The following is a 250169-nucleotide window of genomic DNA, read 5'->3' on the forward strand; positions in this document are numbered from 1 at the left end:
CACAATTAGTGAAATGGGAATCACCTGAGTGTAGTGAACTTGTCTCAGGTGATTGCAGTATAAAGACACTTGTGTCTGGAAGGACCAGTAACTGGCTATTCAGTTACTTCAATTACACCACCAAAGACAAAAGAACACTCCCAGCAGCTCAGAGAACAGGTCATTGAAAAGCATAAGTCAGGGGATGGATAGAAAAAAATCTCCAAGACGCTGAACATTCCCCGGAGTTCAGTGAAATCCATCATCAAGACATGGAAGGAATATGGCACGTCTAAATCTGACAACAAGGTGAATGTTCTGGAGTGGCCGAGTTAAAGGCCAAACCTCAATCCAATAGATAATTTGTGGATGGACTTGAAAAGGGCTGTTCACACCCGATCCCAACGCATGCTGACAGAGCTTTAGCAGTTTTGCAAAGAAGAAATTCCAGTATCCAGACGTGCAAGCCTAATTAAGAGCTATTCACACAAACTCCATGCTGTGATTGCAGCCAAAGGTGCATCTACTAACTACTGACCTGAAGGGGGTGAATACTAATGCAAACTATAACTAAACAAACTAACTATTAATGAGGTATTGTTGTGAAAATATGATGTTAAAGTCGGCAACTTTTATTGACCATAACTGATTTATAATGTCAATAAAAGAATGAAACATCCAAGGATACTATATAATATATATACTATAGGCACTGTATGTCGCTGTGCTGTTCAACACAATCAAAAACTGAGTGCAAACAATGAAGGCCAAATTACCACACATATGTTCTTTGGTAGTTAAAGTGGAACCTAGCACAGACCTTGCATCATTATATTGTCTAAATTGCATTTGTGCAGTCAAGCACTGATGTTGGACAAGCCTCTAAAAAACAACCCCACATTATACCATGCCCTCCACCAAACTTTGCGCTTGCCACAATGCATTCAGGCAAGTACTGTTCTCCTGGCACCCCCCCCAAATCCAGACACATCCATCAGGTTGCCAGACAGAGAAGCGTCACTCCAGAAAACATGTATCCACTGCTCTAAAGTTCAGTGACACCGCTGCATCCCATGTGGGAGACTGGGGTTCAAATCCCAGCTATGGCTACCTCCAGTAGGGGTCCTTAGGCAAGACCTCCTCACGCTGCCCTGCCTACCCTTGTAACTTGTAATGACTGGTAAGTCGCTTTGGATAAAAGCGTCTGCTAAATGACTGTAATGTAATGTAATGTAATGTAATGCATCCCATGGTTTGCATTGCACTTAGTGATGTAAGGCTTGAATTAGACATTATTTTAGCAGTTTGGTATCATGAAACGTAAAACATTTTTCTGTACTCTGGGAAAGTTTTACAAGTTTTACAACACAAAAAGGTGTAATATACTTTATGCACAGACATCTCTATTATCATTGTTCTTTTCATTGTTTTGTGCTAGATGGTAACCGTTTTTTTTCATTCATGATGTTCCCCAGGCTTAATAGTATGTTTTTAATTGTAATGATGGCGACAAAGGGCCTCTAACCTTAACAAATCAGCTATTTTAACACACTACAGTTTTCACAAACTTAACTAAGTTGTTATTTTTATAATTCTATGTTTAGTCTTGTTTAGTTTTAGTCTCATTATAAGAATGGTCAGTCACAAGAATACTTCCATGGGTGTTATTATTTTTACCATAAAAAAGGTTCTCCAGTATGCCTTCTGCTTGTTCACTCCTATGGGATGCACAGTGGACGTACATTGTAGTTTTGATTGGAGGATTTGTGCTACTGCCGTTGTAATATTACACAATGTTTTTTTTTTTTTTTTATGTCATGGTCAAGTAAATGTCAAGTACATTTATTTTACAGAAGATAAACCACTATAATATTTTCTCCTCTGTATATCCCTTCATTTGTGATACAGCATATGGAACAATGGAACAAACAATCACATTTACTAATGTATGTAATGAAGCACACAGAAATGCATACTTTTAAACCCCACTTCATTACTTATTTCACAACATTTAAGACAGTTCATAAAAAATTGTAAATGAAAATTGAAATCCAGATTTTCACAAATAAAAATGCGTTTTGCTTAGTTGTTTGGTTTCCCCTGGTGTCCTGGGGTTTGAGTTCAAGCATGACGACTTCCAACTTGCTGCAGAATGTGTATAAAGCCCTTCCAGGAGCTGTAGAGGCTATTGACCCTGCCTGCAAAAAGAGCAGAAGGATGTCTCTGTTGATCCTGCTCCTCTTGGTTGTATTAATGGGAAACGGGGAATTCTTTGTGCAGACTGCAAGGCGTAGCACAACCACCTGAACTGGTCAAAGATGGTGATGTTGTTATTGGAGGCATATTTTCGTTTCGCACAGTGCAGGATTATGTTACTAACACATTTCAGACGATACCAGAAGTGCGCAAATGCAACATGTATGTATTGCCAGTCTCATATTTTATTTTATATAGTTTAAAATTTAAATTTTAAATTACTTGTGTGTCTGTGTATTTTGTTATGTCGTAATTAATACATTAGGATAAATACATATTCAGTGCTCTCTTTTATCACCGCAGCCTTAATTTGAGAGAATTCAAATTTGCTCAAACATTAATCTTTGCTATAAATGAAATAAACACAAATCCTGAAATGCTGCCTAATGTTAAACTTGGCTACAAGATTTATGATAACTGCGGAACCATGGATATACTCAGAGCTGCACTGGCACTGGTGAGTGGACTAAAGGGAGAAATCAGTGATAACAACTGCACTGAAAGTGAGACGGTACACGCCATCTTGGGACATTCTGGATCAGCACCAACTATTGCATTTGAACAAGTGGTTGCGAGGTTCCAAATACCTGTGGTGAGTCAAAAAAAGAATATTATAAAATGAAATGTATCACTGTAGTAAGTGTTTTTGTATAATTACAGTTATGCTGGGCTGCAATATTCTGACTATTGAATGAATTTGGAAATTAGTGATTGTGCAAATATGTGCTTTGTCATTACAAGTCGTATTTATTTTGTATGTATTTTTTAATTGCAGATCAGTCATTTTGCCACCTGTGCCTGTCTGAGCAACAGGAAAGAGTATCCTACTTTCTTCAGAACTATTCCCAGTGACTACTACCAAAGCAGAGCCCTGGCAAAGCTGGTCAAATACTTTGGATGGACATGGATTGGGGCTATAGCTGTGGATAATGAATATGGGCTCAGTGGCATAGCAGCATTTATCCAAGCTGCAAAAGAATTAGGAGTGTGCATTGAGTATTCTGAGGCATTTTTATCAACAGATCCACCTGACAGTCTTCAGAGAATAATAGAAATGATTAAGCGTTCCACTTCTCAAGTGATTATGGCTTTTATGTCTCACAGAGAAATAATGTTGCTGGCAAATGAGTTGTACAAACAGAACGTTACAGGTCTGCAGTGGGTTGGCAGCGATGCCTGGATCACAGATCCCTCTCTGGCTGACAGTGAGGGATACAGCATCTTAGTGGGCTCCCTGGGTTTTGTTGTCAGCAATGCTAAGATCCCGGGGCTGGGGGAGCACCTGAGGCGGCTCCACCCTTCACAGTTTCCAAACAGTCAGTTTGTGAAAGATTTCTGGGAATATACGTTTGCCTGCTCTCTAAATGAAACTGCAAACGCACACAGGAAGCCATGCAGCGGCTCTGAGAGCTTGAACAATGTCCAGTCATATTTTACAGATGTTTCTGACCTGAGATTCATCTACAATGTGTACAAGTCAGTTTACGCAGTGGCCCATGCTCTTCACAACCTGATCACATGTGATGAGAGGAATGGTCCTTTCTATAACGAAAGCTGCGCTGATACTAAAAATATTGAACCATGGCAAGTGAGTAACCACCACTTTAGTTTCACATGGTTATGACCGCAGATATCTGTTGTTTCATCCCAGTAATTCATACTTTCTACTAGGTTCTGCAATATCTCAAGACTGTGAATTTCACCACTGAGGAAGGAGAAAGAGTTTATTTTGACAGTAATGGAGATTCACCAGCAAGATATGAGCTTGTTAATTTACAAATGACAAACAAAGGAACCATGGAAGGTCTCACAGTGGGCATTTATGATGCTTCTCTTCCAGACAGTCAGTTTATCATGAATAACGTCTCTGTTGTCTGGGGAAACAGGCTAAACAAGGTAAAAGACAGAAAATGTCTTTTTAGTGTATTTAACTGTACATAGTTTATCCATTACAGTTAAACTGTGTTTATAAATTGTGTTTTCATGTGGAGAAGGTGCCTGTGTCAGTATGCAGCAAGAGCTGTCTTCCTGGAACTAGTAAGGTCCTCCAGAAAGGAAGGCCGGTCTGCTGTTTTGACTGCATACCTTGTCCAGCAGGCGAGATCAGCAATTTAACAAGTAAATATACATGTACATGTATTTAAATTAGTCCTCCAAAAATATGAAAAGAAAATATGATATTATTATTGTCACCCCTGAAATCTTAACCTTTTCTAAAAAGCATTCTGTTTTGCAGATTCAGTACACTGCATGAAATGTCCACTGGAGTTCTGGTCCAACAAACAAAGAGATGCCTGCATCCCCAAACTAATAGAATTCTTGGCATATGATGAAATCCTGGGGACATTGTTAGCTTTACTTTCATTTTTAGGTGTGTTTCTAACTTTGTTAATAACAATAGTTTTTCATTGCCACAAAGAAACACCAATAGTACGAGCCAACAACTCTGAGCTGAGCTTCCTGCTGCTCTTCTCCTTGACTCTGTGTTTCCTGTGTTCTCTGACCTTTATCGGTCGACCCTCTGAGTGGTCCTGCATGCTGAGACACACAGCATTCGGCATCACCTTTGTCCTCTGTATCTCTTGTGTTCTGGGGAAAACTATGGTGGTGTTAATGGCCTTCAGGGCTTCACTTCCAGGCAGTAATGTGATGAAATGGTTTGGACCAACACAGCAGAGACTCAGTGTTCTGGCTTTCACTCTCGTTCAGTTTGCTATTTGTATACTTTGGCTGACAATCAATCCTCCTTTTCCTTTCGAGAATTTGTTGCTATTTCAGGACAAAATCATCTTAGAGTGCAATCTTGGCTCAGCTTTAGGGTTCTGGGCTGTACTAGGATACATTGGTCTTTTAGCTGTCCTGTGTTTTGCACTTGCTTTTCTGGCACGGAAACTACCTGATAATTTTAATGAGGCTAAACTAATCACCTTTAGCATGTTGATCTTCTGTGCAGTCTGGGTAACTTTTATCCCTGCATACGTCAGCTCTCCTGGCAAATTCACAGTGGCTGTGGAAATATTTGCCATTCTGGCCTCTAGCTACGGGCTACTCTTCTGCCTTTTTCTGCCAAAATGTTATATTATTTTGTTTAGGCCTGAGCGCAACACTAAGAGACACATCATGGGAAAGACATCCAACAGTGATGTACGTTATTAATTATGGTCAGTTCTTCCTAAATGCATTTATTTCTACATTACTGTTGTATTTTCCTTGTGTCTGTTTCCAATTTGTGCCTGTTTGTGTTACTGAATAAATCTTTATTCTCAATTAAACAACTCTGCTGTTTTTCACTCATTTATTCAGAACCACCACAATTAAAGTAGATAAGTAGCAAATTGCTTTTACCACTATGTGTCAAGAATGTCAGTATAAATCTACTGGCAGCACATTATTAGCAGTAATAGTAGTAGCAATAACAAGTTAGTGGAGTACATAAAAAATGATTTTCTTTTTGAATATTATAAAACAGACTTTACAGTAACTATTTTTAATGGTGAATGAACAAATTAATGAATTGTCCTGTACTGTAAGTATACTTTTATTCACGTCAAACACCAGAGGGTGCCCAACACACATATGTTTGCAAGATGCAAGTATTCCTATCAGAAGTAAGTGAGAACACAGAAAATACTAAACATAAAGTAAATTATGCTAGTGCTATTTTAAGTTTCATATTATCACTTTATTACTACACTATGCTCTTGGTTTTGGCTCGTGTAATATTCTGACCATTTATTTTTTTATTTATTACGTATTATGCATCTAGAGTCATTTCATTTTGAATACCAAAGAAAAGAAAAGAAAAAACACCACAGTACAACCAAACTTATAAATGCTGAGCAACACTTCCTGCAATGATGCATGGGCAAGAAAACAAGCTGCCTCGCTTATGTATCCTTATTAAAGCAAGGTCAGTTCAAAAAAAAAGAGTTAATTATCCTGTATGTTAACTAAACTATTCTACAATTGACGCATGTTACCATTTTACCAGCTAACTTCACATGGTTCCCATCCCATATCACCACATACTTTCACCTACAATTTTTGGGCCATTTCATGTATTGAAGCATTATTCCAGTTTTAAAAGTGACCGTCTAAGATAAAACCTAAAAAACCTAAATATTTGTTATTCTCTGGGTGACATTCTCTGGGTATTATGAGTACCAGAAGGGATAGCAAACCACTCAGTTCTGAAGTCCTAACTGTTTTTCAATCTCAGAAATTAACTGCAAGGTCAACTGCAGACTTAGCAACAAATGTGCAAGTGAATAAGAAACATTTACTACCTCCACAGAGGGCTGACAGCATGAATACAACACAGGGGTTCAGGAACCACTGCTCATATTCAGCTCAGCTTGTTAGGCTCATGCTCAGTTGCACCTGTAACTATAGATCCATCACTGCATGTTTTTTTAAGCAAACATCTAAAGTGAATCTGAAAAGTTTGAAGTCTACAGTCTAGGGGAAAAAATAAGAACCACAATCCCGTGATGAGGTTCTGTAATTGCTCGACGTGTGCAGGCCAAGAGAAGAATACAATTAGGTTAGGTAAAAAGATGATGAAAAGGTGTGCAGTGTCATGCACATTGGGCTTAATGGTGGCCTGAAGTTTTGTTCAGGTTGTTTGGAATCACATACAAGGTCAGCAGTAGCAAGGGTGCAGGATTACCATAATGCAACATTACAATTAACTGTTGTCAGAACTGCATCAAAAATTACAAAAGTACTAAATGACTGATGATCTGTAATTGAAATATGTCACTGTTAACAGTGTCACTGTTGAGACAACTTGTCGCAAAACTTTCTGATTGCATGACTAGAAAGTTTCAAAAACCATTAGGCATGCTACACTGACCCGGATGCCTCTTGACATTCATGAAAACAATATTTGCACCACTGTTATCCTCAAGTTTAAACAATGATGCAATTCAACAAAATTAATGGATATACATAAACACAAAAACAACACAGAAGGAAAACATGATACGCAAGACAAATAAGTCCCCATCTGTTGTACACAGGACTTTATTACCCAGTGGTTTGACTCCGGGGGGAAATCTGCCGCGCGGCCCTAAAATTAATACACAAGAGATTAAACATTGCAACATATCGCTTCATTATTTTACTCCACAACAGGATCATCAGGTGGCATATTCCATCAAGCGGAAAAAAAAATACATCTAAACTAATTAACACCATTGTCACAACATGTAGATGTTACATTTTAAATTAATTAAGGGTTTGTTTTGATCATGTCCCTCTCGCTTTCTTGTTATTGTTGATTATAGCTCTGAACTTTGTTCTACTGCTCTGTGCCACTGAGAAAACACACACCTTAACAATGTAGAGCCTGTTTATACTTTTGCTAGTCATTGTTTCTGATTACTTACTGTTTCCTTTGTAATTCTTTGAGGATAACAAAGACCCTAAACTTCCCTTCTTTTGTTCATAAATATGTGTTGCTGTTTTTCTAGGTGTAGATCCAAAATTAAGCAATTGTTTAAGGTATTAATTGGAAATTTGAGGTCATGACCTTACAAATGTATTACAGCATATATTATGTCCCGCTCAGTCAGGTTGTGCAGGCACAGTATTTGCAGGCCTGCATGACACCAGATAAGGGACACTCCACCATTACATTTAATTTTTCCAATTTATTATTTTTTTTATTCAAATTTGATTTTCCAGATTCTTAACTTTGCTTTAAATAATACGAAAAAGGTACACCCCCATTCATCCCCCACCTCATAACTACATTGCTGAGGGTTACATGTGTTTTCATAGTTTCAGCTTTTGTGTTTTTCTAAAAGTGTAGCACATTGGACATCAAGATGCAAACACTGAGAAAAATCCCATTACAAGTATATCTGATATTACTTTGAAATCATTTGACAATTAAATGAGAAGATTAGAAAAGGTTTTGATTTATGGTCAAATAATGTACTGCTAAGCAACTAGCGACTACCTACAAATATCAATCACGTGTGTGTGAACATTTTTCCCACAAAGCATTGAAATGCCAACACAGTTTTAAATTGTTATGATGCTGATTCATGAAGATTATAGCATCATGTTAACATCATCAGATTTACTGGTGAATTGTATTAAGACGTAAAGACAATAACTGTTCAGCGTCAGTGTGTTGAAATACAACTTCCACTTAATCAATATGTACTGTATTTTTATATTGTGCCTATTGCGTACTGTTCATGTACTGCACGCACGTATTCGGACTCATGCCACACCTTATTTCTTTTTCCTTTGGGACTCTACCGAGCAAGTTCAGGGACATGACTATGGACATGAATTATGATGAACATAGATAAGGAGACTATAAAGAGTCATGTCATGGAGTGGGGAACAGCCTGCAGGTTGGAGCAATGTCTCTGCTGAAACTGCTCTTCCTAGTTCTTCTGATCAGGAGGGTGATGCCTGTGTGCCGGCTGCAGGGGACAGTACAACCACCTGAGATGACCAAGGCTGGAGACTTCATCTTAGGTGGCATCTTCACCTTTCGAACTGGATACATTGACAGTGTGCCCACCTTTCAAACCTTACCCATTTCGCCAACCTGCCTGGAGTGAGCATGTGTTTTTGTAGTTTTACTCTGATTTTCTCTTATACTGTGCTCTTCTTGAACATTTTTTTAATAACATCTTTTTTTTTTTTGCAGCATCAATGTAAGAGAATTCAAATTTGCCCACACCATGATCTTTGCAATTGAAGAAATAAATCAAAATCCTGCAATTCTCCCAAACCGCACACTGGGCTACAAAATACACAATTCCTGTGGAATAACAAACATTATGATGTCTGCTATAGATTTAGCCAACGGGCAGAGGGAGATCATAGATGAGAAAAACTGTACAAAGGCTGACACCGCACACGCTATACTAGGCCACTCTGGCTCTGCACCTACTGTGGGCTTTGCTCGGATTGTAGGAAGGTTTCAGATACCAGTGGTAATTATTTTATAATTATTTAGTTTATACATATGTAATTTTTAAACTAAACTGTTATTTTAGTTGCTGATCTTATATCTAATAATTGTAGATTACAATAACTGAATTAGCTTCTCTTATATTATACATGCTTACTTACATTGTAGTATATGAGACTATTCTATTGAAATAACGAACATCTGTTTTATTTCACATCTGTCTTTTTCACAGATTAGTCACTTTGCAACCTGTGCTTGTCTGAGCAACAGGGAGGAGTTCCCATCCTTCTTCCGCACTATTCCCAGTGACCTCCACCAGAGCAGAGCCCTGGCCAAGCTGGTCAAGTTCTTTGGCTGGACATGGGTGGGGGCAATAAGTAACAAAAATGACTATGGCATCAATGGGATTGTTGCATTTATACATGCTGCACAAGAAGAAGGAGTGTGCATAGAATATCATGAGGCATTTGAGCAAACAGGTCCTCGTGAAGAACTAAGAAAAGTAGTTGAAACTGTGAAGTACTCCACGTCTAAAGTCATTGTGGCCTTCATGTCTCAAAGAGAAATTAAAGTGTTGGCCACCGAGTTGTACAAACAGAACGTTACAGGTCTGCAGTGGGTTGGCAGCGATGCCTGGATCACAGATCCCTCTCTGGCTGACAGTGAGGGATACAGCATCTTGGTGGGCTCCCTGGGCTTTGTTGTCAGCAATGCTAAGATCCCGGGGCTGGGGGAGCACCTGAGGCGGCTCCACCCTTCACAGTTTCCAAACAGTCAGTTTGTGAAAGATTTCTGGGAATATACGTTTGCCTGCTCTCTAAATGAAACCGCAAACGCACACAGGAAGCCATGCAGCGGCTCTGAGAGCTTGAACAATGTCCAGTCATATTTTACAGATGTTTCTGACCTGAGATTCATCTACAATGTGTACAAGTCAGTTTACGCAGTGGCCCATGCTCTCCACAACCTGACCACATGTGATGAGAGGAATGGTCCTTTCTATAACGAAAGCGCCGCTGATACTAAAAACATTGAACCATGGCAGGTGATGAATAGGAGAAGACAATTTGTCTTTTGAAATCACTGTTTATTTTAAACTCACACGTAATTAGACAAGACTACAAATTAAAATCTCTCCTTTGCAGGTGCTACATTATTTAAAGAATATTGACTTCACAATAGGTCAAGGGGAGAGAGTGACCTTTGACCAGAATGGAGATTCACCTGCAAGATACGAACTAGTAAATTTACAACATGTAACCTCAGGAACTCTGCATGTTGCCACAGTTGGTGTTTTTGATGCCACTCTGCCCCCTGACCATCATTTTATAATGAACGGCATGGAGATATTGTGGGGAGGAGGCGGTGATATGGTACACATTCATAGCGCTTTGTTCTTACATTTCTGGGTTGTCAGTTCCAATGCCATTCTGCATGCTTCATAAGCCATTATTGTGAATTAAAGTGAAAGTGAAGTGCACAGCTTCACTTTAGCATTAGCACATTGAAATAACGTGTAAATCAAAAAAAAAAAAAAAAAAAAAAAAGGTAAGCACATTGTAAGTCACATACAACATATTCATGCAGCAGGTTCCTGTGTCAGTGTGCACTGAGAGCTGTCCCCCAGGAAAACGCAAAGTCCTGCAGAAAAGAAGGCCTATTTGCTGTTATGACTGTATACCATGTGCAGAAGGAGAAATCAGCAACACTACAGGTTTGATTATTAAAAGCTTAAATTTTACATATGACATTTATCTATAGGAGAAAATAGATGTAGATTTTTTTTTACTTACTGTGTTTCTTTTTATACAGACTCTACAGAGTGCCTCAAATGTCCCATTGATTATTGGCCAAATGCCAGAAGAGACACGTGCATCTTGAAGGAAATTGAATTTCTGTCTTATGCAGAGATCATGGGGATTGTTTTGACATTGTTTTGTTTAATGGGAGTGATTTTAACAACAATGGTAGCATTAGTGTTCTTTCATTTCCAGGAAACTCCTATTGTCAGGGCCAACAACTCTGAGCTGAGCTTCCTGCTGCTCTTCTCCTTGACTCTGTGTTTCCTGTGTTCTCTGACATTTATCGGCCGACCCTCTGAGTGGTCCTGCATGCTGAGACACACAGCATTCGGCATCACCTTTGTCCTCTGCATCTCTTGTGTTCTGGGGAAAACTATGGTGGTGTTAATGGCCTTCAGGGCTTCACTTCCAGGCAGTAATGTGATGAAATGGTTTGGACCAACACAGCAGAGACTCAGTGTTCTGGCCTTCACTTTGATACAGGTTTTGATTTGTATACTTTGGCTGACAATCAACCCTCCTTTTCCCTTTAAAAATATGAATTATTATAAGGACAAGATTATTCTCGAGTGTGCGCTTGGGTCACCTATTGGGTTTTGGGCTGTGTTAGGATACATTGGACTTCTATCTTTCTTATGTTTCATTCTTGCTTTTCTGGCTCGAAAGCTGCCTGATAATTTTAACGAAGCTAAATTTATCACCTTCAGCATGTTGATCTTCTGTGCAGTGTGGATCACATTTATCCCAGCATATGTCAGTTCTCCAGGGAAGTTTACTGTGGCTGTGGAGATATTTGCCATCCTGGCCTCAAGCTATGGGCTACTTTTCTGCATTTTTATGCCTAAATGTTTTATTATTTTGTTTAGGCCAGAACAAAATACCAAAAAACATTTAATGGGCAAAACAAAAGTTATTCAATATTAGGTTAACTTAGCAAAAAAAAAAACTACACTTGTTGAAACATGAAAGACAGACTATAAACATAATTATATTGTCTTTCTGTTAGAATCTATTGGCATAGCATTTTGCTGAAGGACGTGCATGTAATCAATTGAGGGTAGGAGGAATAGAAACAATGGAGCAATCCATCAGATGGGATGACCTAAAGCAACTGTAGCAAAGAAAAATCTTTTTGTCCTATATAAATAAAGAGCTATTTAAAGAGCTACTTTGTGCATTAGTTATACATTTAGTTATTTGCCAGACACTTTTATCCAAAGTTTTTCAGGTTCCCAGAGTGGAAAACTGGCTCATAATTTTTATATATTGGTCTTTATGTAGTACTCTAGGAGCAATAGTCTTAAGAGTGAAGGTCACAGAACTCTAATTTCACTTAAAATAAATCTGACATTCTGCCTGTAGGTGGCAGTATAACATTCTCTGTGCTACAAAAAAAGAAGCAAAACAATGTGCAAAGTCTTTTAATTAAAAGGACTGACCATAAAAACACAGAGAGTAGTTCTCTCAGTGCCATCAAGTGGCATCAAGATGACTCTCACTCTTCAGGGAAAACTACATCTTAGCTGCCAACTCACCATACGCACCTGTTCTGCACCTGTCCCCAACACAGAGGACACCAGTCCAAGTACACAGCCCTTATTTGTAGCATTAAGATGATGTCAGTGACAACAGCACAGTGTCTTGTCACAGTCTTTCACAAGCTTGTTTAGTTATTTGTTGATAAAAAAAAAGTGGAACACATGCCATCATAGAGCCCATTTTCAAATGTTCCTTTGTTAGTTGATTTTTAACTTGAAAATCAGTTCATCATTGAATATTTTTTTTTAATTAAACACACATAGTGTAATAACGACCTTCTTATCTCCATGCTTGCCTGTCTCTATTGTAGATCCACCACTTAAAAGCATATGATGAGTTTTTTGGTATAGTATATTAATCCACCTGGGTGATTTGTCAGTAGGAAACAACCTTAACTATTTACATTCAATGTACGAATTACAACTGGGCCTTTTATACTTTTTTTTTTGTCAGTTTATACTTAGGTTATAGAAAAAAAAAATGTCTAAGACCAATAGCAGGTGACTACTGTAGGCTGCAGAGAAAACATTCAAGAATTAGATGGTAACTCAAGAATATGTTATGTTAGTACTCAGAATGACAGGAAACAGATGTTTATTTATTTGTCTTTTTTATTACTAGAAACCAAAATTATTGTCAGTAATTAATCTGCTCTCACTGTTTGTGAGTATTAACAGCACACTGGTCTCGTCCTTTCTGCTGGCTAGTTCGTTGGCTAGGTTGAAGCAATATGCTGAAGCTGCATAAAATTGAGTCCAGTCCTCTTTCTCAGATCATCATCAATGACAGTCAAAGAGTGTCTAGAGTTTTTTTATTCATATAATCACTCCAGTTAACTTTACAACAGTAACAGAAGTTTCATCAGCTGTGAGAATTTCCATTAATAATTAGAATTTATTATTAATGGATTAATTAATAAAATGATATATTATTGATGAAATGCATTACATGACTTTATTTAGTGTTTATATATGCACAGTTATGAGACTGTTTATGATACAGTCTCAATATGGTCCTTATAGAATCAGCTGTAAAAATGTCAAGGCCTTGCCAAAATTACAAACACTGATTATACTGTAAGACATATTATACTTACTTAGAATACTATACGTTATTATAATTTTTTTTAAACAAGGGCTGCATATATTTTTGTGAGACTTATATGTATATTATATACTTCATGCCTGACATCACTAGAGCCACGAAAAAAAGTGTACCTCTGAGAATGGTTTGCCAAGTTGCCTCCTACACCTTGGCAGCAGAGAGGAAGCTATAAAACACATTGTTCCGTGAAACGTGGCTGTGCCAAAGGCGAGGCTCTGAGATGACAACAGTCACATTTGTCTTCCTAACACTGTTCTCCTGGATGGTGTCCTCTGGCACGTGGCTCAGCCTGGACCAGTGCACTGATCTCAGTCAGTATGATGAAGAGACAAAGGGTTTCAGCTCAAGCGCTTCATATAAAAACACTGTTATTCATGACAAAGCAAAAACATGTGAGAGGTAAGTGATTAGTGAAATGAACTGCTTTTCTGCATTTCCTCTATTTGTTTATTGCTCATTAACTTGCTTTTTTTTAAGTCGAGGATGTGGATGCCCTGGTGTATGTTCCCAGAGATAATAAGCAATTAACGTGTAATTTAATGATTTCCTCAGTGGGGAACCAACCTCAGTTATTACCTACCTAAACACCATATTGTGAGACCCCTCAAAAGACAATTACATTATCTCTAGAGAAGCTTTTATGAGTCCATTACAATTTAAAGCAATTTTACTGTGATTGTAGACTTGGATTATGTTACCCCATTCTTTTCATAATGCACTGTTATTTCTGAAGATGTTTTACATTTAGAGGGATGCTTTTATCTTTTTATGTCATTTCCCTAGCACTGCTGAAATGAGTGTTGCTGTGAAGGGGATTTTTACAAAGTGTATAATCACCAAAGACTGTTCGCTCTTTCCTGATGTGACTGTGAACTGCATTAATGGCTGTATGAACCCGTTGCAAAGACAGAAGGACACGGTAAATCGAGAGAAGCAAAGCGAGCATGTCTGCAAATGTACAATTGCGCAGTCATTGCTGTATTACTTGTCTAAGTCCAGTTGTCTCCTGCTCACAATCGAGGTGAGCATCAGAATTAGATGTTAACATGAAGTCTATACCTATTATTGTATATTGCATATAAAATCTTAATTTGAATTTAAAACCATATTCTTCACAATTAGTAGCATCCCTTTGTATACACAGTGTTTCAGCTCATGCTTGTTAATGAGAGGCATTAATGATCTTATGTGTTTGTAATTTTCTTTCATACAGATAAAGACAGATAATCACAACAATCCTTCCAATCACAGCACGACATCTGCGTCTCACTGCTCCTGCATCATTACTCTTGTTCTAGTGGACCACTGGAAAACAAGTGATTGTGTCTGCTTTTGTAAGCCATGCAACCTTGAGGTTAAATTCCTGCAAGTTTTTCCATTCAGAGAATCATGCAGACCTCCAGTTCCAGACATCTTCATTCTGTCTGAGCGTCAAGTGAGCCTGAAGTCCTCACAAGAATCAAAGACTTATGTCAGGGTCTGCTGTGCGCAGGTTTGCATGTCTACCTAAAATATTTTTATAAAATGACTTAATTATGCCTCTAAAAATATTGGAAAATCTATATTTTAATTAAGTATTGAAATATGAATATACATTGCAATACATTGCATCATCAGTGAAAACCTATTTATAGATAAGTCATTTATAGAGAATATAAGCAATGACATATCTATTATGTTGAGTTATTAAGTGAATTTATATGTATTGATGTAGATTCCTGAAAATCCATTACAACCATGAACTAGCAAAGTCAAACTTTTATGAAAAAGTTTGAACAAATTCAATATCAACTTACTCTACATCATATAATGTTAAATTACCTCTATGCATTTGCATATCCCTGTGGTGTGTGTACAATAACTCATGTTTATTTCCTATCGCTAGATTCTATTAAAGTTCTATGGAACTAATTGCCAAAAAGAAGCATTTCTAACGCAAACAGGTATTTGTTTAAGGAAATTTTTCATCTACTGTATTCATATATTCCTAATTTCATTATAACCTAAAACTTCTTTTCTTAGGTGACATCATATATACTACATACACAGGCAGAGTGGAAAGTGTGTGGATTACACTCACCAGCAGATGGGTTCGAAGATGTTTACTGGCAGCTGTATTACTGCTTGGAATCTACATGACAATAACGAAAATGACACCAAACAGGGTCAGTGCTGCTCGTGGTAGTAATGCCACATTAGTGATTCTGTTTACAATGACAGTCCACAGTTTTTCACCATCTTTTGCCTTCCATCAGTCCCCTGCCTGGTCCCATATAGCTGTTGAGATCTCTTTTGTCATCTGCCTCTCTTGTGCCCTGGGCAGCGCTCTCCATATGTTATTTGCCGGCAGGACTGCTCATACTGTCATCACATTTTTCTGTCCCACACAGCAGAAATTTAGGGCTCTGCCTGTAAGTGTGTTGCTTTTCTGGTTGACTTTCAGCCCTTCCATTCCAAAGAAGAATTTGAAAAGCTGGTTTGAAAACATCCTTGGTGAATGTAGTATGGGATCCACACTAAAACTTTGGACTGTGTTAGGGCAGATAGAGGTACTGGCTACTCTGTACTGTATCTTTGTTTCCCTTCCCAATTTGCTGCAATCTATTGTGACTAAATTAAATTTTTTGAGTGTTTTATTACATGTTCAACTGGTAACCTGTCTACACAATTCAAGGGTACCAATAAAGTATGTAGTGGTTATTAAGATCAACAGGTTAATGTAAAGTCAGCTGCAAGCTGTCATATATTATGCAACTACGATGTTAAATATTTACAGCAAATTAATCAAATACAAGAAAAAAGCAAAACATTATAATATGAATGTCACCTCCAATAACATCTTCTCAACTTGTTGGTGCTCTTTGTGATTTTTTTTTTCCCATGAGCAAGCAGACACTCTACAGTGACTAAAGTCCATTCAAACTGCATTGGCTCTCATTAGGTCTGCTATAGATGACACATTTTGTGATAGAAACAAACCCTTGTACAGAGCTCAGGCATATTAAATTTATTTTTAACAATAAAGTTTCCCTGTGTGTTTATTTAATGCTGTTTTATGACCTTGTAATGTAAAATATATACAATAAAAGTTTGAAATTGTGCGTAAAAAGATTGCACTCCAGTCCAGCCTCCACACTAACTAAACTGAGTGTTTCATAATCTTAACTACAAGTAGATTATTATAACCATGACAGGTAGGATCAGGCACACTGCCAACAGTACACTCCATATTTTTCACTGTGTTCATGATGATGAGTTTGGCAAGTACTTTTTTGCTTCATGTAGGACAAAATATTAGTTTATGTGGAGACTTAGCCAAAAGTAACTTGATATTACTATTGTTACTAAATATATATATTATATTTAACAAATAATAAGTCATGTAACATATTATCTTTGATAAGTAAGTACCTGACAGAACCTGTCCAATATTTTTTCCAGTTTCTTACTTTCTCCAAAGAATTGCACAGAAGTTAGTGTGCAATGTTTAAATTACTTGAAAATTCCTTGGAGAAGCGGTTACTGTACAGTACTGTGTGTTCCTTGTATGTGGCAGACACCCCTTTCTGTTGTGCCAGTTATGTCCCCCATGGGAAATAAATCAACCTCTTATGAAGACAGCACATGTAACTGCATTCGAGTTCAATAAGAGCTGTGTCTTTATGATCTGTTTCAAAATATGCAAAGCAAACGTTCGGACAGCTACGTTTTTCTACTATGTTTGTTTGTTTTCTACTTGAAGACAGCTTGGGGCTGTGAACAGTTTGGCAGGTTTAACATGCCAAGTTTGTTCAAACAAGGGGACATAATGATCGGAGGAATTTTTCCAATTTTTATCAAAGAGATAATTAGTACTTCTATGTTTGAGAGGGAGCCACCTGAAGTAAAATGTGAAGGGTAAGTTCACAGTACACCTTTAAATACATCATATATGCTCATCTTCTTCTACAAAGTTTCCATTATATGAACATGTGCTGCTGCAGCTCTGTAATTCTCCATACTATTTCAATCTACACTCCTTTGAAAAAAAACTTTTCAAATTCTAGACTGGACCTCCGAGCTTTCCGTTGGACCCAAGTAATGATATTTTCAATTGAAGAAATCAACAAAGATCCTGCTCTCCTTCCAAACATATCACTTGGCTACAGGATCCTTAACTCTTGTGCATCTCCTACAAATACATTACGTGCTGCACTAACACTAGCTAGTGGATTAGAAGAGATCAGCTCAACTTCCCCTTGTCCTCCAGCAATATCTGCCCTTATAGCAGAGTCAGGATCATCTCAATCTATAGCTGTGGCTGGAGCTCTTGGACCATTTCAACTACCAATAGTAAGAGACAGAAATAACACTTAACACAAACTTCATAGAGTGAAACCTGTTGCTATGTACTTAGTTTATTGTATTTCTTTCAGAATTGTTTTGATGTTTTTTTATAGGTAAGTTATTTCTCAACATGTGCCTGCCTAAGTAACAGATTGAAATATCCAACCTTTTTTCGGACTATGCCCAGCGACTACTTTCAGGCAAAAGCTTTGGCAGCACTGGTCAAACGTTTTGGCTGGCAGTGGATCGGGGATCATACAGTCAGACAATGACTATGGTCGGAATGGGATCCTCTCATTTACTGAGGAAGTTCAAAAGTTTGGTGTTTGTATTCCATTTGTTGGGAAAGTTCTACGTACGTATCCAATGGATAAAATTCTGAATGTTGTGGAAATGATCAAGCAATCAACTGTCAAAGTCATTCTGGCCTTTACTCCTGAAGGTGACTTTTATCCTTTGATGAAAGAGATAGTGAAGCAGAACATAACAGGAATTCAGTGGATTGCTAGTGAGGCTTGGATAACGGCACTTCGACCCTCCACACCGGAAATCTACCAAGCTTTTGGTGGAACCTTAGGATTTGTGGTGCAAAAGATGGCTATCCCAAATCTACGCCCTTTTCTTACAAGCATTGATCCTTATAAGGATCCAAGTGCAGCTTTTGTGAGGGATTTCTGGGAAGTTATGTTGGGCTGTAGACCTGTTTTACCTGGAGAACACCGTGTAAATGAGGCAACAATTAAAATGTGCACAGGCAATGAGACATTAATAAATTCCCAGGACATGTTCTTTAATGTTACAGAGCTCAGAGACACTTATAATGTGTATAAAGCAGTTTATGCCATTGCACATGCCCTACATCAGCTGATATTCTGTCAATCAGTTGGAGAAAAACCAGTGAAGCCTTGTTTGAATATATCAGACATTCAGCCCAAACAGGTGAGAAGTAGTGTAAATAAAATATCCTAAACAAAGCAAATGTGTCTTTATAAAAATGTGTTTGTTTGTATAAACACTTAAGAATATCTAACATGAAATGTTTCTTTCTCAGGTCACTGATCAGTTACAAATGGTAAATTTTATAAATCAGTTTGGGGATAATGTGTTCTTTGATAAGAATGGTGACCCTCCAGCTTATTATGACCTTGTTAACTGGCAACTAATTAATAGCCAGGTGTACCATGTAACACTGGGTCATTTTTCCTCTGCTGCTAATGGTGCTTATGAGCTCAGCATACAGGAGGAAGAGATTGTGTGGAGAACCGGGAAAACGGTAATCATAAAAAACTAGCTAAGCATTAGTAAAGCTTTGTTGACACCAATGGTGTATTTTTAACCTGAAAGGATGTTGACAATTTTATGTTTTAGGTTCCAGCATCATTGTGCTCTAATATTTGTCCAGTAGGGACCAGGAAAGCGCAGATTAAGGGAAAACCCACCTGTTGTTTTGACTGTATCCCATGTGCTGATGGAACTATAGCTAATTCAACAGGTAAAACAAATGTGCATCAAAAGCCTGTATGTCATACCAAACCAAACATACACATCTAATTTCATAGCGTGACTTTTTTGTAAGTTAATTGTCTGTTGTTACTGCATTTTTTTCTTCATTCATTAAATTTATAATTTATTTCATCTGTGCAAACTAGACATCTTGATGTGTAACTCATACTTTCTTTTTGTCCTTATCAGGTGCCACAGAGTGCACACCCTGTCCACAGGAATACTGGTCCAATGAAAGGAAAGATGAATGTATTCCTAAAACATTTGAGTTTCTGACATACCATGAGCCAATGGGAATAGCTGTCACAGTTGTATCTCTGCTAGGTGCCTCCCTGTCACTGGCCACAGTGATGGTTTTCATCCGCTACAGGGAAACTCCTGTGATTAAGGCCAGCAACTCTGAGCTGAGCTGTTTTCTGTTGTTTTCTCTGTTGCTGTGTTTTCTCTGTCCTCTCACTTTCATTGGCAGACCCACAATCTGGACATGCATGTTACGCCACACAGCTTTTGCTGTGACATTTGCACTCTGTATTTCCTGTGTCTTGGGAAAAACTATTGTTGTTGTCACAGCTTTTAGAGCCACATTTCCTGGGAACAAAGTTGCAACAAAGTTTGGTCCTGCACAGCAAAGGATCATAGTTTTCTCCTGTACTGTGATTCAGATAGTAATATGTGTTTTGTGGCTTAAGTTAAACCCACCTTTCCCAGACATGGTTTTCAGATACAGCAACAAGAAGATAGTTTTAGAATGTAACCCAGGTTCTGAGGCAGCTTTTTATGCAGTGCTGGGGTACATAGGACTTCTTGCAGTAATATGTTTAGTTCTAGCATTTCTAGCAAGAAAGTTGCCTGATAATTTTAATGAAGCCAAATTTATCACATTTAGTATGCTGATATTTTGCGCTGTATGGATCACCTTTATCCCAGCATACATCAGCTCTCCTGGAAAGTTCACTGTAGCTGTGGAAACATTTGCAATTTTGTCTTCAGCATTTGGTTTATTAATTTGCATTTTTGCACCTAAATGCTACATCATATTAATTAAGCCAAAGAAAAATACCAGGAGACATATAATGGGGAAAATGTAAAGAATGTGGTTCTTGGAGCACACTTCTCATCTACTATACTGTACCAAGAATAGTTTATGAGAAAAGGAAGAATATATACAATTTTAAATAATAAACAGTGAGCAATTTTGATATTATACTGTTATTTATTATCATATATTGTAATATGACAGTAAAATATATGTGTTCTATGCTGTAGGTAGGAGAATACCATGGATGGAAATTACTTTATATTTAGCATCAATGAATGTATAATCTATCAATGATCATTAGTATTAATGATAATCACTTGGGGATGCTTACCGAATCATTTTATGCTGACAAAATTATTAAATTAAACAGAACCTGGGCACCTTGCAGTTGTTGAGTCATGAAGCTCACTGGAAATTGGGTCATGGTTTTGAAATGGCCCAGTCAAAGTGAGACGATAACCCAACTGAAATACTGGGGCAGGACTTTAAGAGAGCTGTGCTTAAGTGAATACTGTACTGTACTGAAAGAAATGCTGTACAGAAGAATGGGCCACAATTCCTACACAATGATGTGAGAGACTGACATAAAAAAATGAATGTCCTGGTATAAGTATATGGTAAAAGTATTTGCTCTACCATACATGCAAACAATTAGACATTTTAAATTTTAACTTTAATTAATTTCCCTTCTCTTTATCAAATTGTGGTATGGTAATGAGAACATTTTAACTCAGTATTTGAGAAACAGGAAATAAAATCTAAATGTCTGATTTTCTATACATGTTAAAACTTTTGTCCATCTCAAAGAGCTGAAACTGATAGAACATGTAGAGAATCCTTTGTCAGCACAAGTTTTTATTGACGTATTTTTATATGCAAAGGCACAAGAAATTAAAGTATACTATGTTCTTTAACATCTGCAGGTTCACTCAGTGTTGACATTTTTCTTACCTTTGCATATTTAAACTAAAGCTGATATTAGTTACAAAGGGAACATTTTTTGGAAAAAGTTTGACATAGGCAGAATAAAACTAGAGGTACTTTTATACTATGTTATTGTGTAGTCACTCCTGTCCAAATACTTTTCCAAGCGTGCTTCTGTCCTACCAGCTGAGCCTCTACTTCTTACATCTGAGCTGAGATCAGTCGCTGTAATGCCGTGACTGAGCGCATAATAATATTAGTCAGTGGTTGTATTCTCATTAAAATTAACCAAATCGGTGTGACTAAACCATCGCGATTAACCCTTTAGCCTCTGAACATATTAATGACAAATGCCTGGTCAGATAACAGTTCATACAGCAGCTGTGTAGTTAGAGTTTGTAAAACTAAATTTAGTAGCAACTCATGAGCAATAATACGGTACTACAGACTACAGGAGTAATACTAACATTAGCTGAGTTTTTCTATGGGCCAAAGTTAGCTTCCTAAGCTAACAGGAGTTAGAAGTAATATGACAAGTGTATTTGCATTTGATTTTTAGTTATTTCCCAACAACTAACTTGGAGTAGGTGGAGTTTTTGACTTGTACTGCAACCAGCCACCAGGATCAATATGCAGTGGCTTCACTTTTGGAGCGCTGAAATGTCGTCCATTTTAATATAACGTCAATGGATTTACAAATTTCATTTGCCACACCCAGGCCTGACTACTGTCAGACCGGTTAAATCAACAAATAACTTAAAAAGAAGCTGTCTGACAGCTTTCTATTAGTGATAAACCGTTTTTTAATGTAACTTTTGTAATTTGAATGAATTTATTACACCTCATGTCTTGTAATTTACAAAGCTTCCCTTTAAATTTTCCATTCTACCAAAATGCAGCATTTCTTGGTTAGAATTCTCTTCTACAGTATAGAGGAACGGTGGCAAGAAAAAACTTGGTGAACCTTTTGGATTTTCATGGTTTTCTGCATTAATTTGTCATAAAATCTTCATCTAACTCACAACTATAGAAAAACACAGTTTGCTTAAAATAATAGCACACAAACATATGTTTTCATGTTTTATAAAACATAACATGTAAACATTCACATTCACATGTGTAACAGGGTGGAAAAAGTATGTGAACCTTTGGACTTAATAACTGGTTCAGACCTGCACAACGATCTGGAGTGATTTTGGACCACTCCTCTTCACAAAACTGTTTCAGTGTAGCAATGTTCTTGGGATGACTGGTGTGAATCGCTCTCTTAAGGTCATGCCACAGCATTTCAATCAGGTTGAGGTCTCAGCCTGGGCCACTCCAGAAGGTGTATTTTGTCTGTTGAAGCCGTTCCTTTTGTTGAATTACTTGTATGCTTTGGGTCATTGTCCTGTTGCATCACCCATCCTCTGCAGAGCTTCAGTTGGCGGACAGATGGTCTTACGTTTTCCTGCAAAATGTCTTTATAAACTCTGGAATTAATTTTTTCATCAATGACAACAATCCGTCTAGGATGCAGCAAAGCAGCCCCAAACCATGAAGCTCCCTCTGTTGTTGATGTTGGTGTGCTGTGCCTTTTCTTCTCCACACATAGTGTTATGTGTTTTTTCCAAACAACTCAATTTTGGTTTCATCTGTCCAGAATATTTTGCCAGTAGTGCTGTGGTACATCCAGGAGCTCTTCAAACTTCGAACATGGTGCAATATTTCTATGGCTTCCTCTGTAGTGTCCTCCCATGTACTCCGTTCTTGTTTGATGTTTTCCTTATTGTAGATGTGTCAACAATAATGTTAGCATGTGCCAGAGATTTCTGTAAGTCTTTAGCTGACACTCTAGGATGCTTCTTTACCTCATTCAGCATTCTGCGCTGTGCTCTTGCAGTCATCTTTACAGGACGACCACGCCTAGGGAGAGTAGCAACAGTGCTGAACCTATCTCCATTTGTAGACAGTCTGTCTTACCGTGGACACATGAACATCAAGGCTTTTGGAGATATTTTTGTAACCCTGTCCAGCTTCATGCAAGTCAACAATTCTTGATCATAGGTCTTCTGAGAGCTCTTTTCTGCAAGGCATGGTTCACATCAGGCAGTGCTTCTTGAAACCAGTAAACCCAAACCTGGTGTGTGTTTTTAAAGGGCAGGACAGCTTTCAGCAACACATCCAATATCATCACACTGATTGGACTCAAGGTTGGCTCACTCCTGGCTCCAATTAGTTCTTGGAGAAGTCATTAGGCTAGGCTAGGGTTTCACATACTTTTTTCACCCTGCACTGTGAATGTTTACATGTTATGTTCAATAAAAACATGAAAACATATAATGTTTGTGTACTATTATTTTGAGAAGACTGTGTTTTTCTACTGTTGTGAGTTAGAGGAAGATCAGAGCACATTTTATGACAAATTAATGCAGAAAACCATAAAATTCCAAAAGGTTCACCAAGTTTTTCTTGCCACTGTATATATCAATAAATATACAAATCTATATTTAAGTACTGAATTCAATGTGCCATGTATACACAATGTATATTTTACTTCAGTGCAATGCCTCAGTAAGTTGACTGGTTTTCAAGTCACCTAGGGGATTTTGTGTGTGTGTAAACATGACTATATACTATAGAGTACTGTGTGTGTGTTCCTTGCATATAGCAATGACCTTTCTCTTGTACTGATCTTACCAGTATTACATTGCTCTGCCCTGTGGGAAATAAAACACCCATTATGGAAAGAGCAGGTCTACCTCCATTTGGCAGCATTGTTATAAGAACTGTGTCCTCATCTGTTTTAGAAAATGCAGGGGAAACAGTCAGAGAGCTACATTATCCTCCTAAGCTTTTCTGTTCTCTACTTTAAAACAGTTTGTGGCTGTGAACTGCTTGGCAAGTTTAATATTTCAAGTTTGTTCAAGCAGGGAGACATAATGATCGGGGGGATTTTCCCCATTTTCAACAAAGAGATAAACAGCACATCTATGTTTGACAGGGATCCACCTGAAGTGAACTGTGCAGGGTAAGTTCTACTACATGTGACTTTATGGACAAGTTAACAAGTTAATTTCAAAAGCAATTTCAAATTATATTGTTTATGTTTTGATGTTTTTGGTTGTAATGTTTATTTGTTCTGCCTTATTATAGTCTGTAAAGTACTTTGAATTGCATAAACCTGAAGTAAGGGTTGGATACAATTAAAGGTTTGATAGATTTTTTGATTAAGTGACAATAACTTATTTTAGATTTGACTGGCGAGCTTTTCGATGGAGCCAAGAGATGATATTTTCAATTGAGGAAATCAACAAAGATCCTGCTCTCCTGCCAAACATAACTCTTGGCTACAGGATCCTTAACTCTTGTGCAACTCCTATTAGTGCTTTACGTGCTGCACTAACACTGGCTAGTGGAGTAGAAGAGATCAGCTCAACTTCTCCATGTCCTCCAGCAATATCTGCCCTTATAGCAGAGGCAGAATCATCTCAATCTATAGCTGTGGCTGGAGCTCTAGGACCATTTCAATTGCCAATAGTAAGAGATTTTACATCATAAGTTCAATAAATTATGTTTGTAGTGCTATGTTTGTGGCCTTTTGAAAACATTTTTGGTGTTCTTTCAGGTAAGTTATTTCTCATCATGTGCCTGCCTAAGTGACAGAATGAAATATCCAACCTATTTTCGAACAATCCCCAGTGACTATTTCCAGGCAAAAGCTTTGGCAGCACTGGTCAAACGTTTTGGCTGGCAGTGGCTCGGGGTCATACAGTCAGACAACGACTATGGTCGGAATGGGATCATGGCGTTTACTGAAGAAGTTCAAAAGTTTGGTGTTTGTATTGCATTTGTTGGGAAAATTCTACGTACGTACAACATGGATAAGATTCTGAATGTTGTGGAAATGATCAAGCAGTCAACTGTCAAAGTCATTCTGGCTTTTGTTCCTGAGGGCGACTTTTATCCTTTGATGACAGAAATAGTGAAACAGAACATAACAGGAATTCAGTGGATTGCAAGTGAGTCATGGATAACAGCACCTCGACCTTCCACACCTGAAATCTACCAAGCTTTTGGTGGAACCCTTGGATTTATAGCAAAGAGAATGACTATCCCAAATCTACAGTCATTTCTTACAAGCATTAGTCCCTATAAAGATCCCAATGCAGCTTTTGTGAGGGATTTCTGGGAGACTGTGGTGGGCTGCAGACCTGTTTTCCCTGGGGAACACGATGGCACTCAAACAGCAAATACAATGTGTACAGGAAATGAAACATTATTGAACTCACAGCATATGTTCTTTAATGTAACAGACCTCAGAATAGGTTATAATGTGTATAAAGCAGTTTATTCTATTGCACATGCCTTACACCAGCTGGTATTCTGTCAACCAGTTGGAGAAAATACACAGAGGCCTTGTTTGAATATATCAGAAATTCAGCCCAATCAGGTAAGAAAAATAGCAAATTAATTCTAAAATAACTTGAAAAAAGTAACACTTAAGAATATCTAACATTAAAATATATTCCTTTCACAGGTTACTGACCAGCTACAAAGGGTTAATTTCAGAACTAAATATGGAGATAATTTGTTCTTTGATGAGAATGGTGACCCTCCAGCTTATTATGACATTATTAACTGGCAACTGATAAACGGGGAGGTGCACCATGTGACACTTGGTCAATTTGTCTCTGTTACTAATGGTGATTATAAACTCATTATCCAGGAGGAAGATATTGTGTGGAGGACAGGAAAAATGGTAATCATGAGTAGTTGTTTTGTTTTTGTTTTTTTGGCTGGTAACACCATTATCACATCTTAAAATTGTTTCTTTATTTATGCTATTTTCAGGTTCCCCCATCATTATGCTCTAATGTTTGTCCAGTAGGGACCAGGAAAGCTCAAATTAAGGGAAAACCCACCTGTTGTTTTGACTGTATCTCATGCGCTGACGGAACCATAGCCAATTCAACAGGTCTCTATCAAAAGCTTGTAGTCATATACTTAATCTGTGCATATATTTCATGTTGTATAAATTTGAAATATTATTGTAAATGGTTGTGGATGTTGGATGAAAGTTTTGACATCCAGTTGTGTAACTTACATCTTCTGTTTAACTTCATCAGGTGCCACAGAGTGCATGCCCTGTCCACGGGAATACTGGTCCAATAAAAGAAGAGATGAGTGTGTTCCTAAAACAATTGAGTTTCTGACATATCAGGAGCCAATGGGAATAGCTGTCACAGTTGTATCTCTGCTAGGTGCCTCCCTGTCACTGGCCACAATGATGATTTTCATCCACTACAGGGAAACTCCTGTGATTAAGGCCAGCAACTCTGAGCTGAGCTGTTTTCTGTTGTTTTCTCTGCTGCTGTGTTTTCTCTGTCCTCTCACTTTCATTGGCAGACCCACAGTCTGGACATGCATGTTACGCCAAACAACTTTTGGGGTGACATTTGCACTCTGTATTTCCTGTGTCCTGGGAAAAACTATTGTTGTTGTCACAGCTTTTAAAGCCACATTTCCCGGGAACAAAGTTGCAACAAAGTTTGGTCCTGCACAGCAAAGGATCATAGTTTGTTCTTGTACTGTGATTCAGATATTAATATGTGTTTTGTGGCTTAAGTTAAACCCACCTTTCCCAGACATGGTTTTCAGATACAGCAACAAGAAGGTCGTTTTAGAATGTAACCCAGGTTCTGAGGCAGCTTTTTATGCAGTGCTGGGGTACATAGGACTTCTTGCAATAATATGTTTAGTTCTAGCATTTCTAGCAAGAAAGTTGCCTGATAATTTTAATGAAGCCAAATTTATAACATTTAGTATGCTGATATTCTGCGCTGTGTGGATCACCTTTATCCCAGCATACATCAGCTCTCCTGGAAAATTCACTGTAGCTGTGGAAACATTTGCAATTTTGTCCTCAGCATTTGGTTTATTAATTTGCATTTTTGCACCTAAATGCTACATTATAATGATCAAACCAGAGAAAAATACCAAGAGACATGTAATGGGAAAAATGTAAACAAAAAATATTCTTTCTTTATATTATGATGATGCTACTCTCACTGCATAGTACTGTAGAATTAGTAGTATATGTAGAAAAACAAGATTTGTATTTATTTAAGCCATTCAGAGTTTATTTTTAAAGATTTTAAAATGTAGAAAATGATAGTGACAGTTCTCCCAGTAGATTATTTTGACCTTTTTACAAATGATTTAATAATCATTTCTTTTCTTATGTTTCTTAACCAACGGACATTATCAAAAAAGAACACCCAACACGTTCTCATCCAACTTATAACAACACTTGGCTTGTCAATACCAACACTACCATTGCTGCATCACTCCTTGACACTATGGGAGGGACAGCAGTTGCATGCCAGACCTCCCATCATAATGATCATTTTAAGGGGCGTAAACATCACGTAAAATTCCGGGTTAAAAGATAAATCAGGTACTTCCTGAAATGGTCTTGGTACATCACTCTATGTCTCACACAATTGGCATTCATGACATGAGACACCAAGTAGGAAGCACTATTATGTGAGGCTGTGGCATGAAAATGGGCTTGAATGCATTCAAGGAGTATTCAAGTTTAGCCATATTATAAATGAGAATTACTTTCATGTTTTACACCACAAACATACAGTCTGTGGCAGACAAATAGATGAGAATGGTTGACTGCAAAAATAATGTATATGTACCTGGCACTTTTTAAACCATGGATGTAAATTAGTATCTTATATATCAATGAACACATAATTTACCAGTAATTGATTATCTTTATGATAATTTAGTGTTGCATGATGTTAAGAGTGTATGTATGTGTATGTTTTCAGTAAAATAAGTCTGTAACTCTTTTGTTGTTTACAGTCTTTGTGTAGCAAGAATATAACTGGAGATAAATGAAATAAATGTGCATCCAATATCCAAGGTGGCAGAAGTAAAGTACTTCAATAAAATTCCACTACAAGTAGTGTTTCAATCTCTTTGCTCAAGTTGAAGTACTAAGTACATGTTCTCAAATATAGGAGTACAAAAGCTCCACTAAGAAACCTACTGTATATTATATATACATAGTAGTAGATTTACTTCAGTGTTTAGGGTAATTTTCCTGCTGCAGCACACATTTTCTAATGAGCTTCAGCTGATGGACAGCCACAGTGATATTATTCTGTAAGATACCTTGATAAACCTAGGAATTCATTTTATTATTCATGATAGCATGCTGTCCAGGAACAGAAGAAGCAAAGGAACCTCAAATCATGATGCTCCATCCATGGTTAAAATCCCCTCGTAACTGAGTAATTGTGTTAAACAGTTTCGTCATATTTTACTTACATTTTCAATTTGTCCCTCAGTCAGCCAACAATCGACTGTGGTCGCTTTTGCTAAGCTCTCCCACCCCAAGTCACTAACTAAACACAGGCCTGTAGCATTACCCTCACTGGTCATAAAGTCATTTGAGAAATTAATTAAGCTAAACAGGTTCCTTTTTGGACTCCTTACAGTTTGCCTGTAGAACCTGTAGAACTAAGAGGGGGATGCAGGATGCCACCATAACACTTCATAACTTTTTCTACAAACATTTGGGTGAGAGTGGAAATCATGCTAGACTGTTGTTTGTAGATTTCCCATCAGCATTTAACACCATTCAGCCCCACCTGATGGTAAAGAAACTAAGTGAATAGTTTGGTTTGGACAGAAATGTTGTTGGGTTAGGCTTGTCTCTCTGAGACAAAGCCTAACCTAAGAGAGTGAGAGTGAACATATACTTCTCAGAGCAGACCACAGTTTCAACTGGTTCACCACAAGGCTGTGTTCTCTCTCCTGTCTTATACGTCTTATACACAAATGACTGTATCAGCAAGTTTAAAAATCATTGTATCTTGAAATTTGCAGACGACACAGTGATAGTCAGCCTACTGAGCAAAGGTGAATCATTTCAAGGTCCTGTGTGGGTGAATTTATCAAATTAATCTCTGAATCCTTCCTTGAGTTGAATGTAACTAAAACTAAGAATATGTGTATTGATTTTTCGGCGCAATGCACCGGGTTCTGTCAGCACTGTAATAAATGGCCTGGCTGTAGAAGCAGCTGATTCCTTTAAATACCTGGGCACCATAATTGACAACAAACTGTCATTTGAACAAAATGCAAACATGCTGTGCAAGAAAAAAGTGTATGAAGGTTGGCCAAGTTTTAGGTTGACAGACATTTAATGACATTGTGTTACAGAGCGTCCTTACATTTTCTTTTATCTGTTGGTTTGGCTCACTCAGTGCCAAACAGAAAAATTAGATGGTTAAAGGTAGTAGTAATATCATAGTAACTCCAATAAGCAGCCTATCCTCCATAGGAAGAAGCTGCTGAACAAAGTACAGTCGATCCTATCTGACAGCTTCTATCCCCCTACATGTTTCATGTGCTGCCTTCTTGTTCTCTCTTTAGGCAGCCACGAGCCAGAACCAACTGATGCAAACTCTTTTTTACACTCAGCTATTAGTACAGTATGATGAACTGAGAGAGTATACACTGATGAACATGTCCCCCCCTTACAGCCCCGTTCCCTATATATAGTTGATGTTGACTGTGTCTTGTTTTCTTTGTATCATGTGCTACTGCGCTGCTACAAAAATAATTGTAAAGTTGTTATTGTTGACAGTAAAGTTGTTATTGATTGGTAAACCACACAGCTCTTCATTGTAAAAATCAATGGACATACTGATATTTTAGTAGTCGGATTTCTAAATTGCTTATGTGACTTGGTGAGTATAAGCAGTAGAGAACTGTATATGTGCTCTTTGCATATAACATTCATCTTGTTAACCAGTATAAAATTGCTCAACCCTCTGGGAAATATACTGTATCGGTCTTTTGTCTTTGCTTTGATGTTTTTTCTCCTTGACTTAGATTTTGTTTGCTTGCCTTGTTCCTCACTTGTAAGTCGCTTTGGATAAAAGCGTCTGCCAAATGACTAAATGTACTGTGACGTACAGTACATTTAAAGGCGTTGGGAGAGTTGAGTCTTCAACTTTTTTTGGAAAATGCAGAGGAAACATTCAGAGAGCTACATTATTTTTCTATGTTTTTCTGCTCTCAACCTGAACACAGTTTGTGGCTATGAAAGGTTTGGCAGCTTTACCATGCCAAGTTTATTCAAACAGGGAGACATAATGATTGGGGGGATTTTCCCAGTTTTCCTCAAAGAGATATTCAACATTTCTACATATGAGAGAAAACCACCAGAAGTGAGATGTGAAGGGTAAGTTAAAGTACATCTGATTTTTCTGCATTTCAGAACATCAATGCTCTATCACTCTTACCTTACAAATGTGCCACTATATGGACTCTATGCTCTGTAATTTTACAAGCTATTTACCTAATTGCCAAATTCTTTTTTATGTAGATTTGACCTACGAGCTTTTCGATGGACACAAGTGATGATATTTTCTGTGGAGGAAATCAACAAAGATGCTTCTCTCCTGCCAAACATATCTCTTGGCTACAGGATCCTTAACTCATGTGCATCTCCTACAAGTGCCTTGCGTGCTGCACTAACTCTGGCTAGTGGATTGGAAGAGATCAGCTCGACGTCCCCTTGTCCTCCAGCTATATCTGCCCTTATAGCAGAGTCAGGATCATCTCAATCTATAGCTGTAGCTGGAGCTCTTGGACCATTTCAACTACCAATAGTAAGAGATTAAAGTGACACATTCTGCTGCATAAGTGTGAAATTTGGTGCTTAGTTTGTGGCACAGACGTTCTTGGTGTTCTTTTCATAGATAAGTTATTTCTCTACATGTGCATGCCTGAGCAACAGGGTGAAATATCCAACCTTTTTTCGAACAATCCCCAGTGACTACTTCCAGGCAAAAGCTTTGGCAGCACTGATCAATCATTTTGGCTGGCAGTGGATCGGGGTCATACAGTCAGATAACGACTATGGTCGGAATGGGGTCCTGGCATTTACTGCAGAAGTTAAAAAGTTTGGTGTTTGTATTGCTTTTGTTGGGGCAATTCTACGTACATACACAATGGATAAAATTCTAGATGTTTTGGAAATGATCAAGCAGTCAACTGTCAAAGTCATTCTCGCTTTTGTTCAAGAAGGTGACTTTTATCCTTTAATGAAAGAGATTGTAAAACAGAACATAACAGGAATTCAGTGGATTGCAACTGAGGCTTGGATAACGGCACCTCGTCCTTCCACACCTGAAATCTACCAAGCCTTTGGTGGAACCCTTGGATTTGTAATGCAGAAGATGGCTATGCCAAATCTACAGTCATTTCTTACAAGCATTAGTCCTTATAAGGATCCAAGTGCTGCTTTTGTGAGGGATTTCTGGGAGGTCATGGTGGGCTGTAGACCTGTTTTACCTGGGGAACACATTGATAGTGAGACAACAAATAAAATATGCACAGGCAATGAGACATTAATGAATTCCCAGGATGTCTTCTTCAATGTAACCGAGCTCAGAGACCCCTATAATGTGTATAAATCTGTTTATGCCATTGCACATGCCCTACATCAGCTAGTATTCTGCCAACCAGTTGGAGAAACAACAGTGAAGCCTTGTTTGAATCTATCAGACATTCAGCCCAAACAGGTGAGAAATAGTGTAAATAAAATACACAATAGGTCTAACTAATACACAATTTCCAACTAGCCTAAAACTAAACAAATGCCTTTATTTAGTTTTTTCCTAGTATGAATACTTCTACATGAACATCTAACATGAAATATATTCCTTTCTCAGGTTACTGACCAGCTACAAAGGGTCAACTTCAGAAATCAGTTTGGCGATAATGTGTTCTTTGATAAGAACGGAGACCCTCCAGCTTATTATGATATTATTAACTGGCAGCTCATTAATGGGCAGGTGAAACATGTTACACTGGGTCATTTTGTTTCTATTGCTAATGGTGCCTATGAGCTCAACATCCAAGAGGAAGATATCACATGGAGGACAGGAAAAATGGTAATCTCATGCAATGAGCTGATCATTAGTAAAGCCACATGATTATTATATTTAAATTCCAGATTTTACACTTATTTTATTTTTCAGATTCCCACATCATTGTGCTCTAATGTTTGTCCAATAGGGACCAGGAAAGCTCAGATTAAAGGAAAACCCACCTGTTGTTTTGACTGCATCCCATGTGCTGATGGAACTATAGCTAATTCAACAGGTAGTACAGACAAAAGCTTGCATGCTATTCTATACTAAACATTCACAATCTAATATCATAGCATGTTTTTTCTTTGCATATATCTGATGTTAAAAATATTCTTTTTGACTCTTACATCTGTTTATCCTCTTTAGGTGCCACAGAGTGCACACCCTGTTTTCTTCATTCATTAAATTTATAATTTATTTCATTTGTGCAAACTAAACATCTTGATGTGTAACTTACTTTCTTTTTGTCCTTATCAGGTGCCACAGAGTGCACACCCTGTCCACAGGAATACTGGTCCAATGACCGGAAAGATGAATGTTTTCCTAAAACGATTGAGTTTCTGACATATCAGGAGCCAATGGGAATAGCTGTCACAGTTGTATCTCTGCTAGGTGCCTCCCTGTCATTAGCCACAGTGATTGGTTTCATCTATTACAAAGAAACTCCTGTGATTAAGGCCAGCAACTCCGAGCTGAGCTGTTTTCTGTTGTTTTCTCTGCTGCTGTGTTTTCTCTGTCCTCTCACTTTCATTGGCAGGCCCACAGTCTGGACATGCATGTTACGCCACACAGCTTTTGCTGTGACATTTGCACTCTGTATTTCCTGTGTCCTGGGAAAAACTATTGTTGTTGTCACAGCTTTTAGAGCCACATTTCCTGGGAACAAAGTTGCAACGAAGTTTGGTCCTACACAGCAAAGGATCATAGTTTGTTCCTGTACTGTGATTCAGATAGTAATATGTATGTTGTGGCTTAACCTAATTCCACCTTTCCCAGACATGGTTTTCAGATACAGTAATAAGAAGATAGTTTTAGAATGTAACCCAGGTTCTGAGGCAGCTTTTTATGCAGTGCTGGGGTACATAGGACTTCTTGCAGTAATATGTTTAGTTCTAGCATTTCTGGCAAGAAAGTTGCCTGATAATTTTAATGAAGCCAAGTTTATCACATTTAGTATGTTAATTTTCTGCTCTGTGTGGATCACCTTTATCCCAGCATACATCAGCTCTCCTGGAAAATTCACTGTAGCTGTGGAAACATTTGCAATTTTGTCTTCAGCATTTGGTTTATTAATTTGTATTTTCTTACCTAAATGTTACATTATATTGATAAAACCAGAGAAAAACAGCAAGAGACATGTTATGGGAAAGATCTGAGCAAGAAATATAATGTCTTGAAGGCGATTATATTTTCACTACTTACATAATGCATTATAAAAAGAATGGTTGTATGAGAAGTAGGGCTTTGATAATATACTCACCAGATGAGATGAGACATAATAAATTGGCAAAAAAGTGAGATGTGAACCTTTTGGAATTTCATGGTTTTCTGCATTAATTTGTCATAAAATGTGATCCGATCTTCATCTAAGTCAAGAGTAACAAATATAATGTGCCTAAAATTATAACATACAAAAAAATCTCATCTTTTATGTCTTTATTGAGAACCACCAAAAAAACATCATAGAGCTAGTGGAAAAAAATATGTAAACCCTAGGAATAATGACCTCCAAAAATCTGTTTTAGTGTATCTGGAAAAAGAATATTTTGAAGGTGTAGACTTGAGCTACTTTGACGGACAAAAACCATTAAACCTTTTTGAGTTAGCTCCACACAAGAAGATTACGCTTATGTGAGCCATACCGCACCAAGAAGAGCTTTCAGACAATCTACAATCAAGAATTGTTGATTTACAAAGAGCTGGAAAGTGTTACAATGTGATTTTAAACACTCAAAGGCAAAGACTTTAGAAATGTATCAGTCTACAGTTAGTCAAACAATCTACAAATGGAGACACTTTGGGACTGCGGCTACTTTACCAAGAAGTGGGCGGCAAGTCAAAATTACCCCAAGAGCACAACAACCAACAGTGACAGCCAAAGATTTGAAGGCATCATTGGAACTGGTGTTCCAATGATGCCTTCAAATCTTTGTCTGAAAGCTCTTCTTGGTGCGGGCTAACATCTGTGTTCATGAGTGTACAGTAGGTAAAATATTGAACAAGCAGGGTGTCAATGGCGGGACACCACAAGGGAAGCTACTGTCTACTAAAAAGAACATTGCGGAATGCCTGAAGTTTGCAAAAGAGCACTTTGACACTCCACAGCAGTATTTGCAAAATGTTTTGTGGACTGGCGAAGCTAAGATTAAACTATTTGGAAAGAACCCACAACACCACATCTGGCAATAAAACGGCACCGCATATCATCATGAACACATCATCCTAATCATAAAATATGATCAAGGAAATATAGTTTGGGCCTGGTTTGCTGCATCAGGGTCTGGCCATCTGGCAATGATTGAGGGGAAGACGAATTCCCAAGTGTATCAAAAATTCTGCAGGACAATCTGAGAATCTGTTCAGCCGAAACTCTGTAGAAATTGGGTGACACAACAGGACGAACGAAAACACCGGAGCAAGTCAACAACAGAATTGCTTCAAAAAACAAAACAAAAACAAAATCTGGCTTTTGGAGTGTCTAAGTCAGAGCCCAGACCTCAACCTGTACAAACTTTATCGACTAGTACTATTGGGCTTTCATGGTTGCCAACAAGATCACATTTTATGACAAATGAAGTCAGAAAACCATGACTTTAAACTTTTTTTAAAAACAAAATTTATGACTTGAAAATGTGTGTTTTGAAGAGACAAAAACTATACAAAGTATAGATTGTACAACTACAAAATACAGTCTAGTCTACATTTCTGGCAGGAATTAAGACCTTTGGACAGTAACTTTCTTCTGCACTGTGGTCAGGTGAGCCACTGCTGGTGTTTGTGTGGCCACACCAGCTGCCCCTATAATTAAAATGTGTATTTGATAAGACATTTACAGTAATTGCATAAACAGCTGAGAGATGATCACTCCTATTATTGTATAGCGCAATATCACACTGCTAGCATATTGTTTATGTATTTATTGTTCACACTGCTTAATTAAAAAGTTGCTACCCAAACAATTTAAAATGAACTCAGAAGCAATACTGCATGTATCACTACTCATACTAATAAGAATAATAAGAAAAAAGATAAGAAAAGCTGGGCTTTGTAAAATTTAACTGCAGAAAGGTATGAAGAGCTAGAAGAGAAAGAACCTTCACTAATGCACTTCAAAACCAAAAACCACAGTATTACAGCATACAATGTGACCAAATACAGCAGGGCACAGTATGTTCTGCAGAGTAATGTACGGTACGTCCAATATATTCTAGAGTTTTTCAGTACAAATAAGCTAGGTACAGGTTAAATTACTAAACATGAGTGTAACTGCAGGAAACAGTGCGTCACACTATGCTTGAAACCAAAGAGAATCAGATGAACATGCATTGTGTAAATCTTTTCCCTACACCATTTTCTCTCATTGAATTCAAGATTCAAGATTTTTAAAAATTATAATAATCCCAGTGAGAAATTGTTTTGCCTTGTTACCGTTGCCCTGTTCAGACAGAAAGAAGAGGAACCACAACAAGAAAAGATCTACACCAACAGAAATACAAAATAACATTAATAAAAATAACTTAACATTTACACAAAATATGTAATATGTAAAATATGTAGTAAATGAAAATTGCTCAATAATAAGTCCAGGGTGGAATGATAATATAAATATGACATAAATAATGATTCTGATGATAGTCAGTTCCCCTCCCTCTTACAGAGCAGGGAGGAGCTATACCGTTTGATTGCCATAGGAAGAAAGGTCCTCCTCAGTGGAGCACTTGATGTTAATTAGTCTCTTGCTGAACGTGCTCCTCCAGCACACTGTGTAGTCGGTGTGAGGGATTGTCAGGATTGAGAGAAGTTTGAACAGCATTCTCCTCTCAGCTACAGCATGTAGAGCAGGGGTGTCAAAGTCACTAATTAGATGTCAAGTAGGTCAGACCAGTACAATTATAATTACCTATAAATGAATGTAAATCCATGTTTTTCCCTTTGTTTTTGTGCGAAGAAGTACAAGTACATTAGAAAATCCTTATATTTAATGAAAATATCTCTCAACTCAGACAGCCTGAGTTTAACACCTCTGTGATAGATGATCGATGTCTGTTACTTAGTACACCAGTGGTTTCATTTTTCTTCAGAACTTCCCAAATTTCCTGGCTATAGGCAATGTTTATGCAATGGCTCTGATTGATTTTCCATCTTCTCTTAGCTTCACAATTGCTTGTTTTTCATAGACAGCTCTCTGGTTTTCACATTGGTTACAGCTCTTAACTATAAATGCAGTGTGAACATCTAGATAACAAAACACAACTGTCAATCACATGTTCCAATATTTTTTCATTACTTGAAAATGGGTGGGTTCAAACAAAAGGTGCTATCTTCTAAGTTCTGAATCAGATCCAGATGTAAACACCTGGAAATAAAAGCTGAAATGTTAATCTTATATTGTCAAATCCAAATGTTTTCAGGCTACATCTAAAATAAAGGAATTGGTCTCTTTGTTCCAATACTTTTGGAGGGTAGTAAATCAGTTTTGCAGCTGGTAGAATTAGTAAAGAAGTGAATATATTTTTAAAGGTGCTACTGTCAATTTTCACCAGATCTTGAAAACCAATGCTATTCAAACCATGCAATCCACACATACAAAGAAACCAAAGTAGCTAGGTGTAGGTGTATAAATGTCTATAAATTAAATCATGTGTAATAATTTGAAATGATACAGGGAGAAATACCAATACTTTTGGACTTCTCAGAGTACTCACATCTGAGCAAGATAAAAAAAAAAATCAGCCACTAAATATTTTTCTGCACTTCTCCATGTCAGTCTCTGGTAAGGACCGTGAACCTCTCATGCAGTGTGCAAAAACTTTTACCCGTAAGTGTGTATGTTGGTGTAAAAATCAAGCAGTAACACAATTTGCAACATATAATGCTGCAATTACATCAGAGTTTAATGGAGGGGACAAAAGATAAGATAAGATAAGATAAGATAGACTTTATTCATCCCACAATGGGGAAATTCTTTTGTCTACAGCAGCAAGGTGACATTAAAGAGGACAGTATAGAAAAGCAGTATAGAGTGGACAGCATCAATATTAACTACACAAGAAAAAACCTCGATGGACTCTTGTGTGCAGCCCAGGACAGAGCCGGCTTTCTTAACCAGTTTGTTAAGTCTCTTCCTGTCTCTGCCTGTACTGCGCCCTGTCCAGCACACAACTCCATAAAGGACTACTGAGGCCACCAGAGTGTCATAAAAAGTCCTTAGCAGCTCCCTGCACACACCAAAAGACCTCAGTCTCCTCAGCAGGTGAAGGCGACTCTGGACCTTCTTGTACAGAGCGTCTGTGTTGCTAGACCAGTCCAGTTTGTTGTTAAGGTGAACAACCAGGTATTTAAATGTGTCCACAGTCTCAATGTCTGAGCCCTGGATGTTCACCGGAGAGTGTGGTGGAGGGGACCTCCTGAAGTCAAGAACCAGCTCCTTTGTCTTGCTGGTGTTTAGGATCAGGTGGTTATTTTCACACCAGCCCACAAAGTCAGAGATGACCTTCTGTACTCTTGCTCGTCCCCCCCGGATACACAGCCAACAATGGCACTGTCATCTGAGAACTTCTGTAGGTGACAGTGGTGGGAGTTATATTTAAAGTCTGATGTGTACATTGTGAACAGAAAAGGGTGCCCCTGTGTTGCAGACTACCACATCAGACACACAGTCACACAGCCTCACAAACTGTGGCCTGTCTGTGAGGTAGTTAATGGTCCAAGCAGCCAGATGTTGGTCCACGCCTGCCACCTCCAGCTTCCTCCTCAGCAGTGATGGTTGGATGGTGTTAAAAGCACTAGAGAAATCAAAAAACATGACTCTCACAGTGCTCCCAGGGGACCACAGGTTGGACAGGGCCCGATGCTGCAGGTAGATGATGGCATCATCCACCCCGATGCCTGGTCGATATGCAAACTGCAGCGGGTCCAGTGCTGAGCTCACCTGGGTGTGGAGGTGGCTGAGTTCGATCCTCTCCATAGCCTTCATCAGCCTTGGGAGGTTAAGATGATGGGTCTGAAGTGGTTCGGCTCCTTAGGACGAGGTATTTTTGGAACCGGAACCAGGCAGGAAGTCCTCCAGAGTACTGGTACTTTCTCCAGGCTATATTAAATATGGACAGGACCACCTCACAGAGCTGGTCTGCACACTCCCTGAGGAGCCGGATGTTATCATGGCCTGTTGCTTTCCTGGCCTTTGTCCTCCTTAACTCCCTCCTAACCTGGTTCAGAGTGAGGCAGAGGGGGGTGGGCGGTGGCTGGTCTGGAGCTGTGGGTTGTTAGGGGGGTCCCTTTGTTGTGGTCGGAGGAAGGGCAGAGTGGACTGCTTGGTGCTGAGGTGTGAACAGCTGCAGCTGGGAGGAGACGCCTGGATTGGAAAGGTGTGAAGAGGGGGACGTGTGGATGCAGACTGGGGGCTGGGCTGAATCAAATCTGTTAAAGAACAGGTTCAATTCCTTTTGCTCAGGCTTGGTCACCTGTGACCTTGCGACCATTTCCAGCCTCACCATGGCCTGAGATGTGTTTTAGACCTCTCCACACATCATGGACGTTGTTCTGTTCCAGGCGATGGTCCAACTACTTCCTGTAGCTGTCTTTGCACCTTCTGATTTTGTATTTTAAATCCCTCTGTACTCTGCGCAGTTCCTCCTGGTCCCCCAAGAGAAAGGACCTCTACTTCTCATTTAGTAGGGCCTTCAGCTCAGGAGTGACCCAGGGCTTATTGTTGGAGAAACACAGCACTGTCTTTGTAGGCACTGTGTTTTCCACACAAAAAAGTATGTAGTCCGTGATGCAGTTTGTGAGACTGTCAATGTCCTCCCCATGTGGACTGCAGAGAACGTGCCAGTCGGTGGTGTTAAAACAGTCCTTTAGTTGCTCTGTTGCCTCCTCAGTCCAGATCTTCACTGTTTTAACCTGTGGTGTCTGCTGTTTCACCACTGGAGTGTAAGCAGGGGAGAGATGAACCAGGTGTGGTCAGAGCGTCCTAAAAGGGGTGAGGGGGGCAGAAGTATATGCGTTGTTGACATTAGCATATAGAAGGTCCAGAGTTTTATTGTCCCTTGTGTGGCAGTTTACATACTGGGTGAAGTTGGACAGGGTGGCGGAGAGGGTGGTGCAGACATGGTTAAAGTCCCCAGAGATCAGAATCAGGGCCTGCGGGTGTTGTGTCTGCAGCTGGGACACAGTGCTGTGCGGCGTCGGCCGACGGAGGGATGTAAACGGTGACTACCAGTAGGCTACATGGGAGAACTCCTGTGGAAGGTAGTACGGCCGAATGCCGACTGCCACCAGTTCAATGTCCCTGCTACAGTGTTGTTCTTTAACAGTGGCGTGGTCCGGGTTACACCATCTGTCGTTCACGAACACCGCCAGTCCGCCGCCTTTCTTCTTTCTGCTCTGCGCCATGCTCTGGTCCGCCCGCACCAGCGTGAATCCGTTAACCGACACCACGGAGTTTGGTTTGTCTTGATTGAGCCACGTCTCGGTGAAGCACAGCAGGCTGCTCTCCCGGTACACGCGCTGCAGAAGCATTAGCACCATAAGCTCGTCCAGCTTGTTAGAGAGAGAGCGGACGTTTCCCATAATTGTACCTTCGTTTTGTCTCCCGGCGTTTAACTCCAGCTCTACAGCATCGTAGTTTTCTCCGCATCTCTGCTGGAATCTCTGGCTTTTTAGCGTGGAGAAACTCAGCTCGAGCTAAGAGCTAACAGCTGGTCTCGAGTGTAAACAGTGGAACTGCATCCTAAAGGCTCAACTAAAAAAGTTGAAAAAGATCATAATACAAAGTGCAAAAGCAGTGAAGTTTGTGCCCTTTGTCGCAGGACTTCATATGGATTTATATAAAAAACAAAAAAACACAAATAAGGTGAAAGAAAACATAAAAAAACGCAAAGAAAAGAACACAAAAAGACAGAGCTGCTGAGACTTGCTGCCACACACGCGGCGCCATAGCAATGGAAAGTAGAACTCTAGTAGCTCAACTTTCTATGGTTTTTGCTCAAACATGATTTTAGTGTATACTGTACTAAAATACTGTATATAGTATATTGTATATGTATAATATACTGTTTGGTTTTGGGGTGCTCAATTAAAAGTTCTATACATTTACAGCTTTCCCAAGTTACTTTTTCTTTATTTTCATACTGTACTGGTGTGCTGGGGAGAGGGTGCTCAATCTATAGACAGAAACAGTCTGAACAAACTGATAAAGAGTTGGACTTGGACTACATTCAGCAGGTAGCAGCAGCGAGGATGCTCAGGAAAATTAACTTTATAGAGAGCAGTGACTCTTCGCCATGACTGGCTCCCATGACTTAGAGGTATTTTGGCAAAGCACTTATACCAAAGACTGAATGGGCAAGTTAATGTGTCTTTGTACAAGTACAAGGTTTGTACTGTTTCCGGACTCTACTGGAGAACTCATATGAAATTAAATGAAAAGTAAATTTTAAAAATCAACGCACACCCCCTGTATGTGGGCCTAAGTGAAATTTGGGTATTTGCTAATGTAGATATATTTTAAATATTAGTATTAGAATACTATCAACATATACTTTTTTAATAGTGATATTTTGTGTTATTATATAAGTTATTATAATTATTGTTATTTATAATTAATGTAGATCTGTAAAGTGCTTAAAAATCTTCTAGCATGTGTAGCTAGTGTTGAAGTTGTTAGTGGGTTGAATGAATTTTAATTTCCTTGGAGAGATGGTTTGTGTATGACCATGTTAAGTAGAATAGTGCATGGGTGTGTTTTGCATATAACAATCACCTTTACCTTTTTGTGTCAGTCTTACTATTCTTTTATTGCTCTGCCTGTGGGAAATAAATCCACTGTTTATAAAGAGAGCACATCTGTCTGATTCAGTGGATGTGTTATAGAATTTCTTTCTTTTTTTTTTTTTTTTTGAAAATGCAGCAAAGACATTCAGAGAGCTACATAATTCTCCTATGTTTGTCTGTTCTTAACCGACCCACAGTTTGGGGCTGTGAATGGTTTGGCAGGTTTAACATGCCAAGTTTGTTCAAACAGGGAGACATAATGATTGGAGGGATTTTTCCTGTCTTCCTTAAAGAGAAATTTGATACTTTGACATATGAGAGGGAGCCACCAGAAGTGAAATGTGAAGGGTAAGTTGTAGTATATCTGATTTTTCTGTACTTCATATATGCTCCTTTACTTTTGTCTTACAAATCTGACACTATATGGACATGTACGTCAGCAGGTCTGTAATTTTACAACCCATTTCAATCACAACCTTTTTTAGATTTGACCTGAGATCTTTTCGTTGGACCCAAGTAATGATATTTTCAATTGAAGAAATCAACAAAGATCCCGCTCTCCTGCCAAACATATCTCTTGGCTACAGGATTGTTAGCTCTTGTTCATCTCCTACAAGTGCTTTACGTGCTGCACTATCACTGGCTAGTGGAGTAGAAGAGATCAGCTCGACTTCCCCCTGTCCTCCAGCAATATCTGCCCTTATAGCAGAGGCAGGATCAACTCAATCTATAGCTGTGGCTGGAACTCTTGGCCCATTTAAACTGCCAGTAGTAAGAGAAAGATATAACAAAGGTTTTCTGTGATTTTCTGTGTGTTGTAGTGCTAGGTTAGCAGCTTTTTCATACTTTCGATGTTTTTTGGTGTTCTTTTATAGGTAAGTTACTTCTCATCTTGTGCCTGCCTGAGTAACAGGGTGAAATATCCAACGTTTTTTCGGACACTCTCCAGTGACTACTTTGAGGCTAAAGCTTTGGCAGCACTGGTCAAACATTTTGGCTGGGATTGGATCGGGGTCATACAGTCAGATAATGACTATGGTCGGAATGGGATATTGGCATTTACTGAAGAAGTTAAAAAGTTTGGTGTTTGTATTGCATTTGTTGGGACAATTCTACGTACGTACCCAATGGATAAAATTCTGAATGTCGTGGAAATGATCAAGCAGTCAACTGTCAAAGTCATTCTGGCTTTTGTTCCTGAAGGGGACTTTTTTCCTTTGATAACAGAATTAGTGAAACAGAACATAACAGGAATTCAGTGGCTTTCTACTGATGCGTGGATAACAGCACCTCAGCCTTCCACACTAAAAATCTACCAGGCTTTTGATGGAACCCTAGGGTTTGTGGGCCAGAAGATGGCTATGCCAAATCTAAAACCATTTCTTATGAGCATTAGTCCTTATAAAGATCCAAGTGCTGCTTTTGTGAGGGATTTCTGGGAGGTCATGTTGGGCTGCAGACCTGTTTTACCTGGGGAACACATCGACACTGACAAAATTAAAATATGCACAGGCAATGAGACTTTAATGAATTCCCAGGATATATTTTTTAATGTAACACAGCTCAGAGACCCCTATAATGTGTATAAAGCAGTTTATGCTATTGCACATGCCCTACATCAGCTTGTATTCTGCGAACCAGTTGGAGAAACAACAGTGATACCTTGTTTGAATATATCAGACATTCAGCCTAAACAGGTGAATAACAGCACAAGTATGGGGCAATACAATACACAATAGTCTAAAACCTAATAAATGGGTGGAGATTACTTTGTTAGAATGAACACTTGACAATATCTAAACAAAACATGTTCCTTTCTCAGGTCAATGATAAGTTACAAACCCTAACTTTCAGGAATCAGTTTGGAGATAATGTGTTTTTTGATAAGAATGGTGACCCTCCAGCTTATTATGATATTATTAACTGGCAGCTGATAAATGGGCAGGTGCGCCACGTTACAGTGGGTCATTATGCTTCTGTTGCTAATGGTGCTTATAAACTGATTATTCAAGAGGACAATATTGTGTGGAGGACAGGAAAAATGGTAATCATCACAATTTTTTCTTAAGCATTCACCTAATCATTTGCAAAGATTTGTTCTGTTCTTACCATTGTGATATTTTTAAACTGAAAGATTCTGATTTTATTTTTTTTTTTAGGTTCCAACATCACTGTGCTCTAACGTTTGTCCAGTAGGGACCAGGAAAGCTCAAATTAAAGGAAAACCTACCTGTTGTTTTGATTGTATCCCATGTGCTGATGGAACTATAGCCAATTTAACAGGTAACACAAACCTGTATGTATGTCACACTAAACTAATCATACTGAAACTAATTTCATCGCAAAAACAGTAATGTTAATAATTTTTCCCACATATTTAATGGTTAAAACATTATGTTGCAAAATTTAGCATGTTTCATTTCTTACATTTGATATGGATTACTTCATTTTGTGCAAACTAACTAGGTGCACAACTCATGCTTTGTTGTCTCATCAGGTGCCACAGAGTGCACACCCTGTCCACAGGAATACTGGTCCAATGACAGGAAAGATAAGTGTTTACCTAAAACTATTGAGTTTCTGACATATCAGGAGCCAATGGGAATAGCTGTCACAGTTGTATCTCTTCTAGGTGCCTCTCTGTCACTGGCTACGATGATGGTTTTTATCTGCTACAGAGAAACTCCTGTGATTAAGGCCAGCAACACTGAGCTGAGCTATTTTCTGTTGTTTTCTCTGCTGCTGTGTTTTCTCTGTCCTCTCACTTTCATTGGCAGACCCACAGTCTGGACATGCATGTTACGCCACACAGCTTTTGGGGTGACATTTGCACTTTGTATTTCCAGTGTTTTGGGAAAAACTATTGTTGTTGTCACAGCTTTTAAAGCCACATTTCCTGGGAACAAAGCTGCAAGAAAGTTTGGTCCTGCACAGCAAAGGATCATAGTTTGTTCCTGTACTGTTATTCAAAAATTAATATGTATATTGTGGCTTAAGTTGAACCCACCCTTTCCCAGATATGGTTTTCAGATACAGTAATAAGAAGATAGTTTTAGAATGTAACCCAGGTTCTGAGGCAGCTTTTTATGCAGTGCTGGGGTACATAGGAATTCTTGCGATAATATGTTTAGTTTTAGCATTTCTAGCAAGAAAGTTGCCTGATAATTTTAATGAAGCCAAATTTATCACATTTAGTATGTTGATATTTTGTGCTGTGTGGATCACCTTTATCCCAGCATACATCAGCTCTCCTGGAAAGTTCACTGTAGCTGCTGAAACATTTGCAATTTTGTCTTCAGCTTTTGGTTTATTAATTTGCATTTTTGTACCCAAATGCTACATCATATTGATCAAACCAGAAAAAAATACCAAAAGACATGTCATGGGAAAAATCTAAAAAAAGAATGATCCCTTAGCTTAAAAAAACATTTTATGCAACTCTTAGTACTAATATGTTAGAAAGGTACACATACACAGCTTTAGCATCTTTTCTTAATCATGATCCTAACTTTGCTGACATATATTCTAATATGTCAGCAGAAATGCACTACATGTTTTCTGCAAAGGATGAATAATGAAATAATTAAGTCAGTAACTTTTGGATATCTTAAATGGTTTATTTCAAAGCAAATTGTTTTACTGTGTTTGTAAGTGTTGTGTTAAAGCCATAGTTGTGAATGCAATTTAAAGAAAGAAGAAAATGTCGTATGATAAGAAATTAAATTGGACACAATAAAGGATGTACATATCAAAAGTAGTAGACATACACAACTACAAGTGAAGCTCTACTGGGGCAAAACTACACTGCAAGTAGAAGCTTTATTAAGTTTAATTAATCCTTTGATTCAGTGAGAATGAAAAAAGTCCTTTCACTGGAGACATCATCCAACATGTTTTCTTTTGAGATATCGTGCCTTTAATTACTAGCAATAAACAATAATATCTTTAGTGCTATACACCAGTGAAACTAAACATTGTAATGGGAAATTACTTGTGCTTTAACTTGAGAACAACCTTTCAAAATTTAAACAATTTGTAACTCCTGTGATATCACAATTACAGAAAACCTTTTTCGCTAGATTCTAAGACATTTTTTCAAGGTATTTTAAAGATATGATCTTGCACTTTGACCATCGCAATCAATTTAATCAAAGTGGACCTTGTGCCAAATTTGAAGAAATTCCCTTATGACTTTGCTTTGATGTCATGCTCATGGGAAGGGGAAGGATGGACAAAATGAACCTGAGGTCCCAGTCACCATGACTTTTGACCACCACCAGAAGCTAATCCGTCTATCCTTGTGTTAAAAAAAAAAAAAGAACAGAGTGCACTTCTAACATATGTGTGTCTATATGCATGATTTTAAAAATATCTCATTATTGTCAAAGTGAAAACAGGTTTCTACAAAGTAATGTCAATTAAATAAATATATGTAAGGTCAAATCAGTGTTTGCATTAATATTCACCCACAATGACTGACCTAATCCAACAGAGGTTATTTGATGCTTATATGTCCCTACAGTTAGTGAATTGAGGATCACCTGAGTGCAATGAATGTGTCTTAAGTGATTGCAGTATAAAGACACTTGTGTCTGGAAGGTCTATCCACTGGTTAATCAGTATTCCTGGCTACAATTACACCGTGAAGACAAAAGAACACTTCCAGCAACTCAGAGAACAGGTCATTAAAAAGCATAAGTCGGGATGGATACAAACAAATCTCCAAGGCACTGAACATCCCCTGGAGTTCAGTGAAATCCATCGTCAAGAAATGGAAGGAATATGGCACATGTCTAAATCTGCCTAGAACACCCGTCCACACATACTGAGTGACCAGTGCAAGACGGAAGACTAGTGAGAGAGGCCACTAACACACCGATGACTGCTCTGAGGGAGTTACAAGCTTTAGCTACTGAGATAGGAGAGACTGTACAAACAACAACTGTTGCCCAGGTTCTTAACCAGTCAAATCTTTATGGGAGAGTGGCAAGAAGAAAGCTGCTGTTGAAGAAACTCATGTTAAATCACAACTTGAGTTCACCAATATGCATGTGAAAGATTCCGTGGTCCAGTGGAAGAGTGTTCTTTGGTCTGATGAGACCAAAATGGTGCTTTTTGGCCATCAGACAATACGCTATGTTTGGCGCCCACCAAACACTGCACATCACCACAAACACACTATCCCCATTGTGAAACACAGTTGTGGCAGCATCATGCTGTGGGGATTCTTCTTGGCAGCCAGTCCTAGAAGGCTTGTGAAGGTAGAGGGTAAGATGAATGTGGCAAAATATAACTTAAAATAACAATCTTATTCATTGGGCAAGATAACTACAGCTTGGGATATGATTTATTTTCCAGTAAAACAATAATGCAAAGCATACACCGAAAATTACACAGAAATTGTCTAGACCTCAATTCAATAGAGAATTTGTGGATGGACTTGAAAAAGGCTGTTCACACCCAATCCCCCCACAACTTGACAAAGCTTGAGCAGTTTTGCAAAGTAGAATGGCAAAGTAAAATTCCAGTCTCCAGATGTGCAAGCCCAATTGAGACCTATTCACACAGACTCCATGCTGTGATGGCAGCCAAAGGTTCATCTACTAAATACTGACCTGAAACGGGTGAATATTAATGCAAACGCTGTTTTCACTTTGATATAGTTAATTCTTTTGTCGAAGTCGCCAACTTTTATTGACCATGATTTATTTATAACATCAAAAAAAGATGAAACATCGAATGGGGTGAATACTTTTTACAGGCACTGTAGTACCTTTGGACTATTACCAGAATAAACCTTGTTCAACTACAATTTCAATAAAAATAAATCACAATATTTTTGGAACCTCATTAAATTTGCTGACTCTGCTTCGTATATTGTTAGCTACTTTGGCCAGGCTACACCACATTTGGTGGAAGTTGAAGCTTGCAGGCCTGTACGAGGCAGTAAAAAAGGAATGGGCAACTGAGTGCCTACTTGAAGAGTTTCAATATGTCGGTGACTGGCTAGGGGAACGCAAAGGACCTGTCCCTGGAGGAAAAAGTGTTCTTGGATTGGCAAATCTTCTGCAATGTTTGATGCAACAGCAGGCAGATCGTTATGCCAGGGTGGAGCAGGAGTGCAAGCACAAAGAGGTGTCCAGTTTTCCCAGCTCCAACTAGGGGTGCTGCAGAGCCATCAGGACCTTCACCAACCAAGAGAAAGTGCAGCATTCTAATCCATGGCCTCTACACAGCATGCACTGGTGCCACCTGACATCAGATAAGTCAAGAGAGGCCTGATGCTGACCCATTACAGTTGATTAGTAGAATTCCCCTGGCTGGTAAGTCTTAAAATGCTGCCCTTCAATGAAAATGAGGACATTGAATATTATTTAGTTTCTTTTTGAAGAATTGTTCATGCCTGTCAGTGGCCCCATGAGGAGTGGGCTCCTCACTTAGCTCCATGCTGCATATGTAGCCATGGACATTGACGATACAATGGACTTGTATGATAAGTGGATGGTGCCCAAACAAAAGACAAAAGAGTAAATAGGAGACAACATTACCATGGAGCAATTACTGAAAGACCTAAACCCTGAACTGCGCACCTGGGAGAAAGAGTGGAACCCCAAGATCTCTAAAGAAGCATCTGATGAACCATTCCTGGCTGCCTGCCATCCATCAAAACATTTTCAGCTAAGCCCCACCCACCTGCACCTTCTGGTAAGCCACTTGGTGAGAGTGATTTTAGAGCCAGGAACACAAGCTAATAGCATCTCATCCTTAAATGTACCCAAACCTGTCCACAGAAGCAAATCCCTCTTAGCATGACATTTATGTAGTCAGACAGGTCATTTTAAAGCAGCATGTCCCAAGGCACAGGTTACCAAGAACTATATGTGCTTTGCACCCTAGTTACCTGCCTCTAAAATTCAAAGAGTGTAAACATGAGGATCACTATAATAGCTGTGTTTATAGAAGACAGACCTTGTATAGCGCTTGTTGACTGTCGTAATTGCACCCTAGTCCAGACAGGACAGTCTCCCAAAGAACGATATTTTTTGAGTGACGGTGTGTTCTGTATTCTTGATGGTAAATTACTCTATAGCAAAGGTAGTTATTCAGGTTGAAGGTCAACATTATTTGCTCTCAGTGGAAGTATCTGATCAGCTACTCTATCAGGTTGATTAGGCAGCGATCTCCCAATTCTGGCTGAGTTAATAGCCAAGCAGTTCTTTGAGGCTAGGACTAGCTGTGCCAATGAGAGTCTGTTAGTTGCCACTAGGTCTACTAGTAAACAAAAACAGGCTATGTCTACAGCAGGATGGAAGTAGTTACCTAAGCAGTGCCCGATAGTGAGCACACCAGAAAGGTGAAAGAACAAAAAAGCAGGAGACAGAGGAGATAAAACAAAGTAGACAAAAGTAGCTGAGAAGGTGTCCAAGGCAGTAGACTCTGACTGTTGCCCTTTCTAGTGACATTGCTAAACTACAGAGACAGGATGTCAGTCTAACAACTTTGTGCTACTTCTGTGTGCCTGAGTCAACTGAAGTGACAGGTAGAGGGAAAGAAGGGTTTGTGATAAAGGGAGACAGGCTGTATCACCGCAGCCAGATAGGTGATCAGCTAATCCTACAATCCTTAACCTGAGTCACTCGATCCTTTGGACAGGACATTTAGGACAGGCAAAAACATTTTCAAGAATGTTTTTTACTGGCCCCAACATCCCTATCCATTGCCAAGGGTAGATGAACTTATTTAGCATCTGGCCAATGCCAACTTTTTGATGATCCTTGACCTCTGTAAAGGGTAGTGGCGCTTGTAATGAAAAGTTGTTGTTGCAGACAGGTGCTTTTGGAGTAGGACTCAGAGCTGTGTTAATTCAAGGTGAGGAGGGTGAGAACCAGATGCCTGTGTAGTAAATTAGCCAAAAATAATTTTCGAGGAACATTAATCACTCAGTAGTCAAAAAGGTATCACTAGCACTCAAGTGGGCTTTATACACTGAAATATCACCTTATTGGCAAAGACTTTGTTCTTGAAACAGATTATTGTGCATTACAATGGATCCACAAAATGAAAGACATTAATGCCAGAATAACCAGATGCTATTTGTCTCTCCAGCCTTAGCATTTTTAAGGTCCAATACAGACCAGGACGTAAGAATCTAATTGTGGATTTCTTGTCCTGTAATTCTGAGGAATAACAGTCTAAAAGGGAGGGGTGTGTGACAAAGTTGGTAAGAATACCAATGCTTTACACATCAATGCTTAAGTTATTTTATTAAGAAATCTGGTTATAAGTTCTTTTATTTCTGCCATACACATTTTTGAAACCATGCTAAATTTTTGTTTAGCCAGATTTCTAGTTTTAATGTGTAACTATGAAAACACATACTATCCCAGATTTGTTTGTGTTAATCATTAGGCTGCATTATGATTACATCAATATTTTCTGAATAAATACAGACAAGTAGGCTATTGATTAAGTTTGATGTTATTGATTGAGCTATGAGCTTCTAAGTTAGTAAATTATACTTGCAATGCATGCAAGAGACATATTGAAAAGCTACCAATTAACCCAATTACTTTTTTCTTTATAAAAACCTCTATGACATTATCAGTGATGTCATGGGCTAGACCAAGTGGATTGGGGGAATTGGGTTAAACATTCTAATGTTGCGTTGTTTATATGGTATGGTTGTAAAAGTGGGATGTAATTTAATAAGACATGTACTGTTGTTGACACCACAGAGTAATAAGATAAGATATTCTTTATTGATCCCACATTGGGGAAATTCAATTGCTACAGCAGGTCAGTGCAGTAACAGTAATGTGCAAAAAGAATGAGAGGGTGTGCAAAAATACAAAAGTAATAAACATTTTACGAGAATCTACAACTATATACACTATTACGACTTAACATATATAATATGTCATACGTAATAAAAAAAAAAAGTAAAGTGTTAATGTTTATTAAGAGATTAATTATTATTAATATGTATTAACATACAGTACATAAATACATACTTAGTCGTTCAACAGCATAACTTTTATGGTGTCTCATTTATTACCTATAATAAGAACAACGCACATAGTGCACATTATTTTGCTATGTAATGTGTATGTTGGTTGACAATTTTTTCTTGATGTTGAAGCATATTGAGCTGAATAGTGCATATCTCCGTGGCACTAAGCAATGGGTTTTCACTGCTGTGCCATTTTTAGGAGTCTTACTTGCTCTGCCCTGTGGGAATAAAGAAGCTTTTTTATGAAGAGAGTACATCCACCTATGTTGAGCAGAGTTGTTAAATAAGCTGTGTCCTCATCTCTTTTAGAAAATGCAGAAGAAACATTCAGAGAGTTACATTATCCTTCTATGTTTGTCTTTTCTTTACTGGAACACAGTTTGGGGTTGTGAACAATTTGGTAGCTTTAACATGCCAAGTATGTTTAAACGGGGAGACATAATGATCGGAGGGATTTTTCCTGTTTTTCTCAAAGAGGTAATCAGAACATCTACATATGAGAGGGAGCCACCAGAAGTGAAATGTGAAGGGTAAGTTGTAGTACAGCTGAGTTTCCTGCTGTCCATACATGCTTCTTTACTCTTATCTTACAAACTTGCCAATATATAGATGTGTACAGCAGAAACAGCCTGCTCCAATCACCACAACCTTTCACAGATTTGACCTGAGATCGTTTCGTTGGACACAAGTAATGATATTTTCAATTGAAGAAATCAACCAGGATCCCACTCTCCTACCAAACATATCTCTTGGCTACAGGATCCTTAGCTCTTGTGCATCTCCTACAAGTGCTTTACGTGCTGCACTAACACTGGCTAGTGGAGTAGAAGAGATCAGCTCGACTTCCCCTTGTCCTCCAGCAATATCTGCTCTTATAGCAGAGTCAGGATCATCTCAGTCTTTAGCTGTTGCTGGAACCTTTGGATCATTTCAGCTGCCAATAGTAAGAGACAGAAATATTAAATAACCAAGAATATTTTACAGCATAAATGTTTTGTAAAATTGCTGGGTTGTTATGTTTGTTTGTTTTTTTCATAATGTTTGGATGTTATTTCTATCTTTCAGATAAGTTACTTTTCATCATGTGCATGCCTGAGTAACAGAGTGAAATATCCAACTTTTTTTCGTACAGTCTCCAGCGACTACTTCCAGGCAAAAGCTTTGGCAGCACTGATCAAACGTTTTGGCTGGGAGTGGATCGGGGTCATACAGTCAGATAATGACTATGGTCGAAGTGGAATTCTGGCATTTAGTGAAGAAGTAAAAAAATTAGGTGTTTGTATTGCATTTGTTGGGAAAATTCTACGTACGTACAACATAGAAAAAATTCTTAATGTTGTGGAAATAATCAAGCAGTCAACTGTCAAAGTCATTCTGGCTTTTGTTCCTGAGGGTGACTTTTATCCTTTGATGACAGAGATAGTGAAACAGAACATAACAGGAATTCAGTGGCTTTCTACAGATGCCTGGATAACAGCACCTCGACCTTCCACACCAGAAATGTATCAAGCTTTTGGTGGAGCCCTAGGGTTTGTGGGTCGAAAGATGGCTATGCCAAATCTACAACCATTTCTTACAAGCATTAGTCCTTATAAGGATCCAAGTGCAGCTTTTGTGAGGGATTTCTGGGAGACTGTGGTGGGCTGCAGACCTGTTTTACCTGGGGAGCACATTGATACTGAGACAACAAATAAAATATGCACAGGCAATGAGACATTAATGAATTCCCAGGATGTGTTCTTTAATGTAACTGAGCTCAGAGACCCATATAATGTGTATAAAGCAGTTTATGCCATTGCACATGCTCTTCATCAGCTGGTATTCTGCCAACCAGTTGGAGAAAAAACAGTGAAGCCTTGTTTAAATATATCAGACATTCAGCCCAAACCGGTGAGAAATAATGCAAATAAAATCCACAGTATTCCAAAACTAAATAAATGTGTCAATAGAAAGGTAAAGTGTTTGTCTTACTATAAAAACTAAAATCTAACATGAAATATGTGCCTTTCCTAGGTTATTGACCACTTACAATCTATAAAATTTACTAATCAGTTTGGAGATCAAGTGTTCTTTGATAAAAATGGTGACCCTCCAGCTTATTATGACATTATTAACTGGCAGCTGATAAACAGGCAGGTGCAACATGTCACAATAGGTCACTTTGCCTCTGATGCTAATGGTGCTTATGAGCTAAGCATCCAGGCAGAAAATATTATGTGGAGGACAGGAAACATGGTAAACAATTACAACTTGCTCTCATGTAATGAGCTAATGATTAGGAAATATTTGTTCTGACCACACTGCTATTGCAAATTTAAACTGGAAGATTCTTCACTGATTTCTTTCTTCAGGTTCCGACATCATTGTGCTCTAATGTTTGTCCAGTAGGGACCAGAAAAGCTCAGATTAAAGGAAAACCCACCTGTTGTTTTGACTGCATCCCATGTGCTGATGGAACCATAGCCAATTCAACAGGTAACCTGGACATTTATCAAAAGATATCTTTAAAATGTATTACATTTCATAATTATGATTTCAATTTATGCAAAGTAACTTCCAGATGTATAACTTGAATGTTCTGTTTGTCCTTATCAGGTGCAGTAGAGTGCACACCCTGCCCACATGAATACTGGTCCAATGACAGGAGAGACGGGTGTTTTCCTAAAACACTTGAGTTTCTGACATATCAGGAGCCAATGGGAATAGCTGTCACAGTTGTATCTTTGCTAGGTGCCTCCCTGTCACTGGCCACAATGATGATTTTTATTCGCTACAGAGAAACTCCTGTGATTAAGGCCAGCAACTCTGAGCTGAGCTGTTTTCTGTTGTTTTCTCTGCTGCTGTGTTTTCTCTGTCCTCTCACTTTTCTTGGCAGACCCACAGTCTGGACATGCATGTTACGCCAAACAACTTTTGGGGTGACATTTGCACTCTGTATTTCCAGTGTCTTGGGAAAAACTATTGTTGTTGTTACAGCTTTTAAAGCCACATTTCCTGGCAACAATGCTGCAATAAAGTTTGGTCCTGCTCAGCAAAGAATCATAGTTTGTTCTTGTACTGTGATTCAGATATTAATATGTATATTGTGGCTTAAGTTGAATCCTCCTTTCCCAGACATGGTTTTTAAATACAGTCACAAGAAGATAGTTTTAGAATGTAACCCAGGTTCTGAGGCAGCTTTTTATGTAGTGCTGGGGTACATAGGACTTCTTGCAGTAATATGTTTAGTTCTAGCATTTCTAGCAAGAAAGTTGCCTGATAATTTTAATGAAGCCAAGTTTATCACATTCAGCATGCTGATATTCTGCTCTGTGTGGATCACCTTTATCCCAGCATACATCAGCTCTCCTGGAAAGTTCACTGTAGCTGTGGAAACATTTGCAATTTTGTCTTCAGCATTCAGTCTATTAATTTGCATTTTTGTTCCCAAATGCTACATTATATTGATTAAGCCAGAGAAAAATACAAAGAGACATGTCATGGGGAAAATTTTGAACAACACAATTTCTTAATTTTAAAACATGCTATTCTCAGTTCTCACATTCAGTAATATAGTAATAGTAATATTAATAGAATATTATCAAAGTAAGATTATTTAGCATTATAATTCAGAAAATCAAAACAAAACCATCTGTAGTTTTTGTATTATGATCTTATTTAATATATTCTGTAATTTAGCAGTAAAATGTGCGCTAAGTTATACACTGTTGGTGAAAACAGAACATCATTGTCACTGATCACTTGCTTTACCAGTAACGGATGATTGATAAATGATAATCACTGTTAATGCTGTTGAGGCATGGACGACATTTAGTGTATGTCATTTTTCATGTCTTGAAAAGATTTTCAAAATAAATCTACATTTACTAATGCAACGTTACTGTCGGTCTGTGAACGATAATGTATTTATGTTATTAAGCAATTGATATTAATATGAGTCCACACTGATGATCTTTGAACTTTTAAAATAAAAGTCTTCTCTTTTAGATCCTGGTTAATAAAAGCATACAATAGAGAATTGATTGTTAAAAATACTTCTTCTGCTTGTTCTACCAATGCTTTTAAATTTTTTGCAATATTCTGAATTCTATCAGCATATCTTAAGGATTTCTACAAGTGGAGATTCACCCCGCTTCAGTTTGTTTCACATAATTTCAGCATAAATACAGCTTAACTTTTACTTTAACTGTTTAGATAGCTATGTTTTATTAATTTCTGCAAATCTTTAGACCAGGGGGCCAGGGTAGATAATGTGAAAATGCCATGAGAGTCAAACATCCTGCAAAGAACACCCTCTCTCCCACCCTCAAAGAAAATAGTCTTTCACATGCCTATTGGTGAACTCAATTTGTGATTTAAAATGGGTTTTCTTCAACAGTTGCTTTTTCCTTGCCACTCTCCCATGAAGCTTTGACTGGTGAAGAACCCGGGCAACAATTGTTGTTTGTACAGTCTCTCCTATCTCAGTTGCTGAAGCTTGTAACTTCCTCAGAGTAGTAGCAGCACTAGTCAAACGTTTTGGCTGGGAGTGGATCGGGGTCATACAGTCAGATAACGACTATGGCCGGAATGGGGTCCTGGCATTTACTGAAGAAGTTCAAAAGTTTGGTGTTTGTATTGCATTTGTTGGGACAATTCTACTTACGTACAACATGGATAAAATTCTCAATGTTGTGGAAATGATCAAGCAGTCAACTGTTAAAGTCATTCTGGCCTATGTTCCTGAGGGCGACTTTTATCCTTTGATGACAGAGATAGTAAAACAGAACATAACAGGAATTCAGTGGCTCTCTATTTATGCCTGGACAACAGCACCTCGACCTTCCACGCCAGAAATTTACCAGGCTTTTGGTGGAACCCTAGGATTTGTGGGTCAGAAGGTGTCAATACCAGATCTAAAACCATATCTTACAGGCATTAGTCCTTATAAGCATCTAAATGCAGCTTTTGTAAGAGATTTCTGGGAAGTCATGGTGGGCTGCAGACCAGTTTTACCTGGGGAGCACATTGATAATGAAGCAACATTTAAAATATGCGCAGGCAATGAGACATTTATCAATTCCCAGAATATGTTATTTGATGTATCGGAGCTCAGAGAAACCTATAATGTATATAAAGCAGTTTATGCCATTGCACATGCCCTACATGAGCTCCTATTCTGTCAACCAGCTGGGGAAAAGCCACTGAGGCCTTGTTTAAATATATCAGAAATTCAGCCCAAACAGGTGAGAAATAATGTAAATAAAATCCACGATATCCCAAACAGTTAAGTGAGTAAAGTAAATTTAGTGTAAACACTTATTAACACAGCATATCTAACATAAAATATGTTCCTTTCTCAGGTCACTGACAAGTTACAAAGGGTAAATTTCAGAAATCAGTTTGGAGATAATGTGTTCTTTGATCAGAACGGTGACCCTCCAGCATTTTATGACATTGTTAACTGGCAGCTCATTAATGGGCAGGTGAAACATGTCACACTCGGCCATTTTGCCTCTGATGCTAATGGTGCTAATGAGCTCAACATCAAAGAGGAAGAAATCGTGTGGAGAACTGGAAAAACAGTAATCATTAAAATTTTTTTCTCATTCAGTGATCACAACATTAGTAAATCTTCGTTCTGCCCACTCCATTATTATATATTAACACTGAAAAATTCTTCATGGATTTTGTTTTCTAGGTTCCCACATCATTGTGCTCGAATGTTTGTCCAGTAGGGACCAGGAAAGCTCAAATTAAGGGAAAACCCACCTGTTGTTTTGACTGTATCCAATGTACTGATGGAACCATAGCCAATTCAACAGGTAGCCCAGATATTTATCAAAAGCCTGTATGTCATACTAAATACTAAACATTCATATTTAAAACTATCTATAATACTGCATTGCATGATTTTACATGTTTTCTCTTCAGACTTCATTATATTACATAAGTATCACTCATTTTGTTGAAACTTAACATCTAAATTTAAAAATCATACTTTTATTTGATCCTTGTAGGTGCAGCAGAGTTCACATCTTGTCCACAGGAATATTGGTCCAATGACAGGAGAGACGGGTGTTTTCCTAAAACAATTGAGTTTCTGACATATCAGGAGCCAATGGGAATAGCTGTCACAGTTGTATCTCTGCTAGGTGCCTCCCTGTCACTGGCCACAGTGATGGTTTTTATTCGCTACAGAGAAACTCCTGTGATTAAGGCCAGCAACTCTGAGCTGAGCTGTTTTCTGTTGCTGTGTTTTCTCTGTCCTCTCACTTTCATTGGCAGACCCACAGTCTGGACATGCATGTTACGCCACACAGCTTTTGCTGTGACATTTGCACTTTGTATTTCCAGTGTCTTGGGAAAAACTATTGTTGTTGTCACAGCTTTTAAAGCCACATTTCCTGGCAACAGTGCTGCAATAAAGTTTGGTCCTGCGCAGCAAAGAATCATAGTTTGTTCTTGTACTGTGATGCAGATATTAATATGTATATTGTGGCTTAAGTTGAATCCTCCTTTCCCAGAAATGGTTTTTAAATACAGTAATAAGAAGATAGTTTTAGAATGTAACCCAGGTTCTGAGGCAGCTTTTTATGCAGTGCTGGGGTACATAGGACTTCTTGCAATAATATGTTTAGTTCTAGCATTTCTGGCAAGAAAGCTGCCAGATAATTTTAATGAAGCCAAATTTATCACATTCAGCATGCTGATATTCTGCACTGTATGGATCACCTTTATCCCAGCATACATCAGCTCTCCTGGAAAGTTCACTGTAGCTGCTGAAACATTTGCAATTTTGTCTTCAGCATTTGGTTTATTAATTTGCATTTTTGTACCTAAATGCTACATCATATTGATCAAACCCGAGAAAAATACCAAAAGACACGTAATGGGAAAAATCTAAAAATGAATGATCCCTTACCTTAAAAAAACATTTTATGCAACTCTAACTAGTACTAATATGTTAGAAAAGTACACATACACAGCTTTAGCATCTTTTTTCAATCATGAACTCATCTTTGCTGACATATATTCTAATATGTCAGCAGAAATGCACTACATGTTTTCTGCAAAGGATTAATAATGAAATAATTAAGTCAGTAACTATTGGATATCTTAAATGGTTTATTTCATAGCAACTTGTTTTGCTGTGTTTGATGATAAGAAATTAAATTGGACACAATAAAGGATACACAACTACAAGTATAGATCTACTGGTGCAAAACTATACTGCAAGTAGAAGCTTTATTAAGTTTTAATTGATTAATCCTTTGATTCAGTGAGAATGAAAAATGTCCTTTAACTGGAAATATCATCCAACATGATTTCTTTTGATTTTTGAGATACCGTGCCTTTAATTACTAGCAATAAACAATAATATCTGTAGTGCTATACGCCAGTGAAACTAAACATTGTAATGTAAAAATTACTTGTGCTGTAACTAGAGAACAACCTTTCAAAACTGAAAAAAATAGTAACTCCTGTGATATCACAGTTACAGTAACGGGATGGTCAAGTGATTTTGATCTTTTTCGCTACATTCTAAGACATTTTTTCAAGGTATTTTACAGATATGAGCTTGACCTTTGGCCATCGCAATCAATTAAGGTAAAGTGGACATTTGTGCCAAATTTGAAGAAATTGCCTCATGACTTTGCTTTGATATCATGCTAATGGGAATGGGAAGGATGAACAAAATTAACCTGAGGTCCCAGTCACCATGACTTTGACCACCCCCAGAAGCTAATCCGTCTATCCTCGTGTTCAAGTGGACAACTGTTCCTTAAGGAGTTTTTCAGCTATCACATTCATGAGAATGGGATGGACCCACGGTCAGACATTCAGACAAGACCTATGACTACAGTAACTTAAGATGGATTTCTTTAAACCAAAACCCAGTCAAGTGTGTACATTGCGTCTCCCCCATTGACAGTTGGGATTGAACCCCAGTGACACTTAACAGAAAAGGTTGGTAGATGGACACATTGCCGCATCTGTTGGATTGCAAATTTTCGGACTAGGCCGTTGGGGTGTTTGAGATTGAGTTGCAGAGACTCAATGGAAAATTATATATGCATTCTATGATTTCACAGAGTCCATGCCTAATTTTAAAAACATCTCATTAATGTCAAAGTGAAAACAGGTTTCTACATAGTAATGCCAATTATATAAACATATGTAAGGTTAAATCAGTGTTCGCATTAATATTCACCCACTTTAAAATCACTGAACTAATCCAACAGAGGTCCAGATATTTGATGCTTATAATCCTACAGTTCTTCCTACAGTGTCACCTGAGTGCAGTGAATGTGTCTCTAGTGATTGCAGTATAGAGACACTGTTGTCTGGAAGGTTTATGCACTGGCTAATCAGTATTCCTGTCTATCAATACACCGTGAAGACAAAAGAGCACTTCCAGCAACTCAGAGAACAGGTCATTGAGAAGCATTAGTTGGGATGGACCCAAACAAATCACCAAGGCACTGAACATCCCCCGGAGTTCAGTGAAATCCATAATCAAAAAAATGGAAGGAATATGGCACATGTCTAAGTTTGCCTAGAACAGTCCATCCACACAAACAGAGTGGCCATGCAAGAAAAAGACTAGTGAGAGAGGCCACTAACACACCGATGACTACTTTGAGGGAATTATAAGCTTCAGCAACTGAGATATGAGAGACTGTACGTACAACTGTTGCCTGGGTTCTTTACCAGTCAAAGCTTTATGGAAGAGTAGCAAGGAGAAAGCCACTGTTGTAGAAATCTCATGTTAAATCACGACTTGAGTTCACTAATAGGCATGTGAAAGAATCCATGATCCAGTGTAAGAGAGTTCTTTGGTCTGAATAGTACGTTTTGGTCATCAGACAAGACGTTATGTTTGGCGCCCACCAAACACTGCACATCACCACAAACACACTATCCCCATTGTAAAACACAGTTGAGGCAGCATCATGCTGTGGGGCTGCTTCTTGGCAGCCAGTCCTAGAAGGCTTGTGAAGGTAGAGGGTAAGATGAATGCGGCAAAATATAATATAAAATAACAATCTTATTCATTTGGCAAGACAACTACAGCTTGGGATATGATTTATTTTCCTTTAAGACAAAAAGCAAAGCATACAGCGAAAACTACACAGAAATTATTTAGCGACAACAAGGTGAATATTCTGGAGTGGCCGAGTGAAAGACCAGCCCTAAATTCCATAGAGAATTTGTGGATGGCCTTGAAAAAGGCTTTTCACACCCAATCCCACCCAATCCCCACACAACCTGACTCAACTGAAGTGACAGGTAGAGGGAAAGAAGGTTTGGGGCAGTACGCTGTATCAAGTCAAGTCAAGTCCAGAAGCTTTATTGTCATTCCAACCACATATAGCTGAAGCAGTACATGGTGAAATAAGACGTTTCTCCAGAACCATGGTGCTACATAAAACGGCAACAAGGCAAACATGGAGCTGAGGACTGCTAAGTTGTCCTAGCAAAACACATAAAGTGCATCCTGTGCAACCTAGTGCAAACAGTGCAAGAACACAAAGAAAAAGTGCAGATAGACATCTGAAAAAAAAACTGAACAAAAACAGAACACAAAACACAAAACAGTAGCGACCAATAGCGAAAATTAATACAATTTACATCTGAAAGATGGAAACATGACAAATCTAGAGAGTGTGTGTGTGTGTGCTCGGTTCAGTTTGTTGTGTGTGTGTTGAGGAGCCTGATGTCTTGGGGGAAGAAACTGTTCAAAAGTCTGGTTGTGAGGGCCCGAATGCTCCGGAACCTCTTCCCTGCTGGCAGAAGTGTGAAGATTGGGTGTGAGGGGTGGGTGGGGTCGTCCACAATGCATCCCGCAGCCAGATAGGTGATCAGCTAGTCATAGGCCACAGCTGGGAACCCCAGACTCCCACATGGAGGGCAGAGCTCTTATCACTACGCTATCCAGGCAATCTCTATCCATTGCCAAGGGCAGATGAACTGATTTAGCATCTGGCCGATGCCCCCTTTTTGATGATCCTTGACCTCTGTGAAGGGTACTGGCAAGTGCCCTTGACAGACTCTTCAAGGGACACCTACAACACCTCTCTTATGTTCAAGAGTGCTGGCTTGGTCATCAAGCTAAGAAAGGTCACACTTCCAAGATGTCTAGTATCTATGTGTTTGGGGGTGGAGACATTTGTCCATAAATGGGAAAGATAGAGGTGATTTCAGCTTCATCACTGCCTAATACGAGAAGGCAAAGGTCCTTCTTACGGTTAGAAATTTGGAATCTCCGCAGGCGCGAGCCTTGCTGCAGCCGATTTACCACTGTTCTCATGTTGTGATGTCTTTTTCTGTATTTTATCTTATTATTTTCATTACTTTTCTGTAGATAAGTAACTAGTTTTGAAATTAAGTTATACCCTCTCGAATCATGTTGTTCTAGAGAGTTTTTATCTCTGATGTTACTTTTGGATTCATACCATCAGCCATCCAAAAAAACGGAGCGAAACAGCTGCTTCATCACCATGGAGCCAGCTCCTTTGTTTACACCTGGGATCAGCTGATCTTACTGAGGACGGCAGGAGTAAAAGATCAAACTTTGTGCGGGACTTTAAACATCACAGATGAGATCAGAAGGAGGACAACGAGGGGATGTAGGGGAGGCAAAAAACAGCAAGGAGGAAATAAAGAACTGAGAAGATTCAAGCCGCATCTCCCCTCTCTGATTATGGGTAATGTGAGATCACTGGACGATAAGATGGATGAAATGAGAGCTCTGGTGAGGATGGAGAAAATCTTTGCAGAGTGTAGTTTGATGTGTTTCACAGAGACATGGTTGCATGATGGTATTCCTGACTCCAGTGTAAATATAGACGGTTTCAGCAATGTGTGCTGGGACAGGAGGCAAGAGGAGAATTCTCACCTAAATTAAAATATCTGTCCTTGGGAAGACTCTCCATCAAGATTTTGTTTTGTTGTATTACTGTTTCCTGCACCCCAACCTGTCGAGGCAGTTGGCCGTTTAACTTGAGCCTGGTTCTGCTTGAGGGTTCTGTTGGGTCCAAAATTACCACAACACATTTCATACACTAAGAGATGGAGACAATAAAGGACAACAAGGACACTTGGCCTTTTTACTTGCAAGGGGAGCCGGCCTGAGGCCTTAGCATCATAAATGCTTCACCCAGGATTTCCTATCTCCAACTCCGTCCGTTCCCCCTTTGTGCAAGCTTTTTATTACAAATGAGACACACCCTGAAGTCACAGATGTGGGCTGGTATGGTTAAAGGATGATCATTTTACAAGGAAAAAGAACTCCATATAAGGATAAAACACTGCTCATAGGTGTATAGCAACAAGAACTGGTCAACTCTGAGAATGCTGACATTTTTCTGACCTGTCCTGTTTTATGTCTGTGTGCAGAGTGCAGCATTAGCAGAGTATAACATGTTCCTGTTGCTGACAGGATTAAACATCAAAAACAAATATCCTTCATAATGACAAGAAGTAAGAAACAATAATTAAACAAAAATGTAATAAGAGAATTAGATAATTATCAGTGAGTAAATAATTTTTACTCTAACAGTTTCCTCCCTAAGGGGAGTTTTTCCTCTCCACTGTTATCCTAGTGCTTGCTCAAGTTGATCTTGTTGGGCTACATGTTTTTTTCTTTGTCTCTTTTGTGAAGCACTTTGTAACTTGTGTTTAGAAAAGTGCTCTATAAATAAATTTATTATTATTATTATTATAAGAGGGGAGAAGTGGAGCTTGCCATTCTCAATAACAACAGGTGGTTGTTATGGGGGTGGAGCTGGACCCTCTCCATGTTGTAGCTGAGAGGAGGATGCTGTCTACACTCCTCTCAATCCTGGACAATCCCTCCCACCCACTGCACAGTTTGTTGGCTGGACTAAGGAGCACGTTCAGCCAAAGACTTATTAACTACTTGTGGCCCACAGTCTGTACAATCCCCCCAGTGAAAGTGATAGTGTCATATACTTGCTGTGAATCTACATAGGCTATATATATTGACCCAATTTAATTAATCTATTTTACATATTTTGCATATATATTGATTTTTCCTGTATTTATGTTATTGGTTATGTGTATTTATGTTGGTGTTGGATCTTTCCTGGTTGTGGTTCCTTTCATTCTGTCTGTTTTGAGAACAATGGTAATGAGGCAAAACAATAAGAATCTGATTGTCTTGTAATTCTGAGGAATAACAGTCTAAAAGGGAGGGGTGTGTGACAAAGTTGGTAAGAATACCAATGCTTTACACACCAATGCTTAAGTTATTTTATTAAGAAATCTGGTTATAGGTTATTTTATTTCCGCATACATATTTTTCAAATCATGCTGAATTTTTGTTAAGGCAAATTTCAAGTTTTAATCTGTAACTATAAAAACACATACTATCCCAGGTTTGTTTGTGTTAATCATTAGGCTGCATTATGATTACATCAATATTTTCTGAATAAATACAGACAAGTAGGCTATTGTAAGTTTGATGTTAATCGTTTGAGCTATGAGTTTCTAAGTTAGTCAATTATACTTAAAATGCATGCAAGAGACACATGGAAAAGGCTACCAATTTACCCAATTACTTATTTTTTTAAAATCTTTATGACATCATCAGTGATGTCATGGGCTACACATCAACTTATCAATGTTGCGTTGTTTATATGGTATGGTTGTAAAACGTAAAACGTTTTATGGTTGTAAAAGGTAATTTAATAAGACATGTACTGTCTTTCTGACACCACAGAGTAATGTTTATTAAGAGATTAATTATTATTAATGAGTATTAACATATAGTACATAAATACATACTTATTCGTTCAACAGCATAACGTTTGTGGTGTCTTATTTATTAACTATAATAAGAACAACGCACATACCATGCATTACACACACATTCTTTTGTAATATAATGTGTATGTTGGTTGACATAATTTGACATAATTTTTTCTTGATGTTGAAGCATATTGAACTGAATAGTGCATATCTCCGTGGCACTAAGCAATGGGTTTTCACTGCTGTGCCATTTTTAGGAGTCTTACTTGCTCTGCCCTGTGGGAATAAAGAAGCTTTTTATGAAGAGAGTACATCCACCTACGTTGAGCAGAGTTGGTAAATAAGCTGTGTCCTCATCTCTTTTAGAAAATGCAGAAGAAACATTCAGAGAGTTACATTATTCTTCTATGTTTGTCTTTTCTTTACTGGAACACAGTTTGGGGTTGTGAACAATTTGGTAGCTTTAACATGCCAAGTATGTTTAAACGGGGAGACATAATGATTGGAGGGATTTTTCCTGTTTTTCTCAAAGAGGTAATCAGAACATCTACATATGAGAGGGAGCCACCAGAAGTGAAATGTGAAGGGTAAGTTGCAGTACAGCTGAGTTTTCTGCTGTCCATGCATGCTTCTTTACTCTTATCTTACAAACTTGCCAATATATAGACGTGTACAGCAGAAACAGCCTGCTCCAATCACCACAACCTTTCACAGATTTGACCTGAGATCGTTTCGTTGGACACAAGTAATGATATTTTCAATTGAAGAAATCAACCAGGATCCCGCTCTCCTACCAAACATATCTCTTGGGTACAGGATTCTTAGCTCTTGTTCATCTTCTACAAGTGCTTTACGTGCTGCACTAACACTGGCTAGTGGAGTAGAAGAGATCAGCTCGACTTCCCCTTGTCCTCCAGCAATATCTTCCTTTATAGGAGAGTCAGGATCATCACAGTCTATAGCTTTGGCTGGTACTTTTGGATCATTTCAGCTGCCAATAGTAAGAGACAGAAATATAAAATAACCAAGAATATTTTACAGTGTAAAATTGCTGGATTGTTTTTTTTTTTTTTTTTCACAAAGTTTGGGTGTTATTTTTATCTTTCAGATAAGTTACTTCTCAGCATGTGCATGCCTGAGTAACAGAGTGAAATACCCAACCTTTTTTCGAACAATCCCCAGTGACTACTTCCAGGCAAAAGCTTTGGCAGCACTGATCAAACGTTTTGGCTGGGAGTGGATCGGGGTCATACAGTCAGATAATGACTACGGCCGAAGTGGCATAATGACATTTACTGAAGAAGTTAAAAAGTTTGGTGTTTGTATTGCTTTTGTTGGGAAAATTCTACGTACGGACCCAATGGATAAAATTCTCAATGTTGTGGAAATGATCAAGCAGTCAACTGTCAAAGTCATTCTGGCTTATGTTCCTGAGGGTGACTTTTATCCTTTGATGACAGAGATAGTGAAACAGAACATAACAGGAATTCAGTGGCTTTCTACTGATGCCTGGATAACATCACCTCGACCTTCTACACCAGAAATGTATCAAGCTTTTGGTGGAGCCCTAGGGTTTGTGGGTCGAAAGATGGCTATCCCACATCTAAAGTCATTTCTTACAAGCATTAGTCCTTATAAGGATCCAAGTGCAGCTTTTGTGAGGGATTTCTGGGAAGTTATGTTGGGCTGTAGACCTGTTTTACCTGGAGAACACAGTGTAAATGAGGCAACAATTAAAATGTGCACAGGCAATGAGACATTAATGAATTCCCAGGATGTGTTCTTTAATGTAACTGAGCTCAGAGACCCTTATAATGTGTATAAAGCAGTTTATGCCATTGCACATGCCCTACATCAGCTGGTATTCTGCCAACCAGTTGGAGATAAAACAGTAAAGCGTTGTTTGAATATATCAGAAATTCATCCCAAACTGGTGAGAAATAATACAAATAAAATCCACAGTATTCCAAACCATCTAAAACTGAATAAATGTGTCAATAGAGAAGTGTTTGTGTTTGTATAAAAACTAAAATCTAACATGAAATATGTGCCTTTCCTAGGTTATTGACCACTTACAATCTATAAAATTTACTAATAAGTTTGGAGATCAAGTGTTCTTTGATAAAAATGGTGACCCTCCAGCTTATTATGACCTTATTAACTGGCAGCTGATAAACGGACAGGTGAAACATATCACATTGGGTCATTTTTCCTCAGTTGCCAATGGTGTTTTTGAGCTCAACATCCAGGAGGAAGAGATCACGTGGAGCACAGCAAAAACAGTAATCTTTGCACCTTTTTCTAATACAATGAGCTAATCATTACTAAAGTTTTGTTCTTGTCACAATGTAAGATACTTCACCGATTTCTTTCTTCAGGTTCCCACATCATTGTGCTCTAATGTTTGTCCAGTAGGGACCAGGAAAGCTCAGATTAAGGGAAAACCCACCTGTTGTTTTGACTGCATCCCATGTGCTGATGGAACCATAACCAATTCAACAGGTCTCCTGGACATTTTTCAAAAGATATTTTTTTAAAAATGTATTACATTTCATAATTATGATTTCAATTTGTGCAAAGTAACTTCCAGATGTATAACTTTCTGTTTGTCCTTATCAGGTGCAGCAGAGTGCAAACCCTGCCCACATGAATACTGGTCCAGTGATAGGAAAGATGAGTGTATTCCTAAAACACTTGAGTTTCTGACATATCAGGAGCCAATGGGAATAGCTGTCACAGTTGTATCTCTGCTAGGTGCCTCCCTGTCACTGGGCACGATGATGGTTTTCATCCGCTACAGGGAAACTGCTGTGATTAAGGCCAGCAACTATGAGCTGAGCTGTTTTCTGTTGTTTTCTCTGCTACTGTGTTTTCTCTGTCCTCTCACTTTCATTGGCAGACCCACACTCTGGACATGCATGTTACGCCAAACAACTTTTGCTGTGACATTTGCACTTTGTATTTCCTGTGTCTTGGGAAAAACTATTGTTGTTGTCACAGCTTTTAAAGCCACATTTCCAGGTAACAATGCTGCAACAAAGTTTGGTCCTGCACAGCAAAGAATCATAGTTTGTTCCTGTACTATGATTCAGATATTAATATGTATATTGTGGCTTAAGTTAAACCCACCTTTCCCAGACATGGTTTTCAGATACAGTAATAAGAAGATTGTTTTAGAATGTAACCCAGGTTCTGAGGCAGCTTTTTATGCAGTGCTGGGGTACATAGGACTTCTTGCAGTAATATGTTTAGTTCTAGCATTTCTAGCAAGAAAGTTGCCGGATAATTTTAATGAAGCCAAGTTTATCACATTCAGCATGCTGATATTCTGCTCTGTGTGGATCACCTTTATCCCAGCATACATCAGCTCTCCTGGAAAGTTCACTGTAGCTGTGGAAACATTTGCAATTTTGTCTTCAGCATTGAGTCTGTTAATTTGCATTTTTGTTCCCAAATGCTACATTATATTGATTAAGCCAGAGAAAAATACCAAGAAGCATGTCATGGGAAAATTTTGAACAAAAACACAATTACTTAATTTTAACATATGATATTCTCAGTCCTCTCTGTCCGTAATAAAGTAATAATAATAATAATAGTATATTATCAAAGTAAGATTATTTTGCAGTATAATTCAGAAAATCAAAACAAAACCATCTGTAGTTTTTGTATTATGATCTTATTTAATATATTCTGTAATTTAGCAGTAAAATGTGCACTAAGTTATACACTGTTGGTGAAAACAGAACATCATTTTCACTGATCACTTAATTTACCAGCAATTGATGATTGATAAATGATAATCACTGTGAATGCTGTTGAGGCATGGACAACATTTAGTGTATGTCATTTTGTCATGTCTTGACAGGACATGCAGATTTTCAAAAATAAATCTACATTTACTAATGCAAAGTTACTGGCGGTCTGTGAACGATAATGTATTTATGTTATTAAGCAATTGATATTAATATGAGTCCACACTGATGATTTTCAAACTAAAAGTCTTCCTTTTAAGATCCTCGTTAATAAAAGCATACATTAGAGAATTGACAGTTAAAAATACTCCTTATACTTGTTCTACCAATGCTATTACAAAAAATGTTTGTGATATTATGAATTCTATCAGAATATCTTAAGGTTTTCTACAACTGGAGATTCACCTGCTTCAGTTTCTTTCATATAATTTCAGCTTTAAAACAATACAGCTTAACATTTTCTTTAAGTTGTTTAGATACATTCAGCTATATTTTAGTAATTTCTGCAAAGCTTTGGGTCAGGGGGCCAGCGTAAACAATGTGAAAATGCCAGAGGGACAACCATCCTGCAAAGAACCCTCTCTCCCACCCTCAAAGAACCCAGTCTTTCACATGGGCACACAAATGGGATGCAAGAATGGGAAGTACTCTGTGAGCCACAATGGAGGACATTGATGGCCTGGCAGCCTGCATTACATACTAAATCAGTTTTAGTGGACACTGATTGGTGATTTGCTGCTATCCTAACAACAAGCCCTGAGTCACCAAGGACATCAAAGGAATTCTAAATGAAAAACTGTCTGTCAGGATCAGAGACCATCGCTGGCTTTGAGACCAGCAGCCAAGTGACTTACAAAAGTGTGAAATAATTTTGACACAGACTCAAATCCATTACCAATAATTTTAAAATTACCTTTTTTTCTTCTGTTCTAAGATACTTTTTCCACATTAATATAACTCGTAGTTAGGATCAAATCAAATACAAAACATGTTCCTAGTTTGCAATATGTCAATGGGTTAGTAATTTAAATTTCCTTGGGGATTTTGCTTTTGAGTGTGAGTATGATGAGCACAATACTGCATGTGTGTTTGTGGTATATGACAATGACCTTACCCTGTTTTGCCAGACTTACCAGTCTAACATCATTTTACCCTGTGGGAAATAAATCAACCTTTTATGAAGAGAGCACACCTGCCTACATTAGATGGACTTGCAATAAGAGCTGCATCCTCATCTCTTTTAGAAAATGGGAAAAGCAAAACATTCAGAGAGCTGCATTATTCTGCTGTGTTTTTCTGCTTTCTACTGGAACACGGTTTGGGGCTGTGAACGGTTTGGTAGGTTTTACATGCCAAGTTTGTTCAAACAGGGAGACATAATGATCGGAGGCATTTTTCCTGTTTTTATAAAAGAGATATTCACCACTTCTACATATGAGAAGGAACCACCAGAAGTGAAATGTGAAGGGTAAGATAACTTCATGACCTTTTCAAACTTTATCGGTATGCTCATCTTTTCTTACAAACATACCACTATATGAATGTTTAGCAGAAGCACCTATGTATTTTATAATTACATTTCTAATCTAAACAAAAATAAAACTTTTCTAGATTGGACCTACGAGCTTTTCGATGGACACAAGTAATGATATATTCAATTGAAGAAATCAACAAAGATCCTGCTCTCCTGCCATACATATCTCTTGGCTACAGGATCCTTAACTCTTGTGCATCTCCTACAAATACCTTACGTGCTGCACTAACACTGGCTAGTGGACTAGAAGAGATCGGATCGACTTCCCCTTGTCCTCCAGCAATATCTGCCCTTATAGCAGAGTCAGGGTCATCTCAGTCAATGACTGTGGCTGGAGCTGTTGGACCATTTCAGCTGCCAGTAGTAAGAGACACAGCAGAAGAAATAACAGAATAGCAAGATACTGTATGATTACACAATTTCCTATGAAAACAATAGCTTTTTAGTGCTTTGTTTATTGCATGTTCCATAATTGCTGTGGTGTTCAATTAATATTTCAGGTAAGTTACTTCTCAACATGTGCCTGTCTGAGTGACAGAGTGAAATATCCAACTTTTTTCCGGACAATCCCCAGTGACTACTTTGAGGCAAAAGGTTTGGCAGCACTAGTCAAACGTTTTGGCTGGGAGTGGATCGGGGTCATACAGTCAGATAATGACTATGGCCGGAATGGGGTCCTGGCATTTACTGCAGAAGTTCAAAAGTTTGGTGTTTGTATTGCATTTGTTGGGACAATTCTACTTACGTACAACATGGATAAAATTCTCAATGTTGTGGAAATGATCAAGCAGTCAACTGTTAAAGTCATTCTGGCTTATGTTCCTGAGGGTGACTTGTATCCTTTGATGACAGAAATAGTGAAACAGAACATAACAGGAATTCAGTGGCTCTCTACTTATGCCTGGACAACAGCACCTCGACCTTCCACGCCAGAAATTTACCAGGCTTTTGGTGGAACCCTAGGATTTGTGGGTCAGAAGGTGTCAATACCAGATCTAAAACCATATCTTACAAGCATTAGTCCTTATAAGGATCTAAATGCAGCTTTTGTAAGAGATTTCTGGGAAGTCATGGTGGGCTGCAGACCAGTTTTACCTGGGGAGCACATCGATAATGAAGCAACATTTAAAATATGCGCAGGCAATGAGACATTTATCAATTCCCAGAATATGTTCTTTGATGTATCAGAGCTCAGAGAAACCTATAATGTATATAAAGCAGTCTATGCCATTGCACATGCCCTACATGAGCTCGTATTCTGTCAGCCAGCAGGGGAAAAGCCACTGAGGCCTTGTTTAAATATATCAGAAATTCAGCCCAAACAGGTGAGAAATAATGTAAATAAAATCCACGATATCTCAAACAGTGAAGTGAGTAAAGTAAATTTAGTGTAAACACTTATTAACACAGCATATCTAACATGAAATATGTTCCTTTCTCAGGTCACTGACAAGTTACAAAGGGTAAATTTCAGAAATCAGTTTGGAGATAATGTGTTCTTTGATCAGAACGGTGACCCTCCAGCATTTTATGACATTGTTAACTGGCATCTCATTAATGGGCAGGTGAAACATGTCACACTCGGCCATTTTGCCTCTGATGCTAATGGTGCTAATGAGCTCAACATCAAAGAGGAAGAAATCGTGTGGAGAACTGGAAAAACAGTAATCATCACAATTTTTTTCTCATTCAGTGATCACAACATTAGTAAATCTTCGTTCTGCCCACTCCATTATTATATATTAACACTGAAAAATTCTTCATGGATTTTGTTTTCTAGGTTCCCACATCATTGTGCTCGAATGTTTGTCCAGTAGGGACCAGGAAAGCTCAAATTAAGGGAAAACCCACCTGTTGTTTTGACTGCATCCAATGTACTGATGGAACCATAGCCAATTCAACAGGTAGCCCAGATATTTATCAAAAGCCTGTATGTCATACTAAATACTAAACATTCATATTTAAAACGATCTATAGTACTGCATTGCATGATTTTACATGTTTCTCTTCAAACTTCATTATATTACATCACTAATTTTGTTGAAACTTAACATCTAAATTTAAAAATCATACTTTTATTTGATCCTTTTAGGTGCAGCAGAGTGCACACCTTGTCCACAGGAATATTGGTCCAATGACAGGAGAGACGGGTGTTTTCCTAAAACAATTGAGTTTCTGACATATCAGGAGCCAATGGGAATAGCTGTCACAGTTGTATCTCTTCTAGGTGTCTCACTGTCACTGGCCACAATGATGATTTTTATTCGCTACAGAGAAACTCCTGTGATTAAGGCCAGCAACTCTGAGCTGAGCTGTTTTCTGTTGTTTTCTCTGCTGCTGTGTTTTCTCTGTCCTCTTACTTTCATTGGCAGGCCCACAGTCTGGACATGCATGTTACGCCACACAGCTTTTGCTGTGACATTTGCTTTTTGTATTTCCAGTGTTTTAGGAAAAAATATTGTTGTTGTCACAGCTTTTAAAGCCACATTTCCTGGCAACAATGCTGCAATGAAGTTTGGTCCTGCTCAGCAAAGAATCATAGTTTGTTCCTGTACTTTGATTCAGATATTAATATGTATATTGTGGCTTAAGTTAAACCCACCATTTCCAGACATGGTTTTCAGATACAGTAATAAGAAGATAGTTTTAGAATGTAACCCAGGTTCTGAGGCAGCTTTTTATGCAGTGCTGGGGTACATAGGACTTCTTGCCGTAATATGTTTAGTTCTAGCATTTCTAGCAAGAAAGTTGCCTGATAATTTTAATGAAGCCAAGTTTATCACATTTAGTATGTTGATATTTTGTGCTGTATGGATCACCTTTATCCCAGCATACATCAGCTCTCCTGGAAAGTTCACTGTAGCTGTGGAAACATTTTCGATTTTGTCTTCAGCTTTTGGTTTATTAATTAGCATTTTTGCACCTAAATGTTACATTATAATGATCAAACCAGAGAAAAATACAAAGAAACACGTCATGGGAAAAATTTGAACAAAACATTTATTGTTCAGTTAAAGAAATATGCAGCTCTCAGTTCTTAGATGCTGCATTATAGAAGCACTCTATTAGTCGATTAGCATCATTTGATATTATGATAATTATTATGAACTCTAATGTTACAGTAGTTTGGGTTTGGTCTCTTGTGGTGAAAAAAAAAATTATTTTGACTAAATGCTTAATTTACCAGTAAGTTTACCAGTAACTGATAACAATGATAACTTATATCTTGAATATTTTTAATTAATTTATTGTATCTATTATAGGCATATTCTTTTTACTTGTATATCACTGTTTTGTTTTTTTTACAGTTTTTTAAAGTTATAACAGTCAATTACGTTACCGGAAAAAGAATAAGCTGTGCGATAGTAATATGAAGTGGGCACAGTTTGATGTATTTATCAAAGGCGGCAGAAGTACACAAAGTACTGAAGAAGTACAAGTACATCTTTATTAGCTTTAAATACTGTACAGATGTACATTACTATATAATGTGAAGGTTAATATACAGATTTAATGACCAACGTCAAAGACCTTATTTTGGAGAACTTTATTTGAAACATCATCCGACACTGAATTGATTTCCAGAAGATTATGTCCTTTTTAATTTAACTTTTAATTATTGTACTGTAACTTGACATATACATACCTTTAAATTTAAACAATATGGCAAAGAAATTCTAGTGATTTATAAATAACTGGAATTATTGTATTGTGGTTGCATGCCTACAGTAGTTTACAGACTGTCTATTTAAACATGAGTTTGTTCTTTCATGTCAGATGTGTTTAAATTCACTTAAGGCTTTTTCTGAAATGTAGCGTGGACATCAATTTGAAGTACATAAGGCTAAAGTGATCTTCACCTTTGACCAGGAAAATCAAATATATCTCGATTTTAAGTTGACATTTTGCCAAATTTGAATAAATGCTATTAAGTTCTTAAGATATTGCATTTAAATAAATTAGATGGACAGATGGACAACCTGAAAAAATAATGTTACTGGCACAGAGGCATAAAAAAACAGGGGCCAAAGATTTATGTAAGCTGGCAACTTGGTGTATGACAAAAATAACATAGTTGTCAAGTGTCAGGAAGGAATCCCTGCATGCCATTTAGAGGACAGTACTGATTTCAAAAGCTGGACACATGACACAGCATACACAGTCTGGACGCTTGTCAATGAACAACAGAACAAAAAAGAAACAGAATACACAGCAAGGATTACTATAAGAAGCCCAATGGCGCTGTTGTATTTTAGCATATATAAATACATAAATACATACACATTCCCCTCCAAAGGTATTGGAACAGTGAGGCAAATTATTTATTTTTGCTGTAGACTGAAACATTCTGGTTTAACATCAAAAGATCAATATAAAGATAAAGGTCAAGATTTCAGCTTTTATTTCCAGGTGTTTACGTCTGGGTCCGATTCACCCATTAGAAGATAGCATCTTTTGTTTGAACCCACCCATTTTTCATGTAAGAAACAGATATACTTAAAATTAAAGTCAGTAAGACTTCATATTTACTTGCAAATCATTGGCTTGCAATAGCTGCTTCAATCTTGTGACCCATTGACATCAACAAAGTTTAGTTTTTTTGTGTTTAGCAAATGTTTCTGTAGACTTCTAAGTTCATGTTAGATCATCAGTGAAGCTTAATGTCTGTCCCAGAATAAGCCATGCAGCCCAAGCTATGACGTCACCTCCTAGCCTTTTCATCACTTTGGCAAAGGGTAATCTTTATTTCATCAGTCCATAAACTTTGTCCCAAAGATTTTGGGGCTCATTTCTGTACTTGCTAATAAGTGGTCTGCATATTCTAGTGTGATTTGTAATTTTATTCATGAAGTCTTCTGCAAATTGTAGATTGTGATACCTTCACTTCTGCCCTCTGGAGGTTGTTGCTTTCTTTACAACTTTCACATTTCTGTCATTAACTGCTGTTGTCTTTCTTAGTTTTCCCATTTAACATCTGTTCAGTACATCATACTTACTTTCTGATGGTTACACCTCATACCCCATTAAAGCCATTTGTATGATATGTGATACGTGAGTTTCTGAGACCTCTATCTTATCAACATGACCAATACATTCCCTAAAAACCTGTTGTATATACCCAGATTAATGTATTCTTAGTGGTTTATAATTGCCCTGGAGGCAGTGGAAGGTCTTTTTTTACATTTTCAAAATGACATTTATCGTGCAATCATCCACACCCTTTTGGGCAGGAAGAGCTACGCTAATTTTTAAGAAGTTACAGTAAGAATAACGTTCATATTGATAATCATTTTTTTAAATAGTTTCTATTAAACAATTAAACAATGCATCATTCCTTAATTATATATTCAAAAATATGAGAAAATCTGCCTAAACTGTTCTATATTTTCAAAATGAGCAAAACGTTGCCATCACACAAAACGTATCAAAAATGATACAAAAGACATATCATAAACAACATTATATGGCAAACTAATAAACATCTCAGTTACAAAAAAAATTGAATTTTTTGGCTATTTTTTGATGTGTTGGACTTTATAGGAAATGCAGTCCGAACAGGCACTCAAATCCCAAACCCAAATCTGAAACTACATGTACACTTTCAGTGCAATTTATTGTTTGAATAATCAATGTAATAGGATACATCTGGGAAAACTCACCTATCAGTCACATGTTCCAATACTTTTGCTCACATGTAAAATTGGTGGGTTAAAAAAGGCGCTATCTTCTAAGTTGTGTGTCAGGTCCAGATGTAAACACCTGGAAATGTTGATCATTTGTCTAATATTCATCTTTTGATGTTGAACCCAGCAAAAAAAGGAACTGTGTAAGAGCATGTTAACTAAAATACTGTATGTTCATAGGTTCACGGCATAGAAAAATGACTTTTCCCTACTGAGCCTATCTTATTTGTCCAATACTGCTTTGCCCTGTGGGGAATAAATCAACCTTTATTGAAGAGAGCACATCTGTCTGCATCTAACACAGCTTTAATAAGAACGGCGTTATTCTCCCTTTTAGAAAATGCTGAGGAAACATTCAGAGAGTTACATTATTCTCCTATGTTTGTCTGTTTTCTATTGGAATACACTTTGGGGCTGCGAACTGTTTAAACGGTTTAACATTCCAAGTTCGGTCAAACAGGGAGACATAATGATTGGGGGGATTTTTCCTGTTTTCATCAAAGAAATATTCATCACTTCTACATATGAAAGTGAGCCACCAGACTTCAAATGTGAAGGGTAAGTTGCAGGCATGCTTCTCTACTCTTGTGTTAAATATGCCATATATAGCAATTTTACAATATGGATATGTACAGCAGCATCTAAAATTTTACAACCAACTTCAATCACCACCGTCTTTCCTAGATTTGACCTAAGATCATTTCGATGGACTCAAGTGATGATATTTTCAATTGAAGAAATCAACAAAGATCAGACTCTCCTGCCAAACATATCTCTTGGCTACAGGATCCTTAGCTCTTGTGCATCTCCTACAAGTGCTTTACGTGCTGCACTAACACTGGCTAGTGGATTGGAAGAGACTTCCCCTTGTGCTCCAGCAATATCTGCCCTTATAGGGGAGTCAGGATCATCACAGTCTATCCCTGTGGCTGGAACCTTTGGATCATTTCAACTGCCAATAGTAAGAGACAGAAAAAAAAAGTTCTTTAAAATACGGTGTGTTTTAGTGCTTGGTTTGTTGAATTTTTCAGTTGTTTTTGGTGTCTGTTTTATCTTTCAGGTAAGTTACTTTTCATCATGTGCCTGTCTGACTGACAGAATGAAATACCCAACCTTTTTTCGTACAGTCTCCAGTGACTACTTTCAGGCAAAAGCTTTGGCAGAACTGATCAATCATTTTGGCTGGCAGTGGATCGGGGTCATACAGTCAGACAATGACTATGGCCGAAGTGGAATCATGACATTTACTGAAGAAGTTAAAAAGTTTGGTGTTTGTATTGCATTTGTTGGGAAAATTCTACGTACGTACCCAATAGATAAAATTCTGAATGTTGTGAAAATCATCAAGCAGTCAACTGTCAAAGTCATTCTGGCTTTTACTCCTGAGGGTGACTTTTACCCTTTGATGACAGAAATAGTAAAACAGAACATAACAGGAATTCAGTGGCTTGCTGCTTATGGCTGGATAACAGCACCTCGACCTTCCACACCAGAAATCTATCAGGCCTTTGGTGGAACCCTAGGATTTTTTAGTCGGAAGATGGCTATCCCAAATCTGAAACCATTTCTTACAAGCATTAGTCCTTATAAGGATCCAAGTGCTGCTTTTGTGAGGGATTTCTGGGAGACTGTGGTGGGCTGCAGACCTGTTTTACCTGGGGAGCACATTGATACTGAAACAACAATCAAAATATGCACAGGCAATGAGACATTACTCAATTCCCAGGACATGTTCTTTGATGTAGCTGGGCTCAGAGACCCATATAATGTGTATAAAGCAGTTTATGCCATTGCACATGCCCTACATCAGCTGGTATTTTGCCAACCAGCTGGGAAAAAAATTGAAAGGTCTTGTTTGAATATATCAGAAATTCAGCCCAAACTGGTGAGAAATAGTAAAATCCATTATATGCTAAACTGTCTAAAACTGATCTATCTATCTATCTATCTATCTATCTATCTATATATATATATATATATATATATATATATATATATATATATATATCTATATATGTGTGTGTGTGTGTGTGTGTGTGTGTGTTTAAAATGAAGGACTACACTAAATATGTTCCTTTCTCAGGTCACTGATCAGTTGAAAATGGTAAATTTTAGGAATCAGTTTGGAGATAATGTGTTTTTTGATAAAAATGGTGACCCTCCAGCCTATAATGACCTTATTAACTGGCAGCTGATAAATGGGCAGGTGAACCATGTAACACTGGGTCATTTTGCCTCTGATGCCAATGGTGCTTATGAGCTCCACATCCAAGAAAAGGAAATTGTGTGGAGAACTGGAAAAACGGTAATCATCTCAACATTTTATTATGTAATTATCTCATCATTATTAAAGCTGTGTTCTGGCCATGCCATTAAATAGATTGACATTGAAATTTCATTAACTGATTTTGTTTCAGGTTCCAACTTCTCTATGCTCTGATGTTTGTCCAGTAGGGACCAGGAAAGCTCAAATTAAGGGAAAACCCACCTGTTGTTTTGACTGTATCCAATGTGCTGATGGAACCATAGCCAATTCAACAGGTAGCCGAGACCTAGATCTGAAAACAGTACTCCATACTTAACCACACATTCACAATCTAACATCGTGGAATGAGTTTTTTTTTTCCCATACCATATATTTCAGATTTGAAACATAATTTTGTGAATCATCATGTATTTTCTTTTTTCTTTTATAAGTTTTGTCATGTTATTGTGTGCAAACTAACAGTAAAACATACTTTCTGTTTAAACTCATCAGGTGCCACAGAGTGCACACCTTGTCCACAGGAATACTGGTCCAATGACAGGAGAGATGGGTGTTTTCCTAAAACAACTGAGTTTCTGACATATCAGGAGCCAATGGGAATAGCTGTCACAGTTGTATCTCTGCTAGGTGCCTCCCTGTCACTGGCCACAGTGATGGTTTTCATCCGCTACAGAGAAACTCCTGTGATTAAGGCCAGCAACTCTGAGCTGAGCTGTTTTCTGTTGTTTTCTCTGTTGCTGTGTTTTCTCTGTCCTCTCACTTTCATTGGCAGACCCACAGTCTGGACATGCATGTTACGCCACACAGCTTTTGCTGTGACATTTGCACTCTGTATTTCCTGTGTCTTGGGAAAAACTATTGTTGTTGTCACAGCTTTTAAAGCCACATTTCCTGGCAGCAAGGCTGCAACAAAGTTTGGTCCTGCACAGCAGAGGATCATAGTTTGTTCTTGTACTGTGATTCAGATATTAATATGTATATTTGTGGCTTAAGTTAAACCCTCCTTTCCCAGATATGGTTTTCAAATACAGTAATAAGAAGATAGTTTTAGAATGTAACCCAGGTTCTGAGGCAGCTTTTTATGCAGTGCTGGGGTACATAGGACTTCTTGCAGTAATATGTTTAGTTCTAGCATTTCTAGCAAGAAAGCTACCTGATAATTTTAATGAAGGCAAATTTATAACATTTAGTATGCTGATATTCTGCGCTGTATGGATCACCTTTATCCCAGCATACATCAGCTCTCCTGGAAAGTTCACTGTAGCTGTGGAAACATTTGCAATTTTGTCTTCAGCATTTGGCTTATTAATTAGCATTTTTGCACCTAAATGCTACATAATAATGATCAAGCCAGAGAAAAATACAAAGAAACATGTCATGGGGAAAATCTAAACCAGAAAATAGATTTTTAAAATTGTGATGCTTCTCCCACTTCTCCCTCATTCTCTTTACTGTATTAGCTACAGCATGTAAGAAAGAAAGTAGTACGATTAGAAGAAAGTACGATTATGTAGCCATAGAGTAAGGTAGGTACAATCTACACATATTACGTAATATTTCTCATATATTATAATTTTACCTTAAAAATGCACACCATGTTCTCAACTGGGTACAACTATTGAAATCTATTATACCTTAATGCTTGATTTACCAATATTTTATAATAAAGATAATTTATTGACTTATTATAATAAAGTTTAACTAAACAAGTAAACGATGCATATCTTGTATTATTTCATATAATTTTTTTTGGTTTTCATTGTCAGAAGTCAGTTTGTGTAAGTTAACATTAGTTTATGAAAGTGTTTAATGCAGATATACACGCATAAACTCAAAGGAGTCAAATTATACAGCTTTTCAGGCTAAAGAATATTAAAATCAGATGTCCCAAGAATGGGTCTGCTGTGAAAAACTATGTAGATGGCATCCACTGGCCTGCCTGAAAATGTGTGCCTTAAGACCTCTGACAGAAAGAACAGTTTCAGGGTGTGTCTCTTAGAATGAAAATGACAATAATGATCTAATCTGAATAATGATGAGTTCGGGTTACAACGTCCCTCTTGTCGCTCTGGTAATGAAGGTCTCTGCAATACAATGGATTCAGTTTGACTGAGCGACTAGATTTTATATTAAAATACATGTGCAGGTGCTGAAGACTCATTGAGAGATTCAGAAATTGCATTATTGCAGTGATAGCCTTCAAAGGCTGTGCAACTGAATACTAAGGGTATAATGATTAGGAGAGGATCGGACCAAACTGCAAAATGTGAAAAAGGAGAAAGTGGACTTCCAACAAACTCTGTGTGTGTCCCACAGAAGCCCATTAAAGAAAGAAAGGCATCTCAAGACAGCTCTCAAGACCTGTGGATACCCCAAGTGGGCCTTTAACAAGGCAGTATCCTGCTCCAGTAAAAGAACAATGGAACAGCAAGAGTTCCAGCTCCAACACAAAAACCTGGTAATTCCTTACATGGTTGGGGTTTCAGAGAAGCTGAAAAGCATTTTTAGAAAACACAGCATACCTGAGACTCATCTACACCTAATACCGGACTCCAAAACACAAGATGAGCAATATAGTGTATGCAGTCCAGTGCAGTGAAGAATGCTCTGAGCTGTACCTTGGAAATACCAAACAGCCGCTACACAGGAGGATGGCACAGCACAGGAGGAGCAACTCCTCAGGACCTAATTCAGCTGTGTACCTTCATCTTAAGGACAAAGGACACTTGTTCAAGGTCAGTGACATTCATATATCAAACTGAGAACAAGTGGTTTGAGAGAGGAGTGAGGGAAGCCTTGCATGTGCAAATCAACACACTCACCCAAAAGAGCTCGAGCCTTAGACAAAACCTGTCTATTATTTGTCATGTTGCCCTTTCATCCATCCCTAGAATGATCAGGACCAATTCACACATCCACCAGGTGGTCCTCACCAATCACCTACTTTAGGGGGGAAGGAAGAGTTGGCAGTTGACATCTTTTAACACCATCCGCTTCCATTGTTTCACAGAATTAGCCTTTTCATGACAGGGGTGGAGTGAAACCAATCCAGAGAATACATTTGAGGTCTCTAACCAACTAGAAGTTACTTTCATGGGTCATTAAAAATGTTCACCTAACAAAAACACGTCCAGTTACCATGACTCAGCTTCCAGATATTTTGTCAGTAGTAACACCAATGAAGCTGATATTATCAGTGGGTCAGAACAATCATTCTAACTTCACTGTCACTTCACAAACTCACCACCCACTGCCACTGCAGCTTGCTTGTGTGTAACTAATTTGATGCTGTAAAAACAACTTGACATCTGTCCTTTAAGCATTAACTTCAGTATTATTAGTAACACAAGGTTTCTGTGCTGTCCCAGGAGTAACGTCAGGGCCTGTCTGTTTCTCCTATAGTGTGATCTGGGGATTGCAGCAAATCTGTGGTAACAGCAGAAACAGCTGGTCTGTGCCACGTTCGAATGATGTTACATAAACATGCTACTTTAACACCGTCCAACCTACTAATCCTATAAATGTAGCTTTAAATGTTTCACACACATCTAAAAATCTGACTCTCAGACTCTGAGAAGCTGACGTTAGCCTTTACCATAGTTGTTTACCATTACTGTGTAGCTAATGTGACTACATTCAACAAGCTAACCCAATTAACAAACAAGACAAAACACTCGGTAATACTTAGGGCTTCAAACTTTGAATGAGATTCAGGGTTAGGTTGTTTAGTGACGTTTTCAGAGAAACTCGTAATAAAGGCTTGCATTGCAATGCTGCTGATGATAACATTTACTCTCACACTGAAGTTAATTCAGTTTTGTATCCATATTTTCTAGAATTTAAATGCAATCTATCATAGAGTAACCTGTTAGTATTATCTTAGTATTACATAGAAACAATGCTAATTTGCATGCAAATAAAGGTCTGTGGAAACAGACATTTTTCCAAACTAAACTGTGTTGCCAATGTCCCCCCTTAGATTCCATAGGGTGAAAGAGTGTTCCCCAGTAAGTCAAAAACATCAACGTGTACCACCTGAAAGTTTGTAATGACCAGTCATCTAAAAACTGCAAAAAGAAAAAGCTGCAGGCCATACTAAATGCTTCTTATTGGTTTACATACTAGTGAGCCACCATGAACACAGCTTTTTACTCCCAGCAATAGACTCTATAAAATGTAATAATCTCTAGTAACAAATCAGGCAGGGAACCATATTTAATAACTTCATATCAATTATAAGATAGAAATAATTCTGGGCATAATAAAAATAAAGTTTCAAAATGGTTCTAGATAGCTATTAAGGCTATTGATGAGTTATTCCAAGTGTTTAAGGGTTCATTGTTGCATGAGTGACTTGGACTGGATCGGACATACCTCAAGAAAAAACACATTTGTGGAAAATAAGGAATTTTGCACATTTTTATGAAAGTCACAAAAGTAAAAAAAAGTCTTGGACTATGAATTCTGCCAGAGACAATTCATCTCAATGATTTGCCCTGACCTTCTCCAAAGTGCATATGTTTTCTTTACAAGTACTTGATATTGAATTTTATATTTAGTAATGTTTCTAAAGCTGTGTTCAGTTTTCTGAAAAGGTTAAAAAGACTTATGCGTCACAATCACCATCTTTCAAAACTTGGCCTGAATGTGTGCAGCATTTGGTGAGATTTATCTATAATAGTTATTAAGATATACTTGTTTTTAAATTTAATGTTATTTATTATAATTTGCTCAGTACTTTCCAAGTGTGCAATGTGTCAGTAGGTTGAATTAATTTTAATTTCCTTAGAGATTTTGTTTATGCGTGAGCATGTTGAGCAGAATGCTGCATGTGTATTAATGGCTTATAACAATGACCATTCCCTGAGTCTTACAAGCATAGCACTTCTCTGCCCTCTGGGAAATGCATCAACCTTTTATGAAGAGAGCCTACATTAGATTGAGTTGGTATGAGATCTGTGTCTTCTTTTCTTCCAGAAAATGCAGAGGAAACATCCAGAGAGCTACATTATTCTACTATGTTTATCTGTTCTATACCTGAAGACAGTTTGGAGCTGTGAACGGTTTGGCAGGTTTAACATTCCTAGTTGGTTCAAACAGGGAGACATAATGATCGGAGCAATTTTCCCAGTTTCCCTCAAAGAGACAATCAGCATTTCTACATATGAGAGGGAGCCACCAGAAGTCAAATGTGAAGGGTAAGTGGTTTTCTGCATTTCATACATGCTCCTTTACTGTTACCTTAAAACATGCCACTAAATGCACATGTACAGCAGCTCTGTAATTTTACAACCTATTTCAAACACTAAAACCCTTGGTAGATTTGACCTGAGATCTTTCCGTTGGACCCATGTGATGATATTTTCAATTGAAGAAATCAACAAAGATCCTGTTCTCCTGCCAAATGTATCTCTTGGCTACAGGATCCTTAGCTCTTGTGCATCTCCTACAAGTGCTTTACGTGCTGCACTAGCACTGGTTAGTGGGCTAGAAGAGATCAGCTCGACTTCCCCTTGTGCTCCAGCAATATCTGCCCTTATAGGGGAGTCAGGATCATCACAGTCTATACCTGTGGCAGGAACCTTTGGATCATTTCAACTGCCAATAGTAAGGAACAAATTATATTTGATGGTAGTCTGTAAAATTCAGTGTGTTGTATTGCTTGTTTTGCATTCTTGAGATTTTTTATTTTGGTGTTCTTTTTATCTTTCAGGTAAGTTACTTTTCATCATGTGCCTGTCTGACTGACAGAGTAAAATACCCAACCTTCTTTCGTACAGTCTCCAGTGACTATTTCCAGGCAAAAGCTTTGGCAGCACTGATCAATCATTTTGGCTGGCAGTGGATCGGGGTCATACAGTCAGACAATGACTATGGCCGAAGTGGTATAATGACATTTACTGAAGAAGTTAAAAAGTTTGGTGTTTGTATTGCATTTGTTGGGAAAATTCTACGTACGTACCCGATGGATAAAATCCTGAATGTTGTGAAAATCATCAAGCAGTCAACTGTCAAAGTCATTCTGGCTTTTACTACTGAGGGTGACTTTTACCCCTTGATGACAGAGATAGTGAAGCAGAACATAACAGGAATTCAGTGGCTTGCTGCTTATGGCTGGATAACAGCAGCTCGACCTTCCACACCAGAAATCTTCCAGGCTTTTGGTGGAACCCTAGGATTTGTGGGTCAGAAGGTGTCAATACCAGATCTAAAGCCATTTCTTACAAGCATTAGTCCTTATAAGGATCCAAGTGCAGCTTTTGTGAGAAATTTCTGGGAGACTGTGGTGGGCTGCAGACCTGTTTTACCTGGGGAGCACATTGATACTGAAACAACAATTAAAATATGCACAGGCAATGAGACATTAATGAATTCCGAGGATGTGTTCTTTAATGTAACAGAGCTTAGAGATGCCTATAATGTGTATAAAGCAGTTTATGCCATTGCACATGCCCTACATGAGCTACTATTCTGCCAACCAGCTGGGGAAAAGCCAGTGAGGCCTTGTTTAAATATATCAGAAATTCAGCCCAAACAGGTGAGAAATGCAATAATGCAAAGCAAGAAAATACACAATTCCCAACTAGCCTAAAACTAAACAAATGTGTCTTCATAGAGGTTATTTTGTTAGTATAACCACTATTAGTATGAACACAGAATATCTAACATGAAGCATGTGCCTTTTTCAGGTCACTCACCAATTACAAAGGGTAAAGTTCAGAAATCAATTTGGAGAAAATATATTTTTTGATAAGAATGGCGACCCTCCAGCTTATTATGACCTTATTAACTGGCAGCTGGTAAATGGGCAGGTGCAACATGTTACACTGGGTCATTTTGCTTCTGTCACTAATAGTGCTTATGAGCTTAACATCCAAGAGAACGATATTGTGTGGAGGACAGGAAAAACGGTAATAATGACAACTTGTTCTCATGTAATGAGCTAATCATTAGTAAAGCTTTGTTGTGGTTCAACCTCTATTATATTTTTAAGCTGAAAGATTCTTTATTGGTTTTATCTTTCAGGTTCCGATATCATTGTGCTCTAATGTTTGTCCAGTAGGGACCAGGAAAGCTCAGATTAAGGGAAAACCCACCTGTTGTTTTGACTGTATCCAATGTGCTGATGGAACCATAGCCAATTCAACAGGTAGATCTAGATCAAAAATCAGTAATCCATATCAAACCAGTACAGTACAATCTTTTACATTATTTTGTGGTGTATAATCATGTATTTTTTTTCTTCTTTCACAAGCATCATTTTATTTTGTGCAAACTATCTTCCAGATTTGCAGTTTAATACTTTAAATACTTTCTGTTGATACTCATCAGGTGCAACAGAGTGCACACCTTGTCCACAGGAATATTGGTCCAATGACAGGAAAGACGGGTGTTTTCCTAAAACAATTGAGTTTCTGACATATCAGGAGCCAATGGGAATAGCTGTCACAGTTGTATCTCTGCTAGGTGCCTCCCTGTCACTGGCAACAATGATGATTTTCATCCACTACAGAGAAACTCCTGTGATTAAGGCCAGCAACTCTGAGCTGAGCTGTTTTCTGTTGTTTTCTCTGTTGCTGTGTTTTCTCTGTCCTCTCACTTTCATTGGCAGACCCACAGTCTGGACATGCATGTTACGCCACACAGCTTTTGCTGTGACATTTGCACTTTGTATTTCCAGTGTTTTGGGAAAAACTATTGTTGTTGTCACAGCTTTTAAAGCCACATATCCTGGCAACAAAGCTGCAAGAAAGTTCGGTCTTGCTCAGCAAAGGATCATAGTTTGTTCTTGTACTGTAATGCAGATATTAATATGTATTTTGTGGCTTAAGTTGAATCCTCCTTTCCCAGATATGGTTTTCAGATACAGTAATAAGAAGATAGTTTTAGAATGTAACCCAGGTTCTGAGGTAGCTTTTTATGCAGTGCTGGGGTACATAGGACTTCTTGCAGTAATATGTTTAGTTCTAGCATTTCTAGCAAGAAAGTTGCCTGATAATTTTAATGAAGCCAAGTTTATCACATTTAGTATGTTGATTTTCTGCTCTGTGTGGATCACCTTTATCCCAGCATACATCAGCTCTCCTGGAAAGTTCACTGTAGCTGTGGAAACATTTGCAATTTTGTCTTCAGCATTTGGTTTATTAATTTGTATTTTTGCACCTAAATGCTACATTATAATGATCAAGCCAGAGAAAAATACAAAGAAACATGTCATGGGGAAAATTTGAATGATAAATATAATTTCTTAGTTTTAAATTGTTTTGTTATTAGCTGTAGAAGTAGTATTGTGTAAGAAAAGTAAGATTATGCATCACTTAAATAATGATAAATAATAATAATAAGTCAGCAAAACATGTACTTTTTATACACACCATGTTCTCTGCTTTGGGGAATAAAGGAAAATACTTAATTTACCAGTATTTGATTAATTATAATGTTATATATAATGTGTATATTGTATATTTATTGAATTATTTAAATAAAATCTTTAGAAACATCAATAAACAAAACCAGTAAATTACATATCAATGTATGAAATTCTATTCTCAGTTGTGTTAAATAATTTAAAACATTTTTGGAAAAACAAAAAGGTGGAAGCAGTTTAATAAATGTACATATAAAGATGGTAGAAGTACACAAACACAACAGACTGACTGTATGATATAATTTACCTTTCTTCCCCTCCATCACATCCTTGTAGACCTGTGTAATTCCAAGTGAATTAGAGTAAAACAGGTACCTCTAGATAGCTTTCCAGTTCACCTTTTCTCTTGGAAGATACACACTTTTGCCAGTGAATGGTACTAAAACTAAACAGACCATATCAAACCATGTGAAAGGTGATGCTGTTTCTAATTAAACAATTAGTAAAAGGCTTCAGAGAGTAAAATATGTCTTACAAAAGGACAAGAGACTGTGTAAATGTACTCAGAACTGTCAAAAAACTGGGTTTAAACAACAGCAACTTTATTTTCTATTAGATAAACATTTTAAAAACTGACACACAACACAATTTGAAATTCCAAAACATATTTTCAGTGTTCAGCATTTTCAATGTTGTCCAGTATTCTATTGATGATGGATTTCAGTCCACAGGACATAGCCAACCAAGCAGGCAGGCAAGAGGAAGCACAGGTGGATTTTCAAAAAAAGGTTTTATCCAACAATGTGGAAGGAAAATTACACAACATATTTAAGAACTTTTAGGGCACATAAAAGAGGTCAACAAAAAGAAACCACGCTTAACAAAGTAGACTAGACAAACGTAACTTCAACTGAATAAATCGACTAACAAAAACCAACTGACCTACCTAAAGAAACACACAAGGGAACATATGTCATGGTTGATCAGACCATTTGACACACGGGGTAACTACAAACAAATAGTACTAACAAAACTTCAAACCAGCAAAACATCATGATCACTGTCTTTTCAGTTGTAAATAATTAAACAATTAATAACTCCCTCCACAAAGGACTAATATTGACATTGATTAACATAGTACACAACATGCCAACCTAAATTCCCCCTCACAGGTGGTAGGCTATGGTACAGTCTAATGAGCCTCTTCCTGTATAAAACAAGTCTGTATTCAGGGCCGCATCCTTTGCCCTGGCCTGAGAAGATGACCAGTAGCAGCAGCAACAGCAACTAGCCTTGGTAACTTCTGCACTGGTAAATCAATATAATATATATTAACACAGGCAAGAATTGTTGAACATAAGTATGAGAGTACAGAAGATAACTAAATGTGCGCGCTACAAATAGAAACTAATGTATTGGTAAACAAACTAAAAGTATATTAAATAAACTTTGACTGTTTTCTTTCTTCACCTTGTAAATGTATAAACTTAATCTTTCTAAATGTATAAACTGAATATGGTGGTTAAAGTATATAAATCTAAAACCAATACCTGAGGATTACCGACAGTCCACTTGTCAAGTGCGGCCATCACAATAACCAAGGGCCAACGGGCTGTCTTGTGCTGGCAGCTGTATGTTGCTGTGACTTTGTCCAGATCCAACTCCTCCTTTGGTCGAGTTGTAGTCCAGGATCATTTGTGGCTTCTTGTCTTCTCTTGTTGTCAGAGATGCATCTGTGTGCATTGTGCTCATGACAAGAATGTTCTTGTTTTTCTTTGGGCAGTATGTTGCTTTCTCAGAGAAAAAAAATATTAAGGAATGCAGAGATCTTCCCTGCATCTCCAGAATTTCACTGGGAAGTTCTGGCTTATTTCTTCTTATTGTTCCCAACATAGTCAGCTTTCTCTTCTGAAGTTCATTTGCAAGGCGGTAGGATGTAAAGAAGTTATCACAAGTGATGTTGTGACCTTGCAGCCCTTCACTCGTCTCCCGCACCACACGGATCCCCTGATTCTTCTCAGATGCTCCTCCAGGTAGCTTTACACTGTATATACATGTATACTTACATATTCCATGCATAGCTAGATTTTGCATCACAAGCTGCCCATATTTTGATGCCTTACTTGGACAGCTTTCTGGAAATATACTGCCGCAAAAGACAACGGCCCCTGAATGGAACAAGGTGTTCATCTACAGTAACATGGGGGCCAGGGTTGTACAGTACATCAAAGGAAGGACTTCAACCCATTTATTTCATACATCCCTGATTGCAGCCAGTTTGTCTCTTTCACGTCGACCAGCTCTGGTGTCACAGTTGTCAAATCGGATCACACGAGATATCATGTGAAACGTTTCCAAAGACATTGTTGCCACGAAAGATTGGCCTTCCATTCTCTTCATTCCACAGACTTGCAGTTGCTTCTCCCTTTGACCTGTAAACTCCAGCTAACACCAGAATTCCAAAATAAGCTTGCAAGTCAGTCTGATCCAGTGGCTTCCATTTCTCTTGAAATACACGCCTTCTCTCCAAGTTACTCATGTCAAGTATAATCCTCTCTATTGGTGGGAATATGAAGAGCTGAAACGCGGATTGAATATCATCAACTCGTGTGACGGCAAATCTTGTAGGACCAGGAGTCCTTTTGATGACATTTGATGACATTGGAAGATGACAGTCTGCCTCGGCTTAGGTCTGATCACACGTCCTTGTTGCTGATTCCAGCTTACACCCCCGTCAGGAGGAGAGCCCCTCCAGTGACAAAGACTGTAAAAACATGGCCGGAGGGCGCTTCACAACAGCTGCAGGACTGCTTTGAGGACACAGACTGGAATGTGTTCGCACACCAGGACCTAGAGGAGCATACTACATCTGTGCTCTCTTACATCAACTTCTGCGTTGACAACGTCACAGTGGTCAAACGTCACCGGGTGTACTCCAATCGGAAACCCTGGATGACTAAAGAGGTCCAGGTCCTGCTGAAGCAACGTGATGTTGCCTTCAGATATGGTGACAAAGCGCAATACAGTGCAGCCAGAGCTAACCTCAAAAGAGGCATCAGAGAGGCCAAGGCAGCTTATAAGAGGAGGATTGAGGATCACTTCAGAGACAACAACACACGACAGGTGTGGCAGGGGGTCCAGCACCTAACCAACCACAAGTCCTGCAACACCATGACGGCTGTGGGTGATGTTGTGCTCGCAGAGGAGTTAAACCACTTCTTTGCGCGCTTCGAGGTGGACAGACCTGGGACAGCTGAAGCCCATACTTCAGACTGCAGCAGCTTCAGTCTCACAGTGCAGGAGCATGAAGTGCGGTGTATGCTGAGGGCAGTGAACCCCAGGAAGGCTGCGGGACCGGACGGTGTGACTGGGAAGGTCCTCAGGGAGTGTGCGAACCAGCTGGCTGGGGCCTTCACCAACATTTTCAACTCCTCACTGTCTCAGTCCTACATCCCACAATGCCTGAAGTCAGCCACAATCGTCCCACTGCCTAAAAAGACCTCCATCAGCAGCCTCAATGACTACCGACCAGTAGCTCTGACACCTGTCATAATGAAGTGTTTTGAGAAACTGGTCCGACGTCACATCATGTCCTACCTCCCACCCACACTCGACCCACTACAGTTTGCATACAGAGCTAACAGATCGACAGAGGACGCCGTCGTCACAGCGCTGCACACCACCATTTCACACCTGGAAACACAAGGGTGTTATGCTAGGCTGCTCTTCGTCGACTTTAGCTCTGCCTTTAACACAATAATACCGTACAGACTGTCAGCAAAATTGTTGGACATTGGACTTCCTCCCACCACTTGCTGTTGGATCAGAGACTTTCTCTCTGACAGAGTACAGAGAGTCAGAGTGGGTCCTCATGTCTCCACAGCCCTGAGACTAAACACCGGTTCCCCACAAGGCTGTGTGCTGAGTCCTCTGCTGTACACCCTGTACACGTATGACTGTGTCAGCACACACCCAGACAATGTCGTCATTAAGTTTGCCGATGACACAACTGTGGTGGGGCTCATCTCTGGCGGTGATGAAATGGCATACAGGGATGAGATCCAGAGGCTGGTGGGGTGGTGTGAAGACAACAACTTGGTCCTAAACACCTCAAAAACAAAAGAAGTGATCGTGGACTTCAGGAGGAAGAAGTCAGATCTGCAGTCCATTGTCATTAATGGGGAGTGTGTGAAGAGGGTGCCAAGCTTCAAGTACCTTGGTGTGCACATAGATAAAGACCTCCAATGGAGCTCCAATACCGCAGAGGTAATGAAAAAGGCTCAACAGCGTCTTCACTTCCTGAGGATCCTCAGGAGGGTCAACCTGAAGAGAGAGCTGCTGGTTGCCTTCTACCGTTGCTCCATTGAGAGTGTGCTAACATACTGCATCTCCGTGTGGTTTTCAAGCTGCACCATGGCACAAAAAAAGGTTCTACAAAGGGTCATAAACACTGCCCAAAAGATCATTGGCCACCCTCTTCCCTCACTGAAGGACCTCTACAGCACCCGATGTCTTAGGAGGGCACGCAACATCCTGAAAGACTGCACACACCCGGGACACCGGGTGTTTAAATGGTTGCCCTCTGGAAAAAGACTCAGGGTGCTGAGGTCACGGACCAACAGACTCAGAGACAGTTTCTACAATAGAGCAATAGCCCTCATGAACACACACACACATCTGGTTTAGTTTTTCTAGAAGAATGTAGATTGTATATTCTGTATATACAGCTGGTGTGCATGTGTATATTTGTATATATAATTGTGTATATATATATATATATATATATATATATATATGAATATATGTATATATATTTAAATACTTTTTGTATGAAAGGTAATTGTAAGCTGTTTTATTATTATTATGTTGTTTTCTACTCTCTCCTTGCACCAATGTGGGACAGTTTGCAATTTTGTTGTACTGTTGTACCAAGTGTGACTGTACAATGACAATAAAGCTTTATCTTATCTTATCTTATCTTGTGATGTTAACTATTTTATATTACTATCTTTAGATGTCCATGTCCCCTCTGTGGATGATGATTGCTGCAGTCCTTGGTTTTCATCTGATGTGGAGACGGCAGCAGACTCCTCCTCTGAATACTCCTAATCGTAGGAAAATTGGTAGTCAGGATCATCAATAGCATAGTCTTTGGGCTCTGAACAATCCTCTGTCTCTGAAATCCTCTCTTCTTTATCACTATCCCAGTTAAAAATCTGTGATAAAATGTCTTCAGCTGTAAACCTTCTGGAGCTCATTTTTGGTGTGCTTCTCAAAGAGATGACATGACAACAGTGACAAGGATAGCAACCCTAACCCTAACTGACTTTTGTTTCTGAGGATGACTTTTATCATTTGATGACAGAGATAGTGAAACGCAAAATAACTGAATGTCCGTGGATTGATAGTGAGTCTTTGACATCAACACCTTGACTGTACCCAACAAAAATCTACCAAAAAGTGTAGAGTGGTGAAACGTGTGATTAAAAAAATCTGATTATGCCAAAACTACAGCAAGTTCTTATAAGCATTAGTCTAAAATGCATTTAAATGCAATAACAAAAATGCAAAAGATAAAAATAAATAAATACAATTTTAAAATGCATTACTGAATTCCCAGGTTATAGGTTTCAGACCTATAATGTGTTTTAAGCCATTACACATCCTGTGCACAGGAATACTGTTCCAGTGACAAGAAAGACCACTGTATTCCCCAACAATTGAGTGCCTGACAAATCAGGAGCCAATAGCAATAGTCATCACAGTTGTATTTTTACAAGATGCCTCCCTGTCAATGGAGATCTACTACAGAGAAACCTTACCTTCTTTGAGTGACCTCACATTTAAAAGTGCCATATTAGCTTTGTTGTTTATGCTTTTGTGAACGGAAATGTAATAATGATAATTTACTTAAATATCCTGTTATGGGTCAGTTCCCTCAGGATAACTGTATTCATGCTGACTCACTTCAAACTTGATGCAGTACAGCAGATGACAGTAAAGCAGATTAACATGTACAAACAATACACTTAAGACTTGTGATTTTAAGTTCATGATGATAATAATGCTCTGAATCACTAACTACAGTGGCAAGAAAAACTTTGTGAACCTTTTGGAATTTCATGGTTTTCGGCATTCATTTGTCATAAAACGTGCTCTGATCTTCATCTAATTCACAACAATAGAAAAACAGTCTGCTTAAAATAATAGTACACAAACATTATATGTTTTCATGTTTTTATTGAACATGACATGTAAACATTGACAGTGCAGGGTGGAAAAAGTATGTGAACCTTTGGACTTAATAACTGGTTGACCCGTCTTTGGCAGCAATAACCTCAACCCAACGTTTCCTGTAGTTGCATATCAGACCTGCACAACGATCTGGAGTAATTTTGGACCACTTCACAAAACTGTTTCAGTGTAGTAATATTCTTGGGATGTCTGGTGTGAATCACTCTCTTAAGGTCATGCCACAGCATTTCAAGCAGGTTGAGGTGGGGACTCTGACTGGGCCACTCCAGAAGGTGTATTTTGTTCTGTTGAAGCTATTCTTTTGTTGAATTACTTGTATGCTTTGGGTCATTGTCCTGTTGCATCACCCATTCTCTGTGGAGCTTCAGTTGGCAGACAGATGGTCTTACGTTTTACTGCAAAATGTCTTGATAGACTCTGGAATTCATTTTTCCATCAATGGCAACAATCCGTCCAGGCCCTGAGGCAGCAAAGCAGCCCCAAACCATGATGCTCCCTCCACCGTGTTTTACGGTGGGGATGAGGTTTTGATGTTGGTGTGCTGTGCCTTTTTTTTCTCCACACATAGTGTTGTGTGTTTTTTCCAAACAACTCAATTTTGGTTTCATCTGTCCAGAAAATTTTGCCAGTAGTGCTGTGGAACATCCAGGTGCTCTTTTGCAAACTTCAAATGTGCTGTGATATGTTTTTTTGGACAGCAATGGCTTCCTCCGTGGTTATTGTAGATGTGTCAACAAAAATGTTAGCATGTGCCAGAGATTTCTGTAAGTCTTTAGCTGACACTCTAGGATGCTTCTTTACCTCATTCAGCATGGACACATGAACATCATGACTTTTGTAACCCTTTCAAGCTTCATGCAAGTCAACAATTCTTGATCATAGGTCTTCTGAGAGCTCTTTTCTGCAAGGCATGGTTCACATCAGGCAGTGCTTCTTGAAACCAGTAAACCCAAAACTGGTGTGTGTTTTTAAAGGGCAGGACAGCTTTCAGCAACACATCCAATATCATCACACTGATTGGACTCAAGGTTGGCTCACTCCTGGCTCCAATTAGCTCTTGGAGAAGTCATTAGGCTAGGGGTTCACATACTTTTTCTGCACTGTGAATGTTTACATGTTATGTTCAATAAAAACATGAAAACATATCATGTTCTCATTGGATTGTCATGCTTTCCATGACATTTGTCATGCATTACAATATTGATGATAGCAATGGCTGTTACCCTAAAAACAGATCTGGATAGTATTCACAGTAAATTAATTCAGTGTTGTATCTATATTTTCTACAATTTGCCAAGCACTATTCAAAAGAGTTGCGTTAAATAGAAATAATGCTAATCTCCACACAAAGGAAAGTCTGCGGATTTAACACAACAGTGTTGGCAGTGTTTAATAACATAACTTAACATAAGGAAAATAGGGTCAACTGAGCACCTACTTAGGTTCTATTAGGTGAAACTAAAAATAGTAAATAAATAACTTTATCTACCTTCTTGTTGGTTTATTTATTAAAGAGTCACAATGAACACAGCTTCCGGGTTCGTGTTAACATTTTTATGTTGTGCACAGTTCAATTTATTGCATTTCCTAGTATACTATATTGACTGTTGACAGTTCATGCTTGCTTAGACATTGAATGAACATAATTCAGATTTCTACTGCCAGCAATGTACTTTTTATAACAGAATAAATACTAGCAAAGTAGCCTAATAGAGCTGGATCCTCCTATTACTGAGCTATACTTTAGTCAATGATCTCAGCTGGATGAGTTGTCAGTCAGAGACCAAAAGGGGAGGTAGAGATACAATTGTATTTATTTGGTAAAGAAATGCAGAGGTACTTAACATGCTGTCATGTATCTAGGGTTGGACTCCATAGCTAGAGACAACTTGTAAGACAGAACTGAGTTAGAATGAGTTTTATTGACAATGATATAATACAACTGATGTTTCTGGAGTCCAGTGAGCTGATCACCGGCTGGGAACAACGTCAGGTGGGTATGGCAGTCTAAGAGGGGAGACAGAGTTAGCATGTGGCTTGGATGAGACGTGGTGAATGATGATGGAGGATACAGCATGTGGCTGGACGATGAGTTTGAGGAAGGGCAGGAGAGATGATGTCAGTGAGGGAGTTGACCCCGGAAGTACTTGCCCCAGCAGTGGAGTGTGTCCGGTGTGAATTCCAAGATGGCTGGCTGCAGTGGGAAGCACGTAGCATTTAAGGACTCCAAGCTTTGAGGCAGGACCTATGGAGACAGAAGTTATAAGCACCACATAAGTATGTGTGTATGTCTACTGAATATGAATTGCTTAGTGCAGGCCGATGATCCAGAGACAGTCCAGGTTGTTAACGGGGAGGTTCCGACAGAGATATCCAGCAGGCAGAGACGGAGGTCATTAGGTAGTCCTGGTCCTTCTACAAATACTTCAATATTTCAACTGATGCTGTGCATCAAAAGCTATGCATTGATTTGCTGGACATTGCATTTATGCACCAAAATCACTGTCTTTTAAAAGCCTATATGTTTGTAGCCTTCTGTGAGATTTCTAATAATCATTAAGACATGTGCTTATTGCTGTAACTTCTGTTATTTTGTGTCATTAATTATAATTAATAGTAAGGAAAAAGCACATACCTAACCATGTTTATGTTGAGCTGTAATGTACCTAATCATTTCTTAGTGTGCAATGTGATAGTGGGTTGAACTAATTTTAATTTCCTTGGGGATTTTGTTTGTGAGCATGAGCATGTTGAGTAGAACACTGCATGTGTATTCATAGCATATAACAATTACCTTTTCCTGCCTGTCTTTTCAGTCTAACACTTCCCTGCCCTGTGGGAAATATGTCAACCTTTTATGAAGCGAGCACGTCTACCTACATTACATAGTTTCGAGTTGTAAGAGCTGTGTTCTCACCTCTTTTAGAAAATGCAGACAATACATTCAGAGAGCTACATCACTTTCCTATGTTTATCTGCTCTCTACTGGAACACAGTTTGGGGCTGTGAACGGTTTGGCAGGTTTAACATGCCAACTTGGTTCAAACAGGGAGACATAATGATCGGAGCAATTTTCCCTGTTTTCCTTAAAGAGATATTCAGCACTTCTACATATGAGAGGGAGCCACCAGATGTCAAATGTGAAGGGTAAGTTTTACTACATCTGAGTTTTCTTTTCTTACATGCTCCTCTTCTGTTATCTCGAACTTGCCACTATAGACATGTACAGCAGCAGCTCTGTAATTTTACGACTTGTTTCAAAAACAGATTAGATCTGAGATCTTTCCGTTGGACCCATGTGATGATATATTCCATTGAAGAAATAAACAAAGATCCTGCTTTCTTGCCAAACATCTCTCTTGGCTACAGGATCCTTAGCTCTTGTGCATCTCCTACAAGTGCTTTACGTGCTGCACTAACACTGGCTAGTGGATTGGAAGAGACTTCCCCTTGTGCTCCAGCAATATCTGCCCTTATAGCAGAGGCAGGATCATCGCAGTCTATACCTGTGGCTGGTACTTTTGGATCATTTCAACTGCCAATAGTAATAAAAATAAAAGTCTAGAAATATATTTTATCATTACATTTACATATTTTATAGCATCCCATGAAATTCAGTGCATTGTAATGCTTGGTTTGGTGCATTTCTGGTGTTCTTTTTCCCTTTTAGGTAAGTTACTTCTCAGCATGTGCCTGCCTGAGTGACAGAGTGAAATATCCAACTTTTTTTCGGACTATGCCCAGCGACTACTTTCAGGCAAAAGCTTTGGCAGCACTGGTCAAACGTTTTGGCTGGGAGTGGATCGGGGTCATACAGTCAGACAATGACTATGGTCAGAGTGGGGTCCTAGCATTTTCTGAAGAAGTTAAAAAGTTTGGTGTTTGTATTGCATTTGTTGGAAAAATTCTACGTACGGACCCAATGGATAAAATTCTTAATGTTGTGGAAATAATCAAGCAGTCAACTGTCAAAGTCATTCTTGGTTTTGCAACTGAGGGTGACTTTTATCCTTTGATGACAGAGATAGTGAAGCAGAATATAACAGGAATTCAGTGGCTTGCTACTCATGCCTGGATAACAGCAGCTCGACCTTCTACACCAGAAATGTATAAAGCTTTTGGTGGAGCCCTCGGATTTGTGGGTCAGAAGGCGGTTATACCTAATCTAAAACCATTTCTTACCAGCATTAGCCCTTATAAAGATCCAAATGCAGCCTTTGTGAGGGAATTCTGGGAGGTTATGGTGGGCTGCAGACCTGTTTTACCTGGGGAGCACATTGATTCTGAGGCAACAAAAAAAATATGCACAGGCAATGAGACATTAATGAATTCCCAGGATGTGTTCTTTAATGTAACTGAGCTCAGAGACCCTTATAATGTGTATAAAGCAGTTTATGCCATTGCACATGCCCTACATCAGCTGGTATTCTGCCAACCAGTTGGAGATAAAACTGTGACGCCTTGTTTAAATATATCAGACATTCAGCCCAAACAGGTGAGAAATAATGCAAATAAAATCCACAATATCCTAAACAAAGCAAATGTGTCTTTATAGAGGTTATTTTCTTAGTATGAACACAATTTATCTAACACAGAATATGTCTTTCTCAGGTCACTGATCAGTTACAAAGAGTATATTTCAGAAATGAGTTTGGAGATATTGTGTTCTTTCATAAGAATGGTGACCCTCCAGCTTATTATGACCTTATTAACTGGCAGCTGATAAACGGACAAGTGAAACATATCACATTGGGTCATTTTTCCTCAGTTGCCAATGGTGTTTTTGAGCTCAACATCCAGGAGGAAGAGATCACATGGAGTACAGCAAAAACAGTAATCTTTGCACCTTTTTCTAATGTAATGAGCTAATCATTAGTAAAGTTTTGTTCTAGTCACAATGTAAGATTCTTCACTGATTTCTTTCTTCAGGTTCCCACATCATTATGCTCTAATGTTTGTCCAGTAGGGACCAGGAAAGCTCAGATTAAGGGAAAACCCACCTGTTGTTTTGACTGCATCCCATGTGCTGATGGATCCATAGCTAATTCAACAGGTATTCCATTTATCAAAAACCTGTATGTCATACTAAACCAAATATACATTATTTTCATTGCATGAATATTTCTTTCTATATAATTCACATTTAAAAAATACTAACTCATACTTTCTATTTATCACCATCAGGTGCAACAGAGTGCACACCCTGTCTACAAGAATACTGGTCCAATGACAGGAGAGATGGGTGTTTTCCTAAAACAATTGAGTTTCTGACATATCAGGAGCCAATGGGAATAGCTGTCACAGTTGTATCTCTGCTAGGTGCCTCCCTGTCACTGGCCACAATGATGGTTTTCATCCGCTACAGAGAAACTCCTGTGATTAAGGCCAGCAACTCTGAGCTGAGCTGTTTTCTGTTGTTTTCTCTGCTACTGTGTTTTCTCTGTCCTCTCACTTTCATTGGCAGACCCACAGTCTGGACATGCATGTTACGCCACACAGCTTTTGGGGTGACATTTGCACTCTGTATTTCCTGTGTCTTGGGAAAAACTATTGTTGTTGTCACAGCTTTTAAAGCCACATTTCCAGGTAACAATGCTGCAACAAAGTTTGGTCCTGCACAGCAAAGAATCATAGTTTGTTCTTGTACTGTAATGCAGATATTAATATGTATTTTGTGGCTTAAGTTAAACCCACCTTTCCCAGATATGGTTTTCAAATACAGTAATAAGATGATAGTTTTAGAATGTAACCCAGGTTCTGAGGCAGCTTTTTATGCAGTGCTGGGGTACATAGGACTTCTTGCAATAATATGTTTAATTCTAGCATTTCTAGCAAGAAAGTTGCCTGATAATTTTAATGAAGCCAAATTTATCACATTCAGCATGCTGATATTCTGCTCCGTGTGGATCACCTTTATCCCAGCATACATCAGCTCTCCTGGAAAGTTCACTGTAGCTGTGGAAACATTTGCAATTTTGTCTTCAGCATTTGCTTTATTAATTTGCATTTTTGTTCCTAAATGTTACATTATAATGATCAAACCAGAGAAAAATACCAAGAAACATGTCATGAGAAAAATTTAAAGAAAAAAGATGATTCCTTAGTATTAAAATATAATGCTACTCTCACTTACTGTATATTATATATTATATATTTACTGTACTGTAGAAGTAGCACTATGTGAGATAAGCAATTTATATCATGCAAAGTGTTAAGGCATATGAGACAGAAACAGAAATGTTGTAGTTAACATGGTAGAGCTTAATGCAGAACACGTAACTATATATATACTCTGCGTTTTCTTTGTAGAATAAAGATGGAAGCATTGATGAACTACACTCTGCTATGTCTGTGTCATCTCTGGTTTCCAAGCTCATAGAACAGGTTTAAACACACACTCTGTTGGTATTCAGATTGTAGGGTATTAAATTATGGGGTCATGAAGACTCTGATCAAGGGATGTTTGAGTTTAACACACCACAAAAGGACTAAACAGACATGGTTTGCATAAGGAGCATATGTTGTCTAGTATATGTACTGTATGTACAGTATGTAGGAGCATGTGTATGGTTTCCTTCCAAAACAAAAATACCCACAAAAAATCAAAGTGAGAAAGGAGAAATCAGATCACTCTCTACTGTATAAATTCAACTTACTCTCATTTCAACGTGAATAATCTCCTGCTGAGCTCAGACAGAGCAAATGAGAAGCTCTTAACAAGCACTCACTGAATTTGCATTCAGACAAACACTCGGAGAAACGCGTTATTCCCTTTACCCTCTGTGACTCAGCCTCATTTTAGTGTCAGTTTTTTTTTTTGTGACTGATATGTTGAAATATGTGAGACAGAATCACCCTGACATGTATATATTTTGTGCATTAAACTATCCCTCTGGGTAGGTCTGCAAACTCTATCTAGCATTACCTAAAATATGTGTAAGCCCCCTCCTCGAACTGCAATCTTAGCACTAGTGGTTGAGGTGTTTGTGTGCCTGAATGACCCTAGGAGCAATGTTGTCGGGGCCCCTGGTAGGGTCTCCCAAGGCAAACAGGTCCTAGGCGATGGGCCAGATGAAGAGCCGTTCACAAGCCCCTTAAGAGAAACAATAAAGCAAGGACCGCTAAGTCGCCCGGATTGGCGTCACCGGGGCTCCACCCTGGAGCCAGGCCTGGGGGTGGGGCATGCAGGCAAGCGCACAATCTGAGGGAAAGAAGTAAGCCCGCCTTCCCGTAGGTACTGGAAGGTGCTCCGACTGGGGACTCTGTCGTTCTGCTCACATGAGATTGACAGTGACTTGTGATTGAACACAGCTTGTCCATCACAAACACAATGACTGACTTTGTGATAAGCCTTGATAAGATTCAAAAACCACAGGATTTTAACCCTGCTTTTTGCGGTTGATGTTATGTTGGCTTCATCAGGCCAGGACCAGTTTGCAGCCAAGTGAGATGCGGCTGGATTAAGAATAAGTCTGAGGCAATGGTTCTCAACCAGAAAAAGGTTGCCTGCCATCTCCAGGTTAAAGGCCAATGATAAAGGTATAATATAGAAATTTAGGAATAAAATAGAAAATGAACCAACGGTGTTGAATCATGTTTTAATTGCTAGGTCATGGGAATTTAACGATTTTATATTTTGATACCAGTTTTAAAAATTCAGATATTATTTAATACACCAAAACAAGTGAAAGACTGAGGAGGGAAAGTAAAACTCTGTGAAGGACAGGAACTTCAAGTCATAACATGCAAGTAGCCAACACTACACTTAATATAAATCACTGGAACTAAGTTGTCATATTGAGATTAACAGAGAGCTGATCCATATTGGTGCAGCAGCTGCTGGAATAGTTGTGTGCTGGTTTTATTGTTCAGTCAATTGTCTTCTCATATACAGTATATCTGTATATTTGAACACAGCTATTTAGGTTTGCAATAAATAAAATGCAATAAATAGGCAGACGTCCAAACGGTGCCTGTCTTTCATCGGGGCTAGGTACCTGCTGCAATTGCATCAGAGGCATCGGATCCACCAGACCCCGGCTTCAGCTCCATCTGCAGTGCCAACAGTAGCTCTGATTCCGGCCGTCTCGGCCACTCCAGCTCCAGTTCCAATTCAGTGTTATTTGTATAGCGCCAAATCACAACAGAAGTCATCTCATGGCACTTTACAGTGTAAGGTTTAAGACCTTACAGAGAATAATTTTATAGAAAATTACATAGAAAACCCAACAATCCCATTTGAGCAAGCTTTTAGGCAACAGTGGAGAGAAAAAATTCCCTTTAGAGCAGTGGTCCCCTTTTTTGCGCCACAGACCCGTTTAATGTCAGACAACATTTTCATTTCAGTTTTGCAGAATTCATTGGTGCATTAGAGAGACGGTTGCCGCATATTATGCAGAGCGGGCTTATATATTTCAAGCAGGACTCCTGGTATTGTCTGTTAAATGCAGCTTTATTTTTCTTTGAAGTCGTAGGCTCTTCTTCTGTCTCCTCACTGGCTCTTTTACCTTGCGCAAAGTAACTTTCCAAAGACATTTGTTTTTTGTTCATTTTGCTAGCTTGGGGGTTTTAATTTAGCAGTAATGTATTTTGTGTTACTGGCCGGAGCAGCCCCTTTAAGAAGGTAGCAGATGTAGGTAATGTGACCGAGGCAAGCATCTTGACAAGCTTTAAGAGTGAGTCATAGACAGATGTGGCAATTTTCCAAAGCAAAACATCGAGAATGAGATCATAAATAAAACTAAAATAATGTCAGTTATGTATTCTTTCTGTGTGGCTCGGCATCAATTGGGGTTGGGGACCACTGCTTTAGAGGAAGAAACTTCCAGCAGAACCAGGCTCATGGTGGGCGGACATCTGCCTCGACCAGTTGGGGTGAGTGGAAAGAGGAGAGAAATTCAATAATTCCTAATAATATTGCCTAAGGGGGATATACATACAGTATAGAGTGAAAAGAATCAGTCCAAGCTAAGAACCTTGTGAAACTCCGTAGCTAAATTTAGTGTGCATGGAAGACTCATGTACTCATGCACAAACTGGAATCTATCTGACAGATATGATTTAAACCAGCCTAGTGCTGTTCCTTTAATCCCAATGACAAGTTCCAGTCTATGTACCATATTTTCCGCACTATAAGGCGCACCTAAGAGCCTTCAATTTTCTCAAAAGCTGACATGGATCAATATTGAGCCGCAACAGGTCTCGCAACTACGGTATATATGACTTTGCGAAGCGTGCCGTTTCATTTCCATTTGTGTTTGTGCAAAGACCCCAAAATAGCTCCTATTAAGAGACACGCTTACGACACAGAGTTTAAACTCAAGGCGATCAGTCACTTAGTAGAACACGGGAACAGACCAGCAGCGAGAGAATTTAACATCTTTTCTTTATGTAACTGAAAGAAACTGAATTAACAAATAATACACATCGTTACACATTTTGTATGTTACACTCGCTAGCTTGACTTGAATGAAGCTAATTACAATAACACGCATGTAACAGGTAACAACTAACATACTTCTGACAATAAACATGTTAATACTTACAAAGACAAATGTTTTCCAAGGCACAAACGTATAAATCACACTCAGCATATACATGAACCAGTTCGTTTTACTGTGGAAACTAAACTTGCTTAATTTACCGAACAAAGATCAACTAATATACACAACTCTCACTCTGATAAATTTTAAGAACAATACTATAATACTTTTTAGCTGCCTTTGTCACAACTTGTAGTTATTCATTTATCACTTGAAGTGAAAGGCATGACACGGCCAGAGCACATCGTCAACATCATTTTGGGAGTGAAAGGAGTTGTCAGAACGCTGGTTTGTAATCTATTAATAAAGTTTGACCGACCTATCTGACTGTTTTGTTGACATTCCCTTTAGCGCAGCTCCATCTAATGTTGCATAACGTAACGCCAGCCTCTACTGTGGCATCTATTCTATGCGCCTTATAATGCGGTGCGCCTTATATATGAAAAAAGTTTTAAAATAGGCCATTCATTGAAGGTGCGCCTTATAGAGCGGAAAATACAGTAATAAAATATTGTCATTTATAGTGTTGAATGTAGCACTAAGATCTAACAGGACGAGTATAGAGAGTAGTCCATTGTCTGATGCTAATAGAAGCTCATTAGTGACCTTTACCAGTGCTGTTTCTGTACTATGATGTACTCTAAATCCTGACTGGAAATCTTCATACAAGTTATTCCTGTGCAGGTGGTCACATAATTAATTAGAAACTATCTTTTCAAGAATTTTAGAGATAAAGGGCAGATTGGATATTGGTCTATAATTTACTAAAACCCCTGAGTCCAGAGTAGGCTTTTTGAGTAGAGGTTTGACTACAGCAACCCTAAAAGCCTGTGGTACGTAGCCTGTTTGTAAAGACAGATTGAATTGATCTAATATGGACGTGCTGATCAAATGTCAAACACACAAGAAAAATGCAAAGGTTCGTGGTCCAAACAAGCATGTTCAAAAATACGAGGGCAAAGTCTAAGAACGAACAAGGTCAGGCAAACGGCTACAAACCAACTGAAATAGAGCAGCTACTAACAAACTAGTAGCAAACGGCTACCAACGAATAGAAAGAGAAAGTACCACAAATTAGCAACTGGTGTAATGAGAAAGGGACTTATAAAAGGAGGCTGGCAAGCAGGTGAAACTGAACAGGTGGTTAAAGCTACGTGAACAGAGGGAGAACGTAGGTGAAGCTAATGAGGTGAAAATGAGAGGGAGACAGACAGAGAGCAGGGACAGAAAAATAAACTAACAAGGGCAGGGCAAGGCTGGGATCATTAATTATAAAACATTAATGAAAGTATAGGTGCTGTGCCAAAATCACACATAACCTTAGAGCCTCCAGATGAGACACATTGTATCTTCAATATATCATTTTCAGCATTCTGTGATCTAGCTATTCAATATTTCGCAATCTCGAGCAGCTCAGTCATCAGACAGAACAGCTGCACTGATGTTTCTGCAGACCTAACTAATAACAGAATGAATGTTCACTTGAAATAAATGAAATGTGTTTTTTTTAAAATTATTATTATTTTGGAGCAGTACCTGTGTAGCTGTGTCACTAAGATTAAGATAATAGATGCATGAATGATGTTAGTTGTGTGCCAGTTTTATACAGTCCTACTTCAAAATCACCAGCCTATAATATATGCAGCCTTTGATGGCATTTACCTGTAATGTTTATTAATGTATAATGTATATATTTTGCACACAACTCGTTCAATGACAACTTGTTTTCATGTCGTGTCCATTATAACTTTTGCCATTTTTACATATTAACATCCTCCCAAAATGTAGCATTTCACATTTCGCAATTTGGTTAAAATTCTCACCTTTACTTCACCCAATTATTTCATTGTAAGATCAATGTAAATATTGAACAATGTTCACCCAGATTTTAAAATATACCTAGGGGATTTTGTGTGTGTGTGTGTGTGTATGTGTGTGTGTGCATAAATAGAGTACTGTTAGTGTGCTCACTGGATTGAACACCTGTAACCTGTAACGCTTCTCTGCCCTATAGGAAATACATTAACCTTTTCTGAAGACAGCACATCTACCTACATCCAATAGAGGTTTCATAAGAGCTGTGTCCTCATCTATATGACAGAATGCAGAGAAAACATTCAGAGAGTTGCATTATTGTCCTATATTTACTTGTTCTCTGTCTGAAGACACTTTGGGGCTGTGAACAATTTGGCAGGTTTAACATGCCAAGTTTGTTCAAGCATGGAGACATAATGATCGGAGGGATTTTCCCAGTTTTCAACAAAGAGGTAATCAGCACTTCTACATTTGAGAGGGAGCCACCAGAAGGCAAATGTATAGAGTAAGTTTGTATCTGACTTTTCTATACTAATGTATGCCCCATGTACTCTTATAAACTTGTCATTGTATAGACAACAGCAGGTCTGAAATTGTACAACTTATTTCAATAACCTTTTCTAGGTTTGACTGGCGGGCATTTCGTTGGACCCAAGTAATGATATTTTCCATTGAAGAAATCAATAAAGATCCTGTTCTCCTTCCAAACATATCACTTGGCTACAGGATCCTTGACTCTTGTGCATCTCCTACAAATGCTTTACGTGCTGCAATAACACTAGCTAGTGGACTAGAAGAGATCAGCACAGCTTCCGCTTGTCCTCCATCAATATCTGCTCTTATAGCAGAGTCAGAATCATCTCAATCTATAGCTGTGGCTGAAGCTCTTGGACCATTTCAACTGCCAATAGTAAGAAAGAAAAAATAAAATAGACAAGAAAAGACTGCATCAAACAAGTGTCCAGTGGAGTTTAGAAATGCTTGGTTTGTCACATTTATTCTTTCTCTTCTGTTAGGTAAGTTATTTCTCATCATGTGCCTGCCTGAGCAACAGATTGAAATATCCAACCTTTTTTCGGACAATCCCCAGTGACTATTTTCAGGCAAAAGCTTTGGCAGCACTAGTCAAACGTTTTGGCTGGCAGTGGATCGGGGTCATACAGTCAGACAATGACTATGGTCGGAATGGGATCCTCTCATTTACTGAAGAAGTTCAAAAGTTTGGTGTTTGTATTGCATTTGTTGGGAAAGTTCTACGTACGTATCCAATGGATAAAATTCTCAGTGTTGTGGAAATGATCAAGCAGTCAACTGTCAAAGTCATTCTGGCCTATGTTCCTGAGAGTGACTTTTATCCTTTGATGACAGAAATAGTGAAACAGAACATAACAGGAATTCAGTGGATTGCTAGTGAGTCTTTGATATCAACTCCTCGCCCCTACACACCAGAAATTTACCAAGCTTTTGCTGGAACCCTAGGATTTGTGGTGAAGACGATAATAATGCCAAATCTACAGCCATTTCTTACAAGCATTGATCCTTATAAGGATCCAAGTGCAGCTTTTGTGAGGGATTTCTGGGAGACTGTGGTGGGCTGCAGACCAGTTTTACCTGGGGGAAATACTGATACTGAAACAACAATTCAAATATGCACAGGCAATGAGACATTGTTGAATTCTCAGCATATGTTCTTTGAGGTATCAGAACTCAGGATAGTCTATAATGTTTATAATGCTGTTTATGCCATTGCACATGCCCTACATCAGCTGGTATTCTGTGAACCAGTTGGAGAAAAAACAGTGAAGCCTTGTTTGAATATATCAGAAATTCAGCCCAAAGAGGTGAGAAATAGTGCAAATAAAATCCACAGTATTCAGACTAATAAAAATTAGTCTAAACAAATGCTTATACCGATCAGTTACAACATTAAAACTGCTAGGTAGCTTTAATGTTGAGTGATTGGTGTAAATATGAGTTTGTTTGTTTTTTTAAATATAAACACTTTAAGTATATCTTACATGAAATATGTGTCTTTCTCAGGTCACTGATCAGTTACAAATGGTAAATTTCAAAAATCTATTTGGAGATTATGTGTTCTTTGATAAGAAAGGAGACCCTCCAACTTATTATCATATTATTAACTGGCAGCTGAGAAATGGGCAAGTGCGTCATGTGTCACTGGGTTATTTTGCTGCTGCTGCTAGTGGTGGTCATGACCTCCGAATCCAGGAGGAGGAGATTGTTTGGAGGACAGGGAAAACAGTAATTATAAAGACTTTTTTAATGTAACAAGCTAATCAGAACTAAAACTTTACTCAGTATTGTATTTTTTACCTAAAAGATTCTTTACTTTTTCAGGTTCCAACATCATTGTGCTCTAATGTTTGTCCAGTAGGGACCAGGAAAGCTCAGATTAAGGGAAAACCCACCTGTTGTTTTGACTGTATCCCATGTGCTGATGGAACTATAGCCAATTCAACAGGTATTCCACATATTTATCATAAGCATAATCTAATATGACATGAATAAAATAGTTAAAACATTATTAATGTTGCTGCATCATTATGTCATTTCTTTCATTAATTCACAATTTTTTACAAAAATGTTTTATTTTGTTTAATTTAGTAAATTTCATGTTGTGCAAATTGATTTCCAAATGTATAACTCATACATTCTGCCTATGCCCATCAGGTGTAACAGAGTGCACACCTTGTCCACAGGAATATTGGTCCAATGACAGGAGAGACGGGTGTTTTCCTAAAACAATTGAGTTTCTGACATATCAGGAGCCAATGGGAATAGCTGTCACAGTTGTATCTCTTCTAGGTGCCTCCCTGTCACTGGCCACAGTGATGGTTTTCATCCGCTACAGAGAAACTCCTGTGATTAAGGCCAGCAACACTGAGCTGAGCTATTTTCTGTTGTTTTCTCTGCTGCTGTGTTTTCTCTGTCCTCTCACTTTCATTGGCAGACCCACAGTCTGGACATGCATGTTACGCCACACAGCTTTTGCTGTAACATTTGCACTCTGTATTTCCTGTGTCTTGGGAAAAACTATTGTTGTTGTCACAGCTTTTAAAGCCACATTTCCTGGCAACAATGCTGCAACAAAGTTTGGCCCTACACAGCAAAGGATCATAGTTTGTTCTTGTACTGTGATTCAGATATTAATATGTATATTGTGGCTTAAGCTAATTCCACCATTTCCAGACATGGTTTTCAGATACAGTAATAGGAAGATAGTTTTAGAATGTAACCCAGGTTCTGAGGTAGCTTTTTATGCAGTGCTGGGGTACATAGGACTTCTTGCAATAATATGTTTAGTTCTAGCATTTCTAGCAAGAAAGTTGCCTGATAATTTTAATGAAGCCAAGTTTATCACATTCAGCATGCTGATATTCTGCACTGTATGGATCACCTTTATCCCAGCATACATCAGCTCTCCTGGAAAGTTCACTGTAGCTGTGGAAACATTTGCAATTTTGTCTTCAGCATTTGGTTTATTAATTTGTATTTTTGGACCTAAATGCTACATTATAATGATCAAGCCAGAGAAAAATACAAAGAAACACGTCATGGGGAAAATTTAAAAGAAGAAATATAATGCCTTAATATTAAAATAAAATGCTACTCTCACTTACTGTATATTGTACTGTAGAAGTAGTACTATGTGAGCAAAGCAAAATTTTGTAGCATTTTAAATGAGAGAGTAGGCATCAAATTTTATATTACATATTGTAAAGTCACAGTAATAACTCAGCTGAAAGTAAAGTGAACCTCACTAAACTGTGCATATTTTGGATTGTTCATTTCATATTTCATTTTATTTAAGTGTTTTCACTAATCTTTTTAATTTTGTTATTTGCCTGTGACAAGAGTAGCAAGAATCATAGACATTAGGAGGGTAAGATTGTGTATCGTAAGATTAAATCAACTTCAATTAACTTCACAAAATATCAAATGAACCTTGCCTAAGTGGGCTTTACAAACTGCTCCATGACACCTTATGTCCTTCGACCCTTGAATTTAAATCAAAAGGAAATGTTTAAAGAATAAAAACTTCTAAACAAAAATATGGAAGAAAATTCACAAAGACCAACTAGCAAGAATGTTCTGGTGTATAAAATAAAATAAATAAAAATGTACATGCACTGAAGACCACACTTAAACACATTTCAATGCTGACCGTTTTGCAAAATGACTGGTTACTGCATTTTTGCTGCTTCTACAGTTGTATAATATTATAGAGTAGGATATGATACAATTATATTTCACCATTAATAGTACCTGTGCTTCAAAAATACACTTAAGTCGCACATTGGCTCTTGATGAACAAATTGTTGAATTTGTTTTTACCATAATAACTACCAAAATGGCAATCAGTCAAAACCAAAATCATCATGGCAGATGGTGTCCTGGAAATATCCTCCCAGACCTGGATCAGGGCATCAGAGGACATGAATGGAGTAAAACACAAGTCAGCAGGAAGTGTGAGCAGGCAGATTTTGGACAGAGGACCTTTTTGAAAAAGGAGTGTTGCCCTATGTACTACTTGAATTTTACTCTGGTACTGCTCATGCCACAAGCCGGGAACCTGCTAAAACCAGACCTGGAATTAACTGTTTAGTAAAAAATCGACCATTGTGAGTCACTGTTCCTTAATTTTTTGAAATGTAAGGCATTTTAAATATAAACGTATAAACACATGCAGGTTTTGATCCCTTTTTGGAGTGTAATTTACAGAGACTCTACAAACACTACATACAGTTTATATACAGTTCCTTCATATACAACATTTCACATTATGTTTTTAAACTTGTCATATTTATATACCTACAAAGTAATTAATGAAGCTTTTTTTATTTATATTGCACATCTTCCCAAAATGTAGCATTTCTTCATAATTCACATTTGGGTTTAACATCTCTCCTAATCTAAACATTTATTCATTGTAGTTTAGCTGCACCTACACAACTGTGCTTACATAGATCTGCAGTGTGCTCAATGCTTTATTCGTGGGCAATGTATTAGTCAGTAGTTTGAATTTCCTTAGGGAGTGCATGTGTGCATGAAATATGTGTGTTGAACGCATATAGTAATCACTTTTCCCTGTTGTGCTAGTCTTACTAGTCAAACATATTAGGAAGACAACATATGTACCCATATTAAACAGAGTTGCTATAAGAGATGTATCCCTATCGCTTTTAGAAAATGCAGAGGAAACATTCAGAGAGCTGCAGTATTCTACTATGTTTCTCTCTTCTTTACCTAAACACAGTTTGGGGCTGTGATCAGTTTGGTAGGTTCAACATGCCGAGTTTGTTCGAACAGGGAGACATAATGATTGGAGGGATTTTCCCAGTATTTACCACAGAGATAACCAGCACTTCTGCATATGAGAGCAAGCCACCAGAAGTTGAATGTACAGGGTAAGTTTTAGTGCATCTGACTTTCCATACAATTTATGCATGCTCCATGTACTCTTATGAACTTGCATATACAAGAACATCTACAACAACTATTATTTAGTATTTTTTTTACCATGCATTATTTCATATTTGACTATTTCAGTAATGTTTTGCAGATTTGACTGGCGGGCATATCGATGGATCCAAGTAATGATATTTTCTATTGAAGAAATCAACAAAGATCCTGCTATCCTTCCAAACATATCTCTTGGCTACAGGATCCTAGACTCTTGTGCATCTCCTACAAATGCTTTACGTGCTGCAATAACACTAGCTAGTGGACTAGAAGAGATCAGCACAGCTTTCCCTTGTCCTCCAGCAATATCTGCTCTTATAGCAGAGTCAGAATCATCTCAGTCTATAGCTGTGGCTGGAGCTCTTGGACCATTTCAACTGCCAATAGTAAGAAAGAAAAATAGATGTAAATATAAATATAGAAATAACAGAATACAGAGGTTGTGTATGTCTTCATAATTTTCTAGAAAATCAATTGCTTTGGAGTGATTGGATTGTTAAAACTTTTCAGAATTGTTTTGGTGTTATTGTCACAGGTAAGTTACTTCTCAACATGTGCCTGTCTGAGTGACAGATTGAAATATCCAACCTTTTTTCGAACAGCCCCCAGCGACTTTTTTCAGGCAAAAGCTTTGGCAGCACTGGTCAAACGTTTTGGCTGGCAGTGGATCGGGGTCATACAGTCAGACAATGACTATGGTCGAAATGGGATCCTCTCATTTACTGAGGAAGTTCAAAAGTTTGGTGTTTGTATTGCATTTGTTGGAAAAATTCTACGTACGTATCCAATGGATAAAATTCTCAATGTTGTGGAAATGATCAAGCAATCAACTGTCAAAGTCATTCTGGCTTTTGTTCCTGAGGGCGACTTTTATCCTTTGATGTCAGAAATAGTGAAACAGAACATAACAGGAATTCAGTGGATTGCAAGTGAGTCATGGATAACAGCACCTCGACCTTCCACACCAGAAATCTACCAAGCTTTTGGTGGAACCCTTGGATTTGTGGTACAAAAGATGGCTATCCCAAATCTACAGTCATTTCTTACAAGCATTAGTCCTTACAAAGATCCAAGTGCAGCTTTTGTGATGGATTTCTGGGAGACTGTGGTGGGCTGCAGACCTTTTTTACCTAGGGAACACACTGGTACTAAAACAACAGTTAAAATATGCACAGGCAATGAGACATTAAATTCTCAGCATATGTTCTTTAAGGTATCAGATCTCAGAGTAGTCTATAATGTGTATAATGCTGTTTATGCCATTGCACATGCCCTACATCAGCTGGTATTCTGTGAACCAGTTGGAGAAACAACAGCGAGGGCTTGTTTAAATATATCAGAAATTCAGCCCGAACAGGTGAGAAATAATGCAAATAAAATCCACAGTACCAACAACTGTCTGCAAAACAACGTGCCTGAATATACTGTAAGTTTTTTTTGTCAACATGTACAGTTAAATTATATAACATGAAATATATTCCTTTCTTAGGTCACTGACAAGTTACAAAGGGTAAATTTCAGGAATCAGTTTGGAGATAATGTGTTCTTTGATAAGAACGGTGACCCTCCAGCTTATTATGACATTATTAACTGGCAGCTCATTAATGGGCAGGTGAAACATGTGACTCTTGGTTATTTTGCGTCTGTTACTAATGGTGCTTATGAGCTCAACATCAAAGACGAAGACATAGTGTGGAGGACGGGACACATGGTAATTATTCCAACTTTCAAAAAACAATTAGCTAATCATTACCATCATTATGTATTTAAACTGAAATATTCTACACTGATTTTCTGTTTCAGGTTCCCACATCATTGTGCTCTAATGTTTGTCCAGTAGGGACCAGGAAAGCTCACATTAAGGGAAAACCCATCTGTTGTTTTGACTGTATCCCATGTGCTGATGGAACCATAGCCAATTTGACAGGTAAAACAAATGTGCATCAAAAGCCTGTATGTCATACTAAATCTAACAGACAATGCACAGCACTGCAGAAAGAATTTTGTGTGAATGTAATTGATGCACAGGTTTCATCCTTTGTCTGCTCTGGCCTGCTGCCTGTCTGCTCTCTGCAGGTGTGTGTGTGTATGTATGTGTGTGTCACCTGCATTTAAAGACACAGATTTGAAACTGGATGCATGTAATGTTAATAATGGAAAACAGACAGATCCTACCTACAGTAGTCCACACAGGCAAAACATTTTTATTTTGATGTGATATTTCAATTCTGACTATACTATATTTGGTAACTATTCCACACATATCTGATCCTTAAAGAATAAATAAATAGCAGATGTTTTGAAACTTGTTTGGAAAGGAACAGATCCATAGTAGCCATATTAGTTCAATGAATGAAAGTATAACTGCTGCATCAGAAACCTTTATTTATTTCACACAAAACTATGTCCTTCAATTAGAACAGTGGTGCAGTCAGTTTAACACCTGAACAGATATGCAGGGTGACAAATGGTCAGTTGTAATAAGTTACTAATTTCCCATGATCTATTAGATTTTGACTTAACAAGAACTATTGCAGGATACTAATATTATGTTTCACAGTCATCCAGCAAATTAACAGATTAAGATGTTGAAGTAGTTAACTAGTGTTAGCATTTCCATGAATTGCTTGCAGAAAAATGTCTATATTTTTTGATACTGGAACCACACAATATGTTTACAATGTATGTTATATTTACAATATTGTGAGTTTATGATTTAGTAGTTTCATTATTTCTCAACCATTACATGTTTTCAAATAAATATATGAATATAATTGTTATGCAAGTTAAACTTTCAAATGTATAACTCATACTTTCTGTTCATCCTAATCAGGTGCCACAGAGTGCACACCGTGTCCGAAGGAATACTGGTCCAATGACAGGAAAGATAAGTGCATTCTTAAAACAACTGAGTTTCTGACATATCAGGAGCCAATGGGAATAGCTGTCACAGTTGTATCTCTGCTAGGTGCCTCCCTGTCACTGGCCACAATGATGGTTTTTATTCGCTACAGAGAAACTCCTGTGATTAAGGCCAGCAACTCTGAGCTGAGCTGTTTTCTGTTGTTTTCTCTGTTGCTGTGTTTTCTCTGTCCTCTCACTTTCATTGGCAGACCCACAGTCTGGACATGCATGTTACGCCACACAGCTTTTGGGGTGACATTTGCACTCTGTATTTCCTGTGTCTTGGGAAAAACTATTGTTGTTGTCACAGCTTTTAAAGCCACGTTTCCTGGCAACAATGCTGCAACAAAGTTTGGTCCTGCTCAGCAAAGAATCATAGTTTGTTCTTGTACTGTGATTCAGATATTAATATGTATTTTGTGGCTTAAGTTAAACCCTCCTTTCCCAGAAATGGTTTTTAAATACAGTCACAAGAAGATAGTTTTAGAATGTAACCCAGGTTCTGAGGCAGCTTTTTATGCAGTGCTGGGGTACATAGGACTTCTTGCAGTAATATGTTTAGTTCTAGCATTTCTAGCAAGAAAGTTGCCGGATAATTTTAATGAAGCCAGATTTATCACATTCAGCATGCTGATATTCTGCTCTGTGTGGATCACCTTTATCCCAGCGTACATCAGCTCTCTGGGAAAATTAACTGTAGCTGTGGAAACATTTGCAATTTTGTCTTCAGCATTTGGCTTATTAATTTGTATTTTTGCACCTAAATGCTACATTATAATGATCAAACCAGAGAAAAATACAAAGAAACATGTCATGGGGAAAATTTGAGCAAATTTGCATAATAGGTTTCAGTTTCATTCAAGTCTTAGTTCTTATGAACTGAATAATAGACGTAGTAGTTTAGAAAGGTAAAAATGTGTATCGTAAGATTAAATCAACAACAATTAACCTCAAAATATATCCAATAAGCCTTGCATCAGTGGGCTTTACAAACTGCTCCATGACACTTTGTCTCCTTAGACCAGGGGTGTCAAACTCAATTGCACAGGGGGCAAAAATCCAAAACACACTTTAGGTCACGGGCCGAACAGGATAAACATTTATTAAACACTAAAACTTTTAAAACTTAAAAAAAACGTATTTTGCTTTCTATAAAAATAGATCCTCTCTAAATTAAACAAGTTAGAAATATAGTAAACATTAAAAGAACAAACATTCAAATTTCTTTAATCTTATGTCATTTTATATAAAAAATAAACTTAAATTTTAACTATCCCAAAAGATTTTGCTCTTGATAAAAATTATATCCTGTCAAAATTATACAAATTCAAAATATGAACATGCTGCATAACAAAACCTGGAAATATAAATAAAATTTGTGCTTTTCAGCAATAACAAATCAAATTATTCGGTTGTCTTTGCTCTTATGTCATTTTATCAGAGCTGGACGCCTGGCATCTTTTTTTGGCAACAAGTTTGTTTATATTTGGTGTGAGGTTCTGTGTTGTGGGGATTCTCAGGATGGACTGTAGGTTCTCACCAGTGAGACGACTCCTGTGTGCTGTTTTGTTAGTCTTCATCACTGAGAAGAGCTTCTCACTAAGATTTGTGCTACCAAACATAAACAAGGTTCGAGCCACATGTGGACGGAGCTGGGACATTTCTGCGGGAATGGAGTGAATAAACTGTGCGGGTCCTGCAGTCTCCTACTTTACCTTCAGTCATTACACTGCAGCTCAATCAGCTCCATCTGAATCTGCACAGGTGCAGTTTACACATTGACGGTAAATGGGTTGAGAAGCAACTCAAAATTCTTTTCTTCTTCGTCAAAGTCACCAAAGCTCCATGAGAACTCATTTTATCAGCAAAGTGCGTACTTGCGAACACCGTTGTAACGATATGGTTCAACATTACTTGGCATCCTGAGGACCAGCTTCATAATAACTTGCAGCATCATAAACTAGACTTGATTAACGCAGAATGTGTTCGGCAAGGCAGCTGAAGCGCTGCATTATGGGATCTGTAGTTTATTGTGTTACCAGTGCTTCATATCGCCGGTCCATTAATAACAATAATATAGAAATGATCTCGCGGGCTGGATATAATTACACGCCGGGCCGGATGTGGTCCGCGGGCCGTGAGTTTGACACATATGCCTTAGACCCTTGAATCAGAATCAAAGGGAAAACTTTTAAGAAAAAAGAAATCTGAACAAGAATGAAGGTTGTCTTAGATTTAAATATGACACTTCTAACACACACATTACATACTGTATTGTAAAAATGCAGTGAAAAGCAAGATTTGAAGATTTCAGCTTTAACTATGGTTAATATATTACATATTATACATAAGTTAGTTCCAAGTAATTTGTTGTTTGTTTAAATATATGTATCACTTGGCTTCACAGGGGTTCTGATAATCATTATACTAACTGATGATCTCTAGCTTAAGGCTACATTGTAACAAACTATGCCGAAAAGATGGACTTTTTTCTGTAAACAACTAAAGCAAAGAAGTGGGCCATGGCTTGCTGTAACGTGTAAAATACTCCAGTGAGCAGGAATATTGTCATTGCATGTTTTCCTTTGCAACAGACTATTTGTGTTGGTGTAGCCCAATAACTGATTAAATAAACAAACAAACAAAACAGTCTTATCTGTTTTCACTTATTGCTGTCAACTAATAGATGGTTTCTGCAGTTGTGTAAAAACAATATCGCATTTGAGGTCCGAAGTTACTATATTTTCAGCACATCATCTTGCATGACAAGGTGATTTATTAATTCCACGAACAAGTCTAGTTTTAAAATCTTCCAGCAAAGTTACAATCATAAATCAAACGAACAATATACAACTCACGGCTTGGCACCAGTACGGTCAAAAATTTTTGCACTTATGGGTCAAACACAAGACGACCATGATGTACAGGTTATACAAAGTTAATTAAATTAACACAGTCTGTTCTGTCAATAATGCTGTATTTTGTCAGTAGCCAGTGGCAGAGTTGGGGATAGTGATCTAAAATGTCTTCCTGACTGTCGATAGTGTGACTTCGTGTACATGCATGAAACTCAATGTCACAAGCATAGAAATGTGCCTTTGAGAGAATGAGTGGAAGCTTAATCTCTTTGTTTGCTTAAACTTTGTTTGACAATAACAATCCCTCATCCAAAACTGGAACGAGCTATTAATTTTTGCCCCGTTGCCATTAGTGTCCAGAGCAGCATATAGCTAAGCTAATAAGTTCCAAAAATGCATATCTTTTTATTACTTAATTTAATTTTATGGATTTGACCTGTACAGGGAAAAATGACAGAACAACTCAGTCCTTAATGGCTCCCGTATGTCCACACGTCTCAAAGGAAACTGAGACGTGTGATAGTCAGCTGGATGAGTTTGATCGGCTCTTGCAATGCAAAACAATCACTTTTTTACATGAGAAAGCTTACTTTTTCTTTTTGCTAGTTTCCTTTGAAATTGTTGGACTCTCCGATGACTAGTGCAGCAGAGACAATCAGCCTTCTATGAGTCCAATATTGGCTCCCCAGCTCCTTCAGTGAGTACACTTATTATTGTGGTGGCAAAGCTAATTCCCATATTAAAGGTTTCCATTATGCCATTAGCTGTTGTCCTAACTTTGAAATAATACCTCACATGTGCAGAGACATATCTAGTTCTTGCATGTACATGAGCACCTTCATTACATTGCAGAGGCCACACAAGAATAGGGATAAAGCTTGAAGTGATGTAACATCTTCAGATTTAATTGTTTTCCAAGCCAAAGCCTTTTCCCAGTGCTTATTGGTTATCTCTGGTGGCTGTCTGTAGATCTTGTTATTGTAAGAAGAAATCCAGATTCTCAAAACAGTACAGCATCCTCCTCGGCCATTCAGCTTTCCCAAATGTGTAAAAATTGTCCAAAAAAAGTTCAGTGTAGCAGGTTTGACTTGAAGTTATAGAAGCAGTCTAATTCTTAGCTATTGAGGAGTTTTAACCTCGAGTAACCTAGCTGATGTGTTTGCCTTACTGGGACATTTATTGTTCGTATTTTAAATATACTGCCCGTTGAAAAATAAAAAAAATAAAATGTCTCAATTTTGCATCACCAATTAACCAAACTGCATGTCAGTGAACTATGGGAAGAAGCTGCAGTATCTAGAGAAAACCCATTCAGACATAGGAAGAAAATGTCATCTCCACACAGAAAGCCAGACTGCCAGCTGGTGGTTTCAAATCCAAGTCTTTCTAGCTCAGCACTGGAGTGGTTCCTGTCTGGCCACAAGAGTCCTGGTGGCTCTAAGATTTCTCCATTATGATTATGATTATGGAGGCCACTGTGACAATAACCGTTTCTACTGACAATTTCTTGGACTTTGTGGCTTGGTTTGTACTCTGACATGCACCGTTAACTGTGGAAACGTATACAGACAGGTTTATGCTTTTCCAAATCATGTCCAATCGACTGAATTTCCCACAGGTGGACAACAAGTTGTAGAAACATTTAAAGGATGATCAGTGGAAACAAAATGCACCAGTGCCTATTTTTGAGTGGTATGGCAAAAGCTTTATTGACTACAAGTTGTAGTATTTAAAGCATCACATGTAGTATATAGGATTTTTTCGTATTTTATTTTTAGTAAATTTGCAAAGATTTCAAATAAACATCTAATGTCATTATGGGGCATTGTTTGTAGAATTTTGAGGAAAAATAATAAATTGAATCAATTTAGTAATAAGGATGTAATGTGGAAATAGTTAAGTACTGTAAATACTTTTTGGATGAATTGTAAGTATTATATGTTTACTGCTACTTATACTACATACTGACAATTATTGTATCATTACAGAAACCTTTTTTGAAGTGAAAGCATTGTTTAGGAATGTTTGGGACAAATGTTGCTTTATTTTTTTTCCAGAATAAATTTTTATAGTACAGATTAATCATCAACACATGTAAGGTATTGTCACTTCATCTTTGCATCACGTTTTTCTTGTTGTTTTTTTCAGGTTTCAAAATTATGATATAGCACTTAAGAGCAAAAATGCAAAAAAGGAGTCCAAAACTTGAAGCTAAAATGGCAAAAATATGGACAGCCACTGTGTATTTTCCAGGGGTGCTGACATACACTGGAATGAATGTAATCCACACTGCAAAGAATATCAGCATGCTGAAAGTGATAAACTTTGCCTCATTAAAATTATCTGGCAGTTTCCGTGCCAAAAAAGCCATTAAGAGGCACATGCAAGCCAGGATGCCAATGTATCCAAGAACACACCAGAAGCCCACTTCCGATCCAGTAACACACTCAATGATGATGGTAGCACTGTGGTAATTTGTATTGTTTTTGGCATGAGGTGGATTGGTGAGCAGCCAGATGAGACAGATTATTACCTGAAGATGGAGCGGGAAGGGGGTCAGCAAGATTTTTAATCAATACAGTTCAGTGACTGTATACACTTTATACACACAAAGACTTTTTTTTACCTGGATAGCTGTTCCTAAAAACACACTGGCTCTCTGCTGGTTGGGGCCAAACCACTTCATGGCCCTGCTTCCTGGCAGCGTGGACCTAAAAGCCATTAGGACCACTGCTGTCTTGGCCAGAAGGCATGAAATGCAGAGGGCAAAACTGATTCCAAATGCTGGGTATCTAAAACGGCATAGCCAGTCCGATGGCTCACCAATAAACAACAGGCCAACAAGGAAACAGACAGCGAGGAACGCTAAAAGAAGGAAGCTCAATTCCCTGTTGTTGGCCCGAACCAGTGGCGTGTCTTTGTAGATGAGGAATATGGCAAGCATTGACAGGGAAATACAAGCTCCAACAACTGAAATAACACACAGCACAGTACCTACTAACTCATGGTAAGACAGGTACTCAATTGTCTTTGGAAGGCAGAGATCTCTGGCTTTATTGGGCCATGTGTCCTGTGAGCAGCGCAAGCACTCTAAAGAATCTGGAGATGGAGGGAGAAAAGCAATTCTTGAATTCAGAGAAGACACGTTTACATAAAAACAGGACAATTCATAATTGCACAAAACCAAAGAAGTGGTCACAGCGCACCAGTTTTATTACTAACTTCTCCCTCAGCACAGGGGACACAGTCAAAACAGCAGATGGGTTCCCCCTTTCTTCTGGCAACGCGGGAACCTGGAGGACAATTGTCGCTGCATACAGACCGGGAAGCCTGAGAGGCAAAGTTTCAGCCACTCAGAAAGACACTGATTTTAATCAATATGATTATAAAGTTCTCTTTCTGCTACGTTATACCTGTCTCTGGAACTTTTATTTCAAATATGGACTAACAGAGGAAAATTGTCGATCCAACAGGCAGTGTTACAACAAAAACTGAATCAGATTCCTTATATCAAGATTACAGCAAGTGGGTAATAATTACATAAACACATAGTTTAACACATGTTTTAACTATAAAAAATATTACACACTAATAAGAACAAATTGGCAGATGTGTTGATCAACAGTACATACAATAGTCGAAGAGGTGAACATGGTCTCAAGCTCGTTGGCAGAGAACACACCTGGTTTCCAACAGGCCACTGAATTGTTGAGTCATTTATGACAAGGCTGCGTTCGGCAGGCAACGAAGCATCATAGAAACCTACTTTAACCAAATCTAGTGAGCCATCGGGCCTCCTCTGCCAGTTCACTAGATCATAATAAGCAATGGGATCACCATTTTGATAAAAGTTGACTTTCTCCCCTAGTGCAGAAAAGTTAGTATGTTTCATGTAGTGGAGTAGCTGAGGGAGAGGAGACAGTAGGTTAGGTAAACACAAACTGTGGTGCATTCTTCTCAATTTGTTAGAAAAACCTTAATTTTAATATTTAACTTAGGATTGGACTCACCTGCCAGGGTTTAAAATTCTTTGGGTCTGCACAAGTACCATTAAGGAAAGGCCCCTTTCCCACTTGGCAGTTAGTCATATCATGCAAGGCATGGGCCACCAGGTACACAGCCTTGTAGACATTATATGACACCCTTAACTGTGTCACATCGGAATAGGCTGAGTAAACATCATTTAAATTCTCTGTGCCCTTACATGGCAGTCTGTCGAAGTAGTTGTTGATTCCATGAGAGTGGTTGTTCACTGATAAATTTAGTCGACAGTTAAATGTTTCTTCCCAAAATTCAGCCAGGAAAGCAGTTTGATGAATGTAGGATGGTCTGAGACTGATGAGATGCTGACTCAGACCTGGAATCTCTTCAGCTCTCCGGATAGCAAAACCTAATGTTCCTGTCAAAAGGTCTCCAAATTCTTCCCAGAGTGCTGTGGCTGTGGCCCAGGCCTCACTGGCAATCCACTGCAGGCCACTGATATTCCGACGTCTGATCTCTGTCAGAATGGGTGGCATTTCTGACTCACTGGTAAAGTTAATGATGACTTTCGAGGACCCCATCTAAACAAGCAAATGTACATGTAATTAATATTTTATTAATATTGCGTTGACTTAGTTTACTTACATACAAAATATGATGCATAATCAAACATTATATTACAACTATGTATACTATATTAACAAGCCACATATACAAGAGGTGCAAAGACAAATGTGCTATTAAATGACAATGCAGTCCAGTATAGTTTGAAACTTCACTGGTGAGTGTTGAGTTAGCATAAAGCAAATATGTCAGTACATTGCTTTTAGAGCTGCAACACAAAGCTCTGTGAAAAATTTTTTTTTTCGTATTAATGCAGCATATATTCAGAAATGTATGTCACATTTCTCTGCTTTTCATTTTTCCACGTATGTCTACTTCAGTGTGACAAATTTGTAGTGATGATGAAGTACCTGAATAACATCGAGAAGCTCATCTAGAGCCTGCTGACTCAGGCCAGCGGGGTAGAAATGAGTGTAGGCTGCACACACACCGTACTGCACTGACTCCTGAAGGAAGAGCTGGATTGCAAAGCGAGCATAATCTGATTCAATACCAATGACTCCCACCCAGGTCCAGCCAAAATGGCTAACCAGCCGGGCCAGGGCTCTGACCTGGAAAGCATCACTAGGCATTGTTCGCATGAAGGTGGGAAACTCCTTTTGGTCACTCAGACAGGTGCAGGATGCAAAATAGCTCACCTGTCATTACAGCAAACAATAGTTAACTGTCTGCACACTTCAGCTTACTGAAAAAGCTTTGAACACATATCAAATTCCACCAAACAATAAAACCTTATGTCCAGCGGTGCAGAAACCCTCTACAATACTTGAAATAAGGTTTTACCCTGTCTAGAAACTTAAGCTCAGTTGAAAAAATGGAAGCTGAGATGATATTTAATTAAATTATAGACATTAGATATGTGCAGTGACCTGTCCAGTAAAAGCCATTTTGTGCTAAATTTGTTGATTTGGAATTGTTTTAAAGTCACTTGAGGAAGTTTCACCATGTGTTAAAAAAGTCCCATTTGCTTCATTTTTTTTTTTTTCCTTTTACAAATGTTAAAGTTAACATTAAGAGAACAGAGATGATTTTGCTACTGCCTGAAAATGTAAATAAATCATGAGACACTGATGTTTCACATGGCAAAATACATATTACTAGCATTGACCTAGCAAAAGTGCTGAGCCAGGCAGTCTCACCATGGGGACATGGAAAGAACCCAGACTTCTTAACAGAGCTACAGCCACCCCAGAACCAGCATCTCCTATGACAACTGGAGACACAGTCCTTTGTACAGCAGCGCAGCCTAAGTTCGAGCCATTATTATTTCTTTCTACCCCTTTGTCTGGCAGGCCGTTCACTAACAGCAACAATGCTCTCAGAGACACAGGTATGTCATTACAGCTGTCACGGATGTGGAAACCCAGCTTGAGCTGTGGCAGTAGGTCGCTGCGCTGGTTGATCTCTTTGATTGCAAAAGTCATTGTCTGCATCCAGCGCAAGGCACGAGGGCTGAAACTGTACATAGGTGAGAAGCAGTTCATCACACAGCACAAACATGTACAAGACCCTGGACACAAATTCAATAAAGTGAAATCTATGTGTATTACATCTAAATAATCACTTACTATTTATACATAGTAGGGGGTGGTTTTGTCTTGTACGCTGGGAGAAAGGATACTGGGCTGTAGTGCAAAGGGAATAATCCCCCTATAACTATATCTCCATCTTCATACAGACTGTTTATCTCCTCTTCCCCCATGAATACACAGCTATCCATAGCAGCAGATGAGCCATAAGTACACCTAAAGAAAGAAAGAAACATTAGAATCCATACCATGGCTGGCCCAGGTTTGAAGGAAAGCTGCAGCTCTGTGAAGCAAAATGTTTCAGTGACTGAGCAGCTGTTCTTTCTCATCACATACAAATAAAATACTGAAATCTGAGAGTGAGGCTGATGTTATATACTCTGTTTAGCACACATTAATCTGAGAGGCCCGCCTAGATACTGTAGTTATGACATCATTTAAGTTAGCACCTTATGTTTCTTGGGTTTAATGAATATACAGTATCCAAATTTGTGCTAATATGGAGTTCTTCAGTCATTATATATATGTATGCATTTGTTCAGTTTGGTTGATTGTATTCAAGTTATATTCAGATTAATTGAATAGTTTCTCACGCAAACCTTTTTAGGCCATTTTTTTTAACTATTAAACATTATTAATATTAGTTTTAGTAGTAGTAGTAGGCTTATTATTTTTGAAATAGCTCTTGTAGCAGTATTCTGTCAAGCAAAACCCTAACCTCATATTTTCATCGCATCTGCATTCAGTCACAGGACGTCTGTGTGGCTGCCTGCACTTTGGTACTACTCACATCCCAACATACAATCACTTTAAATGTGTGTAAAAAGAAACCTGACAAAGAAAACTTTTTTGACCCACTCTTTATGGGTCCCTAAAAAGTTTAGAAACTCAAGCTGGACAAAAGTTGGTACCTGACTACATAGACAAAAAAGTACTCTGGATTGCAATTTTCCTGGTCATTTTCAATTTCAGATTTTTTTTAAATAACCTTACCTGCTGATTCCAATTTCTTTTCTTTTTAAGAATGTCAATTGACAGCATTTCTACACATTGTTGTAAGTTTTTAAATAAGGAATATATTTGTTTGTTTTTTTTAAATCAACTCTCAAATAGCTTTTATATTTTCCATTATTATCTCACTCTTACCCAAACAAACCTTTTTCTTTCTTTTTGTGTGTGTTTGTTTGTGTGACTGTGAGATTATTGTTTGATTAGCTGATCACCGTTCAAGATTGATGAAGCTTAAAATTGTGTTCTTTAGGTCTTCGGCTGGGCCCCAGTACTTTCCATCTGGAGAAGGGTTTTGTGGTTTGATGAGACAAAGATTTTCTGGTTTAGCCACAATTAACAGAGGTATGTTTGGAGAAGTAAAGGTAAGGTATTCAACCCCAAAGCACACTGTACTTCCTGTTAAGCATGGTGGTGGCAGCATCATGATGTGAGGCCGTTTTGCTGCCAGTAGAACTGGTGCATTGCACACAAAGTTGATGGAACAATGAAAATCTAGGATTACCTCAGAATTCTTCAGCATAACCTGAATGTTCCAACAGGACAATGATTCCAGACACACAATAAAACTGGCTGTAGAATTGATAAAGCAAGCTTTTGAAAAGGCCTTCCCAAATTGCTAAATTCAACATTATTGAAAATATGTTGACTGTGTTTAAAAGTCAGGTTCTTGCCAGAATAAACATTAATTGGACAATGCCAAAGCCCCGACAGTCATGTTTGTGTGTGTGTTTGTGTGTGTTTGTGTGTGCGTGTGTGTATTTGTGCATGCAAATTGGCACAAGTGACAGTTGTCTCAGGTGGAATGGGATTATTTTGGCGGAGGTAGTAAGGAGGTGACATGCGAAAAATCTATGATCTCTTAATATATTTGTGTATTTATTCATATGTTAATTTATTTATGAATTTATGATCTGCTTTGTGTTTAGCTCCAATTTACAATTGTTCAAATGGTTCATACTGTACCACTGAAATTCTAACAAATTATGCTATATACTGTGTGTGTGTGTGTATATATATATATATATATATATATATATTTGTATTATTATAGCCTGCAGATTATTATAGCATTGCCTTCTCAGGGAGTTTTTCCTTGCCACTGTCGCCCTCGGCTTGCTCATCAGGGACAATCACATTATTATGACTCATACACATACACTGTTCATGTACTGTTCTTTGGTTGTGTAAAGCTGCTTTGTGACAATGTCAATTGTAAAAAGCGCTCTACAAATAAAATTGAATTGAATTGAATAGATAACTATTAAGATATGCTCACATAATTGCATAATTGCAAAAACTTAGTTTTAATTCGAAAAAATGCATTGGTGCAACCTTCTTCTTCTTAGCTTTTCTCTGTTGTATTCCCAGCCTGAATTTTTAAGTTCTAATGCATATAAATATCATTGAATTCTTACACGTTGATTACACATCAACTCACAAAATACAGAATAGTGTAACGTTTATCTTTGCATGATGTTTTTCTTGTTGTTCTGTCCAGGTTTCAAAATTATGATATAGCATTTAGGAGCAAAAATGCAAAAAAGGAGTCCAAAACTTGAAGCTAAAATGGCAAAAATATGGACAGCCACTGTGTATTTTCCTGGTGTGCTGACATACACTGGAATGAATGTAATCCACACTGCAAAGAATATCAGCATGCTGAAAGTGATGAACTTTGCCTCATTAAAATTATCTGGCAGTTTCCGTGCCAAAAAAGCCATTAAGAGGCACATGCAAGCCAGGATGCCAATGTATCCAAGAACACACCAGAAGCCCACTTCCGATCCAGTAACACACTCAATGATGATGGTAGCACTGTGGTAATTTGTATTGTTTTTGGCATGAGGTGGATTGGTGAGCAGCCAGATGAGACAGATTATTACCTGAAGATGGAGCGGGAAGGGGGTCAGCAAGATTTTTAATCAATACAGTTCAATGAATGTATACACTTTCTACACACAAAGACTTTTTTTTACCTGGATAGCTGTTCCTAAAAACACACTGGCTCTCTGCTGGTTGGGGCCAAACCACTTCATGGCCCTGCTCCCTGGCAGCGTGGACCTAAAAGCCATTAGGACCACTGCTGTCTTGGCCAGAAGGCATGAAATGCAGAGGGCAAAACTGATTCCAAATGCTGGGTATCTAAAACGGCATAGCCAGTCCGATGGCTCACCAATAAACAACAGGCCAACAAGGAAACAGACAGCAAGGAACGCTAAAAGAAGGAAGCTCAATTCCCTGTTGTTGGCCCGAACCAGTGGCGTGTCTTTGTAGATGAGGAATATGGCAAGCATTGACAGGGAAATACAAGCTCCAACGACTGATATAACACACAGCACAGTACCTACTAACTCATGGTAAGACAGGTACTCAATTGTCTTTGGAAGGCAGAGATCTCTGGCTTTATTGGGCCATGTGTCCTGTGAGCAGCGCAAGCACTCTAAAGAATCTGGAGATGGAGGGAGAAAAGCAATTCTTGAATTCATAGAAGACACGATTACATAAAAACAGGACAATTCATAATTTCACAAAACCAAAGAAGTGGTCACAGCGCACCAGTTTTATTACTAACTTCTCCCTCAGCACAGGGGACACAGTCAAAACAGCAGATGGGTTCCCCCTTTCTTCTGGCAACGCGGGAACCTGGAGGACAATTGTCGCTGCATACAGACCGGGAAGCCTGAGAGGCAAAGTTTCAGCCACTCAGAAAGACACTGATTTTAATCAATATGATTATAAAGTTCTCTTTCTATTATACCTGTCTCTGTCACTTCCTTAAAAGCTGAAAATATTTTTTTCAAACTGAATCCAAAATGGCTTTAACAGTGGGGGGAGAATGGCTTTTATAACTAAAACCTAACAGGATTACAACAATCATTACACAAAGAATGACCTCTTTTGCTACATGCTAGTCAGCGGGGAAATGTGCATACACTTTTTAGATTTAACAACATACTTACAGACCATACAATAACAATGTTATAAAATGTATCTAAAAAACGAATTCAGTGCTTTTTAAACAGTAATCAGATAAATAGTTGTAGAAACTCTAGTGAAAGAAGAGCTGAACTACAATGTGTGTTAAATTATATTGGTAAAATAAACTTTTCGCTCTGTAATCACTTCAATTACTGTATTTCCTCTTCATACATTTACCTATCAACATGGTAAATGTGTCGGAGTAAATTAGAAACGGTATTCTGTTTATTAATAGAGTTTGCAACATTTAGAATGGGAGTAGGCCATATATAACATGTAGGTTTTTATCCTGTTTTAACTATAAAAAATATTACACACTAATAAGAACAAATTGGCAGATGTGTTGATCAACAGTACATACAATAGTCGAAGAGGTGAACATGGTCTCAAGCTCGTTGGCAGAGAACACACCTGATTTCCAACAGGCCACTGAATTGTTGAGTCATTTATGACAAGGCTGCGTTCGGCAGGCAACGAAGCATCATAGAAACCTACTTTAACCAAATCTAGTGAGCCATCGGGCCTCCTCTGCCAGTTCACTAGATCATAATAAGCAATGGGATCACCATTTTGATAAAAGTTGACTTTCTCCCCTAGTGCAGAAAAGTTAGTATGTTTCATGTAGTGGAGTAGCTGAGGGAGAGAAGACAGTAGGTTAGGTAAACACAAACTGTGGTGCATTCTTCTCAATTTGTTAAAAAACCTTAATTTTAATATTTAACTTAGGATTGGACTCACCTGCCAGGGTTTAAAATTCTTTGGGTCTGCACAAGTACCATTAAGGAAAGGCCCCTTTCCCACTTGGCAGTTAGCCATATCATGCAAGGCATGGGCCACCAGATACACAGCCTTGTAGACATTATATGACACCCTTAACTGTGTCACATCGGAATAGGCTGAGTAAACATCATTTAAATTCTCTGTGCCCTTACATGGCAGTCTGTCGAAGTAGTTGTTGATTCCATGAGAGTGGTTGTTCACTGATAAATTTAGTCGACAGTTAAATGTTTCTTCCCAAAATTCAGCCAGGAAAGCAGTTTGATGAATGTAGGATGGTCTGAGACTGATGAGATGCTGACTCAGACCTGGAATCTCTTCAGCTCTCCGGATAGCAAAACCTAATGTTCCTGTCAAAAGGTCTCCAAATTCTTCCCAGAGTGCTGTGGCTGTGGCCCAGGCCTCACTGGCAATCCACTGCAGGCCACTGATATTCCGACGTCTGATCTCTGTCAGAATGGCCTGCATCTCTGACTCACTGGAAAAGTTAATGATGACCTTTGAGAACGCCATCTGAACAATGAAAATTTAGATGTAATTAATTTCTTTTAGAGCTAGCATGTTATGTTGAACATATGTAGTATATGAATAAGCCACATGTACAGGGGTTAAATGACAATGCAGCCCTGTATATCACTTTAAAATGCTTCAAATTTAGCTGAGAAGAAAAACATTGTCAGAACATGTTTAGTTAAAGCAGCACAGTAAAGTAGTCCTGAGATTAAAAAATATTATCAGGGACTATTGTAGGATATTTCATGCAATGTTGATGTTTGTGGTTACAAGTATAAAATATATAAATATATGATACATAAAACGAAAATTTGTAGTGACGATGAAGTACCTGAATAACATCAAGAAGCTCATCTAGAGCCTGCTGATTCAGTCCAGCAGGGTAGAAATGCGCGTAGGCTGCACACACACCGTACTGCACTGACTCCTGAAGGAAGAGCTGGATTGCAAAGCGAGCATAATCTGATTCAGCACCAATGACTCCCACCCAGGTCCAGCCAAAATGGCTAACCAGCCGGGCCAGGGCTCTGACCTGGAAAGCATCACTAGGCATTGTTCGCATGAAGGTGGGAAACTCCTTTTGGTCACTCAGACAGGTGCAGGATGCGAAATAGCTCACCTGTCATTACAGCAAACAATAGTTAACTGTCTGCACACTTCAGCTTACTGAAAAAGCTTTGAACACATATCAAATTCCACCAAACAATAAAACCTTATGTCCAGTGGTGCAGAAACCCTATACAATACTTGAAATAAGGGTTTAGCCTGTCTAGAAACTTGGAAAAAGTCCAATCAACAGAATAATATAATAATCTCTGTCTTGTGAAAACCATGTTGCTCTACACTTCATGATTTTAAAATTTTTAACACCTCTGAAGAATTAAAATGGTAAAAAAAACATATTATTAGCATTGACCTAGCAAAAGTGCTGAGCCAGGCAGTCTCACCAGGGGGACATGGAAAGAACCCAGACTTCTTAACAGAGCTACAGCCACCCCAGAACCAGCATCTCCTATGACAACTGGAGACACAGTCCTTTGTACAGCAGCGCAGCCTAAGTTTGAGCCATTATTATTTCTTTCTACCCCTTTGTCTGGCAGGCCGTTCACTAACAGCAACAATGCTCTCAGAGACACAGGTATGTCATCGCAACTGTCACGGATGTGGAAACCCAGCTTGAGCTGTGGCAGTAGGTCGCTGCGCTGGTTGATCTCTTTGATTGCAAAAGTCATTGTCTGCATCCAGCGCAAGGCACGAGAGCTGAAACTGTACATAGGTGAGAAGCAGTTCATCACACAGCACAAACATGTACAAGACCCTGGACACAAATTCAATAAAGTGAAATCTATGTGTATTACATCTAAATAATCACTTACTATTTATACATAGTAGGGGGTGGTTTTGTCTTGTACGCTGGGAGAAAGGATACTGGGCTGTAGTGCAAAGGGAATAATCCCCCTATAACTATATCTCCATCTTCATACAGACTGTTTATCTCCTCTTCCCCCATGAATACACAGCTATCCATAGCAGCAGATGAGCCATAAGTACACCTAAAGAAAGAAAGAAACATTAGAATCCATACCATGGCTGGCCCAGGTTTGAAGGAAAGCTGCAGCTCTGTGAAGCAAAATGTTTCAGTGACTGAGCAGCTGTTCTTTCTCATCACATACAAATAAAATACTGATATCTGAGAGTGAGGCTGATGTTATATACTCTGTTTAGCACACATAAATCTGAGAGGCCCGCCTAGATACTGTAGTTATGACATCATCATAGCTAGCACCTTATTGTTTCTTGGGTTGGGTGAATATCCAGTGGTCTAAATGTGGCTGGAGTATCTTCACAGTGTGCGCTACAGTATATCAGTGTATTCACACATTCAAGCACTTTCATAAATTTGCTCAATGCAATAAAAACTTTTTGCATATACTAGTAATTAGAAAAAAACAAACTATAACAACCAGTATTACAACTACCTACCTTGTTCATACTGACTCCTTTCATTTGGAGTACTACTTTGTAGCTTCCTCCATTTTGGCAAAGTTACAGTTCAACACACAGTTATTGTAAACATGTCTGTAAAAAGAAACTAAACAGATTATTATGTACATAAAATTATACATTTAAAGTAAGCCAAAGACTGGTTTGTGGTCTCTCAGAATTAGGAAGCGTTCAATATGTTGCTTGCAGTGCTTGTAGTTGATCTGAACTATGATGGACATGGGGTCGATGTGATGTTAAAAATTAAAAAGATAACAGTACAGTGTTTTTGTAACAAATTAAGACAAAAAATAGCAGTGTAAAGTGGGTACGCATGTTGAATTATCCGTTTCAGATTTCCTACATACATACACACTTGTCAGACATATTGGGTACAGTTTAGCTGTGTGGAGTAGAGAAACTTTTATTTATCTATGTTTCAATATTTAACTTCTTATGATAATTTTAATGTGAATGTCAAAAAAGGTGACAAATGCCATATGGATTGTCGTTATTGATTTGCATATATCAATGAAATTAATAGTCACATTATACCCTTCATTGAACCAGAAATAAGGAGGTATCCAGACTGTTTTTAATTTAAAGACGTTTTTTTTCATATTCTACCTCCAGGTAATATTACATCACTTGTTTGCATTAACCCTGAGAGACAGCTGATGTCCAATCCAGACACATGGAGTCGTTAATAAGATCCAACAAAGGTTACATACTCTATATAATGTGCCCAAATCTTTTCTCTCTCCCACCTTCTCCATGTAACATTATGAATCTACTTTCCTCACGTTCCTTGCTCTACTGTGTTTGCTCCCTAACTTTAACATATGCCCCAATTTCTAGCGTCCCCTCTCCGGCTCCATCTGCAGCCAAAGTGTGCACTCTTCAAAACAGCTTTCAACCAGGCTTTGTGGCCAAGGGTGACTATGTTATTGGAGGGATCTTTCCACTTCATTATAACCAGGAGATGCCAGATCTCAACAGTACCTACAGACCACCACCAGTGAAGTGCAATGGGTGAGTCCAATAGATGTTAAGAGGAAATCATCATGAGTTTCTATAATATGCTGTTTCTAGTTAAATTAAAACAATTCTTGTAGAAAATGGATGTAGTACATGTTTAAATGTACTATTCTGCAGAAGACAGTTATGATGAAATGCAGTAGTTTATTATTGTATGTGTATTGTATACAGTAATGTCCTGGCCTGACCTGCACACCAGATTTAGTTTTGACCAAACTAAATGAAATTTGCACTTACACTGATCAATGTACCTCTTCCCACTTTACATTGATCTTTCAAAAAATCAGATTGGGATTTGATATGATTTTTCAGACTGACTTGATATTATAATATAATATCATACTCTGAATTGATTTTTCCTCTACACTCTGTGTGTGTTGTGTCACTGTGTCTGCTGTGAGGCAGATTTGACCCCAGGGCTTTTCGTTGGGCTCTGACTATGAGGCTGGCAGTAGAGGAGATTAACCAAAATTCAGAGCTATTGCCCAATTACACCCTTGGTTACAAAATCTTTGATTCATGTGCATACCCACTGACTGGCCAGAGAGCTGCTCTGGCTGTGCTGAACGGGGTGAGTGAGGATGATGCTCCCACGTGCAGCAATGCTTCTCCGCTCCTCGCTGTGATTGGGGAATCGGGATCTGCTCAGTCTATCGTGGTGTCAAGAATCCTACAGCCATTTCGAATCCCAATGGTATTGGCGACTATTTTTTCTATGTAATCCTCCTTTTGTTGGAGTTTTTCCTCTCTGCCTTGTGCTTTACATAATGGGGTCTTAACCTTAATATGTAATGTCAAGCTTGGCGCTTTATAAATACTGAATTGAAAATTGGCATGCTGTTCATTTCCCCCTTCTTTACACAGATCAGCTACTTTTCTTCCTGTGCATGTTTCACAGACAGAATAAAATATCCTACCTTCTTCAGAGTAATCCCTAATGATGACTATCAGGTAAGGTCAAGATTGACCTCAGACCAAAAGTCATAACCTTCTCGCCATGTAGCATTGACGTCTATATATGACACCAAGTCATTTCTGTTGAACCCAGGTGAAGGCCATTGCCCAGCTGCTGGTAAGATTTAACTGGACTTGGGTAGGGCTGGTGCGAGGGGACCATGAATACGGCCGCTTCGCTGTGCAAGGTTTACTGAGAGAATTGAAGGGTACCAAAGTGTGTGTAGCATACCAACAAATGATTCCTCTGCTCTACAATCGGCAAAAGGCACTGGAGATCATGCAGGTAGATTCAAAGACATACTTAATGACATTATGTATAGCATTACAGAGTTTTTAATTCATTTTAGCCATCTTTGTATAGCTGATTATATACCAGGACAGTGAAAACCTCTGTGTCTATAATCGGTTATGTTGTCCTAACATTTTGACAGTACTGGTGAAAATGATGGTCTGCATCATGTTGTTTTCAACTAACTTTTGTTATATGTCATAATTTGGCTGGATACATGGGGGAAAAGATATTTATAAATGTTCAAATCATCGCTTTTGTGTATTCTCTTGTGTCTTTTTACAGTTTTTACTCTTACCCAGTGTCCCTTTGTTTGAACCTAGTTTCCTTTTGCTTTCTGGTCTCCTTTTTAAATAAAGGTTATGCGTAGCTCTACAGCAAAAGTGGTGGTGTTTTTTTCAGCTGAGGGGGAGATGACTCCATTCTTGAGAGACTACATGACTCAGAACATCACAGGAATCCAGTGGGTTGCTAGTGAGGCCTGGATCACAGCATCTGTTTTCACAGGGAGCGAGTATTACCCCTATTTGGGAGGCACCATTGGGTTTGGTATTAAAAAAGGTTACATCTCCAGACTCGGTGACTATCTACGGACAGTTAACCCTGAGACATATCCTGACAGTCCTCTTGTGCAGGAACTGTGGGAGGCTCTGTATGGCTGCAGCGCTTTTCCATCCTTTGGGTCCCAGTTGCCTCCCTGCTCAGGACATGAATTGCAGTTGAACCAGCATTCAGCCTACATGAATACATCTAGCCCTAGAGTGGCCTATAATGTCTACAAGGCTGTATATGCAATTGCTCATTCCCTCCACAACCTTCTTCTGTGTCAACCAGGCAGTGGCCCTTTCCAAAACAACTCATGTGCTCAAAGCAACAGCATACACCCCTGGCAGGTATAGCCTGGTATTCCTACTGTAACATTATTAAACAAAACTTTTGTCTGACATTTTTATATGATATATTGATTTTCAAGCTCCAGTACTACATCCAGGAAGTGACTTTTAACATTGCTGGGGAGGAAGTGAACTTCGACCTGAAAGGTGACTCCGTACCCTATTATGACATCATAAACTGGCAGAGAGGCACAGCCGGCAACATTGAGTTTGTCAACGTGGGGTTGTTTGATGGAACCAAGCCTGCCGGAGAGGAGCTGGTGATCCAGGAAGACAGGATAATGTGGGCAGGGCATCAGAGTGAGGCAAGCTGCTCACACTGTGTTTTTACCTTCATCAGATGCCAACTGTTGAAGTTCTGTAGGTTAAGGTGGAGGTAAGTCAGGTGGGTGCCACTAGCTGGATTTGAAATCAGTTTTTTTGCATTTGTCAACGCTAGAAATTCAAAGCCCACCACAGAATATAAGACGTTTGGTCATTTCAGTGGGATCATTCGTAATGATTCATTTGAATCCCAACAGCAAGAAAGTAAAACATTTACTTTTTTAACACAAACACATAAAGGCACAAAGTTTTGCTATTTGAGTGTTTTTTGTGATGTGACAGTGATGTTAAACAGAAAGGTTTAATCAGTCTAATCAGGCGTGAAGTTGTTTTTTTGCTGATGGATTAATTAAGAATGGTGGAAGTGCTGAGATCACTTATAACACAGTGTAGAAATGTAGAAATAAAAGTTCAGTATTTAACTTGTTACCTTATCTCTGGCGACCCTGCGTCCTCATATGAGGACATTCAATTTTGATTTGGTGGCACCTTTTAATTTAATCTGCTTAACATGGACCCGTTGTTGTCATTTTTCCACTGGTTACGAAAGCACAACACACAAACCATTGTAACAAAAAGATGGTGCTGATCTCAGCCAAAATGTTAAACAGCCGAGTCAAAGATAAATGTGAAGAAGCTATAAACCTCCTGAAATTTGGACTCTATCAGCATATTATTTTACAGATTATAAAATAATAGGATTGTAGGAAGAAACTAACAGTAATATTTATCACTGATCACTGATACATTTTCATAACAGATCTCTTTGTCTAGAGCAGGAAGAGGATTTCTCTGATTATGGTTCTGCACATCCTGGCATGGAACAACTAAGTCATGAAAAGCTCACTCTACCTGATTCATCAGAATCTGATCAGTATAGTGATGGTGATAGTGACAATGAGCTACTACTCCATCCTATAAAGAGACATAATAACTAAAAAGAGACACTATCTAGAGAAGCAAAATAATTAAAAGAAAAGAAGAAAAGTAGAAATCTAAATTATTGTATTTAAATTATGGATAATGTGTGAATGCTGCAGCTGAGAATGATGGACCTCATATTCTGTTTAGTCACTTTCCATCAGCGGTAACTAGTTAATAATTTCAGTATAGACATTTCACCCTGCAGAGCTGAAAGGCATTATATTCTCTCTGCTCCCTAGCTGCCGATGTCTGTGTGCAGTGCCAACTGTCTTCCAGGGTCCCGGAAGGCTGTCCGTCGTGGGGAGCCTGTCTGCTGCTTTGACTGTGTACCATGTGACAGTGGCAAAATTAGCAATCAGACAAGTAAACTTAAAACCAAGCAATTAAAAGCATAATTGAAATCTATGTATCATTGTGCAATATTTTGAATTCTTTTTTATTTCAAGTGAGTGAATCTGTTTTGATCTATCTTTCCTTTAGACTCAGTAGAATGCACATTTTGTCCTGATGACTTCTGGTCAAACAAAGACAGAACGGCCTGCATCCCCAAGGAGGTAGAGTTCTTGGCCTATGATTCTCTAGGTATAGCTCTTACAGTGATTTCTGTGGTGGGTGCCTGCATCACCGTGGTTGTCTGTGGAGTTTTCTTCCATCACAGAAACACAGCCATTGTCCGTGTGAACAATTCTGAACTCAGCTTCTTCATCCTGTTCGCGCTGATGCTCTGTTTCCTCTGCTCCCTGTTGTTCATTGGAGAGCCAACATCTTGGTCCTGCATGCTGCGCCACACTGTCTTTAGCATTACATTTTCACTATGCATTTCGTGCATCCTGGGGAAGACTCTGGTGGTGCTGGCTGCTTTCACTGCCACCAGGCCAGGGGACAACGTCATGAAGTGGCTGGGGCCCAAGCAGCAGAGGGCCATTATCTTCAGCTGCACTCTGGTTCAGGTGGTTATCTGTGCTGCCTGGCTCATTGGAGCTCACCCGTTTCCATCCCGAAATACACAATACGAACGCTCAAAAATTATATTGGAATGTAGTGTGGGTTCCAACCTCGCATTCTGGTGTGTATTGGGATATATTGGTTTTCAGGCTTGTTTGTGCTTCGTATTAGCTTTTCTGGCCCGCAAGTTGCCAGGCAACTTTAACGAGGCCAAGTTCATCACATTTAGCATGCTGATCTTCTGTGCCGTGTGGCTAGCCTTCATTCCTGCCTATATCAGCTCCCCTGGAAAATATGCTACTGCAGTAGAGTCATTTGCCATCCTTGCTTCCAGCTTTGGTTTGTTGTTCTGTCTGTTTGCTCCGAAGTGTTACATTATTTTACTGAAGCCAGAAAGAAATACAAAACAGCATCTAATGGGAAAAGAAAAGAAGTAATGTTGCATAATTTTACAATAAGATAGTTTTATTCAGTGCTCAATGTTATTTAAAAGTAGCCTTCGCAAGCATTTCATTGTTTGAAAGTAACAGTTGTATGTAATTGATGTTCTAGAAAGGAAATAAATAAGTACAAGGAACTATAATGTATATTAAAAAAAATAAAAAATAAAGATGTTCCCTGGTTCACTAAGTTCACAAATATAGTTTTGTATTTATTAAGGTCAAATTCCTCCTGTTGAGATACCAGTCCTGCTGCTGACCAGCAAAAGTTCTTGCAACTCCAAAATGTGCCATTATGGAGTAACTTCACTACTTGTGCAACCTGACTGGGCTGCAGGTACTGCTTCATGCTACCAGTAGCTTTCTAAATAGAAAAATGTATATCCCTGAAGTTTAAGTAACTTTGTCTCATGCTATAAAGATTAAGGTACATTTTTTGAGCAGGTTATTATATAAAGATATAAATATATACAGATATACTTCCAGGTCTAAAATTGGTGGTGAGGTGAGGTGTCACAGATAAAACTAGGCTAACATGTTTTTCTTGTCTAGAACTAAAGACCCATTAAAATGTGACAAAAACTAATTTACATTTTAGTCAAAAGACTAAAATCAGAAATCAGCTTCCAATTTAACACTAGTGCTCATTCATGGTCCCAGATAATATAGGTTTACATGCCCAACGAGTGACTTAAGGCTAGTAATGAGTAATTTGAATTTTCAAAGATGCAGTGGTTGTGTGACAGTTGTTTTGTAGTGCTTCTTCAAACATGTTGGTAAAAACATGGAAACACAATTTTTGTAACATTTTTATTTAGTTATTCAAAGTTTTCAAACATTTTCAAGTTCATCTGGAATATTTTCCAGTCATGCCTTTCTTAATGTTTCTTTCAGGCCTCAATAGAATTATATAACATTTAGGCACAAAAATACACAGTAGCAGTCCAAAACTGGAAGCTAATATAGCAAATATTTCCACAGCCACAGTAAACTTTCCAGGGGAGCTGATGTAAGCTGGGATAAAAGAGATCCACACAGCGCAAAAGATCAGCATACTGAAGGTGATGAGTTTCGCCTCATTAAATGTATCAGGTAGTTTGCGTCCAAGGAACGCCAGGAGAAGGCAAAGGAAGGCCAGTATCCCAATGTAACCTAGGACCAGGTAAAATCCAGCAGGCCACAGTTCCTTACACTCCACAACAATCTAAATATGTGAAAACAACACATAAATACAAATGAATTAATATATTTAATACCATTTGCATGACTTTTTCTGTTAGATTTTTAAACCTTTCTGATCACAGTATTTTCTAAAGTAATGCCAGTATAAAAATAGACTGTAGGAGCCATCGAAGCATGTTGTCTTTACTTTTCCAGTTGAGGCTTGGTAGGTTGGGTTCCTGAATGGAAAGGGAGGTGCAGCCAACAGCCAACCAGCACAGAGACAAACCTAAGGATGAGATTCGAAGACAGGCAGTTCTTTAATGAATCACACAAAAAACTTGAAATGATCATAGGTTTACAGTAACAGCCTTCCCACCTGAGGAGCTGTGGTGCAGAGGATCAGAGTCCTCTGTTGAGAGGGTCCAAACAGTCTCAGAGCCCTGGATCCAGGTACATTAGTCCGAAAGGCCAGGAGCACTACAATAGTTTTAACTAGTAGGCAGGAGAGACAGAGGACAAAACTGATCCCGAATGCTGCCTGGCGGAGCCTGCATGTCCACACAGATGGCTCGCCAATGAACAACAGAGAACACAAGAAGCAGAGGTTGAGTGACAGGAGAAGCATGAAGCTTATTTCTGAGTTGTTGGCCTTGATAATGGGCGTAGAGCGGAAGTGGTGAAAGACAGTGGTGATTACGGTGGTGAGAACAACACCCAGCAGAGTGAGTACCACCAGGATGATGCCCATGGTGTCAGAGACAGACAGGAATTCTTCAACCCCAGCGACACATTTGACCTTGTCTTTGTCTGACCAGTAGTACTCAGGACATTTTGTACACTCAGTGGAACCTTGTGGGGGGGAAACCACACGTTACATGAACATCTAGAAACATTGCTGTTGTGCATGCACAAACCATGCATTGATGACTTAGTGTCCGTGGTTTCATTGACAATCTGCTTCATGCAGAAATTGTAACATATTTTAACATAATATACATAAAACAGTCTACCGGTGTGGTTGCTGATCTCCCCATCAGCACAGGGTAAACAATCAAAGCAGCATCGAGGCTCTCTAGGGCGTCTGGCCTGCCTGCTGCCAGGGGGGCACGGAGCACTGCACAAAGAAACAGGCACCTGCACAAACATCCGCTAATGGTTATACAATTGAAGTATAGAAGCATGAAAAAAATAGAAGTGTAATCAAGCAATATTTAAAATGAAGATCCTCTATAGACACACATGGACATAAAACCCACCTGTGACTGTCCTGTTGTCCATACAATGGCGCTCTTCTCAATCTGTAACTGCTGTAGTAATGGAGCTGAACCATCATAACTTCCCACTTTGATAAATCTAAACGCATTATAGAATTCTTCAAAACCAGGAAGAAAGCTTTTCTATCGTGATTTCTCAAACATACACTTGTATTCCTTCTTGAAGTACAATATTTCACCTCATGTCACCGTTACTGTCCCTCTGCCAGTTAATGATTTCATAGAGAGGAACTGGCTCTCCATTTGTATCAAAGTGAACCTTTTCCTCGAACTGGTTGGTGAAATTTACTGCCTTCAGATGATCCAGCAACTGTTCAAAAATAGGAGTAAAGAAAGACCAGAGAACAGAACAGCAGACTAAATGAGGGATACAAATGGGTACGTGAAAACTGATTTCGACATTTTCGTTTGCAGTGTGAAGGCTTACCTGCCTAGAGGTAAATGATTTTTGATTTTCACACACGCCTTTGTAAAGTCCTGTGGAATCACAGTTCAGTAAAGTATGCAGAGCATGGGCAATGGCATATACAGCTTTATACACGTTATAGGATATTCTGACCTTAGATACATCAGTGTAACTGCTGTCAGTGGACATCAGGTCCTCTGAACCTGTGCACACAGGCTTCTCAGCAGCAGCTTTATCATTTTCATCAACGGTGTGTTGTACAGTAGATGTGACCAAGGATCTAGAAGCATTTCCATAGTCAGCTTCCAATCTCATTATGTTATCCACTGTACCAGCTTCATTTTCTTGGAATCTGGTGACTCCTCCAAAATCTAGCCTGCAGCCAAATAGCTCTTCCCAGAACATGTTGATGAATTCCATCCCAGGTTTGGGAGATGGCCTTACACTCAAAAGGAACTCTTTCAAGCCGGGGATTGTGACTCCAGGGAATGAGAAGCCTAGTGTGCCCTCTAGGAGATGGTGGAAGCGGGGTGAAGTCAAGAGTCTAGCAGTCACCCAGGCTTCACTAGCTACCCACTGGATATCTGTCACATTTCTCTGAGCAAGCTAGAAAAATACACACAAAGAGAAGTGATGATGATTGCACAATATTTCTAATGATCATATTACTAATATAAAAATGCAAATTAAATGTTTTATGCCTGAGCATACACATTTACTTAGTGTTTACCTCTGAGAGCAGATCCAGCAGCTGTCCCTCTGTGGCAAAGACAACCACAACCTGTGCAGATGAGCTCTGCAACCTATTTGCCATTTCTTGTATTTCAGCCGCTGTGGGCGATTTGGGGATAGTCAGATGAAATGCCACACAACCACCTTGCAGTATAAACTGATTAGAGAATGCTTGGATGCCATATTGACTGTAGTCATCCTGAAACATATCGAGACAAGTTTAGAAAATGAAGTTGCTTTGTTGAACTGACTGACAGTGGAGTGAAAAGAAAAGTCTGGGTCTCACCGTGGTTCCAACTGTGCCCACCCAGAACCAGCCTAAGAAGGTGACCAGCTGTACAAGACCTTTAACTTGAAAGAGATCACTTGGCACAGTCCGCATGAATGATGGGTAGATATGCTTGTCAGTAAGACAGGTACAAGTGGCAAAATAGCTCACCTGTGAGAGAGGGGAAGTTAATTCAAGCACCTTTTCATGTGAAAAAAAACAAGTGGTGGAAGGAAAACACAGCCTTTATAAAGTTAAAATACTGAGCACTGAGCACTGAGCTTTTCATTTCTTTATTACCAGTGGGACGTTGAATGGGCCAAGAGTTTGAGCCACGGCTCTTGTAGGGGAAGAGGATGCAAGACCGATCACAGCAGGTACAAGAGAACCAGCCAGACACGTAGACAGTGTTTCAGATTCTGTACTCCTATCCATTCTCTCCTCTGTTACATTTTCTATCGTGTAGTTTCCATTATTTCCAACACTGTGAGGCATTGCTGTGCTACATTCAACACCTGTTGTCAGCATCCTTTTCTTTCTTGTTTTTTCTACTGTGTGCATATTTTGCCTGTTTTGGCTCCCCTCACTCGTCACAGTTGTGGTCCGGGTGATTAGGGAAAGAACAGCCTGCAGGCTGGTGTGGACATGGTCACAGCTGTCCATTAACCGGTAGCCTAGTTTAACACCTGGTAACAGGCTCGAGTCACGGTTAATTTCCTCCACTGTAAACGCCATGGTCATCATCCAGCGGAAGGCTCTGTGGTCAAAGCTGCAGGAAATTAAATATAAGAGCATTTTGTGAAATAAATCTCATGGCAAGAAACTGTATCACAGCACACTTTTTGAAAATTAGAACCTGTTACTAGTGTAGGAGAAACATAAACACAGCAGGAGGACATTTTATTTGTGTAATAGTGTGTGATTTTTCAACAATCTGAGAAAGGCAAATCAAAATGAAGATATATCAGACATAAATGGCATCTGCAGACTCACCCACTGCAAGGTGTGTATTGGGGTTTGCTAGAGTAGCTGTGCTGTGGCCTTAGGGCCAAATAATGCAGAGGGAAAAGCCCTCCAATCACAACATCCCCTTCCGACTGCAGGGTCAAAGAGTCACCGTCTTCCAGCTTCACACACTGAGGTGAACTTGAATTAAAGCTACTCTCTCCCTGTATCTCCAAGCCACTCAGTCTCTTTGTTATAGTGTCTCCTTTCACATTACCTCCCTCCAAACTTACTTCCTTTTCATTTACAAATCGAGGAACATCAGAAAACACCAGAAGAAGAAGGCTAAATAAGGCCCAAATAAGCAGCCACAGAGAAGCCCCAGCCAGGGTTGAATGTAGCATCCACACTGACTCCATAAAGACTGTGTGTGGGCTGGAGATGATAATTCTCCAAAGTAGTATCTGCCTAATGATTACAATGACTACAGTATATAAAACTACTATGTTTCCATCATTTCATTGGCCATGTGTCATCGCCTGAACGACCAATCACAATAGAAAGCAATGGCAGAGCAGAATAGAGAACAAGACATCTGAACTCTGAGTTTCAACTAGAGCATTAAGTCTGCTGGAGAAAACTGTCCTGATCTCAATCAAAACAGATGAAAAAGTCATGTTTATAAAGTGTTTCTCTTCGAATACTGACCTCAAATTTATCTCAATCTTATAATAAAACACAGATGAATGAGCAGAATTTGATTTATTTTGCTTGTGAGCATGGGTGTTGTTGTGTTTAGATCTGCTAACAATTCTAAAATAAAAAAAAAAACACATGAAAGAACTCCGCACCAATTTTCATGACAATAAAAATGTAGTATGAAAGTCTTTTCTGTAATCGCACTTGGTTACCAGACCTGTGATGAATCACTTCCTGAATATTGCTATTGTGTTAATCTTTGAAAAAGGCTGTAGTTGTAATTATTTTATAAACTAGCTGTCACTCAAATGTATAGACCTGTGAAACTGTCTTGGCATACTTCTGCCACCTACTGGTCATCATTATGGTTGCACTAGTTTGCCTGTGATAAGACGCAGTGTACGTACTTCACACTGTATGTACTGTATTAAGCACTCTCTACAGAGAGCATTTCAGCCACGCTTACACCACTCGCACTACACCCTGGTATTTGTGGCCCTAACCCTATTTTTATGCTTCTGCGTTTATGCGGATTGCAATTGTGTATTGCAATCCGTGTATTGTGTATTAAAACATGGTTGACCTACAGTTTATATGGTATCTGAAGCGCTCCTGTGTAGACACGTGCAGCACCTGGTGTTTTTTGGTAAAATTAATAATAGCTGCTGTAATAACACATTTTGACTCAGAGGCTTCCTAATTAGTTTTCGGCCTCGCCTCTACATCACTTTCCCCAATGGTTGGAGGGAAAGATTAATTAATAAACAACCTGATGACTAAAGACTGATGATGTAGTCTTGTATATAAAATTAAAGGACTATGCAAAATGATTAGAAACAGGTGAAAGGAGGAGAGCCGTCATGGGGGCAGCTGACACACGCCTGCTTCTGTTTGCCTTGATTTTGTCCTCGTCACCATATTTACTGCCTGTGTTTTCTGCTCTTTCTTGTAAAACACTGAAACACTTTGATCTTAATGGGATGCACAAAGCTGGTGACGTGGTTCTGGGGGGTCTGTTTGAGGTCCATTACTCATTTGTTTTTCCTGAGCTCTCCTTTACCTCAGAGCCCAGCCAGCCAAAGTGCCAAAGGTGAGTTTCACACAAATACAGCAGACAGCAGTGTTGATTATTCTCTATTCTTTATTTATAGTATTTATATTTTGGGGTCATATTCATTGCAGATGTATTCAAATTTTAAAAGACTGTATCTGTAAATAGTTGTTAATGGTGGTGTGTGTTAGCTTTGATATCCTAGGTTTCAGGCATGCTCAAACCATGGCTTTTGCCATTTACGAGATCAACAAAAACCCCAATCTGCTACCTAATGTGACTCTGGGATATAGTGTATATGACAGCTGTGCCACACTTGGAATTTCACTGCGTGCTTCGTTGTCACTAGCCAGTGGTCAAGAGGAGCAGTTTCTTTTGGATGAGACCTGTGTGGGTTCCCCTCCAGTCTTGGGGATTGTGGGTGATTCCTACTCAACATTTACTATTGCCATGTCAAGTGTAATAGGGCTTTACAAACTGCCCATTGTAAGTTTCTTACTTTCTAATTATTTCCACTTGCGATATGAGAATAGTTTGAAGTGATCTATTTTAGTAAAACTGCGTGTTTGAATGTTCAGTGTTTGTTAAATGAGTTTACCATCATGCAATGAATACGATTTGTGCTTACTTATGTCTCTCACAGGTGAGTTACTTTGCCACATGTCCCTGCCTGAGTAATCGGCAGCGCTTTCCATCCTTTTTTAGAACAATCCCCAGTGATACTTTCCAGGTAGTTTTCATAGTTTCATTAGAGAAGCTACAGTATTTGTTTATTGTACGTGTTTCTTCCAATGAAAGAGTTATATCACATATCACATAATTACTGTATGCATTCCTGTACATATTTGTTTTCATGCTCTCCCATCCAATTAGGTGCGTGCCATGATTCAGGTTTTAAGACACTTTGGCTGGACGTGGGCAGGTCTGCTAGTCAGTAATGATGATTATGGACTTCATGCTGCTCGAACATTTCAGTCTGACCTCAGCCTGTCTGGTGCAGGTTGTCTGGCCTTCACAGAGATTTTACCATGGGACAGTGACCCACCTGAATATAGAAGGATTGTAGATTTGATAAAAATATCCACAGCTCGAGTGGTCATTGTGTTTGCACATGAGATCCACATGATTCACCTCATGGAGGAGGTAAGAATATAATAAGATATTCATTTTGGATGAAACAGTAATCTAAAAGCGAGGGATTAAAATAAGACTAAACCACTGTGTAATATTATGATTCACAGGTAGTGAGGCAGAAAGTGACAGGCCGCCAATGGATGGCTAGTGAAGCCTGGACAGCAGTCGAGGTACTACGGACGCCTGAATTCATGCCGTATTTGGGTGGCACCCTGGGAATTGCTGTCCGTCGAGGAGAAATTCCTGGGATGAGAGATTTTCTGTTACAAATATATCCTGACCTTCACCACAACAACAGCCATGAAAATAGTCTAGTAATAGTCTTTTTAAAAACAAACATCTGCCTGATAATCATAGTTGAGTTGTTTTAAAATCCTCATTATTACAATACTGAATTTCTCTCCTCAGGTCAATCAGTTTTGGGAGTACACATTTCAATGTAGATTTGCTCCACCTCCAGAAGGCTGGGTGGAAACTGGGGGAACAATGTGCACTGGGGATGAAGATCTAGAGACTGTAGAGACTGAGTTGCTGAATGTCTCAGACCTCAGGCCAGAGTACAATATTTACAAGGCTGTGTATGCTCTGGCACATGCCCTTGACGACATGCTGCGTTGTGTGCCAGGGAATGGGCCCTTCAGCAGACACAGCTGTGCTAGCTTCAAAACGCTGGAGCCGTGGCAGGTGTGATACAGCTCCCACTGCACCCGTCTTTTCCTCATTTAAACCCTTAATGACATTATGAGGTGACAAACTAATCTCCTGATCTTGTTTATTTAGCCCCAGTCCAATCAGTCCTCTGGAGTGAAAACGTCTCATTTCTGAATTGTGTAAAACGCTGTTTCCCCATCACATAGTTGGGATAAGATTAGTTTAATAAGGTAGTGAAAGGAAAATCAATCCAAATTAGGACTACAGGAACAGTCAGTTCACTTGCAGTTGTACAGCAGTGTTACAGAGTTGAGTTTCTTCCTCGACGAGCACTATTTGGCTACATGCAGACATGAGCTACACACTGCACTGTTACTGAGAAATTACTGAAGGAATTAGTAGTTTGTCAACCTCTGTTTCTGAAGGCAGACCCCTTATCTCCACCAGGAATAGCTGCAAATGGTCACGGTCTCTTTAATCAATGTTTGTGATTCCACCACACCACCTAAATTACAGTGTTACAAGTAATTAAAATTGTAAAGATTTTTTTCTTCTTTTCTTTTCTTTGTCATGAAAAGGTTTCTGTTAGTGTAAAAACTTAAGATACTGTTCTATTTATGTGTTACATGCTTTCTAATCTTTTCTTATCCATTTGTAGCTTGTACATTATTTGCAAAGAGTCAATTTCACCACATCATTCGGTGATCAAGTGTCTTTTGATGAGAACGGTGATGCTTTACCAATCTATGATATCATGAACTGGCTGTGGCTCCCTGATGGAAGAACTAAAGTTCAGAATGTGGGGGTTAGTTAAAAAGTCACTTTTTAAAGGGGAAGAGCTCATACTTTATGAGGACAAAATCTTTTGGAACTTTGAATCTAAAAAGGTAACACCTGCTTTTCCCAAAATAGCTCATTTTGATTACAATTCACTGCCTTAAATATTCCCTCATCCCATGATATGTAATTCTGCTTCTTCCTACAGCCCCCTCAGTCAGTGTGCAGCGAGAGCTGTCCCCCAGGTACTCGTATGGCCAGAAGAAAGGGGGAACCGGACTGCTGTTTTGACTGCATTCCTTGTTCTGATGGAAAAATCAGCAATAAGACTGGTTGGTTTTATTTTTTAATGCTTTATATTGGAAACATTATATCAGTTTGTGTTTAAGCAATTTCTATTTCTTAGACTCCATGGAATGCATCAGTTGTCCAGATGACTTCTGGTCCAGTCCTCAGCGTGACCACTGTGTTCCTAAGAAAACTGAGTTCCTTTCTTACAACGAGCCTCTAGGCATCTGCTTGACAACAACCTCGTTGCTGGGAACATTTTTCTGTGCTGTTGTTCTAGTAATCTTCACCCATCATCGCAGCACACCAATGGTACGCGCAAACAATTCAGAACTGAGTTTCATGATCTTGGCATCACTTAAACTGTGTTTCCTCTGCTCACTCTTGTTTATTGGACGACCCAGACTGTGGACATGCCAGCTGAGACATGCAGCATTTGGAATCAGCTTTGTTCTTTGTGTCTCATGTATTCTGGTGAAAACCATGGTAGTTCTAGCTGTGTTCAAGGCCTCAAAGCCAGGAGGTGGAGCCAGTCTGAAGTGGTTTGGTGTTGTGCAGCAGAGAGGGACAGTTATGGTTCTTACTTCTATTCAGGGGGCAATATGTGTTGTCTGGCTTGTCTCTGCCTCACCAGCTCCTCATAAAAACACTCAGTACTACAATGACAAGATTGTTTTTGAGTGTGTTGTAGGGTCAACAGTTGGATTTGCAGTGTTACTGGGTTACATTGGTTTACTGGCTGTTCTCAGTTTCCTCTTAGCCTTTCTAGCAAGAAATCTTCCAGACAACTTCAATGAGGCCAAACTCATCACCTTCAGCATGTTGATCTTCTGTGCTGTGTGGGTGGCATTTGTTCCTGCTTATGTGAACTCCCCAGGTAAATACGCAGATGCAGTGGAGATTTTTGCCATTTTGGCCTCAGGTTTTGGTCTTTTGGTGGCACTGTTTGGACCCAAATGTTATGTGATCCTACTGAAACCAGAGAGAAACACAAAGAAAGCAATTATGGGTCGAGACAACCCAAAGATATAAAGCATAAATTGATGCTTGATCCATGTTTTACTTTATAATGATAACCCTTCTGGTTGTAAGCATACGACATATAGTTCTGTGAGAAGAAGCTAAAAAAAAAAAACACAACCTAGATACATATATGAGTACAACTACATCAAATGTTATGAAATCTGAATAAAATGCAACTACATGATCTCCCATCTGATCTAATACGGCCATATGTGGAGTTGTTTGAAGTTGATGGACAGTCCTTGCACATATTTCCAGTAAAACTCCACTTCAGTTCCCAACAGTCAAAACATTCCCCCTGGTTGTATCACTCATGATTTTGTTGTCATTGGCCCTGTAAATGTTAACATGTAATGTGTAACAATACAAGCTGGTGATTGGTGACACATAACGGAATCTCACCTAGATTTCAAGAAGGTTACTGTACACTACCAGTCAAAGGTTTGGACACACCTTCTCCTTCACTAGGATAAGGATTCTTTATTTTTATTATTTTTAACAGTATACATCCAAGACTTCCAAACTAAGAAACAACACACATATAATTATGTAGTAAAAATAAACATGTTAAACACCCAAGAATATGTTTTATATTTTAGACTTCTCAAAGTAGCCACTTTTTGCGTTGAGTACAGCAGGTGTTACCTTTTTAGATTCAAACCATATTACTCTTTTCCTGCACGTATACTTGGATTTCCAGGTTTCTGGAGTGCATTTAACCACCTTCTACTTTTTACCAGTATGTCAACTGCCCCACCAGAGACAAAAAAACAGGCAGTCGATTTACCAATTGCTTAATTTTCCTGTTTTGTTCTGTAGATTTGACAACTGTGTGCAACTTGAAGGTTTCTGTTTAGATTTGGCACGGTTGACTAAAGGTATTTGGTGACTCTCTCCACACCTTCTTCCAGTCCACCACTGACAAATGTCTGTGCTCTTTTGCTCATCTCAGTCTTTTGTCTCAGTTTCAGTCTGCTTTTTCTTGGCAATTCTGCCATGAAGTTCAGCATATAGCGCAGTTGTCAGTTTAGGACCTGGGAGGTGTCTTTGTCTTAAACTACACACTCTCAGATATTTGTCTTCTTGCTCATTTGTGTTGCTGTTAAAGCCCGTTTGTGCTGCTCTCTGAAGGGAGTAGTTAACAGCATGATATGAAATTATAAGTTTCTTTGCAATTTCAAGCATTGATGAGCCTTCCTTTCTAAAAAAAAAAAAAAAGGTTTTGCACATAATCAATTAGCCGTATAAAACAATTAACTTAAATTAGCAGCCATACCAGGGGATTGATACAGAGGACTGACAATTGCTAACAATAGGCCTCTATTCAAAAAATGTACATCATTTATTAAATATTTGTGAAATGGATAAAATTGTTTGTTAATTGTATGAAAATGTAGGAGGAGGTAGTGACGAGCCGAGATGGGCAGGAGGTAGTGTATGTCCCTATCTATTGTGTACCTCCCTATATATAGGTAGGAATCCCCCCTATCTATATCCCTACTACCCTACTACTTTTTTTTTTGTGGGAGAAAAATCTATTCCTGTGTCACCCTTTAATACACACACAAGCTTATTTCTGATCTAAACATAAACCCCTGGGCTAATTTAGCAGAAATATGTGTTCAATTGATATATTTAAGCCATTTAATTGAACAGTTTATTTTTTCACTGTGAAAACTGTAGAAATTGATATTAATGATGAAACATCACTCCCTATTATTTGTACTGTAACATTACATTTACATTGTCTTGTGTGTTTATATCACATTGAACAAACACACAACTTTGGTATTCATTTTGAATTTATTTTACATTTTCAGCAGATGATGGTATTATTTCAAATTCAGAACATGACATCATTTAATGTAAATTGTTGGCTGTGTTGAATGTGGACAGCATAAGCTCTATATTGTATGTATATTTCCAATGATCCTAGGATTAATATTTCTTCAGTACATGTTTCTTAGTGTTCTTCTCTGGTTTAAACAATATGATAAAACACTTTGGAGCAAATATACACAGTATTAGTCCAAAACTAGATGCTAGAATAGCAAATATCTCCACAGCCACAGTAAATTTCCCAGGAGAGCTGACATAAGCTGGAATAAAAGTGATCCAGACTGCACAGAAGATCAACATGCTGAAGGTGATCAGTTTAGCTTCATTAAAATTATCAGGTAGTTTCCGAGCTAGGACAGCTAACACAAAGCAGAAGACAGCTAACAGTCCTATGTACCCAAGAACAGCCCAGAATGCAACAGATGAACCTAAGGCACACTCCAGGATGATTATTTTTTTATAGGTGGTTAGGTTTTTCATTGGAAAAGGAGGACTACGAACCAACCAAACAGAACATAATAAAACTTGTATGAATGTAAAAGACACTACAGTCATTCTCTGCTGTGGAGGACCAAACCATTTCATGACATTACTGCCTGGAAGTGTAGCTTTGAAGGCCATTAACACAACTATAGTTTTCCCAAGAACACAAGAGATACAGAGGACAAAGGTGATCCCAAACGCTGTGTGACGCAGCATACAGGACCACTCCGAGGGTGCTCCAATGAACGTTAATGAACATAAGAAACACAGAGTCAAAGAGAAGAGCAGCAGGAAGCTCAGCTCAGAGTTGTTGGCCCTGACAATCGGGGATGTTCTGTGGTGAAAGAATACAGTCGCTGTTATAACAGCCAGACAGGCACCACCGATGGAGAATGTAGCCAGGATGATTCCTAGGACCTCACTGAAGGAAAGAAACTCTACAGGCTTTGGGAAACAAGTGTCTCTCTCTGTGTTAGGCCAGAACTCTTTTGGGCAGGGGAAACAGTCAGTGGAATCTGAAAGAATGAATCAGAAAAAGTCTAAAATCTAAGTAATGCAGTAGATGTGGTAGATATGCATGTGGAAACATCTTATTTTACCTGTAGCATTGCTGATCTCTCCCTCAGGACATGGTATACAGTCATAACAGCAGATGGGTTTTCCTTTCTGCAGCACTTTATGAGTTCCTGGACGACAGCTGTCAGAGCACACTGACACAGGAACCTAAAAAACATACAGTATATACAGACAAAGTCAGACTGATATTGTATCACTCTTTGGTACAAGGTTCTCATGATTATGTTTATATTAAATTGTTGCTCCTCACTTGCGTCCTGCCCATCACCCAGGTTAAGTTCCTGTAGATATGGAACTCTTGGCCCACTGGCAGTGATGCATCATAGTACCCTACTGTCACCAACTCAATGCTGCCACTGCTACTTTTCTGCCAGTTAACCAGCTCATACATGGCCACAGGATCCCCGTTAGCATCAAATGACACATGATAACCATTTTGGGAAAAATTTACTTTCTTCAGCTCAGTAAGAATCTGTGACAATGAATTTAGGTCAAGCAGTGATGGAGAGACAAGAATAAAAAAAAGTGTCATTCTCTGTATGTAGTAAAGTAATATATAACATTCATTTTTTTTTTTTTTTAATTGACCTGTTTGGAGTCTATTCTGCTGAGTTTGTCACACTGAGTTGTAGAATTTGTCTCCTGACACACAGCATTGTGAATGGCATGAGCTATTGAATAAACAGCTTTGTACACCATGTTAGTGATGCGGAGCTGAGATGTGTCGGTGTACGGGACCTGGAGCTTTTGTATGTCTTCACTTCCATTGCATACATTCTCGTCTGTGGCAGCACCTGAAAAATATAGACACACACTCCTGATTTCTTTTAGCTCAGTCACATTACATTATATATTGTACACTAACCTTACAGTAAGTCTTGAAGAAAGGTGTGTTTCTACTATATACTGTGCATCTATTTACATTTCAAAGCACTATTTTGCACATTCAGAATCACATTAACATAAATACGTTACAAGACAAGTTCCATTTTAAAAATATCTTATATCTACTTCAGGTTTTTGTGTAGTATCAAAAGATTATAATAAATGTCTAGAGTTTCTCCTTGAGGCACCTGCTAACTTTTTAACACAGTATGCTCCACTGAGGCAGAACCACAAAGAACACTAATGTGTGACTATCACGTTATTTTAAAAAAAACAAACAAAAAAAGCACTATTCTCACTTTTTTCTAGTCTGCAGTTGAATGCATCCTCCCAGAATTCAGTAAGAATTGGGGAAACTGCCACTTTAGTGGGAGAGAGATCCAGCAGGAAGTCTCTCAGACCTGGGATGACAGATCGTGGAATACCAAATCCAATGGCTCCAGCACAGAAAGTGAACTTCAGCATGTCCGGGTGAGTCACCCAGGACTCACTGCCTATCCACTGACGAGGTGGAGAAGGCACAAGAGACAACTCCTCCATCAGTATCTTCATGTCTCCAAAGGATACAAATGCCACAACAACCAGAGATGTTGACCTGGAGGAATATTATACTTTCATTTAAAGGATATTTATTATATTTTAGAGCAATGAAATCAAAGGTGAAGAAAGCAGAAAGATAAATTGACAATTGCTGCTATTAACACACATACAAATTTTTTTTATTCTCCTATTTCATGGTTTTGTGAGCAGGTCTGTATTAAGACAGGGGACACAATTACAAGCCATGATGTAGAAACCTGTTGATAACATCAGCCACTCTCTGGATCCTGCTACGTGGGTGGGTGCGAGAGAAAGATTCAGAGTATTCAACGCAGATCCCCTCTTTCTGTGCTGCATTCAGGAAAGAAGCCATGCCATTATTTCCATAATCTGAATCTGAGCGGACAGCACCTATCCACGTCCAACCAAATTGTTTCACCAGCTTGGCCAGAGCTTCAGACTGAAACTGGTCACTGGGAATTGTTCTGAAGAAACTGGGATACTGCTGCTTATTGGACAAGCATGCACAAGTGGCAAAGTGGCTCACCTAATGGAAAATAACACAATATATTGTCTTAATAATTAATGGCACAATCCGAAAGCACATATTTAAACCACATTTTGCCAAAACATATTTACTTGAGGAATATTAAAGGACCCGATGACACGAGACATGCTGATGGATGGTGTGGACCCAGACTCACCAACAATAGCCATGACCATACCAGACTGTGAACAATTGTCACCAGTGTAAAACATTGGATCCAGGCCATTTGTAAGCTGGAATGCTACTTCCACTGCAATAGGAACTGAGGCACATGAGTCATGGATCTGATAACCGAGTCGGATGCCCGGAAGCAGTTTTACGTTGTTGTTAATCTCCTTAATGGCAAAGACCATTGCACGTGAGAAACGCAGTTCTCTGGAGTTAATTCTGCACACAGACAGTCAGTGCACATAAGAAAAGGACAGTTCTCAGTGGTAACAGAAAACGCACAATAAGCAAGTACAGTTCAGAGTTTTGGACAGTAACTCAAGCATCAAATCAGCCAAATACAGTGTCATGTTTTTTTTGAAACCTCATTCTTCTATTTCTGTCAGTATAATTTATCATTGACATGCTCACATACTGATTTGGCCATTAAAGTGATACAATTTTTAAACTTTCACATAAACAACATTGCAATAAGATTGTAATTACATCATACCAATTTCAGACAAACAGTTCTGCTGTCACACAGTTTAACAGCCATATATTCCCCAGTTCACCTTCTTACTAACCTCCCTGTGCACCTTAGTGGCTCAGGCATGGTGGTGTAGCTACGCTTCACTGTGTCCATGTTGCTATGTATGGAGAAAACACCCCCAATAACATAGTCACCATCCTTTGAGAATGAAGGTAGACGAGCAGAACCCTGCAGCTTACATATGACAGATGAAGCCTGAGATCTGACCACAGCACCATCTTGAGCCTGTGTGCAGCCAGTCCTTAGTTTCAGGCCACTCCCACAATCATTCAAATCAAGTGCTGAGTTCACTTCTAAGAAACTTAGAGCTAATCTCAAACTAATTATGAGAGCTGAGATCTCCATCCCCCAAGTGTATGTATGTGTGCTTAAGTGTTTTTGCTGGTTTATATAGCAAAAAGGAGGAGAGTTTTTTAGAAAACTCTCCTCCTTCTTCTGTACGTCAACTTATTATACACTGGAGAGACGGTGCCCTTGCTCATAATGGTCTTTACCTCCATGTCTTTTAGTTCTTCTGGTGACACTTAGTGAAAGTTGTATTGTACATACACCTCAAAGAAGTAAAACCTTAATATACAGGTGCTGGTCATATAATTAGAATATCTTCAAAAAGTTGATGTATTTCACCAATTCCATTCAAGAAGGGAAACTTGTATAATGAATACACTGATATATTTCAAGTGTTTATTTCTTTTAATTTTGATGATTATAACTGACAACTAATGAAAACCCCAAATTCAGTATCTCAGAAAATTAGAATATTACTTAAAACCAATAGAAAGAAAGGATCTTTAGAAATCTTGGCCAACTGAAAAGTATGAACATGAAAAGTATCAGCATGTACAGCACTCAATACTTAGTCGGGGCTCCTTTTGCCTGAATTACTGTAGCAATGCGGCGTGGCATGGAGTGGATCAGTCTGTGGCACCGCTCACGTGTTATGAGAGCCCGGGTTGCTCTGATAGTGGCCTTAAGCTCTTTTGCATTGTTGAGTCTGGAATATCGCTTCTTCCTCTTCACAATACCCCATATATTTTCTATGGGGTTTAAGTCAGGCAAGATTGCTGGCCAATTAAGAACAGGGATACCATGGTCCTTAAACTAGGTACTGGTAGATTTGGCACTGTGTGCAGGTGCCAGGTCCTTTTGGAAAATGAAATCTGCATCTCCATGAAGTTGGTCAGCAGCAGGAAGTGTTCTAAGACTTCCTGGTATACAGCTGCGTTAACCTTGGACCTCAGAAAACACAGTGGAGAAACACCAGCAGATGACATGGCACCCCAAACCATCACTGACTGTGGCAACTTGACCTCAAGCAACGTGGATTCTGTGCCTCTCCTCTCTTCCTCCAGACTCTGGGACCCTGATTTCCAAAGGAGATGCAAAATTTACTTTCATCAGAGAACATAACTTTGGACCACTCAGCAGCAGTCCAGTCCTTTTTGTCTTTAGCCCAGACGAGCTTCTGATGTCTGTTGTTCATGTCTTGCATACGTCTGTGCGTAGTGGTTCTTGAAGCACTGACTCCAGCTGCAGTCCACTTTTTGTGAATCTCCCCCACATTTTCGAATGGGTTTGGTTTCGCAATTCTCTCCAGGGTGCAGTTATCTTTATTGCCTGTACACTTTTTTCTACCACATCTTTTCCTTCCCTTCACCTCTCTATTAATGTGCTTGGACACAGAGCTCTGTGAACAGCCAACCCCGTTTTTAATGACCTTTTGTGTCTTGCCCAGCTTTGCAGGTGTTTTGAGATGGAAAAATCCTTTCTTTGTATTGGTCTTAAATAATAATCAAATTTTCTGAAATACTGAATTTGGGGTTTTCATTAGTTGTCAGTTATAATCATCAAAATTAAAAGAAATAAACACTTGAAATATATCAGTGTATTCATTATACAAGTTTCACTTCTTGAATGGAATTGGTGAAATACATCAACTTTTTGAAGATATTCTAATTATATGACGAACACCACTGTATTTAAAAAGGTACTGCAGCAGAGTCTGATGCCATAGCATGTTAAACTAAGCTATGGCAAAGTCTTACAGTTTAAGGCCTAATCTATGTTACAGTAGTGGTTTATTTTAGTTTAATTGCAGCACTGCTCTCCTTATACTAACATGAATTAAGAGAGAAGTCTGAACATTTTATGATATATACCTTATAACTTGGACAGGATCTTAGTGTCTGGGTGAGCAATGGATGGCTAGTGAAGCCTGGACAGCAGTCGAGGTACTCTGGACGCCTGAATTCATGCCGTATTTGGGTGGCACCCTGGGAATTGCTGTCTGTCAATGAGAAATTCCTGGGATGAGAGATTTTCTGTTACAAATATATCCTGACCTTCACCACAACAACAGCCATGAAAATAGTCTAGTAATAGTCTTTTTAAAAACAAACATCTGCCTGATAATCATAGTTGAGTTGTTTTAAAATCCTCATTATTACAATACTGAATTTCTCTCCTCAGGTCAATCAGTTTTGGGAGTACACATTTCAATGTAGATTTGCTCCACCTCCAGAAGGCTGGGTGGAAACTGGGGGAACAATGTGCACTGGGGATGAAGATCTAGAGACTGTAGAGACTGAGTTGCTGAATGTCTCAGACCTCAGGCCAGAGTACAATATTTACAAGGCTGTGTATGCTCTGGCACATGCCCTTGACGACATGCTGCGTTGTGTGCCAGGGAATGGGCCCTTCAGCAGACACAGCTGTGCTAGCTTCAAAACGCTGGAGCCGTGGCAGGTGTGATACAGCTCACACTGCACCTGTCTTTTCCTTATTTAAACCCTTAATGACATTATGAGGTGACAAACTAATCTCCTGATCTTGTTTATTTAGCCCCAGTCCAATCAGTCCTCTGGAGTGAAAACGTCTCATTTCTGAATTGTGTAAAACGCTGTTTCCCCATCACATAGTTTGGATAAGATTAGTTTAATAAGGTAGTTAAAGGAAAATCAATCCAAATTAGGACTACAGAAACAGTCAGTTCACTTGCAGTTGTACAGCAGTGTTACAGAGTTGAGTTTCTTCCTCGACGAGCACTATTTGGCTACATGCAGACATGAGCTACACACTGCACTGTTACTGAGAAATTACTGAAGGAATTAGTAGTTTGTCAACCTCTGTTTCTGAATGCAGACCCCTTATCTCCACCAGGAATGGCTGCAACATGGTCACGGTCTCTAAAATCAATGTTTCTGATTTCACCACACCACCTAAATTACAGTGTTACAAGTAATTAAAATGGATAGACTTTCTACATGAAAAGGTTTCCATTAGTGTAAAAACTTCAAATGCTGTTCTATTTATGTGTTACGTGCTTTCAAAACTCTTATCCATTTGTAGCTTGTACATTATTTGCAAAGAGTCAACTTCACTACATCATTTGGTGATCAAGTGTCTTTTGATGAGAACGGTGATGCTTTACCAATCTATGATATCATGAACTGGCTGTGGCTCCCTGATGGAAGAACTAAAGTTCAGAATGTGGGGGTAGTTAAAAAGTCACTTTTTAAAGGGGAAGAGCTCATACTTTATGAGGACAAAATCTTTTGGAACTTTGAATCTAAAAAGGTAACACCTGCTTTTCCCAAAATAGCTCATCTTGATTACAATTCACTGCCGTAAATATTCCCTCATCCCATGATATGCAATTCTGCTTCTTCATACAGCCACCTCAGTCAGTGTGCAGCAAGAGCTGTCCCCCAGGTACTTGTATGGTTCTTACTTCTATTCATAGAGCAATATGCATTGTCTGGCTTGTCTCTGCCTCACCAGCTCCTCATAAAAACACTCGGTACTACAATGACAAGATTGTTTTTAGTGTGTTGTAGGGTCAGTGGTTGGATTTACAGTGTTACTGGATTACATTGGTTTACTAGCTGTTCTCTGTTTCCTGTTAGCCTTTCTAGCAAGAAATCTTCCAGACAACTTCAATGAGGCCAAACTCATCACCTTCAGCATGTTGATGTCACGAGCTGGAGGAAGGACTCCATGGCTAGAGATAAGACAGGACAGGACTGAGTAGTCAATCTTTATTTATAGAGAACAATAGTAAATCAATGGGTACAACAGTGCCTGGATGGGAGAAGATGACGTAGGGCGAGTATGGTGATCTTGGTGGAAACCGGAAGTGACATCACATCCGAGATGGCTGACCAACAGAGAGCACATGGACAAAATGGAGGACAATAGAGATGGTGAATGGTGGCGACTGAAAACGGTGGAGAGTGTCCAGCAGTGTAACCAGAATAACACAGAAGCACAATGACAAACAGTCACAGAATGTGACGGAAACCAATGTCCAAAACACAGGGTGGGAAAACAGTCTAAGGTGATGTACAAGGCAGTCCAAACAGTTAATCCAAAGGCTAAACTCGGAGGTCAAGGGGAATCCAGGTCATACACAGTTAAACAGTTCGGAGATAAATCCGACAGGCAAAATCCACGACAGAAAGACAATCCAGGTCGAAACACAGGGAGATCCAAACAGAAACAGAGCAGAGAAAGGGAACAACGAGGGGAAACTCACAGAACCAGAGGGGTAGACAGGAAGCAGGGTCAGGTCAGGCTGGTCCAGTGAGGGGGAATCCAGGGTAGAAGGGGTGCAGGTCAGAGAAGGGGAATCAGGTAGATACAGGGAGAGGTCTGGTACTGTGAGCAGGGGGAATAACCAGGAATAAACAGAATTCACAGCACCAGGGGGTCAGGCAAGAGACGGGGTCCAGAGCAGGCCGAGTCCGAGAAATCCAAAACAAATCAGTCCAAGAGAAACGCTGGATAGTGTCCGGGAGTTAAGAACAGACTATATGGCAGGGGAGACAGGTGAGCAGGCCGGTATTTATAGAGTGGGGGAGACCAGGTGTAACCAATTAGGTGAGTGCATGTGATCAGACTGGGAAGAGGAAACAGGAAGTTGTCAAAATAAGAGCATGGGGGGAAACACAAGCAACAATGAGGCTGAAATCATGACAGTTGATCATCTGTGCTGTGTAGGTGGCTTTTATTCCTGGTTATGTACATTCCCCAGGAAAATACGCAAATGCAGTGGAGGTATTTGCAATTTTGGCCTCAGGTTTTGGTCTTTTGGTGGCTCTGTTTGGACCCAAATGTTATGTGATTCTACTGAAACCAGAAAGAAACAGAAAGGGAACGAAACCCCACCTAGAGACTCCAAGAGGGTACACCACCAGTCAAAAGTTTGGACACACCTTCTACTTCTCCAGGATAAGTGTTTTTTTCTTTTTTTTTTAGTATTTTTAACAGTATACATCCGTCTTCTAAACTATGAAATAACTCACATGGAATCATGTAGTAAAAAAAAAAACATGTTAAACACCCAAGAATATGTTTTATATTTTGGCCTTCCCAAAGTAGCCACTTTTTGTGTTGAGTACAGCTTTGCACACTAGCTAGTATTCTCAGCCTGATAGGTTAATCAATTGGGATGGTATTCCAAAAATCTCCAAGCAACTAGGAGAGCCAACAGGTACTGAATACCTGTTGGCTCCTATTCCTTTACCCTCTGCTCCAACTAATCTCAAACAATCTCAACTGGGTTCAGATCTGGTGATTGTGGACGCCAGATTATCTAATGCAGCTCTCCATCAAGAAAGATAATTTCTTAACTGTCATGTTAACAGGAAACCAGGCTTACCGTAATTGGGGTAGGGAATTAGGGAAACCTGATGACCAGGTTTTTAATTTGTTTGAGTGCACATGCATAACAAAGGCTGCCGATAGGTCGCTATTCTACAACTATCAGCTGAGAAGTACGTGTGGATGAAAGCAGAGATCATTACAGGAAGCTATTTAGCCTAATTTTTGCCTTAAAGTCTGCCTAAAATCCAAATTAAGCTGGAACCAACACAAAGTGAGAGAGAAAGAAAGCCTAGGACAGAGGAGAATACAGATTACTCTTTTACTGCATTTCTACATGGATTTCAGTAACTAGGTTTCTAGAATGCATTTAACCACAAATTTTTACCAGCATGTCAACTGCCCCACCAGGAACAAAAATTTACTTATTTACTACGATTTACTTACTGCAAACGTGCAGAATCTATACACTGCCACCAAACCACACTTATCACTGGGAACACCATGGAAAACTACCATCCCACCATCACCCCTCTTCACTCCACCCTTCCTCCGACATTCCCACAGCTAAAGAGCCTGTCCTGCTGAGAGAGACGTTCCTAACATGCAGATTAACAAAGCTCCACAGCTTCCTGGATTATTGACTACTGACAGACAGACCACAGTTTGTACAACTGCAAGGTCTGAGCAGGTACACAGCAGCACTGGAAAAAACACTGACCAAAAATCTCCACTAATGTCTTTTCTGTGTGGCTAATGGTTCAGTACACACAGACCATGTTTTGGGAATCTTCCAGATAACGGGATGCCTACAGGATGGCAGTGGATTTACCAATTGCTTAATTTTCCTGTTTTGTTCTGTAGATTTGAAAACTGTGTGTAACTTGAAGGTGCAATTGTATTTCTGTTTAGATTTGGCATTAATGAAGTATCTATCTACACTACTGCTCAAAAGATGATGACTTAGATATGTTATTGTTTTCCAAGGAAACTTGACATTCTCACATTGTCAGTTAGGAAGAACACTTTTTGCAGCAATTAGAGCCTGGCAGATTGTAAGCATCTTTACTTCCTTAAGGTCCCTTCCACTCTGTACAAAACTCAGACCAGACCATCATGCTGCCTCCGCCACGGTTGACTAAATGTATTAAGCACTGTTCTAGCATCTTTTCATCTTTTCAAGACCTCCAACTTGGACTCTCTCCACACCTTCTTCCAGTCCACCACTGTCAAATATGTGTTCTTTTGCTCATATCAGTCTTTTGTCTTAGTCTTAGTTTGAAATACAGCTTTTTCTTGGCAATTCTGCCATGAAGTCCAGCATATAGTGCAGTTGTCAGTTGAGGACCTGGGAGGCGTCTTTGTCTTAAACTACACTCTCTCAGATATTTGCTTTTTGCTCATTTGTTCATTAGAGCCTCACATTCTTTTTTCTGTTCCTGTTAAAGCCAGTTTGTGCTGCTCTCTGAAGGGAGTAGTTAACAGCATGATAAGAAATTTTAGGTTTCTTCACAATTTCAAGCATTAAGTAGCCTTCCTTTCTAAAAAAAAAAGGTTTTGCACATAATCAAGTAGCCGTATAAAACAATGAACTGAAATTAGCAGCAATACCAGGGGATTGATACAGAGGACTGACAATTGCTAATAATAGGCCTCTATTAAAAAATTTACATCATTTTTTAAACACGTTTGTGAAATAAATACAATTGTTTGTGAATTCCATGAAAATGTGTTTCTTTCTTTGGAAAACAAAAACATTTGCAAGTGATCTAAAACGTTTGAGCGGTAGTGTACCTCCTTATCTATAGGTAGTTTTTTTTTGTGGGAGTGAAAAATCAATTCCTGTGTCACCCTTTAATACAAACACAAGCATATTTCTGACCTAAACCTAAACCCTGGGCTAATTTAGCAGGAATATGTGTATTACATTGATATATTTAAACCATTTAATTGAACAGTTTATTTTTCATGTGAACACTGTAGAAATTGATATTAAGAATGAAACATCCCTCCCTATTTTTTTTACTGAACCTTACATTTACATTGTCTTGTGTGTTATATCACATTGAACAAACACACACAACTTTGGTATTCATTTTGAATTTATTTTACATTTTCAGCAGATGATGGTATTATTTCATATTCAGAACATGACATCATTTAATGTAAATTGTTGGCTGTGTTGAATGTGGGCAGCATAAGGCTCTATATTGTATGTATAATTCCAATGATCCTAAGATTAATATTTATTCATTACATGTTTCTTAGTGTTCTTCTCTGGTTTAAACAATATGATAAAACACTTTGGAGCAAATATACACAGGATTAGTCCAAAACTAGATGCCAGAATAGCAAATATCTCCACAGCCACAGTAAATTTCCCAGGAGAACTGACATAAGCTGGAATAAAAGTGATCCAGACTGCACAGAAGATCAACATGCTGAAGGTGATCAGTTTAGCTTCATTAAAATTATCAGGTAGTTTCCGAGCTAGGACAGCTAACACAAAGCAGAAGACAGCTAACAGGCCTATGTACCCCAACACTGTCCAGAATGCAACAGATGAACCTAATGCACACTCTAGGATGATTATTTTTTTGTAGGTGGTTAGGTTTTTCATTGGAAAAGGAGGACTACGAACCAACCAAACAGAACATATTAAAACTTGTATAAATGTGAAAGACACCACAGTCATTCTCTGCTGTGGAGGACCAAACCATTTCATGACATTACTACCTGGAAGTGTAGCTTTGAAGGCCATTAACACAACTATAGTTTTCCCAAGAACACAAGAGATACAGAGGACAAAGGTGATCCCAAACGCTGTGTGACGCAGCATACAGGACCACTCCGAGGGTGCTCCAATGAACGTTAATGAACATAAGAAACACAGAGTCAAAGAGAAGAGCAGCAGGAAGCTCAGCTCAGAGTTGTTGGCCCTGACAATCGGGGATGTTCTGTGGTGAAAGAATACAGTCGCTGTTATAACAGCCAGACAGGCACCACCAACTGAGAATGCAGCCAGGATGATTCCTAGGACCTCACTGAAGGAAAGAAACTCTACAGGCTTTGGGAAACAGGTGTCTCTCTCTGTGTTAGGCCAGAACTCTTTTGGGCAGGGGAAACAGTCAGTGGAATCTGAAAGAATGAATCAGAAAAAGTCTAAAATCTAAGTAATGCAGTAGATGTGGTAGATATGCATATGGAAACATGTATTTTACCTGTAACATTGCTGATCTCTCCCTCAGGACATGGTATACAGTCATAACAGCAGATGGGTTTTCCTTTCTGCAGCACTTTATGAGTTCCTGGACGACAGCTGTCAGAGCACACTGATACAGGAACCTGAAAACATACAGTATATACAGACAAAATCAGACTGATATCGTATCACTCTTTGGTACATGGTTGTCATAATTATGTTTATATTAAATTGTTGCTCCTCACTTGTGTCCTGCCCTCCACCCAGGTTAAGTTCTTGTAGATATGGAACTCTTGGCCCACTGGCAGTGATGCATCATAGTACCCTACTGTCACCATCTCAATGCTGCCACTGCTACTTTTCTGCCAGTTAACCAGCTCATACATGGCCACAGGATCCCCGTTAGCATCAAATGACACATGATAACCATTTTGGGAAAAATTTACTTTCTTCAGCTCAGTAAGAATCTGTGACAATGAATTTAGGTCAAGCAGTGATGGAGAGACAAGAATAAAAAAAAAGTGTCATTCTCTGTATGTAGTAAAGTAATATATAACATTCATTTTTTTTTTTTAATTGACCTGTTTGGAGTCTATTCTGGTGAGTTTGTCACACTGAGTTGTAGAATTTGTCTCCAGACACACAGCATTATGAATGGCATGAGCTATTGCATAAACAGCTTTGTACACCATGTTAGTGATGCGGAGCTGAGATGTGTCAGTGTACGGGACCTGGAGCTTTTGTATGTCTTCACTTCCATTGCACACGTTCTCGTCTGTGGCAGCACCTGAAAAATATAGACACACACTCCTGATTTCTTTTAGCTCAGTCACATTACATTATATATTGTACACTAACCTTACAGTAAGTCTTGAAGAAAGGTGTGTTTCTACTATATACTGTGCATCTATTTACATTTCAAAGCACTATTTTGCACATTCAGAATCACATTAACATAAATAAGTTACAAGACAAGTTCCATTTTAAAAATATCTTATATCTACTTCAGGTTTTTGTGTAGTATCAAAAGATTATAATAAATGTCTAGAGTTTCTCCTTGAGGCACCTGCTAACTTTTTAACACAGTATGCTCCACTGAGGCAGAACCACAAAGAACACTAATGTGTGACTATCACGTTATTTAAAAAAAAAACAAACAAAAAAAGCACTATTCTCACTTTTTTCTAGTCTGCAGTTGAATGCATCCTCCCAGAATTCAGTAAGAATTGGGGAAACTGCCACTTTAGTGGGAGAGAGATCCAGCAGGAAGTCTCTCAGACCTGGGATGACAGATCGTGGAATACCAAATCCAATGGCTCCAGCACAGAAAGTGAACTTCAGCATGTCCGGGTGAGTCACCCAGGACTCACTGCCTATCCACTGACGAGGTGGAGAAGGCACAAGAGACAGCTCTTCGAAAAGCATCGTCATGTCTCCAGAGGATACAAATGCCACAACAACCAGAGATGTTGACCTGGAGAAATATTATACTTTCATTTAAAGGATATTTATTATATTTTAGAGCAATGAAATCAAAGGTGAAGAAAGCAGAAAGATAAATAAATTGCTGCTATTAACACACATACAACATTTTTTTATTCTCCTATTTCATCGTTTTGTGAGCAGGTCTGTATTAAGACAGGGGACACAATTATAAGCCATGATGTAGAAACCTGTTGATAACATCAGCCACTCTCTGGATCCTGCTACGTGGGTGGGTGCGAGAGAAAGATTCAGAGTATTCAACACAGATCCCCTCTTTCTGTGCTGCATTCAGGAAAGAAGCCATGCCATTATTTCCATAATCTGAATCTGAGCGGACAGCACCTATCCACGTCCAACCAAATTGTTTCACCAGCTTGGCCAGAGCTTCAGACTGAAACTGGTCACTGGGAATTGTTCTGAAGAAACTGGGATACTGCTGCTTATTGGACAAGCATGCACAAGTGGCAAAGTGGCTCACCTAATGGAAAATAACACAATATACTTATTTATTGGCAAAATCAGGAAACACATATTCAAACCACATTTTACCAAAACATATTTACTTGAGGAATATTAAAGGACCCGATGACACGAGACATGCTGATGGATGGTGTGGAGCCAGATGTACCAACAATAGCCATGACCATACCAGACTGTGAACAATTGTCACCAGTGTAAAACATTGGATCCAGGCCATTTGTAAGCTGGAATGCTACTTCCACTGCAATAGGAACTGAGGCACATGAGTCATGGATCTGATAACCGAGTCGGACGCCCGGAAGCAGTTTTACGTTGTTGTTAATCTCCTTAATGGCAAAGACCATTGCACGTGAGAAGCGCAGTTCTCTGGAGTTAATTCTGCACACAGACAGTCAGTGCATATAAGAAAAGGACAGTTCTTAGTGGTAACAGAAAGCGTACAATAAGCAAGTACAGTTCAGAGTTTTGGACAGTAACTGAAGCATTAAATCAGCCAAATACAGTGTCATGTTTTTTTGAAACCTCATTCTTCTATTTCTGTCAGTATAATTTATCATTGACATGTTCACATACTGATTTGGCCATTAAAGTGATACAATTTTTAAACTTTCACATAAACAACATTGCAACAAGATTGTATTCACATCATACCAATTTCAGACAAACAGTTCTGCTGTCACACAGTTTAACAGCCATATATTCCCCAGTTCACCTTCTTACTAACCTCCCTGTGCACCTTAGTGGCTCAGGCATGGTGGTGTAGCTACGCTTCACTGTATCCATGTTGCTATGTATGGAGAAAACACCCCCAATAACATAGTCACCATCCTTTGAGAATGAAGGTAGACGAGCAGAACCCTGCAGCTTACATATGACAGATGAAGCCTGAGATCTGACCACAGCACCATCTTGAGCCTGTGTGCAGCCAGTCCTTAGTTTCAGGCCACTCCCACAATCATTCAAATCAAGTGCTGAGTTCACTTCTAAGAAACTTAGAGCTAATTTCAAACTAATTATGAGAGCTGAGATCTCCATCCCCCAAGTGTATGTATGTGTGCTTAAGTGTTTTTGCTGGTTTATATAGCTTTTTAGAAAACTCTCCTCCTTCTTCTGTACGTCAACTTATTATACACTGGAGAGACGGTGCCCTTGCTCATAATGGTCTTTACCTCCATGTCTTTTAGTTCTTCTGGTGACACTTAGTGAAAGTTGTATTGTACATACACCTCAAAGAAGTAAAACTTTAATATACAGGTGCTGGTCATATAATTAGAATATCTTCAAAAAGTTGATGTATTTCACCAATTCCATTCAAGAAGGGAAACTTGTATAATGAATACACTGATATATTTCAAGTGTTTATTTCTTTTAATTTTGATGATTATAACTGACAACTAATGAAAACCCCAAATTTAGTATCTCAGAAAATTAGAATATTACTTAAAACCAATAGAAAGAAAGGATCTTTAGAAATCTTGGCCAACTGAAAAGTATGGACATGAAAAGTATGAGCATGTACAGCACTCAATACTTAGTCGGGGCTCCTTTTGCCTGAATTACTGCAGCAATGCGGCGTGGCATGGAGTGGATCAGTCTGTGGCACCTCTCACGTGTTATGAGAGCCCGGGTTGCTCTGATAGTGGCCTTAAGCTCTTTTGCATTGTTGAGTCTGGAATATCGCTTCTTCCTCTTCACAATACCCCATAGATTTTCTATGGGGTTTAGGTCAGGCAAGATTGCTGGCCAATTAAGAACAGGGATACCATGGTCCTTAAACTAGGTACTGGTAGATTTGGCACTGTGTGCAGGTGCCAGGTCCTTTTGGAAAATGAAATCTGCATCTCCATGAAGTTGGTCAGCAGCAGGAAGTGTTCTAAGACTTCCTGGTATACAGCTGCGTTAACCTTGGACCTCAGAAAACACAGTGGAGAAACACCAGCAGATGACATGGCACCCCAAACCATCACTGACTGTGGAAACTTGACCTCAAGCAACGTGGATTCTGTGCCTCTCCTCTCTTCCTCCAGACTCTGGGACCCTGATTTCCAAAGGAGATGCAAAATTTACTTTCATCAGAGAACATAACTTTGGACCACTCAGCAGCAGTCCAGTCCTTTTTGTCTTTAGCCCAGACGAGCTTCTGATGTCTGTTGTTCATGTCTTGCATATGTCTGTGCGTAGTGGTTCTTGAAGCACTGACTCCAGCTGCAGTCCACTCTTTGTGAATCTCCCCCACATTTTCGAATGGGTTTGGTTTCGCAATTCTCTCCAGGGTGCAGTTATCCCTATTGCCTGTACACTTTTTTCTACCACATCTTTTCCTTCCCTTCATCTCTCTATTAATGTGCTTGGACACAGAGCTCTGTGAACAGCCAGCCCCTTTTTTAATGACCTTTTGTGTCTTGCCCACCTTGTTCAAGGTGTCAATGGTTGTCTTTTGGACAACTGTCAAATCAGCAGTCTTCCCCATGATTGTGTAGCCTACAGAACTAGACCAAAAGACCATTTAAAGGCCTTTGCAGGTGTTTTGAGATGGAAAAATCCTTTTTTTTGTATCTAATTTTTTAGTGTCTGGGTGAGCCACAGATGTTCAATACTAAAAGACGTCCACAGAAGATATTCCCTTGCAGCAAATTGTGTTGACAAATATGGGCCGGACATGAAGTTACAATAACCTTGAACTTTGAGTTTCTTTAATTTTGTTTTGTTTTTTGTTTTTTTCTTTTTGAGTGATTTTGTGAGCTACAATAAGCTCTTAACTTTTACAGGCAATACATCTCTTCAGAGTAAATATTTTTTTTTATATTTTACTCAGTCTCTTCCATTTCTTGCTTTTATCAAACAGAAGGTGAATGTCTCCAAACCCTCATGTTATTCCTGATGAGAATCACTGAACTTTTCCACCACTTCTCCACACGTGATTAATGTGTAAATATTGCTTGTAGTCTTTTTTTGGTACTGTGGAGAGTTGTTCACCCACTCCCATGTTGAAACAAACACCAATGCATGGCAACCTAATGAGGCCTGTGGGTGTATCTTTTTCACTATCTTTCATCGAATCTCTTGCATTGAAACAGTTTGCCTGTAGTGATCCTACCAAGCCTATTACCCCATGTCATGAATAAAGTCAGTATCCAGTTTTATTTTGATTTTTTTTCATCCTGGTTCTACTCCTACTCACGCACTATTGACACTAATCAACCCAATTATAAGAACCCGTGCCTGGCCCTATATAAACAAGGTCTCAAGGTTCTGCTAGTCTTTCTGATTTCTGCCTGTTTTTGACCAATTTCAGCCTAAATCCAGTCAAGTGGAATTAGGTGTGATTCTGATTATCTCCTCTGTGGACTTCTGATTCTGCCTCTGGCCCCAAGGCTCAGACAGCCTCCCTGTGGTTTTTTCTTGGCACACTTTTCTGTTTTAGACTGTGGATTCTGTCTGTTTGATTTTGATTTCTCTGGATTATGTATAGATATTGTGCTGTTGAACAGCATCTATGTTGAACTGAAGTCCAAAGTCTTCTTTACTTTCTTGTACATTACTGCATAAAAGCACTCCTTAAAGTTCACACTAGGTTGGTGCTATTGTTTAGGTTTTTGACCTGGGTCTTATGATACTATTACAGAAAGTAAATGTGTTTTATAACTTGTCCTCTGTACACACAACATTGAATTTGAAATTAAACACTCGAGATGTGAGTGAAGTTGAGACTTTCAGTTTTAATTCAAATAATATGACAAATGTGTGGCATTAACCATTCAAGAATTACACCAAATAGCATACACACAGCCCCAAGTTCCAGACTTCAGGCAGTCATTGACTACAAATGATTTTTATTCAATTAAAGACAATTCTTTTAATATGCTAGTTTATTCTATTATTAATGAGACCCCCAAAGTGTGTTTCGTTGTGGGTGTGTATGTGTGTGGTTAATGCTACAAGTTTGACAAACTTCTTGAAATAAATCTGAAACTCTTAAATTTGCTCACATCTTGATTGTTCATTTCAAATACAACATGGTGTGTATAACTCAAAATCCTTATCCCAATCTCATATATTTTCTCTATGTATCTATACATTTTTCAGTATGTATCTATATAATCAACATCACACCACATATAATTATTTTCTATTTTTAAGTGGTCTTAATTGAAAGTTCTGACAATACAGTTGATTAAATATATCCAGCTTATGTTATCAATACTACTATATCATATACCTTTAATTATCTCCTGCAATATACATCAAGTGTGCAGTTATATTTTTAAAATTCAAATCATGTTCAAAAAGCAGTTCTTCAAAATATTAGGAACTCACATTGTTTTATGAATTTTGACTTTATTTTAATGTTTTCGGATTAAAGTGGAAATTATTTGTAAACATTATGAGTAAAAAAGATCAGAAAATTACATTACATATTTAACATAAAATATTTAGCCATTGACCTATATACTGGATGTTGATTGGATGGTAACTATTTCCAGAAGATTAGGTTTTGTTCATGACATGTTTCTTAGTGTTCTTTTCTGGTTTAAACACTATGATAAAACACTTTGGAGCAAATATACACAGTATTAGTCCAAAACTAGACGCTAGAATTGCAAATATCTCCACAGCCACAGTAAATTTCCCAGGAGAACTGACATAAGCTGGAATAAAAGTGATCCAGACTGCACAGAAGATCAGCATGCTGAAGGTGATCAGTTTGGCTTCATTAAAATTATCAGGTAGTTTCCGAGCTAGGACAGCTAACACAAAGCAGAAGACAGACAGTAGTCCTATGTACCCCAACACTGTCCAGAATGCAACAGATGAACCTAATGCACACTCCAGGATGATTTTCTCTTTGTATGTAGTTAGGTTTTTCATTGGAAAAGGAGGACTAAGAACCAACCAAACAGTACATATTAAAACTTGTATGAATGTAAAAGACACCACAGTCATTCTCTGCTGTGGAGGACCAAACCATTTCATGACATTACTACCTGGAAGTGTAGCTTTGAAGGCCATTAACACAACTATAGTTTTCCCAAGTACACAAGAGATGCAGAGGACAAAGGTGATCCCAAACGCTGTGTGACGCAGCATACAGGACCACTCCGAGGGTGCTCCAATGAACGTTAATGAACATAAGAAACACAGAGTCAAAGAGAAGAGCAGCAGGAAGCTCAGCTCAGAGTTGTTGGCCCTGACAATCGGGGATGTTCTGTGGTGAAAGAATACAGTCGCTGTTATAACAGCCAGACAGGCACCACCGATGGAGAATGTAGCCAGGATGATTCCTAGGACCTCAGTGAAGGAAAGAAACTCTACAGGCTTTGCGAAACAGGTGTCTCTTTCTGTGTTAGGCCAGAACTCTTTTGGGCAGGGGAAACAGTCAGTGGAATCTGAAAGAATGAATGAGAAAAAGTCTAAAATCTAAGTAATGCAGTAGATGTGGTAGATATGCACGTGGAAACATGTTTTTTTTACCTGTAGCATTACTGATCTCTCCCTCAGGACATGGTATACAGTCATAACAGCAGATGGGTTTTCCTTTCTGCAGCACTTTATGAGTTCCTGGACGACAGCTGTCAGAGCACACTGATACAGGCACCTGAAAAGTCAGACAGATATAGTATCACTCTTTGGTACATGGTTGTCATGATTATGTTTATATTCAATTATTGCTCATCACTTGTGTTCTGTCCTCCACCCAGGTGAGGCTCTTGTAGATATGGAACTCTTGGCCCACTGGCAGTGATGCATCATAGTACCCTACTGTCACCAACTCAATCCTGCCACTGCTGCTTTTCTGCCAGTTAACCAGCTCATACTTGGGCACAGGATCCCCGTTAGCATCAAATGACACATGATAACCATTTTGGGAAAAGTTCACTTTCTTCAGCTCAGTAAGAATCTGTGAGATTTAGCAAGAAACAGAAAGGATGAAAGCATGTATTATAGTTTTTTTTTTTTCTTTTAAAGGCACTCGAGTGTTCAATAATTAGTTTCAACTGACCTGTTTGGAGTCTATTCTGGTGATCTTATCACACTGAGTTGTAGAATTTTTTTCCTGACACACAGCATTATGAATGGCATGAGCTATTGCATAAACAGCTTTGTACACCATGTTAGTGACACGAAGCTCAGATGTGTCGGTATACGGGCTCTGGAGCTTTTGTATGTCTTCTGTTCCATCACAGACACGCTTGTCTGTGGCAGCACCTGAAATATATGAAAACAGAGAAGTTTGTTTTGTTTAATTGCTCTCTTTTGTTGTCTTTTTTTTGTATTTACAACAAATGCAGACATTAATGTAATTATTTGTTCCAATTTCTTTTGGATGTGAAACAATAAATCGGAGAAAAAAGATTCTGTGATTCTGATGGCCTGACTGGGCTGTATTCACACTATACACTTGTGTCCAGGATATCATTGTTGACCTGGTACAGACAAAACATCTACAATACAGCATCAACAGATTACGTGGGGTTCTTTACAGAGGTAAAACATATGTCTACCTCATGTTTAGTTCAATATCAACACATTTCAATTAAGGTCTAGTGATTGGTCTTGAAAGAACTGTTTTAAAACTTGAAACTCCAATCAGGCAGGCAGGTAACAAAACAACACAGCATTACCACACAGACCCAACTGTAACCATGTTAATTAACAAAAAAGTACAACTTTCTCACGTTTTTTCAGACTGCAGTTGAATGCATCCTCCCAGAACTCAGTAAGTACTGGGGAAGCTGCCACTTTAGTGGGAGAGAGATCCAGCAGGAAGTCTCTCAGACCTGGGATGACAGATCGTGGAATACCAAATCCAATGGTTCCAGCACAGAAAGTGAACTTCAGCATGTCTGGGTGAGTCACCCAGGCCTCACTGCCTATCCACTGACGAGGTGAAGAAGGCACAAGAGACAACTCCTCCATCAATAATTTCATTTCTCCAAAGCCTGCAAATGCCACAATAACTATAGCTGTTGACCTGGGGAGATAAAAACAATTAAGTTTGAAAGATATATCAAGATTATAATATAAAGAATCCTGACAGTGACTGACTATCAATAATACTATTAATTTTAAATGATTACTTGCCAATCCGGAACTAACAGAGAAAAATTAATTTCCAATCTTCTTTTGATAAACTTTTTTTACATGTAATGTGAAAAATGTAAGGAACACAAGCACAATAAGTTGTGTAGAAACCTGCGAATCACATCAGCCACTCTCTGGATCCTGCTACGTGGGTCATTACGATAGAAAGACACTGAGTATTCAACACAGATCCTCTCTTTCTGTGCTGCTTTCAGGAAAGTTGCCATGCCATTATTTCCATAGTCTGAATCTGAGCGGACAGCACCTATCCACGTCCAACCAAATTGTTTCACAAGCTTGGCCAGAGCTTCAGCCTGAAACTGGTCACTGGGAATTGTTCTGAAGAAACTGGGATACTGCTGCTTATTGGACAAGCATGCACAAGTGGCAAAGTGGCTCACCTAAAAGAAAACAACATCATATAATCCTTTAACAGCATTAAAGATCAGCATGAACATATTTGAAAAAAGTTCGCCGGAAATTTTACATATTTACTTGAGGAACATCAAAGGGTCCGATGACACGCGACATGCTGATGGATGGTGTGGACCCAGACTCACCAATAATAGCCATCAACATACCAGACTGTGAGCAGTTGTCGCTGGTGTAATACACTGGATCCAGGCCATTTGTAAGCTGGAATGCCACTTTTACTACCATGGTAACTGAGGCACATGAGTCATGGATCTGATAACCGAGTGTGATGCCTGGAAGCAGCTTGGTGCTGTTGTTAATCTCCTCAATCGCAAAGATCATTGCACGTGCAAAGTGCAGTTCACGTGGTTCAATTCTGGACACACACACACACACACACACACACAAACACACACACATCAAGATGTATATATGCTAAAGATTTACAATTTTAACATAAAAATAAAACAATGAAGGAGAACTGCAATTTTGGTCATGGACACCTTAGCTGCACTTCATCTGTCAGACAAATATACCTGAGAAAAAAAACAAAATTCAACAACATAACTATATTTTTAGTTAAAAACACAGAAAGTGCTTTTTTTTTTTCATATAGGCACACTTAAGCAAGTTAGCAAGTCAAGCAAATATTGATTTGGCTAGAAAATATATTTTTAGATTCAAATACAACATAAACATTACGCAAAAAGGTTATATTCATATCATTCAAATTAAAGGTTTTGGTTCCCACATAATCCAACATTCTTTTTTATCCCCCTGTTCTTCTTACTAACCTCCCTGTGCACACTACAGGTTCAGGCATGGTGGTGTAGTTATGCTTCACTGCTTGCAAGTTGTAATGTATAGAGAAAACTCCACCAATAATGTAGTCACCACCCATTGAGAACGCAGCTAGACGAGGGGTACTCTGTAGCTGACATGTGCTAGATGAATCCTCAGTACCGACTTCGATACCAGCTTTAAGCTGTGCATAGCCATACCATTGTTCAATAACATCCCCAGAGCCATTTAAAGCAAGAGCTGAATTCATCTCAAACAAACCCAAAGCAATAAACAAAGCACACATCTCCATCCTCAAGTGTATGCATCTGCATACAGTTATTACATATTCACTGATTTATATAACTTTTTAGACAACAGTTTCCCTCCTTACTCTGCGTCAGCTCATGCTGCATCAGAGAGAGAGGGAGAGAGAGAGAGAGAGAGAGTGCTTACCCAGAGACTAATCTTAAGCCTTTTAGTTCTTTGGGCTACATGTACTATATGACCTCTACTAAGTACACCTGTTTCTTTTCTCCTCTTGCAAAGTTGTTATTGGAAAGATCTCTCAAATTTTGTCCTACCCTGTTGGGTCAGACGGTTGTTATACAAAGCCAGTTTAAAATAATGGTAATAAGACATAATTTTTCTTACGCTAGTGTTTTGTTTTAATTTTAAGCAGTGGTGATATTCTCATGAGCACATGCTATATAATCACACTTTACATTTAGTTATTTGGCAGACGCCTTTATCCAGGCAACTTACAAGTGAGGTACAAAGCATGTAAATATCTAAGACAAGGAGACAAACTTTACAGTAAAGTGCTGCTTCACTTCTGAAAAAAGGTGTAGTAAACACTATTGAGGGGCCTGTTAACTATAATGGTCAGCGTAAGTGTACCAAATGTTATGAATGAGTAAAACACAGTGAGACTTTCTTTTCGTGGTAAGGACAGTTTCAGGCTAGTTTTGCGTTGATATTGTTGATGTATTTTTTCTCTGCTTTTACAACCCTGTCATGGAGGCAGCAGGTAGTAGCTCAGACAATCCCAGTTTACCTTCAATGCAAATGAGGTTTACCAAAGTCTGTGCTGCAGCCATATATGACGGCTACCAAGTTGGTTACATGTGGCCTAAGGTGTATGGTACGAGGTCCACCTATGAACTACCTTATGTTTGAACAGTCATAAACAACTAGACAATCAATGTTTGGTACTGAAGTTCAATGACGAAACAACTGACACACCATTTATTGCTTTTATTAAGTACTCCACTATAACAGTAGCCACCAGGAGAATGAAAGAAGGCCGTCTGCATTCCAGACAAAAGGCTTTACTTTCCTGCAGGCACGATGTCTGGTATCAGTTGCATTTTTGATATGTGCAGTGTTGTCATGTCATGTTGATATGTATATAATGAAGCCGATATGCTTCTATTTTAATCAATCTACCTGTCAACATTTCCCCTTTGCATGTCACACATAAAATCAACATCTAAATATTTGTATGCCTTAGCATAAGATAATATTATCAAATATTAATATTATTTGGTCAATGTGCATACAACTATCCATAGAAAGTAAGTATTTCTACAGAAAGTAGCAAAATATATCAAGTAAACATAGCTCACACAATCTAGCTTCCAATATGCTATTACTATGGTATGCTCATAGAATGATGGTTTACAAGATGTAAACAAGTTGGGTTTTTTTGTTGTTGTTTTTTTGCTGCACATTCAAAGTGAAACAGGTAAAACCAAAAGAATCTTATCTTAATGTAGTTTTCTAGCCAAGCTTTCACAATCATTGTTGGGTATTGAAGCAATTTGGCATAGTGGCAGGTGATGGTATTGCAACTTACGGTACACAAAAAAGTATTTTTCTCTTAGTGAATCATTGCTAAATGAGCTGTAAAACCATGAATGTAATTTCTCTAAGCATGGCACACCTTCTTGGAAAGTTAAGAAGAGTCATAGAATTATTTTGTTTTTTCCCCATTTTTATGTGTGGGGCTCCAAGAGGCACAAATGGAGGTCGTGGCAAGTTTGCATTCTCCAAAAGCCAATATATTGGGTAATTCTAAAGGCTTGAATCTGATAAAAAAAAAAAAAAGAATGTTTTTTCAGACAATGCATACTGACCAATTTTAATAGGACAGAATGGGCACCATATTCCAGTTTGGCATCTAGTTCCTTTAATACATCCATTTTTTTACTCGCTGAAAACAATACCAGAGTAAGCACCTGCTTGTGTTTGTGATGTGTTTAATGCCGCTTTTTTGACCAGACGAAGACAATGTGTGATGTTGATGCAACAATCAACCTGGACCTGTTGACTTGGTGTGTCGTTGCATCTACAGTAGGGGCACTGTAGGGTTGATCCAGATATGTTTTTTTTATATATGTGTTTTTGTGTTCATGTGTGTCCCTGGCCACTTAATAGCTGATAACTGATGATAGCTGGGGGCATTACTGGGCAGAGTTTGGTAGTTATGGCAGACTCTCCTCTCCTTGTCTCTAGGTTACAATTGCTCAAGCTTTGTCTTCTTTACCTTTATGAGGAACCTATCTTAAACTGAAGGTGTTACAATTCCCCCCTTCTGCCCCTGTCAGGTTGTTCTGTTTTGTTTTTGTTCTGTGTCTCACCCTCCTGCCACACACCCATATATGGACTTCCTCCACTTTCCACCCTCCACTCCACACACCGGACTAATTACTGACTCAAGTCACCTGTGCATCACTCTGTTTTAAAAGCACCCCTCAGTCCTCAGTTCGGTGCTGGTTTGTCACACATTGCCTTCACCCTGAATTCATTCATGCTGCACACTACTCCTCCACATCTCTGGTCGGTCTGTTTGTTCGTTCGTTTGTTTGTCCGTAAGGCACCTGTCTGTTTTTGGTTTGTCTGTTTTGATTTGTTGGGTCTGCTTATGCAGCATTTTTTTGTTGTTACTTTGTCCTGTTAGTTTTGTATGTTTGTTTCCGTCTATCCTGCCTACTGCAGCGATTTTGGTTTGTTACTTTGTACATCTGCTTTGTTCGTTAGTTTGGTCCACATTAGTGTGTAGTTTCAGTTGTTACTTTGTATGTTGGGTTATGGTTTTGTTTGTATGTTGTTACAGCGTTTTTGGGTCTCTTTAATTTGATACTTTGTTGGTTTGTGTAGTTTCCTGTGTCCCCTGCCCTTCTTTTGTTAATAAATGTATCTTTTTGTTCTTACTTGTTGGTCCCGTTAGTCTGTTCGTAACAGAACAAACCAGCCACTATTGCAACCATGGAACCACCACGTTCCACCACTGGTAGCTTCTCCCTTCCGTCTTGCCCCAGTTTTGTGCGCTATGGGGGCCTGGCGGATATTCTGGAGGAGGAGTATTTGGACCTGTATTGCAGTGCAGAGCATGTGGTCGGTTGGCTACACTCGGGTGTGGACCCCGAGTGTTTCGAGGCGCTGTACAGGGCAGCAATCGGAACCTTTGTGAAGAAGGGATACATGATGACGTATCCAGAGTTCCAGTGTCTTAAAGACACTGTGATGTCTGCTCTGAATTCCTTCAAGCAGGGGTTTCGTTTGACTGCCCTGCCTAGCCAGCACCATTTGCTCTCCTCCTCCAGTACTCCCCGGTCCCCAGCGTTTGTTAGTCCTGCAGCTAGTGCTGCTTTTGTTAGTTCTGCAGCTAGTGCTGCTTTTGTTAGTCCTGCAGCCGGAGCTGCTTTTGTTGGTCCTGCAGCCGGAGCTGCTTTTGTTGGTCCTGCAGCCGGAGCTGCTTTTGTTGGTCCTGCAGCCGGAGCTGCTTTTGTTGGTCCTGCAGCCGGAGCTGCTTTTGTTGGTCCTGCAGCCGGAGCTGAGCTGCTTTTGTTGGTCCTGCAGCCGGAGCTGCTTTTGTTGGTCCTGCAGCCGGAGCTGCTTTTGTTGGTCCTGCAGCCGGAGCTGCTTTTGTTAGTCCTGCAGCCGGAGCTGCTTTTGTTGGTTCTGCAGCTGATGCTGCTTTAGTTGGTTCTGCAGCTGATGCTGCTTTAGTTGGTTCTGCAGCTGATGCTGCTTTAGTTGGTTCTGCAGCTGATGCTGCTTTAGTTGGTTCTGCAGCTAATGCTGCTTTAGTTAGTCGTGCAGCCGAATCTGTTCTTGTTAGTCCCGCAGCCCCTGCTGCTTTTGTTAGTCCCGCAGCCCCTGCTGCTTTTGTTAGTCCCGCAGCCCCTGCTGCTTTTGTTAGTCCCGCAGCCCCTGCTGCTTTTGTTAGTCCCGCAGCCCCTGCTGCTTTTGTTAGTCCCGCAGCCCCTGCTGCTTTTGTTGGTTCTGCAGCTACTGCTGCTCTTGTTGGTCTCGCAGCCCCCGATGCTGCTTTAGTTGGTTCTGCAGCTACTGCTGCTCTTAGTCCCGCAGCTCCCGCTGCTCTTGTTAGTCCAGCAGCCGATGCCGTTTTTGTTAGTCCAGCAGCCGATGCCGCTTTTGTTAGTCCCGCAGCTCCCGCTGCTTTTGTTGGTCCTGCAGCCCAGGCTGCTTTGGTCTCGGCTCCTGTTCCTGTCACGGATCCGGCCCCTGTTCCTGTCACGGATCCGGCTCCGGTTCCTGTCACGGATCCGGCTCCGGTTCCTGTCACGGATCCGGCTCCTGTTCCTGTCACGGATCCGGCTCCTGTTCCTGTCACGGATCCGGCTCCTGTTCCTGTCACGGATCCGGCTCCTGTTCCTGTCACGGATCCGGCTCCTGTTCCTGTCACGGATCCGGCTCCTGTTCCTGTCACGGATCCGGCTCCTGTTCCTGTCACGGATCCGGCTCCTGTTCCTGTCACGGATCCGGCTCCTGTTCCTGTCACGGATCCGGCTTCTGTTCCTGGTCCTTCAGCTGTCGCCGCAGTTGCAGCCACCTTGATTGCTGCAGTCACCGCTGCTCTGGTGCCAGCTGCTGCTCCGGTCCCTGCAGCCGCCAGGTTCCCAGGCGGGTCGACGCAGAGGTCGCCGTCATCGCCGTCTCGTCAGTCTTCGGACGGGTCGACGCAGAGGCCGTCGCCGCCGTCTCTTGACTTCGAACTTTGTTTGTCACCCCAGGAGATGTGGTGGGATGACAATGAGGACACCACCACCCTGCTCCTGTCTCCTTGGGGGGCCCCTGAGAACTGTGCTCCTGTCCTGGCCCCTCAGCTCCAGCTGGCTCAAAGTTCGTCGCCGCCGGGCAGTCCGCCCGGGGCTCTCCAGCCTTGTTCGTCGCCGCCGGGCAGTCCGCCCGGGGCTCTCCAGCCTTGTTCGTCGCCGCCGGGCAGTCCGCCCGGGGCTCTCCAGCCTTGTTCGTCGCCGCCGGGCAGTCCGCCTGGGAGTCCTCAGCCGTCTTGCTGTTCCCCGGCTCACTGCTCGCCATCCGGCAGTCCGCCTGCGGGTCTCCTGCCCCGTGGGTCGTATCCTGGCCCCCGGCCTCGGGGTCCTCGGCCTGCTCTCCGGCTGGCTTTCCGGTCCCCGGTTCTCCAGCCGGCTCAAGGGTCTCGGGCTCTGTCTTCTGGTTCGCCGCCTCCCGGCCGTCCGCCCGAGGCTCTGTCTTCTGGTTCGTCGCCTCCCGGCTGTCCGCCCGAGGCTCTGTCTTCTGGTTCGCCGCCTCCCGGCCGTCCGCCCGAGGCTCTGTCTTCTGGTCCGCCGCCTCCCGGCCGTCCGCCCGAGACTCTGTCTTCTGGTTCGCCGCCTCCCGGCCGTCCGCCCGAGACTCTGTCTTCTGGTTCGCCGCCTCCCGGCCGTCCGCCCGAGACTCTGTCTTCTGGTTCGCCGCCTCCCGGCCGTCCGCCGGAGGCACTCCTGGTCCGTTTGCCGCCTCCTGGCCGTCCGCCGGAGGCACTCCTGGTCCGTTTGCCGCCTCCTGGCCGTCCGCCGGAGGCACTCCTGGTCCGTTTGCCGCCTCCTGGCCGTCCGCCGGAGGCACTCCTGGTCCGTTTGCCGCCTCCTGGCCGTCCGCCGGAGGCACTCCTGGTCCGTTTGCCGCCTCCTGGCCGTCCGCCGGAGGCACTCCTGGTCTGCTGCGCCCGGTCCCTCCACCGGGCCTCCCTCCGCCCGCCCGGTCTGGTGTTTCGGGCCCTCCTCCGGGCCTCCCTCCCCCCGCCCGTCCTGGTTTGTTTGGGGCTGTCTGGGATCCGCCCCTTGCCGGGGGGGTTCTGTTACAATTCCCCCCTTCTGCCCCTGTCAGGTTGTTCTGTTTTGTTTTTGTTCTGTGTCTCACCCTCCTGCCACACACCCATATATGGACTTCCTCCACTTTCCACTGAACTCCCCGGACTAATTACTGACTCAAGTCACCTGTGCATCACTCTGTTTTAAAAGCACCCCTCAGTCCTCAGTTCGGTGCTGGTTTGTCACACATTGCCTTCACCCTGAATTCATTCATGCTGCACACTACTCCTCCACATCTCTGGTCGGTCTGTTCGTTCGTTTGTTTGTCCGTAAGGCACCTGTCTGTTTTTGGTTTGTCTGTTTTGATTTGTTGGGTCTGCTTATGCAGCATTTTTTTGTTGTTACTTTGTCCTGTTAGTTTTGTATGTTTGTTTCCGTCTATCCTGCCTACTGCAGCGATTTTGGTTTGTTACTTTGTACATCTGCTTTGTTCGTTAGTTTGGTCCACATTAGTGTGTAGTTTCAGTTGTTACTTTGTATGTTGGGTTATGGTTTTGTTTGTATGTTGTTACAGCGTTTTTGGGTCTTGATACTTTGTTGGTTTGTGTAGTTTCCTGTGTCCCCTGCCCTTCTTTTGTTAATAAATGTATCTTTTTGTTCTTGTTGGTCCCGTTAGTCTGTTCGTAACAGAAGGAGGCAATAGTGCTCCTGAAATCTACAAAATCCAAGATAGCACCTGCAGGCCACTTCCTCATCTCCTTCTCTACACTATGGTGGAAACTGTCAGTGCTCTTAGAGTTGTGCCCTGGCTCAAAGTACTATAGTGTTACATTCTTAGGTTCTGTGGTTCTGTGTTGCTTACTAAAATGAAAAAGGTTGTGAGAAGACGCTACGTATTAGACTTCTTATTTTGTGCAATACAACTGTCTATCCACTAAACTGCATGCTTGATGTCCTGCTCTTGCTAAAGTGGGCAGACATACATTAGCATTCACAGAAACAGTGGAAATTATGATTAATTTGAAAATACTGATTTTGTCTTCAATGTTGAGACAAAACTCACATATTGGTAAAGACATTTTACTTTATTTACTTTTTCAGCATGATTGAAAAGTATTGGGCAAGCAATAATTCACAAAATAACATTGAATTAATGATATAACAATGCCACAATTTACTTTTCTTGATTACATTCACAGATCCTTAGACTAATTCTTGTTCATTAAGTGTTTCTTTGTGTTCTTCTCTGGATTAAACAATATGATAAAACACTTTGGAGCAAATATACACAGCATTAGTCCAAAACTAGAGGCTAGAATAGCAAATATCTCCACAGCCACAGTAAATTTCCCAGGAGAGCTGACATAAGCTGGAATAAAAGTGATCCAGACTGCACAGAAGATCAACATGCTGAAGGTGATCAGTTTAGCTTCATTAAAATTATCAGGTAGTTTCCGAGCTAGGACAGCTAACACAAAGCAGAAGACAGCCAGTAGTCCTATGTACCCCAATACTGTCCAGAATGCAACAGATGAACCTAATGCACACTCCAGGATGATTTTCTCTTTGTATGTAGTTAGGTTTTTCATTGGAAAAGGAGGACTAAGAACCAACCAAACAGTACATATTAAAACCTGAACAAATGTAAAAGACACTACAGTCATTCTCTGCTGTGGAGGACCAAACCATTTCATGACATTACTGCCTGGAAGTGTAGCTTTGAAGGCCATTAACACAACTATAGTTTTCCCAAGAACACAAGAGATACAGAGGACAAAGGTGATCCCAAACGCTGTGTGACGCAGCATACAGGACCACTCCGAGGGTGCTCCAATGAACGTTAATGAACATAAGAAACACAGAGTCAAAGAGAAGAGCAGCAGGAAGCTCAGCTCAGAGTTGTTGGCCCTGACAATCGGGGATGTTCTGTGCCGGAAGAATACAGTCGCTGTTATAACAGCCAGACAGGCACCACCGATGGAGAATGTAGCCAGGATGATTCCTAGGACCTCACTGAAGGAAAGAAACTCTACAGGCTTTGGGAAACAGGTGTCTCTCTCTGTGTTAGGCCAGAACTCTTTTGGGCAGGGGAAACAGTTTGGTGAATCTGGAAAGATAAATAATAATAATAAATATTTTTTACATGTTAATTGTCACAGATTTAAACTACAAAGCACCTTATTTTACCTTTAGCATTACTGATCTCTCCCTCAGGACATGGTATACAGTCATAACAGCAGATGGGTTTTCCTTTCTGCAGCACTTTATGAGTTCCTGGAGGACAGCTGTCAGAGCACACTGATACAGGCACCTGCCACATACAATAATTGCAGTTCACGTTACACAAATGTGATCTTTTCCTACACATCCGATTGATTATGATCATTTGTTGCTCCTCACTTGTGTCCTGCCCTCCACCCAGGTTAAGTTCTTGTAGATATGGAACTCTTGACCCACTGGCAGTGATGCATCATAGTACCCTACTGTCACCAACTCAATGCTGCCACTGCTGCTTTTCTGCCAGTTAACCAGCTCATACATGGCCACAGGATCCCCGTTAGCATCAAATGACACATGATAACCATTTTGGGTAAAATTTACTTTCTTCAGTTCAGTAAGAATCTGTGAGGATAAAGGGAAGTAATAGTAAAGGTAATGCAAACGTAAAAGATTATTTATTTTCATATGTATAGTTTAAACTATGGCATTTTTATTTATTTGTTCAACTGACCTGTTTGGAGTCTATTCTGCTGAGTTTGTCACACTGAGTTGTAGAATTTGTCTCCTGACACACAGCATTGTGAATGGCATGAGCTATTGCATAAACAGCTTTGTACACCATGTTAGTGATGCGGAGCTCAGATGTGTCAGTGTAAGGCGTCTGGAGGTTTTTTATGTCTTCACTCCCATCACACATAGTCTTGTCTGTGGCAGCACCTGAAATATACGGTTGAAAAAAAATCAATAAAAACCTGCTGTTCTATACTTACTTCATGTAATAGTTGTTTTTTCACTTCATTTTCAATACTAAATGCATTTTCTATAAACTCCTGTACATATATTCCTTTTTTTTGTAAAAAAACTGGTTATATTACATTACTTACATATACATCACACAATCAGTCACAATTATAAAAGAAAAAATAACTTCAAATGATTTACCATGTTAATACAAATGAATGGTCTGAAATAACTTAGTTTATAATAATTTGCATGTAGAAATATCCTGTCTGTCCTAGGTTAAGTGAATGCATTTTTGATCATTAGCTTGTTGGCATCTGACTATAAGCTTTACTTATAATTTTTTTTTATTTTTATTTTTTAATTTTTTAGGGTTGACCACAGAGGGTTCCACAAATAGGCAATCATCAACAAAAAAACTAAATAAGTCAAAAGAATTAAAAATAAAAACAGTAGAAAACTGCAAAGACAAAATTGTGAATATCAAACAAAAGCACAGGTTTCTCACTTTTTTCCAGGGTGCAATTAAATGCCTCCTCCCAGAACTCACTAAGAATTGGGGAGGCTGCCACTTTAGTGGGAGAGAGATCCAGCAGGAAGTCTCTCAGACCTGGGATGACAGATCGTGGAATACCAAATCCAGTGGCTCCAGCACAGAAAGTGAACTTCAGCATGTCTGGGTGAGTCATCCAAGCCTCACTGCCTATCCACTGACGAGGTGGAGAAGGTTCACGAGACAGCTCCTCCATCAGTAACCTCATCTCTCCTAAGCCTAAAAATGCCACAAGAACTGTAGCTGTTGACCTGGAGACATTAAACAGATTTAGGTTTGAAACGTACAGTATACACAGATATGTTAACCACTTTAGCTTGATGTTGTGTATGTATACAATTATGGGAGCAATACAAAAGGAAAAAAGGACTTTACAATGTTGCACCTAAATAATAACATAAGCATTTACTAATCCTCCCTTTAATAAATTTTCCTCAAGACTTTGATATTTGTTTTAGTGTCAGTACAGGCATAAGTACAATGAGATTGAATGACCCATGATTGATTGAACTGGAGACGGTTGCTGTCAGCATGAGAAACACAAATACAATGAGTAAAAAAGATACCTGCGAATAACATCAGCCACTCTCTGGATCCTGCTACGTGGGTGGGTACGAGAGAAAGATTCAGAGTATTCAACACAGATCCCCTGTTTTTGTGCTGCATTCAGGAAAGTTGCCATGCCATTATTTCCATAGTCTGAATCTGAGCGGACAGCACCTATCCATGTCCAACCAAATTGTTTCACCAGCTTGGCCAGAGCTTCAGCCTGAAACTGGTCACTGGGAATTGTTCTGAAGAATGTTGGATACTGCTTCTTATTAGACAAGCATGCACAAGTGGCAAAATGGCTCACCTAAAGGAAATCAACCCAATATATTCCTTTAACAGCACACATAAAATAAGCATGGCTATAATCAAAACACAGTTTACTGAAAATTTAACATATTTACTTGAGGAACATTAAAGGGTCCGATGACACGTGACATGCTGATGGATGGTGTCGATGAAGACTCACCAACAATAGCCATCACCATACCAGACTGTGAACAATTGTCACAAGTGTAAACAACATGATCCAGGCCATTTGTAAGCTGGAATGCCACTTTAACAGCCATAGGAACTGAGGCACATGAGTCATGGATCTGATAACCGAGTCGGATGCCAGGAAGCAGCTTGGTGCTGTTGTTAATCTCCTCAATGGCAAAGATCATTGCACTTGAGAAGTGCAGTTCACGGGGTTCAATTCTAGACACAGTCAGTGTTGAGATGTACAAATAGTTATATCACAATTTAAAAATAAAAAACACGCTGTAGGAGAATTATAATGTCCAACGAACATGATAACTGCACTGCATCTATCAGCTAAATATATATGAAGTAACTGTTTAACCACCAGATGTCAATTCAACAATAGAGCTATAGTTTTAAGTAAAAAAACACTAAAAGTTATACATTGTTTTACAGTTATATCATTTTTGTGAATGTATTGCATGCCACTGACTGGGATCCTAACATACATACAACAAATATTTTAAGGTTCTCAATGTTACACAAACACTTTGCAACATTTTAATCATATCATAATAAATAGGTTTTTCTCAACAAACTCCAGCATACTTATTATTCTTTACTTCTCCTTTTTACTAACCTCCCTGTGCATGTTAGTTGCCCAGGCATGGTGGTGTAGTTATGCTTCACTGCCTGCATGTTGTAGTGAATGGAGAAAACTCCACCAATAACATAATCACCATCCATTGAAAACACAGGTAGATGAGTGGTACCCTGCAGCTTACATAAAACAGATGAGACCTTAATACTTTCCACAGCACTAGCTTTAGCATCTGTGCAGCCAGACATTTGTTTAAGATCATCCCCTGGACCATTCAAAGCAAGAGTAGGATTCAGATCATACAAACTAAGAGCTAATCTCAGACTAATAAAGACAGCTAACATCTCCATCCCTGAAGTGTGTGCATATGCGCATATGTGTGTTTTTTTCTAGCTTTATATAACTTATTAGGCAGCAGCTTCCCTCCCCTATGTCATCTTCCCTTATACCAGAGAGGAGAGAACCTGATCTAATGGCTTTGGTTTAATTTGAAGTCAGAGAGGAGAGATTTGATGTGAGAGAGCAAGAATAAGATTGTACTAGAGCTTTGCTCTGATGAGGAATGGATAGTTAAGCTTATCTTAAGAAAACCAGTCGCTTATAAAATGTTTGCTTTTAAATGAACTTGATTCATATGTATATATTCAGTAATTTCTTGTGTTGTTTCATCGCAGAGTTGTTTATAAATCATTTTCTTGTGCACCTGGTGGGAATAGGATTTGGAATTATATACAGTTAATCTAGAAAGTATTCACAGTCCTTAACTTTTTCCATATTTTGTTATGTTACATCCTTATTGCAAAATGGTTAAAATTCCTAATTTTCCTCGACATTCTACAAAAAATACACCATAACGTCAAAGTGAAAGAAATCTGTTTGAAATCTTTGTAAATGCATTAAAAATAAATGAAAAAAATCATATGTAAATAAGTATTTGCAGACTTTGCTTAATACTTTGTTGAAGCAACTTTAGCACCAGTTTAAGTCTTTTTGAGTATGATGCTACAAGCTCAGTACACCTATTTTTGAGCACTTTCACCTCATCAGGTTGGATGGGAAGTGTCGTCGCACAGTCATTTTCAGATTTCTTCAGACATGTTCAGTCGGGTTTAAGTTTGGGCTCTGGCTGGACCACTCAGGGACATTCAGAGTTGTCCTGTAGCCACCACTTTGTTATCTTGGTTGTGTCCTCAGGGTCGTTGTCCTGTTGAAAGATGAACCGTCACCTCAGTCTGAGGTTCAGAGAGCTCTGGAACAGGTTTACCTCCATAATGACTAGTCTTCCAGTTACTGCCTCTAGAAGACAACCCCACACCATGATGCTGCCACCACCATGCTTCACTATAGGGATGGTATTGGGGAGGTGGTGAGTGGTGCCTGGTTTCATCCAGACATGATGGTGGACATTCAGGCCAAAGAGTTCAATCTTTGTTTTATACTCCTATATACTAATTATACAGTGGCAAGAAAAAGCATGTGAACCATTTGGAATTTTGTGGTTGCATTCATTTGTTTTAAAACATGATCTGGTTTTCATGTAAGTCAAGAGTATTAACACATATAATAATGTGCCTAAAATAAAACAATTCAGATCAGTTCATCTATTTTTTGCCAACAACCATAAAAACCTCACAATGCCCCTGTATACTGTACTCCTTGCTACACCAGAATAGAGGCAAACATGAGGCTATCTGTCAGCCAGCTAAAGCTTTGGACAATATTTCAAAGCACACTGGTAAATCTACTTCAGAATGGATGAAAAAAAAAAAAACAAAAACAAAAAACAAAACAACAATTTGGAATTTTTTAAACCTTAACCCTATTGATAGACTGTGGCAGGACCAGAGGCTATGCATAAATGAATACCCATCAACCTTAATAAAATTAAGCGATCAAAAACAAGTGTGGCACGGTGGAGTAATGGTTAGCACTGCCCCCTCACAATAAGAACTGAGCAGCACCAAGAATCCCAGGGTGCTGCAATCTGCAAGATTTCTGTGTGGAGTTAAAATTTTCTCCCCATATCTGCATCCAAATACATGCATGTTACTCTAAGTTGCCCATAGGTATGATAGTAAGTGTGAAAGGTCTCTTTATGTCTGCCCTGGGTGTATCCTGTCTCTTGCTAGATGACAGCTAGCTTGGGCCCAGGCACTCCCGCGACCCTTGAGTGGACAAGCGGTTAAGAACTGGATGTAATGAAGTATTGGCCAAAATCCCTCCACAACAAAGTGAGAGGGCTTCATTTTTATTGAATGCCATAGTGGAAAAGTTGTTGTTTGTCTGAGAGACCCACTATCAGCCCTGACTGGCAATCAGAATTCTTACTTGTAAACCTTTGCAAAACAATCCTTGAAAGAATGTCCCTCCTTGACTCTGACCTTCTTGTCATCCTTTAGGTGTCCACCAATGCTAGTAGCCCCAGGGCATCTACCCTATGTTTCCTGCTCAATGACTTTCCTGTCTCCATTTGTCTCTCTGTTTTCTGTCTGATTTCAACCTAACACAGTCCATCAAGCTGATGGAGCTATGTTGACTAAAGGAGCAGAAAAAGATTGTCTCATCTAGTCACACCTTATGTACAATACATATGGTGGACTACATCAAGCACACCTGGGCTCTTCAGCAAACTGACCAGCTTTTTGATTGCTTTAGGCCTGGCAACTTTGGCTGGACCATGGCAGACTGTCCCACTAGACGGTGCATGTAATCCAGAATGTGTACAGCGTATATATGTAAATGCAATGTTAGTAGTATGCCTATCCCCTTGGGGACAGTTCATTAACACCTAAGCCAGGCAAGCGACCTTTTCACTTCTCTGTCATTTCTCCCTTCAGTCTAGTGCCTGCCAGGTTGACAATAAAGAGATGGTAAAAAGCTAATTCAACTGGGTGGATAGATATGATCTTCACTAGAGACCCATAATTAGAATTCAACTGGATGATTCAAAGAAAACAATTATGCATGCAGCAGCTTTTTCTGAATATTGAGATAAAACATTGTTGTTGTTGTTTTGTTTCTTTTTCTATTTGTTTTACATTTTTGGTATAAATTTTTACTTTACAACTATCATTGCATTTGACATTTTACCAAAGAAATATGTAAAATAAAATAACTTGAAAGAAAGAACTGAAAATTACCAATATCTTGGATCCACCATATTTTGTCCAAATGACAAATAGACATTCCCTGAAGTGGTTCCCATTCTTAAAAACTAAGGACTAAATTAATGTATTTGTTTATTTTTAATAAGGTAAGCTAACACTCTGTGTTTCAGTGTGAGACCTTCCTAATCAATTTAAGTGATACTGACCTAAATGAAGTCTAATATAGTAGTATAATACATATGTATATACATATATATTGAATTATATACTTGACAAAACATAAAACGCTAAGTTTTTGTTTGTTTCTTAAATGGAAAATTGTGTCTGTAGGTGTGCCAGGGACATCGAGACACAATGAAGTCACAGCAACAAGGTGGAAAATACAGCACAAAGTTTGGTTAAGAAAACATTAAAATTAAGCATTCTGCATTGTTTATTTGAGATTTAGTCCAGGTGGCTAGCAAGATAGACATTTGCAGAACCCAAATGAGCATTTATTAAACAAATAATATTTTGGGTATTTAATTTTAATTGTAAAATAGAATTTTGATATTATGATACAAAACTAGATATATTATTCATAAAACAATGTTTACTTTATGAAGTTTTTTCAAATCACATACTTCTGTGTTTTACACTCTGCGTTTTGAGTTATCTATTCCACTTGACCAGAAAGGGACCATTGTGCACAGAGACCAAGTAGATAACATTTCCTGGAATGCTAGTTTTAAACTCTTCATCTCATTGAACTGCTTTCAAATTTAATCAAACTGCAACAAGAATAAGTTTTCTTAACTTGTAGGACAAAAAGCTTGGGTACGCTTTATTTAACAATTTTAAGATTAAATAAGCATTCTAAAGAAAAAATGAAATGCTAAGGTCAAAAATTTTAATAATTTCAGTGATAGAATGGAGACCTAAACTTTTTACATGTTAAATATGCACATACGCTTTTCATTGTATGATGGTATCTAAACTATTTCCACTGAACCTATGATTTGTATTTGGTCACTACATGTTTCTTTGTGTTCTTCTCTGGCTTAAACAATATGATAAAACACTTTGGAGCAAATATACACAGTATTAGTCCAAAACTGGAGGCTAGAAGAGCAAATATCTCCACAGCCACAGTAAATTTCCCAGGAGAGCTGACATAAGCTGGAATAAAAGTGATCCAGACTGCACAGAAGATCAACATGCTGAAGGTGATAAGTTTGGCTTCATTAAAATTATCAGGTAGTTTCCGAGCTAGGACAGCTAACACAAAACAGAAGAAAGCCAGTAGTCCTATATACCCCAACACTGTCCAGAATGCAACAGATGAACCTAATGCACACTCCAAGATGATTTTCTCTTTGTATGTAGTTAGGTTTTTCATTGGAAAAGGAGGACTAAGAACCAACCAAACAGTACATATTAAAACCTGAACAAATGTAAAAGACACTACAGTCATTCTCTGCTGTGGAGGACCAAACCATTTCATGACATTACTACCTGGAAGTGTAGCTTTGAAGGCCATTAACACAACTATAGTTTTCCCCAGAACACAAGAGATACAGAGGACAAAGGTGATCCCAAAGGCTGTGTGACGCAGCATACAGGACCACTCAGAGGGTGCTCCAATGAACGTTAATGAACATAAGAAACACAGAGTCAAAGAGAAGAGCAGCAGGAAGCTCAGCTCAGAGTTGTTGGCCCTGACAATCGGGGATGTTCTGTGCCGGAAGAATACAGTCGCTGTTATAACAGCCAGACAGGCACCACCGATGGAGAATGTAGCCAGGATGATTCCTAGGACCTCACTGAAGGAAAGAAACTCTACAGGCTTTGGGAAACAGGTGTTTCTGTCTGTGTTAGGCCAGAACTCTTTTGGGCAGGGGAAACAGTCAGTGGAATCTGAAATTTTTTTAAAATAAAAAAAAAAAAATTAATTTACAAAAACAATTATATATTTGATGGTAGATATGCATGAGAAAACTTTTACCTGTAGCATTGCTGATCTCTCCCTCAGGACATGGTATACAGTCATAACAGCAGATGGGTTTTCCTTTCTGCAGCACTTTATGAGTTCCTGGAGAACAGTTGTCAGAGCACACTGATACAGGAACCTGAAAACATACAGTATATAGCGAAACTCACCACTTTGTTCTATAGCTGTTATGATTATGATCATTTGTTGCTCCTCACTTGTGTCCTGCCCTCCATCCAGGTTAAGTTCTTGTAGATATGGAACTCTTGACCCACTGGCAGTGATGCATCATAGTACCCTACTGTCACCATCTCAAGGCTGCCACTGCTACTTTTCTGCCAGTTAACCAGCTCATACATGGCCACAGGATCCCCGTTATCATCAAATGACACATGATAACCATTTTGGGAAAAATTGACTTTCTTCAGCTCAGTAAGAATCTGTGAGGATAAAGGGAAGTAATAGTAAAGGTAATGCAAACGTAAAGGATTATTTATTTTCATATGTATAGTTTAAACTATGGCATTTTTATTTATTTGTTCAACTGACCTGTTTGGAGTCTATTCTGGTGAGTTTGTCACACTGAGTTGTAGAATTTGTTTTCTGACACACAGCATTATGAATGGCATGAGCTATTGCATAAACAGCTTTGTACACCATGTTAGTGATACGGAGCTCAGATGTGTCAGTGTAAGGCGTCTGGAGGTTTTGTATGTCTTCACTCCCATCACACATAGTCTTGTCTGTGGCAGAACCTAAAATATACGGATTAAAAAAGATTGTTAGTTGGCTCAATGATATGGTAGTTAAAAAATAGTCAATAAATTACTGCTGTTCTATACTTACTTCATGTAATAGTTGTTTTTCATTTCATTTTCAATATTAAATGCATTTTCTATAAACTCCTGTACATATATTCATTTTGTTTTTGTAAAAAAATGTTATATTACATTACTTACATATACATCACACAATCAGTCACAATTATAAAAGAAAAAATAACTTCAAATGATTTACCATGTTTAATACAAATGAATGGTCTGAAATAACTTAGTTTATAATCATTTGAATGTAGAAATATCCTGTCTGTCCTTGGTTAATGAATGCATTTTTGATCATTAACTTGTTGGCATCTGACTATAAGCTTTACTTATAAGCTTTTTTTTATTTTTATTTTTTTTATTTTTTAGGGTTGACCACGGAGGGTTCCACAAATAGGCAATCATCAACAAAAAAACTAAATAAGTCAAAAAAAAAAAAAAAAAAAAAAACAGTAGAAAACTGCAAAGACAAAATTGTGAATATCAAACAAAAGCACAGGTTACTCACTTTTTTCCAGGGTGCAATTAAATGCATCCTCCCAGAACTCAGTAAGAATTGGGGAGGCTGCCACTTTAGTGGGAGAGAGATCCAGCAGGAAGTCTCTCAGACCTGGGATGACAGATCGTGGAATACCAAATCCAATGGCTCCAGCACAGAAAGTGAACTTCAGCATGTCTGGGTGAGTCATCCAAGCCTCACTGCCTATCCACTGACGAGGTGGAGAAGGTTCACGAGACAGCTCCTCCATCAGTAACCTCATCTCTCCTAAGCCTAAAAATGCCACAAGAACTGTAGCTGTTGACCTGGAGACATTAAACAGATTTAGGTTTGAAACGTACAGTATACACAGATATGATAACCACTTTAGCTTGATGTTGTGTATGTATACAATTATGGGAGCAATACAAAAGGAAAAAAGGACTTTACAATGTTGCACCTAAATAATAACACAAGCATTTACTAATCCTCCCTTTAATAAATTTTCCTCAAGACTTTGACATTTGTTTTAGTGTCAGTACAGGCATAAGTACAATGAGATTGAATGACCCATGATTGATTGAACTGGAGACGGTTGCTGTCAGCATGAGAAACACAAATACAATGAGTATAAAAGATACCTGCGGATAACATCAGCCACTCTCTGGATCCTGCTACGTGGGTGGGTACGAGAGAAAGATTCAGAGTATTCAACACAGATCCCCTGTTTTAGTGCTGCTTTCAGGAAAGTTGCCATGCCATTATTTCCATAGTCTGAATCTGAGCGGACAGCACCTATCCATGTCCAACCAAATTGTTTCACCAGCTTGGCCAGTGCGTCAGCCTGAAAATGGTCACTGGGAATTGTTCTTAAGAAACTGGGATACTGCTGCTTATTGGACAAGCATGCACAAGTGGCAAAGTGGCTCACCTAAAGGAAAATAACACAATAAACTTATTTATTGGGCACAATCAGGAAACACATATTTAAACCACATTTTACCAAAACATATTTACTTGAGGTACATTAAAGGACCCAATGACACGAGACATGCTGATGGATGGTGTGGACCCAGATGCACCAACAATTGCCATCACCATACCAGACTGTGAGCAATTGTCACAAGTGTAAAAAACATGATCCAGGCCATTTGTAAGCTGGAATGCCACTTTCACAGCCATAGGAACTGAGGCACATGAGTCATGGATCTGATAACCGAGTCGGATGCCAGGAAGCAGCTTGGTGCTGTTGTTAATTTCCTCAATGGCAAATATCATTGCACTTGAGAAGTGCAGTTCACGTGGTTCAATTCTAGACACAGTCAGTGTTGAGATGTACAAATAGTTATATCACAATTAAAAAATAAAAAACACGCTGTAGGAGAATTATAATGTCCAACGAACATGGTAACTGCACTGCATCTATCAGCTAAATATATATGAAGTAACTGTTTAACCACCAGATGTCAATTCAACAATAGAGCTATAGTTTTAAGTAAAATAACACTAAAAGTTATACATTGTTTTACAGTTAGATAATTTTTGTGAATGTATTGCATGCCACTGACTGGGATCCTAACATACATACAACAAATCTTTTAAGGTTCTCAATGTTAAACACACTTTGCAACATTTTAATCATATGATAATAAATAATTTTTTTCCCACAAACTCCAGCATACTTATTATTCTTTACTTCTGCTTTTTACTAACCTCCCTGTGCATGTTAGTTCCCCAGGCATGGTGGTGTAGTTATGCTCCACCGCCTTCATGTTGTAGTGAATGGAGAAAACTCCACCAATAACATAATCACCATCCATTGAAAACACAGGCAGATGAGTGGTACCCTGCAGCTTACATAAAACAGATGAGACCTTAATACTTTCCACAGCACTAGCTTTAGCATATGTGCAGCCAGACATTTGTTTCAGATCATCCCCCGAACTATTCAAAGCAAGAGTAGGATTCAGATCATACAAACTAAGAGCTAATCTCAGACTAATAAAGACAGCTAACATCTCCATCCCTGAAGTGTGTGCATATGCGCATATATGTGTTTTTTTCTAGCTTTATATAACTTATTAGGCAGCAGCTTCCCTCCCCTATGTCATCTTCCATTACACCAGAGAGGAGAGAACCTGATCTATATATATACAGTGAGGGAAAAAATTATTTGAACCCCAGCTGATTTTGTAAGTTTGCCCACTAACAAAGAAATGATCAGGCTATAATTTCAATGGTAGGTTTATTTGAACAGTGAGACACAACAATGACAAAAAAAATCCAGAAAAATGCGTTTCAAAAAGAGTTATAAATTAATTTGCATTTCCATGAAGGAAATAAGTATTTGATCCCCTATCCGTCAGCAAGATCTCTAGCTCCCACGTGGATCTTATACAGGTAACGAGCTGACATTGGCAGCCCTCTCAGCTCGTAACCTGTATAAAAGAGACCTGTCCACAGAAGCAATCAATCAATCCAGATTCCAAACTCTTCACCATGGCCAAGACCAAAGAGCTTTCCAAGGATGTCAGGGACAAGATTGTGGACCTACACAAGGCTGGAATGGGCTACAAGACCATCGCCAAGCAGCTGGGTGAGAAGTTGACAACAGTTGGTGCAATTATTCGCAAATGGAAGAAACATAAATTAACTGCCAATCTCCCTTGGTCTGGAGCTCCATGCAAGATCTCACCTCGTGGAGTTTCAATGATAATGAGAACGGTGAGGAATCAGCCAAGAACCACTCGGGAGGAACTTGTCAATGATCTCAAGGCAGCTGGGACCATAGTCACCAAAAAAACAGTTGGTAACACACTACGCCGTGAAGGACTGAAATCCTGCTGTGCCCGCAAGGTCCCCCTGCTCAAGAAAGCCCATCTACAGGCCCGTTTGAAGTTTGCCACTGAACATCTGACTGATTCAGAGGAAGACTGGGTGAAAGTGTTGTGGTCAGATGGGACCAAAATCGAGCTCTTTGGCATCAACTCAACTCGCTGTGTTTGGAGGAGGAGGAAGGCTGCCTATGACTCCAAAAACACCATCCCCACTGTCAAATATGGAGGTGGAAACATTATGCTTTGGGGGTGTTTTTCTGCCAAGGGGACAGGACAATTGCACCGCATCAAAGGGAGGATGGATGGGGCCATGTACCGTCAAATGTTGGGTGAGAACCTCCTTCCCTCAGTCAGGGCATTGAAAAGGGTCGTGGTTGGGTACTCCAGCATGACAATGATCCAAAACACACGGCTAAGGCAACAAATCACTGGCTCAAGAAGAAGCATATTAAGGTCATGGAGTGGCCTAGTCAGTCTCCAGACCTTAATCCCATAGAAAATCTGTGGAGGGAGCTGAAGGTTCGAGTTGCCAAACATTGGAGAGGATCTGCAAAGAGGAGTGGGCCAAAATCCCCCCTGAGATGTGTGCAAACCTTGTGGCCAACTACAAGAAACGGCTGACCTCTGTGATTGCCAACAAAGGTTTTGCCACCAAGTACTAAAGCACGTTTTTCGAAGGGATCAAATACTTCTTTCCTTCGTGGAAATGCAAATTAATTTATAACTCTTTTTGAAACGCATTTTTCTGGATTTTTTTTGTCATTGTTGTGTCTCACTGTTCAAATACACCTACCATTGATACACATACCAAAATCAGCTGGGGTTCAAATAATTTTTTCCCTCACTGTATATGTTTTATATATATATATATATATATATATATATATATATATATATATATATATATATATATATATATATATATATATATATATATATATATATATATATATATATATATAAACTATTTGGAATTTTGTGGTTGCATTCATTTGTCATAAAACATGATCTGGTTTTTATCTAAGTCAAGAGTATTAACACATATAATAATGTGCCTAAAATAAAATAATTCTGATCAGTTCATGTATTTTTTGACAACAACCATAAAAACCTCACAATGCCCCTGTATACTATACTCCTTGCTATACCAGAATAGAGCAAACATGACAGAATGTCAGAATGTGGCAGGACCAGAGGCTTTTCATAAATTAATGCCCATCAACCTTAACAAAATTAAGTGATATTGTAAAGAACAAGTGTGGCACAGTGGAGTAGTAAGTTAGCAGTGGATAGACATTTGTAGAACCCAGATGAACATTTATTAAACTAATAATATTTTGGGTTTTTTAATTTTAACTGTAAAATACAATTTTGATATTATGGTACAAAACTAGATAGATTACTCATAAAACAATATTTACTTTATGAAGCTTTTTAAATCACATACTTCTGTGTGTTTTAAACTCTTCATTTTGAGTTGTCTATTCTACTTGACCAGAAAGGGACCATTGTGCGCAGGGACCAAGTAGATAACATTTCCTGGAATGCTATTTTTGAACTCTTCCTCTCATTGAACTGCTTTCAAATTTAATCAAACTGCAACAAGAATAAGTTGTAGGACAAAAAGCTTGGGTATGCTTTATTTAACAATTTTAAGATTAAATAAGCATTCTAAAGAAGCTAAAAGCTTTTCATTGTATGATGGTATCTAACCTATTTCCAATGAAGCTAAGATTTGTATTTGGTCACTACATGTATTAGTCCAAATCTGGAGGCCAGAATGGCAAATATCTCCACAGCCACAGTAAATTTCCCAGGAGAGCTGACATAAGCTGGAATAAAAGTGATCCAGACTGCACAGAAGATCAACATGCTGAAGGTGATCAGTTTAGCTTCATTAAAATTATCAGGTAGTTTCCGAGCTAGGACAGCTAACACAAAGCAAAACACACAGCTAATAGGCCTATGTATCCAAGCACAGTCCAGAATGCCACAGATGAACCTAATGCACATTCCAGGATTATTTTCTTTTTGTATGTAGTTCATGGACACCATAGCTGCAGACAAACACTGTATACCTGAGAAAAAAACTAAATTCAACAACACAACTATATTTTTAGTTAAGAAACACAGAAAGTGCATATTCTTTCCTATAATCACACTCAAGCAAGTCAGCAAGTCAAGCAAGTACTGATTTGGCTTGTTTGATACAAATAGAAAATATATTTTTAGATTCAAATACTACATAAACATTGTAAAAAGGTTATATTCATATCATTCAAATTAAGTTTTTCGTTCCCACACAATCCAACTTTTTTTTTTTTATCCCCCTGTTCTTCTTACTAACCTCCCTGTACACACTACAGGTTCAGGCATGGTGGTGTAGTTAGGCTTCACTGCTTGCAAGTTGTAATGTATAGAGAAAACTCTACCAACAATGTAGTCACCACCCATAGTCCTACCCTATTGGGTCAGACGGTTTTTACACAAAGCCATGACAAAACCAGTTTAAAATAACGGTAATAAGACATAATTTTTCTTACGCTAGTGTTTTGTTTTAATTTTAAGCAGTGGTGATATTCTCATGAGCACATGCTATATAATCACACTTTACATTTAGTTATTTGGCAGACGCCTTTATCCAGGCAACTTACAAGTGAGGTACAAAGCATGTAAATATCTAAGACAAGGAGACAAACTTTACAGTAAAGTGCTGCTTCACTTCTGAAAAAAGGTGTAGTAAACACTATTGAGGGGCCTGTTAACTATAATGGTCAGCGTAAGTGTACCAAATGTTATGAATGAGTAAAACACAGTGAGACTTTCTTTTCGTGGTAAGGACAGTTTCAGGCTAGTTTTGCGTTGATATTGTTGATGTATTTTTTCTCTGCTTTTACAACCCTGTCATGGAGGCAGCAGGTAGTAGCTCAGACAATCCCAGTTTACCTTCACTGCAAATAAGGTTTACCAATGTCTGTGCTGCAGCCAAGTCCAATGATGAAACAACTGATACACCATTTATTGCTTTTATTGACCATATGTCTGTTGAAGTACTCCACTATAACAGTAGCCACCAGGAGAATGAAAGAAAGCCGCATTTTTGATATGTGCAGTGTTGTCATGTCATGTTGATATGTGTATAAAGTCAATATGCTTCTATTTTAATCAATCTACCTGTCAACATTTCCCCTTTGCATGTCACACAGAAAAAACAACATCTAAATATTTGTATGCCTTAGCATAAGATAATATTATCAAATATTAAAATTATTTGGTCAATGTGCATACAACTATCCATAGAAAGTAAGTATTTCTACAGAAAGTAGCAAAATATATCAAGTAAACATAGCTCACACAATCTAGCTTCCAATATGCTATTACTATGGTATGCTCATAGAATGATGGTTTACAAGATGTAAACAAGTTTTGTTTTTGTTTTTGTTTTGTTTGTTTTTTTAGTTTTTTGCTGCACTTTCAAATTGAAACAGGTAAAAACAAAAGTATCTTATGGTAATCTAGTTTTTTAGCCAAGCTTTCACAATCATTGTTGGGTACTGAAGCAATTTGCATTCTGTATAAGCCAATAATTTGGGTAATTCTTAAGGCTTGAATGTGATAAAAAAAAAAAAGAATGTTTTTTCAGACAATGCATACTGACCAATTTTAATAGGACAGAATGGGCACCATATTCCAATTTGGCATCTAGTTCCTTTAATACATCCATTTTTTTACTCGCTGAAAACAACACCAGAGTAAGCACCTGCTTGTGTTTGTGATGTGTTTAATGCCGCACTTTTGACCAGACGAAGACAATGTGTGATGTTGATGCAACAATCAACCTGGACCTGTTGACTTGGTGTGTCGTTGCATCTACAGTAGGGGCACTGTAGGGTTGATCCAGATATGTTTTTTTTATATATGTGTTTTTGTGTTCATTTGTGTCCCTGGCCACTTAATAGCTGATAACTGATGATAGCTGGGGGCATTACTGGGCAGAGTTTGGTAGTTATGGCAGACTCTCCTTGTCTCCAGGTTACAGTTGCTCAAGGTTTGTCTTCTTTACCTTTATGAGGAACTCCAGTTGTATAAATATCTCTTCAAGAACTTAACCACAGTAACCTATCTTAAACTGAAGGAGGCAATGGTGCTCCTGAAATTTGTAAAATCCAAGATAGCACCTGCAGGCCACTTCCTCATCTCCTTCTCTACACTATGGTGGAAACTGTCAGTGCTCTTAGAGTTGTGCCTTGGCTCAAAGTACTGTGGTTCTGTGTTGTTTATTATAATGAAAAACGTTGTGAGAAGACGCTACGTATTAGACTTCTTATTTTGTGCAATACAACTGTCTATCCACTAAACTGCATACTTGATGTCCTGCTCTTGCTAAAGTGTGCAGACATACATTAGCATTCACAGAAACAGTGGTCATTATGATTAATTTGAAAATACTGATTTTGTCTTCAATGTTGAGACAAAACTCACATATTGGTAAAGACATTTTACTTTATTTACTTTTTCAGCCTAATGGAAAAGTATTTGGTAAGCAATAATTCACAAAATAACATTGAATTAATGATATAACAATGCCACAATTTACTTTTCTTGACTACATTCAAAGATCCTTAAGCTAATTCTTGTTCATTAAGTGTTTTTTTGTGTTCTTCTCTGGTTTAAACAATATGATAAAACACTTTGGAGCAAATATACACAGCATTAGTCCAAAACTAGAGGCTAGAATAGCAAATATCTCCACAGCCACAGTAAATTTCCCAGGAGAGCTGACATAAGCTGGAATAAAAGTGATCCAGACTGCACAGAAGATCAACATGCTGAAGGTGATCAGTTTGGCTTCATTAAAATTATCAGGTAGTTTCCGAGCTAGGACAGCTAACACAAAACAGAAGACAGCCAGTAGTCCTATATACCCCAACACTGTCCAGAATGCAACAGATGAACCTAATGCACACTCCAGGATGATTTTCTCTTTGTATGTTGTTAGGTTTTTCATTGGAAAAGGAGGACTAAGAACCAACCAAACAGTACATATTAAAACTTGTATGAATGTAAAAGACACTACAGTCATTCTCTGCTGTGGAGGACCAAACCATTTCATGACATTACTACCTGGAAGTGTAGCTTTGAAGGCCATTAACACCACTATAGTTTTCCCAAGAACACAAGAGATACAGAGGACAAAGGTGATCCCAAACGCTGTGTGACGCAGCATACAGGACCACTCCGAGGGTGCTCCAATGAACGTTAATGAACATAAGAAACACAGAGTCAAAGAGAAGAGCAGCAGGAAGCTCAGCTCAGAGTTGTTGGCCCTGACAATCGGGGATGTTCTGTGCCAGAAGAATACAGTCGCTGTTGTAACAGCCAGACAGGCACCACCGATGGAGAATGTAGCCAGGATGATTCCTAGGACCTCACTGAAGGAAAGAAACTCTACAGGCTTTGGGAAACAGGTGTCTCTCTCTGTGTTAGGCCAGAACTCTTTAAGGCAAGGGAAACAGTTTGGTGAATCTGGAAAGATAAATAATAATAATTAATATTTTTTACATCTTAAATGTCACAGATTTGAACTACAAAGCACCTTATTTTACCTGTAACATTGCTGATCTCTCCCTCAGGACATGGTAGACAGTCATAACAGCAGATGGGTTTTCCTTTCTGCAGCACTTTATGAGTTCCTGGAGGACAGCTGTCAGAGCACACTGATACAGGAACCTGAAAACATAGAGTATATACAGACAAAGTCAGACAGATATTGTAAGACTCTTTGGTACATGGTTGTCATGATTATGTTTATATTAAATTGTTGCTCCTCACTTGTGTCCTGCCCTCCATCCAGGTTAAGTTCTTGTAGATATGAAACTCTTGGCCCACTGGCAGTGATGCATCATAGTACCCTACTGTCACCATCTCAAGGCTGCCACTGCTACTTTTCTGCCAGTTAACCAGCTCATACATGGCCACAGGATCCCCGTTAGCATCAAATGACACATGGTAACCATTTTGGGAAAAGTTTACTTTCTGCAGCTCAGTAAGAATCTGTGAAGACATAGGGAAGTAATAGTAAAGGTAATGCAAACGTAAAAGATTATTTATTTTCATATGTATAGTTTAAAATATGGCAATTTTATTTATTTGTTTCAACTGACCTGTTTGGAGTCTTTTCTGGTGAGTTTGTCACACTGAGTTGTAGAATTTTTCTCCTGACACACAGCATTATGAATGGCATGAGCTATTGCATAAACAGCTTTGTACACCATGTTAGTGACACGAAGCTCAGATGTGTCAGAGTACGGACTCTGCAGGTTTTGTATGTCTTCACTCCCATCACACATAGTCTTGTCTGTGGCAGCACCTAAAAAATAAACATTAAAAAAGATTGTTAGGTGGCTCAATGATGCAGTAGTTGAAAAATAATCCATAAAAACCTGCTGTTCTATACTTACTTCATGTAATAGTTGTTTTTCATTTCAAAAAAAAGAAAAAAAAAAAACAGTAGAAAACTGCAAAGACAAAATTGTGAATATCAAACAAAAGCACAGGTTACTCACTTTTTTCCAGGCTGCAATTAAATGCCTCCTCCCAGAACTCACTAAGAATTGGGGAGGCTGCCACTTTAGTGGGAGAGAGATCCAGCAGGAAGTCTCTCAGACCTGGGATGACAGATCGTGGAATACCAAATCCAATGGCTCCAGCACAGAAAGTGAACTTCAGCATGTCTCGGTGAGTCATCCAAGCCTCACTGCCTATCCACTGACGAGGTGGAGAAGGCTCACGAGACAGCTCCTCCATCAGTAAACTCATTTCTCCTAAGCCTAAAAATGCTACAAGAACTGTAGCTGTTGACCTGGAGACATTAAACAGATTTAGGTTTGAAACGTACAGTATACACAGATATGTTAACCACTTTAGCTTGATGTTGTGTATGTATACAATTATGGGAGCAATACAAAAGGAAAAAAGGACTTTACAATGTTGCACCTAAATAATAACATAAGCATTTACTAATCCTCCCTTTAATAAATTTTCCTCAAGACTTTGACATTTGTTTTAGTGTCAGTACAGGCATAAGTACAATGAGATTGAATGACCCATGATTGATTGAACTGGAGACGGTTGCTGTCAGCATGAGAAACACAAATACAATGAGTAAAAAAGATACCTGCGAATAACATCAGCCACTCTCTGGATCCTGCTACGTGGGTGGGTACGAGAGAAAGATTCAGAGTATTCAACACAGATCCCCTGTTTTTGTGCTGCATTCAGGAAAGTTGCCATGCCATTATTTCCATAGTCTGAATCTGAGCGGACAGCACCTATCCATGTCCAACCAAATTGTTTCACCAGCTTGGCCAGTGCGTCAGCCTGAAAATGGTCACTGGGAATTGTTCTGAAGAAACTGGGATACTGCTGCTTATTGGACAAGCATGCACAAGTGGCAAAGTGGCTCACCTAAAGGAAAATAACACAATAAACTTATTTATTGGGCACAATCAGGAAACACATATTTAAATCACATTTTACCAAAACATATTTACTTGAGGTACATTAAAGGACCCGATGACACGAGAAATGCTGATGGATGGTGTGGACCCAGATGCACCAACAATAGCCATCACCATACCAGACTGTGAACAATTGTCACAAGTGTAAACAACATGATCCAGGCCATTTGTAAGCTGGAATGCCACTTTAACAGCCATAGGAACTGAGGCACATGCGTCATGGATCTGATAACCGAGTCGGATGCCAGGAAGCAGCTTGGTGCTGTTGTTAATCTCCTCAATGGCAAAGATCATTGCACTTGAGAAGTGCAGTTCAAGTGGTTCAATTCTAGACACAGTCAGTGTTGAGATGTACAAATAGTTATATCACAATTAAAAAATAAAAAACACGATGTAGGAGAATTATAATGTCCAACGAACATGATAACTGCACTGCATCTATCAGCTAAATATATATGAAGTAACTGTTTAACCATCAGATGTCAATTCAACAATAGAGCTATAGTTTTAATTAAAAAAACACTAAAAGTTATTATGTTTTTTACAGTTAGATAAATTTTGTGAATGTATTGCATGCCACTGACTGGGATCCTAACATACATACAACAAATCTTTTAAGGTTCTCAATGTTACACAAACACTTTGCAACATTTTAATCATATCATAATAAATAGGTTTTATCCCACAAACTCCAGCATACTTATTATTCTTTACTTCTCCTTTTTACTAACCTCCCTGTGCATGTTAGTTCCCCAGGCATGGTGGTGTAGTTATGCTCCACCGCCTTCATGTTGTAGTGCATGGAGAAAACTCCACCAATAACATAATCACCATCCATTGAAAACACAGGTAGATGAGTGGTACCCTGCAGCTTACATAAAACAGATGAGACCTTAATACTTTCCACAGCACTAACTTTAGCATCTGTGCAGCCAGACATTTGTTTCAGATCATCCCCCGAACTATTCAAAGCAAGAGTAGGATTCAGATCATACAAACCAAGAGCTAATCTCAGACTAATAAAGACAGCTAACATCTTCATCCCTGAAGTATGTGCATATGCGCATATGTGTGTTTTTTTCTAGGTTTATATAACTTATTAGGCAGCAGCTTCCCTCCCCTATGTCATCTTCCCTTACACCAGAGAGGAGAGAACCTGATCTAATGGCTTTGGTTTAATTTGAAGTCAGAGAGGAGAGATTTGATGTGAGAGAGCAAGAATAAGATTGTACTAGAGCTTTGCTCTGATGGGGAATGTTTAGTTAAGCTTATCTTAAGAAAACCAGTCGCTTTTAAAATGTTTGCTTTTAAATGAACTTGATTCATATGTATATATTCAGTAATTTCTTGTGTTGTTTCATCGCAGAGTTGTTTATAAATCATTTTCTTGTGCACCTGGTGGGAATAGGATTTGGAATTATATACAGTTAATCTAGAAAGTATTCACAGTCCTTAACTTTTTCCACATTTTGTTATGTTACATCCTTATTGCAAAATTTCAAATTTTTCTCAAAATTCTACAAAAAATACACCATAACGTCAAAGTGAAAGAAATCTGTTTGAAATCTTTGCAAATGCATTAAAAATAAATGAAAGAAATCACATGTACATAAGTATTTGCAGTCTTTGCTCAATACTTTGTTGAAGCAACTTTAGCACCAACTGAAGTCTTTTTGAGTATGATGCTACAAGCTCAGTACACCTATTTTTGAGCAGTTTCACCTCTTCAGGTTGGATGGGAAGCGTTGTTGCACAGCCATTTTCAGATTTCTCCAGAGATGTTCAATTGGGTTTAAGTATGGGCTCTGGCTGGACCACTCAAGGACATTCAGAGTTGTCCTGTAGCTACCGTTTTGTTATCTTGGTTGTGTGCTTAGGGTCGTTGTCCTGTTGAAAGATGAACCGTCACCTCAGTCTGAGGTTCAGAGAGCTCTGGAACAGGTTTACCTCCATAATGACTAGTCTTCCAGTTACTGCCTCTAGAAGACAACCCCACACCATGATGCTGCCACCACCATGCTTCACTATAGGGATGGTATTGGGGAGGTGGTGAATGGTACCTGGTTTCATCCAGACATGATGGTGGACATTCAGGCCAACTATAGTATAATATATACTATATATATATATATATATATTATATATTATATATTATAAATACTAATTATACAGTGGCAAGAAAAAGCATGTGAACCATTTGGAATTTTGTGGTTGCATTCATTTGTTTTAAAACATGATCTGGTTTTCATCTAAGCCAAGAGTATTAAAACATATAATGTGCCTAAAATAAAACAATTCTGATCCCCTCACAATAAGAACTGAGCAGCACCCAGAATCCCATGGTGCGGCAAGGTTTCTGTGTGGAGTTTACATTTTCTCCCCATGTCTGCATCCAAATACATGCATGTTACTCTAAGTTGCCCATAGGTATGATAGTAAGTGTGAAAGGTCTCTTTATGTCTGCCCTGGGTGTATCCTGTCTCTTGCTAGGTGACAGCTAGCATGGGCCCAGGCACTCCCATGACGATTGAGTGGACAAGCGGTTAAGAAAATGGATGTAATGAAGTATGGGCCAAAATCCCTCCACAACAAAGTGAGAGGGCTTCATTTTTATTGAATGCCATAGTGGAAAAGTTGTTGTTTGTCTGAGAGACCCACTATCAGCCCTGACTGGCAATCAGATTTCCTACTTGTAAACCGTTGCAAAACACAATCCTTGTCCCTCTTTGACTCTTTGACCTTCTTGACATCCTTTAGGTGTCCACCAATGCTAATAGTCCCAGGGCATCTACCCTATGTCTCCTGCTCAATGACTTTCCTGTCTCCATTTGTCTCTCTGTTTTCTGTCTGACTTCAACCTAACACAGTCCATCAAGCTGATGGAGCTATGTTGACTAAAGGAGCAGAAAAAGATTGTCTCATCTAGTTACACCTTATGTACAATACATATGGTGGACTACATCAAGCACACCTGGATCTGAATATTGAGATAAAATATTGTTGTTGTTGTTTTGTTTCTTTTTCTATTTGTTTTACATTTTTGGTATAAATTTTTACTTTACAACTATCATTCCATTTGACATTTTACCAAAGAAATATGTAAAAACTAAGGACTAAATTAATGTACTTGTTTATTTTTATTAAGGTAAGCTAACACTCTGTGGTCCAATGTGAGACCTTTCGAATCAATTTAAGTGATACTGACCTAAATGAAGTCTAGTATAGTAGTATAATACATATGTATATAAATATATATATTTAATTATATACTTGATAAAACATAAAACGCTAAGTTTTTGTTTGTTTCTTAAATGGAAAAGTGTGTCTGTAGGTGTGCCAGGGACATCGAGACACAATTGAGTCGCAGCAACATGGTGGACAAACCAGCACAAGTTTTGGTTAAGAAAACACTAAAATTAAGCATTCTGCATTGTTTATTTGAGATTTAGTCCAGGTGGCTAGCAAGATAGACATTTGCAGAACCCAAATGAGCATTTATTAAACAAATAATATTTTGGGTATTTAATTTAACTGTAGAATACAATTTTGATATTATGGTACAAAACTAGATATATTATTCATAAAACAATATTTACTTTATGAAGTTTTTTCAAATCATATTCTTCTGTATTTTAAACTCTGCGTTTTGAATTCTACTTGACCAGAAAGGGACCATTGTGCACAGAGACCAAGTAGATAACATTTCCTGGAATGCTATTTTTGAACTCTTCATCTCATTGAACTGCTTTCAAATTTAATCAAACTGCAACAAGACCAAGTGTAGTTTTCATAAGTTGTAGGACAAAAAGCTTGGGTACGTTTTATTTAATAATTTTAAGATTAAATAAGCATTCCAAAAAAAAAAAAAAATGAAATGCTAAAACTTTAAAAAGTTTATCTTTGCTTACATCTAATAATGTGAAACTGATTTAGCTGTTATATTAGCTAATCCTAATGATTAGGTTTACAATTTTAAATACTTAAGCTAAGTAGTGTTCTGTTACTATAAATGTAGCATCAAAATACACTAAGAATAGACCAAAGGTCAAAAATAAAAGTATAATTTCAGTGATAGAATGGAGACCTAAACTTTTTACATGTTCAATATGCACATACGCTTTTCATTGTATGATGGTATCTAAACTATTTCCAATGAACCTATGATTTGTATTTGGTCACTACATGTTTCTTTGTGTTCTTCTCTGGCTTAAACAATATGATAAAACACTTTGGAGCAAAAATACACAGTATTAGTCCAAAACTGGAGGCTAGAATAGCAAATATCTCCACAGCCACAGTAAATTTCCCAGGAGAGCTGACATAAGCTGGAATAAAAGTGATCCAGACTGCACAGAAGATCAACATGCTGAAGGTGATCAGTTTGGCTTCATTAAAATTATCAGGTAGTTTCCGAGCTAGGACAGCTAACACAAAGCAGAAGACAGCCAGTAGTCCTATGTACCCCAATACTGTCCAGAATGCCACGGATGAACCTAATGCACACTCCAAGATGATTTTCTCTTTGTATGTAGTTAGGTTTTTCATTGGAAAAGGAGGACTAAGAACCAACCAAACAGTACATATTAAAACCTGAATAAATGTAAAAGACACTACAGTCATTCTCTGCTGTGGAGGACCAAACCATTTCATGACATTACTGCCTGGAAGTGTAGCTTTGAAGGCCATTAACACAACTATAGTTTTCCCAAGAACACAAGAGATGCAGAGGACAAAGGTGATCCCAAACGCTGTGTGACGCAGCATACAGGACCACTCCGAGGGTGCTCCAATGAACGTTAATGAACATAAGAAACACAGAGTCAAAGAGAAGAGCAGCAGGAAGCTCAGCTCAGAGTTGTTGGCCCTGACAATCGGGGATGTTCTGTGCCGGAAGAATACAGTCGCTGTTGTAACAGTCAGACAGGCACCACCGATGGAGAATGTAGCCAGGATGATTCCTAGGACCTCACTGAAGGAAAGAAACTCTACAGGCTTTGGGAAACAAGTGTCTCTCTCTGTGTTAGGCCAGAACTCTTTGGGACAAGGGAAACAGTCAGTTGAATCTAATACAGAAATTTAAAAAAATATTGTTAGCGTTTCCTTATTTAATGTGGTAAATAATAGAGAGATATCATCTTATTTTACCTGTAGCATTACTGATCTCTCCCTCAGGACATGGTATACAGTCATAACAGCAGATGGGTTTTCCTTTCTGCAGCACTTTATGAGTTCCTGGAGGACAGCTGTCAGAGCACACTGATACAGGAACCTGAAAACATACAGATTAGGTTGTGTTAGTGCTGAACTCACCACTTTGTTACACAGCTGTTATGATTATGATCATTTGTTGCTCCTCACTTGTGTCCTGCCCTCCATCCAGGTTAAGTTCTTGTAGATATGAAACTCTTGGCCCACTGGCAGTGATGCATCATAGTACCCTACTGTCACCAACTCAATGCTGCCACTGCTGCTTTTCTGCCAGTTAACCAGCTCATACTTGGCCACAGGATCCCCGTTAGGATCAAATGACACATGATAACCATTTTGGGAAAAATTTACTTTCTTCAGCTGAGTAAAAATCTGTGACAATGAATTTAGGTCAAGCAGTGATGGAGAGACAAGAATTAAATAAGGCAAAAATACGATGATTGAATTTGAGTATATTATAAAAGTATACTGTATTATATAACTTAAAAAAGCAATGGTTCATTTATAGTTTTCAACTGACCTGTTTGGAGTCTATTCTGGTGAGTTTGTCACACTGAGTTGTAGAATTTGTCTCCTGACACACAGCATTATGAATGGCATGAGCTATTGCATAAACAGCTTTGTACACCATGTTAGTGATGCGGAGCTGAGACGTGTCAGTGTACGGGACTTGAAGCTTTTGTATGTCTTCACTTCCATTGCATACATTCCTGTCTGTGGCAGCACCTAAAATAGAGAGTTTTCTATTCATCTAATGTATGAAATGTACGAAGTATTCAATTATTTATTCTGCTTATTTGATGTTTGTATGTTTTATCATTTAATCATTCAGATGTGACTGGCAGAAGGTGTCACTTGCACTACAGTACTTTTGTGTGTATATGTTTAGGCTTCAGTTAGGGTTCAGTAAGACATTGCTTTCAGATTGGACTTATTTTCCCTCACATCAGTCCTTTCAAATATGTTCAGATCTGTGCTGGTACGAATGCTTTAGAATGGCTCAGGGTAATCTGAACTAGATTTCTCTGTTGCCTGTACACTGTCCTAATAGTGTGTGCTTGGGTTTAGAGCTTATTGTTGTCATAGACTGGTTCATACAAAATCTTCTTCAAGAAGATATCATCATATGATTTACAACTTATCTTCTCCTCAGCCCATTTTTACTATGAGTACATTTTAATAAAACTGGGATTTGGATTTATTCTTAAATCAGTCATTGACTGTTTGAACACAGCAAGCTCAACCAGGAAGTAAAAAAACAAAGCTACATAAAAATCAAGATAGCTTCTCACTTTTTTCTAGTCTGCAGTTGAATGCATCCTCCCAGAACTCAGTAAGTACTGTGGAAGCTGCCACTTTAGTGGGAAAGAGATCCAGCAGGAAATCTCTCAGACCTGGGATGACAGATCGTGGAATACCAAATCCCATGGCTCCAAGACAGAAGGTGAAACTCAATAGGTCAGGGTGAGTCACCCAGGACTCACTGCCTATCCACTGACGAGGTGGAGAAGGCTCACGATACAGCTCTTCAAATAGTATCTTCATATCTCCAGAGGCCACAAATGCCACAACTACCATAGCTGTTGATCTGAATAGACATTATATATTTATATATGTTATTTTATACCAATATAATAATAAATACATTTCAGGTTTATAACACAAACAATCACAAAAAGCTTTTTTGGTGGATTAATGTACAAAACTGTTGCAATTGAGAAGTTTTATTAAACTCAGAGCAATAATTATGATAGAGATAAATTGCCTATTTGCCAATATAATAACAAATACATTCAGGAAAGATGCCATGCTACTAAGATATTTTAATAATTGTTTTCTGATCTTCTGTATGATTATTTTGTCAGCAAAGAGAACACTAGTACAAAATAGAAACCTGCGGATAACATCAGCCACTCTCTGGATCCTGTTACGTGGGTGGGTACGAGAGAAAGATTCGGAGTATTCAACACAGATCCCCTGTTTCTGTGCTGCATTCAAGAAAGAAGCCATGCCATAATTTCCATAGTCTGAATCTGAGCGGACAGCACCTATCCACGTCCAACCAAATTGTTTCACCAGCTTGGCCAGAGCTTCAGACTGAAACTGGTCACTGGGCACTGTTCTGAAGAATGTTGGATACTGCTTCTTATTGGACAAGCATGCACAAGTGGCAAAGTGGCTCACCTAAAAGTAAACAATAGTGCGTAACTATTTACTGGCAATCATCATGAACATATTTTAGACACAGTTTGCTAAAAATTCAACATATTTACTTGAGGAATATTAAAGGACCTAAAGATGCGTGACATACTGATGGATTGCCCAGACCCAGTTTCACCAACAACAGCCATCACCATATCAGATTGTGAGCAGTTGGTGTTGCTGAAAAACACTGGATCCAGGCCATTTGTAAGCTGGAATGCCACTTTTACTGCCATGGGAACTGAGGCACATGAGTCATGAATCTGATAACCAAGTCTTAAGTCTGGAAGCAGCTTCGTACTGTTGTTAATCTCCTCAATGGCGAAGATCATTGCACGCGAGAAGCGCAGTTCACGTGATTCAATTCTGCACACAGACACAAGCCCACAATGTAGACATTATTACACATTTTGCACAGTTTTCAAAGAAAAAACAATCAAGGAGAACAGTGCTTCAGATTTATGGAAAATAAGCTGCACTACCAAAATACAACAATTCCCTTTTTTTCTCTTAAGAAACAAAATGCTTCTTTTTCATATAACACATTATGCTGTTGTATTTAATGCAATTGCTTTTTTTTTTTTACATATTTCTCATTCATACTCACCTCCCTGTGCACTTTAGTGGCTCAGGCTTAGTGGTGTAGTTATGTTTCACTGTGATGATGTTGTTATGTATTGAAAAAATACCCCCAATAATATAGTCACCATCTACTGAGAATGCAGGATCATAAGTAGAACCCTGCAGCTTACATATGACAGATGAAGCGTCAGGATTGACCCCAGCACCAACTCCAACCTCTGTGAAGCCAGTCCTTTGTTTCATACCAAATATTAAATCAGTATGACCAGAGTTAATCTCAAACAAACCCAGAGCTAGACTTAGACCAATAATGAGAGTTGAGATCTCCATCTCTCATGCGCATGTGTGCATAAGTGTGTTCTCGTTGTTTTATATAGTTTCTAGATGGAAGCCTCCCTCCCACGTTAATGTACGTTACATCAGAGAGAGGGTGCTTTTACCCATTGGTCATTGGTTGACTTAAAGTCTTTTACTTCTGTTGGCTACAAATAATATGTATCTCCACTATGTGCTGATGTTTTTTTCCCTTTAGTCATAAAGTTGCTAAACATCAGATATTTTCTAATTTTGTACCCTACCCTGTAAGTTTAGAATGTGAATTAGTATGACTGAGTAAGAAAACTACTTTACTAAAATGTTCTTTTAGTAAAGTACTAAAAGAACATTTTTCCTCAATATAAATTAATCATTGTCACGGTCTCCAGCCTTCATTTCCTGTTCTGACAATAAATGGTCTGATTGAGCTCTCTGTCTGCGCCTCTACCTCTAATTACCCATTCAGTTTCACCCCCACCCATCATATAAGAAGGTCTGCAGCCCCCTGTTCTCTGCCAGATCGTCTGCATTCTTTCTGAAATGACCTTCCAGCATTTAACTCTGCCAAACTATTACTGACGTGGACCGATCTTTTGACCACTGATTCTCTGTCTGACCTCATCTGACCTGTTTTCTGTCTCTGTGGATAACCTTGTTTTGGTTTTGGATTTTGGATTTGTTTGCCTGTCTCTCTCTGACTGGCCCACTGAATCCTGTTACCTGTTTTTCTCTGTCTCTCGTATTGTTCTGAATTACTGGACCTTACTCTCTGTCTGCCTCCTGCTTCACACTGATACCTAACTTCACTGAACCTGCTGCCGCTCACCTCTCCAGCGAACCTGCCAGTCGCCTCCCTCAGGATTCCATTCCCCTGCAATCACCACAATCTCCCTTACCTCTTAATATACAAGCTTTTAAACCAGTCTTAGCCTGTCGTGTCCTCTTATGCCTGGTAGTGGTCTAAGCCTCACAATCATCCCCATAATAGCTATGTTTTGGCTCAGTGTCCTGAGTATTGTGGAGTGCACCTTAGACATGCTGAAAAGCCAGTTGTGCACCTTTCCTTCCCCTCTAAGTGTAAGCTGCTGACAGTTTCTTTGTTCCAATTCTCAGCTGATGTCTAAAAAGTTACTTTTCAGTCAAAGTATGTTTGTGTGGTTGTGTGCATACATCTTTCTGCAAGATTCAAGAGTCAATTCGCTATCCAGTCACTTGCTGGACACAACAACGGAGCAGGTTACCTCCTGCTCCCTATTGGTTAATATGTCTCCTCTACCCATTCTATTTGAGATTAAATTAAAATCCACACATGTTTGGGTTTATTTTGTCGAAATAAGGTTAGGCATGCAATTTTGAATAAAAAGGGGTCGTTTCAGTTTATTTACACAATACAAAGAAACTTTCAAAACAGGACTAAATTGAATGACAGCTTGTAGTTCGGGGCAATTTCAAGTTAAACAACACTAATAAAAGCAATGCTAATAAAAACAGCCCTGATCCTTGTTTTCCAAAAGGTAGGTTATCTAACCCATGCTAATATGCTGATCATCTCACTCTTCAGATCTCTGCTCAAGCTTCTTGTAGCTTTCTGCATCAGGTTCAAAGTTCTGACCTATGCCTGTAGAGCTCAACTTAACAGCACCTGCCTACCTGAACCCCCTCACCCATGTGCACAATCCCTCCACCCTCTGTTTTTCTCACTGCGTTGGATATTTTGTTTGCCTTGTACCTCACTTGTAAGTCACTTTGGACTAAAGCATCTGGCAAATGAAAATGTATTTTACATTCTTTATTATTTGCTTTCATATTTTATAATAATTCGTAACACATGTTACCTAGAAATATGAATTGTTCCTAATTGTGAAGATAATAATGTAACTAGCTTTACTTTTGAATATACAATACTGGCTCTAATATACTACTGTGGTTAATTTTTTTCTTTTCTTTTTTTTTTGATTCACTGACAGCTATTATTACATTAAAAGAGTTACATCAAAAAGAAAAACCTCCGTATTGGATGTTAAAAATTATGCAGTGTTCTATGGTTTGTATTTGGTCACTACATGTTTCTTAGTGTTTTTCTCTGGTTTAAACAATATGATAAAACACTTTGGAGCAAATATACACAGCTTTAGTCCAAAACTAGACGCTAGAATAGCAAATATCTCCACAGCCACAGTAAATTTCCCAGGAGAGCTGACATAAGCTGGAATAAAAGTGATCCAGACTGCACAGAATATCAACATGCTGAAGGTGATCAGTTTGGCTTCATTAAAATTATCAGGTAGTTTCCGAGCTAGGACAGCTAACACAAAGCAGAACACAGCTAACAGGCCTATGTACCCAAGAACAGCCCAGAATGCAACAGATGAACCTAAAGCACACTCCAGGATGATTTTCTCTTTGTATGTAGTTAGGTTTTTCATTGGAAAAGGAGGACTAAGAACCAACCAAACAGTACATATTAAAACTTGTATGAATGTAAAAGACACCACAGTCATTCTCTGCTGTGGAGGACCAAACAATTTCATGACATTACTACCTGGAAGTGTAGCTTTGAAGGCCATTAACACAACTATAGTTTTCCCCAGAATACAAGAGATACAGAGGACAAAGGTGATCCCAAACGCTGTGTGACGCAGCATACAGGACCACTCAGAGGGTGCTCCAATGAACGTTAATGAACATAAGAAACACAGAGTCAAAGAGAAGAGCAGCAGGAAGCTCAGCTCAGAGTTGTTGGCCCTGACAATCGGGGATGTTCTGTGGTGAAAGAATACAGTCGCTGTTATAACAGCCAGACAGGCACCACCGATGGAGAATGTAGCCAGGATGATTCCTAGGACCTCACTGAAGGAAAGAAACTCTACAGGCTTTGGGAAACAAGTGTTTTTGTCTGAATTTGGCCAGAACTCTTTGGGACAAGGGAAACAGTCAGTGGAATCTGAAAAATAAATCAAAAGGACTTTTAGCCTTTAAATATTTATTAGAGCTGTCAAGAATTAAAACATTATCTGCAACTAAATAATGTAAATTAATTGCTTACAAAATGCTTACATTTTCATCACATTGTTTTTTTATTACAATTAAATTTTGGCACGAATGATGAGTGGATAACTGTCAAATTTAAACATCTCTTAAATTTTTGCTCAGATCTCTGGGTTTGCTGACATTGCATTCAGGTAAGAGTGAAGGCCAGAGATCACCAATCACTTACTTCTGATGGTAAGTCAGATGCAGATGTCCCTCTGACAAAGCGAGGTCCAGAATATGTCTGTAGCAAAATTATTAGTGCAGTAACGACTCATTACCAAAACAGTGGTAATGCACAAACGAGCAAAAGAAGCTCACGTAATGGAGGGTCTGGAATGCTGCAGCACCCCCAGCACCTGAACTCCCTGTAGTTGTGTTTATATTTACTGTTACATCTATGAACCTGACCTATTCCTATCTTGTTCTAATAAACTAGATATACTGTACATGGCCCATGTCACTGTGCTGAGTTTTCACTGACCTGCTTTAAGTGGGTGTTTGCTGAAATTTGCATTTGCAAATTTGAGTCTAATCTACTTTTTCATCTGTTTTCTCAGTGTCAACGCAGTGGGTCAAAAGGCACCATATAACACAATTAATCACTGTGTGTTTTTAAACATAATTTTTCTTTCATAAATCAGTCAACATTATGGTGTTATTAATATATTTATATAATAAATATGCATGAGAAAGCTTAATTTACCTGTAACATTGCTGATCTCTCCCTCAGGACATGGTATACAGTCATAACAGCAGATGGGTTTTCCTTTCTGCAGCACTTTATGAGTTCCTGGAGGACAGCTGTCAGAGCACACTGATACAGGAACCTGAAAACATACAGTATATACAGACAAAGCCACACAGATTTGCCATTTTTGCCACAAAGCTAAAAATATTAGAGTGTTTTATTGCATAGCTTCTCACTTGTGTCCTGCCCTCCACCCATGTGAGATTCTTGTAGATATGGAACTCTTGGCCCACTGGCAGTGATGCATCATAGTACCCTACTGTCACCAACTCAAGGCTGCCACTGCTGCTTTTCTGCCAGTTAACCAGCTCATACATGGCCACAGGATCCCCGTTAGCATCAAATGACACATGGTAACCATTTTGGGAAAAATTTACTTTCTTCAGTTCAGTAACAATCTGTAAGTAAGGTAAGTAAGACAGAAAACTATTTCTAAAAGGTTAAAGAAAGGTATGGAGCTTATTAGTTTCAACTGACCTGCTTGGAGTCTATTCTGGTGAGTTTATCACACTGAGTTGTAGAATTTGTCTCCTGACACACAGCATTATGAATGGCATGAGCTATTGCATAAACAGCTTTGTACACCATGTTAGTGATGCGGAGCTGAGATGTGTCGGTGTACGGGACCTGGAGCTTTTGTATGTCTTCACTTCCATTGCACACGTTCTTGTCTGTTGCAGTACCTGAAAATATACAGACAGACACAGTAGGTTGTTGTTGCTCTATTTATTTAGTCTTAGTTATTTTTATACTTAGTCATACTATATTTAACCTTTTTAAAATATTTGTTTTTATTTAGTAGTTATTATTTCATAGCATTTGTTGTTTTGACTTATTGTTTGACTTCTAAATGTGCTTTGCATAAATGCACAAATCTGTTTTTAAGCTGTTTTTAACACAGGAAGTTTCACTCAAACAGGCAATAAAAGACAGCACAACTTTCTCACTGTTTTTCAAGCTGCAGTTGAATGCATCCTCCCAGAACTCAGTGAGCAGTGGGGAAGCTGCCACTTTAGTGGGAGAGAGATCCAGCAGGAAGTCTCTCAGACCTGGGATGACAGATCGTGGAATACCAAATCCAATGGCTCCAGCACAGAAAGTGAACTTCAGCATGTCTGGGTGAGTCACCCAGGACTCACTGCCTATCCACTGACGAGGTGGAGAAGGCACAAGAGACAACTCCTCCATCAGCATCTTCATGTCTCCATAAGATACGAATGCCACAACAACCATAGCTGTTGACCTGAAGAGACATTATGCTGTATTATACAATATCTTCATTATAACACCACCAACAAAAAAAAAAGCAATTTAGTGTTCAGTGCACAGTACTGGTCTCAATGATTATATTTATTAAATATGAGAGTGATATACACAATATAAAGGATAAGGTAATAATTTTTTTTTTAAATATCCATCTGTTTGACTATATATCTTGGTATCTGTGGTTTGGTGTACAGACAGTATGTGTCAGCAAAGGGAACACAAGCACAATAAGTTATGTAGAAACCTGCGGATAACATCAGCCACTTTCTGGATCCTGTTACGTGGGTGGGTACGATAGAATGATTCTGAGTATTCAACACAGATCCCCTCTTTCTGTGCTGCATTCAGGAAAGAAGCCATGCCATTATTTCCATAATCTGAATCTGAGCGGACAGCACCTATCCACGTCCAACCAAATTGTTTCACCAGCTTGGCCAGAGCTTCAGCCTGAAACTGGTCACTGGGAATTGTTCTTAAGAAACTGGGATACTGCTGCTTATTGGACAAGCATGCACAAGTGGCAAAGTGACTCACCTAAAGGGAAACAACAGAGTACATTTTTAATGACACAGCTAAAAATCAGCTTGAGCATATTTCAAACAAAGTTTAAGAAAATTGTAACTTATTTACTTGAGGAATATTAAAGGACCCAATGATGCGTGAAATGGCAATGGATGGTGTGGACCCAGACTCTCCAACAGCAGCCATCACCATACCTGATTGTGAGCAATTGTCACCAAAGTAAAATGCTGTATCTAGGCCATTTGTTAGATGAAATGCTACTTTCAGTGCTATGAGAATAGAGCCACATGAGTCATGGATCTGATAGCCAAGTGTGATGCCTGGAAGCAGATTGGTGCTGTTGTTAATTTCCTCGATGGCGAAGATCATTGCACGTGAAAAGCGTAGTTCACGGGAGTCAATTCTAAACACGGAAACAAATGTCAGTGTTGAAATGTGCATAGAATATGGACAGTTAATAATTTGAACAGAAACAAAAAAATAAAACAATGCAATTAGGAATTACAATATTGTATGTTCACATGTCCACAACAAAATTACATCGAGCAGCTTGTGCACATGTGTGCCCTGGCAAAGAAAAGTCAACAACACAGGTGCTATTTCAGCTAAACACAAATCTACTTCTTTTTCACATAAACACATTCTGATATTTCTGTCTTATTTGTCATTTGCATTGGCAAATATTATTTACTCCCTAGGCCAGATAAAGCACTGCAACAAGACTCTGCAACAAGACTGGATTTGCAGCACTGTCATTTTCAGAAAAATCATTCCTCTCTCACACAGTCTTACAAGCTTATTTTTCCCTGCACTTTGCATTCCTACTAACCTCCCTGTGCACCTCAGTGGCTCAGGCATGGTTGTATAGTATTGCTTCACTGTGTCCATATTGCTGTGTATGGAGAAAACACCCCCAATAATATAGTCACCATCCACTGAGAATGCAGGTAGACGAGCAGAACCCTGCAGCTTGCATATAATAGATAAAGCCTCAGGATTGACCACAGTGCCAGCCCTAGCCTGTGTGTAGCCCGGTCCTTGTTTCTGACCAATCCCTAAATCATTTAAAAGAAGCGCAGAGTTCATCACAAACCAAGTCAGAGCTAGACTCAGACCAATAAAAAGAACTGAGATCTCCATCCCTCTCGTGTGCTCATATGTTCCAAAGTGTGTTTTGCTGGTATATGTAGCTGTTTAAGTCCCCCCACCTCCCACACCCATCATCCCTCAATTGTATGTCTGCATATTGTATATTACAGAAACAGAGCCCTTACCTGGTGATCTCTACCGGAAGGCCGGGTAAAAAACGTACAAGTGCTGAATTACAAGGTCCGAAATCTAGATCCGAAACACAGGGCAGGCTAAACACAGAGTAGATCTAGGACGAGGCAATAGCAAGGTCCAGGATGAAACAGGGTCGCGGCATGAGTGAAAACACAAGGCAACAGGGCTAGTAACTAGGCAAGATGAATGGCTGGAAAGGAGGACAAGCATCTAACTAGGACAGGAGGTATTCTGAACAAAGAAGTGCTGTTTGCATTTATTTGCTTGTTTCAGTGGTAGGAGATTTTTCTCTAGTACTGAGTCTGCTGATTTAATCTGCTGTTAGTGTTAAAAATGGAAGCCAGAAACTTTTGCTGGTGACTTGGATACTTGGTCTGTTGTTGCTAGTTTCAGATTCACTGAGCATTTACACCAAATTAGTATGGTTTCAACAAGGGGTCGGTTTCAGCTGTTAGTCAAATTTTCAATTCTCAGCTCTTTTCTGGAGGTTTTCTACCATAGCAGTCTCTTGTCAGTGGCATATCACGCTGTCACGATTTCTGCACCAGTTATAGTCCATGTGATCCACCAGGCCTGCTGGGAAACGTCTGTGATGAGCTTTACATGCTGCTCTTTGATCCTATCCCCTCCAATCTCCTTCAAACAACTTCAACATTTAAACAGGCCCAGATCACCCTACTCCTTAAAAAAAAACAGTCTTGACCTTCCCTTCTGGAGACCTGTCTCTCTTCTTCCAATTCTGGCCAGACCCTTAAACAAGCAGTCCTCCTTCAACTGACTGACTCACTTTCTATGAACGACTTCCTTGATATCCAACAGTCTGGCTTCAAAAGTGGTCATGCCACAGAAACGGCACCTCCCATTAGTTTTAATGTAAGAAATGGAAGAAACAAGAGGCAACAAATGAAGGAAGGAAAATGAACAAACAGGCAGGAATTGTGACACATACAAAGTAGTGGTGGAAAAGGTCAGAGCCAGTCTCAGAGTGGCCCAAGCCAGTCAATTGTCACGTCAAGTCAAGTCAACTTTATTTATATAGCACTTTTAAAACAGCAGACTGACCAAAGTGCTTAACAATTTAAAATAAAAGAATAGAACATAGTAAAAGTGCAATCACAATAAAATTACCAAAAAAACATTTAAATAAAATTTAAAATATAAAATAACTAAAAGGAATAAAATACAATAAAATTGTTAAAGCCAGCTTCTTCTACTGGGTTAAAAGCCAAGGAGAAGAAATGAGTTTTGAGCTTTGATTTAAAAACAGTCAGTGTGGAGGCCTGTCTAACTTGCAGAGGCAGTGCATTCCACAACTTAGGGCCTGCAACAGCAAATGCCCTGTCTCCCCTGAGCTTCCGTTGTGTCTTTGGCACATACAGAAGCAGCTGGTCAGCTGACCTGAGCGACCGAGAGGGGGACTGCACACACAGCAGCTCAGAAAGGTAGGGAGGGGCAAGACCATTTAAAGACTAAAAAACAAATAAAATAATTTTAAAATGAACTCTAAGATGGACAGGCAGCCAGTGCAGCTAGGCTAAAACCGGGGTTATGTGCTCTCTCTTGCGAGTTCCGCTCAGCAAGCGTGCAGCAGCATTTTGTACCAGCTGAAGACGGGACATGGACGAATGAGACACACCAAAATACAGAGAATTCCAGTAATCCAGCCTAGTAGTAACAAAGGCATGGATCACTGTCTCAAAGTGCTTTTTTGACAAAAACGGTTAAATTTTTTTTTTCTTAATTGTCTCAAATGAAAGAAGCTGGATTTTACCACTGCACTAACCTGTCTATCCAAACTAAAACCACTGTCCACCTTAACACCCAGGTTTGTGACAGTTGGTTCAAAAAATTGTTGTAAAGGGCCCAGGTCTACAAGATAGGACCCACTGTTGGCGCTCGGACCAAAGACCTCTGTCTTTTTCTCATTAAAATGGAGGAAATTTAGGGCCATCCAGGCTCTTACTTCATCCAAACATTTCATCAATGAGCCCATGGCAAAACCATTCTTCTGTTTTACTGGTACATATATCTGGGTGTCATCAGCATAACAGTGAAAGGAACGATTATGCAAGAATGGAGCCAAGGGGAAGCAAATACAGGGGGAAAAAAAGAGGCCCCAAAATTGAGCCCTGTGGGACCCCACACAGGAGAAAAGCAGAAGAGGACTGGACATGATCAATTTGTACACAAAATTTTTTCTCTGCCAAGTACGACCTAAACCACTCAAGAGCAGTGCCACCGATGCCTACACATTTCTCTAATTGAGAAGTCAAAATACCATGTCAGATAAATCTAGTGTAGAAAACAGTATTTCCCCCTCAGTTAGTGCAGATTGAAATGGAAATTATAAGTAAGTACATAAACAAACTGTATAATGTAGACACAAATAGAGGCTAAAATAAAATTGTATATAAGCAGAATCAATTGGTACTTGCCATGGAAACTACTTTAAATATTTAGCAGTATTGTTAAATATGTCAAGTATGAAACATTCATATTGAGTTATTTGAGAGAAAAAAATACACACTCCAAAAACCTGCCATCAATCTATTATCTCAACTTTTTTAGCTAGTTTTTAATGCATACATGTTTGGATAGAAAATGTATGCAAATAATAGAAAAATATTTAGAAAATAATATGATAACATAATTAAAACATAATTAGAAAATTGCATTAACTTACATAAAAACATGACTGCGTTGAATGTGGACAAAATCATCTCTGTACGTTATGTTGCCATCATAACAATTTCCAAGGATCTTAAGATCCCTAACACTTTGGAGCAAAAATACACAGTATTAGCCTAAAACTAGAGGCCTGAATGGCAAATATTTCTACAGACACAGTGATTTACAGGCTCTGGAGCTTTTGTATGTCTTCACTTCCATTGCACACAGTCTTGTCTGTGGCAGCACCTGAATACAGAGACACTGTGTTTTTTTTAAAAAAAGTAATACTTTATCATGTACATAATATATTAATAGAAATATTCTTTTGTTGTTATTGTCATTCTCTCTTGACCTATCAGTTTAATAGTCTCTGTTTTACTTGTAACTTTTATTGGTGGCCTGTAAGTTCTCTCCATAATGTGTACTTTAGTTCATGGCTTCATTTTTGGCATTTTAACACCAATGTAGGTTGGTTATTACAGTATATGCTCCAAGGCAGCATCATTAAATTGAGATCATTTAAAATACCTTTTAGTAAAATAAATATATATTTATACCTTAAATATTAATATATAAAAAATATGTTAAGGGTTTGTCCCTGAAAGAGCTGTTTACTTTTTTGAACATGCATCAGTAAAACAACACAATAAAATAAAGGACAGGACAAAGGAATTGAGACTATTAATGTTGGACGCAATTAATGTTAATCAGAAAAATCAGCTTTTTTGAAATTATTTTATTGTTTGAGATGTTCAACAAGACATGATAGAAACATATTTGTAGAGCAAGATAATGACATTAAAATCACTGTGTGGTATGTTTTCATCTGAACTACTTCCAAGATTCCTAAGATTGGTGTTTGTTCATGAGTTGTTTCTTATTGTTCTTTTCTGGTTTAAACAATATGATAAAACATTTTGGAGCAAATATACACAGTATTAGTCCAAAACTGGAGGCCTGAATGGCAAATATCTCCACAGCCACAGTAAATTTCCCAGGAGAGCTGACATAAGCTGGAATAAAAGTGATCCAGACTGCACAGAAGATCAACATGCTGAAGGTGATCAGTTTAGCTTCATTAAAATTATCAGGTAGTTTCCGAGCTAGGACAGCTAACACAAAGCAAAACACAGCTAACAGGCCTATGTACCCAAGAACAGCCCAGAATGCAACAGATGAACCTAAAGCACACTCCAGGATGATTTTCTCTTTGTATGTAGTTAGGTTTTTCATTGGAAAAGGAGGACTAAGAACCAACCAAACAGTACATATTAAAACCTGAATAAATGTGAAAGACACCACAGTCATTCTCTGCTGTGTTGGTCCAAACCATTTCATGACATTACTACCTGGAAGTGTAGCTTTGAAGGCCATTAACACAACTATAGTTTTCCCAAAAACACAAGAGATGCAGAGGACAAAGGTAATCCCAAACGCTGTGTGACGCAGCATACAGGACCACTCCGAGGGTGCTCCAATGAACGTTAATGAACATAAGAAACACAGAGTCAAAGAGAAGAGCAACAGGAAGCTCAGTTCAGAGTTGTTGGCCCTGACAATCGGGGATGTTCTGTGGTGAAGGAATACCAGATCCGGCTGTTTATAACAGCCAGACAGGCACCAACCGGTGGAGAATGTAGCCAGGATGATTCCTAGGACCTCACTGAAGGAAAGAACTCTCAGAGGCCTTGGGGAGACAAGTATTTTTTGTCTGAATTTGGCCAGAAACTCTTAGAACTCTGTTGGGACAAGGAAACAGTTTGGTAAATCTGGAAAAATAAAAAGTAACAACAATCATATAACAATCAAATGTTTGCTGTTTGTAGGCAAGCATGACAAAAAAATTTATTTTACCTGTAGCATTGCTGATCTCTCCCTCAGGAAAAGGGATACAGTCAGAACAGCAATGGGTTTTTCCCTGTCTTGGCAGCACTTTAATGAGTCTGGACACAGCTGGTCAGAGCACACTGATACAGGAACCTGAAAACATACAGTAGAAAGAGGCAAACTAGTACTTGGCTATACAGCGTTATGATGAAGATCAGTTGTGGCTCTCACTTGTGTCTGCCCTCCATCCGGTTAAGTGCTTTAGAAGGGAACTCTTGGTCCACTGGCAGTGATGCATCATAGTACCCTACTGTCACCAACTCAATGCTGCCACTGCTGCTTTTCTGCCAGTTAACCAGCTCATACATGGCCACAGGATCCCCGTTAGCATCAAATGACACATGATAACCATTTTGGGTAAAGTTGACTTTCTTCAGCTGATTGAGAACCTGTCAAAAATAGGGAGAGTGGTTAGTGAGGGGGAGTGGGGGGTGGTTAGGCCCTAAATAATGTGAAATATGTTACTATTGAATTTCATAATAAGTATAATATAGCTAACAAATATGGCAATGTTTTTATAGTTTTCAACTGACCTGTTTGGAGTCTATTCTGGTGAGTTTGTCACATTGAGTTGTAGAATTTGTCTCCTGACACACAGCATTATGAATGGCATGAGCTATTGCATAAACAGCTTTGTACACCATGTTAGTAATGCGGAGCTGAGATGTGTCGGTGTACGGGACTTGAAGCTTTTGTATGTCTTCATTTCTATTGCACATGTTCTTGTCTGTGGCAGCACCTGAAAATATACAAAATAGGTTCTGTTAGTGCTGACAAATGTCCTAGAAAATGTACCTTGCATTGTTTAATTGTTGCTAAAATAAATTGTAGCATTTAGATAACGATATAGGTCGGTTTATACAGAATCTTCTCCAAGACCGCACCATCAAATCAGATCCACTCAGTCAGTCAACAAAACAATGTAATGAAAGAAGCATGAACTTGTGACCATTTGGTAATGTTAATAAAAACAACAACAACAACAACAAAAACAAACATTCTCACTTTTTTTCAGGCTACAGTTGAATGCATCCTCCCAGAACTCAGTAAGTACTGTGGAAGCTGCCACTTTAGTGGGAGAGAGATCCAGCAGGAAGTCTCTCAGACCTGGGATGACAGATCGTGGAATACCAAATCCAATGGCTCCAGCACAGAAGGTGAACTTCAGCAAGTCTGGGTGAGTCACCCAGGCTTCACTGCCTATCCACTGACGAGGTGGAGAAGGCTCACGAGACAGCTCCTCTAGCAGTATCCTCATATCTGCAGAGGCCACAAATGCCACAACAACCATAGCTGATGACCTAGAGAGACATTATACTTTTCACTGGTATATAATTACATATACCCACTGTCAGGTTTGAAATATTGTATCTCAAACTAACATAAAATGCTTGTTGGTAAGTGGAATGTACTGTACAGTAATTGTCTGACATTTTTTTATATGAGAGCAATAAAATAAGGAAAAGAGGAATTAATTCCAATATGGTAAAAGAGCTGTTTTGCTCTTTTACCATATTGGAATTATGGTAATTGTGGTTGCTCTTTTACCATATTGACTATATAGCATTGTGCTTTTGCATGCAGAAGGACTGTAGTATCAAAAGGAACACAAGTGCAAGCAATGATGTAAAGTAGGAACCTGCGAATAACATCAGCCACTCTCTGGATCCTGCTTACGTGGGTGGGTACGATAGAAAGATTCTGAGTATTCAACACAGATCCCCTCTTTCTGTGCTGCATTCAGGAAAGTTGCCATGCCATTATTTCCATAGTCTGAATCTGAGCGGACAGCACCTATCCATGTCCAACCAAATTGTTTCACCAGCTTGGCCAGAGCTTCAGCCTGGAAATGGTCACTGGGAATTGTTCTAAAGAAACTGGGATACTGCTGCTTATTGGACAAACATGCACAAGTGGCAAAGTGGCTCACCTAAAGGAAAATAACACAGTTTTATAGTTTTTTCAATTTCATATTTCAAACAACAACATCAACAAATTTATGACACAGTTTGACAAGAAATTAGGATATTAACTTGAGGAATGTTAAAGGATCCGATGACACGCGACATGCTGATGGATGGTGTGGAGCCAGACTCACCAACAATAGCCATGACCATACCGGATTGTGAGCAGCTTTCACTGGTGTAGAACATTGGATCCAGGCCATTTGTAAGCTGGAATGCCACTTTCACAGCCATTGGAACTGAGGCACATGAGTCATGGATCTGATAACCGAGTGTGATGCCTGGAAGCAGCTTTGTACTGTTGTTAATCTCTTCAATGGCAAAGATCATTGCACGAGAGAAGCGCAGTTCACGGGATTCAATTCTATACACAAACACACAGTGCTGAAATGTTTATATGATAATGATAGCTCACAATTTTAAGTAAAATAAAAAACACAATGAAGGAGAACTGCAATTTAATGGTAATTCACATCATAGCTGCAATTCATCTGTCAGTCAAATATACCTGAGAGAACCATCAACATTCAACAACATAACTATACTTTTACTTGAGAAGCACAGAAAGGGCATATTTTTCTTAAAGTTATGCCTTACATTTTCATTTTGTTATGTTGACCAAATACTGATCTCCCCAAATAAAAAAAAATAAAAAATATTGTTTCTAATTCTACACACATACGTTGCAACAAAATTATAATGATCTTATACAGTACAAAGGTTTTGGTTCCCACATAATCCAACATTCTTTTTTATCCCCCTGTTCTTCTTACTAACCTCCCTGTGCACACTACAGGTTCAGGCATGGTGGTGTAGTTATGCTTCACTGCTTGCAAGTTGTAATGTATAGAGAAAACTCCACCAATAATGTAGTCACCACCCATTGAGAACGCAGCTAGACGAGGGGTACTCTGTAGTTGACATATGCTAGATGAATCCTCAGTACCGACTTCGATACCAGCTCTAGCCTGTGTGTAGCCATACCTTTGTTCAATAACATCCCCAGAGCCATTTAAAGCAAGAGCTGAATTCCTCTCAAACAAACCTAGAACTAAGCTTAAAGCAGTTAACAGAGTAAAATTCTCCATCCTTCAAATGTACCCATAAATGTCTTTTCACTGGTTTATATAGCTTACCCCCTTACTCTACGTCAGCTCATCCTACATCAGAGAGAGAGAGAGCCTTTACACAGTGATTAACCTCAAGTTCTTTTGGGCTATATACAGTATACTATGGTAAATAACCTTTACAAAGTGTTCCGGTTTCTTTTTTCCTCTTTCAAAATTCCTATAAAAGGATCAAATTTTTCCCTAAACTATTGTTACTGAATTTAAATATTTGTTCAGGTCATACACTTTATAATTACGGTAATGCGTACTAATAAAAAGTAGTGATAGTCTCATAAATATGTGCAATACACTTCTGAGAGGGTGCAAAGAATATGACTGATGGTCCATGAACTATATTGGTGACTGCATTTTAATATTTTATTTCGTTTAGTACAGTTAGACTTTCTTTTCTTGGTATGACAGTTTCAGGCTAGTTTGTCAAAGATATTGTTCATCTGTCATTCTCTGCTTTTACAATCCTGTCATAGTGGCAGCAGGCTAAATATATTAGCCCAGACTATCCAGTTTACCTTCAATACAAGTTAGTGAAGGTAAAGTTAGGTTTACCAGGGTCTGGGCTGCAGCCTGATACAGTATTATGACCACCAGGATGGTCATATTTAGGTAAAGGTGTATGATACCAGGTACATAACTTAACAGTCTATGCTTGGTATAGAAGTCCAATGATGAGACAACTGACACAGCATTTGTTTTGTGTTTATATTGACCATATACCAAGTTAAGTACTCCAGTATAACAGTATTCAGAACCTCAAAAGGAGAATATAAGATAGCCATAGCAGGCCTCTATTTCTATGTCTATACTCATAACATGGAGGTTACGATATGTAACCAAAGATGAGCATATTTTTAAACCTTTTTTTTTTTTTTTAACTTTTTTTGCAGTGTCAGAATACAATAGGTTAAAACAAAGATATCTTCCGATAATGCAATGTTCTCTGATGATGGTATTGCAACTATTGTGTTTTTTTGTGTGTTTTTGTTATATGTGTGTTTGTGTGTTTTTATTATGAGAATTTGATTCAAACAGAATAGGGAACCATGTTTCAATTTGGCATCCAGTGATTTTATTATTTATCCATGCTCTCTACATTTTGTAAACAAAATGCTTCCAACGCACGAGTGAACACATGCCGTGATATGTGTGTCTACATGATGCTGTGCTTCCAGTGTATACATCATTATTATTATTATTTACAAACAAATTAGTTTGCACTTATGTGGGTGAGGAAAAGGGGCTTAGACTGTTTTAATGCTGACTAAGAAATGCAAATGTGATGTCTTTTGGCCAAAATCACATTTGCATTTCAGCACGACTTAATTTAACTTTAATCAAATGACACATTGACAGCATTGGTCTGGATGGATAATAATGCTCCACTTCTTCCTCAGCTTCCACCACAGCATCCTGAGCCACTTCTGGCACCTGACAGCAGACTTGCTCAGCTCAGATAACCAGGTGCTCCAGAAGATCACAGTCTGGCCCTTCCACCAAAAAACCTTCAGATTTCTTTAAATCTATCTTTGAAACAAGGCCAGATCACCCTCTCCCGAGCAGGCCATTTGGAAGCCATTATAATGAATTACTTGATTTGTGTTTTTATATGAAGAGTGATTGTGAATATGACATATAATGATAAATGTAGCATACAAAACAGTACACTCCATTAAAAAACAGCAGATTACTGCAGGGTGGAATAAAAATGATACAAGTACTTCAAAAAACTGTAGTACTTGAATATGAATATACTTGGCTCAATCACAGCAAATATAAACTCTGAAAATAAAATAACATATTAAACTATATTGTTTTAGTATGAAATTGTAGACCAAGTATCTATATGCATATTATATCATTTTAAAGAGATACACACTCCTAACGAATGGTAAGCAGTTGTTTGATAATCATTTTGACCATATAACATAACAGAGCATAGCTGCATTCTATCAGTCAGTATTAACCTTTTTGGCTAGTTTTTAAAGCAAACATTTTTTCCATATATGAGTTCATCAAAATGTTGAGGAAAGGCTCAAATTGTTTTTAATTGTATTATATTGTTTAACATGTTTATCTGACAACATAAGATTGGATAAGGAGAATAAGATGATCACATAATTAAAGAATAATCAGAAAACTACATTAAAGTACACATAAAATGCATAAATGTTGTTGACTGCTTAGAATGTAGACTGTAAACTCTCTGTGTGGTATGTTGCCATCTCAACTACTTCCAATATTCCTAAGATTGGTGTTTGTTCATGAGTTGTTTCCTATTGTTCTTTTCTGGTTTAAACACTATGATAAAACACTTTGGAGCAAAAATACACAGTATTAGTCCAAAACTGGAGGCCTGAATGGCAAATATCTCCACAGCCACAGTAAATTTCCCAGGAGAGCTGACATAAGCTGGAATAAAAGTGATCCAGACTGCACAGAAGATCAACATGCTGAAGGTGATAAATTTGGCTTCATTAAAATTATCAGGTAGTTTCCGAGCTAGGACAGCTAACACAAAGCAGAAGACAGCTAACAGGCCTATGTACCCCAACACTGTCCAGAATGCAACAGATGAACCTAATGCACACTCTAGGATGATTTTTTTCTTGTATGTAGTTAGGTTTTTCATTGGAAAAGGAGGACTAAGAACCAACCAAACAGAACATATTAAAACCTGAACAAATGTAAAAGACACTACAGTCATTCTCTGCTGTGGAGGACCAAACCATTTCATGACATTACTGCCTGGAAGTGTAGCTTTGAAGGCCATTAACACAACTATAGTTTTCCCAAGAACACAAGAGATGCAGAGGACAAAGGTGATCCCAAACACTGTGTGACGCAGCATACAGGACCACTCCGAGGGTGCTCCAATGAACGTTAATGAACATAAGAAACACAGAGTCAAAGAGAAGAGCAGCAGGAAGCTCAGCTCAGAGTTGTTGGCCCTGACAATCGGGGATGTTCTGTGCCAGAAGAATACAGTCGCTGTTATAACAGCCAGACAGGCACCACCAACTGAGAATGTAGCCAGGATGATTCCTAGGACCTCACTGAAGGAAAGAAACTCTACAGGCTTTGGGAAACAAGTGTCTCTCTCTGGGTTAGGCCAGAACTCTTTGGGGCAAGGGAAACAGTTTGGTGAATCTGCAAAAATAAAAAGTAAAAACAACATTATATTTTAGATGTTGTAGGTATGCATGACAAAAACATTAGTTAGTTTACCTGTAGCATTGCTGATCTCTCCCTCAGGACATGGTATACAGTCATAACAGCAGATGGGTTTTCCTTTCTGCAGCACTTTATGAGTTCCTGGAGGACAGCTGTCAGAGCACACTGATACAGGCTGAAAATATACAGATTAGGTTGTGTTAGTGCTGACCTAAAAACATATGGTATAGACAGAAAAAAAGACTATGATAAATTATTGTTCCTCACTTGTGTCCTGCCCTCCATCCAGGTGAGGTTCTTATTTATATGGAACTCTTGGCCCACTGGCAGTGATGCATCATAGTACCCTACTGTCACCATCTCAATGCTGCCACTGCTACTTTTCTGCCAGTTAACCAGCTCATACTTGGGCACAGGATCCCCGTTAGCATCAAATGACACATGATAACCATTTTGGGAAAAGTTGACTTTCTTCAGCTGATTGAGAACCTGTCAAAAAGAGAGAAAGTGGTTAGTGAGGGAGAGACAGGAAATACATAATGTGAAATATGTTATTATTATTTCATAATAAGTATAATATAGCTAACAAATATGGCAATGTTTTTATAGTTTCAACTGACCTGTTTGGAGTCTATTCTGGTGAGTTTGTCACACTGAGTTGTAGAATTTGTCTCCTGACACACAGCATTATGAATGGCATGAGCTATTGCATAAACAGCTTTGTACACCATGTTAGTGATGCGGAGCTGAGATGTGTCAGTGTACGGGACTTGAAGCTTTTGTATGTCTTCACTTCCATTGCACACGTTCTTGTCTGTGGCAGCACCTGAGAATATACAGAATAGGTTGTGTTAGCGCTGACAAATGTCCTAGAAAATGTGCCTTGCATTGTTTAATTGCTAAAATAAATTTGAACTGTAATGCTAATCTTTATCTCAGTGTGCTGTTAACTCTCTGTATAATGTGCAGTTGTGTTCAGGGCCTCGGTTTATAGCATTTTGATACCAATATAGGTCGGTTTATACAGAATCTTCTCCAAGATCACATCATCAAATCATGTGATCCACTCAGTCAGTCAATAAAACAATGTAATGAAAGAAGCATGAACTTGTGACCATTTGGTAATGTTAATAAAAACAACAACAACAACAAAAAAAACAAACATTCTCACTTTTTTTCAGGCTACAGTTGAATGCATCCTCCCAGAATTCGGTAAGTACTGAGGAAGCTGCCACTTTAGTGGGAGAGAGATCCAGCAGGAAGTCTCTCAGACCTGGGATGACAGATCGTGGAATACCAAATCCCATGGCTCCAACACAGAAGGTGAATTTCAGAAAGTCTGGGTGAGTCACCCAGGCTTCACTGCCTATCCACTGACGAGGTGGAGAAGGCTCACGAGACAGCTCTTGCAGCAGTATCCTCATATCTCCAGAAGCCACAAATGCCACAACAACCATGGCTGTTGACCTGGAGAGATATTATACTGTCTACTGTTATCTCAATATAACCAGAATCTGTACTGTACACACAACAGTAATTGTTTCACTGATTTTTTTTTTGAAATATAAGAGCAAGAAAATAATGTAAAAAATTATGAATACCCAATTTGCAAACATTCTAGTAAAACTTTTTGGTTGACTGTATAGAAATATTGTTTTGTGTGCAGAAGTTATGTAGTATCTTAGGGAACACTGTTTGACCAAATACCTTTGAGGTTTGGTTTGTAGACAGTCTATGTCAGCAAAGGGAAAACGAGCACAAGCAATGTTGTAGATACCTGCGAATAACATCAGCCACTCTCTGGATCCTGCTACGTGGGTGGGTACGATAGAAAGATTCAGAGTATTCAACGCAGATCCCCTCTTTCTGTGCTGCATTCAGGAAAGATGCCATGCCATTATTTCCATAATCTGAATCTGAGCGGACAGCACCTATCCACGTCCAACCAAATTGTTTCACCAGCTTGGCCAGAGCTTCAGCCTGAAACTGGTCACTGGGAATTGTTCTGAAGAAACTGGGATACTGCTGCTTATTGGACAAGCATGCACAAGTGGCAAAGTGGCTCACCTAAAGGGAAACAACACAGTATAGTTTTTTAAATGGCATATTCCAAAAAAACAACATGAACAAATTTATAATTCAGTTGGACAAAAATTTAAGACGTTTACTTGAGGAATGTTAAAGGACCCTATGACACGTAACATGCTGATGGATGGTGTGGACCCAGACTCGCCAACAATAGCCATGACCATACCAGATTGTGAGCAGTTGTCCCAAGTATAAAACACTGGATCCAGGCCATTTGTAAACTGGAATGCCACTTTTACTGCCATTGGAACTGAGCCACATGAGTCATGGATCTTATAACCGAGTCTGATGCCTGGAAGCAGCTTCGTGCTGTTATTGATTTCCTCTATGGCGAAGATCATTGAACGTGTGAAGCGTAGTTCCCGGGAGTCAAGTCTTCACATAGACACTTATGTCAATATTGAAATGCGTGATATGAACAGTTTACAATTTGAAAACAGCACACATTTTAGAGTCAAACTGTGATTTACAGTTATGATCAATAAGCTGCACAGCATCAACAGGTGAAATAAACATAAGCGCCCTGAACAACAAAACTCAACAACACAAAATTATTCTAGAAACACAATATTCTCCTTTTTCAAACAGTACTCTTCTATTTAAGTCTGTATCATTACCATCATTTAACCAGCAAATACTGAGGCTTTTAGTTCCATATAAAAGCATTGCATTCACACCATACAAATTTCAGAAAAACTTTGTATTCTCACAAATTCCCAACTTCTCATTCTTACTAACCTTCCCGTACACCTTAGTGGTTCAGGCAAGGAGGTGTAGTTATGTTTCACTGTATCCATGTAGTTGTGTATTGAGAAAACCCCCCCAATAACATAGTCACCATCCATTGAGAAAGCAGGTAGTTGAGTGGTACCCTGCAGCTTACATATGACAGATGAAGCATCGGGACTGACCACAGCACCAGTCCTAGCCTGCATGTAGCCAGCCTTTTGTTTCCCTTCTGAATCATTCAAAGCAAGAGCAGAGTTAATCTCAAACAAGATCAAAACTAATCTCAGAACAAAGAAGAAAGCTGAGACCTCCATCCCTCAAGTGCACGCATGAGTGTATTTTCACTGGTTAATATAGCTTCTCTCCTGCTATCATACATCAGAGATGTACTCCTCAGAGAGAGGGTGCTCTGACCCAGTCGTCTTTGGTTAAATCTTTTAGCTCTATGGGCTTCAACTACTGCATAATCTCCACTATGTGTCACTGTTTTCTTTTCTCCTTGTGTAAAGTTACTATTATAAACATCAGTTTTAGACAATGTCTCACCCATATACATAGAGTAACACAAGACAACAGTACCAAGCTTAACAAAACTTTCAAACAACACAGTGGATACACAGATCAAATCAGTTGACCACTTTGTATTATATCACACATATGTTTACGCAGACTTTAAACCACTGTTATAAGTTTTAAAACCAAAATATCAGCTTGTTTCAGACTGTTAGCCATGTCCTGGGTCCTGGTTTCCCTGGAGCCTCAGTTCCTCCCGGATGACCAAGCTCCTCACCCTATCTCTAAAGGTGCACCTAGCCACCCTGCAGAAACTAATACTGTTTGCTTTTATTCAGGACCTCTTCTTTTAGGTCATGATTAGAACTCATGACAATAGATGAGAGTAGGAACGTAGACTGACAGGTAAATCGAGAGCGTCGACTTTCGGCTCAGCTTCCTCTCTACCACAGCAGCCCTATACATCAACTACATTGCTGCTGCCGATGCAACAATCCATCTGTCAACCTCATAGTCTATTCTTCAGAATCATCTGCAAAAAAGCCAAAATGCACTGTGAACAGGTCTGACTTACAGCCAGCAAACCAAACCAAACTGCTGTGGTTGTACAGGGACTAGACAGCCCTTAACATCAAGCCCCTGACCCTGACTCCCGGAGAAAAACTGTAGACATAATTCTAACCACACTCCATTCATATATGTTAGTCCAAGAAGACTTTTGGACATCCACTAAATAAAGACACATGCCAGGGTCATCTATTGTATCTATGTCAGGCTGATAAAATAGATGTCCCTGTCAAGGTGTTTCCGGAATAGCCAGAATTAAGAGTTTTTAAATTTTTTGATTAACTTCTGAATGTTAAATTTGACAGTCAACACTAAAAGGAGTAAAACACAAATACACCTGTTCCATGCTTTACAGCTTCTTAAAAAAACTAATGTTTATTTCATCATTTATCAACAATAAAACTATAACATTCTGCAGCACAAAGCCATATTATAGAGCTAAGAATATATACTTGAGCAGAGTACCATACATCTAAGTATCTACAAAGAAGTAGGCGTACTTAGACCCTCCACAGCAGTATTGGCAAAATATTTTGTAGACTGATGAAACTAAGACTGTTAACTAACTATTTGAAAAAAAAAAACGCTACACTACATCTGACATCAAAAGGTCACTGCATATCATCATGAAAACATCTCGATCGTAAAAGTATGGTGGATGAAACATCATGATTTACTGCATCAGGGCCTGCATCCTGTGATAGGGTGGAAAAAAGTTTAGAATTCTTTTTGTGTTATTGCTTTAGGCACATTATATTTGTTAATACTCTTGACTTAGATAAAGACCAGATCACATTTTATGACAAATTAATGCAGAAAACCATGAAATTCCAAAAGGTTCACATACTCTTTTTGAACACTGTATGTTAAAAATGTTAGAAAATGGTGAACTGTGAACCTTACAAACCTTACATTTCAAACATTGGTCAGGTGCCCATATGGACACTGAAATTGGTTTATATTACAAATTATTTTGAAAAGACGACAGTGACAAAATAAAAAATCTACCAATGACATTAAAAAAGGAAATACACTGCCCGTTCAAAAAAGAAAAGTCACATACTAATATATTGTTAGACTGCCTTTAGCTTTAATTATGGCACACATTTGCCGTGGCATGATTTTTGCAATGTCACAACATTTATTCCTGTATAGAGTCCAGCACATCCCAAATATTTTCAATGAGGTTAAGGTCTGGACTCTGTGGTGGATTAGCAATTTTTTCCACAACCAGAGGGTGTGTCTTCCGAAATGGTTGTTTAAGAAATGAGAAGCTACTCACTGCAACAGTTAGGGTCAAATAACTTGTTGCCAGCTGAAATGTAATTATTCAAGCAGTATGCATGCATGTAATTATCCAGTGGGAGAATCTTACCAATTTGCTCACTTAAATCCAGGTGGTGACTTTTTTTTGGATGGGCAGTGTATTTAATTTTAAAAAGTTGTTGGCTGTGTTGAATGAGTACACCATAAACTCTATAATGTATGTTCTCATCTTAAAAATTTCAAAATATTCTAGGATTTGTATTTGTTCATTACATTTTTCTTTGTGTTCTTCTCTGGTTTAAACAATATGATAAAACACTTTGGAGCAAATATACACAGTATTAGTCCAAAACTAGAAGCTAGAATAGCAAATATCTCCACAGCCACAGTAAATTTCCCAGGAGAGCTGACATAAGCTGGAATAAAAGTGATCCAGACTGCACAGAAGATCAACATGCTGAAGGTGATCAGTTTAGCTTCATTAAAATTATCAGGTAGTTTCCGAGCTAGGACAGCTAACACAAAGCAGAAGACAGCTAACAGGCCTATGTACCCAAGAACAGCCCAGAACCCAATAGCTGAACCTAATGCACACTCCAAGATAATTTTCTCTTTGTACGTGGATAGATTGTTTATTGGAAAAGGAGGACTAAGAACCAACCAAACAGTACATATTAAAACCTGAATAAATGTAAAAGACACTACAGTCATTCTCTGCTGTGGAGGACCAAACCATTTCATGACATTACTACCTGGAAGTGTAGCTTTGAAGGCCATTAACACAACTATAGTTTTCCCCAGAACACAAGAGATGCAGAGGACAAAGGTGATCCCAAACGCTGTGTGACGCAGCATACAGGACCACTCAGAGGGTGCTCCAATGAACGTTAATGAACATAAGAAACACAGAGTCAAAGAGAAGAGCAGCAGGAAGCTCAGTTCAGAGTTGTTGGCCCTGACAATCGGGGATGTTCTGTGCCGGAAGAATACAGTCGCTGTTATAACAGCCAGACAGGCACCACCGATGGAGAATGTAGCCAGGATGATTCCTAGGACCTCACTGAAGGAAAGAAACTCTACAGGTTTGGGTAAACAAGAGTCTTTCTTTGAATTTGGCCAGAACTCTTTGAGGCAAGGATAACAATTAGGGGAATCTGAAAAATTAAGCAAATAAATAAATAAATAAAATTTGGTCATAAACTGTATTTAATGTTGTAGGCAAGCATGACAAAAAATGTTATTTTACCTGTAGCATTGCTGATCTCTCCCTCAGGACATGGTATACAGTCATAACAGCAGATGGGTTTTCCTTTCTGCAGCACTTTACGAGTTCCTGGAGGACAGCTGTCAGAGCACACTGATACAGGCACCTGAATACATACAGTATATAGTGAAACTCACCACTTTGTTACACAGCTGTTATGATTATGATCATTTGTTGCTCCTCACTTGTGTCCTGCCCTCCATCCAGGTTAAGTTCTTGTAGATATGAAACTCTTGGCCCACTGGCAGTGATGCATCATAGTACCCTACTGTCACCAACTCAATGCTGCCACTGCTACTTTTCTGCCAGTTAACCAGCTCATACATGGCCACAGGATCCCCGTTAGCATCAAATGACACATGATAACCATTTTGGGAAAAATGTATTTTCTTCAGCTCAGTAACAATCTGTTAGAGTGAAGTAAAGTGTTATAGAAAGGTAGCGGAAGAAATAAAGTTGTTCTTTAATTTTATCAAAGGTATTACATTGATATACAATAAAAGGTATTGGAGTACTGACTTGAACTGACCTGTTTGGAGTTTATGTTGATGACTTCATCACAATGAGTTGTAGAATTTGTCTCCTGACACACAGCATTATGAATGGCATGAGCTATTGCATAAACAGCTTTGTACACCATGTTAGTGATGCGGAGCTGAGATGTGTCGGTGTACGGGACCTGTAGTTTTTGTATGTCTTCACTTCCACTGCACACATCCTTAACTGTGTCAGCACCTGAACAAATACAGAGATAGATTTAGCTGTGCTAATACTTACATTATGCTGGAACATGTATCTTGCAGAAACACACATTTACATTGTTGAAATTTATTTAAATACTTGTTTTTAGGTATATTAAAAATCAGTATTCTTCATAATTAAGCTCACAAATAAGCCATCTGAAAAGCAGTTGCACAAATGAACTTTTCTTCTTTAATTACAATTTTTTTTTTTTTTTTGTATATGTGTTAATATAAGTAATAGTAATTTGATATTAAATAAATATAACTATGTGCTTATGCTAATTGTTGGCATTAACAACTCTTCTACAAGATGATATTATCATATCAAGGAAAATTATAGACATACATCTAATATTCACCATGTTTCATTGTTTAGTCTTGATGTAGTGGTAACAGAATAAAACATTTTTTTTTTGTTTTGAAGTAGTTGTAGAAAATTCCACTCCATATGCAGTCAACAAAACAACAGTACACAACTACCAAACTGTGAAAATAGCCTAAATTAATTTTAAAGTCAGCACAACTTTCTTACTTTTTTCCAGACTGCAGTTGAATGCATCCTCCCAGAATTCGGTAAGTACTGGGGAAGCTGCCACTTTAGTGGGAGAGAGATCCAACAGGAAGTCTCTCAGACCTGGGATGACGGATCGTGGAATACCAAATCCCCATGATTCCAGCACAGAAGGTGAACTTCAGCATGTCTGGGTCAGTTACCCAGGCTTCACTGCCTATCCACTGACGAGGTGGAGAAGGCTCACTTGATAGCTCCTCCAGCAGTATCCTTATGTCTCCAAAGGCTGCAAATGCTACAACAACCATAGCTGTTGACCTGAAGAGACATACACAATATTAATATGCACTTGTCATTTCATCATTAAAAAAATATATATCTTTACTGTTCTTTAACAAAGTCTTTTTGGTACTGGTTTTGTATGGAGATGATTGGTGTCAGCACAGGAAACACAAGCACAATGAGTGACAAAGTTACCTGCGGATAACATCAGCCACTCTCTGGATCCTGTTACGTGGGTGGGTGCGAGAGAAAGATTCAGAGTATTCAACACAGATCCCCTCTTTCTGTGCTGCATTCAGGAAAGTTGCCATGCCATAATTTCCATAGTCTGAATCTGAGCGGACAGCACCTATCCACGTCCAACCAAATCGTTTCACCAGCTTGGCCAGAGCTTCAGCCTGAAACTGGTCACTGGGAATTGTTCTGAAGAAACTGGGATACTGCTGCTTATTGGACAAAGCATGCACAAGTGGCAAAGTGGCTCACCTAAAGGGAAACAATAGTGTGTGAATATTTAATAGTCCCCATAAATATGGGTATTAGCATATTTAATACAGTTTGCCAAAAATGTAACATATTACTTGAGGAATATTAAAGGACCTGATGACACGTAACATGCTGATGGATGGTGTGGACCCAGATTCACCAAGAATAGCCATCAGCATACCAGATTTTGAGCAATTGTCACTGGTGTTATACACTGGATCCAGGCCATTAATGAGCTGGAATGCCACTTTCACAGCCATGGGAGCTAAGGCACATGAATCGTGGATCTGATAACCGAGTCTTATACCTGGTAGCAGCTTTGTACTGTTGTTAATCTCCTCAATGGCAAAGATCATTGCACGTGAGAAGCGCAGTTCGCGGGAGTCAATTCTGCACACACATACTCATGTCAGCATTGAAATGTATACTGTATACGATATGAACAATTCACAATTTTAACAGAAAAACCCAAAGGAGAACTGCAAATTAATGGTAATAGACATGATAGCTGTACATCTGTCTGCTAAATGTACAGAATTGTTTAACCTTAAATTCAACAACACAACTATCAAAATTATTTTTGTGAACATAATACATTTTAGTGCAGTTTAAATAAGTAAATACTTATTTGCATCTTATAAAAAATATATAACTTAACATCACTTCCTTTGACACAAAACATTCAACAACATTCTTCTTATCCTCCCATCTTTTATTCTTACTAACCTCCCCGTGCATGTTAGTGGCTCAGGCATGGTGGTGTAGTTATGCTTCACTGTCTGCATGTTGTAGTGAATTGAGAATACTCCACCAATAACATAGTCACCATCCATTGAAAATGCAGGTGGACGAGGGGCCCCCTGCAGTTTACATATGTCAGTTGAATCCTCAATACTGACTTCACCAGCCCTAGCATCTGTGTAGCCAGCACTTTGTTTCAGTTCATCCCCAGAAGCATTTAAAGTAAGACCTGAGATCATGTCAAAGCAACTCAGTGCCAAGCTCAGACAAACAAAGAGAGCTGAGATATCCATTCCTCAGGTGGATACATAGGTGGTTTTCACTGGTTTATATAAATTTTCAGAAACAGGTCCCCCCCTTTTGTACATCAGCCCATCCTACGTCAGAGAGGGGGAGCCTGCCCATTGATCTTTGTTTTTCAAGTTTTATAGTTCCGTGGGCTACATGTGCTATATGACCACTGAGTGTCCATGTTTCTTTTTCTCCTCTTGCATCTGAATTGTTTTTCCAATCTTTTTTGCAGAATTTAAATAAGGCTGTGGCTGGGTGTGATGTAGCCTATGTTATTAAATCTTGGCAAACCATACAGCTTATGGTAGAATGACCCAGTATAATCTACACCACTGTTTTGTTTTAATTTAATGCAGCTCTGATGTGCTCCTAAACATGTGAAATATAACAAGACTTCTGGGAGGGAAATGATAGAACAACTATAGAACAACTACTGGGTATTGGTGAGTAGTACTGGCTGCCAGTATATTTTAGGATTGATTCTAAGATTTTAATAATAACTTTTAAGGCCCTTCATGGCCTTTCCCCCAGCTATATATCCCAGCAGAACGTAGCCTAAGATCCTCTGGTAGAAATCTTCTGTATGTCTATATGTTAGAATGAAAACTAGAGGGGACAGAGCTTTTGCAGTTAGAGCCCCCAAACTCTGGAACAATTTACCTGATGAAATAAGATCAGCTGACTCAGCAACATCTTTTAAATCTCTCCTTAAAACATACCTCTACCAGCGAGCCTTTTCTGATCTACTTTAAACAGACTACTCCTCATTTAGTACGACTTCCTATTACCTTAGATGAATGTCTTTCTTGTTTTTCTAAAGGACTGATGTTGTAGCTGTTTTGTTGTTTGCATTTTTGTTTATTGTTTCCTGCACCCCAACCGGTCGAGGCAGATGACTCTCCACTGTTTGCCTAGTGCTTGCTGAAGTTGGACTTTGTGGTCTACCTGTGTTTTTCTTTTTTTTTTTTTTTGTCTCTTATGTGAAGTACTTTGTAACACGTGTTTAGAAAAGTGCTCTATAAATAAAATGTATTATTATTGTTATTTTTATTGTTTTTATTATTATAATAACATAACTGCACACTCACAGGGAAAGTTGTATCTGGGACCACGACTCACTCAGAGTAGCCAGCATGTCCCAGTCACTTTAGTCTATCTTTCTGTCGGCCTCACTGTTGGTCCTTCACGTCATTATTTCCAGCATTGCTCCCTGTCTTCCAGGAAAGGCTATCTTGTGTCTAATTGTGGTTCTAAATGTGAGTCAGACATTGCCCATTGTGGCATTGTGATTTAAGCGGTATCCATATTTTCTAGACAACATTTAGCCATTATTATAAGTCTACTGCTGTTATTATTGGTTCTATTAATTAATGTGTATACAATCAAAACTCTTGTCTATCAAAAATCTCCTACAAATTTCTACAAATAATTGTCATTATATTTCATGACAATGGTATTTTCTTATAATACATTATACTGTATATCAGGGGTATTATTCAACTAATAGGTCCGGTTACACAATTATTCAACTGCAAGTTTCACTGTAACTCAGAGAGATGGAGACAGTTAGTTAATAGACGCTAGTTAACGTTAGTTAACAGAGGATAGAACCAGCTCTGCTGAGGCTGATGGAGACAAACTACAGCTGGAATTACAACTGGGATGGAGGTGCTTACTTTGACTGTAGTCGTATCTGTGCTCCACTTCTTCTGATTCGGATTGTCTATATTAGCTTTTTATAGTTTATAGTTTTTATAGTAAAACTATAAAAAATCACTCAGAGGAGGCAAAAAAGAAAACTGAAGATGATATTCAGATTCATTTCAGATTTATTTACCTTTAAAGGCTTGAGAGACATGTTACTACATCCTTAATTCTTTATGGATGTAAAAAGTGCATTGTCTGCTGTTTGGTGATTTCAGCTCTCTCCAGCTGAGGTTGTTGAGTAAACTCATTTCTCCCTTTTAATAATTCTGAAATAGCAAAAAATAAAAAATAAAAAAAAACTTGCAAATGTAAGGAATGCATACACCTCTACCCTCCTACCCTTCTTACACTCCAGTGGTGAAAAACTACTTACCACAGGTCAGAGAAGTGAAGATCAGGACAGAGGAGGGAACTGAGCTTGTTTTAACATGGACTGGGACATTTACTGCAGTCCACATGGGAAGGCATGTGGACTGCAATACATTGACAGTATTGCATACTGTATCACAGACTACATGTGTAGAGTGTACAGTGTTTTCCCAACAACAAGCACCGTGTGAGCCCTAAGCTGAAGGCCCTGCTGAACGAGAAGAAGAGGACTTTTCAGTGGAACAGAAGAAGCTGGAACAGAGCATGGAGCAGAACAATGTCTGTGATGTGTGGAGAGGATATAATAAGAAATACATCTTGGGCCATGAAAAAGGTGAAAATGGTCACCAGTTCACTGGAGACCAGGCCTTTGTAAATGACCTAAATCTGTCTTTCAATAGATTTGATTCTGCCCATCATGTTGGTGGTGCAGCAACACAGCAGCAGCCACCACAATGGTGAATTATGCATGTGATGAGTCTGATGCGGGTACACAGATCTGCCCCGTGGTACTTACAGTGACTTTGGCCACAGTCACAGGAATGGGACATGGCTGCCATCCCATACTAATTCTAGTAAACGGCAAGAAGAGACTGGAATACGTCTACACTGGTTATATGCAACCAAGTTGCCAGTGAGCATGTAGGTCTTCTCCAGCCAGAGCAGCTGCTTATGTGGTAGATGGAAATTCTCATGGAGGTAATAGATGATGAAGCCTAAAACACTGTTGTTAAGATTTGAATAAGTTTGGATTAGGAGAGTCCATCCTTTGAAATTGTAGAAATACGTTAGTATCAGTTCTGTCTTATTCTTCTTCATCAGTTCTTTGTAGTCCTCCACCAGTACAGTCCTCTCCTCCATCAGTTTGTTCTTCTCTTTCTCCAGTTCTGTCTTTTCCTCCATCAGCTTCCTGTTGTCCTCCAGCTCTCGTGTTTCTCAGCGAGCTCCTTGCTGACCTCTTCCCGCAGACTGCTGTATTTTGTCTGCCAGATTTTCTCGTTGAACCTGTGATCTGCTTCTTTCTGCTGTACCTTCTCAGAGAGACTCTCTTTGTCTTTGTTCAGCTGCAAGTTTTCATTTTCCTTCTGGTGCAGCTTCTCTCCCAGCTCCTTTAGCTTCTGCTGGAGGTCACTGATCATGTTGGAGTTATTCTGGGCCACTGCTCTGATCTCCAGAAACCAATATTGCTGCTTTATCACTTTAAGCATCTTTAGGACAGTGCATGTCGGCGCTACTACTACTATGGGGTTTCTGTGTCCTGTCCAAGGAGACTTCAGAAAGTAGCCAGGAGGAAGCAGGAATTAAATCACTCAACCTGGGGTTCGTAGACATTTTCTCTACCACCTGAGCTTCTACTACAAATGAAGTTCTTCTTCCTCTTGGTTTTCATCGGTAACTGCAGAATTATTATTTACTGTATGAGTGGTTCTTAATCTACAGTTACTTTTATTTTCTCAATATTTAGTAAGTGGTTAAAGAAAGGAATCATTTCAGTCTAGTCAGAGGTATAACAATGTACAATGTAAAACTTCCTCTTTTCAAAAACAACATAAAACTGTCACTTCTATAAAGCCATGTCATGCTGATACCTTTTTGCTTATTTCAGGTTTTGCCTTTTCTGATCAAACACAACTGAGGAAGCAGGTTGGAGATACAGTGACCTTACATGTTAAAACTTTGCAATAGAATGCAAAGAATTATATTTGGACCTTTGCATCATAATGTTACACCAGTTATCATCATCAGCAATGGAAAAGTCATTAATCTCAGTAAGGACAGATTTGGAAACAGGCCATGCCTACATGAAGAAACTGGATCCATCACCATCTCTAAACTCTCCATCAATGACAGTGGAATTTTTCGGGATCAGCTAAAAACAGGAACATAAGTGCTAAATCTAACATTCATCTTCACTGTTACCATTGCTGTATGTCACACACTCCCCAAGAAAAAATTAGATGGCTCAAAATAACACTTTTAAGAGCTATCCACACTCCACTTTCTTTTCTCTGCTTGACTCTTTCATATCCACGATCTCTCCTAACACTGGGTCGTTTCTGCATTCGTGTGAAGCACAAATGGCAGCTCTTGAATTTTGGATAGGCTAGAACAGTAGGGTTTGCCAGTGTATCAACTAACTTATAAAGGTCCTCTTGGTGTCTCACTGTCGATGGCACAAGGGTTCCAGATGGTAGCTGCACTCCCTTCTTCTCCTTCCCCTACGTCTCCTTCGGTCTCTTTGTTAACAAGTGCAGAAGACACATTATTAGTTTTAACAATAACTTTCTTTCTTAGATGTGTATGAGTTTGTTACACTTTGCTGCTCAGTAATATGTATGGCATGAGCATCAATAAATGGCAGGTCAGAGTGCTGTGCTTTTCCTCTCCTCAAACACCCTGGTAGCCTGTGACCTGCCTCTCCACATATAAAGCAATGGCTACATAACCTTGCACTTATTCCAATACACCTTGGACATATTTTCTTTGAGCATGTGTTACTTCTTGAAAAGAGTAGTGAGCAGTCAGAAACTTCTGGGTACTCTCACGTGTATGTTGCTTAGTGCTCATTAACTCCTAGAATAACTGCCACTCTTATCAATTAGATGGGAGCTCAAGAAGCTTTTGAGTTCAATTGGGTTAAAAAGTTAAGGTTGTGCAGCTGTTGATGAGGGTTTGTTTTGGGCTGTTGATGCCTTTTTAAACTCAGCTATCTTTCTACCCAGAGCATCATAGTAAGACATAGCTGTTGGTACTCAACTATTTCTGGGTCAGTGTAATGAAAACAATAAATGTCTGCAGTATTACTCTCCGTATTGCACTGGTCTGATACTCTGGTAGGTGTGGATCGAGATGTTACTTTCTTAGTCCCATTCCTAACACGACACTCTATGCTGGCTGACTAACATTATGAGCATATCCCAAATGCAGTTGCTGCTGCCCCACAAGTCCTCTTGTCTAAGCACAACATGGCTGCCGCTGCCACTACACCAACATCTCCTGGTGAGGACAACCTGCTACTTCAGAAAGCCTACAAACTGAAGGAAGACATCTGCTGCTTGTTTGATGAACTTCAACAGAAGGACTCCTTGACCAGCGTCATTAGAGTCTTTATGTCTCGGGTTAAGCCCCTACAACTGCTATGCAGCCCTGATCTCTGACAAAGCATTGGCCTCACTGTGATTATCTTTAACCAGGAAATCTCCTTTACTTCATACATAAAACAAATATTTAGAACTGCCTTTTTTTAACTGAGGAGGATTTCTAAAATTTGGAGCATCCTGTCCCAAAGTGATTCTGAAAAACTAGTCTATGCATTTCTTACTTCCAGACTGGACTATTGTAATTAATTATTAATAGATGGTCCAAATAACTCATTAAAAAGTCTCTAGTTGTTTCAAAATGCTGCAGCCAGAGTTCTGACTGGAATTAGCAAGAGAGAACATATTTCATCTACGTTAGCTTCTCTCCATTGTTTCCCTGTAAAATCCAGAATTTAATTTAAAAATCTTTTCTTCACATACTGTATAAATCACTTAATAATCAGGCTCCATCTTATCTTAAAGACCTCATAGTTTCATATTTTCCCAGCAAAACTCCATGTTCTGAGAGTGCAGGTTTACTTGTTTGGTGGTTTTCCACGTGTAGAATAGGAGGCAGAGCCTTTAGCTATCAAGCTAAAGCTTACAATAAGAAATGACTCAGGTGACTTTGGACTATCTCTTAGTTCTCCTGCTATAGGTTAGTCTGCTGGGGGAACTCTGCTGACACTCTTAACTCTTCTCCTCTGTCCGCTCCTTTTGCCATTCATATGCTACCATTGCATGTCATTTACTTTGTGTTACCTTTCTCCCGTAATTGTAATTGTGCAGTTACTGGTCTTACCACCCTGCCCAGTGTTTTTGCTGCTTGTTGTTGTTGTTTTTTGTTGCCTGCTGTTCTTTTCTCTCTCCTCTTTCCACTCGCCCCAACTGGCCGAGGCAGACGGCCGTCCACCCTGATCCTGGTACTGCTGGAGGTTTCTTCCTCTAAAGCTTAGTGCTTTTTGAAATGGGATTTTGGATTTTCTGTCTATGTCTTTATACAATTATACTTTGTAAGGTCTTAAACCTTACATTGTAAAGTGCCTTGAGATGACCTCTGTTGTGATATGGTACTATACAAATAAAATTCAATTGTATTGAATTGAAAAATCTATTTTTTTGTTTCACATGGGTGATGGGGTAAATACACTATCACATAACTAACTAAATTAATTACCAACAGGTTTTGAACAAAGGTGTGTGACGGTACAGTAAAAGACTTTAGAAATAATCTCTTAACTCGACTAAACACTACAAAAATATATAAACATACGCACACAAATATATATAGATTTAGATTTTAGATGATATTTTAAAAACTTTATTCATCCCAGAGGGAAATTGTTTTGCGTTCTTACAGTTTCTCTCAACACAGACAGAAAGAAAGGGAACCACAACCAGGAAAGACCTTCACCAACACAAAACATAAATGTAGAAAACTCAATGTATTTACAGAATATGTGCGATGTGTGTAGATGATTGAAAATGGTTGAATAATTGTAGTCCAGGGTGGAATGACAGCAGTTATGTGACAAAAATTGTCAGTTCCCCCACCCCTTACAAAGTACAGTATACTTAAAAATTTAAGTACAGAAGTGTTTACTTTAACACTACTATGTTGCAAATATTTTGTTTAAAAACAGTGCTGTTATAATTTTAGCTCAAATTCAACATCTGTAATCTAAAGCATTTCAGTCTGAAACTAAAACAAAAAAGTAACAATTCTGTTACTTTTATTGGTGTGATTTTTGTAAATGTGAAGTTATTCAGAGACATGAAAGAGAACAAAACAGGGTTGGAGTTGGTCTAGAAGCCACTCCCATCACAGGACATCCACACATCTCACAGTCTTTGGCCTGCTAATGTTTCCTGTTCAATTTTGCTTGCTGGAGTTTTAAGCTCTGTATTCAGTGAAACGAAAACTGTAAAATTACAGCTTGGTGATGCTTTCTGTCTTTGGAGCAGCACTAAGTGCTGGCCCTCCTTTTTAAAAGGTGTACAAGACAAATAACAGCAGCAGCTCTTCTGAGTGCACTTCTTTGAGACACAAAAACACTTAAAGCCCCATGCATTTCCATGTGAAGCACAGTGAAAGCGGAGCCTTGACTTCATCATACTGCAGCAACACATTACAGTCAGACCTGTCAGGCAAAACAAGCCTCAACACAATTTGCTTTTGCAAATGCTTTGCTGCATGAGCAATCTGATAGCCTCAGGGTTTAGGTGCGTGGCACATTGCTGCAACATCCCCAGATCAAGTATGGCTGGGGTGTTGCATGTTAAGCTGTTGCATGTTATGCTGTCTGATGTTTCCTGTCTGAGTCTCCACTGTCAAACTATCCAGTAAAGGCTAAATGCCAAAATAATATTAATAATTAGACAGACACATCTCAGCACTATGAACCAGTTCAACAACCGTGCATCTAAACATGTTTAACTTGTACATAAATTCTGGATGCCTGCTGAGGTCATGGTGTTTTTAGAATCACCCATATGTGCATGTTTTGATGTTGTGGTAAAGCTCCACCCAGTAGCTAGATTTGGAATCTAAACGTTCGGTTCGGTCTGTAGCTCCAGGTCCGTATAGGACAGCTTCTGGGTCCGGATCTGGACTGCGGTCCGCCTGTTAGTGACCGGCTTTGCTTAATATTCATCAGCATTTATTTTTAAGTAGTATTATTTGTCAACTCATATCATCAAATAGCAGTTTTATCAAAGTTGAAAAAGAACAATTTTTACATTATTTTCTTTATTTCATATTGTGAGCAAATTGATTTTACAATGACAGCATCAAATAATTTTCATTAATATAACATTATGAGAAATATTGAATATAAAAACATTTAAAGTGTGGTAAATGTGAACTAAATAGACTCTTTAATTTATGTTACCATTTTTTACATTTCCAAAGGTACTAGAATTGACTTTTGTTCATTAGGTGTTTCTTTGTGTTCTTCTCTGGTTTAAACACTATGATAAAACACTTTGGAGCAAATATACACAGTATTAGTCCAAAACTAGACGCTAGAATAGCAAATATCTCCACAGCCACGGTAAATTTCCCAGGAGAGCTGACATAAGCTGGAATAAAAGTGATCCAGACTGCACAGAAGATCAACATGCTGAAGGTGATCAGTTTAGCTTCATTAAAATTATCAGGTAGTTTCCGAGCTAGGACAGCTAACACAAAGCAGAAGACAGCTAACAAGCCTATGTAGCCAAGAACAGCCCAGAACCCAATAGCTGAACCTAATGCACACTCCAAGATGATTTTCTCTTTGTATGTAGTTAGGTTTTTCATTGGAAAAGGAGGACTAAGAACCAACCAAACAGTACATATTAAAACCTGAACAAATGTAAAAGACACTACAGTCATTCTCTGCTGTGGAGGACCAAACCATTTCATGACATTACTGCCTGGAAGTGTAGCTTTGAAGGCCATTAACACAACTATAGTTTTCCCAAGAACACAAGAGATGCAGAGGACAAAGGTGATCCCAAACGCTGTGTGACGCAGCATACAGGACCACTCCGAGGGTGCTCCAATGAACGTTAATGAACATAAGAAACACAGAGTCAAAGAGAAGAGCAGCAGGAAGCTCAGCTCAGAGTTGTTGGCCCTGACAATTGGGGATGTTCTGTGCCGGAAGAATACAGTCGCTGTTATAACAGCCAGACAGGCACCACCGATGGAGAATGTAGCCAGGATGATTCCTAGGACCTCACTGAAGGAAAGAAACTCTACAGGCTTTGGGAAACAAGTGTCTCTCTCTGTGTTAGGCCAGAACTCTTTTGGGCAGGGGAAACAGTTTGGTGAATCTGCAAAAAATATAAAAATAAAATAAAATAATTAATTTACAAAAACAATTATATATATCAAATATAAATGAGAAATATGCATGAGAAAACTTTTACCTGTAGCATTGCTGATCTCTCCCTCAGGACATGGTATACAGTCATAACAGCAGATGGGTTTTCCTTTCTGCAGCACTTTATGAGTTCCTGGACGACAGCTGTCAGAGCACACTGATACAGGAACCTGAATACATACAGTATAAAGAGGCAAACTATTACTTTGTTATATAGCTGTTATGATTATGATCATTTGTTGCTCCTCACTTGTGTCCTGCCCTCCATCCAGGTTAAGTTCTTGTAGATATGAAACTCTTGGCCCACTGGCAGTGATGCATCATAGTACCCTACTGTCACCATCTCAATGCTGCCACTGCTACTTTTCTGCCAGTTAACCAGCTCATACATGGCCACAGGATCCCCGTTAGCATCAAATGACACATGATAACCATTTTGGGAAAAATTGACTTTTTTCAATTCAGTGAGAATCTGTGAGAATGAAGCAACATAAAACAATGAGAAACAGAAAATGAATAAATAATGTAAAACGTATCATGTCCTTAGGAATTTCATATCATAGGTTCATAAAGGTTTTAATTTATTTGTTCAACTGACCTGTTTAGAGTCTATACTAATGTGTTTATCACAATAAGTTGTAGAATTAATTTCTGAACACACAGCATTATGAATGGCATGAGCTATTGCATAAACAGCTTTGTACACCATGTTAGTGATACGGAGCTGAGATGTGTCAGTGTACGGGCTCTGGAGCTTTTGTATGTCTTCACTTCCATCACACACATGTTTGTCTGTGGAAACACCTGAGTACAGTATACAAAGAGACAGACATTGCTATTTTATTTTTAGCCTGAACCGTAACAATTACATACAAATTATTAGCTTAAACATCTGCAACTTTTTTTTAACACTAATCTGATATGTTTTGATGTGTTTGATGTAGATAATTAACCTTTAGCCTGGTTTATCTCCACTTTTCTAAAAGATGCATTGTCGTATCTGGTGGGGTTATATAAAGACCTTAAGTTTTTGTTAAATAGCAATATAATTTCCATAAATTGTGGAGTTTGTCCTAGCATCTATTAAAAAGTTCTACTCAGTTTTGCAGTCAACAAAACATGTCTACCCAACTGTGACTACCAAATATGTTACTTTAAAAATCAGCACAGCATTCTTACTTTTCTCCAGGCTGCAGTTGAATGCATCCTCCCAGAACTCACTAAGAATTGGGGAGGCTGCCACTTTAGTGGGAGAGAGATCCAGCAGGAAGTCTCTCAGACCTGGGATGACAGATCGTGGAATACCAAATCCAATGGCTCCAGCACAGAAAGTAAACTTCAGCATATCTGGGTGAGTCACCCAGGCCTCACTTCCTATCCACTGACGAGGTGGAGAAGGCACAAGAGACAACTCCTCAAGCAATGTCTTCATGTCTCCAAAGGATACGAATGCCACAACAACCATAGCTGTTGACCTGGAGAAACATTATAAGGTAATCTATTTCACCACTACAAACACAAATGGGTTTGAAATATGTATGTAAAACACATAAGCAAACATGTAAGCACTTTTTGAGAGACTTTTTGTGTTGAGATATCAGTATTGGGCCACACTAATGTTTTAAAATGAGAGCAATATATGTGATGAAAAAAATTGCCAGTATGCCAACACTTAGATAATAAAGCAGTATTTTTTACTTTCAAATAAGTGTCTTTTCAGGAAACACAAGCACAATGAGTGACAAAGTTACCTGCGGATAACATCAGCCACTCTCTGGATTCTGCTACGTGGGTGATAACGATAAAATGATTCAGAGTATTCAACACAGATCCCCTCTTTCTGTGCTGCATTCAGGAAAGAAGCCATGCCATTATTTCCATAGTCTGAATCTGAGCGGACAGCACCTATCCACGTCCAACCAAATTGTTTCACCAGCTTGGCCAGAGCATCAGCCTGGAAGTGGTCACTGGGAATTGTTCTGAAGAAACTGGGATACTGCTGCTTATTGGACAAACATGCACAAGTGGCAAAGTGGCTCACCTAAAGAAAATCAACATCAAATAATTATTTAATGTCACAGTCAACAAATCTGCATGTGTATATTTTAAACAATTTTCCAAAAGACGTAAAATATTTACTAGAGGAATGTTAAAGGATCCAATGATGCGTGACATGGCAATGGATTGCCCAGTTGCAGACTCACCAACAACTGCCATCACAATACCAGACTGTGAACAGTTGTCACCAGTATAAAACAACTTATCCAGGCCATTTGTAAGCTGGAATGCCACTTTCACAGCCATTGGTACTGAGGCACATGAGTCATGGATCTTATAACCAAGACTGATGCCTGGAAGCAGCTTTGTACTGTTGTTAATCTCCTCAATGGCGAAGATCATTCCACGTGAGAAGCGCAGTTCACGGGGTTCAATTCTACAGACATACACTTTGTGTTGAAATGTACATGGACAGTTCACAGTGTCAGCAACAAACAGTAAAGGTGGAATTAATTTTTAAATACTGCATTTTTAGGTTAAATTTATACAGTACCAATTAGCCACACCATTAAAATCACCTACGGTATATCAAGCTGTTGTATAACCCACACAATTCAACAACATACCTCTATTTTCAGTTAAGAAACACAAAACAACAAAAAAGCTTCTGTTTCATATAATTACTATATAACTTGTTAGTTCTTTTTTAAGCTTTCAATGCTTCACAAGCACTTAGCAAAATTATTACAATAACATCATACCAATTATCTCCTAACACAATTACTTTTTTTTTCATTCTCCACTTTACATCCTTACTAACCTTCCTGTGCACCTTAGTGGCTCAGGCATGGTGGTGTAGTTATGTGTCCCTGCCTGCATGTTGTAGTGTATAGAGAAAACACCCCCAATAATATAGTCACCATCCATTGAGAACGCAGGTAGACGAGGGGTATCCTGCAGCTTACACTGCACAGATGAAGCATCACGAATGACACCAGCACCAGCCCTAGCCTGGGTGTTGCCTGCTGTTTGTTTCACACTAGACCCTGAACCATTCAAAGCAAGAGCTGAGTTAATCTCAAATAAACCCAGAACCAATCTCAGACCAATAAGGAGAGCTGAGATCTCCATCCCTCAGGTGTATGCATGTGATCAGAAGTGTGTTGATTTATATAAGTTTATAGAAAAGTCTCCCAGCTTCTGCTGTACGTCATCTTATAATTCAGAGAGGGTGCATCTTTTTTTTTTATTCCAACCTTCTATTTGATTGTAGAGTATGTACTGTATAATCTTTACCAAGTGTCCCTGATTCTATACTACTGTAAACACCAACTATTGTCCCATTTATTTTGTATACCATTATTTCTGAATTTGAGAAAGTAGTACTTGAGTGAATGAATGTTAAACTAAGCTATAATAAGCTATAATATTAGTAAGACTTAGTAAATGCTAAACCAGTGCTGTCTTTTAATTTTACTTCCAAGATAAATAATACTAATAATGAATAAATATCAATAAAACACTATTTTACCTTTTCTTTCTTAATTAATTAATTAATAATAAATTATAGACATTTCATTTGCTTGTATGACCTGGTGGTGGCAGTAAATTATGTAGACAAGTCCAGACACTTCACCTTCAATACAGGTTTGGGTTTGGCAGCTCTGTTTGGGATTACCAAGTCTGTACTGCTGATTCCTTGTCTTCCTAAACTAAAACAGTCTGATTAAATAGCTATAAAGTTGGTCCCCTTTAGTCTATGGTGTTTGAGTACCAGGAACAGATATGAACTACTTTGTGTTTGAACACTATTGTTATGAACAATTCATGACTGGTACAGACTATTTTCCTCTTGTGTGTAAGCTTCTCGTATTTCTGGACTTTCTGTGGACTGTAAGTATCTTCTGTTTATTAAGAGGATTGTTTATGTTTTAATGAAAATAAGAGTTTTTGTTTCTTGCTAAGGAGAGAATTTTCTGCTTTTGAGAGAGGACACTTTTTTGGTCAATAAGAAGTGATAGATATTATGTCTCGAAGGACATTTTAAGTTGGGTGGTTGTTGAGGATTAGAAGAGGAGAACTCACCAATTATTGTTCTTACTGGGTTTCAGTTTTTGATCTCTTTTGGTATTGTTGCTCACCTGTGTATCAGCTTATCTTTTCTCTTGTAGGAACCCCCATGTGAATGATGCTGAGCTCCTGGAGGTGGCCATGTTGGAGAATCTCATCCACCTCTTTGCCTTCCTGTCTTTATCAGCCTCTCAGGCCCTGCCTCTTGTAGTGAAGATTGATAACTCTTGCTCATCAGAGCCAGCCTGTTCTTTACTTACTATTAAAATACCAAAATCGGTTCTCACCCATCAAGGTCTTCCTTTTCCTTTACTCACCCTCATCTCCCTGGCTTAGATCTGCATAACTTGCATTTAAGGGGACCCACAACTTAGAGAGACTTCCAGAATTCCAACCTGTCCACACGGTGCTCATGGCTTTTGTTATTTTGCCTTTAAAAACATTTATTGGTTATGAGCAGATTTCTTCATCACTCTACCTCAGTTATCGTAATCTTTAATCTATCCATCTCTGTTTTCAGCCAGAGCTGTTTGACAGTTACTGTCACAATTCCAGCCTCCTTGCTGCCTGTCTTCTCCCCATACCCTTATTTGGTCAACTTCCTGTTTCCTCCTCCCAGCCTAATTACCCCCCCCACTGATTGGCTGCACCTGGTTTCCCCCAGAGTATAAGTACACATCTGTTTGCCTTTCCCCTCTGCCAGATAGTCTGACCTCAACCCCTGAATACTATCCAGCGTTTCTTTTGGACTGCTATTTTGATCTTTCAGACTCTGTCTGCCCTGGACCCTGTTTCTTGCCTGACCCTCTGGTACTGTAAGTTCTGCTTACTCCCTGTCATTCCCCCTGCTCACAGTACTGGACCTGGGCCTGTATCTGTATCTGCCTGATTCCCTTTCCTGGACCTGCACCCCTTCGACCCTGTCTCTGTGTGATTCCCCTCACCAGGACTGCCTGACCTGACCCTGCTTCCCATTTACCCCTCCGTTACGTGAATGTTTTCCCCCGATCGGTTCTCTCCCTTCTTGCTCCTTTCCCTGCTTTGACTCTGTGTGGACCTTCTAGTGTTTTGACCTGGACTGTCTCATCTGTTGTGGATTTTGCCTGCTGGACTTCTCTTTGAACTTCCTCTCTGTGTATGTCCTGGATTGCCCCTGTCCACGGATTATAGCCTGCTGGATTTATTGTTGTACGGCACCTGTACATATCCCCCAGACTTTATTAGCACACGCCATTGAACTTTGGATTCCATCATCATTATCTGTGTTAGGATTTGGACTGTCTGTCCTTGTACTTTTGCTCCTCTGAGCTCCAATATTGCCAGCCGCCATTCCCGACATTCACTGTCTCCATCTGCTCCACGTGCTCTCTGCTGGTTGGCCATATTGGCCATTACATAATACCACCTCTTCCTGTCAGCAACCACTTCCGGTTCACACCCTGACCTCCACACTTACCCCACTCTCCTCCTGTAGTGTAGTACTCATTTGACTTGTTCCTTTGTTTGCTAGTTATTTATAAAATCCTTAAAACTCTTTCCCGTACCCTGTGTGTCTCTGGCAATGGAGTCCTTCCTCTCACTCCTGACAGTTACGTTAATTACAGAAATAACACAACCCACTACTTCAACTGTAATTTGGGTCTGGTTGGTATGGAATTGTGGTTGAATCTGGCTTAGAAAGTCCAGCAGAACTTCCTCAGTTTTGCGATACTAAATTAGGCCATTCATGCCAGCAATTAGCCATCTAGCTCACTGTGGTTACCCATGGATGGTAACTGAAATCATTGCTTTTTCTGCATGTTAATCGATTGTTTAATGGGTGTTTTGATGAATTACTTGTACTGTTTTTTTTATCTAGGGATATTTATTTGAGGGACTATTATTGAATGCACAATAACACAGAGATGTTTTCAACAGTAAGTATTAAGCTTAACTTAGGGGGCATGATCTGCTAATGAACCTGTGGCCCTATTCACAAAGCTCCCTGTCCCTAAAAGTTACTAATTCTTAGAATTGTTATGTTTCCTAAGAATTTCCCCTTAAAGCTATGACTAAATCCTAGTAAAAAGATAAAAAATAATTTAATGCGCTTACAGGTTGAAGAAATATTCATCTGAATGACAGTGATAACAGAAAGTATAGGGATAATATTTCTAGAAGATCTGCTCTGATGTGCTCACATCACCCACCCAACACAGTATCATTGTAACACCAGAAACTAAAATATGATAACATGAACAAGTCCGGCAATGACTTGTATTTGTTACAACCTTCAATCACTCCTCCTCGAACTGCCACCTTACTGTGGTGGAGGGGTTTGCGTGTCCGAATGACCCTAGGAGCTATGTTGCCGGGGGCTTAAGCCCCTGGTAGGGTCTCCCAAGGCAAACAGGTCCTAGGCGACGGGCCAGACTAAGAGCAGTTCATAAACCCCTTATGATGAAAAGGAAATCAAGGACTGTTACGTCGCCCGGATCGGCGTCACCGGGGCCCCACCCTGGAGCCAGGCCCGGGGTTGGGGCACGTAGGCGAGCGCTTGGTGGCCGGGATCTTTCTCACGGGACCCGGCCGGGCTCAGCCCGAAGGAGCGACGTGGGACCGACTTCCTGTAGGCCCACCACCCGCAGGAAGGAGCATAGGGGGCCGGTGCGGTGTGGATTGGGTGGCAGCCGTGGAGAGGTGCCTCGACGACCCAATCCCTGGACATGGAACCTGGCGATTGGGATATGGAATGTCACCTCACTGGGTGGAAAGGAGCCTGAACTTGTGTTGGAGGTGGAGCGGTACCGGCTAAAGATAGTCGGGCTCACTTCCAAACACAGTCTGGGCTCTGGAACACAACTCCTTGAGAGAGGTTGGACTCTCTTCTACTCTGGAGTTGCCCATGGTGAGAGGCGGCGGGCAGGTGTGGGCTTGCTTATAGCCCCCCAGCTCAGCTGCCATGTGTTGGAGTTTTCCCCGGTGGACGAGAGAGTTGTTTCCCTGCGCCTTCGGGTAGGGGATAGGTCTCTCACTGTTGTTTGTGCCTATGGGCCAAATAGCAGTGCAGAGTGCCCGGCTTTCATAGGGTCTCTGGAAGGGGTACTGGAAGGTGCTCCGACTGGGGACTCTGCCGTCCTATTGGGGGATTTCAACGCCCACGTGGGCAATGACAGTGATACCTGGAGGGGCGTGATTGGGAGGAACGGCCTCCCTGATCTGAACCCGAGTGGTGTTTTGTTATTGGACTTCTGTGCTAGTCACAGCTCGTCCATAACGAACACCATGTTCAAGAATAAGGGTGTCCATCAGTGCACGTGGCACCAGGACACCCTAGGTCGGAGGTCTATGATCGACTTTGTGGTTGTGTCATCTGACCTCCGACCATATGTCTTGGACACTCGGGTGAAGAGAGGGGCTGAGCTGTCAACTGATCACCACCTGGTGGTGAGTTGGATCCGATGGCGGAGGAGGGAGCTGGATAGACCTGGCAGACCCAAACGTATTGTGAGGGTCTGTTGGGAACGTCTGGTGGAGCCCTCTGTCAGAGAGGTCTTCAACTCCCACCTCCGGGAGAGCTACAATCAGGTTCCGAGGGAGCCTGGAGACATTGAGTCCGAGTGGACCATGTTTTCCACCTCCATTGTCAATGCGGCTGTTCGGCGCTGTGGCCGTAGGGTCTCTGGTGCCTGTCGTGGCGGCAATCCCCGAACCCGGTGGTGGACACCGGAAGTAAGGGAAGCCGTCAAGCTGAAGAAGGAGTCTTATCAGGCCTGGTTGGCCTGTGGGACTCCTGATGCAGCTGATGGGTATCGGCAGGCCAAACGTGCCGCAGCCCGCGCTGTCGCAGAGGCAAAAAGTCAGACCTGGGAAAAGTTCGGCGAGGACATGGAGGACTATCGGTCTGCCTCAAGGAAATTCTGGCAAACCGTCCGACGCCTCAGAAGGGGAAAGCAGTTTCCTGCCAACACTGTTTACAGTGGAAGTGGGGAGTTGCTGACTTCGACTGGGGACGTTGTAGGACGGTGGAAGGAATACTTTGAGGATCTCCTCAACCCCGTCGACACACCTTCTGTTGAGGAAGCAGAGGCTGGGGACTCGGAGGTTCATTTGTCCATTTCCCTGGTCGAAGTCACCGAGGTAGTCAGTAAGCTCCTCGGTGGCAAGGCACCAGGGGTGGATGAAATTTGCCCTGAGTACCTTAAGTCTCTGGATGTTGTAGGGCTGTCTTGGTTGACATGCCTTTGCAGCATCGCGTGGAGATCAGGGACAGTACCTCTGGACTGGCAGACCAGGGTGGTGGTTCCTCTTTTTAACAAGGGGGACCGGAGGGTGTGTTCCAACTATAGGGGGATCACACTCCTCGGCCTCCCTGGGAAAGTCTATTCCAGAGTGCTGGAGAGGAGAGTTAGGCCGCTAGTCGAACCTTGGATCCAGGAGGAACAATGCGGTTTTCGTCCTGGCCGTGGAACACTGGACCAGCTCCACACTATTGCTAGGGTGCTCGAGGGTTCATGGGAGTTTGCCCATCCAGTCTACATATGTTTTGTGGACTTGGAGAAGGCGTTTGACCGTGTCCCTCGTGGCATCCTGTGGGGGGTACTTCGGGAATACGGGATTCGGGACCCTTTGTTAAGGGCCATATGGTCCTTGTATGACCGGAGTAGGAGCTTGGTTCGCATTGCCGGTAGTAAGTCAGACTTGTTCCCGGTGCATGTTGGACTCCGACAGGGCTGCCCTTTGTCACCGATCCTGTTCATTACTTTTATGGACAGGATTTCTAGGCACAGCCAGGGGTCGGAGGGAATCTGGTTTGGGAATCACAGGATTTCATCTCTGCTTTTTGCAGATGATGTTGTCCTGTTGGCCTCATCAGACCGGGACCTCCAGCACGCACTGGGGCGGTTTGCAGCCGAGTGTGAAGGGGCTGGGATGAGAATCAGCACCTCCAAGTCCGAGGCCATGGTTCTCAACCGGAAAAAGGTGGCTTGCACACTCCAGGTTGGGGGGGAGGGTAAAAGGGAGCGTGAGATTGACAGACGGATTGGTGTATCGGAAGCAGTAATGCGGTCGGTGTACCGGTCCGTCGTGGTGAAAAAGGAGCTGAGCCGAAAGGCAAAGCTCTCGATTTACCGGTCAGTCTACGTTCCTACCCTCACCTATGGCCATGAGCTTTGGGTCATGACCGAAAGGACAAGGTCGCGGATACAAGCGGCCAAAATGAGTTTCCTCCGTAGAGTGGCTGGGCGCACCCTTAGAGATAGGGTGAGGAGCTCAGTCACCCGGGAGGAGCTCGGAGTAGAGCCGCTGCTCCTCTGCATCGGGAGGGGCCAGTTGAGGTGGCTTGGGCATCTGTTTCGGATGCCCCCGGGACGCCTCGTAGGGGAGGTTTTCCGGTCCTGTCCCACCGGGAGGAGGCCCCGGGGAAGACCCAGGACACGTTGGAGGGACTATGTCTCTCGGCTGGCCTGGGAATGCCTCGGTGTCCCCCCGGAAGAGCTGGAGGAGGTGTCTAGGGAGAGGGAAGTCTGGGCATCTCTGCTTAAGCTGCTCCCCCCGCGACCCGGTCCCGGATAAGCGGATGAGAATGGATGGATGGATGGACAACCTTCAATCAGTAGAGAGATTTGACAAACGTTTACAGCAGTTCCATAGTTTCATATTGTGACGTACTGTACATGTGCCTCAGACCTTGCAGGGCAGTTACTTTGAAGATACTTTGGATTCATCTTTTTCAGTTTTCAGTGTGGTCTACATGCTAATCAATGCTGCTATCAGAATAGATTTTCCCATAATCACTTCCACTTTGCATAAAAATGCATTAATACTTAAACCATGTTTAAACATACAAGTAAACCTATTGTTTTATACTCATTGTC

The 250169-nt window shown here is 39.2% G+C and overlaps 27 protein-coding genes and 3 pseudogenes across 27 annotated transcripts; 16 read left to right on the forward strand and 14 right to left on the reverse strand.

The window, feature by feature from the left end:
• Positions 1-2106: 2106 nt before the first annotated feature.
• Positions 2107-11901, forward strand: LOC113172024. The gene is given in 15 exon segments (XM_033326308.1): positions 2107-2198; positions 2260-2397; positions 2539-2827; positions 3011-3823; positions 3907-4131; positions 4230-4353; positions 4472-4882; positions 4885-4933; positions 4935-5379; positions 8607-8815; positions 8909-9197; positions 9408-10220; positions 10321-10548; positions 10766-10889; positions 10988-11901. Coding segments are annotated over 15 exon segments (5163 nt in total).
• Positions 11902-13840: 1939 nt separating this feature from the next.
• Positions 13841-20537, forward strand: LOC113172032 (extracellular calcium-sensing receptor-like). Its single transcript, XM_026374838.1, is given in 7 exon segments — positions 13841-14019; positions 17667-17952; positions 18060-18194; positions 18196-18885; positions 18998-19219; positions 19315-19438; positions 19639-20537. Coding segments are annotated over 7 exon segments (2535 nt in total).
• A 3796-nt stretch (positions 20538-24333) lies between these two features.
• On the forward strand, positions 24334-27419 carry LOC113172042 (extracellular calcium-sensing receptor-like). The gene is made up of 6 exons (XM_026374850.1): positions 24334-24422; positions 24646-24931; positions 25020-25592; positions 25932-26054; positions 26246-26369; positions 26530-27419. The coding sequence occupies exons 1-6, from the start codon at positions 24334-24336 to the stop codon at positions 27417-27419; spliced, it is 2085 nt and encodes a 694-aa protein (XP_026230635.1).
• A 3154-nt stretch (positions 27420-30573) lies between these two features.
• LOC113172102 (extracellular calcium-sensing receptor-like) lies at positions 30574-33734 on the forward strand. Its single transcript, XM_026374931.1, has 6 exons — positions 30574-30662; positions 30807-31092; positions 31183-32007; positions 32158-32379; positions 32467-32590; positions 32836-33734. The coding sequence occupies exons 1-6, from the start codon at positions 30574-30576 to the stop codon at positions 33732-33734; spliced, it is 2445 nt and encodes an 814-aa protein (XP_026230716.1).
• A 7877-nt stretch (positions 33735-41611) lies between these two features.
• LOC113172121 lies at positions 41612-44749 on the forward strand (annotated as a pseudogene).
• Positions 44750-50803: 6054 nt separating this feature from the next.
• On the forward strand, positions 50804-53874 carry LOC113172137 (extracellular calcium-sensing receptor-like). The gene is made up of 6 exons (XM_026374979.1): positions 50804-50892; positions 51020-51305; positions 51428-52000; positions 52376-52498; positions 52714-52837; positions 52964-53874. The coding sequence occupies exons 1-6, from the start codon at positions 50804-50806 to the stop codon at positions 53872-53874; spliced, it is 2106 nt and encodes a 701-aa protein (XP_026230764.1).
• Positions 53875-54689: 815 nt separating this feature from the next.
• On the forward strand, positions 54690-57248 carry LOC113172145 (extracellular calcium-sensing receptor-like). Its single transcript, XM_026374990.1, has 5 exons — positions 54690-54699; positions 54830-55335; positions 55705-55827; positions 56043-56166; positions 56368-57248. The coding sequence occupies exons 1-5, from the start codon at positions 54690-54692 to the stop codon at positions 57246-57248; spliced, it is 1644 nt and encodes a 547-aa protein (XP_026230775.1).
• A 6368-nt stretch (positions 57249-63616) lies between these two features.
• Positions 63617-66636, forward strand: LOC113172155 (extracellular calcium-sensing receptor-like). Its single transcript, XM_026375001.1, has 6 exons — positions 63617-63705; positions 63833-64118; positions 64227-64814; positions 65179-65301; positions 65497-65620; positions 65744-66636. Exons 1-6 carry the CDS (start codon positions 63617-63619, stop codon positions 66634-66636), a joined length of 2103 nt encoding a protein of 700 aa, XP_026230786.1.
• A 1616-nt stretch (positions 66637-68252) lies between these two features.
• Positions 68253-71398, forward strand: LOC113166354 (extracellular calcium-sensing receptor-like). The gene is made up of 6 exons (XM_026366449.1): positions 68253-68341; positions 68485-68767; positions 68908-69480; positions 69850-69972; positions 70188-70311; positions 70506-71398. The coding sequence occupies exons 1-6, from the start codon at positions 68253-68255 to the stop codon at positions 71396-71398; spliced, it is 2085 nt and encodes a 694-aa protein (XP_026222234.1).
• A 3162-nt stretch (positions 71399-74560) lies between these two features.
• On the forward strand, positions 74561-77749 carry LOC113172162 (extracellular calcium-sensing receptor-like). Its single transcript, XM_026375014.1, is given in 7 exon segments — positions 74561-74649; positions 74776-75052; positions 75152-75976; positions 76175-76396; positions 76509-76632; positions 76850-77337; positions 77339-77749. Coding segments are annotated over 7 exon segments (2436 nt in total).
• Positions 77750-81466: 3717 nt separating this feature from the next.
• LOC113166345 (vomeronasal type-2 receptor 1-like) lies at positions 81467-84588 on the forward strand. Its single transcript, XM_026366437.1, has 6 exons — positions 81467-81555; positions 81679-81964; positions 82071-82643; positions 83047-83169; positions 83384-83507; positions 83699-84588. The coding sequence occupies exons 1-6, from the start codon at positions 81467-81469 to the stop codon at positions 84586-84588; spliced, it is 2085 nt and encodes a 694-aa protein (XP_026222222.1).
• A 9450-nt stretch (positions 84589-94038) lies between these two features.
• On the forward strand, positions 94039-97063 carry LOC113172206 (extracellular calcium-sensing receptor-like). Its single transcript, XM_026375073.1, has 6 exons — positions 94039-94127; positions 94248-94524; positions 94651-95223; positions 95592-95714; positions 95910-96033; positions 96174-97063. Exons 1-6 carry the CDS (start codon positions 94039-94041, stop codon positions 97061-97063), a joined length of 2076 nt encoding a protein of 691 aa, XP_026230858.1.
• A 5675-nt stretch (positions 97064-102738) lies between these two features.
• LOC113166461 (extracellular calcium-sensing receptor-like) lies at positions 102739-105927 on the forward strand. Its single transcript, XM_026366603.1, has 6 exons — positions 102739-102842; positions 102962-103247; positions 103354-103926; positions 104378-104500; positions 104696-104819; positions 105038-105927. Exons 1-6 carry the CDS (start codon positions 102754-102756, stop codon positions 105925-105927), a joined length of 2085 nt encoding a protein of 694 aa, XP_026222388.1. The 5' UTR covers positions 102739-102753.
• A 1750-nt stretch (positions 105928-107677) lies between these two features.
• LOC113166363 (extracellular calcium-sensing receptor-like) lies at positions 107678-111553 on the forward strand. The gene is made up of 7 exons (XM_026366460.1): positions 107678-107766; positions 107922-108207; positions 108357-108929; positions 109311-109433; positions 109625-109748; positions 110113-110117; positions 110666-111553. The coding sequence occupies exons 1-7, from the start codon at positions 107678-107680 to the stop codon at positions 111551-111553; spliced, it is 2088 nt and encodes a 695-aa protein (XP_026222245.1).
• A 4140-nt stretch (positions 111554-115693) lies between these two features.
• LOC113166338 (extracellular calcium-sensing receptor-like) lies at positions 115694-119887 on the reverse strand. The gene is made up of 8 exons (XM_033326291.1): positions 119757-119887; positions 119328-119646; positions 118539-118826; positions 117594-118145; positions 117266-117487; positions 116790-116913; positions 116210-116682; positions 115694-116116 (listed from the first exon to the last, which is right to left on the reverse strand). Exons 1-8 carry the CDS (start codon positions 119765-119767, stop codon positions 115694-115696), a joined length of 2412 nt encoding a protein of 803 aa, XP_033182182.1. The 5' UTR covers positions 119768-119887.
• A 2301-nt stretch (positions 119888-122188) lies between these two features.
• LOC113166436 (extracellular calcium-sensing receptor-like) lies at positions 122189-126504 on the reverse strand. The gene is made up of 8 exons (XM_026366568.1): positions 126374-126504; positions 125945-126263; positions 125329-125616; positions 124446-124997; positions 124119-124340; positions 123285-123408; positions 122705-123177; positions 122189-122611 (listed from the first exon to the last, which is right to left on the reverse strand). The coding sequence occupies exons 1-8, from the start codon at positions 126382-126384 to the stop codon at positions 122189-122191; spliced, it is 2412 nt and encodes an 803-aa protein (XP_026222353.1). The 5' UTR covers positions 126385-126504.
• Positions 126505-126583: 79 nt separating this feature from the next.
• LOC113172213 (extracellular calcium-sensing receptor-like) lies at positions 126584-132787 on the forward strand. Its single transcript, XM_026375083.1, has 10 exons — positions 126584-126596; positions 127865-128012; positions 128424-128712; positions 128883-128969; positions 129067-129258; positions 129624-129893; positions 129954-130157; positions 130238-130444; positions 131645-131768; positions 131892-132787. The coding sequence occupies exons 1-10, from the start codon at positions 126584-126586 to the stop codon at positions 132785-132787; spliced, it is 2430 nt and encodes an 809-aa protein (XP_026230868.1).
• An 850-nt stretch (positions 132788-133637) lies between these two features.
• LOC113166306 (extracellular calcium-sensing receptor-like) lies at positions 133638-137378 on the reverse strand. Its single transcript, XM_026366377.1, has 9 exons — positions 136935-137378; positions 136365-136565; positions 135656-136240; positions 135408-135538; positions 135211-135307; positions 134965-135088; positions 134331-134803; positions 134160-134240; positions 133638-133994 (listed from the first exon to the last, which is right to left on the reverse strand). The coding sequence occupies exons 1-9, from the start codon at positions 137376-137378 to the stop codon at positions 133638-133640; spliced, it is 2493 nt and encodes an 830-aa protein (XP_026222162.1).
• A 1838-nt stretch (positions 137379-139216) lies between these two features.
• Positions 139217-143211, forward strand: LOC113165024 (extracellular calcium-sensing receptor-like). The gene is given in 10 exon segments (XM_026364517.1): positions 139217-139368; positions 139521-139815; positions 139973-140059; positions 140203-140472; positions 140571-140777; positions 140872-141147; positions 141773-141922; positions 141924-142001; positions 142100-142223; positions 142298-143211. Coding segments are annotated over 10 exon segments (2511 nt in total). The 5' UTR covers positions 139217-139258.
• A 1929-nt stretch (positions 143212-145140) lies between these two features.
• Positions 145141-148880, reverse strand: LOC113165040 (extracellular calcium-sensing receptor-like). The gene is made up of 8 exons (XM_026364518.1): positions 148807-148880; positions 148165-148459; positions 147783-148072; positions 147285-147580; positions 146689-146894; positions 146351-146572; positions 146124-146247; positions 145141-146039 (listed from the first exon to the last, which is right to left on the reverse strand). The coding sequence occupies exons 1-8, from the start codon at positions 148863-148865 to the stop codon at positions 145141-145143; spliced, it is 2391 nt and encodes a 796-aa protein (XP_026220303.1). The 5' UTR covers positions 148866-148880.
• A 7732-nt stretch (positions 148881-156612) lies between these two features.
• On the reverse strand, positions 156613-160338 carry LOC113165056 (extracellular calcium-sensing receptor-like). Its single transcript, XM_026364519.1, has 8 exons — positions 160265-160338; positions 159624-159918; positions 159249-159538; positions 158754-159049; positions 158157-158362; positions 157821-158042; positions 157595-157718; positions 156613-157511 (listed from the first exon to the last, which is right to left on the reverse strand). Exons 1-8 carry the CDS (start codon positions 160321-160323, stop codon positions 156613-156615), a joined length of 2391 nt encoding a protein of 796 aa, XP_026220304.1. The 5' UTR covers positions 160324-160338.
• Positions 160339-164028: 3690 nt separating this feature from the next.
• Positions 164029-168130, reverse strand: LOC113166288 (extracellular calcium-sensing receptor-like). The gene is made up of 8 exons (XM_026366354.1): positions 167832-168130; positions 167119-167413; positions 166735-167024; positions 166218-166513; positions 165542-165747; positions 165218-165439; positions 165013-165136; positions 164029-164927 (listed from the first exon to the last, which is right to left on the reverse strand). Exons 1-8 carry the CDS (start codon positions 168128-168130, stop codon positions 164029-164031), a joined length of 2631 nt encoding a protein of 876 aa, XP_026222139.1.
• A 6978-nt stretch (positions 168131-175108) lies between these two features.
• Positions 175109-179187, reverse strand: LOC113166443 (extracellular calcium-sensing receptor-like). Its single transcript, XM_026366581.1, has 8 exons — positions 179066-179187; positions 178368-178662; positions 177981-178270; positions 177370-177665; positions 176632-176837; positions 176301-176522; positions 176088-176211; positions 175109-176007 (listed from the first exon to the last, which is right to left on the reverse strand). Exons 1-8 carry the CDS (start codon positions 179170-179172, stop codon positions 175109-175111), a joined length of 2439 nt encoding a protein of 812 aa, XP_026222366.1. The 5' UTR covers positions 179173-179187.
• Positions 179188-183124: 3937 nt separating this feature from the next.
• On the reverse strand, positions 183125-197009 carry LOC113165072. The gene is made up of 16 exons (XM_026364520.1): positions 196490-197009; positions 195792-196086; positions 195416-195705; positions 194801-195100; positions 194403-194643; positions 194071-194292; positions 193845-193968; positions 192867-193764; positions 187115-187345; positions 186419-186713; positions 186043-186332; positions 185428-185727; positions 184652-184892; positions 184321-184542; positions 184118-184241; positions 183125-184029 (listed from the first exon to the last, which is right to left on the reverse strand). The coding sequence occupies exons 1-16, from the start codon at positions 196798-196800 to the stop codon at positions 183125-183127; spliced, it is 5289 nt and encodes a 1762-aa protein (XP_026220305.1). The 5' UTR covers positions 196801-197009.
• A 2739-nt stretch (positions 197010-199748) lies between these two features.
• LOC113166324 (extracellular calcium-sensing receptor-like) lies at positions 199749-203500 on the reverse strand. Its single transcript, XM_026366399.1, has 7 exons — positions 203240-203500; positions 202861-203150; positions 202259-202554; positions 201487-201692; positions 201117-201338; positions 200904-201027; positions 199749-200821 (listed from the first exon to the last, which is right to left on the reverse strand). Exons 1-7 carry the CDS (start codon positions 203498-203500, stop codon positions 199917-199919), a joined length of 2304 nt encoding a protein of 767 aa, XP_026222184.1. The 3' UTR covers positions 199749-199916.
• Positions 203501-206104: 2604 nt separating this feature from the next.
• On the reverse strand, positions 206105-210537 carry LOC113165088 (extracellular calcium-sensing receptor-like). Its single transcript, XM_026364522.1, has 8 exons — positions 210464-210537; positions 209743-210037; positions 209357-209646; positions 208794-209089; positions 208324-208529; positions 208023-208244; positions 207802-207925; positions 206105-207009 (listed from the first exon to the last, which is right to left on the reverse strand). The coding sequence occupies exons 1-8, from the start codon at positions 210520-210522 to the stop codon at positions 206105-206107; spliced, it is 2397 nt and encodes a 798-aa protein (XP_026220307.1). The 5' UTR covers positions 210523-210537.
• Positions 210538-214434: 3897 nt separating this feature from the next.
• LOC113166331 lies at positions 214435-217769 on the reverse strand (annotated as a pseudogene).
• A 3039-nt stretch (positions 217770-220808) lies between these two features.
• On the reverse strand, positions 220809-224670 carry LOC113166315 (extracellular calcium-sensing receptor-like). The gene is made up of 8 exons (XM_026366389.1): positions 224564-224670; positions 223906-224200; positions 223515-223804; positions 222909-223204; positions 222358-222563; positions 222005-222226; positions 221792-221912; positions 220809-221713 (listed from the first exon to the last, which is right to left on the reverse strand). The coding sequence occupies exons 1-8, from the start codon at positions 224668-224670 to the stop codon at positions 220809-220811; spliced, it is 2442 nt and encodes an 813-aa protein (XP_026222174.1).
• Positions 224671-227149: 2479 nt separating this feature from the next.
• LOC113166452 lies at positions 227150-231052 on the reverse strand (annotated as a pseudogene).
• Positions 231053-239288: 8236 nt separating this feature from the next.
• On the reverse strand, positions 239289-243168 carry LOC113165104 (extracellular calcium-sensing receptor-like). Its single transcript, XM_026364523.1, has 8 exons — positions 243062-243168; positions 242383-242677; positions 241995-242284; positions 241423-241718; positions 240842-241047; positions 240494-240715; positions 240290-240413; positions 239289-240193 (listed from the first exon to the last, which is right to left on the reverse strand). Exons 1-8 carry the CDS (start codon positions 243166-243168, stop codon positions 239289-239291), a joined length of 2445 nt encoding a protein of 814 aa, XP_026220308.1.
• Between the last annotated feature and the right edge of the window lie 7001 nt (positions 243169-250169).

Source organism: Anabas testudineus, chromosome 13, assembly GCF_900324465.2.
Source record: "Anabas testudineus chromosome 13, fAnaTes1.2, whole genome shotgun sequence".
Lineage (NCBI taxonomy): Eukaryota > Metazoa > Chordata > Actinopteri > Anabantiformes > Anabantidae > Anabas > Anabas testudineus.

Excerpts from the sequence above, each read along its gene's own strand:
- LOC113172042 (XM_026374850.1), top strand. The coding sequence starts at position 24,334 with ATGATCGGGGGGATTTTCCCCATTTTCAACAAAGAGATAAACAGCACA. Across the intron at positions 24,423-24,645 it reads CCTGAAGTGAACTGTGCAGG|ATTTGACTGGCGAGCTTTTC; the intron begins GTAAGTTCTACT and ends AACTTATTTTAG. Across the intron at positions 26,055-26,245 it reads GGCAACTGATAAACGGGGAG|GTTCCCCCATCATTATGCTC; the intron begins GTGCACCATGTG and ends TGCTATTTTCAG.
- LOC113172102 (XM_026374931.1), top strand. The coding sequence starts at position 30,574 with ATGATTGGGGGGATTTTCCCAGTTTTCCTCAAAGAGATATTCAACATT. Across the intron at positions 31,093-31,182 it reads GACCATTTCAACTACCAATA|ATAAGTTATTTCTCTACATG; the intron begins GTAAGAGATTAA and ends TTCTTTTCATAG. Across the intron at positions 32,591-32,835 it reads AACTATAGCTAATTCAACAG|GTGCCACAGAGTGCACACCC; the intron begins GTAGTACAGACA and ends TGTCCTTATCAG.
- LOC113172137 (XM_026374979.1), top strand. The coding sequence starts at position 50,804 with ATGATCGGAGGGATTTTTCCTGTTTTTCTCAAAGAGGTAATCAGAACA. Across the intron at positions 52,001-52,375 it reads GGGATTTCTGGGAGACTGTG|GTTATTGACCACTTACAATC; the intron begins GTGGGCTGCAGA and ends TGCCTTTCCTAG. Across the intron at positions 52,499-52,713 it reads GGCAGCTGATAAACAGGCAG|GTTCCGACATCATTGTGCTC; the intron begins GTGCAACATGTC and ends TTCTTTCTTCAG.
- LOC113172145 (XM_026374990.1), top strand. Across the intron at positions 55,336-55,704 it reads GAGATTTCTGGGAAGTCATG|GTCACTGACAAGTTACAAAG; the intron begins GTGGGCTGCAGA and ends TTCCTTTCTCAG. Across the intron at positions 56,167-56,367 it reads AACCATAGCCAATTCAACAG|CAGAGTTCACATCTTGTCCA; the intron begins GTAGCCCAGATA and ends TTGTAGGTGCAG.
- LOC113172155 (XM_026375001.1), top strand. The coding sequence starts at position 63,617 with ATGATTGGAGGGATTTTTCCTGTTTTTCTCAAAGAGGTAATCAGAACA. Across the intron at positions 64,119-64,226 it reads GATCATTTCAGCTGCCAATA|ATAAGTTACTTCTCAGCATG; the intron begins GTAAGAGACAGA and ends TTTATCTTTCAG. Across the intron at positions 65,621-65,743 it reads AACCATAACCAATTCAACAG|CAGAGTGCAAACCCTGCCCA; the intron begins GTCTCCTGGACA and ends TATCAGGTGCAG.
- LOC113166354 (XM_026366449.1), top strand. The coding sequence starts at position 68,253 with ATGATCGGAGGCATTTTTCCTGTTTTTATAAAAGAGATATTCACCACT. Across the intron at positions 69,481-69,849 it reads GAGATTTCTGGGAAGTCATG|GTCACTGACAAGTTACAAAG; the intron begins GTGGGCTGCAGA and ends TTCCTTTCTCAG. Across the intron at positions 69,973-70,187 it reads GGCATCTCATTAATGGGCAG|GTTCCCACATCATTGTGCTC; the intron begins GTGAAACATGTC and ends TTTGTTTTCTAG.
- LOC113166345 (XM_026366437.1), top strand. The coding sequence starts at position 81,467 with ATGATCGGAGCAATTTTCCCAGTTTCCCTCAAAGAGACAATCAGCATT. Across the intron at positions 82,644-83,046 it reads GAAATTTCTGGGAGACTGTG|GTCACTCACCAATTACAAAG; the intron begins GTGGGCTGCAGA and ends TGCCTTTTTCAG. Across the intron at positions 83,170-83,383 it reads GGCAGCTGGTAAATGGGCAG|GTTCCGATATCATTGTGCTC; the intron begins GTGCAACATGTT and ends TTTATCTTTCAG.
- LOC113172206 (XM_026375073.1), top strand. The coding sequence starts at position 94,039 with ATGATCGGAGCAATTTTCCCTGTTTTCCTTAAAGAGATATTCAGCACT. Across the intron at positions 94,525-94,650 it reads GATCATTTCAACTGCCAATA|GTAAGTTACTTCTCAGCATG; the intron begins GTAATAAAAATA and ends TTTCCCTTTTAG. Across the intron at positions 95,715-95,909 it reads GGCAGCTGATAAACGGACAA|GTTCCCACATCATTATGCTC; the intron begins GTGAAACATATC and ends TTCTTTCTTCAG.
- LOC113166461 (XM_026366603.1), top strand. The coding sequence starts at position 102,754 with ATGATCGGAGGGATTTTCCCAGTTTTCAACAAAGAGGTAATCAGCACT. Across the intron at positions 102,843-102,961 it reads CCAGAAGGCAAATGTATAGA|GTTTGACTGGCGGGCATTTC; the intron begins GTAAGTTTGTAT and ends AACCTTTTCTAG. Across the intron at positions 104,820-105,037 it reads AACTATAGCCAATTCAACAG|AGTGCACACCTTGTCCACAG; the intron begins GTATTCCACATA and ends CAGGTGTAACAG.
- LOC113166363 (XM_026366460.1), top strand. The coding sequence starts at position 107,678 with ATGATTGGAGGGATTTTCCCAGTATTTACCACAGAGATAACCAGCACT. Across the intron at positions 108,208-108,356 it reads GACCATTTCAACTGCCAATA|GTAAGTTACTTCTCAACATG; the intron begins GTAAGAAAGAAA and ends TTATTGTCACAG. Across the intron at positions 109,434-109,624 it reads GGCAGCTCATTAATGGGCAG|GTTCCCACATCATTGTGCTC; the intron begins GTGAAACATGTG and ends TTTCTGTTTCAG.
- LOC113166338 (XM_033326291.1), bottom strand. Across the intron at positions 116,914-117,265 it reads AGTGGCCTGTTGGAAACCAG|GCTTCCCGGTCTGTATGCAG; the intron begins GTGTGTTCTCTG and ends TTTGCCTCTCAG. Across the intron at positions 116,683-116,789 it reads AGAAGTTAGTAATAAAACTG|ATTCTTTAGAGTGCTTGCGC; the intron begins GTGCGCTGTGAC and ends CTCCATCTCCAG.
- LOC113166436 (XM_026366568.1), bottom strand. Across the intron at positions 125,617-125,944 it reads GTTCTTTCCATGTCCCCCTG|GTGAGCTATTTCGCATCCTG; the intron begins GTGAGACTGCCT and ends CTGTAATGACAG. Across the intron at positions 124,341-124,445 it reads AGAATTTTAAACCCTGGCAG|CTACTCCACTACATGAAACA; the intron begins GTGAGTCCAATC and ends TCTCTCCCTCAG.
- LOC113172213 (XM_026375083.1), top strand. Across the intron at positions 130,445-131,644 it reads AGGAAGACAGGATAATGTGG|CTGCCGATGTCTGTGTGCAG; the intron begins GCAGGGCATCAG and ends TCTGCTCCCTAG. Across the intron at positions 131,769-131,891 it reads CAAAATTAGCAATCAGACAA|TAGAATGCACATTTTGTCCT; the intron begins GTAAACTTAAAA and ends CTTTAGACTCAG.
- LOC113166306 (XM_026366377.1), bottom strand. The coding sequence starts at position 137,378 with ATGATGACCATGGCGTTTACAGTGGAGGAAATTAACCGTGACTCGAGC. Across the intron at positions 135,089-135,210 it reads GGACAACAGGACAGTCACAG|GTGCCTGTTTCTTTGTGCAG; the intron begins GTGGGTTTTATG and ends ATGTTTGTGCAG. Across the intron at positions 134,241-134,330 it reads TCTGCACCACAGCTCCTCAG|GTTTGTCTCTGTGCTGGTTG; the intron begins GTGGGAAGGCTG and ends TCTCATCCTTAG.
- LOC113165040 (XM_026364518.1), bottom strand. The coding sequence starts at position 148,865 with ATGGACACAGTGAAGCGTAGCTACACCACCATGCCTGAGCCACTAAGG. Across the intron at positions 148,460-148,806 it reads CCACTAAGGTGCACAGGGAG|AATTAACTCCAGAGAACTGC; the intron begins GTTAGTAAGAAG and ends GTCTGTGTGCAG. Across the intron at positions 146,248-146,350 it reads GGGTGATGGGCAGGACGCAA|GTTCCTGTGTCAGTGTGCTC; the intron begins GTGAGGAGCAAC and ends TATGTTTTTTAG.
- LOC113165056 (XM_026364519.1), bottom strand. The coding sequence starts at position 160,323 with ATGGATACAGTGAAGCGTAGCTACACCACCATGCCTGAGCCACTAAGG. Across the intron at positions 158,363-158,753 it reads CAACTGCAGACTAGAAAAAA|GTGCTGCCACAGACGAGAAC; the intron begins GTGAGAATAGTG and ends TATATTTTTCAG. Across the intron at positions 158,043-158,156 it reads CCAGAATAGACTCCAAACAG|ATTCTTACTGAGCTGAAGAA; the intron begins GTCAATTAAAAA and ends TCATTGTCACAG.
- LOC113166288 (XM_026366354.1), bottom strand. The coding sequence starts at position 168,130 with ATGGAGATGTGTGCTTTGTTTATTGCTTTGGGTTTGTTTGAGATGAAT. Across the intron at positions 165,440-165,541 it reads CCAGAATAGACTCCAAACAG|ATTCTTACTGAGCTGAAGAA; the intron begins GTCAGTTGAAAC and ends TAAATCTCACAG. Across the intron at positions 165,137-165,217 it reads GGGTGGAGGACAGAACACAA|GTGCCTGTATCAGTGTGCTC; the intron begins GTGATGAGCAAT and ends CTGACTTTTCAG.
- LOC113166443 (XM_026366581.1), bottom strand. The coding sequence starts at position 179,172 with ATGGATGGTGATTATGTTATTGGTGGAGTTTTCTCCATTCACTACAAC. Across the intron at positions 176,838-177,369 it reads TAATTGCACCCTGGAAAAAA|GTGCTGCCACAGACAAGACT; the intron begins GTGAGAAACCTG and ends CGTATATTTCAG. Across the intron at positions 176,212-176,300 it reads GGGTGGAGGGCAGGACACAA|GTGCCTGTATCAGTGTGCTC; the intron begins GTGAGGAGCAAC and ends TGTATGTGGCAG.
- LOC113165072 (XM_026364520.1), bottom strand. The coding sequence starts at position 196,800 with ATGAAGATGTTAGCTGTCTTTATTAGTCTGAGATTAGCTCTTGGTTTG. Across the intron at positions 195,101-195,415 it reads GTGGCTGATGTTATTCGCAG|GTCAACAGCTACAGTTCTTG; the intron begins GTATCTTTTTTA and ends TAATGTCTCCAG. Across the intron at positions 184,242-184,320 it reads GGATGGAGGGCAGGACACAA|GTTCCTGTATCAGTGTGCTC; the intron begins GTGAGGAGCAAC and ends GTATGTTTTCAG.
- LOC113166324 (XM_026366399.1), bottom strand. The coding sequence starts at position 203,500 with ATGATCTTCGCCATTGAGGAGATTAACAACAGTACGAAGCTGCTTCCA. Across the intron at positions 203,151-203,239 it reads GGTCCTTTAATATTCCTCAA|GTGAGCCACTTTGCCACTTG; the intron begins GTAAATATGTTG and ends GTTTACTTTTAG. Across the intron at positions 201,693-202,258 it reads CAACTGCAGACTAGAAAAAA|GTGCTGCCACAGACAGGAAT; the intron begins GTGAGAAGCTAT and ends TCTCTATTTTAG.
- LOC113165088 (XM_026364522.1), bottom strand. The coding sequence starts at position 210,522 with ATGGACACAGTGAAGCAATACTATACAACCATGCCTGAGCCACTGAGG. Across the intron at positions 210,038-210,463 it reads CCACTGAGGTGCACAGGGAG|AATTGACTCCCGTGAACTAC; the intron begins GTTAGTAGGAAT and ends TTCCGTGTTTAG. Across the intron at positions 209,647-209,742 it reads GGTCCTTTAATATTCCTCAA|GTGAGTCACTTTGCCACTTG; the intron begins GTAAATAAGTTA and ends GTTTCCCTTTAG.
- LOC113166315 (XM_026366389.1), bottom strand. The coding sequence starts at position 224,670 with ATGGATGGTGACTATGTTATTGGGGGGGTTTTCTCAATACACAACTAC. Across the intron at positions 223,205-223,514 it reads GTGGCTGATGTTATTCGCAG|GTCAACAGCCATGGTTGTTG; the intron begins GTATCTACAACA and ends ATATCTCTCCAG. Across the intron at positions 221,913-222,004 it reads GGATGGAGGGCAGGACACAA|CCTGTATCAGTGTGCTCTGA; the intron begins GTGAGGAACAAT and ends GTATATTTTCAG.
- LOC113165104 (XM_026364523.1), bottom strand. The coding sequence starts at position 243,168 with ATGGATGGTGACTATATTATTGGGGGTGTTTTCTCTATACACTACAAC. Across the intron at positions 242,285-242,382 it reads GATCCTTTAACATTCCTCTA|GTGAGCCACTTTGCCACTTG; the intron begins GTAAATATTTTA and ends GATTTTCTTTAG. Across the intron at positions 240,194-240,289 it reads AGAGATCAGCAATGCTACAG|ATTCACCAAACTGTTTCCCC; the intron begins GTAAAAGTTTTC and ends TATTTTTTGCAG.